Source organism: Hirundo rustica, chromosome 9, assembly GCF_015227805.2.
Source record: "Hirundo rustica isolate bHirRus1 chromosome 9, bHirRus1.pri.v3, whole genome shotgun sequence".
Lineage (NCBI taxonomy): Eukaryota > Metazoa > Chordata > Aves > Passeriformes > Hirundinidae > Hirundo > Hirundo rustica.
The window spans coordinates 21,228,642-21,473,113 of record NC_053458.1 but is presented as its reverse complement, the minus strand read 5'-3'; the positions used below and the strand labels follow the sequence as shown (position 1 = coordinate 21,473,113).

The window sequence follows — 244,472 nt, the reverse complement described above, 5'->3', positions numbered from 1 at the left end:
TAATAGCAATAAGCCATGCCAGGGTGTGCATTACTAGACTTTTTTGCAAGCCTTTCAAGAGATTGAGGGCCCTTGGTGTTGAGGCTGTTCCTTTGCAGAATACCCAGGACATGTACCAATAACCCACAAATACACATCTCTGAGGGGCTTATTACTACTACATGTTAATCAGCATGGCAGTCTGATGTTGGTTACTAGTCATTCCCCCACAGCTGGAGAGGACTGGAAAACAAAGATTATGGCAATTAAAAGATCTTTAAGGTCTTGAGAGAAGCACAGGTTTCAGTCCAAAGAGGCAGTACTTTCAGAGTTCCAATCAGCATTTAATTTTGCTCACACCAGCGACTTCCGAGAAATACGGTGATTCTATACTAAAACCTGATTGTGCAATCAAATCTGAGATACACTGATCCTACAGTGCATCTAAAAAGGGCAATAAAATTGTCATTCTTAAGATAAAAAATCCTTCCTATCTCAACATATTTTTTGTGATTTCGGTGCCTCAAGAGCACTGCTACATTTACTTTCTCCATTTACAAATCAGAGCAAATCTAACAAAAAGGTGGCTGAAAGTGAGAGAGCACAATTCTTAGTCTGTATAAATGCATTCATCAGTACGTAGGCAGTGTCTTTGACACGAATCTTCATGTTTTTGAAGACATTCTCATGTATTTCTTGTGGAGAGTTGGTGTGCTAACTCAAACATGTATGCACAATGTACAACACTATTTGTATTTACAGCTTAAAACATTTGCTTTGGCTGATGAACTGAATGAAAACAAGAACCCTGACTTACGTGATTACTCCATTAAAAAATAATTTGATGTCTAGTTCGTTATGGAGCACATGTAAGAGCTACAGTCATCTGTTCTGGAACTTCAGGGTTCCTACAGAATCCTGTGTGATTTGTTTATGATGTGGCGATGATTGACTGTCAGCTACTAATAAATGGTAAATAAAAAAGTAACGTGTGATATTAAAGTACTACATTAGCTACATTGTGATTAAATTACAGTAACAGCACCAGCTATAAACCTTTATAGAATCTCCTCAGCCATGCAGTAATTCTCCTAACTATACTATTATGTAGAGCACAAATATTTCTTTGTAAGTCCGAAGCAATACATCAGGGAAGCATTTACTGCTAAAGCTAGATTGAGAGTAAATGCATCTTGGGTTGCTATGAATAAAGCTCTAGCTTCTCATTACTTTATGACAAGACACAGAAATTCACTTTACTTTTCATTTAAGCTTTTCTGCTCCAGTTTATAGATGTATGCCTTCACGCTTTTATTCCCTTCTCGCTTCAGCCGTACGTAATAAATGATTATAAATTTTCACATTTGACCACCTCTCTGCTAGTCTCATGCTTAATGCACAAAGTTAGGAAGCTGCAGGTAAAAATTTCACAAACACTTTTATTTATGATGTTGTCCTTGGTAACGGAAATTTCAATGTACTGAAATGAAAAGTATGATTAAAGGGATACGACGTCCTGACAAGGATAGTAGAGGGCAGCCTTCTATTTCCCACTGAAAATATATAATACTTTTTTGACATCAATTTCATAGAGAATAGACATGGGCTAGTCATGAAAAAAAAAGACACAAACATGTTTCTAACTTCACTGTTGTTCTGCTGTCTTAAATGAAACTTATTCCAGAAATATTTTGCCTGAGTTACAAAGCTTTCAAGCTAATATCAGGCACATAGATAATTATGTATAATCAAGATATTGTGGAGTTAAAATAAGTCTTACTGATAATTTTCTGCAAAATTAATAAAAACAACCAGACCATGTTAAGAGAGATATTCCTTTCTCATTTCCTCTTGTCACTTTCCCAATCATTTTTCCTCTACAATAGGATTTATTGTGTGGAGCTTTTGTCTGGTTTTGATTCTAAGTCCATTTTAGCTAACTCATACTGTCTTTTGCGGCCAAAAAGGTTGTGACAGACTCAAAAGCAGTCTTTTAGAAGTAGTACCCTAATAATGACTGGGTTTTTTTATTTAAATCCATTTTGTCTTACCTTTAAATATATCAAAATAAAATTTACAACATTGAGAGCATTGTTCCTATTTATGGGTAAATGCGAGAACTGAAATAATATTAGGGTCATCTTACTAACATTTTAGATTACATGAAAAATAAATGAATCTAAAATCTCAAAAGTGAAATGTACCTTCTTGAGCATTTTTTAAAATAAATCACATCAGTTGAGTCTCATTTTTAAAAGTGGTACATATAATTCGCAGATGCTATTACCAATTAAAAGAATGTTATGACTTAATAATATCACACGCCTGCTACACTTTACCGTCCAGTCAAATATTCTGTCCAATTTCCAGTAGCATAGATACAAATATAGAACATTCTTTTGAAAAATAACTACCACATTCCAGAGAATAAATTATGTTTCAATCTATTTTTAAAGTATTCAATACAATAAAGATTCTACGTTTAGACTTTTTAGGGAAAATTGACAACCAAGCTATGGAGAGGAAGGGGACAGTTCAGAAGTTCTGTACAACAAACACTGAACTTTGCACCCCCAAATGATTGCTTCTAATCCTGCTTGGATTGGTGCAAACTAGGTCTTGCTTTTCTGCATTAGTTACTCAACAATATATACACAAAGCTCTGAGTTTGTATTCACTGTCAGACACGTCTGTGTTCAACTATAGTGAATGGGGTTTAGTGTAGCATTAACTGGCATAGCTAGAGAGAAATAGCAATGACTGAACTTTTCTTCTAATCCTGTGAATTTCATTGATAATATCTTGGCTGGGCAACTCTAGCAAGTCTCACCTTTTCTTTAACAGTGCTAACAATTTAGAGAAAAAAAGATATAGGAAATCATGTCAGCTCATGGATGTACAGTCCGAATGTTTTCCAGTCTGTTCGTGTGACAGCATCATAACTTTCTAAATAAAAGAAGCTACAAAGATTTTGCCACAGACTCTGTTTTTTGCCTAGATACCACAAACCCCTGAAAAACACATTGTGTTTTATGTCAGTTATTAAAAAAAAAAAAACCAAAACACAAATTATAGTGAAAACAAAAATGCTGAGAATTATAATTTGAATGTCATTCTTCATCTATTTCAGATTTCCTGTTACTCTGAGGTTTTACACCTTGATATTTTTTCCTCTTACCTCACCACACGATTACAAGCTACTGTAACTATTCCTTTTATAACGGTTGCCATTATAATCCCAGCAATCTGCATTGCTGAGCATTCTGTGTAGTGTCCTTACTGAAGCACACCCTACTCGAAATTCTAATATTTGTCGTTTGAAACCTGGCAAAAATGTCCTTAGAGTAAACATGTGGGATCAATTATCTGAAACAAAGTGTACAGGTTAGAAGTACCATACCACAGCAGAGCTCACACTTTCTTTTTAACTTGCTAATATCTCTGACCCCTCTCTACAAAAGCACTTCAATTGACATTCACATATTACTTTTTTTTTTAGCCTTCCCATTTAACAAGCTGAAAAAAATGTTTAGCAATCAATTATATACATCAAGTTGATATGCTGCAGGACTGAGGGTCATTTAAGCTTAGAGCTACAGCTGAAAGAGTTTGAGAAAGCCGCATAGGGAGCAAACTCACTTTTTCCTTTTAAACTTACAAGCAAAAGGACAGCTTAATTAACCCAAGAGTGAGTGTCTCCTCAACCTTTCCGAAGCTCATTGTGAAAGCACTGGCAACTGTTCTTTTGGGCCTTAGGAGCATTTGCTTTATGTCTTCGAGTTTCAACTGTGCGTACATACAGCCCCAGTAAGAAATGTCACAATCAAGTGATCATATCAGATAAATTTGATTCTGATCGCATGGCCTAATCCCATGCTGGAACAATAACCTAAATCTGGACTTGGCTACTGCTGTCTGGTATGAGATATGGGTCAGTGAACATAAGTGTTCTATTTGTAATCATAAAAAGAGAGATAATGCATAGGATGCTAAACTATTTCTTTGCCTCCCCTTCATCTTATGGGGAAATTGATGGTCCATATTCTCCAGAAGGATAGGGAGAGGATGTGGCTGATTAGGAGTCAAGGGTTTGCTCTGACTATGCATCTTTTAAAGAGATTCCCTTCCACTCTTACCAGTCTTCAGAAGAATGTGAGTAGTAAGAGAAGATTCCCTACTGTTCAACAGGGGCATTATTTTCCAGGGAGGGAAGTTTGCTTCATTACTTTATTAATCACCCCCCAGTTCATTGTAAGCTCTTAGTCAGCCCAGCACAGCTCTGCCCACTTTCCTGCGGGTTCCTATGCAGGCCAGCTTCTTTGCCTTTGGACAATCTCCAGGCTGTCACATTCTCCTTGCACGGCATCTTTGCTAGTTGCCTGCTAAGCTGGTGTGAACAGCTGCAGTTTTCTCTGCAACTGCCTCTGACAGGAACCAGAAAACTGCATTTTACTGTAGATTTACTTTTGCTAATATTAATCCCATGGCATCTAATTAGGGTAATCACACTCTTTGTTCAGGACAAACTAACAAACAAAAGGCCACTTCACTGATGTAGTTATTTTCAAATAAGCTCTTACTCATGCATCAAGTCAACATTAAATGGGAAGTATAATTTAGAGGCTCTTTTTTTCTCTGCAGTAGTCTCCAAAAATAGGATAACAAGAATTCTTCCAGAGCTATATATATGGTGAGGTGTAGAGGGCACATACAGGACACAGTACGTAGCTTAAGAGCATCCCAAGTATTCCCAGAGCCTTGGCACCAGCACTGCAGAACTAGCAAATGTCCAAACGCCTCAGATCCCACCTAACAGACATGTAAGGCTTCCAGGGAAAAGATCCAGGGAAATCTTGACAGGGTAGCTCTGTCCAAAAATCTTTTAAGTATGGATATTCTGTAGTTGTACAAGATTAATACTCAAGTGGGGTTTAGTTTGGAAGATTACTGTTTCTTGCCAATTGTTCTGGTGGGTCTTAGGCTAAACTGGGTATTTGTCTGAATTACTACGGATGCATTGATCTGACTCCAACCTGAAGTTACTGAGGTTTTACAAGACAGCAATAAAGCTCTCTTTGCATTAACCAGCCAAGCACATCAACATTTTAATGAACTGTTTTTACATGGTTCGTTGAGTAGCTCCTAGTCTCCTATCATACAAATCACTTCTCGGTCACCCTCGCCCCTCTCATGCAGGCTTTTCTTCTCAGGGTGTGAGCTGGAAACGGAATAGCAGCTCCATGGACATTCAGCAAATGTGACATTGCAGGCAGCGCAGCTCCCTGCAGTACAAATGTTTAAGCTATTGCCAGATAAAGGAGATCTCCAGCAGTCACAAGCAGTGAAGCAGCTGCACTGTAAGCACCAAGCAAACTGCTCGGGACCTGGGGAAAATCAAGCTCTCGGAGCTACCGCATTGCACCGCAAGGTTTCAGACAATGAGCTCCCGTGTTCTGTGCTGGGCTGGGGAAGCTCAATTGTCATTAATCACAGAACAGCCAATCTCCTAAACAGGTATTTATTTTATATTGACCTAAAGGTTGAAATAAATTATTGAAATCAACACCAGTGTAGACCAAGTCTCCTCAGAATAATTAAATTACATTAATGACAAGTGTTTTGGTGTATTCTAGTCAACCTTTAAAAAGCAACATAAAAAGCATAAAATATTTATTGTTATGCTTTCAAATAGACTTCATGACACATTATGTATTTTTGAGATTAAAGATTAGTTCTAAGACATGATTTAATAATGAATGCAAATTATAAATGAATATTTAACAAACCATATCCCATTTTATGTCTTAACATATCCTTTGCCATTACTGTAACTGAATGAGAAATGGCTCTGTGATGTATTGTCCTGCTGCCTAAGGCCCCAGTGTTTTCACCTTGATCCGGCCTTTAAAATAAATTAATTTGTTAACATTTAAGAACTCTGTACAAGAGTTGGCATAAAACATTTATAAGTCTGTTTATGATTGAAGAAGCCGTGCACTAATCAGGTAATATTTATTGCAAAAATAATTTATTTCGCCAATTGTTCCATGAAATAAAAGATTTGGAAATGTTTATTTCCAAACTTAGTTTAGGATAAAGTGGTACTAATGGTACCATAAAGATGTTATATAGTGTTAATATAACCTGAGTATTAAAAACATAATGAATTTGCTATTTATGAACCATTAAGTTTTACCTCAACCCTAGAGTAAACTTCTGATCATTACAGATCTATTAATAACTTCTGTCATCTTTTTCCTCTCTTTATTCCCTTCTTTCCTCTACATGGTCAGAGTCATATTTTTGCTATTTGCAGAATTAATTAAAATACCTTTTAGAAAGCAGTGTTTTATTTTATTCTGAGCAATATTTTTTTAGTATTCTGTGTGAAGTGACTATACAGACTACTATCACAGCAAGACAAATATTTTTATTTGGTCTTCATTAGTATTTGTAATGCTCTATCTATTCCTATTAAATTTACTTTGATGTTGCAGACAAAAAATGCAAGAAATACAGGCTTTTCAGTTTCATAATTTTGTTCAAGTGGCCTAGTTCAGACTTTCTGTAGAGAAGAAACCACACACAATTTAAACCAAAACATGGCCATTACGTTGGGTGGGAGTTTCACTGAACTCCCCAGCAAGTTTTAGTGATTGAAATAATAAATCTCCTGTCTGGCACTGCTCAGCTGAGCTGGCCACGTAGATCACTGTCCTAATTTAATCAGCAAGGAATGAGACTTCGAGTAAGTTATAGTCAGAGCTTGGCTAGTGGTGTTTTATACCTACATAATATTCTAAATATTTAAACATTAATAAACAAAATTGAAAAAAACTCTAACAAGGATTTTCTTCTAGTAGCCCTTTCAAGGCAGCATTTCCACACCACTTGTGACCCAAATACAGTGTTTAAAGATGAGAGCTTCAGATATTTTAGGCAAACTAGAACAATAAATTAAGAAGGGGAAGAGGACGATGGGTTGGCAAGGATGAGATTCAGGACACTATGACTAAAGGACAGTAAGAAACAATGAAATGACTACCCATAGGTGATCAAAAAATTAAAGGAAGAAATTTAAAAAGAGTTTATTAATTGGCAAGAGAACTTTTATGATGGGAATCCTTATTCTCTTGCCCTGCTGTCTGCCACGTCTGTCGGGAATGCACAATCACACAGAAGTTTGAGTGCTCAATTGCTTTCTGATTTGTTTTGTCATGTTTCCCAGAAATCCCTACCTCTTCCTGTAATCTTCTCCCAGTCATCTCTCCTCATTAATTTTGCCATTATTTTTTCTCATTTCAGTCTCCAGCATTCTTTGTCATTGCTGTTCTCTTGTGTTCACTTACAACTATTTCTGACATATGCTATGCAACCTTGTAAGACTTACCTCATGAACAGTTTGGAGATCACTCCTGTTTAGGTTGCACCTCAGTTCAGATTCCATTTCTCATCTGCTGCCATCGCCCATTTTCCTTCATTTCATGACCTTTAAAAGAGACCTAAGGGTTTGCAGTACTACATCATGGGCTGAAAATACAGTTGCTGCTTAATAGATTTGGAGAAATCTTATTTTAAATCATTAAAATTTTTCAAGAGTGCCTAATAACTCAGTTCAGCCTTCACAATTACTGGCATGATAAAGTGAAAGCAAGCAGATCCTGTTAGGATGAAAAAGTAGCTGTTCACTGAGGGACTATATATTCATGTCCCTGCTTATACCAAGTTTTGTGACTGATTTGACTAATCCCAAGCAAACCATAGTACAGTAAAATAAAAGGTGAGAAATACAAGTGTGTGAAGGTTATGCAATGTTTAGGCTTGTTTTCAATTTGAAAAGCTACAATTCACAATACACAGGGTTGTCCTTGTGTTGATCTCTTCACATGCAGACAAAAACCAAAGCTGAACAGGATGACAGACTAGTTTCACTCAATAAAACAACATTTCACTTCTCCACAGTATTATTCGTGACCCAGCAAGCTTTTTTCCCAACTTAAATATAGGAGAGATAACAATATTGTTTCTCTTTGCCAAATTTTCTCCTCCCACAATTTGAGTTTTCCCTGAAACACAAACTCTGTCAAACACTTTACACCAGTGTCTTTTCCATTCATCAAGTGAATAGCTAATACAAGGGGACATATACCTTCATACCCAAGACAGGGAGAATTTAAAAGCCAAAACAGCTTTAACTGTTTCAGTTTAGCTTTAACTTCGCTTTCACTGTCTATGTTCTCCAAGTGTTGGCACATTATATCAAGCCTGATACACTTTTCAAATCTGATTAAAGTTCATTCTCTAATTCCACAGAAGGATTTTCAGGGAAGACACGTGGATTTGCCTGCACTACCACCATCTTTTCTAAAATTCTCAACAAGCAAAAAGCCTCCACTGAATACCCTAATATTCATTCTGGGCTGTACTCAATGCCCGCTAAAGACAACCAAAACAATTTCATAGACTTCTTGCTTTATGTGAGACCCCAAGGCAGCCAACGACCATAAATCAGCAGTTTCACGGATTCTTCTCTCTCACTCAGCTCTCCGGAGCTCTCCTGGGTTCTCTTGGAAAGCTTATGGTAGGTACAGCCTAATAAGCTACATAGGACATGTAAAAATGTTAAGCAGCACTGTACACTAAAGCAAAAATCATTAAAATCACTTCACCTGTGACAACACAAATTGACTCAAGGTTCACACAAACTAGCATTAGGTTCATGTTTCTATTGCATCCACTCCACCTTGTGTCTAGTTACAACTTCTGCTTTGAAAATTAGCAGCTACCTTTACAGCCAGAGAAAAGGAAAGCAGTAAAATTTAGATATGAGAGAGAGCATGAAACTGATAAGGGAGAAGTAATGGGTGGAAATCAAAGAGCTGCTTCAGAAAGTGACAATGCTTTCAGAATTAGCACCTGAAAACTTAGGGATGAAGAAAACAAAAATAATTCCCAGCTGAAGAAAAGACAAAGAAGATAAGCCTCCCATAGGAGCACAGCATGATAAGTAGCCACAGGGAGAATCACTGTGATCAGTCAGAAAGGCAGGAGAGTTATTAGCTTAGCCCTGAACCTCCTACTTAATGTGGGGCCAGTGGTGATAGTTAACAGACCCTGGCTAAGGTGACAAGCTTTGGACCTGCTTGAGGAAATCCAATTGAGAAGCAGCCATGAGGAACAACAAGCTAGAAACAGATGTTTCAGCTACCAGGATGTGCACACATTTAACCTGAATATGTAGAAAAAATATTATTTTCTATAGATAGTGATTTCATCTCCTTCTGCAGCTCAGATACTGTCAGATCTCATTATCCACAGGTAAAATGCTTCCTTCACATTTTGGAATCGATCTTAAATTCAAGCAGAACTGTTTGAGTTGTGGCTAGTGAATGAAGGATTAAAGGCACTGGATTAATATTCTGAAGACAATTTTAGCATTTAAGCAAAACAAGGCTAAAGTCATGAGAATACAAAAAGTGAAATTTCAACAATTAAAACAATTACTAATCCCCATTTAATCCGTCATAAACCATCGGGGAAACCAGAGCTTTCCTTGAGCTGTCAATTCATATTTAGGCAACTAAATTTGTTCACATGTACACGTATCAATAAATATCCAGACTGCTGCCAAAATGGGACAGGAACAGGTTTGTCAGGAGCTAATTACACTCAAAAGCAATTTTGCCCAAGACAACAAACAAAATGTCATACTTAAGCTGGTGTTTTGTGCATCTCTGGGTTCCATAGCACATGAAGGAGAATACAAAAGCCCTATGGACGTTAATATCACGTATACAACAAATACTCTGGAGCACATTTTCCTTGGCAGTTTTATAAACCTCATTAACATTCATGAAAACTGTATATGCACCTCAAGAGGAGAAAATGCCCTAATAGGTGGATTTTTACAAGAAATTTACTATTCTCAACACAACATATGCCTGCTCCAGATTTCAAACACATCCCATTTTAGGGACGTACAACATCCCTGAATGGTTACTGCTAAATTTGTTTATGGTTCTACATTAAAAAGTAAAATAAATAAAACATGCATAACAGAAATTAATACCACTGAATGTCTATAAAAGCCTATCTCTGAGCACACATGGAACACTGAAATATCTTTACAAACAACATATTTTTTTCTATGCCTTTCTTAACTTCCAAGCTTATATAGCTTCAGGGGATAAGAGTAACTTAAGCTACTCTTTCAACCTCTTAATTTTCTGTATTGAAAATAAGTTAAAGTGATATAAATTTATGTTCTCCTTTGCTGCCATTTCCAAAGAGAATAACCTTGGTTACTTCCAAGATAACAAAATAAGAAGTCCCTGACAAAAGCTGGATTTTTCTCATGGAACCATAGAATCCTTTACTCTTGGAAAGACCTTTAAGATTGAGCCTATTCATTGCTTCCAATTAGAGTATAATAAATTACTCTGATATTTAACAAAACAAAACCAAGGATGTTTTCAGCTGTCTTTCTCAATTTAAATAATATCATGGGGCAAGGGGAAAAGAAAGGATAAGTACATAAAATTTAAAACTTCTTCTGAGTTCTAAATTCTCAAAAAGCTGATGCTAATTATTGCTGGTTTCCCATACAAGCACTAAGGGTTGACATAATGATATAATTTTTTTTTAAAATATCGCCTAATATAATATTGTTTCTTGTGAACCCAAAGCAAAACTTTTTAAAAATGTTCCTTCAGCTTATTTTAAATAGCAATAATCTTAAGAACACCTCAAGAAGAAGTTTTTTCATAATGCAGCTTCTACTTCAGAGGAACTCAGTGGTCAGAAGGCCAGGAATCTACCTCTCTTTTCATATATACTTAAATATTTTATTTCACCCACTTCAAGAAGCTACAAGCCTCTCCCAGCAGAACAATGGTACAACTTGCCTAAAATACAACAGATTTTTTAAAAATATAAATGTTAAAACCTGGTCTCAATAAAATATCTGCTCTACTTGCATGCATTGTACAATTCAGATTATTCTCATATTTCTGCCATCATGCCATGAAAATGTTATCTTTGTGAACAAAGATTGTGTTTAAACAATTGTCCATTTTATACATGTAAATAAATAGAAGGACCCTAACATCAAGAAATAAAACATCATGTTCTAAAGCGGAGTAATTAATGTAAAAAATACACTAACCTTTGAAATCCAAGTAAACTGCCAAAATAAAATCAAATACTTAAAAAAAAGTTTGTATTGCTTTTTAAATTTAATTATTTTCATTACACCTCCTTACATTTTAAGTAACTGAAAGCATGACATGATAGAATAATTAAAATACAGCTGGAATCTGACAGCACACACACCAAGTTTCCTGGAAAGTTCAACCATTAAAATATCAACATACAAGAAAGAATAGGTGTGCCTGCAGGAAATGTAGAGATGCTGACTCTGACTCTTCTGCTGACAGAAGCAGACTGTCTGTTGTATACTGTGTGTTGCACTGGGCAGGCCTACCTTTCTTTACTGAATACTACACAGATGCTCTAAAACATTTAAAATAAATTACACAACAAGACATAAAAGCAGACATAACACTATCTTCAACAATGATGGGCTATGAGGACTTCTAAGAGCAAGAAAACCACTAATTAGGGAAAAGCATCAGAAATTAACCCTTAAACCTTGAAATCAAGTTTTCTTTTATCAGGAGATGTGAAAATGTAATAAGAAATAACTGGCATTTATATGATACTTCACGTACAATTCTTTGCACTGAGGAAAATGGGAATTTTTCATTATTCATATCTTATACTTGAAAAAGCTGAAAGACAATGCAGTCATGCAAGAAATGTCAGAATATCTACACAGAATTTCACTAACCCAGGAGATCATGAAATCTTATGTGCCTCAGGCAGGATATAGACAATATATTTTCATGAAATATTCCAAACTATGGTTATACAATGGCTTTTTTGTCAGAAAGTAGATACTAGTCACAGGACACCAGAAACATCTTTAATGCAGCAGGCAAAGACCTCATTAATTTGGAAGGATTTTAAAAAAAAATTTAAAAAGTCACAGAACTAATGCTTTCATTGTAAAGGTAGAGGCTAAAATACCCTCAAGAATTGAAGGCAATTCCACCTCAACATGAGCGTCACTTGGTGGCTTATAGACAAGTCCATCTTATTTGGCACTGAAGAGGTGTCACGGGACAGAGTGAAAAACCCACAAACCCCCAGGACATAGGTGCCATCATCTCCTCTGTCCCTGACACAAAGAACTGAAGTGCACATAGAAGGAAACAAGGAGAAAATGAATGTCATCTCCAAATGTCCTTGCTTTTGTGTGCTTCGGTCAGATTCCATTGTCATTTGTTGTGCAATCAAGCTAAGACCCCTTTGTTTTCAACTCTACTCAAAATATAATTTCCTGATCTAATCCTGTTTGTTACCAGTATGAACATTTGTGGCCCTAAAAGGTATCCTGGCAACATTAATGACCCAAACATTAATCCTTAAAAGGCATTATGTCAGTTTACTAATGCAAATTCATTTTTACCCCCAAATAATCAGACTAAGAAGAACCTCTTTCCCTCAAATAAGAAAGTCATAAACATCAAAATAGGAGAGTGACTTTGGAAATTTATAAAATCAAAATTAAATGTCTTTCCTTTACACTAGAAAAGAAGGATGAATCTATTATTATCACTCTCCTCTCTTCTCCCTCCAAGAAGAAAATTATATCTACATGAACCACCAGTAAAGCCTTTCTGAACTTGATGATCTGTTGCTTTGACATCTTTGGGCATTACGTGTTTCATGGAGTATTGTATTAAATAGAAACAACAGAAATAAATTTCAAACCCAAGTACTTCAGATCTGTATCTGAAATGCAGATGCATGTGTCTCACAAATGAGTGGTGTGTTTAAAGTACAAAGTTGATTGACACATGCTTTCACTTAATGATGGTAATTACGAAGAATAACAACTCCAAGCCACATCTGTTCAATGTAACAATCTTGTTGTGCTATGCAGATTACACTGAGAGCTGTCAGAAATGCCAATTTTACCACAAATCATGCATAAGCACATTTGTAAGACAAGAAACAGATTAATAAGCATCAACACTTTTCTGTAAACACTTGTTGAAGAGAATAAAAGCTGTTAGCACTAAGGAAATGATACAACAGTGGATGCTTTCTCTATCAAGCCTGAAATAAGAAATCACAGGAAGGACAAAAGTGCAGGCTGAATTCCCAAAGAACAAGTCCCCCTGTAGCAGATGAATTGTTAAGATGGAAAACTTAACAATTACACTACATGTGAACAACACATAATCACATTTTTTCTTTCCTTTTAATCAGTTCTCATTTAAAATATTCAATTTAGGCAGCATTAGATAGTATAGAAACAGGGAATTTTTAAGTTGTACTGAATTAAAATAACCTCTTTTTTAATTGCAGAACATGCAAATCTAAATTGAAGCAAAACCCACTAAATGAAGAAAACTGAAAACACTAAGGCAAAAACCTATGGACTTTATCATATCATAATTGGAGGTGCCTTTATTCAAAAGCTGTTTAAGATTCAGGGTCATGTTTTTTCTATAGCAAAGGAGCATGGAATTATAGACAAGCAGTCTCAGAGAAGTCATTAACGTAACATGACTTTGTTTGTTTTGATATGCCAGAAGACATTACAAGATACAGCTGACATACGATATAATTGGAGAATAAATAAATAACATGATTTTTTAAAAATCTGTCTTAGATACATTCCTCTGTAAAACATAATTAAAAATTAAAATAGGATTTTTTTTTTTTTTTTTTTTTTTGGTCTCATTGAGAAGTAGTTTCCCCACTAATGTGACTTAGTTGACTCTATATACAGCACAGGAACTGTCCGTGCTCTTATAATAGAAACGTAACAAATCATCTTTTTTGGTGCTGAGTTTTATTTTCCTAAAGACTTTAAACTTATTCTTGTTCACAGACTGCCACAGTGGATAAACTGTGCACTACCTGGGCAGATCAGTTAGGCATCCAGCAGATTTAGCCAGAGATGAGATCTTCTGTGTGCATAATTTGCTTTTAAATTCAAATTTGATTTGTCTGAGCTTGATAAAAACATTATTTTAATATTTATTGATGATGCTGGGATAGCTGCCCCAGGCATTTAAAGCATACAGAGAGGCCAGCAATGATTTACAGCGCCCAGAGATTTCATAAAAAGACTATTTACCACCTAAGTATTATAATCTACAAAAGGTCCAGAAAGAGTAGTACAGTTATTTTCATGCTGTTGGCTTATTCACTTTCCAATAAAATGAACAAAATATTTTTGTAAGTAATCGGAGAAATCCTACAGGGCATTAAGTCTCACATCCTGAAGAACAGATAATTCCTAGGCTATCCTCCACAAATCCATGAAGTTACATAAAGAGTTTGGCTCATTGAATGCCAGCTTTAGAAGGGAACTCAGGGTCCCACCTTTATTTTGTATAAAATCCACATATCTATAATTTTCTGTTAAAACTGCATGATTCTTATCAAACTACCTGCATCACTGATCACACTGAAGATCACAGTTCCCATTAAGGAAGCCAGGGAAATACTTTCAAAACATATTCAGAACTTCTAAAACCAGCATTTGAAAATCTTTTGAACATTACAACAAAAAAGGCAGCTACCAGGATTTTAAACATGTAACAGCATTGCTTCTCCCGTGCCATTAGCAATAAAATTAACATTCAGGGATTATTTATTGCAACTGTCGAGCAGCAGCAGTGCTATCTCTTAGCCAGCAGGTTTGCAAACTGTGCTCCTGCTCCAGCCAGCATTGAAAGTTCTTGACTAAGGAGCCCACCTGCCCATCAGAATCATCACTTAACTCTCTGCAGGGCATCAGTGTGCTTCCTCCTGCAGGAGGAAAGGATTCTCTAACGTAATAGTCTTCATCACAACAAATATGCGAGCCTGAACAAATTTTCTCAGACACAGCTGCTTCTAGGGTATCTTGGCATTTGAGTAGATGATTTGCAGAAATTCCACTGGGAAGGAGGTACTTTAAAGGCTGCCAGGGAGTGTGATAGGGCCAGAAGAAGAGTGAAGAGGCACAGCTGTGACAGCTGAAAGCAGGATAAGCTACCACTGATCTGTTTCTATGCTTATCACAACACCCATTAATCAATTCCAATCACAGCAGGCCCACCAACTAAACTATACTCCACCTCTCAAAAACTGACTACTCAGCCTTGTAATCTTCCTGAAAAAATGTCAGAGGGGCACTGTATTATTTTATTTTCAAAAACCTATTCTATTTACATTTTTTTTAAAAATCAAGCAACAGTCAGAATATCCACAGGCCGTGCTTATCAAAACTGTCCAAAATTTTACTTTGTCTCTTTTTTTTTTGAGTGCGATTTTAAATTAAAATAATGTCCCTTCTGCTTTCTCTAAGTTACAGCATAGATGTGTATTTTAGTAAACTTGAGATCCACAGTACACCTGCAGTACTGTACCCTTAAAATAACCTAGAATAGAAATAGCTTTTGCCCTATCTTTTAAAAAGAATCTCTTTGTGTATATAGTTCTTCATTAAAAAAAGTAATTACATTAAAAATGCAGAATACTTAAATACATAGAATGCACCAAATTTCACTAACTGAAACAGAAGTAGCTATGTTTTGATTGATGGTAGATTTCCTATTATTTTAATAAGTTTACTTCCCATTGACACTACTGCTACCATGAATTTGAGTTTTATTCTAAGCTGAGGGCACCTCCTGACCACTCTTTGTATATATCTCCAGCTCACCTGCTGTGCAAATTCTGCAAATTTTGAAGGAGTAGGGAGCAGTCTAATTTGTTCAGTACACAAGTTGCAGTAATTTTTATTCACTAAAACAAGTGAGCAGCAGTTCTGCAATTTGTTTGCTTGTTCACTCATTTTCTGGTCCTTGCTGCATTTAGTTCCTGCTTTTGCCAACCTCAGGCCTGTTCACAAGGTGCAGTTTCAGATGTCGTAACAGCAGCGAATTAAAAGCAGAACAAGGCAAATTGAAAGTTCCCCGCCGTGTTGAAGGGTATCAAAGGAACACCTTTCCATAGATTTTGGAAACGTACCTTTGAAGTTGCTGAAGAGTGCGAGCTGTTGGAAGGAGGAGCGGCGCTACCTGAGCGCGCGGCCTCGGCCCGTGGTGACAGGCCGCGAGTGTTAAACGCGACACTGCATCAAAGAAAGCTCTTCAGCAGGAGCCTGCCTGCTTCAAGCTACCCCTTGGAAGGATTAAGTGCACTTTGTACATCTCTTTACGGTGTCAGTTTCAAGCTTGCAAGGAGGCTTTCAGAATAACCAGACAGATTTAGATGCCAGAGTCCCTTTACCATCTAACGGTATTTGTGCACCCACAGAACATGGCGGGTTCTGCAAACCCTCCCGTTATGATACAGCACTTCAGCAGCTTTCATGTTTATGCAGCTGTCACACCACTGAATTGTTTTCAGCCCTTTTCTAAAGATCTGTGTATTTTAATAGTGGTATGGGTTTACAAGAACTAGATGCCTGTTGTGGCATTTGTAGAATTTCCTAATTTCCATAGAGCGGCACTGCTATTTCCAAGGTTACATTACAAATGCACATGAGCTATAGGGCTTCAAAAGGTGTAAGTGCCCAGAGTTGCTATTATTAACACAGCATCAACAGTTTTCAATTGATCCACAAGCAAAAGAAAGAGCTTAGCATAATTACTGTGCTACAAAACAAAACAAATAGCACAATTTAGAGTACTCATTTAAGGGAGCAGTAGTCCACAATTACCACTGGCATGGAACTTGCTAAACTTTTGAATTCTACCCTTTATTTAATAGGACAGTGTCAACTATCTAAATGTCAAGGAAAGATTTCATGCCCATTTTAAATCCTTTATTACCAGAATTCTAAGAGTTCCTATATGCTGTTCATGTGATGCATGTTATCATGTAATATCGTAAGATCTATTTTTATACATGTTTCCTTTTTTTTTTTGGACAAATAGATGACTATGCTGTATTTGCATTAGAGAATTGACACAGTAAACATGCTGTGGAATTTCTGAATTTAGAATCAAATGACTTGTAAGTCATGTGATACTTTTAACTGTTTTTCTAACCCTATGAAAAACATGGTAAGTAAAATAAAATTGCTATTTATTTTAATACGCATTTCCTTCCTACCTTTTGTCATATTCACTGTATTGGAGATTTAAGGATTTTTTCCCCTCTACCTTCAAAACAGATACAACTCATTGTTCTAGATGGCATGGTTCTAGGAACAATGGCATCACTTAAAAACAGTATCTGTATAAAATAAAAGAATTTTCATTCTCAGGCCCTGAAATAGTTTTCAAATGCAATCCCTCCTCTTCTCGCCTATGTTTTCAGTTTTAAAGTCCTTGGGACTTAAATTTCCTCTAAAACTGGAAAATGCCTACCAAATAATGAGCATTTATAAAATCTAAATAATAACAAACAACTTTACTTAAGCAAATTCCTGAGGCAGCCTCTGCATTAGTGAACTAAAAAAGCTTCACTCTTTTCAAACTATTCTTACAATCTGATTTTGCTTTTACATTACAATAGAAAAGTCAATACATTTCTCATGTAAAAATTAACAAGAAAGTCAAGGGGTAAAAATCAGAATCAGGTTAAGAAAGTACAGGCACCACCAACTTAGACCCAAGCATCCCATGAAAATGGAGTCTACTGGTGTGCTCTGGATATAGTGACATTTGAGAGTACAGAAATAATATAAAACAAATATGTGCACATCCATAAGAATGTGATGACTCTTTATTTATAAAAGCATGCTAGCACAGAAATGCATCACAGGCCATGCTTAGAAAAACAGGAAGCTAACATCTTGGTCCTAAACCACTGCTCTACATGAATATGACTTTTATTGACTTATTTTGATCATAAAAAGAACACTGAAACTGTCAAATATTCAAATGTTACAATCAGTAAAAGTGACTGCCAAAATAAAATTATCTTATTCAACACAAAAGCCAGCTTTGTACATTGAGAGTTACATTTTCAATTCTATAGTGATAAAAGTGCATCCTATTGTGACTATACAGCCCAGAAAGAAATGGGAAATGGACCTGGTGCATTGCACTGCCTATGAATTATTAATTTCCTGTTGAAAATCCCTGGCAGATGACTCCTTCCTTACAAAAGACATAGGAAATGAAGACATTTCGTAACAGGGGAATTTCTGCTAAGCAGTAATCATCCTAACACTGAGTAACTGTAAAAGGTATCAGCATCCTGCTAAAATACAGGGCTCCCACATTCTATCATCTAGACAAGGCAGAGAAATATTTCAGTCACATTACACCTTAGCCTCAAACAAACTTTGCAATTTAAGCCACAAGAACCTTTTTCTAGGTTTATCTGGTTGTATTCAATGTTTGATGTTGCTAAAATACTGTGATAAATTTCAATACCGTTTACAAAAAAATTTTCTAGATACTGTGAACAACAAATTCTCCCAAGGATTTCTTCTTCCATGTTTAGAATCCTCTTTTCCTCTAAAAGCCCCAGTTATCTGAGCGTTGAGGAGAAAAGCGAGCTATGCCGTTGGCTAACACGTTTGTGAAGAGCGTGTCACTGATGTCTTCACTTCTCTGAGCAGAGAATGCTGTAAATGCCCTCTCAGGACAGCAGCACTGCCTTAAAGCACAGAGCAGAGAATGATCTTTATTCCCTGGACAGCAGAGCCTACCAATACAGGGTTGCCAGTGCAATGTGTCAAAAATGTGTTTTATGTATTGTATATCTTAGTGAAGCCTCATCTTTCCTGGACCACAGCTGTAAACTAATAGCATGGAAGTCTAGTCTCAAGCATGGAGGAAAGGGGCCATTAAATGTCAGATTGAAAACAGGTCCCACAAGAGTCCTAGGTACTGTAAGAACAGCCACACGTGTTCATCTAACATCAATATTAAAAAGCACGTGCAGGCAAAACTGCAGGGCTGCCCTAAGGCAGCACCATTAAGTTCAAGGGATAAAGCCTACTTTCCCTCTCACTTTATATCAGAATGTCTGTCTCTACCTGGGCTGTAGTTCACAAAGTTCCTTTACAGAGCTGTAATGGTATCTATGCCAAGGGTGCACTATATTTATAGCTGAATTCTTAAAACAACTTATACATAATCTATTCCCTAGAGGTTAAATAAATACCACCTCAGCTAAGCAGATCTCTCCCCAAAGTTAAGAATCTATTTTTGCAATAAGATCTATTGAAAAGCAGATCACTCATTTGCTTTGCGACAGAGCAATAGGAACCACCTAACCTATTTGAATACTTTCTCCTCCATCTGTTGAATGACAGTTTCTCACCTTTTCAAAGCACTTTGAGATCTGCTAGATGAGGAACACTGTAGGTTTTCATACAGTTCCAGCTGCAGAACAGGAGATAGTTTTAGTATGACTCAATAGCATCAGAAGTGGAGAGGTCAAGATGTAGCTATTGCGGTCCAAGTAGATTAATATCTTATACTAAGAGAAACCCTTTCTTTAAAATACATCTATTAAGAAAAGTGCCTACTTCTGGCTTCCTAAAAAACAAAGCCAAACAAAACCCCACAAAAAATAAAAACAAGAAATCCCACGCACAACTTTAGTGCAAGATTTGATATATACATCAGAAGATGTATCCAATGCTGCTCTCACTGATCTGTCTGCAAAACACATAATATTATAATGCTCATTATTTGAAAAACAAATTGGGTTTTAAATTTGGTTGGTTTGGTTATCTTTTTAGAGATGAGACAGCTTTAAAACTATTGCTTTAATTTCACATGTACTTGTGGAACGGGCTAACTCCTTTATTCCATTGCAATGCCAGACAAAACAATTCTGGAAGAATCCCGTGCTATCAAGACACGGTTAATAAAATAGTTACTAAGTGGTCTAAGTTTTGTAAGCACAATAATTGCCAGGTTGGATTGCCCCATACCAATTTTTATGCTTTTATTGAAAAGGTGAGACTGCACATAAAGATGGACTGCTTATTAAACAAAGACCCTCTCCCTAAAAAAAAAAAAAAAAAAAAAAAAAAAAAAAAAAAAATTCCTCCTCTCCATCTGATTTACAACCTCACTCACAAGAAGCATAGTCAAGGCTGGAGGAAAGGCAAGTATAGTTTATCTCAGATCTTCTTAGACCTTTGGATACAGTTTGAAATTATGATGTAAGACATGCTAACAAGCACTGGGGATTATTTTAAACAGGGGACAAAAGAGTTACTAAATAAATATTTCTTAAGTATTTAGTGTCTCTGCAGACATTAGGATGTTTTCCCAATAATGTCTCATACTCAATGCAAACATAAACCCTAAGAAACCTTGGTTTCACAATTTGAACACATTTACAACACTTCTATTTACCAAGTTCACCTCTTAAAACCCAAAAGATCTTAACAGATTTCTTACTTACCAGTTACAACGGGAACTTCCAAGTCAGAATTTCCGAACACAGAATTTCCAAGTTCCCTTTTGAATTTCATTCTTGACCCATTATGTGACTTGTGGAAGACATAAGGGGGAATTAAAGGAATTACCCAAGCCCCTGTGCAGCAAAACATTAGTTTATTTATAGGCATTTTGGCAATTAGAAGTGGCTTCAGAATGAAGTTAAACTAGCATAAAATTTGCTTTACTAGCCATCATTTCTCCTAGTTTTACATATCCAAGAATTAAACCGGAGCTTATTTTTTTTTTTTTTTTCTGTGCTATTCACGTGAACATGACAAGAAAAGCTATTCCTTGAGACTGCTTGAGGGTTGGGCACGCTATTTTCAAAATTTACTCACAATTTTGATAAAAAATTATTATCGTACTCTATTATTCACAAGAAAATTAGATGCATTTTTCCTTAATAGCGACTTGTTTTACAAAAATGGGAATTCTAAGCTAACGATGTGGAAAATAAGCGTGAGCTGACAGATATTTTCGTGCGTGCATTCCGGCTGTGCTCTAAGCTGTCCCGTCGCAAGTGAAGGGGCCGTGCCCAGCGAAGGCGCTCCCGCGGCGCCGGCAGGAGGCTGCCCGGGAGCGCTCGCCTGGGGCAGCGCCGCCATCCAGCGGCCGTGCGGGAACACCGCATCCCTGCGCCGCTCATCCCGCGCTGCTCCGCCCCGGGCCGGCCGCGCCTCCTGCGGGAGCGCGCACACGGCAGAGCCAGCGGAGCTTCTCTAGATTAAGAGGACAAAATCCACAACTATAAAAGTATGCGTGTTTTCACTTACCGTGCTGGCAAGTGGCAGAATGAAAAACGCTAAGGGAATTCGAAAGCGTTAATAAATGGGAGAAGGTTGTGGGTAGAGTTACACAATCAGCCCTGGCGGTGAGACTTTCACCAGTTGCTACGGGATTATTTCATCAGCAGCATCATCATCCTGCCTGGGTACCCTAGAACAGACTCCCACCAGGACAGAGGTGAGCTACCCTAGCTCACATTGAAAGATGCCTGAAGGAATATTCTTTTAATGCTCTTCGTGGTGCTTGCTGTTGATGAAGCATCTCTGTTTTGTCCCGTTTTCACTGCAGTAATCAAATCGTAAGAATATTGATTAGATTATATAAACTGTCTCCCAGCCTAGAAGCCAATGCTTCTCATGAACATAGACATACTGAGACAACAAGAACGAACAAAAATGGGGCAGGAAAAAAAAATTCAAGAACAACAAAATCTTGTTGCATGTAGCAATTCCAGGTCATAAAAAGAGCATAAAACAAGGAAAAGTTGGTAATTGTTGGGGGGGGGGGGGGGGGGGGTCGTGTTAATACAGAAAATTTAAAAATCAAGACTAAAAGAAAAAAAAAAAAAAGCACAGTTCTTTCTTAACAAAAGGCATAAACCCTCACAGATCCTACCAAAAGCTAGGAAGGGAACTGAAGTACTGTCCTAAAATATGAAAATATAAAATATATATAAATATATAAAAATCAAAACTAAAAGCAAAAACCCACCTTGAAATCATAAAAGCTGCAAAACATACAGAAGTAACAGGACTCATCAAATCACAGAATTTTCACATAAATGAAGAATAAGAAAAATTTTCCTGTCTAAAAACAACAGGCTGTATTTGCAGAGGTAAATCAGATGTAGTCTCCTCTTCTGCCTGCAGATGCCATTACTGGATCAAATTAAATCTAAACTGCAGCTTGCTGTTTTCCTTCAGCTAGAATTTTCAAGGAAGTACCAGAATAGCTTATTTATCCTTAATTACTACGACTAATACACATTCTTTAAAAAGCACAGCTAGACTGCTATGTGTAGCATAACTAGACACAATGTGTCTCATTAAAGATAAGCTAACATTGGGTACTCTCAGAACCATTACACTTTTTTATTATTTTTATTAATTAATTTTTATTAATTAATACTATTTTAAAAATAAAGTACGGAACTGAAGAAATAACTATTTCTTATTAATTTCCTAGAGTGACTTCTACTGTAATGAGAATGTATTTCATTGGTAAGATTTTTCTTAGTTTTATATTTCCAAATTAAACTAGGGTACAGCCTGTGAGTACCCTGTCTCCCCACTTTACATTTAAATTAAAACAAAGCCCCCTATCCTTTTATGTCAGTCATTAAAACCCATGGGTCAAGTACCTATAGTTCCAATTACTTTTTACCTGAAAACTCACTGAAGAATAACTTCCTGAAAGAAAGAGAGAAGGAAATCAACCAAAAAGAAAGAAAAAAAACAAAAGCAACCCAAACAAAACCCCCACACCAACACAACAACCCACAGATTACATCAACACATACAACAAAGTAAATTCATCACAACTGTAGAAAACAATACATCTCAGTCAGGTACCTAAACTTTTCTTCACAGCATTTCCCACCCCCTTCCACATGTTCCTGACTGTTCACTGACAGCTTCTTTCACGAGCTGAAGGCTGTAGATATGAGAACCTGAAAGTCTTTCAAGACCACAGGTAGTGCTTTTAGCAAAAGCATGACTTCAGCTACTGAGTAAGTTCCAGCCCAAACCACGAAAGTTCTGTCTGTACAAGTGTGTGAATGGTTCTACTGTGGATAAAGAGACAGTAGCTAGAAAACAGTAGCCAAAAAGAGGCAGGGCACATGCTGAGGTGCCTGGCACATCAAACTCTCATCAGAGACAATCTGAACCTCCACTGCAGAGTCAGAAGCTCACGGTTGTTGCTCCAGACTCGTAGCCATGAATGATTTTTATGTTGGGTGCAAGTGAAGTGTGAAGGAGTAAGTGAAAATACCGTGTGACCTGCTGGAAGTAAACGTCTTAATTCCATTAATAACAGCTAACGAAAGGTCTTTTAATAAAATTTGGTTGTGATGCCTGTTCCTTGGCATTGATTATTTCTAGATACACAAGCCTATAGTTAGATATACCTTACCTTATGGTATATTACATCCATAGGTGGCTGGGGCCTCAGCTAGGTGTGTTGGTGAGTTAATGCAGCATGGTGTGGGAGCTCTGGCTCACTGCTGATGTATGGGCACCGTAGGGATCGTGAGAATGAAGCACTTCAATGATGTATAACTGCAACAAGGGCACCAAGCTGAAGAAAACACTAGCAGAAGCAGGTTTTGTCAACACCTTACTCTAAAATTGTGCATTAGCCATGGGAATAACAGAGGAATTGATTAGACACGGTTGGTTAGCAGAGAGAAGAAGAAAAAGCAAACAACAAAAAAAACAGCAAAAAATCCCCCCAAACAATAAACCCCAAGTGAGCAGAAGGAAGTCATTGGCACATTTTCACTCATCCTGCAAAAGCTAAATTTCATTATTAAGACGGCCCTTCCAATACCTCAGTTAAAAGTCTACCAAAAACCGACTAGCTCGCATGGTCACTTCCTGAGTTTCCAAAATGCTAAAAATTCAAAGTCATTTTGAGCTTTAAGTTTGTGAAAAACTTGGTTTTCAGTTATAGAAAGGGAAAAAAAAAATCTCATAATAATACACAGAGCTACAAGTCTCAATATGTTTTCTGAGCAATGCTTCTCATTAAATACAAGAACAAAAGCTAACATGATTAATCATGTGGGCAGGTGGAACATCACTAAGACCCAAATGTAATTTTGCAATGAACACTTGATATAACACCATAATCTTGCCTAGCAGCTATTGAAAGGAATTGACTGTTCTGACTATAGGCATAGATTAGTTCGTGAGCACTCAGTCTATAGATGTGTGCTGTTAGTTGAAGGAAGTTATTGTGTCTTGCTAGAGTAAAGAAATTTTAGCTAGGTAAAGAATTTTTTGCTTTGTTTCTCTTGAGAGCTACAGAAAACACCTCTGACTAATATTTCATATTTTGACACTACAATATTCTGAGCAAGAAAGCAATATTCTCAGTGACAAAGGAAGGTCTCAAAATCAACTGAAGAAAATCAACAAAGAATTTACACTTTGAAGTCATAAAACTCAGTGATCAGGCACATGATTTAGTTTTACTCTTTACATTTCCCATGCTTAAATACACAACACAGAAAAGAACAAGTTACATTTTTAAAACTTCAGCCAAATACAAAATAATACATTTATACAAGTAGAAATATATCAGACTTCTCTTCATTTTAAGGCATAAAAATCTGAACAACTGAATATACTTTCTTAACCCTTGAGCAAACTTACAAAGGCCTTTACACTAAGAAAGCAATTAAGCATCATACCTCGTGAGAAGGAAATAATTAGCCAAGAAAAAGTGCTGAGTATTTTTCATAGCAGGACTGCACTGCTAGACATTTTTTTGGAAGGTACTACAGTGCTCTAGTCTTTAGGAAATACATATATGGGTTACTGGATCAACATAATTACCTTCCCCATTTCCTCTGCATCAGAAAAGCACAAAAAAAAAAAAAAATCACTGAATAACAGCATCAGTTATAACTAAGATATTTAAAAGAATACAATGACTGATTCTACTGCAATCTTTTTACAAGAAAGAGTTCCAAGATGTCGAACATCTTCCCTCAGAATGAGAGATTACAGCCATGAACATCCACCTTGGAAGCTGTGTGGGTTTTGACTTGGGTGAGGTTAATTTTATTTCAAGGTGGCTCGTTGTCAGAGATCAGACAGCTGCAGAAGCTTTTGGCCCTGGTACAGTGAGAGCTGAGAGAGAGATAAATTCAAGGCAAGAACAGAAGTGAAGACGTGATGTCTGGTCACACCGACCCTCTGATGCTGACCGCTTTGACAAAGGGAGTGCAACAAGAACTTTGCTGGTGAAAGAGATAACAAAGGACATTACCAGCATAAGAAGAATAATCAGAAGACTGTTTCTAAGGGGACCAGGACAAAGGGGTCGGTGTGGAAAACTTTGTACAAATGCGTGACCTATAAATACTGGTAACCTAGTGTGATGAATTGCCTTGGCTTTGCTGGCATAAGCGGAGTCAATGTCAGTCAATCCCTGCCGCTCGTTTAGGACAGTGGTTTGGATTTGTGCTGAACACAATGATAAAAGAGAAATGTTTTAATTTTTCTTTTTTTATCGCTGAGCAGAAGTTACGAAGAGCCAAGGCTTTTTCTGGTTCTTGTACTGCCATGCTGATGAAGAGGCCAGAGGTGCTTGGGAAGTGGGGAGGACACAGCTGGGACATTCCAAACCACATGATATCATGATCAGCACACAGAGGGTAAGAAGAAGGAATGAGGGAACATTTGGAGTGATGACATTTGCCTTCCCAAGCGACCATTACATGTGGTGGTGCGCTGCTTTTCTGGAGATGGCTGAACATCTGCATGGCCAAGAGAAGTAGTGAAATTATTTCTTGTTTTGTTTGGCTTGCATGCACAGTTTTTTGTTTTCCCTATTAAACTGTCTTAATCTCAACCCACGATTTTTCTCACTTTTACCCTTCCGATTCTCTTCCCAGTCCCATGGGAGGCAGTGAGCGTGCAGCTGTGTGGGGCTGAGTTACCAGCTGGGGTTAAACCACAGCAGCCCTCTTTGGTGCCCAGTGTAGGGCTCAAAAGGGGTTGAGATTAACAACAGCTTTGATTGGAATGTGTTAGATGGAATTTATAGCTTTTGCTGTTTGGCTGCTTTGGGCAGACTCCTGTGCTTGCCCTGCGCTTGATGCCTTACAGTATATTAGTGCTGTGCTCGTCTGTGGCTGCTTTTTGCTTTCCCTGCTGCTGATCCCCTCACTCTGCTGTGCTTGGGGACATTTTGAGGACAGCAATGGTGATGCACAGGGACTGGCAGATGGTCGGGGCAGTGCTGCTGTACTGGACATGCTGGAACTCCAGTGTCCCAGAGAGACTGGGACCAGGGGATGGGGCCATGTGGAAGCAGAGATCCACCTGCAGCCCATGGAGGAGCCCACACTGGCACAGGTAAGGCCGAAGGAGGGAAAGCCAGGACAAATCAATGATGGAGTAGGCTCCTGGCAGGGACCTGTGGACACATGGAGAAAAGAGACGATGCTGGAACAGGTGTGGTGGCAGGGCTTGTAACTCCATGAGGGACCCAAACTGGAGCAGACTGCTCCTGAAGGACTGCACTCTGCGGAAGGGACCCACACTGGAGTAGTTCATGAGGAACTGCAGTCTGGGGGGAAGAACCCACAACCCCATGCTGGAGCAGGGGAGAAGCTCCAGGCATGGGACCAGAGAGTCCCCTGGAGCCCATAGGAAGCAGTGAAATCATTCCTGGTTTTGCTTTGCTTGTGTGCACAGCTTCTGCTTTCCCCTATAACCTGTCTATGTTTCAAGCCAAGAATTTTCTCACTTTTACCCTTCTGATTCTCCGCACAAGGGAGTGGCTGTGTAGTGCTTTGTTTCCAGCTGGGCTTAAACCTCGACAGACAGGTTGATGTATAGGAAAGAAACCTTAGGTTTTACCGCGTGAATTTCTCAGCAGTGTTGTGAATAAATTGTGCTCAGTTCAGGCCTCCTAAAACCCATGCAAATTAACTTCCATCCTTCCTGTACACTTCAGCCAGCAGACCAAAAGTAAGATATTAAACAACAGTGATAACAAGTACAAGGAAGTAATGGATTGGGAAGCTCTCTGTAACCTGGGATAATTTATATGTTATTTAGGAACGGATATGCTTCTGTCCCAATATAAATAGTAGAGAAAATGATTTGAGCAATCAAATAACTCACCAGCAACACAAACCCAACATAAACTTACTTCAGATCACTTTGAACTTGATACTTTACTTGATCACTTTTTCATTGATACTTTAAGCCTAGATTCTTCAGTGAACTAAAACCACTTTCAAAAGCATTCATCAAATAAAGTTGTAAAGTACTTTTACTAGCCATCGTTTTCCTTTACATAAATAAAAAGCTTTTGCTCTGTTCAAAAATGGGCATTAAATACACTTTCAAGTTGCAGTAGCATTACTAGATCATAATGCAGCTGAAGTGAAGCAAAAATTTAAAAAATTAAATTATTTCTTATAAACTTAGGTAGTAATAGACTTCTATTAAAACAAGGGATTCTATTTTGAAGTCTGACAGCCTCTTAAGGAAAATATTTTTTCTTTGGTGAAATATAGGGTACTTACACAAACATGGCATTTTACTTTCCCACCACTCTCTCACTAATAATATTAGCAATAAATTCTAGCTTTTTGTGATATGTTGCAATAGGAAAGAGTTCTCTTTAATTTCTTGATAATAATATTTTATACCCATTCTATCCTACCAGGTGAAAGCTCTGGAGTCTGTTTGCATTCTGGGGTCCCGTTCCATTTCCAAGCTAATTCAACCTGACCTGTTTCAACCTGTCCTCCTTGAGTCTCAGTAGTTTCATTACAGATAATTTGAGATGGCAGTGATGGCTGTCCTTGTTCAAGTTCAAAATTCATAATAAGGGAATCAACCAGAGAGTCCAATTCATCCAGGTTCATAAAAGGCATGTGCATTTTCTGGATAGGGTCGTTTGCAGAAGACGAGGCAAATAAACAGAAATAGTTGTTAAAATATCCAGCAACCACAGAAATATTTTCTGCAAAGCTCCTGAGAGGACTCGTGTTTCTGAACAACCCTATGAGAAAGAGAGACAAGAAGAATCAAATGCAGCATTTTGCAGATAGCAAAGAGCCCTCTCCCTTGCCTTGCAGGCCTCCTGTAGCCCATGGGTTACAGGTGGTAAGCCAGCTAAATACCTTGCAACATGGAAGAGACTATTTGACAGATTTCAGTCAAACACCGCTCCAATTCCAAATACTTCACAGCAATCTTAGTGCTCTTCTTTATTTCTCGATACAGAGAGTCTTCTGGCAACTGAGAATCTGCTTCTTTCTGTATTAATAAAGAGCAATTTAAAGAGAATCAAATACCTCACAGTATATTAACAACTATATGTGCCTATTATGGTTTCAGTCACATAGATGAAGCCAATGCTGAAATACAAAATCAAATCCATGTCACATCATATCAGACAGCACTGAAAAGAAGTGCACATGTTTGACAGGGTTAGGAGGAGAAGAAAAAAGCAAATTACATGAAAATCCAGGAAATGCTTAGCTCTTAGAAGATAAGTCATCTATCCTGGCTTTCAATTCAAAATACCAGTAACTGTGGTGGTCATAAACTATGGCAGTAGTTATAAAAGAGTTACACTATAAAGTTGTCGTTCGACTTTAAAAAAAAACCACAACAGGTAGTTAGGCTGTTCCAGATGAACACAAAAAGGAAGATACAAGTACCTCCAGAAATTCTTTATCTTAAGTAAAATTAACATAAAAGAGCTTTGAGTGGAAATGCACTAGCAAGGAAAGTTAGCATTCCAGTCACAGGAATGCTGCTGTGACAGGAAGTGTTATCATGAAGTCATAAATATAATGTGTATATACACACACATTCCCCTTCTTAGATAAATGCATCCTTAAAATTTAAATACCAGACTCAAAGTACACATTTTTGTGAAACATTTCTCTTACCTTTCTGCAGTAAGACATGTTATTTTCAAGGAATCTGGCTAATGCCACCACGTTATCCTTTATTCGATTTTGAATCTACAAAGAAACAGCCATCACTGCCATCTCAAATTATTTGTAATGAAACTACTGAGACTCAAGGAGGACATTAAAGAAAAATAACAAACACTGACATACTAAAGAAAGATTTACACAAAATAAAAAAACATTTTCTGCAACTAAACGTGCAATTTTTCAAAGAAAACATTAACTGGTAGAAAAAATTAATTACATCTGCAAGGTTTTAAAACCCTTTACTATGGGAGGATCAAATGAAGATATTTAAATATGCACTAAATAAAGGCTATCCTGTAACTTTGTATCACTCATTCTAAGTGGCAGGGGTAGCTCTTCTTTTCCATCTTCACATGAGTTGCACCAGAGACAAGCACGTACAGAAATCCTGAAGATACTTCAGAATTTGCTGCAAGTGAACAGCATTATTTGGAAAGCAGAGTGCTCAGCTCCTTTTTCTGGAAACACAGCGTATTTGGGAGTTAAGCAAAAAACATTGAAATAAAATATTCTGGATGGTTTCACTACTACCTGTAGGATTAAGAATGACAACAGCAAGAACCAGAGTAGGAAATTTTTGCTTTCCTTGAGAGGAACAATTTATCACTCACAAGATATCAGTCTCTCCCAAGTGTTTTCTTGGAATTCAGCCAGGCTCCTTGTCAAAAGGGCTTACCCACTAAAAAAGTGGTGTGTTTCCAAGGGGTACCCTAACTTCCCTACTGGAATTTTCAAACAGTTGCAGAAGTATTTTTAACTATGGTGCTTATTCCTTATTCTTTACTTTGGGTAAATCCCTATAGTATCATCTTCTTTGTGATTTAAAATACAAGCACAAAACACAAGTATCTCCAAGATATAGTAGCAGTTTTTAATCTTCATTTCACCTCACCTCATTTTGTGGACATTGTTTCACAAGTTCTTTCTGTACTGTTCTTGCTTTCTCCTGTACAGCATCAATGAGACACTCCAGTCCTGAGCCTACTCCATCATAAATGGCAAGTAAAAATTCCTTTTAAAACAAATGTTCAAAATGCAATGGTTAAAGAAACTGATGCGGTCTTGAATTAAAACAGATTTTCTACAGTAGACTATAAATATTTTTGTTTCAAGCACGTTATTTGGTGCAGGTCTATTCAGACATGTCTTCCTTGGACCACAGGAGCTCAGGTCAGATTTTGGTAAATTCAATGTGGTACTTAGATTAATAAAATATAAACAGTGAATTTCAGTGAAACAGATAGGCTTGTATAATCTCAGTGCAGTCCTAAAAGCACCATACACTTCTTTTTCTTCATAGGTTTAACTTACACAGATTTAAAGGTTGTGGTGTTTAAGGGAAAAAGTCAAGGGTATTAATACACCCATTTTCACCCTAAATTTAAAGTATTAGATAAACTCTAAATATACTTATTTCAGTTATGAAGTTGGTACATGGAACAATTTGCTCCTGAGTACAGTCACTGATAGTAAGTATGACCTCAACACTAGAATTACTATTCTAGTAGTACCTGTAGACTAGAGGCAGGAATGTTGCTGTCTTCAGGAAACGAAATATCAGCTGTTGTGACTACTGCCAAGTGTCCTATGTGTTTCATTGCTTGTTTTACTGTCTGGTTTACTTTGCTCCACGCTTCTGTTACCATCGAGGATATATCTGAAGAACACCCCTGGGAAACAAAGACATCTTTCACTGACACCAGAAAGCACCTCTGGTCAAAGGATACACACCCCTTCTATACAGCAACTGTTCCTAGCACAAAATACTCAGGCATTTTCAGCTTTACATCTTCCTACTTCCAATGGCTTATCTATCACAGCTAAAAAACTATGCCTTGCAACCACAGAGTAACAGTATCATTATACCATATAGTTTTAAAAGAAAAAAAGATTCACAAGGCTGTAGTGTGCACAAAAATAATATTCACTGGCCACTGGTTTATGAGCAGCAGCTCTTCATAGTCTAAACTACCATTTGCTCTTATTGTGTGTTTGGTTCTGCCATTTTATGAGTAAGAACCAATGCCTCTGTCAGGGCCTGGCACAGGAAGGTCTGCATTACTCTCCACTGCCACATGGAACTATCAGCTTAGCCAGAAAAAAATGCAGCCTTGGCTATTTATCTTCCTTAGGCATGTTGGTTTGTCACTGCACACACTGGACATTTAAGAGATTTTAGCAAGTCTAATAAATACTACATTAATGCAGAGAAGTTCTCCATGCACAGATGAATTCTTAAATATGCTTTACCTGCAACAGCAACTGTAAATAACCTCCCAAGTTCTTTATTTCCTGTTTCATTTCTTCATCAACTTTTCTAGATCCAGGACACTTTTGGACATTATTAAGCCAGAGTTTACTTATAACCACAATCTGATCAAAAGCAGAGACAATTCTGACGCTGTAGACCTGAGCAGCACGATCAAGAGAGAAAACTACAAAAGAACGAGATCCATCAGATCCATCTCCTTTGCAAATAAACATAGAAACACTAATTCTTGTGACTGGCAAACACATGAATGCTTGTGCATCTCAAAGACGAGTCATTAGAAATGTTTAAACTACTATGAAAATGAGACTTACAGTTTTCCTGACATTCTTCATCTTGCTGTTCATAGGCTTTTGAAATGGCAGATGCTCCAGAAAAAATGATAAACAAATCAGTTAGAAGACGATCTGCTATGCTTCTTCCTCCTTCATGATTCTGTTCCAGCAAATCTAAAGCTGAACTTATAGATTCCTTGCAAATTCCAGGAAGAAACAATTCAGAAGTGCTTGAGCATATGCTGGACTTGTTCAGTGAACCTGTACAAGGTAAAAGCAAAACATACATGCATAAAACTCTTCATAGGAGTGAGCAGTTAGTGTGTCTTTTTAATGACTTTTACATAGACATTTACCTACTTGAGACAGAAAAAATGTGTAAAGTGTTCTAAATAGTTTATAAATTCTGTTAGTAAAAAGACAAATTCCGTAGTGAAATTCTTTAACATGAATACATTTGTTTCAACAACCAAATCTACAGAGAAATAAAAAAATAAAACCCAACCAATCTAAAATAAATGAATGCATTCAAATATTTGGAAGAGTAAAGAATCCTATATTTTAGGAAAAAAGAGGCTGTAAAACCTGGCCAAAAGCTTGGGGAAACCTCAGTAATTGAATGAATAGCTGCAGCTCAAGCAAATGAAGTCTCCACATTACTGTATCAGGATTCAGCCTCTTTCTCCAGTTAACCCACATAGTTTGGCAGAGTAATGTTTTAGATAAATTTCTTAAATTAGGCTCATAAGTGCTGGTCAAGAAGTTTCTGCCCTAAGAAAGGATAATCAAAAAATACAGAAAGCCCTACTTGTTAACAGCTTGACATTATGAATTTGAAGGTATCATAAACAGGACATTTTTAATTTTGCTTTCCAACCCACACTTTTTAAACAACTGTCAGAAGCACCTACATTTTATGCATGGAGTAAGTGCAAATTCTCAGTATGAAATGAAAAGTGCTCTACCATTTAGCAAGTACCTGATAGATAGGAAGTCTGTTTATTCTGGATAGATTGCAATTTTATCTCAGACAAACATCCAGAAATTCTTTTGTTCTTCATGAAGCTTCTGCTTCTAAGAAAGGATGATAAAAGAACATGAAAAACCTTGAAAAGAAAAGCATTTCTCATCAAGCATTTCCATGATGAGCTATAGCTTGCACAAATGTGCAAGTCAGTTATAAATACTGTTATAAGGCTAAAACTTCAAATGCAAGGTCCCAGACCATATGCCATTTACTCCTTAAAAACAATGCCTTGATAGTATAGAAGTGGGAAGGAAACATTAAAAACTACACATTTCACTCTGCACTGGTACTTTGGAAAGCTCTACACACAACTTGTGTTCCTTTCTTTTGTCCAAGGTAATGAGTGAATACGAGAGAAGACTCACCAGATGACACAGTGTATGAGAGAGGAACAAAAGCATATTTAGAAAACTACACATTTTTTGCTTTAAGTTTAGAAACATAGCTACAAATTACTTATACCTTCTTCTGGAAAGCAAGGAAACGGAGCTGTCTGAAAGGTCAGGTTCCCACTCATCAGCAGGATCATAAAACACATCAACAACAGCTTTATTTCCATCATTACTCTGAAAAAATAAAGGAAACACAGGGGAGGAGGAGAGTTAAACCAAAAAAAAAAGTGATAAAGTAGTCAACATATGAATAAATAGAACATAATAATGAAAACTCAAGTGATATTTTAGAAATTCAAGTTCTTTTACAACATAAAACAATTGAACTACCAAAAGAATCACAAAGCAGTCCTTGTTTTACTGCTTCTTACTCTTTACACAAGATGGCCTGAATAAAGTCATTTGTTTCTACTGTATTCTTTTTGTTTGATGGCCAAATGTATCTGCATGTTTTTAGTGAAGAGTAATGTGTTTTGCTGTTTAACATATGCAACCCAAAAACACACCAAGATTTTCCTCCTGTATGCATTATCAAAACATTATCTTTAACAAAATATTACTGATTATTAGTGGTTCTTCTTCAATTGTTACTGACCTCATAGAGTTCTTTCATTGCTGCTAGCTTACATTCAAATTTCTCTAGGCTCCAAAAAGTTGTTATTCCCAGTTTGATGTTCCGAACCTGCACCTGAATAGAAGACACTGTTCCTGTTTTATCATCAATTTCGTCATGCCTAAGAATTGGAGAAAGTTTTTAAAAAATAAGACAAAAATCAACACAAAAAACCACATTACGATATCAAAAATAAACAAGATAGTTGTAGGTAGGATTATACAGAGACTAAAAAAGTGACAAAAATTTCTTCAGACACCATGTTCAGACACAGTTACCGTGCTTTAGGACCACTTAGATACATGAACTAAAGTAAGATGGACATGGGCATCAGAAGATTCACCTCCAAAGCACACTACATGCAAAAATAATTGCCCACAGCATACCCTTAGAGTTCTGATCTAAAATTCAAATCAGAAATTCACATTTCAAAATAACAAGGCTCAGCTCCACACTTAACTAACAATAGCTTGGAAAATAAATGTATCATTTTCAATTGCACCAGACTGTTAAAAGAAACAACAGCTCACTGCACATCCCAAATCCACCCTCAAATATACATATTATATATCCATTACATATACACATTATCATTAACTTGGATACTGACCTGCAGAAAACAGTGTTTTTCCCTAATGCATTGCTAATGGCATTAGCCTCTTTAATCATCACAGACAGCTTCAGAGATTTCCAGCTCAGTGGAGCTAATAAAGAGAATAGAACACACTGATTTAGTGAACCAAACGACACGATGCAGCAACTTTAGGGTTAAAAAAAATAACAGGCAGGAAAAAACCCACAACCCAAAAGCAAAAAAGTAATTTAGCCAACAATAGTTCCAAGAATTCTCAGCACATTTGGGAAAACATTGCCCTTCCAGGCAAGATAATCCTTTTAAATGGTTGGGTAAAGGGTATCTCAGAAACAGAGGCATAAGACTAGACACTATATTATTATCATATTATTATTAAACCAAGATAGGAAATGGAAGAAAATGAATTCTGTTATTCCAGTCTCCCCAATGGGTTAATGCCTGACCAGTGGAGACAGACAGGGAAGGACTTTTAAGTAACTGGAATAAATACAGACTGCAGGTAGGTCCATCTAACCACCCTGAGTGAGATGAAACAGAGTTTTTAACAGTCCAATACATACAGCTGATGAATAGAAAGGATTGCAACAACCAGAAGGCTCCTTTTGTTCAGGATCACTAGAGAAGTCTTAGTGGATCAGAAGTTCCTGCATCAATACTCATCACCCATGCCCACTGAGAAAGAGAAGCCAGCATTGCCTTTGTAACATTCTGCATATACATACTGATCACTGGTTTATTCCCACTTCCATGATTCCTCTGAAGGGCATGTATTTCCTCAGCAATCTTCTGTTTCTCAGCTTCCAGAGCTTCCACTATCTTTGCATGACGAATACTGTGGTCTTCTAGAGCCTGGGGGGAAATGGGCAGTGGAAAAAAAAAATAAATCTAAAACTCTTAATGCTGTTTGTTGAAGCTAAATTTTTTGTTCCTGACATTTTAAATATGTAGAAAATTAATTTTACACTGAACCCCTGTTATACTAATATAAAATAATTAATTCTCAGACTGACAGTTCTCTGGATTTGCTTACATATTGCAATGCTCAAAAAATAGTGGAATTAAAGACAAACAGCTTTTTAGAAAAGCTGCATTTGTTGCAGCAGTCAGATATATATGAACACCAGCGAAGATTCAGTCATTACTTACGTTAATGTCTGGAGTAATAAGTTCTGCCAAAGGCAACGATTGCTAAACTTTGGTGCAGGAACCAAACCATCAACATTATTTAAGAAATAAGGTCAGCATTAGTTAATCCCCAACACTAATACATTACCATACTCAGGTTGCAAAGAAAACATCAGTTCTTCTGCATAAAATCACATAGAAGTACTTTAAACCATTTCCTTTACAATAACTGATTTTTAAAAAACAAAGAAATAAGTACCCCCAACCAGAGTTTATTGCTTTAAAAGGTTTGTTTTTTTTCCAATTACCTGCTTGGTAGCTAAGGTCTCCATTTCTAAACGTTTCTTATTGAAGTGGAGTTCTAGCTCAAGGCTTTTCTTTGCTTTCTCCAGCTCCTGTATTTTAGTTGTGGCTTTTTGGTTATTCAGTTCTTGGATTTGCTTCTTACGAGATTCTTCTCTCTAATATCAAAAAGGAAAAGTGAGAGGACAAATACTCCTTCTACAGCATTTCTGACCCATCCTTCAGGCAGATATTCAATACATTTAAAGCTTGCAGCCTCTGTGACCTACACAGCCCAAGATCAGCAATGGTTATACCCCAGTTCACAAGCATCACTTTAGGTCTTCTATAGAATATGTAAGATAGGAGATACATCATGGTAAAACAATAAAGATGTACTATTCTATACCAACTTATGCATGTTGCAACTGTACCAAAAAAAACCAACTACAAAGTAGCATGCAAGCTTGGAAAGAAAAAAAAAAAAAACCTGTATTAAACCATCCAATATAATGATTTAAAAGCCTCATGCAATAAGGTAGATTCTGCAGGTATTTTTCTTCACTTACATGTTACAATCTGTGGAATAACTCTGAAGAGTTACTTTACTACTTTACAAATCCTTCTGTTACTGAGGCTGGTTTTTTTTTAAAGAATGAGGCTTTGTATTCTAAAGATGCTGCTACAATATGCAAAAGAAAACAAACAAAAAAACCCACAAACCAAGCACCAAACAAATACCACATACTACAGTTTCTGGGTTACTTTATTGATATTTTTCATGTAATGATAAAATGGCAACTTACCACCTCGGCTTCCAGGGATTTTATTTTGCTCTCATAAGCTTCTTTCTGTGAGGTCAGCTCTAGTTGAACCATTTCTTTTGCTATTTGGACACTTTGCATCATTTCTTCCTTGGCTTTGAGTCGTGCCTCTTCAATTTCTGATTCAATTCTACAAGTGTCATACATTTAGATTGCTGCTATTTGTCTCTTATAAGACTCATAGAGATTATAATATTTTTTTCTGTCATGAGGGTTTAAGGTTTTTTATAACAAAATAACTTACATACTATAGGTGGTTTTGATTTCATGGACAAAATGTAGACAATTCCAATGTAAATATGGAAGACATTCCAGAATTTCAAAGTCCACTCAATTTCCATTTTAATTTATTATATCAGTTTCACAAATTTAAAGACTGTAATGGCAACTCACTAAATCACATTAAGATGCAAAATTAAATTTTAAATCAATGAGTCTTGTGTTTAATAACCCCCCATAATTAAGTACAAATAACATTTCACTGTCTCTCAGATTCTCCACCATCACAGAAGACTAAGGGTACTTCTTTGGGGTATTCTCATTTTCCTAAGACATTTACTTTTCAGATTTTAAATCTCTTTAAAACATCAAAAGTCATTTTCAGACTCAACCTATGGTAGGAGAGAGACCTAATTAACAAGATACACTACTCTGAGGACCTCTGGAGCTCAGTGTTTCTCTAATAGTGGCCTTCATTGTCAGTACCTGCATTAGCTTGTGGTGATTGAACCTTAGAGGTGTACATCATTTCAGCCAAGTCTGTGACTTCCACTATAAATAGAGTTGCTGTTTTCCAACTTACCCCAATGTAAAATTATTAATAATCTTCAGATATTTCTAAAACTAATTGCATGGTTGAATTAACAACTAACTGAGCTTATTTTCAGAACCAGAAGAATCAATACTTACTGTGTCCGCTGTGCAATAAGCAGCTCATTCTTTGCAAATTCAAAGTCTTTTGGACCATCATGCAAACATGAAGTCCCACTAGAAGGTGTTTTAACTTTCTGAACCTCTGCTGGATGATTAAACCTGAAATAATGGTCTCCCCCAAGGATCACTCGATCACCCTATTGGGGGTGGGAAAAAAAATCTGCTGAAACTTTCAGATCTGTAAGCAAATTTTCAGTGCTTAAAACATGCAGGTGACATGAAAGCAAAGAGGGAAAGACAAATATTTATGGTTACACAACATTCTCAGAAAACCTGCAGTCTGAAGCTGAGAGGTTAACAAAGCAAAGAAACCCCCACATGCACAAATTACTATTACCAGATTAATTACTTACGTGGTGCAGAATTGTTGGGTCCAAAATGCATTTCCCATTTACGTATGTCTTGGCTTCTCCCAGTGGAATAATACTTACTTTGCTAACAGTATTTTTAATAACACTGAAAATAAGGAGCATTTGCAGTATTAGTTCACGATAATTGCAAGTGATGTTTCCTAATAGACTAAAATGCAGGCTTTAGACCTTATTGTTCTCCTAGATGTGTATTGCCTTAATAATATTTAGGTACAGCACACCACATAATTGATGAATGACAACCTATATTTTGGTAGAGAACCTATATTTACATCTAGGAATCCACTGCTAGAAAATCACTACAGTACCCTGCCATCTGAGAATTTCTTTGATAATGTGACTTTCATGTTTTTAATAACTGATTTGTTACATTTCTTACAGCATTTTTTCAGGGATCAGTTGCATGGAATGTACTTTAAGCAATATTTCTGCAGTACGTCCAAGCTGCTGTTTATTTTCATTAAATAAAGAACTGTCAAGGCATTTCACTTTTCCACTGAACTTAACAGATTTCTAGAGGTAACAGAAGGTAGTTGGTTTAATCATTGAGCAGTACAAAAAAAATATCCCTACATAGTATTTTCTTGGCTAGAAAACTAAATTTGGTTACTGCCAAAAGAAAGGGAAGGGCAAGAAGAAAGTTAAAATATAAAAAGAACAATACAAACCAATGGTCATCAGCGATCAGCACCCCTGAAAGCTGGATATCATGTTTTGAATTTGGTGTACACCTTCCAACTGTAGTTTCTCCTTCTTTGATCATATATAACAGCACCTCAGAAAGCTGAGGATCTTCATTGAGATTGACAAGGTTTGGTAAATGATTGTCCATTTTGAATGCAATTCCAGCTTTCTAGATAAAAAAAAAAAGAGTTCTGCATTGAAAAAAAAACTACTTCATACATTCAAATATCTACATTAATTTTTTCTAAGTCGTCACAGCAATCTGTTAAAAGATTAGTAAGGAAAAAAATCTTACAGCCACTCTCATTCTTTTGCGAGGTTTGCTGAGGTTATATTGTCTGTACTATGTCCTCTAGAAAAAAAAAATGTACCTGCAATTCTTTTATGTCTTCCAATTTCCTTTTTTCTGCTTCTTCAAGTTTTCCTTTCCAGGCCCTTAATATATGGAGAAAATAACATAACATATCAGGAGAAAAATTACAGCGTATAAACTTTATCATATCCATTTTAAATTAAGACATGAGTGCCTGACCTTTGCATTTCTGCCATGTTCCTCTCCTGCTGGTGCAATTCTACCCTCAGAGATGTTATTTCCTGCAAATAGCGCCTGTATTTTTCACGATCAGTGTTCTGAGCACTTTTCTGAGCTGCTTTCAGTTTTTCAATTTCAGCTTTTAATTCTACATTAACAAACGAGAAATACAGTACAAGTAAAAAATGAAGGCAAAATACACTTCAGTACAATAGTACAAAATTAATTCTGTTATTAATTTAAAAACAAAACACCTTTCTCTATTTCTGGTTCTCAAGTGTAGCCTAAGATATCACCTGCATTTTGGAAAATAAAAAAGCTCACAAAGAACAATATTATTAAAAGGAAGACACCCCAAGCTGCATTAGTTTAGTCGACAAGAGGTCAGTCAACACAACATTAGTAGTAACAACTCTTATAAGAAATAAGCTACACACACGTGCAAATGACAACCCAGAAAGACTGCAGACGTCAATCTCACCTCTGATCAGTTTGATATTTACATCTTCATTTACTTTAGCAACGTTGATAATGGAACAAGCCTGTTTTGCATAGCGAAGGGTGCTGAGCGTCTCCTCCGTGCTGCTGGCAGCCGGGCTCACGGTGGCAATCATGGTCGTTTGGGAATTGCCACCAAGACTTTCCTTTAACAGCCTGCAGGGGACAGGAGAGTACCAGTCAATCCCTGGCCCTCACACGGACAGAAAAATTCACAACTTCCCAGCTGGAACAGATTAAGTACAAACTACCCAGGGTCTTGCTTGTTGAGAGAGACTGCTAGCTACTTAAAACACAAGCCAAGCTCCTGTTTGGCCTTTATCTGATGCAACAGATTAACATCTTCCCTCCACAAGTCATTTGAGAGAGTGAGAGAAAGGATGGGAAGTGGTGCATCATGAATAGATGAGAAAACAACAGTGCCAGAAAGGCTCCATGTCTATATAATGTACATACCAAGTAAGGACAGATTCCCGGTAAGGAATGAAAGTTTTCTTTCCATTTTGAGATTGTTTAGACAGTGCAGAAATAACCCTTCCAAGGGTCAACAGTGATTTATTGATACTCACACCTTCCTACACAAAGCAAAAATAAAGATATTTATAATACAGTTGCAGTTTCTTGTGTGATGTTATCAACTGTGTTGTTGATTAATTACGTTTGTTCAATGTATGCTACAGCTGTACCACATTAAATGCCACCAGTTGTTAAAAAAAAACAGTGAGATGCAAGAGCATCTTCATTTAGGAAGAACAAAGACCCTACCTTTAAAATAAGTAGTATTAATAACATCAAATTTATGAAGGCAGCTTGAAATAAAGTTTCTTATTAGAAAAATCCAGTTAGATGCCCCAAAAAAGGGACAAGCCTCAACTCCAAGTGATATTTGACCCTCGATTTCCAGAGTCACACAGATTCCCCTCACTCCTCCTGCAGGACCATTAGACCTACATAACACAGGGAAAGGTGTTCTGAGCAAGATCTGCCACATTGCATGGTCCAAACAGCTTATTCAGGCCACCCACCCTCACTGGAAAATGTGACATAATACCAATAAGCATAGAGCTGTATACAGCCTTTTATATAGCTACAGTTCCTGCCCAAAGGTCCTGTTAGGTGAGCATGCCTTGGAGTTTAAAGGTGTTCCTAGGAGACAAGTCTTTGCCACAGATTTCCACTGTTGATTTACCTTCAGCCTTTCTCCCGTGGTCTGAGCCTTTGTACAGCACTCACTGCCAGCCAGATCAATTAGATTTATGTGACTGGTGAGCCTACGATCACACTGTTCTTCATTCACAAGTTCTACCTGGAAAGAAAGGGAGATGCTGACATTTGAACTAAAATAAAAAGCCTGAGGATAAGAAGAAATCAGACAAGCTGTTCACAATACATAAAAAATTCTTGCTGCCATTTAATTTTTGACAGGTTACTCCTTGTGTACATCCCTTGAAGGAGACTCAGACTTATAAGCATAGTATCAGTTGTTGTGGCTGAGTAACTGCACAAGCATAAACTGCAAACCCAACAGACACCAAACTAGGGGACTGGGTCTGAAGTTTGATGACTGCAGTCAATCCAATTACAGTTATCCAATAAACATGCAAATCAATAAGCTGTTACTGACTTAGACCAGTAAAGATCAATTAAGGAGTCAGTGGAAAAGCTCAAGACCAGCTATGATAGAGAAAAATCAATATTCTAGTGTCATAATGGGAAGGGGAAGAAGAAAGGAGAAAATCTAGGAAACTGGGACAAAAATTAGACCAATCAAGAACAAAAACCCCCAAGCCAACAAGTCATTTGTCAATGGAGAAAACTGACAGTCTGTAGACTCCTGAGGAGCTCTACCTATTCCATTTCTGTCTTCAGGCTCACATCACTAAGTCAGGTTTTGTCTTTTAAGCATCTGTAAGTCAGATGAGGAGTTGTAGTCCCTATATCCTGGAAACCCTTGGGGAAAAGGCATCCTGAAGCAAGAAAACATTTATTCAGTGAAGTTTGTTGAAACTGAACAGAAATTGCATCTCCTACCAGTTTGTTGCCTGCAGAACTCAGCACAGCCACACACCTCACACAGCCTAACCTTCTCAGAAGCTAAGATGTGTGAAATTCAATCTGGCCTCAGCTAGGATTCCTGTTACATCTCAAAAATCACACTGAGAAGCTTGGAACTACTCCTAGATCTGTCAGCCTAGACATATTTATACTGCTGCTATAAATATACTTAGCACAAAGACATCAGAATCCACTTAAAGCATGTAAAATAAAGCAAGTTTTGTGGTGTAGAAAGCCATATTAAAGTGCCCTGTGCTTTACTCAAAGATCTTCAAGTATATTCACACAACTTTCTAGGCAGCATACAAAAGAACTTTTTACTACCAGATTTGAACAGATACAAAAAAAATCCAGCAATACCTTGGTTTGTGTCATAACAAGGGTGAAGACAGAATGAGATCTAGAGCTCTTGTCATTCATTACTGTAGCAGCTGTTGCTCTCTGCTTATTTCCTAGTTCAAGCCAACTCTGTAAAAGACAAGAGTCAGGACATGAAACCAAACCCTACTTTGGATGGTTAACTGAAGGTTTAAATGTTTGCAAATACAGTTATTAACATAAATTGTGACTATAAAAGAGGAAATCTAAAGTTAATCTTTAGAAAGAGCGATGTGAACAGTGACATTTGGCTGTACAAATCTACTCAGCTCCACTATACAGGATTAGTCTTCATCACTCTTTTACAAAATCAGCTGAAAGATCACAGACTACTGGACAATCTATTAAACATTTGCTTCCCACCCATGGAATTTATTTTTCAGCAGTAAGCAGAAAAGGAGCAGGCAGAAATATTTGTATTCCCTTTTAGTAACCAAAAAACTCTTACCTGAATATCAGAGTAAGAACGGACAACATTCCTAAAGTGGGGGAAAAAAATGAAAAGTTTGGGTTCAGACAGTTTTCTTTCTATAGATTTCCCTGCTGCCTGAGTTCTGAAACATTTTCCCAGTTACAAACAGAATACAAATACATAATGAAAGCTGAAGATGTCTCGAAACTTCCACACTTTCAGAATTCACTAAGGCAATGAAGAAAATATGTCAGCCTAGTCACAGGTATGCATTTTTGTAAAACTACATAACTCTGGGATCTTGCTTAATTTACTGGTGAATACACAAGCTTTCATAGAGCCTCGAGATATCCTCTTTCAGGATTACCCCACACATCTGTTAAAGTAAGTACAGGTAAGACTTACACTGTCAGGCCTTCCACATATGGTCCTAACACTGGATGTTCTCTTACACGAAGCTAATGAGAAGGATTTCAAAATAAAAATTATTAGGAGTGCATTAGTTAGATATAGTACTCAGGAATATCTTTTAAAAAGATTCTCCAACATAAGTCTATTATGTTTCTAGGTAGCTTACCCCAAAATCACTGGCAAAACTCAGAGTGAAGGAACTCCTGCTTTAGACAAGACAGTACAGTCTAAATTCCTTTATAACAAGTCCACCTATGTCCCAAGCTTAGGTTAAAGGACTCATTTCAACAGTAAGTTGGATGTTGCATATCATCTTTTGCATACATCTGTTGCATCTACCATAAACTAATATTCAATTTACATACAAGTGGCCAGGATAGTGTTCAATATCAAAGCACAAGTAGTTTTTTTGATAAATCAGACATATAATACATCCCTTCCCAACATACACTACTTAAGACAAATTTCTTTAATTTATGGTTTAACATATCCTAATATACAACCACTAAACACTAGCTTAACTGGTTTATCTAGTGATCCTTAACTAGTTAGTCAGGCCAATCTTGTTCCCTTCCCCGCTTCTCCAGCTCTCTAAGAGACAATCAGGCAACAAAAAAAGAAAACTCCATGTAAATTACAAGACTATAACTCAAGTTATATTGTAAAGAAGATTCTTATTATAAGCTGGAGAGTTAGATATATCCTTGGAAGACTTTTTATAAAGGCTGATAAGATCATCTTCATTTTGCAGATAAGGGGAGATCTTAACTACTTTGGTAGATTCTACTGAATCATTCTGTTTCTATTCCAGCATTGCTTAGCATTGCTCCAGTGACAAGCGTTTTGCTTTAAGTCATGTGGTGATATTTTGATATTTTTATTTGGTTTTTACTTGAATCCCATTGTTCACAACTAAGGTACTCAGATAAAAAACAATGATCACTTGTCATTTGTGCATTTTTGTTTCTGAATAAATGCCACTACTTAGAGGTTATGTGGGTACTTGATTCTGTGAGTAACTTACTTGTTTCTTCTGTCCACTTTCAGATTTAAAGACAAGCAAATCATGAATTTTCTCATTGTATACTTCAAAGAAGCTCATTTCAAGATGATACAAAACCTAATAAAATTAGTAATAGTTATTAATATAGTCCACAAAACATATTCATCATCCTTTGTTTCAAAAATTAACTTACACTATCAGATCCTGATTTTCAATGTTATACACATTTGTGCTGAAGGGACTTTCCAAGAGAAATGATATCATGAAACAGTTTGGGTTGAAAGGGACCCTTAAAGGTTATCTACTGTAACGTCTCTGCTAAGACCAAAACCACAATTCACTGGAATTTCATCCATAGACATTCCCAGATGGATGCCATAAAGTGCTAAAAAAAAAATATACATCCACTTCAGAATCTTAGTACATGAAAATATTGTTTTGTTTGCACCTGCACTCAAATCTTTCCCTTGGGGATTGTGCTTCTACAGCACAATATTTGTCAGGGGAAAGAAGGCATGGATTGCTGTTGTCAACACCCTGACATGGAACAGAATGACCTAATGGAAAGGTAAACCCTGAGTCTACCTACAACAATAAAAAACAAAACAAAACAAAAAAACACCACAACAACACTTTCATGAAAACACATCTTTTTCCTGTGAAGATGTCTAGGTCTTTTTTCTATTTTAAAGAAGAATAGAATTTTCTTTAACAGACAAGGAAGATTGCAGCAAAGCCCCTGAAGCACTGGAATAAGAAAGACAAGACTCAAGACAATTCACTACAACAGAATCCCTTACAATGCATAAAGCAAAGGAATTTTAAAAAGCTCTGCATTTTTTAGAAGGTACACTCTATAGCCAAACTCAGCAATAAACAACTTTCTTAAATTCCTCAGTGTCCATCAAATCTGCTGGAGGATTAGAGTATTAGATGTTCATAGGTATTAGGATTGAAAGTCAAGAATTCAAATATAAAGCAGTGAAGAAATTTGGAATAGTTAAAAATAGAAAAGTTTGCCTGAATAAGATTAACTGAATGTTGAGGTCTATTGAACCATAAGTGAGTCATTACAGACACAAACAACCACACAGAGAAAAAAATACAAAGACAGTGAGGGTAGTTATTTTTTGTTTCAGCTAGACTACTGAGCTCAGTATTAGAATTTGAATACTATCAAAGCAAAATACACTGTAATATGTGATGTTTAATGACAAATTCATATTTTTGAGCTCTATTTTACTGCCTCCACTGAAAATATGGAGCCCACCAGGTTTTTGTTTTGCCTTTCCTTACATAAATCTTAAAATTGAAGACATGTAATATAGAAGAAAGAATCCTAATCTAATGATGCAACAAAAATATCATGCCCATATTTCTTTCTCCCGTTACTGCCATTAAGGAAACAAAGCAATGTTGATTCTGACTGTCTAGGGAAGCCCATGAATCCGAGCTATGAATACAAATAGGATTTGAATCAGCAAAAGAATATGAGCACTAACAAAGGGATCAGCACTCAAGTATCACTGTCCTCATATTCCAATACAAGGTAAATGGCATAAGCATATCACCTGCTCCTTGTCCATTTGTGCTATTTGATTGAAAAGATCTTCACAAAGTCTTGGAATTATTCCTTGGTCTTCATCAAATCCCATCATCCTGTGGTCACAAAAATCCTGGTTTAGTTTTGTAACTCTCCACGGACAGTTTTATTGTTAACTGTACAGCTCTACAGTTGCCATGCCACACACTTTAATTTATAGAACAATAAGCAACAGGAATTAACTTGAGCTAGATTGGTGCTTATCTAAGTGTGGAGCTGGACAAGGTGATATCCAGCAGTATGTTCTATTTCACGCAATTTACACCGGTTGAAAACCCAAGTAAAACAAAGACTCCACAGCAGCTGAAGAGTAAGTTGTACTATAAACACTAAACCTACAGATGGATGTTCAATGCCTTAACGTGCCTGCATTTTATATTCTCTGCACACTTCCAGCACAACCTAAGCCTGTCTCCAGCTCTGGTGCAGTTTTTTGTGTTGAGTTCTGCCAGATCAGCACACCTGGACTAATCCACCTGCAGTCTGTGTTTAGAGACACACAGGGCTGTTCAGCAGAAATTTGTTGTTTAAATTTGACCAGAGCACCCTGATACTAATTTCAGCCTTGTTCAAAACACAAAGGGGTGAAGGCAAGTTATCGTTTAAGTGAAAGAAAAAAATCCAAGCAAAATCCCAGCAAACCTACAGATAGGATAACAGTTGCAATCCTAAATTTATCTGTCTTTTAGACCAAGGTAAAAACAACAGTGTAAGTAAAAACTGAGTTCATTACTTAAAATGGAAATTCACCCACTTAAAAGGGAACTTATTTCTGTGTAAATTCTATATTTATTGTAAATTGAACAGAAACATTTCTGGTCCTCAACTACCTTTATTAAAAGTCTATAGCACCTGACAGGAATTATAAAACTCAAACTAATTTTAATAGATGCATGTTTGGAAACCAAACAGCTCACTAGGCATTCTATTTCAAAATATAAATAAAGTATACACAATTGGCTATAAACCCTAAAAATGTTACTCATCTGGGATTATTTTGTGCAAAGATTTGATTTCAAATAAGCAGTGCCACAAACATCTGGATTTATTTAAAGTTCTGAAGCATAAGGACCATAATTATAATGATCTCTTATATGTCTTCTCCAGAAAACATGCCACTTCATGCACAAAATAACAAACAGTGAAAAACAGCACTGGCAGAGTCTGACAAGCTCTCTGCATTAACAAAGATTTTCCTTCACTAAAATCTCAGAAAAGTTTTTATTTCCTCCATTAAAAGCAGAAATAAGTCAGGGACACATTAATAAAAATATTCCAAAGTTAACTTTTGCTTAATTGCTATAAATACTTGTTTAATAATTTCTAAAATATACAATAACCTTTTGATACAATTCAATCGTTCTGAAATCTATTCCATTCACCCTCTTTCATGACTTAACACTGCATAACAATTGCAGAATTTAACAATTACGATTACAAACTTACGTGTACGATTTTCCAGAGCCAGTCTGCCCATAAGCAAAGAGACAAGCATTGTATCCCTCAAAAGCTATTTCGAGGAGTGGCAGTGCCAAAGTTTTATAAATCATTGCTTGGCTTGCATAATTAGGATGACCCTTGTCAAAAGACCAGAAGGAGAAGTCGTAACTGAAGCTGTAAACTTGGTTTGTGGATGGATTTTGTACAATTGTCTCTGAATCACTCATGGAGATCACAGGGAATGGGTTTTCAGTTTTCTCTCTGAATGGAAAAGGTGGGAAAATAAAAAAATATAAGCTTACATGCTTTAAGTTAGTAATTTCACTGCCTAATGGAAAATAAAAAAATCAGTGAACATGGCTAAAAAATACCTGTTTGAGGAACATACAAAGTCTTAAGGTACAAAACACTTTTGTTAACGAATATGTAAAAACCAGACCCAAGCGCCAATAAAGTCAATTCAGTTTCTTAATAAAATCTGTCTTGGTGTTGCATGAAGTATCATGTATTATATTCTTAATGGAACAATGATTAAATAACTCAACAAGTACAAAGCAGAAATCAGCACCCAGCCCCAGAATTAAGTCCAGGATACAAACCTGTTAGTGAAGGGCCGCACCCGCACAGCTACAATCACTTTGCTGCTTTTCACTTTGAAAACATCTTCTCCAGTACTGCTGCTCTCAGCTAAAGTTTCTGTGTTCACTTTTGTTTCTGAACTTGTACTCCCAGGAAGAGAACTGGAGACACTAGGGAGTTTCTTGGCTAAAATTTGCAGATTAGGTGTTTGTTCATTTGAGGCCAGCTTGAGAGAAGGTTGATCTCGAGAAGTGCTGTTCTTTGGTGTAAGTGTAAATCTTTCTGTTAAAACTTTTCCTGGCGTTCTTGGTCTTTCCAAGCTGCTGTGTTTTATCATCAAGTGCTGTACCCTTTGCTTTCCAGCTAGCTTATTTATACTGCCTTTTTCATTCAGTTGTTCTCCTGACAGCTTATTAGTACACTTTGAGGTAACAAACCGTTCTGATTTAGGAACTTCATTTTGAAACTTTGTGTCAGCAGTGCTTGTCTTACCTTTTAAAGACATGCTGATAGCATTTTCACAGACACCACCAACTAAACCAAAGGAAGCCTTGCTGTTCAGGTTATTCTGTAACTTGGTACTTGACTGACTCTCAGTTAACTCCAAGTTTGGTTTAACACCATCTGTACCCTTAATATTCTGTGGAAGCATAATCTTGTCATTTCTTTGTGCATCCAAGTCATAATTTGCTTTCCTAGGCACGACATTCTGATTAATTTTACTCCTCTCTGTGGAGCCAGTCCTCACACGCCTCTGCAGAGTAAGTCTCTTCTCTGTTTGTAGCTCTTCTGTACTCTGTGCTGTGTAACTACCAGACACGGACTTTTTGCTTGCTCCAGTTCTCCTCTGGAGTGTTAACCTACCTTCCAGTTTAAAAGAAGTTGACACATCACTCACTTTTTCACAAGCTGAAATCACATAGGTCCTATTTACATCCTCAGTCTTATTTTGAGGACACGAAGGCAGACAATCCTTTCCTCCCAACACCTGTGAGCTCAGCTGCTGCCCAGCTGCTTTACTGCTGCCCAGGGTATTGTGTGAGGAAGCCTTCTGGAAAGTGGCCGTGCATCGTGTTCCCGCGGGGCTCCTGGCAGGGACTGTGTAAATAGGCATCTTGTCTTCCAGCTAATTAAAACCCAAATGTTGACAAGTACAGCACCTTTCCTAAAGGATTCTTTCTAGTTGCTGCTTTGTGAGGAATCTGGGAGACAAAGCAAAAAAACGTTTATGATGCTTATGTGCAGTGTGAGTTATGTTTTGCTGCATGGGGAGCTCTTTACACATACTGCAGTACATGTTTCAAAACATTAAGAACAATTAATACCCTGTTTCATCTCTGGTATTTAAAAAAAATAATTATTTCATATCTGAATGACTGCTTCCAACAACAGGTTATTTGATTTATTAAGTTCTGTGATTTGTTTCAGAGAGTAAACCAAGCATCACAAAGAAGCACCAGTTGGTAAAAAGAACCATCTAACTATTTAGCAACAAAGATGATCATAGATATTTCTTCCAAATGATCTACCATGATTTCCAAACTAAGGAAATTCCAGATCATGTCTCCATTCACTCACATCTATTTACACTCCTTGTGTTTCACAGTTAACAGACTCCAACAGAACAACAAAGTTAACTTTGAGTAGGAAGACTGTGAACATTGAAGATTTTTTTCGGGATTTTCATATGCAATATACAATCTACTATCAGAACAGAACAGTTAATAAAGACAACTATTAATAGTACCTTTGGATGTTATTTTAGTGCACACTGGTACATAGACACATAGCAAAACAAGATACCTAGCCTAGAGGACAAAAGTAAACTGTAAAATATACTCCCTGTCCTTTCTACATGTAAATATTTTGAAAGCTCTATATATGTAATCTGTATAGGAAAGCATGCTTTCCCTGCTGCATCTGCATCACAGTTATTGGGTTGCAATGCATGTGATATCAGTATCCAGTGCAGACTTGCCAGCTGCAATCAATTCAAGGTTACAAGTCAACAAGAAGTCACCAGTCTTTGATCCTTCAAAAGCTGCAGTATCATTAACAACAGCAGTACATGGTCAGGGGAAAAAAGGAAAGCAAGATGAGAGCAAGTGATGTACAAGAAATTATTTTGCCACTGCTCCAACAGAAGTTTCCTTTAATGCTACACTTTTAAGTAATAGCTTTCAGAATACTCTCAGACTTTATGCAATTTACATCCACTTACACATGCCATGACTGCACAGTTTCCATAGTTCGCAACTTGGGAGGAACATATCAAAATTTCAGAGCAGTGGATTTATTGCTCAATCCAGTTTGAGACAGGAAACTATGTTACATGACCAGTAAAATACAAACTTTGTGGTTCCCGCTAGTAGTCAGTAAATAAACACGGATGTAAGCTGTGAATGGTGTTAGTGTTCTCTGAAAAGTCCATCCTTTCCATGCAGCTTAACATGACTCCTGTAAATTCTCCCCTCCTCTTGCCTCAGCTGTGCCTTATGAACAACCACAAAGGCTCCTTCATTCTAAGATAAGGAATGAGGTTCAGTTCGAGAGAACCGAACTCAGAACGAGAAATGAGCTCATTACTCCTTTTTAAAGAATTACAACAACTAACTAGATACAAAACGCAAGCGCCCAAAGCTGGAGCAACCGGCAGCTCTGTTAGCCCTCAGCAAAGCTCCCCTCCCACCCCAGCCAACCCCGCACGGTCTTGGGCCCGCCCTCGGGGCGAGGAGGCGGCAGCAGCACCTCCAGACCCGCCGGCGCACAGGGCCCCGAGCCCCGCGGCTGCCCGAAGCGCGGCCCGCGGAGGGGAGAGCCCCGCGGAGGGGAGAGCCCCGCGGTGCAGCGGAACGCTCCGTGCGGGCCGCCCCTCACCTGAGCGCCAACCGCCGCCCGCCCCGCCGCGCAGCGCTCCGCTCGGGCCCCGGCACCGCCCCCGCCCCGTTTGAACGCGCCGGGCGCGAACGATTGGCTCCGTCAGGCCCCGCCCAGGCCCGGCCCCGCCCCGGCCCCGCGGCAGCGCCCCGCGCCGCCAGGGGGCGCCCCGGCGGGCAGGTGCGAGGGCTGAGGGACAGCGCGGTGACCGCGCACGGCCACGGCGCTCCGGGGGCTCCGCGATCCCGCCCGCAGCCCACCCGGTGCCACCCGTTCCGTACAGCCACGGCGCTCCCGGAGCTCCGCGATCCCGCCCGCAGCCCACCCGCTGCCACCCGTTCCGTACAGCCACGGCGCTCCGGGAGCTCCGCGATCCCGCCCGCAGCCCACCTGGTGCCACCCGTTCCGTACAGCCACGGCGCTCCCGGAGCTCCGCGATCCCGCCCGCAGCCCACCCGCTGCCACCCGTTCCGTACAGCCACGGCGCTCCGGGACCTCCGCGATCCCGCCCGCAGCCCACCCGGTGCCACCCGTTCCGTACAGCCACGGCGCTCCCGGAGCTCCGCGATCCCGCCCGCAGCCCACCCGCTGCCACCCGTTCCGTACAGCCACGGCGCTCCGGGACCTCCGCGATCCCGCCCGCAGCCCACCCGGTGCCACCCGTTCCGTACAGCCACGGCGCTCCGGGACCTCCGCGATCCCGCCCGCAGCCCACCCGGTGCCACCCGTTCCGTACAGCCACGGCGCTCCGGGAGCTCCGCGATCCCGCCCGCAGCCCACCTGGTGCCACCCGTTCCGAACGGGCAAGCCCACATTGGCTATGCAGCTACACCGCACCGCCGTGTGCAGACAAAGCACGAGTGGAAAGGGGAGGAAAAATGGGTGGGAAAGGAACTAAAAGAACACACGATGGATGTGAGACTTAGGCAATGTTGGCACTCCATGCAGCACCAGGGGAAGAAATGAAAACAGGATGGTGGAACCAATGTGTATATATATATATATATATATATATATGCAAGTGAAAGACCCACTAATAATAAAATATAGGAAACCATCTAAACCTAGTAACAATGAGAAAACTGGCTACAAGATAACTGAACCGGGTTGGTGATACAATTTTACACAACCTGAACTTGCATTTAGTTCCTGCGGCAAACGTAGTAGGGAACTGTTGTTTGACTTCATGATTGCTGAACATAATTTGTGGAATTCTGATACAGCAGGGGTGCCCACACTTCTAAATATACCAGTGCCTAAACAGGTCTGCAAGAGAGTTACACAAAAACATATAGGCAGGAGTGGATTATTTCAAATGAGACAGAAAAATCAACTAATTCCATCTCTAAATAAGACATATTTTTGATTAAATAAAATCAAAATTAGAGGTTTTATCTCATTTCTCTTCCATGAAGTTACACTAATGAATTGTTTCTGGTATTGCAAAGTCCTTCAGCAGAACTTCCAGCTGGTCCACCGGTACTAACAGAGAGACTAAATTTCCAGTACTGCTTACAAATAAAACTTGCATGTATTTTCTTAAGAAACCCCAAGAGAGCATACAGAGGACTTGAAGAAACATTCCCAGTGGAAGATTTTATTTAAGCTAACAGGAAGAGATTTTAAGAGGCTAATCTGCCACTAATCTTTCTTTTTCTTGCCAGCAAGACCAAGAACTATTGGTTTTGAAAAAGAGTTCCAGAGTACTTTTACTAGGTACTACAGTAATTGAAGCACAGAATAGTCTGTATTTCAAAATAAAGATGAGGCAAAAAGGAGACATGTTAAAAAGTGGTACAAATTTCTTTTAAAAATGCAATATACAAGGCAACATTTCATATTTATTTTTAATCATACTTTTATTGTAATTACATGTAATCTATAAATATGCCTTTATTACCTCTGAGAATTATTTTTGTTGTGTTTTTTAATAATGTCCATAATATTATCTCCTGTTACAATGCTATTCTGTAACTGTTTAAGTCTCTGTTGTTCCCTTCTCTTCTGGTCATGCAGATATGGGGAATTAAGCAGCTGTGGGGGAAGAATGGTGCCTGTGGGTTTTACTCTCTTCACAACATCCCAAAAGAGCTTCTTGCTGTTGTTATTGATAAAAGTAATTGCAGTTCCACTGTGACCCAATCTCCCTGCTCTTCCAACCTGAAAAAGAATAAATTCATTTTAAGTTAGCAATACTAAATGGAAGTCCTTCAAATAGTCTTAGAAGTTAATTTTTTTATTGCAAAACAGCAAGTAAACCTAAGTGACAGGGCCAAATGTCTCTCATCCTCCAGGCACAAGGGTACTTACAATAAACTTCCTGAATTCAGGATATGCAGATCTGAAGCTGTTGCTGAAGTGCATTTAAAATGATGACTTGTTTATGGGACATACCAGAAGTTCAATATTGATACTGAGATAGGGGGTACAGACCATGGGCAAAGGCTTGCAGTAAATCTGATCCAAACAAAAGGTTTTTAAAAATACTGTAGAGATGCCAAATACTCATACTTCATCTCAAGCACACTATGTGCCAGCATGGCCACAAAAATGCCCTTTACTTTCAATGTCCTAGTAACTTTAAATTATTTATCAATATTATCTAAAATGCTTGAACAAAGTAGAAAATAATCTACAAAGACTCTCTAGGAACAGCTAACATGTTAATAATTTTGATGCTAGGAAAGATCATTTTTATTTACTTAATACATGCTTGAAACTTTAGCAGAAAGATAATTAAGAGGGGAATAATAGTGCAGTTAATAACACAGGCTACTTCAGGAGTTCAGGACAGTGGATAACTTTCAAAGATCCTCCTCAACTGTTCAGAACAAGATTTACTTCAGAGTCAGATCAGCTCCCTCAAGGCCTTGTTTCAAGTGTCTGAAGCAAAGGTCCCATCACCCTTCTGGCCTCTTCCACTGCCTGACTCCCTCCCCTCTCTGTGAACATCCTTTCTCCCTGCTCCGAGGCCACAATTTCCCTTGCAGGGAGCTTTAACTGCTGGGTCTTGTCCTTTCCCTGGGCATCTTCAAGGAGAGTCTGGCTCTGTGTCCTCTGTAATCACCCGAATGGAAGAGAGCAATTAAGTCTCTGGTGCAGCCAAAACAAGCCCAGTTGCCTCAGCCTGTGCTGAAGTGTCACGTGTGCCAGCCCCGAGTGCACCTGGACTCCCTCCAGTTTGCTGCCTTTTCCCACAGCTGATGTTCTCAGAACTGCACGCAGCAGCATTGTCTTCCTCATGCCACACAGAGGGCAGGAATGAGTTCTCTTGATGTGCCAGCTAAACTAAGGCTGTGCACATAAATGCGCACACATACGTGCAACTCACAGAGCATCTTTTCTAAAGCAGGAAATCCACAGAAGAAAATATCAGAGGAGACGCTTGACTAGAAAGAGGGGAAGAAATCAAGTTCATGACTGCTCTCCTGACTATTAATGCATAGCCCACAATGTGGATGAATTGCACCTGCACGAGAGGCATTTGCCCTTTCTTCACACAATAAAAAAATGGGAAACTTTGTTTCCTACACACAAAATGATTAATAGAGTACAAAACAGGGAAGAGAACACCGCAAAAGTAAGTGATTTAAAGACATTCTTCTAGGTTTTAGTAACTTATATAGGAGATAATAGGAACAGTATTCTAGATTTGAGTAATTTACACAGGAGACCTACAGAAGAGATATCCAGCACCATTTTTTCCTTTCCTATATAAAAATATTCTGAGGAAGAAAATGATCTTTCTGTTTACATTTAAATTTCCACAGGTGGATGTCATATTTCCATATCCTTTTCAAAAAAAGCATAAGCAATTTATTTATTTACCTGGTGTACATATTCATCCATGCTTGAAGGCATATCAAAATTCACCACCAGTTTGACATTGACAAGGTCAAGCCCTCGTCCAAGGACTCCGGTACTTACTATAACTTCATACTTCTCTTGAAGTAATCCCTGGCAAGGAAGGAACAAAACAAAATTGATTCTTTTTTCCTTATTTGTATTTTGAACCTCTCCAAGCATAGGTTAACTGATAGTTATTTGGTGTAAGAACACACCTAGTGGGATTATTCTATTGTAGAAGAGAGAATGGCTCCCTGTATTCTTGATTTAAACAGGAATATAATTCAGAGAGATAACCAAAGAGGTCAAACCTACAATTTTAATTCCAAAAATTATCAGTTACAGTTAAATGCTTATTTAAATTCGTATTTCAAATAATCTGGGAAGGAGTCTCTGTATTTATCTACATTTAAAACAGGATTACTATCTGCAGTTTTGCTTAGTCCTGCCTGTCTCATCTCCCCCAGCAATACCTCAGGTATTACTGCAGAAAAGCAGTCAATTATGACTTCAGTCATTCAAATGAAGCCACATTTTAAAAAAAGGCCATTTGAAATCTACCAAAACACCCTTAACTTAAGCAGGCACAAACCTGTAATATGTCTGTTCTTTCCACCTGAGACTTTTCAGAATGCATAGCTGTGCACTGCAATCCTGTAATTTTATGAACAGCATCACTCAACAGATCTGCTCCTAGTTTACAGTCCACAAATACCAACACTGGCGGCTTGAAGAGCTTCTTATCCTGTAAAATTAAACAGTTTATTTAAAAAGGGATTACAACCACTGGCTGTTCATCATCAGCATGGATTCAAGCTCTCCCGATCATGCGATGAGAACCTGATAGAGATGTGGAAAGACATGAATCATTTTATAAATTGCTCTTATGAGAAAAATATTAAACTTACATTTAGTATTTCAAACAGTTTTTTCTTTTTAGATGGTTCTTCTACCCACAAGATAATTTGCCGGACATTGGAACACGGCAGATTCTTCTCTCCAATTGTTATTCTGACAAAATTGTGCAGAAGCTGATTTGCCAAGTGCTCAATGCCCACTGGAATTGTGGCTGACACCAGGATGGTTTGATGATCATGAGAGATATTTTCCAAAATATCCAACACTTGCTGCTGGAAACCCATTTTTAGCATGGTATCCACCTAAATGAAAAATATTGGATTCATACCACATTTTTACCATGAACAGCAGGATCCTGAACTTAAACTGACAGAAGAACCATAATGCAACATGTAACAATCCAAATGGAGGAGTATTTACAGGCAGAAGAAAAGCTAAGTGAGAAAATTAAAAACAAATGGTTCACACTGGTCCAACAGTATTATCTTGTCAGGTACCTAAATCTTTACAGCAATAAGACATGTGTTGTTTAAACACATTTATGTCAGAAAAATAAAACTGTCTCCTAAGAAACATATTGTACTTTTATAACAAACACTCTGTACGTTTAATAAGTAACAATAGCCACTCACATTACTCTTCCAGGACCTCTGTATAGGTAATAGAGCTCTGATAAATAAAAACTTACTTCATCCACCACTACAATTTTTATGCCATGCAGTTGAACAGAACTTTGCTTTAAAATCTCAAGAAGTCTTCCAGGTGTTGCTATTATCACCTGAAAAAGAAAAAGAGGAAAAAAAGCCCACAGGAGTAAGAAACTCCATGAAAGGACAGAAGACCATCCTAGAAAAACCATAAAACTCCATCACATACATAACAATGGCTGTAATAAGTGAAGTTACTTGCATTCAAGTGAGTCATAAAACTTCTAGAAAACTTAAAGAGTATGATGCCCTAAGAGGAAATGGATCTTTTAAAATGCTAATGGAGGGGTGTCTAAGTTAAAAGCAATAAAATCTGCATGAAAAACAAACTACTTTTTTCTCTCAGCTACAACTCCTTGTGTAAAATACTGGCATACTTCAGTCTTTGAAAGCAACAATATCACACATGAAACTTTAAAAAAAACCAAATAATAAGCTGTTAGATGTATAATCAGAAGTGAAAAGGTTTTTTAAAAATTGTGTAACCGTAAAATTTTCAGGAGGTAAGAAATGTTTGTCGTTTTGACTTAGGAGAAAGCCATCTTGGTGCGCTCATAGGTGTCACCAGTGACACTTCTATTTTCTGTGGTGTGATGACAAGGCGGCTCTCCAGGCTCAGCCAGCGCTCACCTTCACACTCTGCTTGAGGCGGTGCAGCTGCGGGGGCAGGGGCAAACCTCCCACCAGCAGAACCGTCCTCATGTTGGGTAGGCCAGCCATCAGCTCCTTCGCCTGCCTCTCCATCTGAATGGCCAGCTCCCTCGTTGGTGCCAAAACAAGGGCACATGGAGTTTCTGTCTAGAAAGGACAGGAAAAAGCTGATTAATGTGGAATTGCTTTGTTATTTATATAAAAAGCTTTCAAATTTCCCAGAGTAATCTTTTACATTAAAAATGATAATTATTTTAAGCAGCGAAACAAAATTACTGCCTGATATATACATTAACCTGAACAGTACCCCAGAGATGAAGAATGGGGAAGATTGTGTACAGATGCATTTTTCATTGACACTCCAATTTTGCACGTTACTGTAAACATACATCTGTCTTGCAGACTTTAATGATAATCAAACAGAGGAACTACTGGAATGTATACACCTTTTCCTACCCTTAATGCTTTAGTCCTTAAACTAGAGTGTAGGAGCTGCTAGAGTACTTTAAAGAATGAAAGAGTTACTTAAATCTTTCAATTACTCATCTGAAAAAATTGAGACACATTTGCGTGTATAAAGGTACCTAAAGAGTGCAAAGCATTACTAGAATCGTGTCCAGAATTCTCTAATGTATTTTTATGCATTTAAAGCAAAAAACAGTTCTGAACCACACACAAGGTACAGAATACTGTCTGCCATTGCTTCTAATCACACGTTCATGTCTTTACAAAGCAGAAGTTTTCTTAATTCTTTTTCCCACGTTATAAAAGTGGAGACTGTGTAACTAGAGGATTTCAGAATTTTTTTAACCCAAATTCCTGTAATTATTTGACAGTCAACCAAATATATTCCAAGAGAAATTACTCTGCAAAGTTATACAAATTCCAACAAATCTCTTTGAGCCTTTTGATATATGAAGATACAGGAAGAACTTACAGAAGGCTTGGAATTATTTTCACTTTCTATTATAAGTATTTTAGGAAGTTTACCACAATTTAAATAACTTTCTCAACAAGCAGGAAAAATGTAGTAAGTAATATTGAGAGAGTTGCTCCATCTCCTGACCAAAGTGAAAAAACATTCAATTTTATTAAAAATAATCAGCACCTCCCACCTCCAAGAACCAAATGCTTGATCAATGAAAAGTCAAATAAATCACTGAATGTTAATGAAAAACTGCAATCACATTCTCCATTACACTGGGAAGCCAACAGACATAGCTGCAAACTGCTTTCTCTAACTATCTGAAGTTTCATTACCTCTTTCAAAACCTTCATAATAACAGGAAGCAGGAAAGCTGCTGTTTTTCCAGAGCCTGTGTCAGCACTAGCCAGAATATCCCTCCCTAATAGTCCAACGGGGATCATTTGCATTTGGATGGGAGTTGGGACTTCATAGCCAGAATTCTTTAAATTGTTGTTTAAAGTTTCAGGAAAACCACAGTGTTCAAACTCGACAATAGGTCTTGGAACTTGCTGGCCCTGGACAGCAATACCCAGTTGGAGCTTAAGGTTCTCAACCTGCTCATCCTGCAAACCTAAAATAAAGGAATGATCTCTGTAGAAATAAGGTGTATCAAGCAGGTGAGCTTCTGCTTGAGAATCTGTGGGTTGATCACATGTTAGCTGCTTCTCCTTTGCTTGAGTTTGTAGAAGGTGTTTGGCTTTACATTCCAAACTACAGACATCTTCATCTGTTTTATCGCAGATATACTCCCCGTAGCGGCCACACACGACACACACAGGCTCTCCAGGCTCTGCCCACCGCTGGGATTTGCTGAAGGATTTTATGGGTTCTTCCAAAGAGCCATCCTCCTCGGTGTTGTGGCTGTCCTTTCCCAATGGTAGATGAGCAACACCAAGGTCTGCAGCCGCAGGTTCTGTGTGTTCTTGTACAATTTCACTTGAATTGTCTGTTGAAGCAGAAGTTTCTGTTCCAACTGACTTACAGTCCTGGAACTCTGCAGTATCCTCTAGCAAAGACCCTCCAGAAGACAGCTTATTTTTCTTAGCTGGACAACTTTTGTCCTCATCAGCAGCCCTCTTGACTTTAACAGAACGTGGTAAAAACATGCTTCAGTACACTAGAAAGAAAATGGTTAGTTGTTAAAAACTACTACTATTGAAAAAGGTACATTTTACTGTTACCACAGACATACACACACACAAAAAACAAGTCTAGCAAATAGTGGAAAAAACAGAAACCAACTCTCAATCTCTGAAAAGATCTGCCTTGTTTAAAAATTATCTCAATCATAATCATACAATCATAATACATACATAATCATACAATCATAATACATCAGTGTTGATGTACATGTCAAGAAGTATTTTAAAATAACAGTGCAAGCATGGAACAATATAGAGATCTATCTGCAGTTAATTGTCAGTAGTAGGCCTCTGCAGCTGAGTAAAAACTTTGCTTTTCACTGTGTGGAAATTTATCTATTTTGCAAGTCAGTCATATTTAAATCCTAGCAGAGTTCACCTGTTTCTAAGATGAAAGCACAAATGCAAGCATTCTTCTAAGCTATGGGGAAAAAAACCCAACCAACCTAAACCAAATAAAACAATCACTTTTGGAAAGGATGTCAAATTCAATACAGGATCCATCCAAGACCACTCCTTTTGCTGTTCTTTTTAAAGTCCACTTAAAATTATAAGGCGGCAAGTTTTTGAGATTTGTTTAGAGTCCAGCTCTGCTTGTTCACGGTGTCCAGAAACAAGCAGAGTTGCACAATCAATATGTCAAATATACACCGTAATACAAGAAAAATTAAGTGTTCAAAAATAACCATCTTTTATATTCTGAAACTTTCAGCACTTGTCTCCAAAAGCATCAAATATGTTCACCAATCGCTTCCTATCGTACAATCAGTAAAAAAGTAAAAAAGTACACAAAACACGGCAATTTTATTCCGAACAAATTGGACTGTGCCTACCAGTCTCTCCGAACTTCCTATACGAGTGTTTTACAAACACACCGAGCTATGTCTGGGAGCACAGACAGCTGTGTTTGTGTATCTGGGAGCAGTCCCGAGGTCCGGCAGCAGCTCCGGCTCGCAGAGCTCCGCGGGCGGACCGCGGCTGCCCGGGGGTCGCCGCTCCGCCGCGCTCCCGGACCAAAAGCCAAATATCCCCGTTTAATTTTTCGCGCCTAATGAGAATCTCCCACAACGAACCTCTCTGCAAGCTCAGCAGCCTCTCAGGCGAGGGGAGCGCTCACGCAGAGTGCAGGGCTGCCGGCCGCGCTGCTCGGGAGGGAGCCGCGGGGACCCCGGGAAGCACGACAGCCTCTCCCCGCCCTGCTCCCCTGCAAGAGCCACCCACCTACGGGAGAACAAGGCGGCGCGGGTTCTCTTCTGCCCGATAACCGCGCCCGCCGGCGCAGGCGGAGTCCGGCCCGGCCGCCCCCGCCTCACGACCCGCCGCGCCGGGCCGCGCACCGCCTCCCGCACAAAATGGCGGCGGGCGCAGGGCGCCGCTCCCGCCCACAGCCGCGGCGGGCAGCGCCGGGCAGCGGAGCGGGCGGGCCCCGCGGCCGGGCCTGCGCGCTCCCCGGACAGGGCCGGGCACGGCCACCGGAGCTGCTGCCGCCGGGCTAGCCCTGCCTTCGGGGCCCGCAGGCGCGCTTGATACCCACTAAAATGGCATTCCCTGCCCAGTGTGCAACAAGGCAATAATTACACACTCGAGAGAGACACTGACTGCTTATGTCAGAGTTGCGCAAGCTTGGATGCGCGGTGGCGTTCCACAAATCAAGCACGCCCATTATCAAAACTTTTTACTATTTATACGTTCTAGCCGACAAAGAAATTCGTGATCACTGGCTACAAGTTACATGGTTCTCTTATTTATCAGAATTCTACTGTTGTTAATGATTCCCTCACTTCTCGTGCTAATTAGGCTGCATGCTCAGTCTTTCTCTGTTGGGTTGGTGGCCATGAGTCGGTGGTCGTGATCTCCCCCTGCCACAATTACGTTTTACACAGTCAGAGCTTCCTTACGGCATCAAGACCTGTCATACGTGGTGTCACTGTGTCTGTACAGATCCTGGGTTAGAGCACATGCAGGAGGACCAGAGTATTCCTAAACTAAAAGTATACCCTTTGCATTGCAAAGATATCCTGCAGGGAGCTCTCTAGGTTGATGTACTCCCGGGCACTCCAGATGCCCTAACCCTCACCTCCTCCCTCTACTCCAACATTAATGCCATTAACATGAAAGCATCCACATTGATGGGGAATTTCCATTTCTGCCTCATCACTTTTGTTGGTGACTACCACCATCACTATTTCTTGCTGAAGAGAAAATCATAGATCCTAACAGCCCCTTAGGAAGCATAATTTAATGGCAGTCCAGAGGACCAGTCAGAGGGGGGCGGTGAGAGGAGGGTAAAAACACAGACACAGAGCTAGGGGCTTTCAAGCAGCTGCCTACAGCATTCTATAACATTCAAGTCCAGTCACACGTGAAACATGGTCTACCTTAAAGTACTCTGCATTTCTCTGTAGCAGTTTGCTACAACAGTAGCAATACAAAGTGCAAATAGGGGAGTTTGAGCTCTCTGGGATTTTTAATTAGCTGCTAGCATTGAAAAGATTATTGAACATTTGGAAAGTGGGCATCCCTAGACTGAAAAACTGCCAGGCACCTTCCACCCACACTCCATACATTCCTGTGAAACTCCCCACCTTTCTCTGATTCAGCCTCTCTCATTCCCCTTTGTTTGCACTAACTTTCCTTCATTTTCCCTCCCTAACAGAAGCAAATTTCCTTTTCTTACTTCCATTTTTACAAGGTCATTTCCTGGAATTCAAAACATCATTTGTTAAACAAAGACCAGTATTTCAACAACATTTAATATGATATGAGATGTTTCATACCCTATACAGTCCCTGCACTAAAATGCAAACATCTTATATGTACCAGATTTTTTTTTTTTTTTTTCAGTGTGTAACAGCAGTAAGAAAAACAAAGTTACTTGGTAGGAAATGCTCATCTTGAGTGAGAAAGACTACAGCAGAGATTGAAAAAAGTTTTAGAAAAAGACTCTGTGGATAATCAGAGGCATGAAAGGTCTTCCAATGAAAGAAACAACTATGTAGACTCAAGAGTCTGAAAAAGAGATGACTAATAACAGGTAACAGTAGAGCTACTGTACCTTGAATGGCTCATAAAGGCTGGACAGCTCTTGATAGTTCATTATTTCTTCCAACAAAAATCATAACATGCTTTATAAGAAGTGCTCACCGCTGAAAAGCAGTGCAAGCGCCCACAGAGTGCAGTAGGTTAGTCTTTATTTACGTGGAGAAGTTAATCAGTATAGATGTAACAAAACCTCTTCTGAAACAGATATTGTACTTTGTGAGCTCACTGAATAAATATTTCTTTCCTGCAATAAAGCATAAACATTCTAGGTCACTCACTTGTCTAAGTTTTCTTTCAGAATGATGAAATATGTGGGAGTAAGAAGTGCCTTGGTGAATTTAATTCCCATCCTCTCAGCTCTTGATGCTGCTAATCAGATCTGAGGTGAATGGCATTTTAATAAGATTTTTAAATTCTAATTTTTGTACCTTTAGAGTACGTGAAATGTCCCAGACAAGATCCTCTCAGATATGCTACAAAGGGGTTTGTCTTCATATTTTTCCTCCTAAAAACTAGTTAGTTCAAGCACTGGCTGAATAAAGGTGGATTTAAGTCCTGCTAGAAAAACATGAGCCATTGTGGACAGTAATTTTTGCTCATTCTGGACAATTAATCTGGGGGTGTCATAAAGGAAAATGTTCAGGTTTCCAGGGCAGTAGGGTAGCATTTGTATTTTGTATGATTACATTGTTATTTAACTGAGTTAGTAACAGACCAAGACTTTACAATATTCCTATCTTGCCTACGCTCTTGTGTACAATAGCTGCTCAGAAATATATCACATATTGTTACTAGAAACCCCTGCACAAATATAGTCCTTAAATAATTAAAGTGTCTCCTCAGAGTAACTTCTAAAGTAAATATTAGGAGCTACAGAAATGTAACAACTCACACAGAACCCCACCTGTACAAAAGGACCAACACATACTGACAGATTTACTACATAAATATACAGCAACAGCTTATTTCAACTTTTTGCAAATTTCTGGTAGAAATACAAAGACAGTAATTTGTTAGAATAACAAAGAGAGTAACTACTGATTAAAAGTCAAAAGAAATAACGAAAACCATATCAAATAGATTATTAGTAGTAAGTATCCCACTTTTTTGTCTATTTTAAATTATATCAAGATTTTTTCATATTCACTCAAGGTTTATATATCAAATATACAGAAAGGATTCCTGCCCTTGGTTTAAAAACAGGCATTTGCCCTATAATGTCTCACAGCCTTTCTTTTGAAGCATGAATCAACCTTTCCCATCGCTTGCAAATAAATAATTCAATAAAACAAGACTGGATTAAAGCAGGATGCTGAAATCCCTCTACTCCCAGGCACAGTAAATCCGTAAGAACCAGGCATTCCATGTACTAATTCAGAGACAGCATCACAAGCATTGCAAAGAGCTGCCTGACTGCACCATCCACCTCAGCTCCCCACAGCGGTACCGCCCAGAGTGACCCCGTTCATTCCGACCTGAACCAACCGTCCCAGAACCAAACCCCTGCACGCCTCTGGCAGGCAAGGTCTTCTCGAGTTCCACACGGGGGTTTGGGGAACTGATAAAACCACCCCAAAGGGTAACTCTCCAAAACATTTTAATACAGAGCATTTTAAGTTTCCTTTGTAGCCAAAATATCTTCACACGATGTCTGAATCGTCCACCCTGAGTGAGCTCCAAGCATATGCAAATCTGCTGAGGATGGACTCAAACTGGAGTCCAACCTCGTGCATCACTCCCTCAAGTGGCAAGTGCCAGGACTGACAGATCTGACAATTCAACTGTGTCTAAAACCACATCAACAGGAACAGCTTTGGGTTTTCTTTAAGCTATTAATCCTTTCAAATATCTCAGTATGTATCCTGTGTTACATTATTCCAAACTAGGGAATTCCAGAGCCTCACTGTTGTTGTTCAATAATATTATAATGAATGAAGAACATTGTTTATGAAGATGTCAATTAGAGAATAAAAAATTTATTCTCTGGGGTTGTTTTTTTTCAAGTGTGCCACACTTGAATACATATAATTGGAGTGAAGAAAATATCCACTGCTTGGGTGGAAAGGAGGGAGAATGTCCTTCCATTCAGGAGGCATGGAAGCCACAGTATGTTTACTTGGGGATCGGTGCCTGTGTCTGCTCCACCTGATGCCATAATGTTAAATATTGTTCTGTTTCTTTCACGTTTGCAGATTTTGAAGCCACTCGGCAGATTTTTAAGTAGGTACTCAACTGCAGCTCTAACCCAAAGTGTATTTAATGAATGGGTCTTTGATTGGAGGGACCAGTGAGTCAATTAGTCCAGTGGTTTCTGAATTACACCTTTAAAGGAACCACACAGGAAAAATCCATATAATCTAAAAACAAATGGTGGTGGCTAACCATTAACTAGACAATTCTTATTCGTGCAAAATGTCCTGATTTTGTACAGGTATTGCATGCAGTATACTTATTCTGAGGCCTAAATTTTCTAATTTTGTTTAATCTAAACAGGCAAATCCTACGGTTTTTGAAAGTAAATCATCAGTAAAAAAAGACTTGAACTAATATTTTCAGGCTTCCTGAGCAGTCTCTTTGTTTGAAGAGCCACAGTCTAAGGAAACATTGGCTAATATTAAGTCTCTGCAGAAATCCATGGTAAAATTTTAATTTAAAAAATAATCTAATTAGATCTGAATTCTTGAAGCATATTACTGAGGAGGTATATATATTTTTTTTAAGAAAAAGAAAAAACCCACAATAACAGAAATCCTGCCCTGAAGCTTCAGCATTAAATGCCACTAGTCCATAGGGAAAGAACTCTATAGGGCGATTCATGAAAAAATTATGAACATAATTAATGTATGTGATTATATGCCCAAATACTGCATATAATATTTACTTTGAAAACTGATGGACTCTTTAATTCAGTATCACCATATTGTCAGCACAGTTATAAAAACTACAGTGACTAGAATTACCAACCTTTCTGTACAAGATAGTCTAGCTTCTTGCAGTTAGAAGGAATTGTTTTAGGGTATAAGAATAATTTAAACTAATTTAAACTTACAAACCTCTGTTAGGTCTCTGAGACTTAGAGAACAAGGATTTGATCAAAAGACTGCAAACACAATTGCCAGATTCCATGAACTTCAGTAGGCAGCAAACTATAAACCAGATTCTTAGAGAATTCAGGTGGAAATTAACAGGATTAAATAAATCTTGAAATATAATGTAATTAGAGTTAAGAATTTAAAATTCTCTCCTTCGTGTTAATCTCTTTCTCTTTCTGAGAGGACATATTTGTGCTCCAATTAGTAAGTCTGTTTGGAGGCAAAAGAGATTGGCATCTATTCTAACAGTGAGATAACATTCACACAACATGCACTTACTGCAAGTAAACCATTTCCCCCCCCCTCCTTTGGGGTCTCATTCAAAAGGATGGGATAGGAAAAAAAAAATTCTGCAAGACATAACAGGAATCACCAAGTTCCAGCTTGCCAGATGAAGGAAACATAGAGTTAAAATCCAATTCTGTAACAAACTGAGGAAAAGATTCATGGCATAAACATTTTGAGTAAATGGCTAATAAATTTTTCTTTCCACCAAAGCTCCTACCAGCACTGCTAGTTTTGGCAGCAGAAACCACCAGCAAGAAAGGCCTGGAATACTTGCAAGAGAGCTGTTACAAGCCAGACTTTATCAGTTCTCTTGTTAAAATCAATGCCAGTATTAACCATGGGGCTTAGCCTTCATGCTTCCCTAAATTATGTTTGGTGCTCCTTCTGTCTCTGCACAAAGGATTAATTGAATCTCTCACCAAAAAATCACTAAAGGGCACAGAAAAGTATGACTACACTTTCAAAAAACCACTTGCTGCTGCAAGAGTAGAAGCCAAACTCAGGGTGTCGTTCTACCAGCACTGGCTTTGGTGGCTGTGCACCTCCAGGATCCAGGTCCCAAAATTTTCCTTGATGACAGCCTTTACCACTGCTCCAAGTGTCTGTTTCTGTTTAGCTCTAGCCTACAGATTAAAGAGTATTAAATGCAATTTTAATTGTGTAATTTAGAAATCACCTTGTGGATTTTTTTTTCTAACAACTGATACTGCAGGGCTCAGATATTAATTTTACAGACCTGTGGCATACCTGGCACTAACTTCACTAGCACAGGACTTTGTCAGGTGCTAAAAAAGGCATTGTACATGACTGCTAAGCAAGATAGAGGATACAAGACCTGTGGCTTAATTAAAAAAAAAAATTACAACTGTGGTTAGAAGTCCTTCTGAAAGGATTGTAATGCAATAGAAATGTATGGCCACCAAGAAGGCCATTTATCCATGATGTTTTTTTAAAAAACAAGTTAAATGCCAGATGGCTTTAGTTTTGAAAAGCAAAACACTTTTTTTTAATTGAACATTCAAGGATAACAGACTGCTAAAGTGAGACCAACAGGTTTGTCCTTCTGAAACTGCTACTTTCCTAAACTTTGTTCGTTGTGAGAACATGCCAACAATGCATTAGCTCCGCTTGATAAAGCACAACAGCTATTAAAAAACAAAAGCAAATCTGAAAAATGCAACATATTTCTCATTATCATCCTTGAATGGCTGCTCCCCATGCTTTTTATTAGGAAGATTCAAAGATGCCAGTAACCTTACAGCTGGTGACTGCAATAGCAGAGGGTAACAAGACAGAAATAATGAATGCCTCCTTGTTAAGCGGTGTTGTTTGTGCTGTTCCAAGAGAGATCTGCCAAGAACTTTTCATGCAAACCTTATTTTTCCGGGATCTGAAACTTGGCGGCAAAAAATTCCAGCATGATACCCAGATCAAATGAATTCAGATTTCAAGTTTTAAAATACATTTTTAAGTTTTGTCATCAATTAAATTTACACTAAATAAGGTAAACATTTTAGCACTTCATGTATTTTTTAGTTGCTTTATTGAAAGAAAATTTGTGGTTATGAAGTTTGCATTCCAGATCATTTTATGTTTTCTAACTCTTGGGTATTAAATAAGTCTGAAGTACTGCAGTGTGAAAGGAGACTTTGTGCTGTATGGTCAGGATTTCACTGACGTGTATTTTTTTTTTAAGGAAGACTATATGAAATACATATGAAACACTCCTTATTCTATCTGCCAAACAATTCAGTTGAATAAATCTGTGCTAATTCTTAATACAACTCAGCTGACCTGGGTATAATGCCATGTTGTGAAAAAAACTGGCTATTTAACATTTAGCCCGGAATTTCAATGTGAAATTATGTCAGGTTGTTTTTGTTTTGTTTTTGAACAAATTATTTAAAGCTTTGAGCCACACAAAAGTCCAATTTCAGTGTACCCATTTCTTTTTTGCCTCTTAACCCATTACAACCAGGTCATTTTGCAGAGTTGCTGGCCAAAGCAATATTCTTTCCTGTGGCAACTAGCAACATATACAGAAAATATTTTCAGGCACAAAACAGATTTCAGCCCAAGGTAAGGAAGCTTTCTATCAGGTAACAGGTGTCAAGAAACAAGAAGTTCTAAGTAGTGGAAAGGAGGTGGTGGCTTAGGCTTCCACCTATGAGGAATAAACCTCCCAATAATTCAAAACTAAAGGAGATAATAAAGACATATCAGTATCATCAATATCAATAAATTATAAACTTTTCTTACTACATATGGTGAGGTTATTTCAAAGGAAACATTAGAAGAAACATGGCCAAAAAAAACCCCAGAGACAGAGAGTCTTAAAAAAGTTTCTGCTGATTTTCCTAACTTGTGTTTTCTCCCCTATATCACAATATCCCCCAAAATAGCTCTACCTACCTTACAGTTAAAGACAAATCAAAACTATGGAAGTCTATGAAACCACAGTTCCTGTGAGATTATTTTCAATTCAGCTAACATGCTGGGTGTACATTACCATTCTTGGAGAGTTTGCATGAACTGAAACTTGGAGCAAAAAGGCAAGGTTGCCAAAAGCTTCTGTCTTACTGACACTGTCTGCTCTGCAAGGAGCCACCAAGGGAATCAGTGGTTACAAGAGGGTGTTGGCCATGGGAAGCATGACATGTCACCCTTTAATGATTAAAGAGCCAGCAGAAGCACAGAGACACCATCTCCATTCAGATGGCTCCTAACCTTCTGTTGATACACAAGGAACCTGTTCTCTAGCAGCAGTGAGGGTATTTCTGTGGGATAGGGCTCTCTTAAATAATAATTTTTTTTTTTTTTTTTTTTTTTTTTTTTTTTTTGGTTACCATTAGCATAGTCTTACAATATCTAAAACTTGTATTATTCTCACTCTGAACTGAAATGGTTCATCAGTTTGTTCAGCATTTGCATCATGGTATCCTTGTCTTTGACTAGAAGTCCTATGACATGCTACAACATAAATAGCAAGTGGTTTGGACTTGTTTTCTGTTTCTACTGAACTATGCCATCTCCAGTTCATCTCTTTACTCAAAAAAGTCAAGTAGTATTCCTAATTATACCACTTAAGACCTAGGTGGTATAAGAGAATAAAGCATGGCTGTGTGCTCTCTACCTTGATCATGCTTTCTAACTGAGACTGTTTTTGCTTCCCCAACACTTTTGGTGACCATGACTTACTGCTCTTCCCACTTCTGAAAGTGCAGACTACCAGCTGCAATTGAGACTTTCAAGTACCCCATTTCAACAGTTTCCCAGTGCATAGCAAAATACTCACTCATCTTAACAAGCTGGATCTGTATCACACACTGGCACATTGCAGTAAAGTCTGTTCTGTTGCCCTACATTCTCCAATCTGGAATTGCTTCCTTTCTGTTAAGAACAAATAAAAAAGGAGGAAAGAGTTTTACACAAACACAGAGACTTGCCAGATCAAAGGGGATAGGTATAAACCCCAGCAAGTTTCCCTCCTTGCATAAAATCTCCAGGTGTTACTTTTGTTGTTTCATGGAATGACCCCCTTGATTCATCTCCCCCAGGTGAATCCTCCACTCCTTCAGTAAATTACCATCCACAACAACTGAGCTGTGGCTGTCAAACCCTGGACTATGGGGGACACTCTGCTGAAGTGAGAGACCCAGAGGTACTTTGTCTGTCTCAGGCTGCTTTCCAGGCCAGTGGCCATCACAACTGGGGCTCACACATGCCCTGAACAGCAAGGTCAGAGCCTCCTTCCTTCATCCATATTCAACTACACTGATGATCAGAGAGAGAGCTCTGGCTCCAACGCCCATGAAGATGATGGACATTCCTCTTCTTTGTGCCAACAAGTGGAACTGTTGTGTGTTGAAGTGATTGCTCCCTGCCCAGGTGAGAGAGCAGAGATAACACTGCAGGCTTTAACAGAGCCACGTGTATTATAGAGCAAGAATAGCACTGGAGGACAGAATAACCAGAGAGATGAGTAAACTTTTGTACTTAATTTCTCTTTTGAAACCTTCTACAAGAAAGAAACCACCCAGGTTTTTTTTCTTCAAAAAGGCATGACAACTTTAATCCAGAAAACCAATTATATATACGCTTATGTTTAATTACGTCTGTAGCACCAGTGAATTCAAATGGGAGCAACACATAGCATTAACCTAAACTTTAAAAAAAATCCTTGTTGGAGTCAAGGTTTTGTTGCTAAATATATATACACACACACACACATCTGGTTTAAGGTTAGGGTTAAAATAATTGTTGCTCTTTCCATGTTTCTAATATATATTAAAATTGAGGGAGTGTTTAAATCAAATTGTTCTGTACATAGCTTAAACATCCCATACATTTTTCTATCTTGAACTTGTTTTCAAATTAATCATAAGGCAAACACCCTGTAAAGCTACTCAGAAAGTATTATAAACAAATTAAGTTATGCCAAAAGAGAATTAAATGTAACAGAGTTCTATACACTCAGGTTGTGATGACATTACTGCATCTAACTAAAAATGGTTACAATAAAAATCTTTGCTATACACTTTCCACAGGCAATTTTTAAAGTTACCAGCTCTGTACACCTGCTCCCTAAAGTAATAAAAAAAAAAAAAACTCAATAACATGCAACTTCTCAGTAATTTAAGGAAAATGGAAACTTCCTAAAAGTATCAGTGAAAATTTGGATTATGATGTTTCAAAGACATTTAAACAAACAAACAAACAAAATTCCTTAGATAGTCTTCTGTACTCTTCTCTTGCTTTCCCTTCCTCATTCATCTTCATTACCACCCCTTTGAAAAAAAAAGGAATTTCAGTGCAATGAAAGGATACCAGAAATTTACTGTTCAGGCATAGCATTCTCTGCTCTTTACTGCTGCTCTCACTCAGACACTCATGAGCTTCAGTGAAAACTGAAAGCAGGGCCAAAACATGGGAAACTGAAGTCTATTCATGCTCTTCTAATAAACGATGTATATGCCCAAAACAAATGAGCTTTTATGAATGTTCAGATCTTTCTTCACATGTGGAAGCAGCACAAGAAAAGCCTGTCACAGCACGAAGAAGTGCACAATTTTCTATTTACTCTCATTCAGATTTAGTGAAAAAGTCTTACTAATTGATTTAAACTTCTTTTACCTGAATGTACAGTTTGAAAACTAGGGTCATGTCCATTTTCCTCTAAAGTGGGATGCAAATAAAGCATTGCCTAACAACAATAATAATAACACGGTGCTTTATTTTTGTACAAAGTATTTTCTGAATGCAAGTTTCCCCCCATACGTATATTTTACAGTGCATCTAAGCCATTTAAAGATTACATTCATTAAAAATCACACTCAGAATTTTCCTTAGAAAACACGTCAGGCGCTGGGTGGTCATAAAGATATAGTGCAGATCTTTCACTTAATGAAAGAGAGTAGCATCTTTTCCATATGTTTTAAGGTTTATAGTAAAAAATACAAGTTATAGCAGGGTGTTTTTTTCTTCACAGACAACCTGGTAATGGTGGAATGACAAGAAGAAAAAAGCCCTGGAATTTGGGTGTATTACACAGCATATGTGGGAAGACAGCTCATTTAAAACCCCTAGAACAAGAGCAATTCCACCAGATGGGAAGAACAAAAAAGAAGCCAGTGTAGAAATCAGATTTTAAAAATTAGAAGCTAACTTTAAAATCTCAGAAAAGAAGGCAACAAAGTAATCAGAGAAAAAGACGAAACAAACCAACAAGACCTGAATGTTGAGGGAGGTTAGAGGTTTTGCCACAGATCTGTTGCCTGGTTGGTGACCCAGTGGAACTGGGGGGAGAAAAGATGTAGATTTTTTTTTTTTTTTCTCCTTTGCAGAGTTACATTAGGTCAAAGCCAGGCTGAGGAAATGAAACCAGTAGTATTCAGAAAAGTGACTGTTAGGTACCACACTTGATTCTCATTGAGCAGCTTTTTGGTTGTGCAGATTTCAGTGTAGCAGTAATGAGCTAAAGTAGCTATTACTCTGATTTTTCTTCTTTTAGTTTTAATTGTATCAAAAATTACAGATGATTCAAGTAAAATACCATATAAACCTTTATTTTCCCTTTGGCTCATATACTAGAATGTATAAAGTTGGTAAACTATCTTCTTCCCTCAGCACTTTCTGATTACAAATGAATCAAAGAATTTGAAAGACAGTAATTATGTAACTGCTTGTACTTTTGTATCATCCTGAAACAGGAAGAACACATTCTCTTCCAAAATCATGCTCTGAGAAAACTCCCAGTTTGCAGAAACTACATACATGCATGCTAGCAATAATGGCAAAGAACTTTAATCATTCAGACAATTATTCACTTGACTATCATAGAATAGCCTGGGTTGGATGGGATCTTAAAGATCACCTAGTTTTAGAAAAGTGTTTTTAAGAGCTGCCAGCTCTGGTCGGCTTTTTTGTCCCTAAGGACAGTTTCCCAGGGAATCTCATTCACCAACTCCTAAACAAGTGGAAACTCCACCAGGGAGTGGTCACTGCAGTCCAGGCTGCCACCAGTCTTAACCCTTCTAGTGAGCTCGTCTGCACTGGTAAACACCAGCTCCCTTAATCCTTCTCTTCTGGTAGGTTCATGTAATGCCCAGACCAGGAAAATGTCTCTACACACTCCAGGAGTCTCCTAGATTGCTTATAGACAGCTAGATTGCTATTTAAAAATAAAATTTCTTAACTCTTACTGTTTTACCATTACCTATAAAGAAATGTATTTAATAAAATACTATGTTTTAAGAGGCTGGAATATCAATATTTCCATCTCATAAATCATCCTTAGGCTGTAATAATCTCACCTGTTTAACCTCAGGTATGTAACACAAAACCTGCCAAAGTCAACAAGGACATTCCTCAGGGATCCCACCGGGACATGACTGGTTCTTGGTTTGTGCATTGACAGTCTGACAGCACCACATCATCATGCATGAAGCCTCACTGCAGAGGTTACAGGCCACAGGGTGCACCCCTCCCCTCAGCCAAACCACTTCTATCACGACTGATATCCTGTAAGCTCAGGAAAACAGATGGGATCATCTTAATTAGCAAATCAGCAAATTTGATAACAGCAATTAAAGATAATATGCCCACGGTGTTATTCCAAGTCTGTTTCCAACCTCAAAACTGAAGCATTACTCGGCAGAATAATGGCTGTGAACTGCTGTGTTTGTGGATTTGCTCTAATATAACCAGCTGCTCTGAAGTGGGAATGTTTTTACTATTCTCCATAGGTAGCCTGATAAGCTGGCTGTTGAGTAGCACCCAATCTGGCTACAGAGAGCACCACTGCAAAAACAGCCATGGTATTTCTAATTTAAAACATTTTACTTTGCCCTTATCATCAGGTGTTGTGAAGGAAGAAACTATGCACGAGATGTTATTCCAGACTGAACACTGTAATCTAGAGCTAGCCTGAAATTAGTCTACAGGCTCCTACTCAACACATAACCTCCTCAGAAGCTAAGTGAATCTTAAAACAAGTGGGGAAAAACCTATGAAATTGTTAGTCAGGACTCATTCCACTATCTCCCAAGGTTAGAACTATTAGCAACAACTGCCATGCACACCATTATTCAGTTTCATGGTCATACTGGTTCCTGGTGCCTGGCACTCGCTACAGGCTGGGTACACCACTGAAAATGGCCAGACACATGACAGTGAACAATTAGGCTTGTGATGTAATCACAGGATAAAACTAGTCAAATGGAATTCTAATTTGGGGTAGAGGAAGGGGAAAGGAAGAGAGAAAGAAGGGTTTTAAAAAAAAAAAAAAAAAAGGCAAAACAAAACCCAAAACAAAACAAAACAAAAAAAACAAAACAAAAAAAAAACCCAAAAAACCAAAAAAAAAAAAAAAAAAAAAAAAAACCACACACCACAACCAAAAACCACCTGTGAGATGCCTGTTTAATACTTTGTCTTTCTGCTTGGAATTAACGCTAAAGTATAAGACACTGTGCAGCAGAAAGATTGGGTACGGGAATGATTATCACTATTTTAAATATTTCAAGACATATAAACAGAGCAGAAAGGGATGACTTCTCATACAGTTTTCCTGTTTATTTACTCTGAGGAATTAGAGCAGATTTTAACAATTTTCCATGTTGGCAGTTGATATCTTTGACAATGCAATAAGCAAGATGCCATTTTGGCATGTTTGCAAAAGTAGAAGAACTGGCACAGGAACTCCAGCAACTGGTGGTGATGTCTTATTTTGCACTTATAATAGATTTTATATTCATGCATTCACTTTTAAGAGCACTAAGCAAGTGAAACCCCACTTTGATTGCAGCTACCACAAGACAGCTTTTTTAGATTTTGTTTTGTGACGCTGAACAGGTTTCATTAGCACAAATGCTGCACCCACAAAAAACTCCACTATAGCTAAATAATAGCCCTACAGTTTTTCTAAACATGTTCTCCTAATTTTGAAGTATTTTCTCAGTCATACAAGAAACAAATGAATTGGGTTCTGGAACACAGTTCTTTTTTTCCTTCTTAGCTCTAATTCTTTGAGGTTTTAAAGCTTATGAATTTCAGGTGTTTGCTATTAAATATGCAGGAAGAGTTAAAATAATTTTCTACCGGCAGTGTAAAAAATAAGTAAAATAATGTGAAGTGTCTAATGTAACTTATTTCTAAAATATGCATAAAAAAGAATTCAGGAAAATGTGCAAATATTAATTGTTGAAAACTAAGCATATAGTCTTTCTTAACAGAGAACATTCTCCAAGATCACCTGTATGTTAATTTGGTATTATTATTACGTTTTCTGCTGCAGAGGATCTGGGAATCTCAGTCCTCAGCCTGCCGGATTTCTCAACTTTTCTCCTCCCCTCCGTTCTGCTCAGTGCTGCCCATGGCAGCTCCTAGTTTTGTAGCTAGGTATGCACCACTTATGAGTGGTATGCATGACAGTTTGGGAATCCCATTCCAGAGAGTGTATGGGGAATACTCAGCAACAACTTCTTCAAATGCTGACCTCCACAACCCTTTCATTTACTCATTATTAATAAATATAGATACATGTCAGTAAAACTGGGAAGTACTCTTGCCTCATAATTATGATGTTTGCCTCACTGTGCACCTGAAGTGCTAGAAGCACACACAGCCACACAACAATGGAAAGATATCCGTTCAGATACCCCAGTCCACTTGAAACACAAAGAAATAACAGTCTGGCCAGAATATTATTGGAAATCTTACAATGTCATGCTAAAACTTTGTCTAATTATTCTTTAGGGGAAGAAGTGCAGACTTAGACATTACCCCAAACCATATGTATTTTATATATATATGTAGATATACATATATATATACATACATGAACAATACACCCACAATAACCTACAATAACTATTCGCTGCCAAAACGTGGAGCTTGCTCCCCGCTGGCGCCGCGGGTCACCCGGTGACACAGTGCCCGCGCCGAGGGAGGCAGAGCCCCGCCAGCCTCCCCTCACCAACACGGCCGCACCCTCAGACCCGCACTTGGAAGCCAACCCATCCAGTTCTGTTTGAGTCATTAACCACGCAGTTACTGCTTCCTACCGTGACTAATGCTTCCCTCCACGCAGCCCACTGTTAAAGTGACTCTGTAAGCTCCCAAAAACAGCCCAGGTACTTGAGAGCAAGACAGGAGATGGTCTCTAGGCCAAATCGCTACTCCTGCTGCTATTACAGTGAATACGTGACCAGGCCCTGAACCTCTTTAAGGCTTTGTCATTTTTCTACCCGAGTATTCTCGAAGTTATATATAGACCCGATTCAAAACAGGAGAGCCAAATGCACAGGGTGGGATGCTCAGCCCTCCTCCTCGGCAGCGCTCCGTGCTCCAGCCACCGCGACCCCGGCCCGCCGGGCTGCCCTGCATCCAGGCGGCTCCTCGGCCCCCCTTACAACGAGACACGCGGGGCTGATCCCGACCCTCCCCGACGACACCGCAGCGGGCCCGTCCGGCCACGCTGCGGAGAGCGGCGACGCCGGGGCGGGTGGACCCGCGGCCGAGGGACACCGCCCTTTCCCAGCCTTTCCCGGCACCGCCGGCGCCCCCTGACCGCGGGAAATACTCCCCCCCGCTTCCCCTCCCGCTGTCGCCGGGGTAAGGCTGGGCCGGGCCGGGCCTGTCCGCGCTCCCGAGGCCGGACCCACCTCGAGCGACCCCGCCTGACGCGGCGCCCGCAGCCCCCGTGGGGAGGGGGCGGCCCGGGCCCGCCCCGGCGCTGCCCCTCGGGCTCCCGCCCCGCCCGGGCGGGGAGGCGCTGGCGGCACATGCGCAGCCGCCTTCGCCCGTCCAGTGCGGCAGCCGCGGGTGGAGAACCGCAGCGGCATCGCCGAGCGGCGCGGGCAGCGGGGCGCCGGCCGGGGGACGCCGGGGCCGCCGGGCAGCGGCGGGAAGCCGGCTCTGCTCCCGGCCCTCAGTAGGCCGCCGCTGGGACGGTGCGGGGTCGTGCGGCGTTTTGGGGCCGGAGCCCGGCGTTTTGACATCCCGACGCTGGGAAGGGCCGCGTCCCGGCCTGCGGCGGCTGCGGGGGCCCTGCCGGCGGCTCCCGCCCCGGGCCGGGGGACTGGCGGCCGCCTGGGGCGCCCAGCCCTGGCCGCAGGGTCTCCCCAGGGAACGCGGGGCCGGGGCCGCCGGGGGCATTTTTTCGGAGGCGGAGGGACGGCGGCTTGAGTGAATTGAGACAAAGAGCGAGGAGGAGGAGGAAGAAGAGGACACTCGGACTCGGCTACATTCCTGTGCAGAGAAAGGCGGGAGGCGGTGTTAGCCCTTTACGGACAGCTGGGTCCGGCGCTGCTCTCAGCTGCTGTCGCCGTATTTACAGCCGGCTCTCCCGGCCGTGGGAGGAGGAGGAGGACGGAGAAACAACCATGTAAGTTCCCAATTGCCGGGGGTCCTGTGAGAAGATGGGGGATGCCGCAGACGCCAAGGAGATGAGGAAGACTTTCATTGTTCCTGCCATCAAGCCCTTTGACCATTATGATTTTTCCCGAGCGAAAATCGCCTGTAATCTGGCCTGGCTGGTGGCCAAAGCCTTTGGGACAGGTAGGTGGCGTCTCCTTCTTCCCTTTCTTTGATGCTGGTTTCTGCTTGGTTGCTTCGCTACTGAGGACGTGCGAGCCATTCCCTGAGGAGCTGAGAAGAGGGGGGAGATGTGTGGGAAATGCTTTTGGTCTGTTCCCTTATTCTTAAGATCTCTTAGCCCTTGTGGGACTTTTTGTTTTTCTTTTGTTTTTCCTTAATTACTCTTAGTCTGTTTGGAGTAGTCCCATCAGCAAGTAAATTTTGTGTATTGGCGCTCGTATTATTTTATTTGAGTGAATCACTCTCTGTAAATGGTGTTTTATATATTACTCGGGTCATACTTCTACAATGCGGAAAAACCCCAGCAATCCACGTTTGTCTGTCATCTTGAAATTTTTCCTGATATTACTTAGGAGCAGAATTGGGGGCTAGGTGCATGCTCTTAGTTTTGACATATGTGACAGTAGCCTGTAGCCATTTGAGTGGTTAAGCAATACGAAGGGTTTCAGGAAAAAGAGCATTTAATGCCAGGTTTTGGCCTGCACAATACAGTGGGCTCTCCTTGTCTGTAAGTGTAAATGGAATCGATTTGTAATGCCTCCAAAAGGCGTCGGTGCTCTGTCGTTGAAAACCTTGGACCTTGAGGAATACCAGACCTATTATTCTGTGCCCTGAAATATTGTTGGACCTTGAGCAATACCAGACTTGTAGATGTCTTCTGAGGGAAGCATTTTGAAAATTTACCAAGCTTGAGGGGGGGGGGGGTGAGGAATGTTTGGGTTTTGTTTGTTTTGAATTTTTGTTTGGGGGGGGGTTGTTTGTTTGTTTGGGAGGTGGGTTTCTTTGCTTGTTGTGTTTTTTTGTCTTTAGTATAGCTGTAGTATTGTAATAATTTAATTTTCTGTGGATTAAAAATAATGCGGTTTTTTGAAAGGTGAGGGTAGATATCAACGATCATTACTTTTGCTCCTATTTTTTTGTAAAATAACAGGAAAATTGCTCCTTATGGAATTTTGCACCTTTTACATTTAGGGCCAGGGTGCTGTTATGTATTTAGCCAGAGTTAGCATGTATTTAGCCTGTCTTTATGGGACATGCTTCTAGTAACTTGTAATATTTGATGTGAGGCTTCCAAAAAGCCACTTTAGAGTGCTTGAATCTAGTGAAATTTTAGTGAGTGCATCACTTTAAAAAGAAAGAAAAGATCAAAGTATTATTTTCATATAAAGATTTGTTGATAAACTCTACTTGCTTTTCTTTGTGAAATCTGGACAAGTAATATTTTGATATATGACTTTATTAGCTATGTAGATATGAGAGGTAAAATAGTAGAGAAAATTCTTGGAAGTGCTTAATTCAGTATTTTCAGAGATCATTATAGTTTTAGGTAGCTTGGTTCTGTAGGGTCTACTCACGGGATTCTGAGTGTACAATGCTTGTGCAATTATATAACCCAGCCTTCTAACCTGAAAACTTTTTTCTACTGGAGTTTGACAGATTCTCAACCTATGGTTGAAATGTCTTGGTTTATACTGGTTGAATTCATACTGGATGCATAAAGCCACTTGAAGGGTACTTCTCTGCTACTTTTAATAGAAACTGTGATCCAAAACAAACTCCTTTATGCTTTCTCTTCATGACTGGGGCTGTTCTGAGGTGCTCGAATGAAGCATGATTAGAGGGAATAATTACTTCATCTGCTCTCTAAACACTGCCATAATGTAACAGTAGAAAGAGAGGTAAGCACACACATTTGTAGTGTTTCTGATCCCAGTTCTTCCACTAGGTTAATGGAACTAGAAACTTCAAAGAGTTTGGCTGAAGCAGGGAGAGACAGTATACAGGACTTGCATGTCTGCGACACAAATGCTTCCTTTATGCTTGGAGTGAAACAGAAGAACTGACCTTCACCTTTTCCAAGAGGGAAGGAAGTTTGGGGTTTTTAAATTCTTTTAGTTCTTGGGAATGGATCACAGCCTCGGTCATGTCTTCTAACAATTGCTATATACATTTGTACAGAGGAATTACAAAGGATGATTAGTGTGTTTATGGGTGTCACGTTTATTTCTTTTTTATGCTTGAAGTTCCCTAAGCTTGCGGGGGAAGGTGAAGGGTTTTTCCCTACTGTCTATGAAACAAAGCATTGCAGTTCACTTTCATTAATGAAAAACATAGGTTGTTACAATCATGAATCCATTAAAGAAATCAAAATCTTTATGTATCAAAGGGGCACACCTTTCAGTGGAAGGCTTTCACGGTCTTAAACCATATTTCAATACAGAGTTGTAGATACAGCTTGACTATGTCTTGTGAATTTGGTCTTGCAAAAAGACTTTGAAATAGGTACTGTTCATTAACATTAGCAATGACTTTTGACGTTTCGCTGATACCTGTGTCCAAAAACTTAGAGACAAATTGTCTATTGCTATTGTCCTTGATAAAACTGAGTGTAAGTTTGGCCCACAGCGTAGGCAGCTCAAAAGAAGTTGTCCTGTTAGTGAGGTGTCATAGGAGAGTAAGAATGTATTAACAGTCATGTTGAAGGCATCTCATCTGAAGAATTGTTTAAGAAATACTAATTGAAGAAGGAATTCATATTTAAGTGTTGAGGGTGTGTAGGATTTTGTGCCCTGGTGTTTTGCTGCAAGACAACATATTGGTGTTAGGACATGTCAGATGAAATGTTTTGTAATAACCAGATTGTTTAAGTGGCACAACTTGCAGTAATTATCCCCCTTGAAAGGGGGATAATTAACAAGTGTGAAGTATAAAAGGGGCAATGTTTGACCTTAGAAATTAAATCTGCAAATACTTAATTTCAGCCTTGTCTCCCAATGCTGGCAGTTAACCATTTCAGTATAGAAAAATTTCTTCTCAAAGAACTGGATAAATGGTATAGACACTATAGCCTTCTACTTAAAAGTATAATGGGACTTCCTCCTCAGGAAAACGTTGAAAAATGTCTTGATGTTGTGCTAGTGTGTGCTCTTTTTATTTCTGAAGTAACAGAAGTGGGTTTCAGTATTTTGGAATATGAAGGTTTTGCCTTCTTAGACTGCTATAGTAATAGAAAACGTGCCTGAAAAATTTGTTATCCAGCCATGCACCTTAAGACAGGCTGAGTTAAACATACATCATTACTGACAGATGTTTGTTTAGCCTGTTTTTCAAAAATCTCTAATTATAGACTTTCCAGAGTTTGGACCTTATTTATTTTTAGATGTTTGAACAGAATCTTGATGTTTTTTGCTACATTGTTAAGCCATTACTTCCCTCTTCCTGTAAGGTGGACACCTTACATTTTTATAACAACTTTCATAGGATAAAAGCAATATCTATTATATTGTTTAGACAAAATATATTTTCTTCTTTTTTTTTTTTTTGTAGGTCAACCATTTTTATTCTCTCCATTTATTAGGGGTTGGTTTGGGTTGGGTTTTTTTTGTTTGGTTGGTTTTTTGGTTGGCTTTTCGTTTAATTTTTCCCTGTGGTTGGTTTACGTGAGCTCTGTACTTAAATCTAGATCTATTGGTCCAGCTAAACCATTACCAGTGCAAGGTAAATTTGAAAAATTACTTCATATTTGCAACCTATAATACTCTGATTTATTCACTGAAATATGACGCTTGCCATTTCTGCATCAGCCTAGAGTTATTGACTCAGGCAAGTCTGTGATTCACTGTAGCTCCGTATCTTTCTTTGCAGAGCTGCTGCCTACTCAGTTGTTCCCATCTTGTAATTCTGCTGTTGTAGGTTCCTGCTTTGCAGCTATACTTACATAACTCCATCCTATTTTCAAACCACTCCTTCCACTTATCAAAATTATCTTGAATTATAATTTTGTCCTCCAAAGTGCTTTCAGTCCTTTTGTATCTTGGAGTCACTTCTCTGCAACCTTGTCTAGTGTGAGGAAAGATGTGAGAAGTACATGGTCTTCCCATTTGGTAGGGGACATCTGAGTACTCTTGGAAAATGGTTTTTCAAATATCTTTTCGTCTAATTTTTAGTTACAAAGTTAAGAGTATCTCATGTATGATTTTCAGAAAATTATGGGAATAGTTTTAAGTCAAGTTAAATCTGTTGCTACTTTACTATCCATACAACATATTCTGCTACAGTAATACATTTAACCGGTTAGCATGAGATTTTCTTTTTTTGGACAGGAATAAACTAAAAGCTAAATAAAAGCTGCATAAGTTTTTTGCTGCAAAAGATCATTTGTCCTAAACATTTTCACATTTTCTGAAGTCAAAATAAAATAGTCCATATGCCTTTTTAACATTAAATGTATCCTTTATAGGTGTTTGAAGCAATAGATTACAAATTGCATCATCTGCAACTAGATATTACCCAAGAAACTTAAAAATAGCTTTCTCCTGATGATTAATGTTTTCAGAATTCCTATGTGGCTGCTTACTGCTCCTTGCCCACGTTGCCAGTAGAGCCATGGAGGGAGGAAATGAACACTCTGTATCTGACAGAAACAAGTTGTAGCTAAATACTCTCTTCTTGCTGCGTTTGGTGTTGCAGGCCAGAACATACTTTAATCTTTTTCTAGCAGACTTAATTTCTTCACTTGTATTCCGTCTGGTTGGAGCAAAACTTTTTAGAAGGGTTTGGAGTACAAAAACAAATGTTTACTATTCTAGTGAGACTTTTTTTTTAATATAGATTCCATCACCTCTCTAAAATAGTTGCTGACAAATTGATAGTTCAGTTAGTTGTACTAAAATCAGTGGATTAGACAAATCATTTACTGAGATATTTTACTTGGAAGGTGATTATGTCACTTCTTTTTGTAGAACACATTTGTAGTGTAGTTTGACTGTAGATCACTTTTTTTGAAGTAAATACATAAAATTGGATGAGCTTCTTTATCTGTTAGGTTTGGCAGAGGCCTCTGAAGTTGTAGACTGCGTGTGTACAAATGCAGAGGAAGGTGATCAGGAAGAGGACCCTTGCAGGATTGGCAGTAGATAATGGAGCTCCTTTGGGGTAGAATCTCTTCTTTCAGTGACTCCATGCCTTTGAGCCTGTTTGCCTTTACAACTCTTAAGTGCTTGTCTGCAGAATGTAGTAGATCTGACAAAGAGACTGTAGCCAAAGGCTCACTGATTTCAGGTGATGAGATGAAATATTTTTCTTCTCGCTATACCTGGTTTCTCTTTCTATTTTTTGACCACCATTGCAGTTACTGCTGCAGATATAGTTTAAAATTTCCCCCTTCACCCTATGATTTAGGGTAATCTGTTGGGTTACTTTAGTGACTCCATGTTAGAGGTGCCTCTCAATCAAACTTGGAGACTTATTTGTATGCTGTTGATCAAGAATGTGTTACTTTTTCAATGAGATGTCATGTAATTTCCATCCTACAGCTAGCACAACTGGACACAATTCCGCTCCTGAAATCAGTAACTTTTCATACTTGCTCTGCTAAACCAAGAGCTCTGAATGATTGTTTTTGTTGATCATTCTGGAAAATGAGGATAGAAGTAAAGCTCTCAAGACTTCATAAGAAAAGTAGAGTGAGTTCTTCCTCCTCCCCTTTTCTTTTTATTCTGTGCAATTGGACAATGCATTATTACTGCATCAGGTGATAATAATAAACATTTCTGCTACAGAGTTGAAATGTACCGTTTGAAATTTATTTGCCAAATGTAAGATTTGTATAGTTCTAGCTGTTTCCTGTTTATTCAGTTAAAAGCAGTCTTACATGAAGAGAACCTGTAAGCCAGACACCAAAGACGATGTGTCCATTCACATGTATCTACTTGTGGCTGGTAAAGTTTTCTTTGGCTTAATAAAGTCTAGTAATAAGTTCAAGTAATGTTTATCTCTAATTTTCTGAAACAGTTTTTCCCGTGCTCCATAGGATATCTAAATCATAACTTGTCTATAATAGTCACCAAAGTGCTAGCTGGTGAGATAGGATTATAATTGTACTATTATCTTTACATTTCCATAACTTATCTCTCCCAAAAATAAGTTCTGAAGGCATTTATGTTAATGAAAATTGATCCCTTTGTTGGCAGGGTTAATTCTAAGTCATTTTGTTATTAAAACCTGAATCAATACACAGGTTTTAGTAAATTAGATGCTAATCTTCCCATTTTAATACAAAATGCCGGTACCAGACACATTCTGTAGGTTTTGTGGGAAGCACTTCCTGCTGTGCTACTGAAGGCAGAATATTGGATTGGAGAGACACTTAGTGTGACAATTAATACAGCATTTCTTATGTGATTTTCAGTGTTCAAAGAATAACTGAAGTCTGGTTAGGCTATGAAAGTAGAGCCTGTGCATGTGTTTTCCTTAAATGTTTTGGGGTTTGTTTGGTTGTTTTTGGGTTTTTTTGCTTGTTTGTTTATAGTTTGGCGGATGTTGTCATTTGTTTGTTTCCTTTTTTTTTGAATGAGGAATCCCTTTTAAGTGCAGAACAGCTGTTGAAGCAGTGGATAATTGCTGAAATCTATTTTTGTGGCGTCTAGAGGCAGGAGGGTAGGATCTGTTTATTCATAGCACTTCTGTGATGGTAAATTCAAGAATCTCTTGAGTTCATCCTAGCAAGGTGGACAAAGTTAAGAATGGTTATACTGAAGCTGAGTGTGCCATCAGTTGAGTGTTGGCCTTTCAGATACTTGTCTCTAGACAGAAATATACCTACAGCCTGCTAGCCAAGAACAATGGAAGTGGCAGACTGATTCAACAACCAAAAAGTAAAAATTAGTTTGTAATCTCTACTCTCTCATTTTGTTTTCCACTTCCTGGTTAAAAGTCTTGTTTCTTGATGGTGTCTCCAATATAAAATAGTAAATTGAAAAGTCTTCTATCGAGTCCATTAAAAAAATTCACCGTAAGTTAAATAATGTAATTCTATCTTTTCTGACCCATTTTCAATTCTTGGACTCTTGACTTCTGTGCACGCTCTGCTGTCTTGTTCCCAGATTGTAAATGTGGCACCAGAATCCTTGTTGGCAAGTGGGAGTCTGCATGAGATAACTTGACACGGTCACTTCAAGGCAGAGGCATACCTTTGCTGACCTGCAGAAAACTGCCAGGCCCATTAAGACTTGGCATACACTCATCTACTGGTTTGCACTAGGAAGTGGTTAAAGGTATTAGAATTTTCATTAAATAATTCTGTATTATATCTGTCTTCTACATATAATTTTTTTCTTATTATGTCTTTGTGCATTGACGTCAGTGACCTGTAGAGAGGAAATTTCTAGACTGAGGCTTAATGTGGCCTTGTGGCTCCCAAAAGTGATGGCATCCTTTAATTGGAAAGCCCTTGGCAAAATATTTTAACTTGTTTAACTGTGCAATTTTAACTCAGGAATTAAAAACCAAACCAAACAAACAACATGGAGACCTTGTTGACGAAGTCTTCTAAGCTTTTGGACATTCTTAAGGCAAGCATTCATCAATCTAGAATTGTTCACTGATACAAACTTGAAAAACTCGATAGTTATGTAAAGGATTGTATTTGTCTGTGTAGAAGCATGGAAACTTTACAAAAAGAGTAATTTGTTCTTAAAGAAAATGTAGACTTTTGACATTAGCTCAAGCAGTTTTTTTCCAAAGGAGGAATTCATACTGTCTTCCAAGGAGTAATTCATACCTATCTGAGCAGAGATTTTTTTATGAAGCAGTTTACCTTTTAAAGGTAAATTCGGTAGTGTTATGCATTAATTAATTTTAGACCATCCTTTCCTTTAAAATGGTCTGTTTAAATGGCAAATGAAGTTGCATTTCTATCTCACAGTGGGGAGTGTTCTGGTTGTGTCTGGAATAGAGTGTATGTTCTTCCTGGTAGCTGTGCAGTGCTGTGCTTTGGATTCAGTGTGAGAGCACTGTTGATAACACACTGGTGTTTTAGCTGCTGCTCAGCAGTGCTTTCTCTAAGTCAAGGACTTCCCCGTGCCTCGTGGCAGCGAGGAGGAGCAGGAGGAGCTGTGAGGGAGCGTGGCCAGCAGAGCTGTGGTGGGCTGAGCTGAGCAGAGCTGAGCTAAGCTGAGCTGAGCTGGCCCCACAGGGACATTGCAGAGCCCGGCTCTGTGCTCAGCATCCCCTTGGGGAGGTGGCCGGGAGGGGCCGATGGCTGCTTGGGAATGGGTCGTCTCTCTTCTTCCCTTTCATTGTTATAATATTTTATATTATTGTTATAATATTTTTGTTATAATTAACTGTTATTATTGTTATAATATTTTACTTTATTTCAATTATTAAACTGTTTTTATCTCAGCCTGCAGGATCTGCCTTTTTCCAGCTCTTCTCCCTATCCTCCCATCCCAGCAGGGAGAGTGGGGTAAAGAGCAAGCAGATGGGCAGCTTAGTTGGGGCTGGGGTTAAACCACAACAGGGAGCAATAATAATCCTGTGTTTGCTTTAAAGCTTTGAATAAGCTCTTAAATTTTTTAATTTTTTTTTTCTTCTCTAGAAAGAGTATCTGCAGGGCTTTTGATTCCTTGATCATTTATGGAAAAATTACCTGAAGATATGTTGATTACTTTTTTTGATTTTAACCTGATGGTTAAATTTGAGTTATAGTTTTGGGCTAATGTGGGATTATTTCTTTTTTGGTCTGTTCTCTGTGTCTTGAACTTGCCCATTAGCTTCATTTATTCTCTTCATAGTACAATATTTACAAATTTCAAAATGATTTCCAAAGCTGTGGTCCCGCTCACAATTGTAGGAAAAGATAGGGTGGTCTAGTTCAGCTTCCTTCTCCAGGAGGGGCCAGCCTCAAAGTTAGAAGAGGTTTCTCAGTGCCTTGTCAATAGTTTTGAAAGTCCCTGTGAATAGCAATTTCACAGCTGGGTCCCAGGCGACCTGTGCCTATGCTCTGATGGTCTCTCTTGAAAAACTTTTTCCTTGCATCAGCCCGTGTCCACTGCCTTTAATCCAAGTCCATGTTTCCAAAACCTGTGGGTGCTGGAGGAGGGCAGGTGGATGCTCCACCTTCCCTCCAGCGCTGCAGCCGGTATCCTGGTCTCACCTGCGTTCCGTGCGCTCAGCTCGCTGCGCTCCGTGTCCCCAGTACACCCCTCTGACATCATTACCAGATTTCAAGGGCAGATGGTACTTTTATGGCAGTACGCGCAACAAGGTATTTCTTTTAAAACGGGTCATTTACCTCAGGGTTTAATCTTGAAAGAGTCCTCTCTGTCAGCTGGGCAGAGGAGGGACTGGTAAAATGCACATATCGGGGATTAGCGTTAAGGCTCTTCTCTGCCTAGCAGAGTTTAACAGTCTCTAGTCCTGACAGAATTGTTAATAAAGGCTTTTGACCCTGCTGATTGTTCTGGTAATCTGCTGAGAACTGGATGGAGCCTTGTAATTCCCTGCCACAGGACTCCAGAGGCAGCATGTGCCAATTCTGGAAGGACTTCTACTCTGAGGTAGAGTTTTCTCTGTCTGTTACCTGTCTGCTGTGCAGGTTTTTGCTTTCTTTTTAAACTCTAACATGAGAACACAGCTTGAATCTTCTATCAAGAGCTATTCTGATATTAAACTGTTTAATATAAGTTATGAAGTAGGGGGAAGTTCCATGTTCCTGCCTGCGCAGAGGGAATTCTGACAGGAATTTTTATAAAGAATTCTGATCTTGTTGCACCGGAGATTCCTTGTTTATATGCTTTCTGATTTTTAATACTCAGAATGTGCCTGTAGCCACAGCATCTCTTCCTAGCCCTTTGTTTCCATATTCTATTTTTCTATTGAAAATAATTTTTTTCTGGTTTTATTTTTATGAAGACCAGTGAGGTGGGTTTTTTCCCAGATTTATTTTGGTGTACATCAGTGAAGTAAAAGAAATGGCATACATGTCATTTCGTCTTTTTCTGTATTTTCAGAAGCGGAACTAAGCTTTATAAATAATTCTATTTGCCTTTGCTAGTCATCACATAGATTTTTTTTTTTTTAACTGTATTGAGGTTTTAATTACTAAATCCCAGCAGCGGATGTCATTCTTTCATGATAAATGCATTTATTGCATCTTGTCACTTTAGGATGTACTTCAGTGATATGGAAGATGAGAATTAACAGGCTTTGGGTTTGTTATTTACTGTCTTGAGATTTCTCTTTTGGCTCAAATTTTCAGACTTGAAATCTGTCATTGTCTTCAGTGATTCTGAGCCACAGAGTGTGTGACTTCTGTTTGAGTGTAGCTGAGTACTCCTGCCTCAAGAGGTTGGGGTTTTTTCATACAGGAATGAGGCTTTTTTGAGTCTTCTAAGAAATTACAAATGGCTTTATCCGTTCCTCCTTGCTTCCCCCCCATCCCCATTGAAATTCTCATCTGCTTCAAAACAGGTTGTGGATTTTGGTTTGGGTTTTTATTTGGTTGGTTGGGTTGGGTTTTTGTTGTGGGTTTCTGTTCTTTCAAAGGCAAAATCTGCTGCCTGTGCATTGTGAGATATTTACAGAAGATGTTTTCTAATCCTCTCTAGCTTGAAGGAATAGCATAAAGATACTTTAAGAGCTGGCATTTGGAATTGTAGAGGATAAAATCCTGATGAGAACTGAGCTCCTGGTACTGGAGATGGATCATTAGGGACTTCAGAAACAACAAGCTTAATATTTAAATAGACAACGTGTGGACAAAGAGGAGAAAGGAAGATCAGGTAGAATTGAGATAGCTGAAAACAATTCCTGGGGAAGCAGGTATCTACCAGCTCTGAGATCCTCAATTAGAAATGCTTTCTGTGGACTGGATGACTCTGGATCTTATAGTCAGTAGGTGAAATCGGAAAGTGGAAGAGAAGATGGAAATAATCTCCTGACACTGGTAGATATTTTTGTTAGCAGTTTTATTGTCATCTTGTGAAAAAATAGGGCTGTTAGGCATTAGATTTGTGTTTTAAAGGGCAGAGTAGTTGCTGATGGTATATTTTGATCTGTATTCTAAAGCAGAGCTGCCAGTTTGCTTGCCAAATTTAGGCTCATGGTTTAAGCAAATTACAAACTATACCTCTTTCTCTTGATACTCTGAATTGGCAAAAGAAGCAGCAATATCTTACCCTTTCCTACCCTCCTTCTGGCATTTAAAGTATGTGTTAATATTTTTTTCACTTTTTGCACTCTGTAAGGCGTATCTTCCCTCACAACTAGAAGGCAGCTGCCACCTTCCAAAGCCCATAATGGCAGCACACGAACTGCAATTGAATATGTATGAGGAAGAAGATAATCTGTCATTATCTTGTGATGGCATGTTCTGTTTTTTCTCTTTCTTCTCCTGCTCCACCCTTACTGGGCTGTTTACTCCAGACTGATTCAAACCTTGTCTGTTTAGCCATTTATCCAGCTGAAGGCAAAGGCAGTAGCAACTTAGAGTTGCATCACTGCTTTTCTACTCACTTATTTTTTCTTCTAGCAATTAAATAGGCTTTTTGCGTGAATTTGGACTCAGGAAAAGAATCACATGCTCTTTATCCCATAAATGTTGTTGGCTTAACTAATTTTACAACGATAGAGAATTAAATTCTTCCAGAAGGAAAATGAAGCATCTTGCAGTGTGTATGCTTGAAAATCTGAAAGTTATTTTCCACTTGATTCATGATTTAATTTAATTTGATCTAGTACCACATCTAATTAATTTATAAGTATTACTTTTGTGGCAGGCAATTATAAATATAGTCTGCCTGTATTGTGTTATGTACAGTATTTGAAAGAAATTTTGGATTGTCTTGGATTGCAAATTTTGGAGTTAAAATCTCAGGAGAGATTTTAGGAGGAGGAAAAGGAGGAAAACCACAATTTCAAGGGAAGTCCGTAACACAACGAGGCCAGTAAAAACTCTCTATTTTGTCGTGAAGAAAGTGTTAATATTTTTTCTTCTTTCTCAATTCTTCTAATTTCAGTTAAAAGCCCATATATTTTTGCTTAACTGCTGTATTGTCATCATTCTGTGATGCATGACCTTTGAAATACAGTGTAGTATGGAAACTAGAAGGCTGCTTTTTGTCTTGAGTTTTTCTGTCTGAAACATAATGTTTCAGTTCCATTTTGTTATTGTAATAGAGTCCAGGGTTTGTGTTCAAATGGGTGTTGTTCTGCTTTATATGTCTGACCTATATAATATTATGCCAAAGGAAATGAGAATGTTTGGGCATGTATTTGGAGAAGCCAAGAAATTTTAATGTAATGATGCTGTAAACCACAGGTTGCTCTTCTGTGGAGGCCTTTGCAGCATGAGACACTTTGAATTTTTCTCAAGTTTCTATTTATAGTTCAAATATTGTCTTTGTATGAAATTTTTCCCAGTATTTTATAACAATTCCTGGCATAGACTTTGACCTCCCCTTGGTTAAGCTTTCTTTAGCATAATTTTGAGTTCACATATAGTTTTAAAAAATCCCCTATAGTCCAACTGTCCTTCCTGATACTGACTTGTGCTGTCTTTATGTTTTGTAGAAAATGTTCCAGAAGAGCTCCGAGAACCATTTTACACAGACCAGTATGACCAGGAGCACATCAAACCACCTGTTGTTAACTTGCTGCTGTCTGCCGAGCTCTACTGTCGTGCTGGGAGCCTTATTCTCAAGAGTGATGCTGCAAAACCACTTCTAGGTCATGATGCTGTTATACAAGCCCTGGCACAAAAAGGCCTTTATGTCACTGACCAAGAAAAGTTGGTGACTGAACGAGATCTTCACAAAAAACCAATTCAGATGGTGAGTGTTCAAAGCTTGTGTGTTACGTCTCTTCTCTCCGCCTCTGTACTCCCAATACCTGCAGATCTGTCTTTTAAAATGCATCATTATGTTGAGGTGTTTTTCAGGAGTTCAGTGGGATTCATTACTGGGAAGTTTATAATTGTTTTGGTTTGGGGTTTTTTGGGTTTTTTTTTTCCATGTCATCATTTGTCAGTGCAGGTGTATTTCTTCTGTATTAATGCTAAAATACACCTATCTTTCTACTTAGTTAAAATGTTACATTTTTAAATATAGCAGCGACAATATGATCACTTTGATTTCAGTTTTATAGCACTGACTGTAAGTGAATATTTCTATGTTGGAAAAGTTTGAAAATAATATTCTTGGGCAGAAATCTTTGGTTAAAAGCTTGAAAAAAATTTTTATGGCAGGCAGTTCAACTTACTAACCTTGAATAGTCACCTGCTGCACATTAAGTCAATATAAAACACACAACAATGGTATTTTTTCATGGAGATCTTTAATAATATGTCTTTGCTTTATACAACTGCTAATTAAAACATTAGCTCAACTGATGAATGATCCTATTAGTAAGCTCCTAAATCATGAGTTTCCTTCTCTGTTTGGCACTGAGTTATAGAAAATTAACTGTAAAAAGGATGTCTACATATGTTTGTTTAGCAAATAGCAGTATGATAGAATAAGATGCTAATATATTTAAGTGAAATATTTACAATGTTCACATTTTAATATTCGTATTTAATATTTAATATAGAGAATAAATTAAACAAAGTATTTGTGGTCAGTGAGCTGTAGCTGCCTCTAGAATGAAGGTATGTGGAAATAATATAGCTATGGTGATCTTAGAAGTGTTTTCCAATCTAAATAATTCTATGTTTCTAAGTGATGCAAAATTTGCAGGATACTTACAATACTTGTGGGTAGTTAGGAGTGTTCCTAATGTTCACAGAAGTCAAAGCATTTAAGAAACAAACTTTCTGACTTTATTTTTGCAGAACTTAATTCTGTTCTTGCTTCTGAAGGAAAATAAGGATACTGGCTTGCATTTATGAGCCTCTGGTTTCCCCATTTGATTATTTTAAATTGATCCCTGTCTCTGGTTGTTGTAAGAGTCGTGTCTTCCCAGAGTTCTCAGTTGAAAAAACAGGTGTCATTATTACCTAGTTTGGTTTGTTGGTGGTTTATTTAGTAATTCATGTGGCTTCAAATGCATTTCAGTAGTCATTTTCTATTTCCCCCATGCTTGTGGGGCTGTTTGTGTGTTTTCTGGGTGTTGTTTAGGTATAGTCAGCGGGAAGTTACTGACACATGACCATGTAAGAGTTGATGTCCCCAGGTTCCTGCTGTGCCCAGGGCACTGGCCCCCACTCCAGTACCAGTAACAGATGGGTGCACTGTTGCTGCTGTCAGTTCACAGGCAGCTGGGCTGCGATGAGCACGGGGAACACAACTGGCTTGGGCAGAAACACAGCCTTGTCCTAAACAACTGCTGCCAGGGAAATGGCTGCGGAGCTGCAGTCTCCATACGAATATCCTGAGCCCAGGAGATCTAGTTTGTCAAACCATGCCCTCATCCCTATGCAAGCTCCTAGCAGAAGCATTGTATTTTAATTGGAAAGGCTCAACCCTTTTCCCTATTATGCTATTAGTAAAGTTGGCAGAGAACTTCAAATCTGGCTCTTGCAGTATTGACAGTCTTTTCCCTTGATGCCTTCCAGTACCCTTTCCTATTATTCCATGTGTCAGATTTTCTACAAGTCTTACAAATTTAAATGTATATCCTATCTTAGAGCATGGAATAATTTTTCTTTTTCAGTTACGTAGAACAGAAAGTTTTCATTTGTAATTAGCACATATGTTTCTCTAGTAGACCAGATTGTGTTAAACTCATGTAAAATGTAATTTTGAGTAATTTAATAGAACACAGTGTGGTTGTCATTCCCTTTGCTAGCCTGTCTTCCCCAGGAATGGGGGGAAAATATTGGTGTTTGCTAGTGGATATTTCTTGTTACCCTCTTAGATGTACTGTACTTTCTCTAGCTGAAAAGGGGGGAGTTATAATAAAAGAATGGTACTATGGAAAGAGATTTGAGTATGGAGTGTTTTAATTTTACACGTGTATTAGAACGTGTGTAGCTGTGGCCAAGAGACTTGGAATTCCTTGGGCTGGATGTTTGCACAGTGACGTCTGTGGGGATTAATTGTTGACTTAGTTCACATGTGACTGTTTAGTGAAGCAGGCATCTCTCTCTTATGTGGAACTTTTCTCTGAGGCACCTTACGTATTTAAGTGTGAAAAGTCTAGCAAATGGATGTGCTGCTTTGTGCTCGGGTCAGGATAGATGGCACTTGGCTTGTCAGTCATGACGGACTTGCCTGCATTAGTATCTCATTTGAGAGGCTGCGAATGCTGCGTTTGTGTGTTTTCCTGTGTGTGTACATACAGAGGTGTACGCATGTATGTATACAAATCAGTTTGCCCAGGTGGAATGGGGCACTTGTGAAATTAACCCATGACAGCAAAGGCTTTTGTTAAATCCTCCCCTGCGTAGTCTGATAAATTCTTTTCCTCTTTCTCATGTTTGGTTTGTTCACATCTCCTATTTCATTTCTGGTGAAACCAAAAGCGGTATCTTTCTATTCGGTGGTATCTCAATTTCTGTTCTCCGTGTATTGCAAGGTATTAAAACTTAATTCTGTGTTTGATAGGATCATCCTGTTTTTAATTTTGGTAGAGGAGCAAAAGAACCAAATAGCATGTTATTTCTCTTCTAGTTGAAATTTATATGGACTTGGCTCTGCTCTGCTAGGCTTAAAACTGTGCAGAAATAGTCTAGAGCTTGGAATTGAAAGTGTTGAACCAAGAACCAGAGTATTTTTCTCTTGGAAATTATACTTCTGTAGAAGATGAATTATCTGATGTTTAAAAAGTTTATGGAAGCTAAGTTGTTTAAAAAAAAAAAAAAAGATATTTATGTCAGTTGGCAAGTTCCAATTGCATTTAAAAAAAAAACAATCTGTCTTCAGCAGGCACCTCCCTATGGAAATGTGAGGTTTTGACCTGCTATAGAAGTCAGAAATAGCATAAGAATTCAGCATGGTTCTGATAATGATGCAATAGTTTTTTAATGCTTTCAGCTGTAATCTGCATAGATCACTCTTCAAGTTAAGCTTAACTTTGTTTTTCTATGCTGATTTATTTTTTTAAACTTTGTATTTCCTTCGTCACCCAAACTGACTTAAACCTTCAAATGTCAGATACACAAGAGGAAGGCAATTTGGATTTTTTATTTTTTTTTCTCATATAAGCATTGTATTTCTGTTTTTAAAACATATATACCTGTTCTTACAGAGTAGGTCATAGGAGACTTTTATACAAATTTCTCCATTATGACAAGAATTTTATATTAACTGAATAATTTATTTTCCATGCCAAAGCATTTTACAAGAATTCTGATATTTAATCAGGCTGGTCACTTGATATTCATATGGTCTCTTTCAATTTGCTTCAAGCGCAGGGAAGAATAAACAGATTCAGAGAGGAATTAAGAAATGCTTTCCTCCCTCAAGTCCCTACAATGCTCTTCTGCCATGTGGGGAAATTAATAAAAAATCAGCATCTCAGTTCACTTTGCAGGGAAATTGAAGTTGTATAACTACCCCAGCAGTGGACTTCTGACCCTAATGTGACAGGGCCAAAACTCTGAATTTCTAGCTTGAGGAGTAATAATGTCAAATCTTGAATAGTTGTTTAAAACCAGTGTTTTTAGGGGGTGTAGAGATACAGTCATGTTACAGACTTTTACCAAATTTGCACCAGAAAAATCTATTTTCCTAAGCTTATTATTGTATATTGATAAAACATTCTCAGCTGACTAAAAATAGTTAATAACTTGCAAGGCATTTGAAGATACTTAGTTCTTACATAAAAGTTGGTGACTAGAAAAAGGTTAGTGAATACTCTGTGTATAAATACTATATCCAAGAATATATGCCATACAAATATTTTTTTATATTTTCAGTGTGGGAAAGTATAAAAACCATGCTAAGCCTAATATAATCGAATAGCATAACTTCTGTTAAAAGTTGAACTCCCAATTCAGAAAAATAGTGTTGCAAGAAAGTCAACCAGTTGAGTAGCTATTTTAAACTTACACCCATGTATAATTACTATCATTTATCAGGTAACACCTAAATCCTTCATAAAATTTTACCATTTTCAGCCAAGATGGAAGGAGAATGAGAGGCTTCTGCAAAACCCCAGCAATAAGCCCATGATAGCTGGTAGGAATTAAAATTGCTGCTTTCCTGATTCTGAGACATTATTTGTGTGTATGGGGTTTCAATATAAATAGTAGTGTGCTGTCATGCGAGTTGTATATGCATTTAGCTGCGAATTGCCTTCTTCCTTGAGATACCTATTGTGAGGCAGTCTGGCAGTAATTTCTGTAGCAGTTGCTGAATCTGGACCGTGAGTGAGGTGTAATCAGGTGTGCCTGTATTAGCTGGTTAGCAGTCATCAGCAGTGCGTGTTTGAGGCAAACACCTGTATTTCTTCCAGTTTCTGCTCTCGTGGTGTGCAGTGTGGGGGTGTCTCAGGGAGCACAAATGCAGGGTTTTTTGAGCGTGTTACCTGGAAGCTGGGCTCTAGGATCACACCTATGGTAGCCTACTTGCCAAGTGGCACTCATTTCCCAGGACAGGAGCAGAACTGACTAAAGTGAATTCCTTGAGAAGGGAACAGAGATGTGGCCAGGGGCCTTTGCACCAGTTTTGCTTTTCTGTTGTGCAGAACTGATTGTAGAGTTAATCATAGCCAGCGAAACTCCTGTGGAAGGCAGGAGGACTCGTGGATTGATAGTGCTAGGTGTGTATGTACCCACAGCCAGAACCTGGCTCTCCTGGATGAGATAACAGACAGTAAGTGGTTAACTCATCCTGCAATCCAGACTTTTGGTCTCCCTGGCAGACTGCATTCATTGGAGATGACAGTGCCTTTCATCAGCGGTGTGTTTCTCCTTGAGGAAGGGCTGCAGCAGCTCACCTGGTTACTTGCAGCTACATGCTGCAGTCTCTGCACTTCCAGGCTGCAGCTGCTTTAACTCTGGTCTGGAAAGCAGCACAATGTGTACTAAGCACTTCACAGAACAAAGAAGTAAGATGTGGTTTCTGCCCTGAAGAATTTTTTTTCTGGTTTTAGGCATGATTCAACAAGTTTCCATTCCATGCTATTGTAAATTAGTTATTAGATGAAGACACATAAAAAGAATTTGCAGACTTGAGCCCATAGATACCATAATTTGTTAGTTAAAGCACCAGATTCTAACTGCCTTGTGATATATAATTGTCTTTGATAGTAGTATGTTTCACAGAAGATTAAAATAACAAGCAAATATAGTGGTGAAAGAGAACCTGAATTCAGTGAGTCTGATGTGCTATGTAGAACCAGTCTGCTGTGGGATTGGGCTGGGAAAATGTAACCTTTAGATGTTCCATATTTTTTGTTCCATTTTTAGTCTCCTCTCTTCACATGCATTCCTCACAAGGTTCTCATTTGCTTGAAAATAGGGATCCAGTATTTTTGCTGGATTTCCTGTGTCAAATATACCACCCCACTTCAGTCAGCAGTGCACTCACACCTGTTAGCCACGGTCATGTTGTACCAGGCTCTCTCACATACAGGGTGCCAGTTCACACTTGGGTCACGGGAACTGCTCTCCACAGAGTTCATTCTGCACTTACCATTTTAACTTAGAACTTCATGTTCTATTAGCTTATTTCCAAGTAATTTTTGTTGACTCATAGCCTGGGTATTTTGTTTTGCTTGCTGCTTGTATTTAATTATATTTTTCTTGTTTGTAGAAAATGCTTTTTTTCTGTGTCATGTAAATAGGAGCAGTGTCTTGGGATGTTTTCTGCAGTATGTTTGTCTAGAATTTAGTGAGTGCAAAACAAGCAGGTTATTGGTGTGAATTATAGTAGAGTTTATTGTACTTCTGTATATCTGTATCAGAAATTTGTGGAAGACTTAGATAATCACAAAGGCCTCTGCAACATCCTTTGGGTTTTCATGGAATTCTGTCTGCTCAACTTGTGCACCAAGTGTGGCAACTAATGTGGAAGGTAGCAGAGCTACTGATGCCAAAGTTGTGTCTGTAAAGAATATAAAGGAGGGATGCTTTCTTGGTCCTTTCCAGAAAATCTAATGCTAAAAACCCTAAGGCTTTCTATGATTTCTCTAGCTTTAATTTTAGTTGTTGTTGTTTGTTTGGTTTTTTAATCCAGCATCCTTAATTTCAGTACAAAAATCTATGTAGTGTTTTGGTCTTAGGGTTCCAGCACCACAGCTGGCATTTAAATCTTGTATTACTAAGAATCCTTGCCTAGAAGGTAACTAAATCTGATTGTTCTTTTCAACAATGCTTGTAGGGTTGATTTCAGTTGTGCAGAGCTATTGAATAAACTGTGCTGCTTGTATTGCCTTGAAAGTGCTTTCTCAGAACCACCATGAAATCCCTGATGGATACAGATGTTTACAGAGCTGCCCTTACACTGGCCTTTGCCAGCTGAACATAGTAGGAAATACTTAGAAATAGCAGCACATTTTCTCATGCTTTAGTATAATGTAAGACTGTGGTAACTGCATTTAATCTTTTACTAAAATGAGGTGAGAATATTGCAATATGTCTTCCAAATGAGATACATGCTCTACTGAATCAAACTGCTGCATTTGGAATAACAACAGGAAATTAAATGAACCTTAAGAGAAGGTAGCACCTCCCAAAGTCAAGTCTTATGCCTCTCATGAGAAAAATATGCAATGCATTATCATTGTCCATCTTGTTCATTTCCTTGCAGAATAGCTGGTGTTCTTCTGCCTTGAACAAACTCAAATTTTGAATCAAAGAGCTTCTGATTGTGTTCTTAGTTATTATTTCATCTTGTGGTGTCTTTAACCTGCGGGGGAGGGAGAGGTGGAGAAAAAGGGGGTGAAGGTGGTGATTTAATTAAAAAAACCCAAAGCAACCACCTGAGAATGGACCAAAATCCACTCCTGAAGCACAAAAAGAAAACCAGTTAAAAGAAGGAATATATTATGAAAGAAATATGTCATGATTTAAGCCCATAAAGAATGCCAGATACCATGTATAAAATGCTTTCAAAAAAGGTCAGGAAGTATTTTCATTAACCTTGAAAGAAGGACTATTTTGTTAAACACAGTTTTAAGTACATTTTCTTCCTGTTTTGATAGCACTGTTAGGTAGTGTGGTTCAGCTTTTGGCTGTTGGTTTGCTGCTGCGAACTTTCTTTGTGTCTTTAAATATGTGAAAAAGTTTATTGAAATAAGTGTTTAGGAATGGTCTTACTTCAGCTGGGTTAAGTATATTTTGGAGTACACTAACTGAACTATTAGGAAAAGATGTGTCTGCGAACTTTTTCACAGACTACCTAATTTCTTCATCAGTTTGTTTGAATCATGGTAAAGAAGAGAAATCTTTCTTAATACCCTTGTACTGGCTAGCACAAAGCTAAAAATCTTACATGGTTGTAGCAGGCAGTTGAGGAGCACTGCTTTCTTCCTATTATGGGAAATAGTGAGCAGCTTTTAGCAGGAGGTGTGGGTCTGTCATGTAAACATAAGGAGAGCTTCACTACCAGCTCTGTGTAGTACATACACACAGCAACAAGGGGACAAAACCACACTGACTGTTGAAGGAATACAGTTTGTACTCCCCAAAATGCAGCAGCTGCTCCAGTCTAGTACAAAAGAACATTTTGAATCTGCATTTGTTAATCTGCACACATAATCCTGGCAATCTGCCCACCTTTATCAGCACGGAACACACTGTATGTCATCACAGTAGATGTATCATAACAAAATCTTTGTTCTTACAAACTCTATGGAATTTAGCATTATGAGATTTTCTTTTCCTGAGGTTGAATGAACAAAATATCTTAGGGTCTCCATAGTATATCTATTCTTCTTGTGTGACAGTTAAGGAAATGCTGTAAATAGCGATGTATGTCCGTTGTTTATAGGAAGTGGTAGGTTTATATGAACTGGTAAAAAAATTGTATTACCTTGTAGACATACATCCTCAAATCAGCCAAAGCAAAATCCAGTAGAATTTGTCCTGTGTAAATAAAACAAGATTTACATGAAAAGATTATCTGATAACTTGATGAATAATTTTAAGTTTTAAATTGACTATAATAGTGCTCTGTAGGAAACCTGCTATCTAGTATAAATGTAGATGATGTTCGGTTTTCCCTCATGTATCAGAAGGTCATAAGGAAGGATGTCTCTCAGTATATTTCTTTGCCTTCCCAAACCATGAATTTAAGACCAGTGGAAAAATTAGTAAAGTGTATGTTAGAAAGAAATTCTGCAGCTTTATGATTTTAGAATAATGGAAGAAGTTATCTTTAGCATAATTTATATAATCATCTAGCAGTAGCCAGAGATCCACATCAGCGAGCTGTCAAGACTGATGACATCTCTCTAAAGCTGAAATGGCAAGAGCTTTTATAAGACCTAAGTTGGGTACTTGTAATACAATTTAGGAGACGCAGCGGTTGGCATTTATGACATAAGTATATACAATGTGAAGTGTGTATTGAAATTCTTTTAATTGGTTTCATAAAGAAGTGGCAGGTTAAAAATATTATGGTCTTTAAAAGAAAAAAATTACAAGAAAAGCAGAGAGAATATGTAGATATTGGGTATGCATGTAAAGGGTCATCAGATTAATTTTACATAATGCAATTATTAGATATATATAGTGTGTAATATGAAATCTCATTATATTACAGCATTTCTTTAATATGAAACTGATGTATCTGTTACATTATTAAAGGATACTCGTATATTGAGGTAAATTGCAGTAACTGGTATTTAGGCAACAAACCTCTGCTGTAGGTGTCAATTAAATGCCCTTGAAAGATAGATGGCATTTTCTCCCTGTTTGTCAAGTGCAGTTACTCAAAGGTGTAGTTACAGAAGTTACACCACCTCACCCTCTTTTTACTGATGCTGGCCTACTGACCTGCAAATTATGAATGAATTTCTGGGGTAAGGGAGGCCTTATTTTGCCATATCAGCTGTCAGAAGAACCCTACCATCAGAATGAAATAGGAGGCAAAGGAGACTTTCTAAAATCTATCATGTAATATCAACTCCTTAATTTCTACTGTGCCTGTGAGAACATGTGCAGTTTACTCCCTTCTTTTTTGTAGCAGCTCTTATGTGTGGGCAGGAGATACCTCTCAGGCCCTTTGTTTCCCAAACCTTTTCTTAATGCCGAACACCATCCATTTGGTGGCTGTATTTCTTGACAGGTTGTGCTGGAAACTGGAGCCAGGATCCCAGCTGACCTTGTCGAGGCTCGTGGGGTGTTTGGGAGCAAGAGCCTGCAGGGGACACGTGTGTGTGGCAGTGACATTCACTGCATGCTCCTGTCCAGGTGCTGACAGTCTCTAACCTCACATCGTGTCTGCTGACCAGCAACTTACTTATGTGATCTCTACTCCGGTGCAAAAGGTTAATACAGACTTTTTTCTGACTCTCTTCTCTGTCATACTAAGATTAATTTGGAACTGATTATACCGAATATTGCTGAAATAGGCTTTGGTGGAAAATACCCTGCGCTTGATTTCCCTTCTTAAGGGCACCCTGTGAGGTAATAAACATTTGTAAAAGCTTCCTGGTCTATTACACAGAAAGAATTGTGTAAATCCCACTGGTATGTTTCTGGGACAGTTTTGCCAAGACAGACAATTCACTTTGAAGCGTGGACTGAAAAAAAAAAAAAAGTTAGAGTGAATTACTCTGCCAGGTTACATCCTAATACGTAAAAGGGAAACAATGAAATGGACAGAAGGTTAGTGGAAAGAAAATCCACTTCACAATTATGGACATTTTACTTTTATGTTTGTTTCTTTTCCTTACCCCTGTTCTTAACTTCTCTGCTCCCAGAAGCAAAACCAAACCATCTAATGGTACCTAGAAGTTCGCTGGAAAGACAGCTGTGTGTATGTGAGGTTAAAAATAATGGTGTGGCTGCCTATAGAAATATTGTAAATTAATGTAGTTCAGTGTATCATTTTGTCAGGGAAGTCTCATAATTTCTGTGTTGATAAATTCTTTGTGGTAAGATGTTTCTTATTAGGTAGATACCTGCAAAGGATGAACTTACTCCAACTCCTGGATTTAGCTTTTCTTTAGCAACAGGAAGAAACAAAAAGATTACTTAACTTATGCAGTTGGGAAGTAAAATAACATGGTAATACTGAAGTTGATAAAGAAATATGTATACATGCTACCCAAGAACTGCTGGAGAGAAGCAAATCATGATTCTAAAAGTATAATGCATATGTATGAAAATTCTTATTTTTCCAGGTCAAAGCTTTGAGGGGGGAGAAAATCCCAATCTTCCTAAAGTACTGTGTACTTTCAACAACAGCAGCAAAAAATACTCACATCCCTCTAAGTACTGAGGGATAATTTATCTGGTTTTCCCAAAGTATTGGGAAACTGAGAACTTATGTAACAGGCTACATGTACCTTGGTGTTATTGGCTTGTGCTGCTTATGGGGAAAGGAGAAGGATAATTCAGCCTTGCTTGTTCTAACAAGATCTAATGTCCTAATGACTTAACACAATTATGCTCTTATATCTATGGCTGTAGTGTCAATTATTTTAGGTTCCTTTTCTTAGACAACTTTAAACTTTATTAAAGAGGGCAATACCTTTCTGATTATTGTAGCTTGTCTTTTTTCAGCTAAGGTGGAAGTCCCCGTTTCTGTGGGACTTACTTCTCTTCTTACCCTACCAGATTTAGAGGGGAAACTGATTACTTCTCCAGTTCATCATTTTCCCCACAAATTTTGCCTTCTCGTTAAACCTGATCAGTGATGAGTTTTCCTTCCAGGCCACTGGTAAAAATAGTAAGAGATGGTGAGCTGATAACTCATTCATGTGGCATTCCTTGAAAAATTCACCAATTCGTTGCTGATTCTATGCTCAGGGCTGCACTATAAATCAGTTTAATGTATCCAGCATTAAGAAGTCTCTTTATTCAGAATGTATTAGTATCAAGTTAGATGCCTTACACTCCTAGTAAGTCTTGCATTTTTCGCTTATACGTGAATTTAGAAAGTGGCTTATGTTCTGTTAGTTTAAATTGGCATGTGTTCATTTATCATACATAAATCAAGCTGCTTGTTGACTCTGAAATTATTTTACATGAGCTCAGAAGAAGGATTTGGGGCATTAAAATTATTTGTATTGTCTGCTGACTCTCTCAAAAGAAATCCATTGTTCCGTGTCTTCTAATCTTTTGGAATGTCCCCAGTGTTCTTAGACTTATTGGAAGAATAGCTCAATGTGTACAGATTACTCCTCTTTAATCCTTTCCTAGTTTTAAAAACATGGTATTTTTTTCTTTCCCTGTTTGCTCCAGACTGAGATGAAGATTTAGGTTAAGCATGAAATTGGCAGAGTTGCAGATAATACAAAGGCTATAAAAAATTAATATATTTTCTAGAAGACTGAATTAGAGCTCTCTTTTAAAAAAGGGGAATACACGGCTAGTGTCACCTTCCAGGTCAGTATGTTAACTCCTAGCAGAATTGAGATGTTTCTCTGTAGGCCAGTATTTCCCACCCTTAAACACAACAAATGTCCTCAGTCATCAAAGAAAGGAGCTACAAGCTGGCTTTTTAAGGCTGAAACCCTGGACAGCAGCACAAGACCTGTCAGCACCTAAGTGGTTTAAAAAGGTGCTGTGTTTAATGGTGTAACAGCTTGTCTCTCCTGCCACTTACATCACTTTTTCCCTGTATGAAAAAGCTCCTGGTTCATAGTTAATTTTAGCTAATGTAAGGTGCCATCTTGGTGACTAAATTAAGGATAAATCATGCAAGACTGCTTTCATACTATTCTAAAATATATTCTGTTTGGTCATATTGTCGCTTTTGTTGTCTTGTCCAAATTGTAGTCTTCTAAATGGTGTGTTGTGGTTTTTTTCCTGGCAGTTATTTTATCAGGAAAAAAATAACCTACCATTCTTCCAGTACAACCACTGACTAATTTTTCCTTTTAGCTTTCCTGATGGCATACACTGCTGATTTTTCAGTCTTTGCATTGCTTCTGTACCTTTCCCAAATCTTCTTTGAAAAGAACTTAAAATATGATCTGAATTTGCAAGTTTAATCCTAGTACACTGATGTTTTGGTTTTGTCTTTTGTTCTACTTAGGGATGGCCTATATCTCTCTTCTGCTGGTTATTTATTTTACAAATTCTTTCTTGTACAAGTCCTTGCAAGCATTTTGGAGATAGCTGCTGGACTAGAGGAGTGTGAGCCAAATTCACTCCTTTGCCAAAGGGAAGGCTGAAGTGCAGACCAAATAGCTGTGGACTCTGATGAGCTTCCTTCCTGAGCCAGCACATACTGAGAATAGCTCAAGGAGGCCTTCAGGATGTAGGTCTGAAAAAAATGTGAGATTAGAGGGTTTAGGAGAGGAACTGGATCTTCAAGGGCGCTTAGAGTGATGGCTGGGTGAGAGAAGCAAAGTTTCTCCAGAGACTGGAGCTCACAGTTCATCAATTCCCAAAGCATCGCTGATACAGAGCAACTTCTTCCCACTTCGCACCCTCTTATTACTAAAAGAGAATCACAGCCAAGTGCTTGGAGGTGTTTCCCCAAAGTGCTTCTGTTATTCTTTCAAAAGGACATCATCAAGCTGTGACAATCCCAGTAAAGCAGAGACTTCCAAATCTGTGTGTAGGCATGATGTGATAAAGCCTTATTGCTGGGAATATCTTCTTCCAGAATGGAGATTTTTTTTTTTTTTTTTTTTTTCTCCTACAATATAACTCCCACCACTCCTCCTCTGCTTCTTGCAACAGCATCAGTATACATGGTGCTTTACAGATTAAAATAATACACTGTTAATTTGTTGGCAACTAGACATGCCATTATCTCCTACTTTTTTGTCATAATTTCTGGGAGCAAAATAATGGATTGATATTGGCGTAGGAAAATACTGGAAAAAAAAGTAGGGGTAGAATAATTGAATTTTTAATTGAACTTTTATATTATTTTACTTCTGTACTTGCTGCTGTGAAAAAGCATGTTACAGTAGGCTTATATTTACAGAAATTGTTTTTGCACCCTTTCACATATTTCAGATGCCTTTTTAGAGGATGCAATTAATTGCATTTACATAAGCAGTTTGAACATGATTATATCTTGAAAGCTTAATGAGGTTTTGAGGTGAAATTGGAAAGCTTGATAGGTCGCTTGTTTTCCCCTGTCATGAATGTCAGTGTGCAGTACATAGAGCTAAAGGTAGGGCTACTTAGCATTTCAGTGGAATGTTTATTAAATTAATCAAATGCAGGATAAAATGTGGAGGCTGAGTGAGAAGACTATAAAATCAGGTCTCTATATGTATCTATTAAATATTTATTTATATGAAAGAATTTTCTTTATCTAACCAAGCAGTATGGTTTATCATAAGTATATAGCTTTATATTTGCAAATATTAATGCATTCAGTACCAGACAGTACATTCTTTATCAGTAATTAGAAGAGAATTTAAATTGTTTCATCAACTGTCTTGTTGAAATACCAGGATGTAACAGCAAGTTTTAATGTTGGATCAGGACAACAGAAGAATGAAAAGGTTATAATATATATACATGAAATATAAAGAGCTGAACAGGACTTGTTAAGCAAGTGGCTGGTGATTGTAATGGTTGATTTTTTTCTATAAAACTGATCTGTTTAAAAACTCAATTTTTAAACACCAATATTAGTATCTGTAGAAACTAAATTGAGGATATTATTTATATATTTAACTGTGCATGAAAAGTTTAAAAAAATTACTAGCAGTGCCAAATACTGGAAAGCTAGGAAAAGCCCAGGTGGCATTTTCATTTGCAGTCTTGGAACTCCGGCAAAAGCGTGACGTTAGACTCTAAATGTGACAACCTATCTTGTTCATATCTCAAAGGGATAATGCTGTTTGAATGACTGATTCATTAAGGCCCATTGCAAACATCATTTGCTGTATGTATTCTAAGCCACTCTGACATCTCATTCCTATAGATATATTGCTGTGTAAATGTGTGTATATAAAGAAACGTGAGACTTACAGAGCCAGATATACAGGAAGAGAAATAAGACATTTTGAATGTAGAGTTAAGATGAAGACAGCACTCAAAAAAACTTTCATAGTCATTCACAAAGTTCGTGTTGCCAAGAGAATCTGTAGTTGATGTAAAGAGAATCCCAGTACAGTTAGGGATGAATTCAAAAGTCATTGCAAAAGTTATGTCAATCAATGATAGAAGTTTTTTAAAGGGTATCCAAAAAGGCTTGAAGAATCACTGTTGCCGTGCCTTTACTTTGCCCCATTTGGTGGTTGTAGCTGTCTGGTGGCTCAGTGTGGGTGTAGCTCTGGCAGTGGGGGTGTGAGCAGCCCCCTCACTTCCCGGGATCCTGCTCCTGGCCCGGTGCTCCCGCTGCGCTGCTCCGCCTGGCTGAGCCGTGGAGCTGGGAGCGCGCTTCTCTCGGGGGGCTGCGCATCCTGGCGTGGCACAAGGAAGCTGCAGGCTGGAATGAAAGCCAAGGAGTGAGGGGTGTTAGTGTTCCTCTTGTCTGGAGTAGCTGCTCTGGTTGAGCCTCTCTGTGCTTGCTCTTTGCAAAGAGCAAGCAAAACTGATTTTGTTTTGTCTTGGTTTTTCTTCAGTATGGGCAACTTGTATTAAACATGTACTTTGCTTTGGATTTGATAATGCTTTTTGAAAAACACAAACAATATAGTAAGTGTTACACCCTACACTCTTTGATGGCTAGTATTTGTTTTGCATCCAAGTGCAAAGAGGATGAATGGGAAGAGTTCCAGACACAGCAGAAAGCATAGGTACTAATGTGAATATTCGTAATTCGTATCAGTTTATCCTAATAGGTTTTGTATTTGTCTTTTTTCTTTGCAGCAGTACGAACATATAAAATTGTCCTTCTGAAATGAAACTTTAAATAAAATGAGGATTACAGGTGCATGTGCGATTGTTCTCCATCGGTAACTATAAGATTGTGAACTAGTTCTTCACTCATGGGATACCCCAGATCTGTTTCCACACCTTTAATCTGTCATGGGGTAATAAAATAATGCATTAAATCAGTATATCCACTGTAACTGCATTATGTACACAGCGCACACATTATTTGCTGGAAGCTAAAATAACACAGAGCCCTCTGTTCAGGGAGAAACCATGTGTACATTCTCCTGTAGGCTTGGCATTCCTCTAGCCTTGGTTCATTCTTGGGCCTTTACAGTACCTCTTGCCTTGCTTGATGTGTGTCCATACGTATCCCACAAAGAACTTGAAATAAACATCCTAATGCATCTTAAAATAGCTACTGTTCTGTGTCTGAGCTTGAATAATTAACATTTCTAAGCAAATCTAAACTATGTTTTAAAGTACATTTTAAAATATTGGCAAATTTTCATGTTTAATACAAAGTTCTGCACAGTCTTTCATATCTATAATGTGTACTGTAAGAATTCTTGTTGGCAAAATTGCTTACTGATTTGGGCTTATCATAGGTCTGGATGATCAGGTAGATGCTGAAATGTGTCCTGCCTGTTAGCTGTGACCAATACATGTCCTGTGATATTTCTTCTTCACTGAGAACTGCATACCAGCTTTTCTAATAGTGCTCATTTCATCTTGTTCTAGCTCAGTATTGATTTCTTTTTCAAATTCTACAGATTGACTTGCCTATGCCTACAGCCAACTTTTTATGTTTGATAAAATTTTCCTTTGGGTATTTTAGGTAACGTAAGTTACAGATACTGCCTGCGATTCTGAAATAACACACTTGAAGCCAATGATTTTAAATTGATTGCTGAAACATTCCATAATGTGTCTCGCATGTAGTTAAGCCAAGTTTCTCCGTAATCGTCCTTTCCCATTTACGGATTATGGGATTTCAGAGTTTGGATGCTTGAAAAGAAAGAACAGATGTCAGGCAATTTCTAATTTTAATGAGAAGGAGGTTTGGAAAAATCCCAAACAAACCACAGACATGAAACACAAAGCAAAATAAGGCATTCAGAAATTAAGGAGGGGGGGGGGGGGGGGGGGGAATGGAAAGCAACAATTTCTACTTTTCTTTGCTTTACTTGGTCCACTCAGAAAAACCATCAATTAAGTCCTTGCAGCAGTACCTCTCCAGGGATTTTGGCCTGGCTTGATGTCATTTCTTAATACTTATACCAGCTTCTTTTCCACCTAAAAAAAAAAAACCAAACCACCCTGTTTTCAGTTCCTCCAAATATTCAACAGCCAAACTGCCCAGCTGAGATTTTTGTTCTGTGGTTTTATGATTTTGGCCGATGGAACAATGCTGAGGATCAATGGAAGTGCCTGAATCTTGCACAGGGCCTGCACTGATCCTTGTGGGTTCTGCTGATGGGACTTCATGTTTACAGCTGGTGGTCTCTGAATCCATTGTTTAAGGACAGCTGTAAAATATTTTGCAGCTCCTTCCCTCTTCCTTCCAATCACCAAGGTGGGGGTCACTGCTTTTGCCAAAAGAAAGATTTCACCATGTGAAGGTTGTGTGGTTTCTGGACAGCGTGCAATGATGTATCTTGTGCTTGTCGCAACTAATCCTGTTGGTATTTATTGGTATTCTTGTAAGCAAAGAAAATACTTACAGTCTAGTTTATTGCCATCTTAAGTAATTATTTGCAAAATAAAAGGAGAAGAGTTAGCAGTTTTCCCATTTCTGCCTTGTGATTTTCTCTTCGGCTGGTTTCTCTGTTTTGTTTCATTTATCGCCATGCTCTTTTACTCATCTTGCCTTACTTGGGGAGAATAGGGGGAGGGCTATTTTGCCTAAGAAAATGGTTGTTTACTACAATGTAAATAGGTTACTGCTGCAGCTGACTTCAGTGTTTCAAGAGCTGCTAATTATGCAACACCTCCTGGAATAATAACATTATAAACCAAAAATGCATGAGGACTGAGAACATGATTGTGTGGATTATTGTTTTAATCTTTTAAAAGACTTATGAACTGGCAGTTATTTCATTACCAAAGAGAGGTGGAGGAAACAGACTTTCAAATTCATTTCCATGCCCTGAAAAGTGCCGATTCACAAACAGATACTTGTGAAGGATGAGAATGGGCACTGTTTTAGCTTGCTTGCCAGTTAACTGAGAGGTAGCCTCTAGTCCAGAGTGGTCTCCTGTTCTATTCTTTGGCTAAAACATTTTAATATTTTCTGTGCATAGGCTGCAAGCTAATTTCCCATTTCATTTTTCAAAAGAAAGTGTTCTTGATGAGATTGTACCTGAAGATGGTATCATATCAATGACTACTTTTCATGCCTTTACCAAAGTAACTTTCAAGAAAAGCTTTAGTTACTATGTTATTGACCTTCCCATTTTTGTGAAACGCTGATAGAAAGACAACTCACTGCCTTATTGGTAGGCTGCTTGAATTCCAGATTTTTCTTTAATATAGAATGGTAGTTGGCAACTGCAGTCCTTCTTGTGGGTATCCTGTCCTCAGCACAGCCCTTTTCTGGGTACCAATCTGCTCCTGTTGGTCTGCAGCAGTTCCTGATGCAGACAGAGCCTGGGTATGACCCTGTGCTTAGCAGAAGCTTATGGTGATGGAGACTGCTGCCAGATGTCCTGCAAAAATCTGGTGCAGTAGATGAAGTGGACATCCTCGAGTCCAAGTAATCTATTAAAAAGGATTATTGGTGCAGCATGATCTCTATGAGGGCACGCAGATTGCTCTTTCTTGAGTATAAAGTGTATTCCTTAGTACAGTTGCTTCGAACAACGAAAAAACAGATCTTAAAGTTTACAGTAAAGCAATTGTTTTATGCCTGTGTGTGCATATGTAAGAGTCTTTCTCTGAAGAACCCATACTCTACTTCAGAGGTTCAAGATCTGTCCTAAAGTTTGGTGTTTAGTCCAGATTAGCCAAACAAGTGGAAACACTTTTGAATATGTTTATGGAAATAACCATAAAGTACCTTTCCCACTTCTGCTATGCCATCACTGTGGGCCATATCCTTGTTTAGCACCACTATTGTGGCTGGCCTGTCCTAATCCTTTAATAAGTAGATGAAAAAATGTTGGTCAGCTGTCTGATTTAGTAATGCTATTAGTCAGCAGCTTGTCACTTGCAAGGTTTTACTCCATTAACAGCTATAGAGAAATAGATTTCTTGTGATCAGTATAATTTTGTGTGTCTGTTTTAATTATTTAACGCTGCTGATAGAGTTCATTTAAAGTAGGAGACTAGGAAATGTCTTTTGACCTTGGCTGTTATTTTAGCAGAAAATTTTTGTCCGGGTCAATTTCCCTCTCATGTCTTACTATGCTCTGTTATGGTCTATAAGTGTGGTATTCCTAAAAACCTTTGAAGAAAAGGTCAAATAACCCCTATACTTAATGTAATTGCCATTACAGTAATGAGTGTGCTGACCTTATTTCTCTCCCCTTGTATAGTTAATAAAGAAACAACAAGGAAATGATCAGGAGTCTGTTCATATGCAAATGCAAGAAGATTTCATATTATGTTCTCATGCAAAAATTGAAACTAGTTTTTCCTCTTTTTGAAGATAGCATGTTAAAATTAACATGCGCGTTTTGATTTCTTAAGCCAATATTTTGCTAGATCAACAAAGAAAGCTAAGCCTGAGAAAGATTCGCGTGTTTCTTGCCTAAAAATAGATTTTTGTGCATCAGCAATTTAACAAAAACCACAGAAGCCTTTCATAGGTTCTTCAGCAGCAGTTTTGTAAAAATAAGGTGATATTTGACTTGTGACAGAATGAAGCTGTCCCTAGGTCTTGGATGGTTACATGTCAGAGGTATTATATGTCGTCAAAACGACATTTTTTGCTGTATCTAAAGTGCTGAATGATCCACATTTCCTCCATACATTATAATAATACAAATTTGGACTCAGAAGAATGGTAACTCTCAAAAACAAAGATGGTTTTTGCAACAAAGCACCCCAAATATCTTTTTTATAGCTAAAAGTTGTTCTTAAAATGCCTTCCTGGAGAATTTAAGTCTGTATTTGCAGTTTTATATTGTGACAAGTGTCTCACACAAGTTCCAGCTGGGAGGCACATTTCCTGAGGAAACTGAGTTAAAAACATACCCTGGAAGGCTGGTCCCAGAAGTGTGTGGAATTCAGTTGGAGATTTCCATTGATAATTTGGCCCTGCTTTGATCCTCCTTAGGTTTGAGAACTGAGGGAAAGAGCCACGGGTAACTTCATCTTCTCTCTTGTAGAAAAGCAGTGGGTTTTGTTTATCTTTTCTACAAACGTGATGATATTGAGAGTTCAGGTTTTGAAACAAATTAATAGAACAAAGCAGTATATTGTACCATTCATCGCTGCAGTTAAAGCATCATTTGTACTATATGCAGAAATGCTCATTACTACAATTCAATTGATCAGAAACCAAGGCTGTAGATTTGTTAAATGTTGAGAATTATGTGAAATATCATGCTCCGTATTACTTTAGGTGATTTTTTAGTAAATTATTATTCTAATATCAAGTTAGTTGCATGCCTTTTATCAAATGAACATTTTATATTCATTCAAGTCTTTAAACCTTGTAAGGATTGTGAGATAAAGGGTGCGAGTAACTAGTTTGATTTAAAAAAAAAAAAAAGGCAAACCAGAAATGCAGATAAGTCAGAAAGCATGTGATACAGTTACCTGGGCTAGAACAGCTGCCATTGAGAACTGGCTGTCATTATTTAGGTGTCAAACAGATGAACCAGAAGTGTGTGTTGCAAAGTTTCGGAAGCAGTCTGCTCTGATCCCAGACTGAGCCTCGCTCAGGGAGGCTTTGTTAGTGGGGCTTGCAGCATGCTGAGGCTCACTGCCAGGCTTCGTGCACTGGAGAGGACATCGCTGTTTCCTTTCCCAGTCTCATCTCCAAGGTTTAATACCTCAACCCTACACATATATTTCATTTTGGAATCTCTGCCCCTTTTTCTCTTTGCCAGACTTCCCCGCTTGTGTACTTCTGTCGCATCACCTGACCCTGAACTCTTAACCCCAAATTCTGTAGAAATCCGGCTTGTCTTGCCACTGCTCCTGCTTGTCTAGGAGGAAGCAGCAGTTCTCCAGCACTCCAAAGGCTGGGTTCCTTCAGCAGATGTTCTGAGATGAGTATGCTTTGATGCTTCCTGGTGATAACTGCCTTTGCAGGTGGTAGCTGAGCTGCCAGAGAAGTTAAACTGGTGCTTTTAATGTCATTCCTATGCAGGTATGAGTGAGTCAGGGAGAGGGAACTGCTTTTTTTTTTGATATATGGATAAGACAAAGTCTTGCTTTTCTTTTTCCCACTCCTGTGGTCTTCAAAGAGTAGTGGAGCTTGCTGTGAAAATAAGAAATTCAGATGATATTTGCTGCTTGTTCTTGGTTTGAACTAGCATTAAGAGCAAGGAGACAATGCAGATCAGTAATTTCTGAGAGTTTTGAGTTGTTTTATCTGGGCAGGATTTGACAGTATGTTCTAGGAAAATCCTGAATTATCTGCAAAAACAAAGTCTTCTGGGAAATTTGAGGCTCTTGATATTTACTTGTTGAAATGTGTATTACTGTCTTACCAGTTATCCTGTGTTACTTTCCTGCTTTAGTTTAAACTATCTAACTTCCAGTATTTATCTTTGAAACTTGTAGTACTTAGCATAAAGACAATGAAGTGCCTTCGAGGTTTTTATCATTAGGCTCTTGATTCTTATAGTAAATAAGAACAGGCAACTTGCAATTGGTAAGTATATTTAAAAGGTTCAAAGTAGGTCATGTGAAACTATAAAATAAGTTGAAATTCAAATAATGTGATGGACACAATTTGCTATTTCTTGATTCCAGTGTCTGTTGTGCAAGTATTTTGTTTCACTAAGTCCTAGAATAGGTCAAAGTCTCACTTGGTTATGTCATCCAGAAAGTCTGGGAATCTCTGTTAGGTATTTAGTTAGGATTGAGTTAGTAGATCAAATTATGATGTTCCTTAATGAGCATAATGAGGAAACCTTAGGTCAAACATATAAGTGCTGTCAAAATGCTTAACATGGCCAATATCTGTACCTGAGAAATCCTTTTTATGGAAGTGAATTGTTTTGTGTCAGATGTGTATAGTCAGCCCAACAATGATTTCTGAATATTCATGTAATAGATTCATTCAATTCATTTATATTCAATTAATTTATATTCAATTAAATTCATTTAATAGATTACTAAATTTAAAAAGTTAACCGAATAGAGAAGGCTATAAAAATATTGAAAGCAGAAGCCATTCCGTGTGTGTTGCAGAACCTGTCTCAAGGTGCTTAGTGTGACTCAGTAATGCCTGTTCTTGCTGAGTAAGCATCCTGTCAGAGTCAAGCCCTTGTTCTTCATGGCAATGCAGCAAGGAGGTAATTCAGCATGATCCTTCCCTTGCAGGACAAGACTAACTAGACGGCTGGGCTTATTTTAGGATTGTGCTAAGCATAAGTACCGCGTGAGGCTAGAGGAGAATTGCATCCAAAAATCACCAAACAGAGCAGAACTGACTACTTTAGACTGCTCCATTTTGTTGATTGAAATATTTTAGAACTTGTTTCCTTTGTAGCATCAAAATTGTCTTCATTTTGCTGTATAAATGATGGTCAAATAAAGCAATAGCTTTGAAATTTGTAATAGAGTTATCACCTGTTGGCTCTGCTCATTAATTCCTTCCTCGCCTCCTGCAGTATTCAAGCATTGGCTTATACTTTCCCTGAGCTGGAATTCTGCAGTTTTTAATTGAGACTTGAAGTTTAGATGATATCTCCTTGTGCTAGCAGAGTCTTTTGAGACTTGGATTACCCAGGGAAGGGTCTCTGGCAAAGGGGCCTGGAGGCTTAAGCTAGCCAGGCTCCTCAAACTGTTGTTCACAAGGCAAGGAAGCTGGGTGCACAGATGTGGGTTAGAGTGGTGTGGAAGGAGATCCTCACAGTGCTCTTACCATAATAACCTTTCCTGTATGTTTAAGCCCATACTCACCTTCTATTAAACTCATTCTTTTACCATGGACATGAGCAACCGTTGTTTTACCTTTTTTCCTGAAGTGTGTGTCCTCCAGTGATCATTCCATCTATATTCTTGATAATCTGAGTAATTTTCATCAAGCCCTTGGAATTACTGGGGTTTTTTTTAACTGGAATGTGAAAAGTACCTGGATTTAAACCTCTGTCTTTAGGAGGCAGAAGCTGTAGGTGGCATGCTGACTATTGATCCAAGGGAGATACAAAAATTCTCCCAGCTAAATGTAGAGATCTGATCTCTTGTGTTCTTGCTCAAGTGCCTGATCCAGTTGAGACAAAATCTTTAGTGAATTTAGCTAGAAATATATGCATTTGTTGTGCAATATGTATTTCTGTTTACAAAAGTCAGTCTGATGAAAATCAAATCTCTTCTCCAAAGCATAGTGAATTTAGGGGACTTTTATTACAAGAAAAATCTCCAGGAAAGAGTGAATTAATTATTTATTTCTATTTAGCATGAGGGTAACAATTGTATCCTCTGTTTTCTTTCTTCTCCTTTCTTCAAGTACCATAGTGGGAAAGGGTTTGTCTACGTTTTTCCTAAAGAGAGAGTTCAAAAGAGAACTCCCAACCCAATCATTTAATGGAATATCAGAAATAACCTTAGTAGCAGGTAACAATGTAGGAGCTGTCTGTAATTTGTGGTGTTTATCCATAAGTATCTGTGTGTACAGTATCATATATACCTTTTGCTTAGTACACTTTTTAATGAAGTTGTTTTCAGTTCTTCAATGGAGCTGAAGAAAGCTCTGTAATCAAGTGTTAGGCAGACAGGAAAGCATCAGCAGCCATGCTCAGAATAATTTTTCCTCTGCAGTTCAGTAAGCTTCTTATTGAAGTATTCAGCAGTAGAATGAAAAGCTGTGGAACCTACATTACAGGGCAGAACTAACCAGTAATTACATGAGATTGTTAAGATTAGTAAGTTAAAACTCTTGTGTTCTGTACGGGCTGTAGATGGGAAAGACAAAACCACATTTGTGTCCTGGAAAAGGAATTCTTACCTCTAAGAATCCAGCATTTTGTATTTTTTTTTTTAATATATTGTTGTGTTCTATTTAAGACTTTATTACTTTGCAGTAAAGCAGTCAAAGAAGGAAAAGGTTCTTTAAATTGGCTTAGACCAAATCTCTGCATAACACTTATGGGAAAAGTGTATTATTTCCCGTGTTGTTCACTGCTGCTGTATTGATCTTGACTTTTTAAAAAGATATTTCTCTAATGGTTTTGTATAATTTTGTTACTGTTTGGGGGGGGGGGGGTTAATTATTTCTCTAAAATTTTTCTTTTTTGCAATTGTGCATCTTTCTTTATGCCTTGCTGCAGTTCTGGATGTGGGAGTTATGTGACAGCATGAAATCCTGCCTGGGTTTTTTAGGCTGTGCATCTGAATGGTGCCACGTCAGAGGAAATATCAAAATTTAATATACTTCTAATGTCTTCATCCCAGTCCTCAGGAGCTCCTGGGCACTTCCTTCAGGCATTGTGTCCAGGCTCATCCAGAGAGAGGAGACGTTGCTGAGCGGCTGATCCCAGTTTCTGCCCAACTCAAAGTGGTTTCTGCATCTCCCTCAGATATGAAACGTTGCTTCCTTACATAATTCACTCATAACTGCGGATCTGACTAAAAGTGAACTCTCCCTCTTGATATTTCTTTTTTTAGCTGCACCTAAAATATGCTGTTCAGTGAGAGAGGCAAAAAAAAGAAAATCAGAACTTTATTACTATCAACAGAATTTCTTAAAACTTAGGATTTTTTAGAGAACTTCGGCCGTTATGCTGACAAAGCCTATATTTGGAAGGGTAGGACGCTATTTTTATGGTGCAGTTTTTAGTTTACTCTTTCTTATTGATCACAGTGAATGAAGAGATGTAAAACAACACAGCTTGTCTGCTCTTTCCAGAATAGTTGGAAGAAAACCAGTAGGGCTGTACATTTCTCAGTCTTTTTGTAACTCCTTTTAAAAAAACCCCAGCAAACAAACCCAACTAAACAAACAGCTATTTTAGATTCAAGCTATCCTATATGTTTATTTGGTTGCTTGCAATTTTCTAGGGGAATAAATCCATATATGTTACTAGTTTTAAATACTCTTATTAGTAAAGAAAATATTTATAAAATCAGAAGTTTGATTTTTGCTAGCTAAAAAAATAGTGGCAATTCATTGATTTTTTTTTTTTAATTATCTCAGGATAATAGTCATTCTTCTTTTTATTATTTACTGCCTTTTTAAAATCTTCTGAGTGTCCTGTCTGGATTATAAAGAAAATAACTTGCAGTCACTTTTGAGACTGAAGATGCTTGTATACAATAAAGATTGTGACATGGATCTAGCCAATGTCGGTAAAAGTTTATTACACTTAGTTTCGATAGTACGAATTATTATCTAAGGTCATTCTTCTCTGTTTGTTTAAGCAGTTTGCACTTCATTAATGATTTGCTAGAAGCATTGAAAATGAGTCTCAGTTAACGAATTGTAAATAATTTACTTTTTCTAATGTATTTATAATGTATTGAGCATATTGGCAGTTCTAGCAACACTCCATGGCTTTCTCTCTCCACTGGCAATCCCCTTCGTAGGAGTTTTCCAGAGAAGCTGATGATCCAGCATGGGAGGTGAAGGCTGCTAAATCCCCTCTGGGAGTTCAGTGGTGGTTTTTCTTGCAGGCTGGTCTCAGAGCACAGGTGTAGTAGGCAGGACACTACTTATGGATCAACAGCTGGGTGAGAAGATGCTGCTTTCACACCTCTGGGAGCTTCCTTGGTTGGCAGACCTCACTTGGAGGGCAGGGAGTAAAGGGTGGAAAGAATCCTCTTGTGCAGCAGGCAGTGTGAACAGTTCTGTATCAGCCTGGATGACTCCTAGCACACTCCTAGCAGTAGCATTCTCTAAGAGGCCACTCTTATGCTTGGCTGGAAAACATTTTTGTGCTCTACCTCCTCTTAAAAAGCAAATTCAGCATTTTCTTGCTGGTTTAATGTCGCCTTTTTATTTTTGGGGGGAGGTTCTGAAAATAGTGTGAAAACAGCACAAGTTTTTAACCCAGGTGCCATTCAGACTAGGCAAGATGTAGCAAGGAAAGATTATTAGAGCAGTGACCCTAGATGTCAGAGATGATCCAAATCCTCCCTTCTTTGCTGTGCGTTACACGTGCTGAACCACCTTTCTCCAATCTGTGCTGGGAACTCCTACCAGAAGTTCATGGATTTGTATGGCTGTCCCAGGCTCTGCATTCCCTCACAGAGATTTGGGGCACTGTGCTGAGGGTTTGTGAGATAACTTGATTTGAACCTCCCTCTGCACTGCACTGCTGGGCCAGCAGAGGAGCGGCTCGTGCATCCCTGTAGAGCATTGCTGCCCTGCACGCTGGAGTGCAGGCTCCTCCTGGGTTGCACACAGGCACTTCTTAAATTCTTTAATTCTTTGAGTGGCAAGATTCAGCTGCTCAGCACTTTCCTTCATTCACCTAGGAGCTTGTGTCAGTGTTTGTCCATAAAGGTGTGTAAATAAGCTCCTAAGGCGTGATAACGGTGGTGAAAGGAGTTTATTGAGACTGAGTCCATCTGTGGTGGCAGCAGTGAGGAGGTGCTGATTCCTTGCTCAGCTGTGCTGCTGCTGCTGACAGCAGAGATGGACTCAGGCACACAGGGCTCTCAGGCCATAGCCAGCGTCCAAGGACAATAAGTTTGTCCCAGGAAGGCTGGCTGTCAGTTTTGTGAATGTCTTTTAAGTGTAGTTTGCCTTTTTTTGTGAAACAAAGCAACTTAACTGCTTTAAAAAAGCAATACGTGCTGCTGCCCACTTCTGAGGTCAGCATGATCACTTTTGTTCATGATGCAAACACTAAGAGCAGCATATAGTCTGGGTCTGTTCATCTTTTTCCTGCTGGGAGTTCTGGAATAAGTGATGTGCATGAACTACCTTAACTATGATGTTTAGATAGCGTATTGCTATGTGACTCATGTTGTTCATTGCTGTTACCATGGCTCTTACAGCTACCTTGTGAGATGTTTATATGAATATTTTTTATAGTATTGAAGTGATGCTGTTAACAAGTGTTGGGGATCTTTCTTTGCATTGTGAGCCGTGTTTAAAGGCAATGTTTTAAAAATACTGTCTTTGGAAATTGTTCTGATCCGTGGGAAATCTTGTTTAGTACTTAGCTGTTTCTGTTTTTCTTAGCATGAAGCAGAATTAAATGTGTTTAGCTGTAGGCACTGGCTCTACAAACCACCATCATTTTGCTATTCAGTCACAAGAATCTAATGTAAATCCTGGTAGTCGTCCTCTTTTTTTTGTTATTGTGTTGGGTTGTGGGGGGGAATTGTTTGTTTATTTTGAATTATTACAGATGGTGAAATAGCCATCATCTTTCAATATGTGACTCCAGAAGAAATGTATGTACCTCCTCTTTTTACAGAAGGTATATTATTTTAAACCTAGTTGAGTATCTATAGCTGTGGCACTGTCCTGGTTTGGGACAAATTTGGGAGAAAACCCCTGTATAGGATCCCTCTAAGGAAGCAAACCCACGTGGCCCCTCCCTCCAACCGGTCCGGAAAAAAACCCAAAACCCTCTTTGGAGAAAAGTGGAAAAAACTATTTTACTAAACAAATGAAGTGCATACAAGTATAAAGAATGAATAGTATGAAACAATAAAACCTCTCCTTCTGAAGTGAGATGGCAAACTGAGAAAGTCCTTGCCGTGGGTGTAGCTCGGCTCTCTCTCAGTCTCTCCTCAGTCCCAGTCCCTCCGGCGCTGCTGGAAAATGCCGAGGTCCAGGCCCCGGTGGGCCGCAGGTGCAGCCCCCAGTGCTCCCCTGGGTTTTCAGTCCAGAGCAGGTTTAAACAGTTCCAAGAAAAAGGAAAAAAAAACAGTCCAGGGAAATTCTCTGCCCTAGCTAGCTGAAACTAACTAAAAGCAAAGAAAAAAAAATCTCTGTCCTGCAGTCTCTCCAAGCCTCCGCCGGACACGCCGTCCGCAGAAGAATGTGGAGGAGTCAGGTAGTTTTCTCAAAACAAACTCCGCGCTTCTCCTTGCTCTTAGAACCAGTCTTAAAGGCACAGGACTCAATATACAGCACAAACAGAACAGACGATTGGGGATACAGGCATCATAAAGTTACCCTAGGACAGGCACCTACATCACATCTGCATAACACAACTAGTTTACGAGAAGAAAAGCAAATGTTTTCTCTCATTCTGTTGGGTTTTTACTAAAGATTATCGTAATCACGTCTTCTTCCTGGATTAGGACTTCAAATGTAGGTGAACTTTCACATATTAATGCAGCATTTTCATGACAATGAAGGTTGTTTAGCAGGCCATTTCAGCTTTTATTTCCAGTGCAAATAATATTGATGGGGGGTTGGTTTTGCTATGATGACAGATTTAAAAGGTCTCTTTAGATCAGTTAAAAGTGACGTGATGTTTGAATCATTAATACTGCTTATTCTGTTCACCTTCGATTCTTTAAATTTGGTGTCAATTTTTTTACAGAAGTTATTTTAATTTGCAATTTAATCTGTGTTCTCAAGTCTATTATGTTTGTTTTCATTTGTTTTAATTTAAAACTGACAACCAGACAGAAAACTCATAGCATTTACAGTTTTCTGTAAATCAGGTGTTGGTGCTTCTCATTGTAGAGTGCTCACTTGGCCATGATCGACACCCTCATGATGGCTTACACTGTGGAGATGGTCAGCGTTGAGAAAGTCATCTCGTGCACTCAGCAGTATTCAACCTTCTTCCAAGCTGCAGAGGTACCCTATGACATTGAGGATGCTGTCATGTACTGGATAAACAAGGTATGAGTGCTGGAAAAGCAAGCTGGGGTTTTCTTTGTTGTCCTTGTGATTTGATTAGAGATGAGAGATTAGGATGTGTATTTATGGATGTAGGTATATCAGGACTGTTCGGATACAGACTGATCCTACCTGCTATTTATGGAATATAAAAAGAAAAGTTTGCAGAAGTTGAACGTGTGTGAACCAAATAAATGGGAAGTCTAAAATAATACTGTAATATATACTACATATGACATCTTGGGTGTCACTGTCATGTTGAGATGCCGCACTGCCTGCCCAAGGGTCTCTTTTTGGCTCTTTATAAGTTGTCATCTCATTGTGTACCTTGTCAAGATTTAAACCCAAAGGTATTCTGTTTGTTTGAACAAATCTTGCTCGAAGTGATCTACCTTCACTGCATAATCAAATCAAGTGACAAGGATACCCTGTTAATCAAATGTGACTGAGCATAATAAGGGACGGGTTCGTTTGTACAACATAAAGCTAATGACCTTAGACTGCATCTGAGACTGACGTTGGCTGGTTTTGCTTCAGGGCTATAGTCTGAAATGTTTGGTTTAGCTCTTTAGTTCTGTGTTCCTGATTTATAGACCTTTTGAAGAACTTCTAATTTCTATGACTTGTTTCTTAGAACAGACAACTGAATGAACTGTGTTGTCTCTAGGTAAATGAACATTTGAAAGACATCATGGAACAGGAACAAAAACTAAAAGAGCACCACAGTGCAGAATCTGCAGGAGGTCAAAAGGTAGGTGGAGGAATTAAAATATTTTAAACAAGAATAAGCATTTATCTATAAACAGATATTGCGAACACTAGCTTTTAACTGGTTGTTAAAGAAAGCAAATTTGTAGTATCCATTTCATTATTAGCTTTATCACTTTCATGAAAATACACATTTAAAAATAAAACTAACAGAGTTGCACTTTTTATAGCCAGTTGTTCTTTCTGACAAATAAATCTTTGATAGCAGGGAAACATCTGTTACACTAGTGCTAAAGAAATTAAGAATAATTAATACTTTAGAGTGAATTAAAGCCCCAGACAGATCTGATATGGAGAAGACCAGAACTTTTTTTCATGTTTTTTAATAGTTTTTTCCTTGTGTATTGCATGACTCTCAAAAGAGATCTATACGTGATATCATGGGAAGGATTGCTCTGGCTACGATCCAAAATACTGGTTGATTGCAGGTTTTATTATCTATACAATAAAAACAGAATATGTTTGATTCCCTTTCCTAACAGGATTTTTTTCCTTTTGTTTGCAGAGCTCAGTTAATAAGTAGCATTATATGCCCATCAAGATAGGTAGGGATAGCAGACAGCTCCAGAGTATGAAAAATTCATTGCTTCAGAAAGACCCTTTACCCTGTTGTGATATAACTATTATTGAAGAGGTGGTGATCAGTCTGAACACCCTCTGGTGTTATCCCTGCACGTGAATGCAGAGCAGATTTCCAGGCAGCTGCAGGGCTGTAATCCCCCAGCCCAGGCCGGCCTGTTCTCACGTAAACTGCTGCCTCCTTTGCAGTGCCACTCGGAGGGAGTGCCGGGTTACCAGCCCGGGTTAGACGCTCGTCTTCAAAAAACATGAGTGTAGGGAATATCTTTGCATTTCTAGGGGGGTTTTAAATATAAGGAATGCCAATGAAGGCTAATGTGATTCAGCAAAAGAAAATGGTGCTTCTCACACTAAGAGTGTGACCCTGGTGCATGTAACCTGCCATGGAAAATTTAAACTGTGTTCAGTAGTGATAGTAGCATACAAATCTGGAGAATAAGATGGCCTTAGCAAGTTTGTTTCCCAAATTCAGATAAAGTAAACAGAGGCTGGGGAGATAATCTGTGTTCCTCTGTCCTCTACTGGTTTTTCTTTTCCCTGAAAATAATAGGAAATTTTATGTGGTTTTTAGGTCACTTAGAAAGATGAGAACAGTTTTGAAAATCAAAAGTGCGTGAGAGTCTTAGTATGATAAACAAATATATATCAAAGTGAAAACTAGTATTAGAATAATTCCATAAAATTATCTGTATTTGTAAAAATTCAGTAATATTTATTTTCACTTAGAGTTTACAATTTATATTAGGAGTAAAAGGATAAAATATTTAGTTTATAATTTATCTTCACTGTCAACATTTTTAAATCAGTTGAAAGATTTATATAGTCTGTAACTGATCCCATAAATGGACTCAAGGGAATAACACATTTACCTTAAAATGGTATTGTGATGTTTTAGATGAATTATAAAGCTGTAACAGAACACAAGAGCCCAGTTTCGTGGACCAAGATACAAATACATTGACAAATAGCAAAATCATGCAGCAGTTGTCACATCATGGAAAAAAATATATATTTAAGGCCATCTCTTCTGTACAATGATTTTTTGATACTATTATCCCAGGTACATGATATGTTTTTTGCCTCACTAGGGATTCAGCTGCATAAATTGCATTGTCAGGTAATGTATTCTGTGCTTGAGGGTTGTATTAGCATGAGGATTGTTTAATTCCAGGTTTTCCCTTGAGAAACTGTTCAACTGATGGTTAATTTACTGCTCTGATATCTCAGCTTTTCTTTTAGTCATATTTCTCACAGTATTTCCCAAGTTTCCACTTTCTCCTCCTAAAGGTAATGGTCATTGCATGTATGCAAACATCTGAGATTTAGAAATAAATGAAACATCCCAACTAAACCCTCTGTTTCTTTACTGAGGCTTGTACTGAATGCTGGCTGTACAAGGAAGACTAATGCAGATGCATTGGATGAGTCCATCGCATCAAATCAAGTTGGCCAGCATTTCTAACAGGAGTTTCTGTTAAATTATCCTGTGAAAGATGCTAGATCCTGGCAGGAGCATCTCTAGTGTTCCTTCCCAGATGCCCAGGTGTTTTACACTGATTATCTGTCTCCATATTGCATCAGTCCGTGTGTTCCTCCTTTAAAAGCACAGAATCACTGATGGTATTGGCCTTACCTCTGCACTCAGCAAAGCTGTGAAAGAACTGTAGCTGAATTCCTGTACCAGGTTTGGGTCTTGTTGAAATATGTATATCATTTTTAATTTCATTAGTTACGAAATTTTAGTTATTAGTAACAATAGATTTCTTAGATTTAAAAAAGGTGAGCAGTGGGGAATTAAATTCTGTCTTTGTACTTACTAAAGGCCTACTAAGTGATGTTCCATTTTTGGGGAAAATTAAACTATGCTTGTATATATATATATATTTAACATTTTCTATGCTCATATTACAATTGTAGCTTAATTATCAATATATGAATTGTTTTATTCTCTTTCTTTCATGTTTTAAAATTCCTAACTGTTGCTTCTGTTTGTTTTTTAAAACTTAGCGTGAAGGGGAACTGGAATTATCCATTGTTCAGCTTTTCAGCCTTCCAGTGTCATTTTCAGCCTGGGTCTTTTTAATTTATGTTCTCCATGTTACCGAGGCATTTAGCAGTTGAAATGGTGGACCTCATATGAAATTTTAAGAAGCTTTGCTGTCTCCCTTTTCTAGACAAAACCTTTGTTTATTTAAGTTTCAGAGTTTCTAAGGTATGGTCAGGTCTTGAACCTGAACTAAATTTAAATTCTGAATACTTCTTCTGCTGATTAGAGATGCCCAGGCAAACATGGGAAGAATAGATAGTTTTAGTCAATAGGAAAAACTCTTCTTTAGGTACAATTTCTGGCCAAAAAGCAGGAAAATTAGGTACCTAAAAGGAGAAATGAAGTTAACATGTAAATTTTTAAATAATTTCCTACAGTTACACATTTGTAAATTAATTAGTTGTGAAAAATAATTTCAGTATAGCCCTCAAGCCTGCCAAACTGTGTTACTGTATTGTTACAGAACTGTGGTGAATCTTTTTGCAATGAATAGTAAATTTCTACACTTACAAAAGGTTTAAACATCAAATACAGATTATTAGATACTACAAATTATAATATATACCTGTTTTCTCCGTCTGGATAGATAAAATCATTATTAACAGATTATGAGGTTGCTTTTGTTTTCTTTCCCTGTCTTCTGCTACTAGCTGTCTGTAGAAGATAAGAGAGGAAGGAGTGTGTTTGATTTTTAGTTCCAGGTAGTCCTCTGTGGGCCTTGATCAGCTGGTGATGTGTGGTAACCTCATCTTTTTCTGGTAGAGTCTCTGCATCCCTTTTCAGAATTAGGATTTCAAGTTTTGTAGCAAATAGCTTTGATTTTCAGGCTTCCACTGAATAATACGTAGTGAATGTACAGTTGCACTGGTTAAATTGCTGATTTTCAGTGTAGTTGGAGCTTTCCCAAAAACATGTTCTTCTTCTGTCTGCTTCTGTGCTTTAGACTGAATCAGCCATAACAGATTTAAGTCAAATGCAAATCCTATGAGAGAAACAAATGGAACTTCATTTAAGTACCTGAATTCTTCAAACTTTTTGTAAGATCAGTTTAAGCAGTGCAACCTCTTGTGTGAAGGTAAAACACTAACACTGTAGTTCCACTTTCCACTAGAATTCAATGTTTCATAAATCCACAGTGCTACCAAAAGCTAACCTGTCAAGAAGAAAAGTTTGCGGCAGAATCAGCTTCTTGATCCCATCAGTGCACAGCTGCATGAACACAAATGATGGTGCAAGGAAGATAGGAGAAACAAGCAGTTGATGAAAGGCATGACTGTCGTGTTTTGGCACTATAAGATGAGTTTATATGGAAATAAATTTATCATGGCCATGTTTAAAGCTTTTTGTTAGGGAGGATAAAAAAAATCATTGTGTAAAACCATAGGCTCTCAGCCTGAGGGACTATTTTGTTCTTTCAGCTTTTTTTTTTTTTTTTTTTTGGGGGGGGGGGGGCGGGGATTGGTTTTTATTTTGGTTTTGTTGTTGTTTTAAACACCAGGAAGAAGTCAGCCAGGATTCTCTGCTTACTTTGTTTCATAGTGACTGATTTTTATGAAGTTCCAGGGCAAAAAATTTATTCTTGCTGATCTAAAGTGACAGTTCAACAGCCACTGAATTCCCAGATTGTCCAAGAGACTTCAGCTTTTCTTTAATCTCTTTTCTTTATGTGGGCCTTAGAAAATATATACTTATAAATCTTACGGTATGTTTGGATTTAAATTTCAAAAACCTTTCACCCCTTTGAAGCGTATTCATAGTCATCTCAATTGCAGTTTCAACCAAGTAGATAAATAAAAATATATATTGGATTATTAGTTTTGAGTTGTTACTGTTAGGGGAGAGCTGGTCTTTGGAATGGAAATCAATGTGTGCTTTTTTTCCAAAGAGCATTTCTTCAGCCTAGCATTAAATAGACCTTGGCAGACTTTTTGAGTGCAGGTCTGAAATACACCACAGTGATAAATGCAAGAACAATGTTCCTGTCAGTGTTAAATAGAAGAGTAGGCAGCCTGGGTCTGATCTCAGCCAATGTAACCAAAACCTTGTTTTATGTTACAGTTTAGAATTCCTGATTCCAGTTGAAAATTAAGATAATTTGTTTTCAAATTTGAATGTTTTTCAATACACTGACTATTTTTCAGTGAGATTAAGAGAAACCGAATCCCGTGTAAAGTGCTTTAGTGACAGAAATGTCCAGAGCCACACGCTGACAGGCATCTTGTAGTTAATGTCTTCTAAGTGCCTTTGGGATTCTTCCCTGCTGCAATCCAGTGAAATGGAGGAGAAGGATGTTGAGAACAGCTGTATTACTACTGCACACCCATTAATGCACAATAGCTTTTTTCCATAAAAGCTCTGTATCATTAATATAGTTGTTTTCAAGGTTTTATAGAAGTTCAATATTTCAACAACGATATAAAATAATAAGATTCTATAGTAGATTTAAACTACATTTTTACCATTTCAAGAAAATATTTATCTTCATTGAAAACAAAATAAATTCTTTCCTGCACTTTGCTAATGGGTTTGATTTTTTGTTTTTCTACAATGGAATCAATAGAGTGGTGACATTTTCTGTGTGTATAGTACTGGTAGACAATATTTTTATTCTTAATACTAGAAATATTATGCCGGACTAGTGCACAGAGTTGCAGAAAGAATCTGTGTGCTGCAGATCAGTATTTTTTTGATTGTATATGAGTTTAGAGGTTTACATATTAGTTCTGATAATTCCTCTGCCAGTAGTCAAAACTCCATCTACATTTCAGGTCATTGCACATCATGCAGCTGATGCTAATGTGATTTGTCACTGTAAAAATATAACTGCCTGTACCTCTTGTTGTCCTGAAAACTGTCTTATGATTGTTTAAAAATACTGTTGAATGTTACTCTTTGGCTTGAAGTAGCTAACACGAGCTTCACTGCAGTTGGGTGTACTGTACTACAGTGTGTTTCTCCCTTTTTTCATTGCTTTAGCTTCCCTGCTTCCCCATGTGTGCTGCTGGAGTTCATTTTGATACTTGTGATATCCTGACTTCAAGTCTCAAATGAATTCTTCAGTCGGATTGCATATGTAGAGTACAATTAGATGTGTGAAAGCATTTCATAAAACTGCATTGATCTGACAATCTTAGCTGTTCATGTGGGAAAATTATAATGTTGATCTACAAGGAGTGCAGACATTTCTCCAATGTTATTGCTGCTAATTAGCTCAATATGCAGAGGTTACAGTGCACTTATGCTTGCCATTAAATTATAACTCACTGTTATACAGAACTGAGAATGTTAAAGAGAATTGCTTTATAAAAGTAATTTATGAAATCTGATAAAATGTTCCTTTTTTTTTTTTTTCCCTTTGCTTTTTGCTTTTATCCTTTTTTCCTACTGCTTCCTCTGAAGTCTCCTACCAAATGGTTTTGGAAACTGGTTCCTGTAAGTTTGCCCAGCTGCTTCACTTTGATCAAATTGCTTATTTTGGGAATGGCTTTGTCCATGTCATGCTGGTCTAATCATTCATTTCATTTATCTGTATGAGATACTTTTATAACGGATTGCCCTGCAAAGGAGTGCATACTTGCAGAAGCCTGTTTTGCAAGGTAATCTGTGCAAAAGAAACGTTAACTATGATGCTGGATGAGGAATTACTTTTCAGGCAGTCAGTGGGTTTGTACAAGGCAATGCTACCTGTTATTAACTGATGTTGTATGACCAGTTATAAACTACTTTTTCATAAACTTTCGATAAACACATGCTATTTGATACTAATTCTCTTTTAAAAAGAGACTTGCAGAAGTAGTTTTTGATTGTTGATGCTACATGCAATCTGAGATGTTATTTATTCTAAGCATATGCAATCATTACACTATTCATCTATAATTCCCCATTTTCAGCTGATTTAAGACTGCTGTTAATCTCTCCCCACACAAAATTACCCAAAGCAGCCTACTTTTAGTGAGACTATAATTTCACTAATAACTTTTCATGCCTGCAATAATATAAAGTTTGTTTTCTCTGTGCTGTGTCACCTTGGGGTTATCATTACTTTCCTCTATCATGTGGGAATTCACACTTGACATGCATTCAGATTGTTTATTTGGCAAGGTGTGGCTGGGAGCAGCTGTGCAGGTATATGCAGTATTGCATACTTCTTACTGAATTCCAAAGAACTAATTCCCATCTATCATTGCTCTAAAGATGACAAAATAATTGATCTAGCAGTCCCATAGATATTTGTCACCATAAGAAAGGAAATACTGTTTTTACATTGCAAAAGAAATTGAAAATAACAAGGCAGTTGCATGTAGGCAACAAGAAAAATTACTCTGTCTGGAAAAGCAGTTTAAATGTACTGTCTCCAGCAGCCTGAGCAGCGTTCAGAGTCCTGACAGTCTCTGTGGGCAGTTGCCATAGAAAGGTACCTATTACAGTTGTGACACACACAGATACTCTTCACAGTGCAGCCCTTTAATTTTGTTTTGGAATTAAGGTAGTGTAACTAATTGGAGGGAATAATGAAGAAAAAATATAAGATGGACCATGATATCACAGAATTTTTTGTCTTATTTTGTCAAAGCGAGGCTACTTGAAAACAGTTTTAGAATGCCTGTGTTCTGTTTTTGTCTAGGGTGTTGCTTTACTAGTGAGTATCTTCCTTTGCATAAAAAATATATTCAGCTCTAAAATACCCAATCTGTTGGGAAGCTAACCCAGTTTCCCTGCCAGTTATCTGTAAACAACTTCAATTAGTGGTAGTTATGTTGCTTTGTGTTGTTAGTTCAGTAGAGATGCAGTTAAACTGATAACACTCAGGCTGCTCTATCTCTTCAGCCAGTCTTCTGTCTCTTTCCTTTAGAGTAGAGCACGTTTCATAGTGACAGACATTCCTGAGCATAGAGGCAGCTAAAAACTCTGATAAGTAATTTATAACGTGTTAACTACTGTATAGTAAATGTGTGAGAGCATTCATTGTTACTGATTAACTCTGAACACACACAAGCACTTATGACAGAGTAGCTGGCACGGTTGGTTCATCTTTAGCTGACCTTGTTTCTAGGCGAGTGTCTCAACTGCACCTAGACTAGGTTAAGCGGAATAATCTCAGAGATGCCAAATCAGGATGGTTTAGGATCTCAGAAACAAGATGCTTGTATTAGCATTTATGTTTCAATTAGCTCTAGAGCTTTACAGTGTAGAAGTTCATCCTTTGCATTATTGCATATGTATTTAGTAGCAAACGCTGCAGCTGATGAGAAGAGTTTCTTCAAATGGAAGTTTGTTTAAAATGCGGTGCAATTACCAGTGTCTTTCATTTTTTCAGTTTAATTTCTTTTATCTTTTCAACCAAATTAAAACATGATGCCTGCTATACACTAATGAACCTAGCAGATCAGGTTATGCGAGTTTATCTTTCCTGAGGTAATGTGCCTAGCATTCTCTACAATGAATTAAATCCTCTCTGTCCACTTCAAAGATGGGACACAGTTTCTAGCATGGGTGGGCACTGTTCATAAGGCCAGTGAAGGCTTCATCAAAGTGAAGTGTTCTTTTTCACAGGGTTTACTGTGCAACACCACTGTATTGTCAATTTCAAATATTTTTTAATACTCCATTAAAAGATATTATTCAAAAGAATTTATAAATTAAACAGAGCTTGTTGGATCATGATGTTCAGTCCATCTGTATCCTGTATCTGTTTCTATAATTTACCATTTTTGATGCTTAATCATAATTAAATTGTGGTATTTCATAGACTTAATTTCAGTCATGTTCAGGAGGACAGGCATGGACGTAATAACATGGAATTTAAACTTAGAACATTCTCATCATAGAGGGTCACTGGATTGCCAGAGTGAGAAAGAATAAACTTTCACTGCACTTAAAATTGGCCTATTTCATTAGATACTAGGCAGTATTAAGAACGTGGAGAAAAGAATATTAATAATGCATAACAGGAACATGATTTTTGTATGGTGTAAATGTTTTCTCTAACACACAAAAATGGGATTTTTATTTTTATAAAGCGTATTTTACACACAAGTACGACTACACTAGAAGCATGAAGTAACAACTAAGTCTCAGGGATTTTTTAAATTATTAATTGGTTGAGGTATAAGTTCTCTGGGCCAAGCACAAGCCCTTTATTTTTCTAAATTGATGTGGCTTCTGTTGCCAGGTTAGGTTTTTACTTCTTAGGCCAGTTAGGGGACAGTGACATTCACTACAATAATCCCACGTGATCCTTGACAGAAATCGGGTGACAGTCAGTACAGCCCTCAGGGTCAGCCTGTGGTTCCACGGACCTTTTTAAGTGCACAGATAGCTTAAAGAACTCCTCCCCCACCCCTAAAACCTCCATCCCTGCTCATGCATTCATTCACTGCAGAAACAAAGGAGCAGAGAGTTGCTGTCGCTGGACCGATGCTTTTGGTACAGTTCCATCAGCACCTGCTCCAGCACAGGCAGAAGGTGGAGAGGGGGAGGTGGGAGCAGGCAGCTTTAGCCTTGCTGGGGAGGGGGATTTCCACAAAGACTGCTGGGAGTCCCTACAGGGAGACGCAGTTCAGTGGGTATGGCTGCATTTAAATAGTAAAAGATGAACTCAGAAACACTCCACTACTCGTGTGGTATGGATACAGCAGTAACCCTTCGCTACTGTTTTTAAAATGTCTTAGTAAATAATATGGACAAATGAAAATCTATACCGCTTCCTTCCACCTCCGTTTGTTTTCCCAGGAAGAAGTGGAAAAAAATAGGAATGATGTTAAGTCCATTTTTTCAGTAAGCTCTCCTCTCCTATCACAAAACACGCCCCCCACACAAAAAAAGAAAAATTAAAAAATTGAAAATATATTCACTGCAGATAAATGCTATATCAATATTCTAACCTCATGATCTCTTTATATGCTGACTTGATTTTTGGAATATTTCCATTTATTACTGAGTCACTGCATTAGTGGTCATAACAGTTGAGCATTAATATTTCTCTATGTTTATGATTGCTCATAGTGACACATGCTAGTAATAAAAATGGAGTTGGTCAAATGCAGATTTCTTTGTTTCTGTATTTGTCATTAATTCAGTTAAATGAATGAATTTTGGGCAAGATACTTGGGTGTGTTAACTTCAGAGTCATGTGACTTGCCAGTAAACTGAAGTTACACCAGCTAAGGACTTGTCTCACTGTGTTTGCACACAGATAATTTTTAATCGTATAATAGTGACTGTTAAATTTTAATTAAGGTGTAGATTGTTATTTAGTTTAGTGTGCTATAGAGAGATCATCAAAATGGTCTAAGGCTAAGCTCAGTATTAGCATTGTTCTTTTCCTCTTAGGATATTATTTATCCTGTTCAAAATGTAGCGTAACAAGAATAGTTTTAGGAAATAGAATACTGAGAATATTCAGCTATTTCTTAAAAACTGCATTTCACTAACAGCTTAAAACCTATAATATGAATATGTTTCTTCATCTGTTTCAGAGCCTTTGTTTCTCTAAATTTCTGCATTTCAAATCATAGGCTCGTTACCGGAAGGAGCAAACGTTGCTTAAACAGCTGCCCTGCATTCCATTGGTGGAGAATCTGCTGAAGGATGGTACAGATGGTTGTGCTCTAGCAGCCCTGATCCACTTCTACTGTCCAGATATCATTAAACTGGAGGGTATGTCTGGCATGTCTCTCAGCTTGTATACGTGGCCGTGAAAGTTTAAATGTCTGTGTTTGAGAACTGTGTGAAGGAAGGTGCTTAAATGCAGTATACAGCAGGCATAATGTGAATGTGGTGGGTTTAATATAAGCTTTGTGCCTATTTCTTTTTACATTTAAATAAAAAGAGCCCAGATGTCCTTCCCTGGTGTGCTTGCTTTTTTGTTGTCATGCTAAAATAAACATACCTGAAACTACCTGCAAAACTCTTATTCTTGAAGCTGCCTAAGTGCTTTTTGTGAATCTGAGCAGTTACAGATCTAAAACCTAGAAGAGTTTAGACTTAGGCTTTGCATAGCTGTACTGCATGGCAAATACTTGATCTGTATTCTGGTCTTTTAATTCACCTGAGACCTACCTGGATCATTTATAGAGTAACCAAAAATGTATAGTGTAGAATGTATTGGTGTTGTGCTGTTCTATAACAGCAATTGTCTGTGATGATAAGCAGCTTCATCTCATTCTTTTGCTCAGCAGCCTGGTAAAGTTATACCTTCCTCTTGGCAACTAAGAGCTGTAAAATGTCTTGGCAGCTAACACCCATCATTTTCTGCCTGTGTTCTTTCTATGATACCTTTGATGTCGTGGGAACGCTTATACAGAAACATCCTGAGAAATCCAGGAATATGAAGAAGGGTTTGCAGCGTGCTAAGGACTGAAATCTGGAATTCATGTACACAACCACTTTATAGGGAGCTTCCAGCACAGTAGGCATTGAAGATAAAAGGCACAAAGATGCATTCATTCACCTTTCTTCTGCAGCTTGAGAATTTTGATAAATAGAACTTCCAATTTACATAAACATTGCAGCCAAATGCATACTATTCTATGTGACTAGGGAAGAGTTAAACCTTGGGTGGTGGTGACTGGGGTAGCAGCTGGTCCCTCAGTCCTGTTCCAGCAGGGAACACAGACAGTCTGAAAGGTCTTGTGTGACCAGCACCTTCCTCCAGCATCTGGCTTTAAACAGGGCAGGGCACATGTCATCTTTGGAACTTCAGTTTTAATATTCTTGTTAGGTGTCCTGACATCATCTTCCCTAAAGATACAAATGTGCATGTCTTTGTCTCAGAAGTAAATTCAAAGGTACTCCAAAGCAACTGGAAACACTTTAATAAGATTTTGCTCATCTTCCCTGTACTTAGGTAATATAATTTTTGATGCATGTTGAATTTTACTGAGATTTGGTTCTGTATTGAAACTGAAGAAGGCAGGCAATAAAAATACATACGCAAGAATGCTTAAAAATGTATTAACAAAAAAGAAAAAAAGTATTCTACAGTTCTTAGTAGTCTGAAATAGATCAATTCTTCTCATTACATCTTCATTTCACTTTCAAATTTAAGTTTCCTTGATGGAATACAGAGCTAGAAAGGACTCCCATTGAATAAAGAAGTTGACTGTTGTACAAAATTAGATAATCCCTTTTATGAATTTATCTTGTTCTATCTTAAAACTGTCAAACTCTTGAAAATCTGGACTCTTCTTACCACGGTTGTATAGTTCAATTTTTTACATTATTTTAAATTTCCTTCTTGGTTTTTACATAAGTGTGCCTGTAGCCTGTCTTATGTGCTTTTGTTGTTCTTGCAGCACTATCCTTTGGCTTGAATAGCTTCTAATCTGATGTTCACGTTTTGGATCTGTTTTCTTCCTCTTGTTTTAGCCCAGGCTACTGAACTAAGCTTTTTCAGTCTCCCTTGATTTCCATTCTCATTATTATCCTCAATAGTCTTCCTCTGCAACTTGTCTAGCTTGGGTTTATCATTCTTGACCATGGGTATTTGTAACTGTACAGAGAAATCCAGACTGGCATCCCATTCCTGCCTTGTGCAGTGCTCCTGTGTCACTGCTGGAAACAAACTTTCTGGTAGGTTTTAGCATAATGGTTTTTTTCCATAGCCGTGTGATGCCAAAGGTACAGCTGTTTACACAGGCTAATACAAGATAACTCCCTGCTCATAGCACCTTCAGTCAGTGAGTCACATTAGAATTTTATTAGATTCAAATGTATGACTTCACATTTTGCATTTCTAAATTTAATTGCATTTCAGTCAGTTTAGTCAAGCATTTTTTCCTATTGTTCATCATCTCTGAGGTTGGAATTATGAACTATGTCTGATTTTCTTTAGGATGGGAATCCTTATCCTGCTGACATCAAAGTAGATTCCTTTTATGAAGAAACCTTTTATCCTTAACAATTCAAAACTTATGTGGAGTTCTGTCATACATTGTTGCTTTAGGAATAAAATCTGATGCATGTTCTGGAAGTATATCTATCTCTTTTCTTCAGTCTTTTTTTTTCAGAGGCCTGTCTTTTTTTCATGGGGGACTTATTATTGCTACTGAACTTTCCAAGAAGCAGTCATAAAAAGACAACAGAGGCCATCTGGGCTTAAATAGTACTCAGAGGATACTGTAGAACTCCCCAAGTCTGTTCACAGCCACCACTTCTTTGTCTTTAAGTAGCACTTTCAAACAGAGAGCGATAATTTATATAAAGCCTTCAGCTCCTTGGGAAGTCTCATCTCAAACATCTCAATCCACAAACACAAATACCCAAGATCAGGCTGGGGTTTTTTGTGAAGATTCAGGCTTGTTGATGCTAAAATGTGCTCTTAGGTCCTTGTTTAAAGACAAACAACTAATATGTACAGAGAAATGTATGCAAAAACGTGTATATTCCTTACTGCCATTGCTCTATAGAGAATCTAATTATATATAAAAAAATTAGGTTTTGATTAAGTGTATTTTTTCATTACCTGGAAATAGGTGGGGTGAGAGAATAACTTACATTTTCACAAAAGGCAAACAGATTAACTTTTCAACAGTGAAAAACAAAATTAATTTTTACCAAAAAATCTAAATATTTAGAAATTCAAAGATAAAATGTAGATTAATAATTGCTTTTGTTTCTGAATTAGAAAAATAAAATCTCTCCTGGGGAGGGATGGCGCAGAAATTGTCTGAAGTTATCCAGTAAATGCTCCTGAATCTGTAAAAGCCAAAAAGCACTGTTTTGCAAATCTGTAGTTGTATCTAATCTTTGCTTCTTTTCTTCCTTTTTAGACATTTGTTTGAAAGATACAATGTCTTTGGCTGACAGCCTGTATAATCTACAGTTGATTCAAGAATTTTGTCAGGAATACCTCAACCAATGTTGCCATTTCAGTCTTGAGGATATGCTCTATGCAGCTTCTTCAATAAAGGTAAAAATATAACAATTAAATAAAAATGCAAGCAAAATCCATAGAACTGTTTTGCTAATGATATGTTTAGTCTTTTTTTGGTCTGCAGCTGTATGGCTTTTCTTGTGACATAGCATGCAAGACACGAATGTCAGCAGAATGAAAAGCCACCTTCTTTTGGCCATTATATTTTCCTAGTAATCTCAAAGTATTTTTTAAAAAGTTCTTGTAAAAAGATTTGTAAAAACTTTGATTTTGTGCAAAACTATTTCCCACTTTATCTTCTTTCTTACTGATTAATTGTTGAAGTCCGTAATCTGCAATATTTTCGTTGAAATTGAATAGTTATCTACATTAGTTTAAATGTATCAAGGCCTTAACAAAGGGACAAAATATTGAGGACTTGTTTATGGAATTATTACTCGCTGTTCTTACTCATTTCTGTATACACACTACTTTCATGGGTTATAATCTTAAAGCTCTTTCACTTCTGTCAAAGTGTAAATTTCTGAGGTAATTTCATTGGAGAATCCAATGGCTTGACGCCCCAAGTACAAGCAGTAACACAATTCCAACAAATACAGTTGTTTGAATAAGCAATTAAGTGTTTTCAATCAATCAAAGATTTTGCTCTTTTAGAAAGAAGAAAATAAAGCATTATTCTGTAATTCTTTAAGCCTCTGCAAAAGGAAAAGGAGCAACTGAATGATTTCTTGCCTAATTGTAATTTTAATTTTTCATTATTACGTTTCACCGAGACTTTCTTCTATATGAAACACACTTCATTTGCTTAAGATTCTTGTTGGCTTGCCTTTAGGGAATGAAATATTATTTTTCTGAAGTCAGCATATCCATTGCAGATGGGATGTAATTGGTTTCTAAATATCTGGGTCATTTCACCGCTTTTATGATTTTCTAGCAATCTCCCAAGCAGAGTCACAGGGGCCAGAGCTTGAATACAGCTTTGTTGTCTCCTGTAGGGTTGAACCCAATCCTTTTCAAATAAGTAATGAGCTGCCAGGGTGAGTAAGGGCGGCAGGACCTAAGTCTAGACTGCTTAGCTGCTGCTGGTTTATTTTGTGTATGCAGAGTGACTGCTTTCAGTCAGCTTTTGGTGTTGTTAAATTTCACATGCGGTGCTCTGCCTTCCTGCTGCTGAAGTGTGCTGCATTGCAGTCAGCCTTGGCTGCACCCCACAGCCCTACAGCCACACGCAGTGGTCTCGAGTGGGACCTTCAGTGCATTTCTCTCTGCTTACACACCCATGGAATAAATGCAATTGATTATTCTTGTTTTGATTCCTGACAATTAATCATACCACTTTTGTAGTAATGGCTTCAATTATTTCTCAAGCCAGTAGGCACTAGGAAGCTTCAATTAAAAAAAAAAAAAGAAAAAGAAAAAGAAAAAAAAAAAAAAAAAAAAAAAAAAGGAAATATTTTGTCAGTATCCCAATGCATCAGACTTCACGCTTTTAAAGTGCTGCAGACTCAGTGATTTTACTTTTTCTGAACACTGCCTTTAGATAGGGCTTATAGTTCTTTCAAAGAGTTAGAGTGTTTCTAGATCTGAGAAAACCCTTTTGTGATCATGTTTTCACAAGTTGCTGTGGCATGGAAGCTTATTTAGATGTAAATGCTACAAAACAAGGCTGCCAAGTTTTTCTTCTAAAACTTGGCATGGAAACTTCACCTACTGTTGTAAACTCTGTTTTTCCAGTGTTAAGAATTAATTTGCTTTAAAAATAAATAAATTGTTAAAGGAGCTCCTCCTTAGTTTTCCAGTGCATCTGGTTAGAGTAAGTTTTAATAAATGTTGTTTATTCTCCAAAGAATTTTATTGTCACTTTAAAAAAGCTTGTAAATGGATATTTTCAATATTGCACATTGAGTTACACTGGTTTGTGGAAGCTACTCTTACCTCAGCCTACAAAATGTACATAGTCTGAAGTCTTAGGATTTATAGAGGTGTGTCTTTGTTAATCAGCAGAAATTCCTGTCTGTTTTCAGAGTGGCTCATACAGCACAGTAGGTGCCACTGTGCTTTTGGCTTCAAAATCTCTTACATTCATAGTGGTGACAGAAAAAGTAAAAAATACCAACTGCTGATATCTTACTGGAAAAAGCCCAAAGGAAAAAAATCACAGCAGAGTTTGTGTAATTACAGTTCTGTGCCTTGTGTGGTCCTAGAAATTACAGTAGGTATCCTGACTTGCTGCTGGTTCTAGAGAAAGGAGAGAGCAGAACCTCTTCTTAAGTGATCCAGCACAAAGTACATACCTTACCTTCTTCCCAGAACACCCTGCACTGTCCTGGCACATTAAATCAAGGTAGGTGAGAGATGGGATATGATGCAGAAATTCAGTGCAGCCCTTGACCAAGGTGACACTGGCTGCTTTCGGTTTTCCATCAAAACGCACAGAAACACAGCGACTTCACTTAAGCATCTGTCTTTGACAGAGGCTCTCAGATTTCACAGCAGATGAAACTGTGGGCTTAGTTCTGGTTTAGCACAGAGGAGAAATCAGCTTTGTCTGGATTTCTAGACAGCTTTAATGTGTCATAATCAAAGGAAGGGAAGCAGAAAGTGTTGTTGCTCTTTATTGCCTATTTCTTCTCCTCTAAGAAAAATGCATGTTAAAGTTCTTCATAAGATGTTTACTAAGGCAGGGCTACTGATATTAAATAAAAATATTTCAATACATTCCATGGATGCTTGAGACACCAACAAGGGACCATACTGGTTCCTGGTTGTTTTCCTTTAGACAGACAAACACAAGTAAGTAGAGAGTGATTACGTAAAAGTAATCACAATGTTTTCTGAATCCTCCCTGCATATTTAACAAGAGGAAATAATAGAAATCTTGAATCTTTCTTTAGTTGTGCAGATTGCTCTTTTGCCCTTCTCGTGTAAGCAGTTTTATCTTCAGACAGGATTTATTTTCTAAGCATCTTGTTCTTCACCTGTATCAGGGAAAGCACACAGAGCTGAACGAACTGTTTTATTGTGACTTGACATGCACATGTTTTGCATTTTCAAAGAACGAGTTTGTAGAAATAGAAAACCTTGCATAAAGTGTCATCATAAGAAGTGTGAACCACCCTGCAGAACCCTAAAGAGTTATTTATTGCTTTGTCTCAGCAGTTGATTAACACTGTGATATGATAGGAGGTGTGTAGCATTTGTGCTTTGGTTGTCCAATGGAATGTATAATTGCTATAAGGATGTTGTATGGTCCCTGAAGAGAAAGAATTAAAATAAACATGTTCCATTTGTCACATGAGATACATGGGAACTATTTCTAAAAGACTTAAAGAACACATCTTTGGTCGCAATTGATTATATTCTTGATAATTTTTGATCATTCTCTGCCACTTTATTCAAGTAGGGCCGTAGGCTTCCAGTGTCAGAACAAGTCATGTAGGAGGTTAACTGTATGAGAAGGGACTGACTGATAACTGCAATCATTTGGTGTTTGCCATGATTTGGGAGCTTACACAGGAACTTGGCACTGCATCAGCTGACAGGCAGTTAATGGTTGTCTTTTCGAAGTGCTCCTTTACCTGGGCCTTTACAAATGTGTGGGTTTGTGTTTTGTTTTCTTAAATAGTGATCCTAAATTTGTGCTACTCATTTAATGTACACATGTTGTACATTGTCTCTTCCCTGATAGAGGATTGACGGTGACACTCAGATCACAATATTAGAACACGTTTGATTAATTCAGCTGCCATTTTCAGTAGCATGACTCAGTTATTACTGAGAGATAACTATTCACACGGAGCACTCCTTTGCTCACAGAGCTCACACACATGCACACAGAGTCATTTTTACTGGGTTGGAGCCCAGCCCCGTGGTCTCCCAGAAGCAAGGGCTCATAGTGGCCCACCAGTGGCTTTGGGGAACGTGCAGAAAGTTTCTCAAGGGGTTCATTTGTCCCTCGGGGTTGCACATACATATAATCTTTGTCTGCATGTGATAACTGCTGGCCCTGTGGGCACAGCCAGGGCTGCACAGCGTGTTGTTGACACAGAGGTGTTCCTGCAAGGACCTGGCAGTCCTGCTGCTCTGAGCGAGTGGGTTCCTGGGCGGGCAGCAGGGCCAGGGGCTCTGCAGCCCCTCGGTTCTAGCGTGGGGCTTGCAGGTCCTTCAGCACACATGCTGCTTCTCTGCCTGTCTCTGCTGAGATCTGTAGAGTCTGCTCACCCAGGCTCATGCAGAAGGCGTGTTTATTACAGAATGAAAGCTTTCAGAATGTGAAATGACGCAAATCTGGGAGATGATTGCTGTGTCTTGACTGAAAGGGCGTTCCTCTGACCTAGATGTGGGCCAGACTCCAAACTGTGCAGAATCACAACTAAGCACATGAAACACGTACCTTATTTTTGCACCTAATTACCAACCAGAGTGGCAGAAAAAACATTTGCACTGACAAATCATTTTTGATTCCGATCCAGAACTTCTTTTTTTTCTTTTTTTTTTCCCCTGCTGAATTGAACCGGAGTGTATGATATCTGAAGGGTTCATTTCTATTAAAAATATTTATTGCACTTGAGCGGTTTTGAATACTTGTACTTTCTGATGTAATATTGATGGTGTTTATTTGTAAACAACATAAGCAGAGGCTGTTACCAGCACCAGAGACGTAAAAAAGTGTTCAAATACATTGCATAGATAAATCCTAGAAATTCAGGGCTGCACAATGTCCACACATGTTGCACAGCTTTCCCTCCCAGGTGAGGCAGGCTGCTCACCTAAACCTGAACTGGCAACTGGAGCCCCTTAAGGACCTGGGAGAGCAGCTGGCTGTGCATGGTGAGGCACTTACTGGCTGGGGTGGGAGTCGGTTCAGCCATTTCCTTCCCATCTGGCTGGGTTAAAAGGATTCAGGCTCGGGAATTAAACGTAAGATTCAACCAGGGAGCAGTTTTTTGAGACAGTTTCTCCCTGAGAGGGACCAAATGTTCCTGACTCATTATTTAAAGGGAAGCGGCGTGGTTTGCTTTCACTGACGTTAATCAGGCGCTCTTCCCTCTGAGCTCTGGTGTGGAACAAGGCATAGTGGATTTGAAAACTGAGTTCTTGTGGCATTTATTAGCCTGTGGCAGGACAGAGGACAAGGTGCTAGTGCTTGGATCGCACCCAGCTGTAGTCTGGCCTTCTCGACTCAGTTTGTGACGCTCCAGTTTTCTGCAGTCTTGAAGCATTTACGTTGGCGCTTCTGTAACAAAAAAGCTGTGGGTTTTCCTGGCCCACTAAGGAGAGATTTTAATGTGCATTGTGGTAAAAATGTTACAGTGTATTTTATGTTAATTTTGAGCAAAAAATTCTAAAAGCCTCTAAGGCTGCTTTGACACCCAATTTTAGTGGATGCAAGCCTGACAACAAATTATATGTATCATTTGTGTATATGATATTATGGTTATTCTATAAATATGCTGATCTAAAACCTACAGGTATTAGGAGGTTATAATTTATTTGAAGTATTTGAAATTAAATGAGATTAAATGAAAATGAATTAAATGACAATGTTTAGCTAATAATGATCTCTGAAGCTGCAAGTCTGCCATCTGCTGTTCAGGGGGCTTGAGCCAGCCTGGGCTGCTCAGAGCTTCCTCGGTTTTTATTACTATTAAAATACTGTTATTCTTCTGAATATTGTTGTGTGTGACGGCATGTGATAATCATATGGCAAGCTGAGAATTTCTGTCGCCATAATCAAGGCAAAATCTATGGAAATCATGTCTGCATTTTTCTGAGTCCTGGATAGCACCATTACTACAGACCCACTGCTAGTTTTTCAAAAAAAGTTTGTTACTGATCGTCAGTCTTTCCCTTCAATCGTTCTTAACATCCCTTTCTGACTCAAAGTATCTTGTGAGAAAACGTGATTTCCATCATGATGGCTCACCATCAGACATCTCAAGTAGCCTCTGTTCTCCATGGGCTGTACAGCACTTTCATTTTTAGTTCTGTGAATACTGCTTTGGTGGCTTGAGGAAGACAAACTGTCTTGCAGCAGCTCAGGACTGCATAGAAGATAACTCTCAGAAGGAATATCTGAACTTCATAAAATAGTCACACTATCGTGTGTCTGTTTTTTGTTGAAATGCAGCATTTCAACATCAACATGAGAAATTGGAGTATCTAAATGCAATATTATATTGGATGGGGACAAAGCTATGATTAGAACATTTTATGATTTAATTTTTTACTAAAAAATAAAATTAAAAATATGAAAGTTTAAGGAGAGGCAAGGGGAAGGGGAAAATATTCTGAGAGAATTTAAAATAATTTAAAATTGTAGTATTAAAAATCATATTTTGTCTGAGAAGTACATCTGACTTTTTTCTTCGTCTAGGCTTCCTAATGAAATCAGTGTGTGATTCTGAAATGCTATGCTTGACATTTACTTGAATGGAAAAGATTCTGTTGTGCACTTTTCCTCATTCAGTTCTGCCAAGCTGAATAAGCAGCGATGGGGTTTTTCCTATTCTATTTATAATTTCTGTGTAATAACTATGCAACATCTGCCTGATTCCTTCACCATATAGTACAGTGTAGGAGGAGCTTTTGGTCTGAGTGTCCCTTTGCTGAGGTACAGGCTTATCTATATTAGAAATCCTCAGGAAAAATTAATCTGAAGCAAAAGTGTCAAACAGATACTCAGAATTGTATTTTCAAATATACTGATGCAGAATTGAGATTCTCTCATTTGTTATAAAAGTTTTTTAGTAAATATTTTATTTTAATGCCTGTGGTTTGTTTTGGAATTAGAATGACATTTTTGTTTCAAATTTAATGAAAGAAACTCTTTGAAAAAATTGTTTAATTATGGTTTTCCAGTTTAATGTGTAAGCATTGTTTACATGTTCAGACTTTTGTAAGCCTGGTGACACAGGTCTGTGCATCTGCTTGAGCCAGCTCAAACCTGGATATTTGCTGATCTCATTCAGTTTATATTTCTGGATATGAAGTGGCACTGAAGATGTAGAAGCTTTGGCCTCTGAACTCTTCAGCCTCCACAGTCAACTACCTTCTGGGTTTTTTGCACTTCTAGGCTCTTGCAGCAGAAACAACTGCTCCTGCCTGGCTTTCCTCTATTGATTTTTGTTGTTGTTGCTGATGCAGTTTGTCACCAGTTATTTTTTTCCTTTTCATCTGTTTTTCCCCTACTGTTTAATCTGGTGGCTCTCACCCTGTCTTTCATAGCTGTCTAATGGGAACAGACAGTAGGGATGTGTATATCAGCAGTGCATAAACCTTTGGAGCTAAAACCTTGTTCTAACCTAGTCAAGAAACTCTGCTGCTGTTCTTTGTTTTGCATTAAAGACTTGTAAATTTGGGTAGAACTTCACAAGTGTGACAAAAACACACCTAACACAAAAGCCAAAATCAGATTCCAGCTTCCTGTACTAAAACAAAGGGTTACCATACTTCTTCATGTTAAAAATCTCTGAAAAAAAGCATTGCCTAGTCTTGCAGTGGGCTTTTCACTGCTGTTTTTTAATGGAAATGGCTGATCTTTGGCAGGCATTTTTTTCCCACCCATCCTGCTCCTCTCTGCCCTCGGTGCAAGACATCAGGCTTGAGCATATGCTTGTTATGAAACATTTCAACCCAATCGGTTGCAATCTGGTCAAGTCGTGTATTGGTGCTACAGATCAATTGTACTGGTCTCTATTTCTAAAAAAACAGTGGCTGAAACTAGCTGAAAAACAGAGGCATCTCCCAGATGCTGCTTAATCTGTTTATTTGCAGGCTTGTGTTCTAACATCTATTTCCCTCCATCTTTTTTTTTTTTAATTTCATGTAGAGCAATTACATGGTGTTCATGGCAGAATTGTTCTGGTGGTTTGAAGTGGTGAAGCCATCATTTGTACAGCCGCGTGTTGTTGTGCATCCCCAAGGTAATTATGTTATGGATTGGCCTTAATATGCATGTTTTGATATGTGTGTGTACAGATTGCCATTGTGTTCACAGATGCAGTGAATATTTTAGTTAACAGAATTTGGCAGTGTACAGCCCCCTTAAAGAAGGAGAGGAGTACTCTTTCTTCATTGTAAATCTTCATCTCATCTCATAAATCATAATTAGATTTTGTTGTCTTTTACCAAAAAACTCATTTAAATTGTTGTGGTATAATCACTTGCAAATTTTCCTGACCTAAACAAGCATGAATCCATTTATGCCCATAGAAGAATAACAAACATAATAAGAAATCAAGAGCAGAATTTAGCCTGAAGTACTTGTGTTGCTGAGAAGATACCAAGAGAAAGAATCGTAAATCTGGGCAAAGTGAATAGAGAGCTAATTGTAAAATTGCATTTTTTACCCAGTGCAAAGGCACCATCTTCCATCAACAATTCTCAGATTTAAAAATCCACCTCTCAGAAAAATCTTGAGATCTGTTAATGACTACTTTCAGGTAACTCACATTTCAGGTAACTGAAATGTTCACACAGTAGTGCTGTAATTGGCTTTCCATGCACTAGGAAGAGATTTTTATTGCGTGGCTCTTATACTTTTTCTTCATTTTTATGCTTTATAGCACATACAAATCTGATATAAATCTTTAAACAGTGCTAACTCTTTTAGGATATAAGAAAACCCCTATTTTCTAGTCAGTTTAAGGGTTTGGGGAGAACTTTTATCAGAAACATTTCTTCCAGAAGAACAACTTATACTAAAACTGTTTCCCTTTAATTTTATGGCTGTTTTTTAGTTTATTTTTCTGTATTAGTTCTTCCTTTGCTTTCTCTAGTCTCTTTTGTCGGTCTCCATTTCTTTTATTAGGGCCACTTTGGGAGCTTTGGAGGACATAAAGACGAAAGGAAGTGACAGTTTTAATGTAAATAACGGCATCAATGAAAGTTCTTTAAATCTTTGAAAATCATTATTTTAGATTATTTTGGACAGCTTTTCTACTATGTAATTTAACTGAATACTAAACTGTAATAACTTGAACTTTGCTCTTCCTGGCAGCTGAACCTGCAAAAGATGCAGCTTCTGCTCACAGCTTGAATGCTAACAGAAGAAATTATGTGGATGGTCCATCTGGTTCTGACTTTGTAGCCAGGTAATGTAAGAGAATCACTAGTAACATTTCACAATCTCCTCCTTTCTGTTCAAAATCAAACAGATTTTTTGATTTTGGTTTTTTGCCTTTTTGCAAAGCTCAGCGATTGAATTACCCGATCCAACGTGTGGAATTTTGTGCAATATCCCGTAGCTCAGCCCCCTGTCCCTGCTGCATGGCAGGCTGCTTGTTCATGTTTGTACACTTGGACAGGGGGCTGGTCTCAGTGTCCAAAACAACCCGCAGCATTCAGCACATGCAGAAGTGTCACACGCTCTTCAGTTTCAAGTGGAGCTGCTGACCAGGGCTGCTCTGAAGGAGCTGCTTTTCTGGAATTCACAGCGAATTTTCCAAAAGTTATAACGAAAGTAAACTGAGATCACAGCAAGAAAACCCCTGAGTGACTGGTTTAGTTTGATTTGGTTATGTTACTATAGTGCCATGAAATTCAAATAGGTAAAAGTAAATACTTGCGCTGTGATTCATTTCCCTACCCCAACTGCCTTCTGATGGGGAGGAGAATCAGAAAGAAATCAAAATAAGACGGTTTAATAATTTGAAACAAAATAAAACATGATGATAATAATAATAATTGTAAAGAAAAGGAGAGAGGGGGATGCACCCCAGGAGAAGGAGTGCTGCACAGTACGATTGCTCCCTGTAGCAGCCATCGGCCCCTCCCGGCCACCTCCCCCAGGGGATGCTGAGCACAGAGCCGGGCTCTGCAGTGTCCCTGTGGGGCCAGCTCAGCTCAGCTCAGCTCTGCTGGCCACGCTCCCTCACAGCTCCTCCTGCTCCTCCTCGCTGCCACGAGGCACGGGGAAGTCCTTGACTTAGAGAAAGCACTGCTGAGCAGCAGCTAAACACCAGTGTGTTATCAACAGTGCTCTCACACTGAATCCAAAGCACAGCACTGCACAGCTACCAGGAAGAACATACACTCTATTCCAGACAAAACTGAGACAATGTGAAACATTATTTTTAGTATTATTGGTACAGATTAGGAAGGAATGTAGAAATATCCTGTTTCCCTGATGTTCTGTGGCTAATCATACACTTGATGAATTTCTGAAGGGAGACCTAGTTACTCTCCACAGCTGCCTGAAAGAAGGCTGTAGACGGGTGGAGATTGGTCTCCTCTCCCAAGGAAAAAGTGATAAGTGAAGAGAAAACAGCCTCCATTTGCACTAGGAAAGGTTTAGATTGGATATTAGCAAAAATTTTGTCAGCAGAAACAGTTGTCAAGCACTGGAGCAGGCTGCCTGGAGAGTGATGGAGCATCCATCCCAGGAAGTTTTTAAGACGTGTACATGTGGCACTTATGGACATGGTTTAGAGGTGACCTTGGCAGGGTTAACAAGATGATGAGCTGGACCTCATCATCTTAAAGGTCTTTTCCAAGCTATTCTTTCTATAATAAGGGACATAAATTGTACATTAGGCCTTTTAAATCTTTCTTTTGTCAAGGTAAAGAAAGCCTTACAGTGATCTGTAGTGAACCTAGTGAATGAGAGATAGCGTTACTGTACACTTATAATTTGGGGGCTTTTATTTTGGTTTATTGAATGTGTCTAAACTGGCATGGAGGAGAAGGATAAGATTAGCATTTTAACTGGATATTTAGTAAATGGTTGATTTCCAACCCAGATAATCCTGTTTAGCCTTTTCTGTTATTTTTGGATGAGGTTTTTGGAGAGAGGGGTGAGAGTTTGATTGGGTTTGTTTTGGTTTGAGATGTAAGGTTCCTTACAGCGTTTTTAGTGTTTTGGAATCTATGCTGACTTTAATAAAGGAGTAATATTTCTTACTGCCGTTATATGCTGGGATTCCAAATCCTTTCCCTGTATGTATCCAAAGTATGTTTCTCTTGTCGACAATGATTTTATTTTCATGCACACTGAGCATATAAAGAGAGCAAGAACCAGTAGTTTTGAACATATCCTTTGAAGCAGGGGTTCCCCAAGGCATTTGCTGTATCTCTCCTCATAAACCAGGGTATTTCATCCAGCCTGATGATACATCACTGCAGGACAAAGGAGGGGCCCAAAAAGTAAATTCAGATGGTTGGAATCCAACGCACAGGTTGCAGGTTCCCTGCCAGAACAGACCTGATTGCAGGATGTTGGTCCTGGCCTTCCTCCCTGCCCCAACTGTGCATTCCTGCCCCCATGAGTGTTCGAGTTGCCATTTCAGCACACAAAGACAGAAAAAACAGACCCAGCTGGAAAAAGTGAATGTTCTTCTGTTGCCTTAGCTTGTTGAAATGACTCAGAGGGTTGGCTGGAGAGCCCGGAGCCAGCGCAGAGGAGGGAGTGGGACTGTGGCAGTGAGCAGTTACCGTGTCTGGGGTTGCCATGGAACCCAGGCTTGGTGCCAGAATCAGTCTTCTCCCCAAAGAAAAATAACTGTATAGATTTTCTTCATGGTAGCAAATTTGCACAGGCTGCGGGGCTAAATTTGGAAAGCATGCTTTTCTTTTAAGATAACTTAACAGACATTAGGATGTTAAAATTTTCACAGAAATCTCAAATGCCATTTAAAACAGATATGTCATGTAGCTAGCGTGTAGCGTTATTGACACAAAAAAAAAATCAGGAATTTATGGGAACCTATAATGAATAATTTAATATATAGTTGTAAACCATGCTTTTGTAGATTGTATTTTTCTTAAATTGATGTGAATATCCTTCTTGCTAATAATATTTAGAGACATTTCTAAAGTATAAAGTATTTACAATATAATACTCTAAACAAATATTCTGACTGAAAAATGGGAGTTTGGGAGTGTGCTTTTCAGTTCAGTGGACAAAATTCAAAACATGAAAGGATTTAATCCAGCTTGTGTTTGAAGTCTGGCTTCTCTAGAAGTGTTTTACATACAAATCCAGGTGTCTTTATGTATATGTCTTTGTTCTGATCATGAAAAAGCACCTTGATCAAAACATTGAATTATGTTAATCCAGTCCTGGATTAACACAGCTTAACAAAATTAACACAATTACAGATCTTCTCTGTAAACCAAATAAAGTCTCTGTGTAAGTAGAAGCAGAGGAAATCTCTATAATTACTACATTAGTGGTGAATGTGTTTTTTATTTAGAAAGTCATGTCTATCACAAAATCTTCTTTATCCACTTCTAGTGCATGTTGCAGTCCAGACACAAAGCAGAAGTGTCAAACTTTTGAAATAGAAAACATAAATAGCAACTGAAAATAGAAATAAATGGAAAGTATGTGATATTGGCTGCAAACACTCAGTTTTGGGGCCAGTAGGAGCTGCCTCATTTTGCTCAAGTTTTTTTTAGACTTTTTACTGAAATCAAACCTAAAAAATGAACCTTCTAATAGAGAAATTTACATTAAATAAATCAGGAGACAAATACATTAACAAAACTTATGCAGCAGCTCTGTAGCTGTTTGTGTGTGAAAAAAACCTTTTTGACTTTTTGGTCCACCTGCATTAGTTCCAATCCAAGGTTATTACAGTGTTCTCTTTTTAGTTGATAAATTAATACTTCCAGAAGAGAGCTACACCTCACTTTCTTTCTCATCACAAAAAATAAATCTGGGATTTTTTCCTTGGCCAAGGACAGGGTGACTGGTTGCCCTTTTGTATTGTGGCTTTTGATGTATTAATTCTAAGTTAATGTCTCTTGTTTTATAGATTGGAAAGTCCAGCTTACACACCACCTCACCAACTGCATACACCCCAGCAGCCTTATTCATCTGTTCCAGGTAACAATTCACTAAGGGCTGGGAGAGGCAATGAGACAAGGTCATCCTCTCAGTAAATTGCTACCCTGCTTGTATTTATTCAGACATCATTTATGCAGAAATAGGGGGAGACCTTTACATGAAAAAAAAATTAATTTACATAATTGACTTCTTGTAATTTATAAAATGTACAAGTGAGAAGTTTGTGTTTGTACCAAATGCATTGTGTGTGGATTTTTAAATTTAATGTTTTGATTATGTGGAAGATGGCTTACAACAAGTATTTGTGGTATATTTTAGCAGGATTTGTAGAATATTTTAAATATTGAGTTCTTCGAGGGATGAGGGGTAAAATATATATTCAGGCTGAAATTGGCTTTGTTGCTCTAGTTGTATTTTTAATATATAAACACTTTCTTGCCATTGCAGCATTTTGAATAGTGAAGCAGATCAATTTGTTAAAGCAACAGAAGGTGATGTTAAATCATTTTTCACAGTAGTTACCTTGGGTCCTATTTTTGTTTCACTTAGGAGTCATCAGGAGGTCCTCATCAATGTCTTACGTAGATGGGCAAGTAGGGACGTGGCCCAAAGAAAAAAGGTAAGTAGTCTTACAAGCTGGTTGCAAAATACTGGGGTTTGGTTATGAGTAGTAGTAGTAAATGCTCTATTGTAGTTGGGATTTTCAGAGTCCTCTAATAAGAATTCTTGTAAGCTGCTTGGAAAAGTAGAAAGATAAAACTGTATCATGGATTAAAAACTGGTTAATAGGAAGCAATCTTCAGAAAAAAATAATTTATTCTTTGCACTGAAAGAGCTGTACTTCAGATATTTGAATTGCTGGTGTTAAATATGTTTATATTTACTCATCACAGTGAACTAAAAGTGGTAACAGTAACACGGCTAATGATCTCAGTAGCATTTAAGCTTGTTATTATTTTGGGGACGCTAAGAACAAGCAGGCTGAATGTTTTACTTTTCAGTCAGACCAGTCATAAACTCTTAATCTGTGGGGTTTAAAACAAAGTTAAAAGGGTAAGAGTTATAGTGGTGTGTAAACTGTGTTTTTCACATCTTCCTTCTGATCTATGGTGGCAATTCCTATACTCCTAAAATGCCCAAAGTAGTAAAAAGCATTGTCTGAGTTTGAAGAAAATGTTGTTCTGTTCTATTTTGCTTTTAAAAAAATTATTATACTTGTATCTATTTATCCATCTAAAAATATCTGTCTAAAAAGATATGCATATCTATTATATTTGAAGCTAGGTAAAATACAGTACACCTAACAGTGCCTTTAATACTACCAGCTTAAAAGAATTTAAAAACCAAATACAAATATTTTGTTATTTTTATTAATAACCATGAGTTGCTCAGTTACTTTCTTTATTCTGATCTCTATTAGGTCATCATTACATGGAGTTTCGTTTGACATTCCTTTTGACAAAGAGAAAAGCATTCCAGTGGCTACTCCAAACAGAGGAATTCCTAGATCTGTGAGCAATGAAGGCCTGACAGGAAACATCAACCGCGTGCCGAAGCATTCTAGAAAAAATCTGTCCTTCAAACCAATAAATGGAGAAGAGGAGAACCAAGATATTGAAGAGGAAAAGGACATGACCCCTCTTAAAGACACAAAGGTCCATCAGTCTCTTAATGCAAATCAAAGAAATGCCAATGAGAGCAGACACTACAGGTTTCCAAATGGAGCTCTGCAAAACAGGGCAGTTCTGGATGATTTTGGCAATCAGATTGAGACGCCGAGCATCGAAGAAGCTTTGCAGATAATCCATGACACCGAAAAATCTCCCAGACTTCTCCAAACAGACCAAATCACAAATGGGTTCTTTCTTCACAATCGGGAAATGAGCATCTTGAATTCAAACATTAAACCAAATCAGACTACCCCAGATATAATCACAGACACTAAAGGTGCTCTGAGTCCTGTGACTGACAACACAGAGGTAGATACTGGAATACATGTCCCGTCAGAAGATATCCCAGAGACAATGGATGAGGATTCTTCTTTGAGAGATTACACTGTAAGCATGGACTCCGACATGGAAGAACCATCTAAATTTCTCCAGGATTATGACATACGGGCTAGCAATCACAGGGATCAATTAAGTCCCTGTCCCAGCTCAGTGAGTACTAAATCACAGGCAGGCAGCAGTGCTTCTTCGAGCTCAGGCGTTAAAATGACCAGCTTTGCTGAGCAGAAATTTAGGAAGTTGAATCACACAGATAGTAAAAGCAGTGGAAGCAGTTCTCAGAAAACCACACCAGAAGGTTCTGAGCTGAACATCCCTCATATGGTTGCTTGGGCTCACATTCCCGAGGAGACATCTGTTCCTCAAGGAAGAGACACTACACAATTACTGGCTTCTGAAATGGTGCAGCTGAGGATGAAGCTAGAAGAAAAGAGGCGAGCCATTGAAGCACAGAAGAAGAAAGTTGAAGCTGCATTCACAAAGCAGCGGCAGAAAATGGGAAGAACGGCCTTTCTCAATGTTGTGAAAAAGAAAGGTGATGGGGTATCACCTCTCCGAGAGGAAGCAGCAGGAGCTGAAGATGAGAAGGTATTCACTGACAGCAGTCGGTTGAAAGAAAAAGAAACTCAAAAATCAGATGACCAAACCAGTAAGACTTCAGAATTATTAAAAGAAAACCCAGAAAACTCTCATAGCAAATGGTTAAAATCTCCTGCTACTTCTGGGGATGCTGAAAAGCAATGGAATTTAGCAAGCCCCTCAGAAGAAAATCTTAATGATGGAGATCTCTTAGAATATACAAAATCTATTGAGAAACTGAACTCTTCCCTACACTTTCTACAACAAGAAATGCAACGTCTATCCCTTCAGCAGGAGATGCTGATGCAGATGAGAGAGCAACAGGCTTGGGTTATTTCTCCTCCTCAACCTTCTCCTCAGAAGCAGATTCGGGACTTTAAGTCTTCTTCAAGGCAAGGGGGAACTCCAGCTCCTGTTGCACCTTTCTCACAGGAATCTCCTCGCTCTACACATCAATCTCCACAATCTTCCAACAGGAAGAATGCCTCTTTTCACATTAAAATGCAAAGGACTCCTAGGCCAAATGAACTGAAAATAACGCCTCTAAACCGTACCTTGACTGCCCCACGGTCTGTGGACAGTCTTCCTCGGTTGAGGAGGTTTTCTCCCAGTCAGGTTCCCATTCAGACTAGATCATTTGTTTGCTTTGGAGATGATGGCGAACGTGTAAGCGAACCTCAGTTAAAGGGAAACCTTTTGAAAGAAGTCAAGCCTACAGAAGAGGTAGCAAAAGACGAAGGACCAAAATTGCCAAAACAGGGTGAGCAGAAGTTGGAGGAAAAGGAGATTAAGCCTATTGAATCTACCGTGTCTGAAGTATTATCGCAGCCTATCACAGAAACCATCTGTCTCACCCCAAACGAAGATCAGCTAAACCAACCAATTTTACCACCTCCAGCTCCCAAAACAGCTAACTTGATTGAAGTTTCCTTATCAGATTTGAAGCCACCAGAAAAAAGCGAGGCATCTGTTGAGAAATATGAAGGTGAGAGTGATAGAGAACAGTTTGAAGATGACCAGAAAGTGTGTTGTGGATTCTTTTTTAAGGTAAGAGAACTACTAGTGGATGTGTATGTCAGTTGTTAAGCTTTGTTTGAATCTTTAACTGAAACGTGGATGTTGCTGATGACTGAAGTCAAAGCAGATGGTACTGCAACTCTAAATGTGCTTTTGGACTTGATTCATTTGGCATCATAAGATTCTACCATATTGCAGTTCTGAGCATGTCAGAGTATCCCTTTCCATTCATAGTTATGGAACAGTGCTTGGAGGTCTTGGTGAGGAAGATGCATGCTGAATGTAGATTTATTTTTAACATATGTTTTGGTGATCTTGATTAAAGGTGCTCACATCTGACTCTCACTTCCCCACCTCACTCACAAATTTAACTAAAAGTTTTTGAAGTACGTAACAGCCTGCATTTTTAAAAATTATTCACGTTTTTGAATTGCACTTTGTAGAGCCTTTTTCCCTCTCTCAGCTGGCTGGGGAATTGTAGTCTGTTGAGGCTCCCTTTTGAAGTTTGTATTTGGGAGCATTCCTTGGAGACTTTTTATTAAAGAGCTGTATTCAGACAGGCTTTTAACTATAATGCATATTGTAAGACAGTGGTCTAGACTTATTTCTGTCTTAGAATACCCCAAAATTTTGTATCATGTATCTAGATGGATCTAGCTTGTCTGGAAACATTATTCAGTTCTAACACAACACCTGGCTTGCTCAGAAGTTACTTTTATATTGTGCATAACTATTGGGGTTTGTGCTAATTACCTTCATGTTCATACATGTAGACTCTTCTAAAGCTGAAAGAAGTTGTGTATGTTATGTGAGATCTGACTCGAAACTAAAATATCTCACTTAGCAAGTTTTCTCATATCAGTGTTGAATTTTGTTTAACTCAGGATGGAAAAATTCCATTATGAAGTTTTTAGGAGTTGTAAGAAAAATCTTCAAAAATAAACTTATTCCAAATACTGCAAGAGTATGTTAGGATACCCAGTGTACAGAATTAAATGTCTACTGACTTGGCAAAATCAGTTGCTGAATTTCGAGATCTCAATATTTTTTGTGCTTTTCCTTTAAAAACGGTTGCTAGGATGATCAAAAGGCAGAAAATGATATGGCAATGAAACGAGCAGCATTGTTGGAGAAGCGTTTGAGAAGGGAGAGAGAGACTTTGCTTCGAAAGCAGCAGCTGGAAGCAGAACTAGAACACAAGAAGGAAGAGACAAGGTAAAACTACATGTCCTGATCCAAATGATCAGTAATGGTGAACATAAAAATGTCTGGTTTAGTTAAAAGTGTAACCTACGTGTCAAAAAATTACGTCTTCATATCCAAGTTATTTCCTGCTAGCGGCAGCTGTGCGGAGTAGCCCAGCTGGCCCTGCAGGACAGCAGGTGGCATCATCTCTCAGCCTGGGAGCTGTGCTGGCCTGAGCACAGCTCCTCCGAGCACCGTTCTCAAGGAGCCTGTATCTCACAGGGCTCTCTCTGCACAAATGCACAATGTTCACTCTGTTACAGCAGTGAAGCTCATAAACCTGCATTTGGGTTTATTCGTAGCAATGTCTCAAAAAGTTTAATCTCTCTGAAAATTATAAAAAAAATTTAAAAGCAATCGTCTCTTGCTGGTGATTGAGAACATTAAAGTTCCAAAAATCTGATGCCTGTGTTGTCCTCACTGTGCTAGCTGAAATCCCTTATTTGAAAAGTTTCTACTGCTGAATTTTTTTGGTAATTTTTTAGACGCAAAACAGAAGAAGAACGTCAGAAGAAGGAGGATGAACGAGCACGGCGAGAATTTATTAAGCAGGAATATATGAGAAGGAAACAACTGAAGCTTATGGAAGACATGGATACTGTCATAAAGCCACGCTCCCTCTCAATCAAACAGAAAAAGCCACGTCCAAAATCTATTCATAGGGATCATATTGAATCACCTAAGACACCAATCAAAGGTCCCCCAGGTAACAAATGTTTCTGTGGAAAAAGAGTCTGTTCATGCTAAAACACCAGCTTGGGTTTTGGTCCTAACAAGCACGTGCGCTTATGAGTGAGTTGTGTTAAATTGAAGCTGCACGTGTCCAAACTGGAAAGCAAAATTTGGCATAGAAATGGAAAGATGAAAGTCACTTACCTGCTATGCATGCATGCATATATCAACAAACAAAAATGTTAGCTCTGAAAACCCAGTGGAGGGACAAATATGTGTTGCAAGTTTCACGCACACCCATGTTTCCTTCACTAATCTCTTCTTGCACCTGTAGAGCTAAGAATGAATAAATGTTGGGAGATAAGAGATAAATAAATAGGTAAATAAATAAAATGGTGACCATAAGATAAGAATACTTAAACTCACACAATATGGACAAAATTAAAATTCAAAAGTTACTTTCATATTTCATGGGTTTTTTCTATTTTGCTCACCAATTGCATGTATTGTTAAGAACAGAGCAACACTAACCATGTGGAACAGCTCAGCATTCTTTTAGATACAAAAAAACCTTGCGTTAATGTCTGGAAGAAATATTGTTAATTTACATTTAGAAAAAATAACCAGATTGCTCAGTGATCCTTTTTGTTACAGCCTCCTCTACCCTTGTTGTTGTGCCACATTTTCTCTGGCTGCTTCCCTCCATCTTCTAGTGTAATTTAAAGTATTTCCTTAACACCTTCCAGGAATCCATCCCAAGCTTTAAATTAAGCTCTCTTAAGCTGTCTTTCAAGAGGACTTATTAACTTTAATTGCATTCTTTGATTTACAAAGTGCCAATATTCCCATGTCTGTGCATCCCATTAGTGCTTCACCTGAGCCCATTCCTGGTGGCTGCCAAGGGCTGGGTGTCAGCAAGGGTTTACATGAGGTGCAGCACATATGCATGCAGGTATGGCATGGATGGGTGTTAGTCCCATGTAGTAAAGCTCTTACTGACTTTCAGATGCTGGTGTTGGTCTGATGAACAGACTCTCCTACTTGCATAGGTTTATGAGCTTCAACTTTGTTTTTATCCAGGTTCACAGCTTTATCGTGTTTTTTCAGTATCTAGTCTTTCATTGGCATCGCTGAATACAGGGGACAATGAGAGTGTGCAGTCAGGCAAGAGAACACCAAGGTAAAGCTAAAATAACCATTTCATTTAATAAAATTTCATAATCAGCTATGTAAAACTAGCATGAATTTTTTAGAGGTTGTGTATATATTGTGTAGTCCTAGAACAGGTATGTTTTCCTCATTTGAGACGTGGATAGTTTCCACTGTCAGACATTCGGGAACCAAGCCATGATCATTTGTTTTGCAAATTTTACCATGTAAACCAGTTGGGCAGGTATAAATGAGGTCAAAACAAAATGCTGTTCACACAGCCTCTTTAATTCACCCGCTTCTATCCAAGTCTTAACCTGTGGATATTTTACTAAACCTGTACACTACGTGCAACTACATAGCTGCTTTTCTTTTTATTAACATAGAAGTTTCTTTGCTGTTTGTTTTTTTTTTTTCCTTTAGCAGATATACAGGGAATTACTGAATGCTCACAAGAACTTCAGCCTTTTCCAAACACCCAAATTTATTTTACATTAAAAACCACCTGATAATAACAGAAAAAAATTTAAATTTTCTTAATATAAAACCTGTATTATCATTTAGAGGAAAATTACTATTTCTGTGAACTACTTGATAATATTCAGACAGATACTATTTTCTTTGTATGAAAAAGAAATGGGGGGAGAAAGGCAAACTAGGAGAAGGGGATTGATAAGGACTTGTACATATTATGATAATGCATGTCATGTCTTCATGGCCACTACACATTCATTATTTATCAGCTCTGACAAACCTGCAGCTGCCTTCAGTTGACTTCTCAATTACTTTGATGTCTCAAGAACCAGCCTTCTAGTTATTACATTAGAAACTTTCATAAATGATCCAATTAGCCTAATATCTGTTGTCATCTCTTAAAAATTATCACTTTTAATTGAGAGGGGGATTTCTTCCAGCTACATTAGTTACTACAAAAGGCTTGATGCTGCTCATCTACACAGGCTTTGCAGGAGATGACCCTGGTGTATGGAGCTGGAGTTGTACAGTGCTGTACTATGCTTGTAATAAGCAGTACATCATCCTCAGGCTTTGGAGTTGTTTAGGGGATTGAAACATTTAAAACATTATAAAAGCAATAGATTTGAAAGAATTTTCACTGTCTTTCCAAACCCATATTGTCACCTTGTCCTCACATCACCATTGTTTTTGATGATCCCACTGAGAATCTCAGTGATACATTTGTCACCTTCTTCATGCAGGTGCTAATCACAAAAGGTGTAGGATATATTGTAAATTGAATTTTCATCTGTTGCTGATTTTATTGAAAATGAGCATGCAAAAAAAAATTCTATATGATACCACTTTTTTCCTTATTCTGTGCCTTTTTCTCACTTAGAAAACTTCTATTCCAAGCTGCAGATTTGACTGGTTTTTGCAGTAGCCACAATCAAAAATATTTTAAATATCTTGTAATAATTTAGGAAAACTTGATGATCTTGTTTAGACCTTTAAATACAAAATTATCCACATTTGAGTGCAGCCTGAAGAATTACAACACCAGAAGTCATTGCTTGTGAAAACAAAACATAGAAGGGAAATTGTTTTGCTGTCTTAAATACAGTAGTTCTCACTACCAGTTGTTGCAATCATAAGTATAAATGAACTAAATTTTTGCTTCATATTCATCATTCTATCAAGAACTGGTTTGTTCCCTACATGAGATAACATTGGTTTGGCCGGTACATGGTAAAAGTAACACAAATTTCTGCTTAGTAATTGTTTTTCACAACCAAGAACATCTGTTAGGTTTCTATCCCTCAGATGTAGCCCAAAAATTAACATATACCTCACCAAGAGACCAACTTCTTGCATCACTCGAGAGGCACTAAATATTGTGCATTTAGGTTTATAGTTTATAATTCAAATCATTGTGTTCTACCTTGCCTTCTTTTTATATCAGAAGGCTTCCCAGCTGGACATTGTGAAATTTTTTAATAGATTTTAAAACTAATATTTAGGTCTGAATCTGTGGAAGGATTTTTATCTCCAAGTCGCTGTGGTAGTCGGAACGGAGAAAAAGATTGGGAAAATGCATCTACAACTTCTTCAGTCGCCTCTGCTACAGAGTACACAGGTCAGTGACAACAACAGTCAGAAAAGTATCTGCCTATTAATGGTTCTATGCGTAAAAATGTTTTCAGTTACCTTGATTCGGCTTCCTGAAACTTGATTGAGTTTTACCCATCAAAGTAGAGGGTAATAATATAATGTTAACATTTTAAATCCAAAATAAAAGTACTCAATAGCATTTGTGGTAACACAATAAACTGCAGTCAGGCTCAGAATAGCACATGGGCTCACACATCATTCTGTACTTCAGCAGTGTCTCTAGCAAGGCACCAAGCGTTCATATTTCAACTCAATTTAGACTAGAGTTACAAAATTCAAAAACCAAATTGCAAGAGCAAAAAAATCTTCTTAGCAATGCAAATATATTCTGGACTATTTGTTTCCTAATAGATCCTTTGTTGCTTATTAAGAACTTCATGATCAGACTACTAATTCTTTATTATATTATGAATCAAATAATAATGGTATCTTCCTCCCTTTCCTCTAACTGTACCACACGTGATACTGCCAAGACCTGGCATCATCAGGATCATAAAAGCTCCACTTTTGCCAACCTAATACCACTTTCTTTGTGAGAAAAGTAGCATAAGGTCAAGTATTTTCTAGGGTTTTTCCCCCAATGCTTAAACAAATTGAAATTTAATCTTAAATTTAATTGGTGGTTGTACATTATTTTCCTAATTGGTATTCGTGTTGGTTTTTCTTTAAATGGTCTTGACCCAAGTACCTGTACATTTCTGAAACTGAAACGGGAGATTTCTCCTGCAACCAGATGAAACATTTTACAGACAGAATAACCTGTCAAGTGTAAGGCCAGATCTTTCATCCCTGGTTTTGGGTAAAACATGTCTGGAATTCCAAAGAGGACAGACAACAGTTACTCTAACCACTGCATATGACTTATTGTTCTACCATGCACCATTGAAATCACAGGCATAGGGGAAAAAAAAAAAAATAAAAAAAATATCTCTCCTGGATAACTGAAATTTTGGTTAGAAAAAGCAAAATTTTTTACTGTTCATAGAAGAGGTCCCCTGAGAGAAAAAATATTTACCAAGGGTGCCAATATTAATGATTTAATAATGAAAGACACATTTGTAAGTAAATTCAGTGACAGCTGAATGACATTTTACTTTGTGAAATTTGTAGTCTCTAACCTTATTCTGTATTATTACTGGATATGTGCATGCAAAAGTTCCACACCAGAAGTTCACACCATTCAAAGTAACTTTGTTGGCATATTGATTAATTCAGCTTATTTGTCGTTCCTTTTGCATAGGACCAAAGCTCTTCAAAGAACCCAGCGCTAAATCCAATAAGTATATAATTCAGAATGCACTGGCACATTGCTGCCTGGCTGGAAAAGTAAATGAAGGTCAAAAGAAAAAGATCCTGGAGGTAAGAGTATATTTCCCCTAAAAGCATAAATACCCATGTCAAACCAAAGTCAGGCATTTTGGAGACTCTAAAGCAGAAATGCAGATATTGAAAGGAAACCTCAGAGATTATGGCAGCAATCAGTGAAGGGATTGAGTAACTTCTGTGACTTGCTTCCTATGTAGGAAGAAAGGTTCTCCAGTGCTGTAGAAACAAGAGCTGTTACTTTGTACATGCAGCACAGGAAGCTCCAGTTTCCAAGCAGAAGGGCAAATTTGGGACTTTGCACTACAGGAAGGTGCCTTCCAGGCTTCTCTCTTACACTGCTATAAACCTTTCTGAAGGTGCACAAATACTATAAGATCTCAGGGACTCTGTGTTTCCAGGCAAAAGGAGTAACACAGAATCTGAGCCTTGAGAGCAACAGGACTGTTAAATTTACCAAATTGACAAATTCAATTTACAAGTGTGACAAATACAACAGATTAACTGATATCAAACCTCACAGACACTTGGAATCCAGACTGAATTTCATTTCTGGAATAAATTTCACAGCAGTTATTTCTTGCCCTTTCTTCTCTTGGCAATCCTTCTGCATCCATGTCTAGATGCTGCTTTCTGTGTCTTTCCAGGCACTTTTTGGAAATACCAAGTCAGAAATCAGGACACACTCTCGCAGTTTAAGTAACTGGGAGCAAAATGACCCTCAGAAATCCCAGAAGAAAAAGTAGCTGCAAAAATGTCCTGCATAACTCTAGGATGATGCATACATCACTTGATAGAAGCTGTATGTGTTCAGGGCATATGTCCCATAGAAGGGCTGTTAAGGAGAATAGGAATCTGAAGATTTCAGCTAATATAGAGCTTTTGTTCAATACATTTTAACTGACTTCATGGTTTGACCAAGCCTGAGTGGATTTAGCGATGATTGAAATTCCGTTTTAGCACCAGAGGATCTTTCAGACATACTGAGACACATGTCGTTTCCTGTTCCCAAACTTGCAAGTATTAGGCTAAGTTGATGAAATGGATGATGAAAAGAATTTTTATTTGGTCTACGAGAAGACTTTTGGGATGTCTATTCTTGAGGTACAGCTGAACAAGTATAGCTGAAATTGTCTAAATAAGTTCAGTTTTGGTTGAGATGGTTATCTACCCTATCAAAATTCACATAGGTGAAGCTCAGCAAATTAATGATTGAAAATAAGGTCTTTTAGTGAACAGAGTTAGACATAGGTTTCAGCTCTGGTAGAAAATTGATCCAAAATTAAATCTTATGAATGGAGATGTTTTCTAATTACAATGTAAAACTCATATTCTGAATGTTTTTCTTTCTTTTTCTCTCTCTTTCTTTTAAAGGAAATGGAAAAATCTGATGCCAATAATTTCTTAATCTTGTTCCGGGATTCAGGCTGCCAGTTCAGATCTCTGTATACGTACTGTCCTGATACTGAAGAAATCAATAAATTAACAGGAATAGGTCCCAAATCTATCACCAAGAAAATGATAGAGGGACTGTATAAATACAACTCCGACAGGAAGCAATTTAGCCACATACCTGCCAAAACTTTGTCTGCCAGTGTTGATGCAATTACCATTCACAGCCATTTGTGGCAAACCAAGAGACCAGTAACTCCTAAGAAACTCTTACCCTCCAAGGCATAGTAGATGGGGAAAAATTTGCTTGAGACAATTATGATAAACTTGCACTTCATCTTTACTGCCTATAGGAAATAGATTTCTAGTTGCCAACAAGACTCTTAGAACTTATAACTGGACAGCGAGTTCTGTTATCATGTCCAACTGGAATGTAAACACAGTGTTTAGGAGTGCAGAAGATTAACTCTTAGGTGAATAATTATGAGTGATTACAGAAATGTTTGACTTGTGTGGAAATCTGTATGTGCTAATGCAACATATAGAGTATATTTGCTCTGTATTTTGATTAGATACACTGAAGCACTGAATGTTCCTCTTTAGTGACTCAAACATTTTTTTACATCTGTTGCCTTATATGTTTGTATTTGTGCTTGTCTTGAACTATTTTTCTTTCACTAAAGAAAAACTTCTTAATATTCTCAATAGCATAGAACTTTGCATACTGACTTACAGTAAAGACTAAATGATAAATTGTATGTCACTGAGTAACAGCTGAATGGGTCTGTTCTCCAAGACCCTTACTGTGTGCTGTAACAAAATCAAGATGATTCATTCCCCTGTGTATTTATAATTCTTTTTCAATTAAATAGTACTGATTTGCTTATAAACTAAACAGTAAAGGAAAAACCTTTGAACTGCTTGAAGTTTCCTTCAAATGAATTATTCAACAACTCAGGGTAAAAGTGATGCAATTATTTCTGTTTCAGTAAGTTGCCATCTGAGATGTCATGACTGACCGTGTGCATGTTCATAACACCAGTAAAACTCAAAGTAAAAAGTTTTAGTAGGTCTCTGAAATGGTTTAAGCAAATGTGCATTCATTGCTTTGCACTGTTCCAGTTGGAGAAGAGAGCACAAGGTCAGGTCCTGCTTCTTCAAGGAAGGAGTAGGAACTCATGAAACATTCAGAACTAGATCCCTGATGTTGCCTAAGAGAGCACTAAATATTCAGAAGAATCACAGAATTCACTAAGTCACAGATCTTTGAGAAGTCGTGTATCCAGTTCCCATTGATTTTAAGATCCAGGCCACTTCCTGCCTTCAGACCTGCCAACTCAGACTTGAATCAGTTTTCTAGGGAATAATTCTGATAAGAATCTTCAGTGTGTCTTGGTAAATTGTTTTCTTGACACTAACAGGTGATGTCTTGTGACACAGCAATTTTTAAGTACATATGGCAAAAAAGCCTAACTGACATTTCAGTAAATCTATAACGTGACCATTTGCAAAAACAAACTCTAGGCATATTTCAGTATTATTTATAAAGGGCTGCATTTTATTTCAAAACAGTGTTTGATTATTTTATAAATCACTCTCCCGTTTCAGTGTTTGTTTCTCTTATAATTTGCTTTTAACATAGCGCTGTTCTGGAAAAAAAAGAAGAAAACACAAACTTGAAGCCTCCCCTAAATCTGTGGCTATTTTGATAACATCGTACACCAGAGAATTTGTTTGGGGGGGAGGGAAATCTCATTCTCAGGAAAAGACTTGAATGATTTGTGATTCTGTTCTGTTTCAGTGTTGTGACAACTCCATTCACATAAGACAGTATTGTGCTATAAGTATGTAGTCCATTCAGTTTCATGGGAGACTAAAATGATGTTCGTGTTTCTCTCATTAAACTGCTTTGAGAGAAACTGCCTCACTACTACGATGTGCTCATTTACTTAGAGAAAAGATGCACAGGAATGAGATGTCATTAAGTAGTTTAGAACAGTACTTTTTTAAATTATTATAAGGCCTTAGGCATCAGTGCATCTGGATTATAAACACTTTCTCAAAAATGCTGTCAGTTTACTGTAATTTATGTTCTTATATTTATGTATATTTGTTAAAACTGTAAAAAAAAAGAAAAAAACACTTTAAAATACATGTTTAATATGTATGTGGCTCAAAACTATTTGTGGTTAGCTGATTCCTATTGTTTGCATGTATATCACCAGGATATGTAACTCTTATATTTCAAGTGTATACATATTGTGTATATAGGATATAAATAATATTAAAAAGGGGGGAAAGAGGGTTTGCACATTCTGCCTGTTAGACACTTCCTACAGATACCATTGTAGGAACATCTTGAATAACAATATGAAACTGTGTATAATATACAGGGATTCAAGAAACCAGGAGGTTGGAATTAACTGACACACATATGGTGAATAACTTCAAAAGAAGTTTTATCATGGGAGGCTTTTTATTTCTAAAATCTGTTCTATGATTTAACTGAAGATTTGCAACACCATAAAGACACACGCATCGACCTAATCAAAGTGAGCTTAAATACGTGACAGGAATTCTTTGAGTCATTTTAAATATATCTGAATGTATTATGAAATTTGCATTTGTCAACAGGTTCAAGATTTGTGCAATGTCTAAAAGTAGAATGTGAATAATGCAGTTGAAAATTTCATTGCTCGCAGTATAAGGTTTTACTTAATACAGGAAAAGTAAAGCTAGAGATGCTTTTCCTTTTTAAGCCTGCAAATTTTCTAATTACAGTGAATCTTTGGTTGGGATCATGTTTAAAAAAAAGAAAAAAAAAAAAAAAAAAAGAAGAAAGAAAGCAAGCTTTCCATAAAGGCCAGTATTTATCACTGACCTTTCCAGAACACACTGGTGCTTTCATCAGGGGTATTATTATTGTTGCTACGACTGAATTGCCAAACTCTCATCTTAGTTTTTGCAGCAAAATTTCATCTTCTAACAGTCATAATAGCTACTGATTTTTTTTTTTTAATGTTAGTATGACTGTTAGTTTTTATTATTTGGCTGTTTAAAGCCAAATTCAGCTATTTAATTATGATTTATTGGGCACTGTTGAAAATTGTACAGTGTATTGTGTGCTTACTTGTCCACTTCTATGGAGCATAGCTTCCATATTTTTTCAAATGCTGTGCTGTAAAATATTGTCATTGCTACTTATGTGGTACAGTGTAGTTTTTCCTTTCATTTAAATAAAAGCATGGCACCGAAATAACCTTTTTTTGTTTTCTTGCTTACCTCTAAATATAAACTAAATTTATAAAATGTTCACATTAATGTTTAAATCTTGTTTCTTCTCATATTTCAGCAATGTGAAAATTGTAGGAAATATGCACCATTACAATTCCTTCTTTTGTTTCCCATCTTTGGTCACACTTCCATAGATAATCTAGATTTCTGATGTTGTCAGAGGAAGGCTATTGAATAACTGAATAGGCTTCCTATTCCATTCATGAGGACAACAAGGTGTCACCCTCTTCTCTTCAGAAGTGGCTGTCACAATTTTAAGTCATCTGATAAACTTCTGGGCTCTGGTTAGCTTCCATTTTTCCAAAGCCACAGAAACTTCCTGCTCAGGTAAAAAGGTTTGTTTCAGACAGAAAGGTTGTCAGGGTGAACTGAAGTCTTGTCTTTGCCAAGGTACTGTATAAAGCATGTGTGTGAGTTCTGGTGAAATGGTTTGTACTTGATAGTGATGCTATCTTGAAGAGAAACACTATCAAAGAAATGAGGGGCCTCTTCCAGATTTGGAAGTTAGTAATTTTTCCAGTCCAAATCCTGCGTTTTTTGGAGTTTGGTGTCATCCTGCTGGGTTGCAGAGTAAGAGCAAGGACTTGCTGAAAGTGGCCATGACATCCCTGCACTGTCAACAGGCACACTGGGTTGCTGGGCTACCTTACACAGATAAAGAATCTCAGATTTGCAGAGCTGTTTGAAGGATAACTTCAACAACACCAGCAATTTGACAGTAGGGCTTTTAATGCTGAATTGAAAGCTACTGTGAAAGAAAATTAATAGCTTTCCTCCCCTCGAACACTGGTTATGTTTGAGCAGTTAGTTCCCTGTACAGCATCACAAACAGGCTGACACAAGCAAGGAATTATATTGCAACACAAACACACAGTTGCACCCAGTAAAGCTATTTTTTTCAGTGGTGAGCCAAACTCAACATTTTCATCTAAAAACAGCCTTTGTTTAGATCTGCTTTAGAACAGACTTTGGTTTTTTTCTATCTTTTGGCAAATAGCACTGTCCCTGAGAAACTTCAGCTCATGCCCTGTTTAATCTGACATAATATGACTGTACTGTGTGCCTGCATTTGTACAGAATTTCCGATTCTATAGTGCTGCTGTGGGATCTGGTTTAGGGAGTTCTGCTTGGAACAGGTTTCAGATCGATTGCCACACAAATGTGATGCAAAAAATAGCTTTGTTCCTCAAATCCAGCTGTACTGGTCACATCCATGTCAGGTGTCTTTTTTCCAACAACTTATTAAAAAAGGGATAAACTACAACTATTTAGAGCTCTTCAAATAGCAAGTTAGCATTTCTTTGCTGCCTTGCTATTAATTTAATGAGCTGAATAAGCAGCTTGAAGAATTGTGGCTGTAAAGATGCATCTTGTCAGTCACAGCCCTTTACAGATGCTTTTACATTTTTTTAGCTAAATAAATGAAAAACAACAAAAGGAAATAATCCCCTATAAGCACTCATATTCCAGGTGTTTAACATGTACATCTTTGTATATTTATAAGCAATTTATTTTTAAAAGCAATCTGTTCCATTTAGGTAAAAATATATTTGATGTGTGTTTGTATAGGCATACATACAGACTAACACACATTTACCTTCAGACTTAACCTGCTTACAGAATAAAAAATACATGTTTTATTTAGACAACTACAGCAATGAGTCAAACATGGTAGGGAAGTTACTCCAGCTTATTTCCTTCTAGCAAGAAAGAAAAACACCTCTTAACCTTGAAACCACTGCTAAGAGGTAAGGAAGCAATCTACAACATGCACATTTCAGTACAAAGTCTTTGGAAGATGGAGTTATTTTAATTAAATTTCTGAATTCAAGGATAATGCTGATGAATGCTAGACAGAACTGCCACTGATCAGAAGACCTAGTAACCACCAGGATTCAAGAAAGGACAGAAAACAGCACAAATAAGGTAAGCAGTCACTGGAAAAAAAAGTTATTTAAAACTTTCTTCAAACTTGATGTATAAAATGCTTAGGGGTAAATAAGTATTTCATTATCCACTGACAAGTTTGTTTAAGCAAGATATGAAAAGATGTTTTTCACATGTGTTTAAGTTTGCAGTTAATGGTATGTGAACTTCATGGAGACATACTCAGTAATATCTATATGTACTTTTATGTGAGAGTTAATGGAGCTTTGCAGAAAGACTGAAAGCTAATATGGAGCTTTCCATCACAGCAGCTCTGTCTTATTATTTCTTCATCATCAGTGATCTAAATGTCTGCAGTACAAGACCTGGCAAGGCCCCACAAGCCTGCAATTATTTAAATTACTTGAAGCCAGATTATACTTGGGCTCAGTATTTTTCTTGTTTAAGCTACCTGAAACTGGAGCTATGGTGCTGACATAAAGGATTCTATAGATTATGCAAGAATTCTGTTGAATTGTCACCTCAAAGTTCTGGAAATCCTTTTTTGAAATGAGTAAAATCTTTCAGAATAAAGCTTTGAATGCACATTTTTTTTTAAAGTTTTTACAAGAAAAGATTTGTAAACACATAAATATAAAATGTAAGGAGTTGAATGGCTCTGTTACAAGTACAGAAAATTGGGATTGGCCCATTTTTAGGGCCAACACCGAATCAGCTGAATTGGGGGGGAATCCCAAGGACCATTGAGTCCAACTCCTGGCCCTGCACAGGACACCCCAAGAATCACAATGCCCAAGGGCACTGTCCAAGTGCTTCCTGAGCTCTGTCAGGCTGGTGCTGTGACCACTGCCCTGGTGTGCCAGTGCCCAAACACCCTCTGGCTTAAAAAGCATTTCTTCATTATATCCTAAACTTCCCCTGACACAAATTCAGGCCATTCCCTTGGGTCTTGCCACCGTCACCCCAGAGAGATCGGTGTCTGCCCCTCTCTTCCCCTCACAGGGAAGCTGTAACTGCACTGAGGTCTCCCCTGTTTCCTCCAGGCTGAACAGACCAAGGGACCTCAGTCACTCCTCATGGCTTCCCCTCAAGGCCCTTCACCATCCTCGTGGCCTCCTTTGGATGCTCTCTAACAGCTCAATGTCAGTGTTATATTGTGGTGCCCAAAAGTGCCCCCAGCACTCGAGGTGAGGCTGCCCCAGTGCAGAGCAGAGGGGACAATCCCTTCCCTTGCCAGCTGGTGATGCTGCTCCTGGTGACCCCAGGACAGGGATGTCCCTCCAGGCTGCCAGGGCACTGCTGGCTCATGTCCAGCTCACCATCGAGCAGGACCTCAGGTTCCTTTCCACAGTGCTGCTCTCCAGTGTCTCATTTCTCACCTGCAACATTTGTAAAACAGTCACACAATTGCTGTTTTCTTTCCTGAAGTGCTCCGAGCGCAGACTGCAGCGCCCTGTTTTGTCACTAGGCAATGCAGATCTCCTCCTCCACTAATCCTGATTTTCAAGCTCTCCAAAACCCACACCCAACAGCTTTGCTGTTTGTGGGAGTTACCTTCTTTGCAGTAATGAGTGGGGAGTTCAAAGCAAGCTGAGACATCCCAAACGTGTTTCTATGCTTAAGTAAAGAGTTGCAAACAACCAGAGAACGAGATCTGCCATGGGCTCTCTTCCCATAGAATGCTACTACATGTCTCTTCACCAAAACGTAATGATAGTATGATTGCCCCCCAAAGCAGGGCCACCAACTACTGCTATTCTTCCATATTTCTTCCTGATAGTTCTTGAAATCTCTTTCCAGAGTTTAGGAATTTGCTGCATACCTGTGAAAGGGCCAACATTCTGTGCAGGAAACGGAATAACATAAAATTCATAATTTTCCTTTCATGTCCGTAAGTGGGAAGAAGCTTTATCTTTCTTGCCATCCAGTCTCACAGATTTGGTCTCAGGACCTCCACTGAAAATACAGCTACTGCACAAAAGATTAGTAAACTGTAAAACCACTCTAAAATCAAGATTAAATTTAAAAGCCTACATGTGTTTACCTAGAATTTTGTAGGTTAAATAAAGTTTTAAATGGATTTTTTGTATCTATGCTCAGTTAAGTTATACATACCACTCAGTTTAGGCAATTAAGGTCATCTTGTTTTTCCACACTCCCTCCGATTTATCGTTTCTGCTGTATCATATGTATTGGAAAACAGTTTCATTTCTATAATTACGTTTTCCCTTAAGCAGCACCTTCAAAGGCAACTAAGCAACAAGTAGCTTTGGAAGTAAATAGAAGTATTCATTGTTTTACCAGCAAATCCATATTCCTGGGAAGTGAAGCTGGGACTTGAACAAAAGGAACCACTGAGTTCTACACTCCTTGCACATGCCTGGCAGAGTCACGGCTGTACAGCCAGACACACTCCTCGCTGGACAGCCTTTGGGACATTTGTTTGTATTCCTGTTCAGAAAGGAGAGAGAAAAAATAACAGGTTCCCCTCTGCCCTTCAGCAGATCCTCAGCAGAACAGTTAGTAAGTAGACTTGACCTCACTGACATTTTGTGAATGTGACAGAGAATCCAGTTCAGCTTCAGTCAAATCCCTGACAACCTTCCCTGGATCTCTGATGTGTGGTACACATGCCTAATTAAGAAAAATAATAAAATAAAATATCGTGCATCAGCTTGTCAGAAAATTGCCACCATCTCCATTTTGGCAGGGCCTGCCAGGGCACTGCAGTGTGCTCACAAGCACCCTGTCCAAGTGCCGTGCTTGCATTTTAACATCTCACCACTACACCTAAACACCGAGCAAGCTTAGTGACTGTTCACCGTAATGTCTCTAAGGTGCCATAATCTTTTGACAATTACAAAAATGTAACTGAAAGTCAAATTAATATGAAAACATCTTCATAGAACACGGGTAGCACACACGCACACGTAAGATTTCTGTAAAGAAGGCATGCTTCGCTCAACAGCCTCAAGAAGCAGATGACTGCATAAGCACACTAAAAAATCCCTGGCTGACCTGAATCGCGGCAGCACCTCACGCAGTACTTAAAGGTGCTGCCAACGAGCCTTAAGGCCGCGCCGCACGAGCAGAAAGCCGGGCGGTGGCAGACGGGCAGTGCCGCTCCTGCCCTGCCCGAGCGTTCTGAGCGCTGGGAGCCCCGGGCGCGTCGGCGGGCAGGTGACGGCTCGGGAAGCCCCGGGAACACGGCCCGGCCGCCCTCTGTGAGGTGACACCGGGCTCCGGGTGAGTGTTCCCACCGGCAGGGACGGGCGGGGGCGCGGGGGATTCCGCCCTTGCCGGGCGGCAGCCGCAGCCCCGCCCGGTCCCGCCCCGCGTTCCCTCGGCGCGGGGCGCGGCCGTGCCCGCGGGGCGGGCGGCTTCGCCCCGCCGCGAACAAAGCGGCCCCGCCCAGCGCGCCCGCCGCCATCTGTCCCTCCCTCCCTCTCTCCTCCCGCCCCCGCGGCGGGGCGGCTCCGACCCGCCCCTTTTGCTTTCCACTTCGGCAGAGGCGCCGGGAGGGCCCGGGGCGCCGCCGGGCGGGCAGCGGTGTGGGCGGGCAGCGAGCGAAGCGACAGCCGCACCGGACGGAGCGCGGTACCGGGCCGGGCCCGCCCGCCGCACAGCCGGGCCCGCCGCCATCTTCCCGTCCCGCCCCGGCGCGCACGGGCCGCGGGGCCCCGCAGGTGAGCGGGCGGGACGGCGGGCGGGGGCCGGCGGGGCCGCGGCCGGGCGCTGCGGCGCCAGGTGGGCGCCGCCCGGTGTCCTCGGCGGGCCCGGGGCCCGTCCGCGCCTTCCCCGCGGGGGGCGCAATCGCATCGCCCCGGCTGCCGGCGACGCCCGAGCGCCGCCGCCCCTTTGTTGTGGCCCGGCCGGGGCGGTGCGGGCCGGGGCCGCGCTCCGTGCCCGGGGCCGCCCCGCGGGAGCTGCGCCGGGGCCGCGCGGCCCTGCCCGCCGCCAGTGCTGAGCTCACGGTGCCGAAATGCTGGTGCGGCTCGGCGCGGCGCGGTTAACCGGGGAGACTGCTGTAAACCCGGGGAGCTGGATTTCTTAGAGAATCGAGCGTGGAGCGGAAAAAAATGTTGGAACAAGGCGGGGTATTACAGTCAAAATGCGTTAAAAGCGAGCCTTTGGAAGTTGTTCGGCTTTTCTTATTTTTCTGCCTTATATTTTTACTGCGATGTGAAGTATTGCATAATTTAATGTCACCTTTTTGTCATTCGCGGTGCAGAATGCGCTGGGCAAGGCGTGTGCGTGTTGTAGCAGGGACTGGTGAATGCTGGGCTCTGCGGTCACCTCCCCGGCGTGGTGAGCCAGGGATTACCGGGTGGCTCTAGAGCAACAGCTGATCTCAGCAGGGGAACAAAATGGATTACTAGATGGCAAGCCAGTGAAAAATCTGTGTGAGGCAGGAAAGGCTGGTATGTAAGAGGACGCTGATTTGCTGTGTATTGGAGTAGAAAAGGTCTCAGAGTTCAAAGTTTAGTGAAGGTTTTCTTTTAAGACCTTAATATGCTCCATGCATTTCATTTGAGGTAATGAATTGTGTGATTTCTTAGGGTGAAATGGGTGTCAGCAAGCCGTGCTGACTGCTGTGGGAGTCAGTTGTGATAAAAATTGGACCTATGGACTTCTTTTTTTTTTTTTTTTTTTTTTTTTTTTTTTTTTTTTTTTTTTTTTTTTTTTTTTTTTGGGTAAATTCTTTTGATGTAGAATAACTGGAAGATGATTGAGTGCACTTCAGAAACGGAGCCTCTAGGGACTGACTGGGCCCCAAGTGCCCTGTGGGCTGTGTGTAGCCAGAAGTGTGGAGTGGCCTCTGGGAAGGCACAAGAGTCAAATGTAAGTGACTGTGGGATAGATTAAAAGGTGAAATAGCTTAATGCAAAATAGTCAGCTTTTTAAATATGCATGACTTTTTCACACTGAGGTTTTCTGTGACAGCTCACCAGGACGCTGAGGTTGTTGGGTCTGCTTCGCAGCTGTCAGTGAACCAAGGCTCCTAATTTGGCATTGAGAGTCCCTTTAAATGTGTCACTGCTCTCACAGCATGACACTAAAGATTTGAACTATTACATTTATTTCTTGTATTTCAGAATAGTTAGAGACTTTATATCCCTTGCCTGTTTTTCCAAATGTAGATTCTATGCTACTGGCAAGTGATTTGTTTCAGTTGATAAATAATATATGAATAACGCTTATGGTAGACTTTAACAATTTGTTTTTTTCAATATTAAACTTTACTTTTAATTTTTATCATGTGAATGCTTATGCATTTTGTATTTCTTCTAAGGAAGCACTAAACGGTCCCTCTCTTTAAGCTACCTATCTTTAGATACTTCTAGTTTATAACCATTTTCCTGAAATAGTATATTTATATGCATAAAGTGATGATAAATATGTTTTAATGTCTTAAGAGTTATTTTCTAATGCTTTTAACACCGTGAGAGGATTCTTGCTGTTGGCATGTTCTTAGAACATGAGTGAGAACAGAACAAGGGTGAAGCCTCTCACTGAGAGATTTAGCATTATGTTCCAAAGAGCTTGTTTAAACAACATCTTGTCCTCTAAAGTTAAAGGGAAAGATGTGTCAGGTTTGTGACAAGAAGTTTTTTGGTTTTCTTGATGTAGAAAAATAAACTTAAATACAGAACTAGCAGAAGATAAGAGGGAGTGGACCATAGAAGGAAGATGTGGGGAAGTGCCATTCTGAAAAGACTGGGCAAGATAAAAACATTGTATCAGAATGTGATTAATACAAGGCACCTGAAATATTAAGCTGTAATTCTGGTTTGCTTTCATTTTTGCCTCAAGCTAATGCTGTGCTTCAATCATTCTTGAGTATTAGAGCTTGAGCTGATCAGATTGTGATGTCATGTGCCATATGTCCCAGCAGAAAGCAGTACAGTGTGATGGACCAAAGATGCAGCTTGAGCTCTGATCTTGAGTTTCCTGGCTGTTCTTTGGTTTTTAATTATTATTTTTATTTATACATGTACTAGCATACCACTGAATGTCAGAAAACCTCATAGATTTCATGGAGGGTGATGTGTAAACCTGTGTATAATTATAACTTCATGCTAAAATGCTGCTCATTACTTTGACAGCATAATGCTTGTAAGAGAAGTCTGAGCTCAGACTAAAAACCATCAATTATGTGAAAATCTTCTCTAGTAGGTTTACTGTTCTTTTCTAGCTATTTGTGTTGCACTGATAGGAAATGCACACTGAATGTCATCATAATACTGTTAATGGGTGAGCTTATCAGTGTACTTCAACTCCTTTTCAGAAGTTCAGTAACCAAACTACATCTGGATGTTGTAATACACTTTTCTTTACTGTGCCCCAAAAGTGCTGTCACTAGTCTTAGATCAAAACGGAGGGTGCAACCATTCTTTACCCTGATTTGTGAAAATTAAGTGTTCAAATTGTCAGAGGCTTTATGTTCAGGACAAACCTCTTATTTTAAAAAGACTACAATGGAAAATGGAAGACAGCTCACAGATGCTAGATTTTACATGATGTAGATGTACTCTGAATCAAAGTACTGAATAATATGCTCATTTTGTCATCAGTATAATACATAAATAATTACGACAAACTTTGAAGCTGTGTGGGGTGGCTTCCTGTTTACACTTGTGTCCAGTAGAGCCTGTTGAAAAGAAAGCTGGACTTGATGTTCCTTTCTTCAAAGGAATTCTTGGTCTGATTTTTTTTCTGATGGGGAATCTCAGTATAACTTTGCCAGAGCCTTACTTTCTTTTGACAAGGAGGTTAATTAGTTTACATACAAACCACCAGTGTCCTAAAGCATAATAAAAGAGAAGTGCAAATGCTTTAGATGAGGTTGTGAATTAAAATGTTTATACTGAACTGCTGGTTAAATTTGTATTGATTTATTTTTCTTTCCCCCTTCAGTGTGTAAAGGGTAGGGTTGATTTTTTTTTTTCTCTGGAACCAAAAATCCATATCCAGTTGCCAAAAAGGGAAGTTGAAACAGGGCTAAAACATAAGGAAAAAGCATCTTTCTACAAGTTCTGGATTTTGATTTGTGGCTGTGTGTATCTTCCTTTCTTGCAGCAAAGCTTTCTACATGCCAGAGTTTAATTTTCCCCTCTAACTTACTGGCTGAGAGTGTGCTTATGGTCTCTGGGTGTGTCTTTCATGAAACTGTCAAAATACTTGGTGATTGGAGTTTTCTGTGACTAAAATGAGAATTAGACCCATTTTAAGAAGTTAGGCCATTTAATCTGGCACAACTAGGTCTGTGTTGTTCCAAAATAAACTGTGCTGCTATAATCAAATGCTTTGCTAGTCAAATGTTCTGGCAAAAGCTTTTACGTGGAAAAAAAATGACATACAGTTGTGAGGAAGATGGAAAATTTGGGGTTTAGACAGTAGTACAAAAAGCATGTTATTAAGGCCTAATGTTTTGTATCCCTTCAAGTTCACTAGCATTGGTTTATGGTGATCAATGAGGAGTTTCATGGAATAATCGTCTCTTCCTTTCCTCCCTAGTAAATAGCGAATTTCTTGTTAATACTCAAGAGTGTTTCATTGGGTTGATTCACACTTACTCAGACTTTCCCTTGTAGGAGGTAGATAGTTTGTTACCACCAGTTTTCCAAGGATGAGATACCTGAAGGCTGCATCATGTTTTTAAGTTGTCTTGGAAGATGGGTTGCCCATAGCTGGTTGTCTTTCAGTTGCTGCATCTGCATAAGTGAATGATTTCATGAGGGAGTTGAGAACAATTTTTGTGTCCCCATTTGAATTATAAGTGGGAGACAGTGGCAACTATAACCTATTGGTGTGCTTGTCTTGCTGTGTGTGGTCACATCCCTCCCACATTTATTCATTTTTCCTATCACTCCTTCTTCCTGGGGCTGCTGCCTCCTGCTGAGGGTTCCTCACTGGTACTGGTCTCTTCTCTGGTCTTAAACTGATAGTGAGAGCGCACTGAAGTCAGGTTAAGAGTTTACTGCTGCCAGAGAGCAGAGCTCTGTTAGTTCCTTGTGTCAGTATTGTGCCCATGGAGTGAGGAAATGCTCGAGTTGCACCTGGCTCAGCACACACCCTGGCTGTGGGGCTGGCACCACTGCAGAGCTGAGAAGGGGCACTGTCCCTTTTTGCAGTAGCATGGGATTAAACTGAAATTTTCCTGCTGTTAAATCATATTCATAAATCATAGCTACAGGAGTGCTGCTAGGTGTGGGGGGATTTGGTTTGTTTTTTTTAATCAGGGCTCCTGATAAGGCAATACTTTGTAGATTGGCTCTCCCTTCATCCCCTGTTCCTTTTCAGCAGAACAGTTTAGGAGTTACTTTTCACCACTTGAAAAAGAAAGTTCAACAGCTTCTACTTCAAGTCATATTTGTTGGAATCAGGCAAGACTTAGCCAAAAGAAGAATTGAATTTAGGTTTCCTAAGAGGAGTATATGCTGCAGTTCTCATATCCTCGGAGGAATTGTGTTGCAAAGGAGCTTGGACCTTGCGTCTGTGGGAGCTTTAAACAAGCAGCCTGCTGACCCCAGCTACGTCTGCCCGCTTCTCCTGATGGCTGGACAGCTCATGAGAAGCCTGAAGCAGCTCCACGAGCTGGTGGAGAAGCTCCTGCAGTGAGAGAAGCGAGGAGGGCTGAGGAAGGGCAGGAGCACACAGCTGGAGGCAAGGGGATGTGGAGAGTGGCAGCCAGCAGGGCCTGTCTTAGCCCACCTTGGGCTTCATGACAGAATAGACAGAAACAGTCCTTCTCAGGAAGGAGGAATGGAAACCCCTGGCTTAGCTGTCATATGCTACTTCAAAGTGAGGGTAAGGAGAGATGGCATTTTCAGTGTGCTGTGCTTTTTATATGGGCTAGAAATATTTAAGTTCATGTGTGAGAGCTCTAGATGATGACACAGTAAGTGACTCTTATGCTCTTTGAACTTCACTGTTTGCATTTCAAGAGAGGAAAATTTTACATATTGCAGATTTAGTAGGCACAATATTTTCACACTGCTAGAGGATTGATTCTTGGTAGATTTGTTTATCTGGGCCCCTATTTATTCATAGGACATAAATGGAAAAGTTGCAGCTGCATTGGTAGATCTTAATTATGGCTTCATAGTCAACCTCAAAATCAATTACTTAATCTTGTTAAATTTTCGTAATGCCACTATGCTCTGTCCTGTAAGTTTGCATTTTTATTTTTGTTCATAGCCAACATTTGCTAACCAAGCGGAAAATAAGATATTGATCAGAGCTAAAATTCTTTCTTTCTTTCCTTCTAGGCTGCCATCATGACGGCTGAAGAAACAGTGAACGTTAAAGAAGCTGAAATAATTAAGCTGATACTAGATTTTCTGAACTCAAGGAAACTTCACATCAGCATGCTGGCACTTGAGAAAGAAAGTGGGGTCATTAATGGCCTGTTTTCAGATGACATGCTCTTCTTGAGGTAGGACCTGTTATTCTGGTGCTTAAATACCACATTTATGAAAACATAGGAGTTGGACTGTGATTCAGTCACCAGCCCTGAGCCACTAAACAGAAGATCTTAACTTGTGCCCTCATGTAATTCTGCTCTTTCACGGTCCCATTCTGTGGCCCAGCCCTGCAATGTGTTCCAGCTCTGGAGTCACTGGCATCCTTCTGTGAGCCACTTGGAGTCACTCAGGCAGCGGTAGCATACATTGACATAGATTTTTTTCTGTTTGGTTAGTTGTTCCTTTTAACATTTTGTCCTTTTTGATGTGCCTTTAAAAGTACTTAACAGCATACTAGAAGGACAAACTTTATTTTTTCAAAATATTGAGAACAGACTTGTATGTTGCTCTTACTGGTAGTCTTATTAAAGAGTCATCTTGGCACCTGTGCAAAACATTGAATTTTCAAAGTGGATTGATGACCTGTTGCATATTTAAATTATTGTTTTGTATTTAAATGAGCTGCTTACTTAGAAAAGGGATGTTCTTGTCCAGTGACATTCAAGAAGTGATCCTTTCTTTTACTAGGCAGCTGATTCTGGATGGCCAGTGGGATGAGGTTCTTCAATTTATTCAGCCTCTTGAATGTATGGAAAAATTTGACAAGAAAAGGTAAAATAGAATGTATGTCAGAGTTCACGTTTTTTGAGTTCTGGAGAATACATGGATTTCTAAGTATTGTCTATAAAAATAGTGGTTATGAGTTTTCACTTTAGTTTTTGGCATTTTTTTCTAGCCTGTGTGCTGTTCCTGAGGTGTGTGCATGTGTTTTTAAATTTGTACTTAAAATACATGCACGCAATCTGTAATGAGTTGTCATGTGCCATACACTTTAGGAATATGATGCATGTTGTACAACCTTTTAATAGGCGCTCTGTCATACTTCTATTCAAGAAATAATGATTGCTATACTTGCTTTTTTCTAATTAGCCTTACCATATTTGTAATAGACTATTTCTGAAAGCAATTATAGAAGAAATATTTCCCATTGGAAAAAAAAAATGTTTTGGTTACCAATTTGTTAAAATTGGTATCAGAGTCCCTTGTCACGACAATAGCTATGCCTAACTCAGAAATTTGATGTAAAATAGCCTGCTTGTCTCTAGAATAATGATTAACTACTGGAGCAAGATGCATAGTATTTCTCTTCACACCTGCAGGTTTCGTTACATTATTATGAAGCAGAAGTTCTTGGAAGCCCTATGTGTGAACAATGCAATGTCAGCAGAAGATGAGCCTCAGCATGTAAGAATTGCCTCTGGTTTGGGAATTTTTTTGTTGTCAGAAAATCTCTTGAGATTAGTCTGATTAAAGGCAGAGCAGAAGCTCCCACAGTTAAATACACAGATTTTATCTATTACCAAATGGTTTCATAAACTTTACTGGATAAAGTAATCAGTATTCTTTGGAAGTGAGTGTGGCTCCCTGGTCTCAAATGCAGTTGTACATAAAAGGGCTGCTTGAAACTTTGCAGATGGATCAGTGACCATATGCTGTGTCTGTGACCCTTACCCTCAGATTTACTTTAGGCCATTGTGCTACAGTATAGGGCTCTTCTTTATTACTTTTTTTTCCCCCAGAAGTATTCTGAAGCAGACCTCAGAATCACAGAAATTTATTGTGGTAGTTTGGGCCAGGTGAAAGTTTGAATGAATTTTATGCTTAATTTCTGTTGGTTTTGGAGAGAAAGGTCAGAATTGTTTGTTTGAGGGAGCAGATGTGTTCACAAAGGACTCTTTCAGTTAAATGTGCAAACAGCAGGAGTTGTGGACTTAAGCTTTTGATAAGGAAAGAGACATTAATTCAATCTGGCAAAGAAGGTGTGCAGATCATGAAATTAGTTACAGTTTTTCATTTATGTTGACAATACAGTACTACCAAATTTCTAAGACAAAAATGTTATGAAATTAAAAATGAAGAATGACAGTAGTTTTAAGACAAGTGACTTTGTTTTCCAGACTGAATTGATTTTAATTCTCAGTCCCATTACACTTACATTGTACTTCAGGGATTTTTCGTGACAGAGTAGAGAAAGTTAAAAGTCCATATTTTTAGTTGTAAATGGGAGGAATACTAGTCCTTTCATCCCTCAATCTGTATACTGTTACTAGGATAGCAATAGAGGGGAAAAATCAGATTATTGTTCCTTATTTTGTTGTAAATGTTACCAAATGTGTTGGCATGTTGTGGGTCAAAGGCTGCTGTATTGAAGTGTCTAGGTAACATGGCTAAGTGGGATTTTTTACTATTTTTTAAATCTGCGTAACTAAAAATGTCAGGGTTTGCATATTTAATATGGTTCTTGGCTCTTAGCTATCGACTGGCTTTGTAATAAAGCCCTCTGTTCATTTGGAGGTCTTCTGAGAACTCTTGGAACTTTTTTAACAGTTTTGATTGAAGAGCAGAAAATCTCAATATAAAAGCTGCTAATCACTGGAAACTAGAGCAATCTACAAGGCTTTTATTAAAAGCTGCTAGCATAGGTTATAGAAATAAAGGGGAAAATAAGTCAGTGGGCTTTAAGAATGGAAGTAATCTCTTGTGCTGCAATAGAATTGCAACTGCTCAGTCACAGATTTAAGATTTTAAGCCTCCATCAAACCTGCAGTGACATGAAAACATTCCATAAATCTCTAGAAAATGGGACTGGATGGGGGATTCTAGGAAGTCAAAGCATCTAGGAATTTGTCTCTGTAGTAACTACAATATCAGCAATTTCAGACTCTATATGCTTTTCTAATCAACGCGTAAGCATTAAAATAAAGCAATAAATGAATGATAGCAGACAAATTGAAGTTTTTCCTGTGGAAAGGCGTGTCCTGCGGATTGCTGTGTCGATGTTAATGTTTCCGTAGCTGGAATTTACCATGCGGGAGGCCGTGCAGTGCCTGCATGCGCTGGAGGAGTACTGTCCCTCCAAGGAGGACTACAGCAAGCTGTGCCTGCTGCTGACGCTGCCGCGCCTCACCAACCACGCCGAGTTCAAGGACTGGAATCCCAGCACTGCCCGCGTGCACTGCTTTGAAGAGGCCTGTGTCATGGTGGCAGAGTTCATTCCGGCAGACAGGAAGCTGAGTGAGGCCGGCTTCAAAGCAAGCAACAATCGCTTGTTTCAGCTCGTGATGAAGGGATTGCTGTACGAATGTTGTGTGGAATTCTGTCAGAGTAAAGCTACAGGAGAAGAAATCACAGAAAGTGAAGTGTTGCTGGGCATCGATCTCTTGTGCGGTAACGGCTGTGATGACTTGGACCTTAGCTTATTATCGTGGCTGCAGAATCTGCCAGCTACTGTGTTTTCTTGTGCTTTTGAACAAAAGATGCTTAATATTCACGTTGATAAACTCCTCAAGCCTACAAAAGCTGCCTATGCTGATCTTCTGACGCCTCTCATCAGCAAACTTTCTCCTTATCCGTCATCCCCGATGCGACGGCCTCAGTCAGCGGACGCTTACATGACCCGTTCCTTAAACCCTGCCTTAGATGGGCTCTCGTGTGGGCTGACAAACCACGACAAGCGGGTCACCGACCTCGGGACCAAAACGTCTCCCATGTCGCACTCCTTCGCTAACTTCCATTACCCCGGGGTCCAGAATCTCAGCAGGAGTCTCATGCTTGAGAATACTGAATGTCACAGCATTTTTGAAGAGTCGCCAGAGCGGTAAGTGCAGCTAGAGCTCAGTTTTTACCTTAGCTTGCGTTGCACTGTTTCTGTGTTCTTACCTGCAGTGTACCTCTGAACGTAATTGTAACACTGAAACGTAATTTGGTGGTTTAAATTCTGTTGTAATGAAAACTCTGTATAGAGGGTGTTTTCTTCCTTGTGCTTTTATGATCTAAGTAGATTTTCATATTTGGGGTTGAGCCTTACAAATTCAGTTTGGGCCGCCTTCAAGTTTCCTAGCACAGAGCACAAATAAACTCTGAGTATGTGACATGGCCTAGCTAGGGTTTGTGTTCAGTAATACTATCTCCCATTCCAGATAAATAAATGGACACAGTGAAACAGCTGTAACTCCCATCTTCCTTCTCCGTTGTATTCTGTCCTCACATCTCAATAAAATAATTTTGGTCCTGACACTGTAGATAAGTTACTTAACTATATTTGAACAATTACCATGGCCCAGTGAAGTGGGTGGAAATGACAATATACATTGTTGTAGCATTCCTGTATCACTTAAACTGTTACAATAGTAGCTCAGCTGAAATACTTATTTCATATATTTTAAACCAAAGATGAGTAAGGCAGCTGAAGGTATTACGGTTTTTGTATTGGACTTTGAGATAGTTGGTTATGCTATTAATAAGTTCTTAAATGAAATATAGACTGTAAAATTGGTTTTTGAGAGAAATGTCCTGGTAACTGGGAGAAATGGTACTTACCAGCTGAGAGTTTATCATCATGTTTCTTTTGATCAGCAGTTCTGTCCCTTTCTAATGGTTATGGTCAAACTTCCCTAGAAAGCAGCTGCCAGTTTTTTTGGCTTTTAGAGGACCAGGTGGGTAACTAGCCCTGCACTTGGGTGCAGTGGCCAGCAGATGACATTTGGGGTTGTGGTGATCAATCCAGGCCACAGCTGGTGTCTATTAGTTTTGCCTTGGAGCAATATTCCATATGTTGTGTTATGGTAAAGAGCAGCTGTAATTAAACTCAGTAAAAAGGAAACAACCAAACTGATACCAGTTCACCAGTGATAATGGAAATACTTACAGTAATGTATGTTTTAATATATATCTTAATACTTAGCTCAAAAGGATCTGTTTTGTTTGATTAAAATCTTGGTTTTACCAGGCTCTTCACAACTGGGGTTTTTGTGGATAGCTTAAGTCTTACGGAAGTATCCCTGATGTTACAGTTTTACAAAGTGTACCTCCTGAAGATACTAGTTTATGGTGAATCCTCTGATTTTACTCATTTCTATCAAACCTTATCACTTGTGTGAGTAGAGCAGGGTCCAGTGTTAAAACTCATTCCTGAGAGGTTTTTGATTCCCTTTTCAGTATTGGAGTACTAGATTAACTCTACACAAATAACATCATTGTGCAGTCTAAAGAAGATGATTAATTGCTGCAGTTCTTTATGTAGGCCTTTTCATGTGAAGTTTGTAGTTTGTAACATGTTTTTTCATTAATAGTACATCTCTCGAAAGTTAGGATTGGAGGGTCAGAATTAAAGGATTAGGACTATAGGGCCAGACCTCTAGTTTTCAAGAAGGCATTACATTTTTCAGAAGAAAATCCAACTTCAGGTCAAGCATCCAGTCTAAATGGCAATATTTGCAAGGGTGGAAGCTGAGCTTTGTGTAAATCTTGCACATGACAGAAACACTGTATTTCTTTTATAAGTTGAGTTCATTAAACAATTGTCTTTTAGTCAGCTGAGTTACTTTTGTTACTGTGTGGAGGTAATCAAAAAGTTCAAAATAACTTCTAAAAAACCCTTGCTCCAAGTCACTGAGTAAAAGACTTTAAGCTGATAAAACTGAAGATGGGCATCCAAGGCTTGTAATGTGTTCTGCACATTTACTGGTTGATTGCCAAACCGTTTTGGAAAGAGTGTTATGCAGAAATACTGAAAACACAAGAAAAGCAAAACTAATGTAACCATTTTCCTACCTCACACTTTTAGGAAGGTTCAAGCAGATGGATGTTAAAGATCCACAGATACTAGTTTCAATTTAGATTGGTAGTGGTAATTAAACTGTTATCTTTGGGAAGAGTTTAGTCTCATAGTATATCAGATATATTTTGTATACATAATTGCTTTGAAATGGAAGATTTTGAGTAACGTAGTTAAAGGATATAGAATTCAAATATAGGGATTAAAAAATGAAATTGGGGTGTGCCGTGGTAGTAGAGCTTTTTGGAAACTGGCTGTGCTTTTTGTTTGTCAGGGAGTTTATTTTCTTTAGCAGAACACATTACAAGTGGCATTTTTTCCTAAGGGAGTTTATTTTTTTTTAGTGTAACATATTGCAAATGGCATTTTTTTCCTAAGCAGTATCTTAAGTTTGATGTGACTTAATAAGTTTGCATGCTTGTGTTGCCAGATCTTACTCTAGAATGTTATCTTTCTCCACTTGATTTTCTGCACTTAATGTTTCTCAGTTAAGCATCTCTTCTTTTCCATGTTGCTGCGAGAAGCGATACTCCCGTGGAGCCCCAGCATCCCATTGGCAGTGAGGCCTCGTGCCAGAGCTCAGCTCCAGGAAATGAACCGCTCAATGCAGCACAGAGTCAGGGATCAGCCAAACAAGAGAAAAATGAGGTAGTGCTTGTTTGTTTAAAAATAATGAGGCCCTTTGAGCTGGGTTCTGATCACTTCATAATGATTTGCCTTTGTGTGGACAACTTCATGCATGACAGCGGGTTGCTTTGAATCTTGTTTTTGCTGTAGTAAAAATGCCATATTGCATCTTGTAAAAGAAACTACTACTTTTTTGTCCCCCCATTGTATAAAGTCCTGCTGTCATTTGAGTCTGTAATGCAGCTGATGAGAGTGCCTTGCCACATCAGCAGTCCTGCTAAACTGTTGTGTACATCTTTGAAAGTAAGGAAAAAAAAATAGCCAACTGTGTTAGATTAAACAGTGCTTAAGTGTCGTTATTGTATTAGGGACAGCGATAATGATAACACAAGACTCTCCAGCTTAGAAATGAGAGCGAGCTTTACTCTTCAAAATCTTATTTTATAGACAGTTCCTAGAGAATAAAGTTTCATTGGTCAGCAAACCAACACATCACCATCATGGGACAGTTAGGAACAGCACCCCTCCACCGTTTCTTGCAAGTAAACAACAGGGAGACAAACAACACCTGCAAAGGTTGTTTTCCTTCTCCAAGGACTGTTTGAATTCCTCCTCACAATTTCTCAGGCCAGTGTGAGAAAGTTATGTGACTTAGTTTCACACAGACAGTGTGCTGCTGCTGCTGCCTGATCTCTCGCATTCAGCATCCACACTTAAGCATCCTCTTCATGTTCTAGTGAGAAATCTAGCATGTAGATTGTAATTTTTGGTGTTAACACTAGGTTTCATCGGTCATTTTACATCAGTTCTTGTCTAGAACATAGAGAAATTAAAATTGGGCAATTCCCTCATAAATATATCTTTGCTATTCAGAATCCAATAGCATAACTTTTCTTGGATTCATCTTTGAAGACCTGTGCCATGACAATCTTTTTTCTCCTTTTTTTTTTTCCTTAGCAGCAATATGGGGTAAGTGAAATAATAGCTCAGAAGGAAACAGTGAAAACAGTTACCTATTCTGTTCTTTCTCCACAGTTAAATACCAGTCTTTAAATTTGGTAGTGAAAATTAGCATTGAGTGTGCTGTCTGTTCTGTTTGCAGATTCAGGTTTGATTTTCTTAGGTAAACTTTGTCTTGGCTCATGACATCTATGTAGGATTGAAAACCAGCCTGGCTTTGACAGGGCTGTGTTCTAGTAGGCTCTGGATACTTGAGTGAGGCAGTGGGGTCTACTGTGAGATTAACAAAGTCCTCCACATTTGAAGACTTCACTCCTCTAAAGGACTGTGAGTCGTTTCTCTGCTGCAGTGGTGTTTTGTATGCATGTTGGGAGGGAAGGAAGAGTTTAGCTAGGTATAAAACAGCACAGGCTTCAAGAGGGGGAAAAGATAAAGCAGATGCAGAATTTGTAGGAGAGAATGAGGACAGGAGGTGCTGTGGTGAAGATGTTGGCCAGGCTGTTACACACAAGTAGAAAAGAATGTAGTACCTGGTGCAATTTCATCTTGTTTTGTTTCCCACATCACAGTGGTGTACATATATACATATAGGAGTCAGAAATTTTAAGTTTCTTTTCTGAGCTTTGGTTTTGATGTGTTCCTGTAGAGGCTGATTTAGAAGCCAGAGTTTATAGAATAGAGCTTATGGGCAACATATTTTAGGTTTGCATGTTGGTTGGCAAATAGTGGCACAGAATACAAAAAAATCAAAAGATTGTTTCAATTTTTTTCAAACAAGTATCAGTCATGGAAAGAAGTATAGACAAGAATATACTTGTTGTTTAGGATGATAACCCAAGCAATGGGGAATAGTTCATTAATTTCAAGTACAGAAAATAAATGCTTTTGACTTCTGTCAATAACTTTGGAGTTTCTGAATTGCAAATATATTGCGAATGCAGCAGTGCTAGGAAATCCATTATGAATTTTTAAAAGATTATTGGGTCAGAGAACAAAGTCATAATGCAAGTATTGTTAATAATTGTTAATAGAAGAAATGCAAAGGCTGTTAAAGACAGAATGTGTATGAGTTGTCTGAACTAATGCAGAGTTATGAGGATCTCCTTATACGACTCTAGGTCATAGATGACAAAGTTGTCACTCCAGAAAACAAACAAAAACCCACACAAGGTTTTTTTTTCTGCTGTTACTATTTTTTTTTCCTATTTTTTTTTCTGTTAGATAAATATGCAATTTGGTTTTTTGTCCTTCAGAAAATGTAGGGATGCTCAGTGTGGATAATCTGGCCTTGGACTAAAGTGCATTTGGTCTTCTGTTTGTTCATTTTTATCTTGCTCTCAGCTGTTAGCAAAAAAGTGAAAGAAAAATGAGGTCTGGGAATACAGACAGCAGCAAGTCCTGGGCAGATGGCAGTTTGGGCAGCTAAAGACAGTTTGTAAAGGAGAAAAGACTATGAGGGAGGAAATTCAAGTGTTTGCTTGGTCCAGAAAATAAATCCAGGGTGCTAATTTCAAAAGTAAAACACAACACTTGGATAGACCACTGCTGCTGGGAGAGGTAAATTGGGTCTGCAGACTGATGGCAGGGAGTGTCAGCATGGCAGAAAATACTAAATTTGTAATGAAACTATGACTTGCATAGTTTTCTGGTTTTTATTTTCAATCACTTCTTTGTTTTGATCTTAATACTTTGGAAGTTTTGTAGGAAAGAGCAGTCTCCTTCAGAATTATGGCAGGACTGCTTCAACAGTGAATAGCGTAGGCTGGCAGTGCTTTCTCTTTTTAATATGGAAATTGGGTCTGGTTTTAAAGAAGAATTAAATCATCACTCCTCAGAAATGAATCTCCTGGCTTTTTGATGTCTGTGTTGAAATACTGAACCAGAAAGTATGTATTTTTGTTACATACCACAATTAACTATTTTAATTCCATCTGTGATTCTCATTTCTCTTTAGCTTCGTGATTCCACAGAGCAGTTTCAGGAATACTACAGACAAAGGCTACGTTACCAGCAGCACCTCGAGCAGAAGGAGCAGCAGCGACAGCTGTATCAGCAGATGTTGTTGGAGGGAGGAGTCAACCAAGAAGATGGAGCTGACCAGCAGCAGAACCTTACTGAGCAGTTTCTTAACAGGTTGGGGGAGTTTTATTCTTCTACCCACCCGTATCCCTCCGCAAGTTCTCATCATGACCTGGTTTGATGGTTTGGGTCTTTTAACTTGTCATTTGTTATTAGATCTATCCAGAAACTAGGAGAATTAAATATGGGTATGGACAGTCTCGGAAATGATGTACAAACACTTAGCCAGCAATGTAATGGGAGCAAAGGGATTGCATCTACAAATCCAGCAAGTAACTTCACAGCAGCACCTTCAGATGGCAGCCTGAGGATAGCAACTGATAGCCCAAACCTTAATACAAGCACTCCTCGCAAGTGTGGATCAGCTAATCAGATACCCTTTCCTGAAGAGTCACCTGTACAAGGGAATCTAAGGTGAGTTACTGGAGAGCTTCAGGACTGGAAATACCCTTCTGCTAGCACTGTGGGAGAGCTGTTTGTATTTATCATTAGGTATCAAACTAATTTGTCATTGCATAGGGGTATTTAGCTCATGATCTGTGTTTTCTAAATATATACGTAGGGATTATAAAGTCTCTTTTTTTGTTGACTGCATGCATGAGGAATAGTTATTTGTTATGGCTTACATTTTTTGCTTGTATGTAATTTTGGACTTTTTATTCCATCTTATATATATAGTTCTTGTATATTTTGTGTTATTCTAAGTTTCTGGAAACTTTTTTTATGAAATACAAGCTAGTTGAATGGAAAAACAGGGCAGAATGGGAGCTGAATTTCTGCTGTTAACTAAAAGTAGTGCTGACCTGAAAGAAACAGTAGTTCTTCCGCCTCTGTCTATAGATACTGTGTCTATACATAGGTATGTTATAGAATTAAAAGTATTTTTAGCTTGAGTTCAATTGTTCAATGCTCAGAGCTGCTGCAAAAAGAGCTGTCCCTTGTAAAAGTAGTAGTTTAATGGTAATGATTCAGACATGTATAACACTTGACACAAATTAGTCAGTTCCGAGAGTGACTGAAATTGTAACTTTAGTCAGAAAAATACTTACCAAAAAATCTGTCCCTTCTTTTGTTGCTTTGTCCTGTCATGTTCAACACTGCACCAAATCCAAACAGTGCATCAGAACATGCTGTCTCTCAGCCACAGTCAGAAGACTCTTCAGGGAATTTATCTAGGACAAGGGGCGATGAGGTGAGTTTTCACGTCTTTTACGATGTGTGTTATCAAAAGATTCAGTACTTAATCCTTAAATCCATTTAGAATGAATTTGGGTTGGTGCTGTGCCTACAGTCACAGAACCATTGAGAGTGGAGGGGACATCTGGAGACTGAATCCAAACCCACTGCTCGAAAGAGGGTCAATGAGAACAGGATGCTTGGGGCTGGGTCCAGCGGAGTTTTGAGTCTCTCCAAGGATGGAGGATGTTCCCCAGCCTTTGTGGGCTACCTCATCCCATGTCTGACCCACCCTCACAGTGTTTTTAAAACACCAATAAAGTTGACATGGAATCTGCTTTCTTTTATTTGGTGTTCACTGCCTCCAGTCCTTTCACTGGGTACCACTGAGAAGAGTCCTGCTCCATCTTCTTCACTCTCCCTGTCACGTATTTATGTACACTGGTGAGATGTACACATGGACACCCTGAAAAGCCCTTCTGATCTCAAGGCCAAACAGAGTACCAGCTCTTTCAGCTTCTCCTTGTACCACAGATGTTCCAATGGGATGCCTTTTACAACCATTGTTTTGTGTTTTCCAGGTTAAAACTTTGAGTGTTGGACTCCAGTCAGTATGGTCTGGAAAACCAGGGGATTAGTTAATAGGGAAATAACTGCAATAAGTACATCCCAAAGTTTCTGCGTAAATAAAAATCATTATCTTAGGAAGGTGGTCAGGAAGTCACAAGGAGGATGGTGTAATAAAACTTAGCATAATTTAATGATAACTTTGTGTTACATACATACAGGCTGAAAATCTGATCCTATGTTTAATATTAATTTTATTTAGAAACTGTTTGACTTGGACTGTTTTCAGTAAAAAGGCAGCTTTGTTCCCCTTGCAAGTTTCACACAGATCAAATGTATGTACACAGAAATAAAGTGTAGTATTGCCCATCTGAAGTGGGCTGTTTAGAAGAACAAAAGCAGGTGGAAGTCCGGAGGAAAAATGAGAAATACTAATTAATGTTATCTGTAAAAGTCGGTTAAAGAAAAGAGCTTCCAGAGCATTGTTGGACTTGAAGTAGACATTGTTTACAAAAACTGTACTTTGATCCAGCCTGCTGTGCTGCTGCTTGTTAATACTTGGCTACAATAGCTTTACATTATTATTATACATGACAAAGCAGTCACACCTACTTTTAAATGTCCAGTTTTGCACAGAACCTAATTTTACTGTTATCCTTCTATACAGGATGACAAATCAAAAAAGCAGTTTATTTGCATTAATACTCTAGAAGACACACAAGCTGTCAGAGCTGTAGCCTTTCATCCCAGTGGGAGTTTATATGCTGTTGGTTCCAACTCTAAAACTTTGAGAGTTTGTGCCTATCCAGAAGTAATTGACCCAAGGTAAGAAAATAATTTATTTTTCTGTATTATATAATATATATACCATATATTCATTTATAATAATTTCTTATATTATACATATAATTAATGAATCATTATGTAAATACAGCCATTTAGTTTTCTGTATTATAGCACTTCTTTCTCCTGTAGCTACTGATACCTGTACATTTCATACCTTTATTTTATTGTCATAAATACAGTAATGCTCTCCTTGGAATCCTGAACTGCTAAACAAAAATAAGGTGATACGCTGAACTTTTTGTGGGCTACTTCTTAGCTCTCTTTATTACTTGCAAGGTGTATGGCACAAGAGCACACTTTTCCTTGTATGTGTGTCATTTTTTTGTCTCAGCACTTGTGCTTCTTTGAGTTTACTGGTTGGCCTGTGGTGTTGGTATTGCAGCTGTAACAGTGGAAGAAAGCATGTGTCAGTTCCCAAGCCAGCACAAGCTGGGCCTCACAAGATTCAGTTCCTGGCAGGAGGACAGACTTAACAGTAGAGAAAGTTTTATCTTCTTGACCTGTACAGCAAAACTTGCCAGAGTGTGTCTGTTGACCTGTTTTTACTCTAAACATTGTTTTCTAGGTGTATTGGTTCCTTGATAGAAAAGGTACCATTTGTAGTTAACTGAAAGTACAGGTGCACAGTATTCTTTCCACCCATTTTTTTAATAGGATGGAGAAAATATACCTGAAAATAAATATTGTTAAATTAATAACAATCTCTTTAATTTTGCTCCACTTAAATTATTTTCTTGGAGGAGGGGAGAAGTGCAAGCATCTAAAACTCCACAATTTTATAGAGAGCTACAAGTGTTCAGAGTGATTTTATCTGGGACATCTTCCCGCTTTAGGACTGATGTTCAGACTTCCAAAATGTTCAAAAAGTAATCTGATTTTTCTTTTCCTCCTCAAGTATCATCAGTAAGGTAGCCTTTGAAGTTTAATTCAAAAATATTTATGAGCAAAGTATGACACAACAAGAAAGGAATTGATTTCTGTTACCTAATACAAGGCAGCTTACTGGGCACGAAGCCCAAACAGCCTCTTGACTGGTAAGCAGTGCAGGACGTGTTGGCTCCTGCACAGCTGCTTGTTCTGCTGGCTGGGAAAGCCTTGAGCAGCTCTGCAGCCTTAGTTGTACTTGCAGTGCACGACCTGATGTGACAAGAGATGCAGTGCATCTGGACACGAAAGGAATACTGAGATTTCCTTAGTTCGGAACTTGTAATTCTTCCACTTACTGTTGACTTTAGCTATGCTTGCAGTTTGCCTAAAATACTTCATCATGGGATTTACAAGTCAGCAGAGAGATTACATTATCTTAAAGATATTCTAATCCTTGTAACAACATGAGTCTAGACATGCATTCAAAATTATGTGCTTTTCAAAAAGCTATGGTTGTGTAGAATAACTGTTCTTTGAAACTCTGTTGGGCCTATTAATATTTTTTTTAAAACTTGTCCTTCAAACTGATGAATTGCTCAAGACAGGTTGGTCTAGAGTTGTTTTCTTCCTTTGTCTAAAGGTGTAATAGTAGTGTCGGGGGTTTTGCACACTTTTAAGATTAAACACTGACACAGATACATGTTAGAGTTCTGCAAATGTTGCTCAAATAATCGCAGTGCTTCCATGCAATGGACTGGCAACATGTGGGTAGGTGTTCCCATGTCCTGAGAGTCAGTGATCCTCAGCTCTTCAAGTGTGGTGAATCCAGAGTGGGAGATAAGGCATTAGGCCATTTAGGAAGCTCTGTAGTGTGTTGACCCATCTTGATTTAGGCTAATCTGCAATGGATTTCCTCTCTGGCAACAAAATAAAATTAGCTGCCATGTAGGTTTACTTTAGTGTTCTTTACTAAAGCGATGTTAATCTCCAGAGTTTTTCAACAGGCTCGGATGATTGTCTTCTGTCTCTTCTCTCTGCCCCTTCTGTGAAAGTATTTATAATAATGCTTCTAAATTTTTTCAATACCAATTTAATTTGTTGGATTTTTGTTGATGTTACTGGAGTGACATGGAGATGGGTACTGCAATACTTTATCCTAAGTACTTGATTTCTTTCTGTTGTGAGAGCAGAAAAAGAACATTGTAGAAAAGTAATTGATTGCAATCAAGGAAATGTAAGTAAGTGGGACCATTGCTTTCAGCAGTGTGTGAAGCTGATACGGTTTTACAAATAATAATCCATGGTGTATTTAGGATCCATGATGCTGTCAGGATTCTTTCATTAACGTAGGCTGGTGAATCTGTTTTTCTTGCACAGGCTTGGCCTATTGTTGCTTAATTGAACTCATGCATATTAACTTAAATATGAAGTAAAGTGTTGATGTATGAAGGTTGTAGAGAAAACTCACACCAGTTTTGGACTCTGGGGATAATGCTTTGTTGTCCTATAGCTAGTAAATACTATATTTTATCTGTATCAACCCTTTACAGATGAAAGGACTGGGTAAGTTCTTTTTGCATGTTCAACCACAGATAGAATGGGAAGATGAGGAAAAATCGAGAAAATTAGAAGATCCGATTGTCTTTGATCACGTATATGTGTTTCAGTGCAAGTAGTCATATGAATTTCATATTACCCAAAATAACAGAAAAACAGGATCTTCATTTTAGAGTACTTTGTTTCCCTTAGAAACAAAAGGAAATATGATGTTTGTTTGTTTGTTTGTTTTTACCAGTGCTTATAGTACTCCTAAACAGCCTGTAGTTCGCTTCAAGAGGAATAAGCATCATAAAGGATCAATCTACTGTGTAGCCTGGAGTCCCTGTGGACAGCTGTTAGCAACTGGTTCTAATGATAAATACGTGAAAGTGCTGCCTTTTAATGCAGAAACTTGTAATGCAACAGGTACTGTATGTATATTTAGTTTAAAGTATTTCTTTTCAGTTACTGTTCAGTATTTGTCAAAACCATTCCGTTTACATTGATATTTTGTTATTTTTATTCCAATATTTTCATTGTCTCTTTTCCCTTTTACCATCTCTGTGGTCTCTATCCAGCAAAGAACCACTGACGTGTTTAAAATTATCTTTAGGTTTTTGTTTAGGTTGGGTGACTGTGCTTTGGTTTCCTTTTGCAAGACTCTGATATTTTTCTGCCTCCTGGCAGATTCCTCCCCATATACAGTAAACCAACCAGATGCTCTTACCCACTTCTAGAGCTTGGTTGTCACTAAGAACTTATTTCCACTCCTAGTTGCCTTTTCTCTTGCCTACGTCCCTCTTCTCACCCATCTTAAAAAGGTTTCTGTCCCAGCAAATACTGCTTTCCATGCCCATCACTCCGAATTGATATGTTGAATGGCCCTTTTCTTTTGAACTTTGGCTGCCTTGTCCTTTGTAGTTCAGTGCTCTGAATGGTGGTCTCCTCCTGGCAAAGAGAACCTTTTGAGTTCACCAGAGTTTACAAAAAGAAATAAATGTGCTCTATAAGAAACCCTGGCTACAGTTGGCAGTGGTGATGGTCTGTGTAAATTTTGCAAAGCTTTAGGAAGTAGGAAGCTCAAGTGACACTCAAACCCAGGATTCTTAGAGATTTTATTTGCACTGTAGTAATTGAAATAGTGTGTTCTGTGCTGAGCCATGTTTGCACTTGGTGGCATGTTCACCCTTGCCTAAAATTTTCTGTATTATCTCTGTAGCCACTTCAAAGAGCACAGCACTAACAAAGTGTGCCTTATTTTGTTCCTTGATTTTTAAATTATTTTAGGACCAGATTTGGAATTCAGCATGCACGATGGGACAATTAGAGACCTTGCTTTTATGGAAGGCCCGGAAAGTGGTGGTGCTATTTTAATAAGTGCTGGAGCAGGAGACTGTAATATTTACACAACAGATTGTCAGCGTGGACAAGGCCTACATGCCCTAAGCGGTCACACTGGTGGGTACAGTGTGGCTTCTGTCACACTTTCTAGGTCTCTGTTATATTCTAATAAAATTGTTGGGTTGGGTTGGTTTCAAGTCATTGTGGTTTTCTTTTGAGCAAGAATTTTTTTCTTCTCTCGATTGTCCTCAGGTATTTAGAGGGGAGCTGAGCAGTGTTTGTTGTTAAATATGTTTGCTGTTAATCTCATGGAGACAGGGCACACATCATTCCAGAAAAGACACGAAGCTGGGTATTGCCATACACTGGTGCATTGGGTCATGCAACGTGCAGGTTTTCCACGGGAGTGTTAAGTCTCTGCAAAAAAGAATCCCAACTGTAATATTTCAGTGTTGGGTTAATGATGCTCAGTCAAATTAAGAAGTCTTCTTGTTCACAGGACATATTTTAGCACTTTATACATGGAGTGGCTGGATGATTGCATCTGGATCCCAAGACAAGACTGTAAGATTTTGGGATTTGAGAGTGCCAAGCTGCGTTCGTGTTGTGGGAACAACGTTTCATGGAACAGGCAAGACTTGCTATCGTGTTTCTAATTACCCTGGCATGAAAATAGACTTTGAAGGTTCCAGGTTATATAGAATGAATGTAAGCGGAGGTTATGGCACAGGAGGGTGGTTTGGCTTAAAAAAATAACCTGTGAGGATATCTGTACCTGGGGGTTTCTTTCTTTGTTTGTTCCTAAAGTAATATTTCCGTTCAGAAGATGGGTAGTGCTTTTGCCTTATGACTTCCAAACAGACACTTTTAAGTGCCGTCAAAGACAGCAACCTAACTCAAGTCCTCGAAATTTTAGGGCCAAGGTGAATTCCTTGCAATATTCCACATTATTTCATAAGAGTGACTTTCTTTCCTGTGATGGAATAGATCCTTTCTCATGCATCTTTAATAGTCTTTGCTATAATTTGAGTGTGGCTTATGGCTTCAGAGTTTTTAGTGCTGAAACATATAGACTTTTGTTCTAAGCTGGGTATGTTCACCTTAAATTTGAGGCCAGCTTTTGATGTTCTTTTACAACGCATGTTCTTGTGTGAAAAAAAGAAGTTGACTATTTGAAGAACACGGCTAACCGTGCAGTGGGGTTGTTGGGGTTTCTGTGGCCCTGCAGGGAGTGCTGTAGCCTCGGTGGCGGTGGATCCCAGCGGCAGGCTGCTGGCCACGGGCCAGGAGGACTCGAGCTGCATGCTGTACGACATCCGCGGGGGCCGCATGGTGCAGAGCTACCACCCCCACGGCAGCGACGTGCGCTCCGTGCGCTTCTCCCCGGGCGCGCACTACCTGCTCACCGGCTCCTACGACATGAAGATCAAGGTGACAGACCTGCAAGGTAACACACGGCCTGGCTTCTTGTTCCGGGCTTTTCACCTTGGAGTCGAGAACTTGGCTCAAGGAACGGGTTTTACTTTAAAAGGGGAAAAAATAGCTTTGAGGATGTGTATATATGTGATTGTGTGTGGTGGAAATTCCTCGTTGTGGTGCTGAAAGTGTAGGCCGTGAACTGAATCTTGTTTTAGGGTGAGGGACTCATTACAGTAAAACCACTGATTAACACTCTTGCCTGGTGAGATGGCCATTGCTTTCAGACAGCATTCATAAAATTAACCCTTAAAAAAACCTCTAAAAAAGTATAGTAATTCTCATTTTTATTGGGATGGGTTAAGAATAGGGAAGATATTGGGTATATCTAATTGACTTGATTTTCTCGGACCACTAAATTTTAATCACCTTGTGTAAAAATGGTGGAGATCTGCATTTTTAAGTTGTACCGTGTCCAGTAATGCCTAAAACCTGAAACACTGGGACCTCTTGTTATGCTCTGTGTGTGTGAGAGAGAGAGAGAAAGGGTGGGGTCAAAGTACGCTTCGTAAGGTGAAATACAGGTGTAAGCTTTGAGTAAGCAAACTGGTTAAAAAGAGACCAAGGGCTGGGGTACGAATTCATGAAATGAGTGATGATTTCTGTTCCTCTCCACAGGGGACCTGACAAAGCAGCTTCCTCTGATGGTGGTAGGGGAGCACAAGGACAAAGTTATTCAGTGCAGGTGGCACACGCAAGATCTTTCCTTCTTGTCATCTTCTGCAGACAGAACTGTAACCCTTTGGACCTACAATGGTTAGAGTGCAAACAAAGGCAACTATGCAGCTAAAGCACACAGACCCGAGACTACAGAACTGACAAAACTAGTAATAATAATGAGGCTTTGAGAGAGCAGCAGTTGAGCAGGAGAGTGTCTTATCAAGAGGAGGGGCACCTGTCACTGATTTTTCTGGTTTCTAGGAGGTCTTGGTGTTTTTAGTATATTCTTTTGCAGTGCTTCCAGTCTTCCATGTTGAACTCATGCTGCTGTGACCTATTGTAGTCTTGTTGCCAAAGTCTATGAGGAGAACTCTTCTGTTGTTGATGTGCACTCAGAGTAACATGAATGATGTGTTTACAGTTTGGTATTAATTGCATTCCTTGTTCTTTGCCTCAATGAGAATTTTGTATAGAAACTTAAGTTGAGAAACACTTTAATCAAGTCTGTATGTAACTACACACACACATAAAAGAAAAACTACTTCCACTGTTTTTTCAGGTTTGTTGTATTCATCACTTTTAAACAAGAGCTCAAACTTTATAACATCTCCACAGTTTCAATGTTTTTAGTAAAAGAAAATCTGAACCTTAAAGGTTGACTAGGTAGTAACCACTTCTTGATTATGGTCCATTATATAGTGGGGGTTTTTCTTTATTTTCATCTAACCTGGGAAAAATGTTGCTGTTTTTAATACATGACATTGTTTTGAACCAGCTAACATGTTGGAGGGGGAAAAGTAAAATATTGACTTTTTTCAGTAGAAACATGTAATATTTTACTTTTTGAATGCAACAGAATACCTCTGTGTATAATGTACTGTAGAAAAGAGTGGATTGGCAGCAGTTGTCACAGTGAGCTTAATGGCTATCAATTTTTCAGGTAAAAGGGATACCATTAATGCTGTAATAGAAACCAGCATGGCTTAAAATGCTATGTCTGCATGATAATTTAAGAATTGTTTAAATTCCCAGTTCAGAAGCTTATCTGAATTTTATTTCTTGCACTGTTTATGTATGGGAAATTGCAGTTTTATTTCTACAAAACTCTAGATTCTAATGTTTATGTATTGTTATATTTTCATATTGTACAGTTCCTTTTACTTTTTAAAATATAAACCTTTAGGTTATTTATTTATTTGAACTGCAGTTAAGTTTTGGATTCTCTTGGTTACTAAATTATATGTGCACTGTAGCAAGCATTTTTAACTATCGTATAAAAGTGGAAAGGTAACTATAGAAGTGTATCTGTGCTATAATCTCAATAAAGACCTCCAACACCTGCACCCGTTTCATCTGTTATTTTTAATTCTTGGTTTATAATTCTTCAATCCAACCACGATACAACAGCTTGGCCTATGATTTAAGTATGCCGGAACTATAAAATACTGAAGAGCTTGGATACTGCTTTCAAGTACCGGAATATGCAGTGCACAAAGTAATAATACAGTGGCGTAGAGCTGAAAATCTTATTTTTTCATTGTTAGATACATCTGCAATAATATGTACGTATGATACAATGATGCGGATACAAAGCTACTTTGGAGGAAAATAGCGATTCTCTAGTCGTCTCTCTGTGGTCGAAGCTGGCGCTCTATATTTAATCGGTATGTCTGCAGTAATAGTGATTTCTGACATTAATTTTATTCCAAGTTGTGTCTTTTCAGGGCGGGTCTGGCTTTACATCCGTCGCTGTCCCCCGGCCCGTGGTTCCTGTGCCGGCGTTGGGGACGGCGGTGTCTGCGCCGGGCGCGCAGAGCCGGGCGGGGCTCGGGGCGGGGCCCGCAGCCGAGACGGCGCCTCAGGGCCGCTGCTCCGCGGCGCTTCCCGGGCGGAGCCGCCCCCGGGCCGGGCCGAGCGGCTGCCGGGCGGCCCGCAGCGGGTAAACAACCGGGTAAACACGCCGGATGAACGCCGGGAATCCCGCGGCCCCTCAGGTACCGCAGGCGGCGAGCGGGGCTGCGGGCGGGCCGGGCGCCGCTGGCCGGGGCCTGCGCGGTGTCGGGGCGAGGAGGAGCGGGGAGGGGCTGAGGGCTGCGCGTCTCGGCGGAGCGAGGCGTCGGTGCGGCGTGAAGGAGGCGAAGGCGGGGGAGAAGCGTGCGGAGCCGCTTCGCCATGTCCCCGTCGGCTCCTGCGGCGCTCGGGCGGCGGTGCCGGCCTGCGCCGGGCCGGAGCGGGGCCCGGGGCCTGGCGGAGCCGCAGCGGCAGGACCAGGCCGCGGCGCCAGGCAGGGCGGGGATGTCCCTGCGAGGCTCGCCAAGGTGAGTTCTGCGTGACGGTTTGTGAAAAAATACTGAAAATCAAAGTTCAGCAAGGAGGAATGTTAGCCTTGGCAGTTGTTCTCCAGGGACAAGCTGCCTTGCACCCTTAGGACCAGGATCTCTGAGGGGGCGTGGTGTTTCGCTCTCAGAGGGGGAACAAAGGACGGTGGAGTGGCAGGAGGTGGTGTGGCTATGCCTTTTGTAAAACAATGCGGCCAGGGGAAGCTAAGCCAAAGGTGTGACCCAAAAGGTGACCAACACCTGAACGTTGCTCCATTAACTCGAAAGTACGTATCACTTCCACACCAGCGTGTGCTAATGAAGTGAGATGTGTACGGGCTTTACATGTATGACTTAAGTCACTCAAACTGCACCTAAATATGAAGTGTCATCAGCTGAAGCTGTACCTTTTACCCTGCCTCAAAAACCCCAGTATCAATACAGGCTAAGAGGGGCGGGGGTCAGAGGAGACTCCATTCCTGTATCCGGGGGCTGTCGGGGGCTGTGCCTCTCCTCCCCCACAGGATTGCCTGTTGGGTAAGGCTCGAGCACCGAGTGCTCTCTCAGGAAATTCGGAGCCACCTTCTGTTGGTGATTACGCTTTTAGTCGTCTTCCACGGTAACGGATTTCTTGTCGGTTTATTGCTTATATTGCTTATGGTTTTATGTGTTCGTGTGCTCGTGCAGACAATGTGTTTATCACTCACAATCCAGCGTTTCTGTTGCTCAGCATATTTCAGTGTTTTGCACCTGAGGGTTGTTGAACGTTCTCAGACTATGGTCTGGCCAGGAGAGTTTGTTGGACATGACAGGCTCACAGTGGGTGAATCTGTAGCTGTGGTAGTTCTTACTGAATGGGACTGGACTCGCAGTGCTGCACTGGCTCCATGCTTCCTTCTTTAGTGCTGAATAGGCCATCCCTCAGCATCAAAGCACAGCCACCCCCAGCCCCTCTGGTATCTGAGGAGCAGCTGAAATGTAAATGTTTTTCTGCCAAATCTGAATGTGACTGAAAAAAATTGCTTTACTCTTAACACAGTGCCCTTGTGGTGAAGTGTGCTGGAGTTCTGCACCATTTTATCAGATTTATATTTAGCAATGCTGAACTCTGTGCTACACCTGCTGATAACGAAGTCAGGGCTATTGATCCACTCATATAATACAGTTTATTGTGCATATTATTGCCAGCATTTTCTTTGGAAAAAAAACATAAAAGTGAATTTAAAACTGCTTAATGGAGAACTGAGTTTTTAAAAAGCTCCACTTGTAGTTTTTTTCATGTAAGATTGTTTCATTTTCTTCATACAGCATGTTACACTCTGACCTAAATACCTGAATTTCTTGTTGCATTCAGTGATACAGGATGCTGTTTCCCTTGGTATTGTGTGCAGTTTTGCTGATAGGAAGCTGTAAAGGTCAAGAAGATGAATGGATTGACCCCACGGATATGCTCAACTATGATGCAGCATCAGGAACAATGAGAAGACCGTATAAGGTAGAAAAAGAAAGGGTTTGTGTCTCTCCCAAAAAGCTAAATGCTGTTGCAAGATTGCCTTTAAGTGGTGACAGTAGCGGTATGGTGTTTTTAAAGGTTTATTATGTTGTGTCTGAACCCATACACTGAAAAGTTTTTGTGTCCATGGTTAACATTTCAAGGGAAAATACAGTGTAATTAGTTCAGGACCTTTCCCTGGTGAGCTTCTGTTGCACTCAGATCAAGTCCTATCCGGCAGGCTTTTTGAATTTCACAGATTGTGACGCCACAGGCTACTGCTCTGAGAAATAACTGGGTTAAGCAACTCTTGCTAGTCTCTCAAGTATAGTGCTAAATATCTTGAAAATGGGGTTCCTAACTGATAGAAGTTGGGGGAGTTCAAGGTAATTATTGTATTTTATTTTAATTAACCAGTTTCCTAGCAATAGGAGCGAGTTTCCCATTTCTTGTGTGGGACTGTTGTGAAAGTCAATGGTGTTTCATAATGCTGAGCCTCAGTTTTCATAAGGAAGATGAGAATAGGGATTGAGTGCTGTACTTTTAATGATTCACTAACACTGAAGAGAAGATGAAGTAGGAAAAAAGTAGTTCTAGCAAGATGAATTGTATCCCCTGTCTTGTATGAGGAGCAGACTCTAAATACCATGAGATGTGTGTTGCTTATCTTGTGCATGTATGCATGGCACTGTAAACTGGGGGTGGTTGTAAGGGCACCCTTGATTTTTGCCATTATTCAGCTTTCAAGTTTGGTTTTGCAGTCTTGAGCAGTACTGTTTAAGCACCACAGAATATAATTTTCTGAAGCTTAAAAGATGCAGAGGGCATTATTGCTCTCCACAGCTTTTCTCATCAACCTCCAACTTGTGCAAGCCCACCTGATAGCCATTAGCATCCTTAAGATCCAGCAGCAAGCTTTGAAGTCTTGGAGCCTGGAGCCCAAGTGCTTCAGTTTTTACAGAAAAAGTAGTAGCTTTATTATCATCTCCTGCAAAAACAGAACTTCATCTTAAATGAAAAAAAGTAGTGCTTTGTGTTAGTCCATCTTCTCAGCATTTCTCTTCTGCTCTGCAGAGAGGTTTTAAGTGGACGGGCTGTGTGGGCTGCTCAAGCCCTCAAAACCAAACTTTGTTTCAGCACGAGTTCATCGATTCATGTGCTGTTGTGCTTCCTCTTGGAGACTTCCCTCAGTGTGCAGGCCTGGCTGTGGAGCAGCAGCACTGCTCAGACTGGGCCTGAGTAATGAACAGAAAGCACAGAGTGCTCTGCCGTCGGCAAAGGCAGGCAGCCCCAGACGGGGTTTGTGTTTACTTGCAGTCTGGCTGCCGGCGTGGCCAGCTGGACTGGGAATTTGCCTGGCTAAAAACTGCCCCTTTGCCTGCTGAGTCAGTTTTTAGCCTGTGCCATTATCTAATCTGATGCACTCTGTGGATCACCAGCACTGAAGGAGGGGAAAGGGCAAGTGGGGGAGGACAGGCAGGACCTCACCTTTTGAAGGCAGCGTGCATTTAGATAAACTCAAAGCAACTGTCCATCTGGAGCCAAAAATAACAGCTGAGAGGTACTGGAGCATCATGGGGAGAGTGATAGCAGCAAAGATCTGTGCTCGGTTTTTAGCTCCTTTGCTCCTACAGTGATGTGACTGTAGAAGTGTAACAGGGCATGTTGGTCAAACTCTTGGATTATAAGAATATGGTTTTCTTCTGTAATTTTAGCCAAACTACCATGACTCTGAGGAAAAGGCTGTGGATACACTCAGCACTGAAATCTCACATTGTTCCAGGGTAATAGATTCCTTGCAACACAAGGTTTGTTCTTCACAATATTTTCCAGTGTTTTATAGTTTGTGCCTTCTGATGATGCTTTTCTGGATAGTATCAAACAGGTGCATTGCTGGCATAATTTATGCTTTATGGAGGGGGAACCTCTAGGCAGAGACTGGAAATGGTTTGAATTAATTTTCAAGTTGTTGTTCTGCCTACACGTTTCCTGAAATGTTTATAGTGTAACAAATTCAATAGGAGCTGGGTGCTTCTGTTCAGTGTCAGCAGTTGAAAGGTGTGGTGCTGATGTTACCATGTTACCCATGCTGTTCTCAAGCTGTTCAGTGCTGTTTGATTTGGAGGGGTGGGTTGTGGGCACAGAGACCAGGGCAATGTACACAGCTGCAGCTCTCAGGTGCTGCTGTCAGACCCCCTCCCAGGATGTGGGCTTGCTTCTGTGGCCCTCACTGCCCTCGGCCATTTGGGTACCCAATGGGATATGTGTCATTTTAATGTTGTTTTAGTTACTTAGAATTTTTGGCTGTTCCCGCTTTTTTTTTCTGATGCAAACTTAAAATGTAAGGAGATCCATATGTTTACATTTGTTTCTAGCCTTACTGAGGTCAGGATTTGAATATTACTAGCAGATGTGAAACCTCCAGTACTGGCCTGTCCCGTGGAAAGTAGTATCTTCAGTGACTGCATATGCTTTTTATCTGGCATATTAACCATGCAATCATTGCTAAACTAAAGAAATGTGTTGGTACATTTGGGGTTATTTCTCTCCTCTGAAGAATCTGGTTTGAGCAAAGTGAATAAAAGTGTCTTTTGCACAACTGCAGATTGCAGAGTGTGAGAAGAGGAACGCCAAATCACATGAGAGCCGTAGCTTTTATATTTTTAAGCGATACTTGAATAAGATTTTAAATGAAGCTGGAAAACTTGGCCTTGTAAGTACTTGAACAATATTTTTTAAAAATACTTAATTAAAATGAATTCATACTACTGCTTTATGTAGTTTTCACAGTTACCAAGCATTGATTAATTATGCTGATGTACTTTAAATGAAATGAAGGGAACTGGATGGCAAAGGAAAAGATGATATGAGTATGTGCTTCCAGTACTGCTGAGGAGACACAGTTGTCATTTATCTGTAAAGCATCCAAAGGAAGGTTTGTGAATTCAGTGTATCTAAACATCTGCTGGAATGCAGCTGTAGGAACACCTTGTTGTGGTCACGTTAATAGCTGGAAACTGGAAGGAGCCAGATTTGGGTTGTTTGTTCTAGACTCTTAAGGCTTGTCTTGTAGGTCTGCCATGTTAACCTGCAGAGGGTGGAAGTGAGGACAGGTAACGTGGGAGGAGTCCAAGGAGGGACAGGGAGCGGGTTAGGAAATCTAAAGCCCACATAGAATTAAACCCCTAAGGAAGGGATGCCATCCAGAGAGATGCTGACAGGCTTGAGAGGTGGGTCCATGCAAAACTCACGAAGTTCAGTGAGACCAAGTGCAAGATCCTGTACATGTGTTGGGGCAATGCCAGGAACAAGAATAGGCTTGGGTGGAGAATGGATTGGGAGTGTTGGTGAAGCTGGCAGTGTGAGCTTGCAGCCAGGAAAGCCAGCTACACCCTGGGCTGCATCCAAAGCAGCGTGGGCAGCAGGGCAGGGCTCTGTCCCCTGCTCTGATGAGACCCAACCTGTGTCCAGCAATGGGGTCCCCTGTGTAGAGAAGAACATGGACCCGTTAAAGCAAGTCCAGAGGAGGCCACAGAGATGATCAGAGGGCTGGAGCATCTCCTACAAAAACAGGCTGAGAGAGCTGGGGCTGTTCAGCCTGGAGAAGAGAAGGCTCTGGAGAGACCTTAGAGACCCTTTGAGCACCTAAAGGGGGGGGGCTATAAGAGGGATTTTTTACAGGGGTGTGCAGTGCTAGGGCAAGGGGGAATGGCTTTAAACTGAAAGAGAGGAGGTTTCCATTAGATCTTGAGAAGAAATTTTTTGCTCTGAGGATTGTGAGACACTGGAAGAAGTTGTCCAGAGAAGCTGGGGATGCCCCATCCCTGGAAGCATTCAAGGCCAGGCTGGATGGGGCTTTGAGCAATGTGGTGGCAGGTATCCCTGACCCATGAGGGTTGGAACTAGATTATCTTTAAGATCCCATCCAACCCAAACTTTTCTGTGATTCTAACCATCAAGCAATAGTAGCTTATTAAGAGTTTCCATATAAGAATCACCGTATTACTTTCTTTATGCCATGGTTTCAGCTGGGTAGAGTGTATGTTCTTCCTGGTAACTGGAGCAGTGCTGTGCTTTGGATTCAGTGTGAGCGCACTGTTGATAACACACTGGTGTTTTAGCTGCTGCTCAGCAGTGCTTTCTCTAAGTCAAGGACTTCCCTGTGCCTTGTGGCAGCAAGGAGGAGCAGGAGGAGCTGTGAGGGAGCGTGGCCAGCTGAGCTGGGCTGAGCAGAGCTGGGCTGAGCTGAGCTGAGCTGAGCTGGCCCCACAGGGACATTGCAGAGCCCGGCTCTGTGCTCAGCATCCCCTGGGGGAGGTGGCCGGGAGGGGCCGATGGCTGCTGCAGGATGAGCTCGGGGAGCAGGTGCACTGGGCACCTCTTATTCTTCTGGGTTTTATTGCCTTCTTTTTCTCTTTTCATGACTAATAGTATTATTAGCATCATATTTTATTGTGTTTGCTGGTCTTGTCTCAGTTCCTGAGGTTTACCATTTTCTTCACTCTCCTCTTCACTAGGAGGGATATTGAAGGGAGTGAGTGGCTGCATGGTACTTTAGTTGTGGGCTGGGCGTTTTATTATATTGTCTTTGGAGATTTTGTTTATTCAGAGGTAGAAGAATTGATTTTTAATAATTGATTTGCTTAATAAGCAAAATTACTGTTAAATAAGGAACATTATGTTTAGCAATGTAAAACTTACTATTTTAGTATATAATAGTTTCTATCTGTATTATCCAGCTGTGACCAAGGCACACCTAGTGTATATGTATAGCGTATATGTAATTATTGCTTGATAATGAGCACTGGCTCTGAAATCTTAGTAATAGGTGAGATAAGTCACTTTATTTTTTTAGGGTTTTTTTCTGTAGAATGGAAGGATTACAAACCAACTGAATTGTTTCATGTAGTTTAGATGAACAAAAAGGTTACAGAATCATGGTGTGCCCCCTGTCCCATGTTTTCATCCTGCAGTCTGCTTCAGAAGGGTGCTGGTACAGCATGAATATGATCAGGCTTTGGCCTATGGATGCATTTCAATTTCCAGATAAGCAGCTTTTAACCATTGTCTTGCTTTGCTTTGAATTCAGCCTGAGGAAAACGTGGGCCACGTCCATTATGATGCTGAGATCATTCTTACAAGACAGACATATTTGGAGATCCTCAGGTTTGTCAATGAGGAAGCCTGGCAGCCAGGTGCCCTGGATGAGGCACTGAGCGATATTCTGATCGATTTTAAGCACCATGATGATCAAGCTTGGCGGTGGAGATTTGAAGATGCCTTTGGAATTGATCTATATAATTTGTTTTTGGTAAGAGATTAAAGGTTGATTATTGGTTTTAATTGTTTTCTTCAGTTTCTCTGTGCTAGTAAATTAGTATTACCATTTTAACTCCACAGATAAAGCAACTCTTCCCATCATACTTTCAGTCAGTCACTTTTTTTTGTGGTTGCTGAAGGATGTATTTGCTTTAAGAAGGAATTCAAGTTTTTTATTCCCATGTTCAATCTGTTCTCATTGTAGCTTTGGTTTGGGGCTTCTTTTCTGGTGTGGCTTGGGGTTTTTTTGTTTTTTTGTTTTTTTTTCTTTTATATCTGTGCTGCCAGACTCATTAGGCTCTAGCGCTTTCTTAACAACTAGAACTGACATCTCATGCATTATAGATCTTCCAGGTTTGTCTCTTGCTCATGTAGTTGTTGAAGCTGTTGGCTTCTCCAAGAATTAGAATATATTTATGCTGAGACAAGTATCTATTTGAACTCTACAGGTCAGAGGCTTTTGCAAATTCTGTGGAAAAAATTGTATGTGTTGGAGAGGAGAGCATGACTATGGGATTTATAAAGTGCTAAGCTGAGGATCTCTAATAAGCTGAAGCTTTCTGAATAAATCTTTACAATTCAGAATATGCCAATGTTTTATGCTGACATGATCTTGCAAGTAGCCTGTCTAGATTTGAGGGGTCCCTGGAAGCCAGATGACAAAAGCAGGCTGTAAGTAACTCTGATAGGGGTCCTCAGGTGGATTGACATTGTGAAGTGCTTCTCTGAAGTTTGCTGCTGATACCCAAACTGTAACTTTGTCTCTTTACCTGAGTGCAGGTTGTTCTGTGGTTCATAGCAGGCACAAACTGCTCAAGCACTGACTGAGACCAATTTGACAATTTAGGAGTGTGGTTGCTAACATAACAAACATCCTAAGGAAGAAGTAACTAAATATTGCAAGAAACAAATGAGCAACTGCAATGTAAGGCAGGAATGAGTATTAGTACTGCCATTAAACTGTTCTGCCTTGTGCTGCTCAGGTGGGCTGTGGGAACAAAGAAAAACTTCTCAGCTATTCTGTGTAAATGACATCAGTAAAAACAAAAGTTGGAAGTTTCTTCATCTGTACTGTACAGTAAGCTTGGAAAGTTCCAAATGTGGGTCATAATTTTTTCCTCTTTTCTTTTTCAGCTGCTCTTGTGCTTACTGTGCATTGTAATTATAATAGCTACAGAACTCTGGACACGTATTCTTTGGTTTGTTCAGCTAAAACGTATTTTATTAATAAATTTTTTCATCAGTTTTGCATGGAATTGGCTTTACCTGTATAAGGTAAGTTCTATAATCTAAATGGCTTTTTGGCTTAGAACTTTACAGTTATGAGGGAGTTAAGGTTCTGTAGTTCCTTTGGTTAGTTTATATATAGCTTTTAATTAACTGCAAAATAAAAAAACGGGATAAACATTTTCTTTTGCATGTTGACGGGTGTGTTAGGCATAAAGAGCAAAATAAACCCTGATGACTTTATCCTGCTCTAGAGATGCACAAAATTCAGAGAGCACTAGAATACTGATTTCACTACGTGGGCAAGGCAGATGTGACTTCTGACTAAAGCAGCTTGCTAGAAAAGTTACACAGAAATGCATTCTGAGTTTTTTCCTTAAGATTCCCTGGTAGAAACTGTGTTTGATGTGGTAGACCAGATAAATGCCTCATTAATGGTGTTTAAGTGGCTGATGGTACAATAGGATCAGTTTTGTTGAGGAGGAATTTAAGTTACCAGATCAACACCCAACCACAAAATCTTCCCTCACGTCTTGTCAGTCAGGATTGAAGTTCAGCCTGTCAGACCCAGGGATAGCGGAGTGCTGGAGAGTGGGATGCCTCTGGCATGGGGGTGGAATGCCATGAGGATGGCTTGGGTTGAGGCAGCGAAGAATGTTGCTTTTGCAACAGATGATTTGACTGAATTTTTTCTGTTTCGATTATCCGTTGGAAACCGTAAGGCAGAACTGTAACATATACAGGTATTTCTTATGGGAATTATTTGAAAATAAAAGTGGATGTTTTAACTAGTAGTTGCATGACAGCTGTGTCTCTATTCCAGAAACATTTTAAGGAAAGATGTCATTGGTTTACTTTTGCCTTGAACTTGTATCTTTGAATATTGGAGTCTGGTCCTTTGGCAATTCAGACTCCTTTTGGAGAATAACTTGGAGGTAGCCATTATCTCAGGGTTTTTGTCCATTTCTAGGAAGTTCTTAGAATTTACCTCCATTAAATAGTTTCGGTACACATTAGTTTTCTAAGTACACATTACACGGGGAATTGTCATTACAAGGGGACAACGGGGAAGTTCTCATTTATGTGGGGAACTAGGCCAAAGCTGCTGAGAGCAAACTCAGTGGCTGAGGAGCAGCGCTGTGGCTGCAGCCAGCCGAGTCCGTGTTTCCCTCCCTGCTGTCCCTGCAGCTGGCCTTCGCTCAGCACCAGGCAGAGATCGCCAAGATGGGGCACATCGACAGCGTCTGTGTGGAGAAGCTGGACTGGAGGGGAACTCTCTTTGGTAACTGCTTGGCTTGGTACTTTGCAGTAGTAGTTAGGATCACAAAATCTCATTCATAGTATCCCAGGATACTCAGATTTCTTCATCAGTGGTACAGGGAATTTTCTTCAATACATGCTTATGTGGTTTTACTCTTTTTCCATCCCATAAGACTGTTTTCTTGGCCTTAGGAGGAGAGCTGATCACAGCACTCTGCTTGGGGTATGTCATGGTCTTACTTCTTTTTCTTGTAACTTACCTGTTTCCCCAGCACCATCCCCAGTACCATTCAGTGCCGTTTACTAAAAGACAGACAGGCAGAATTAGGACAAGGACTTTTTTTTTTCATGTATCAGGCCTGTGAGTACAATGGATTTCAGGAATTGGATCTGCAATTGTTTATTCAGGTGTTATTATTTTACAGAGGAAGCTGATTTTTTTATTAGTTCTATGCAGTGCTATAGCAGGTAGATGAAGGCTGGCAGCTCTTAGAGTGCTTGTTACGGTCTTTCCTGTGTAATTTCTTGACTCTGTTCTGTTTTTGATACGTCAATGATTTATGTTCTGACTGCAGTAAAACCGAACTACAGAAACACTGATGTCATGGATCGCTTGTTTATAATGTAGTAAAAGTTCCCTTAAGTAAGACTTCTGCTTGTAACTAAAACAGACCCTTGAATCGAGCAAGCAAAGTAGACAATTTCAATCCCCCTGCAGTCTGGCACATGAGCAATAACACAGCATGACTCTGTGTCAGTAGTAGCTGTGAACAGTGTGCAAGTTCATCGTTTCCACAGATGAGACTTTTTTTCCCTGAGGCTTCTGGGAACTGATGTCACCCAAAGAGCTTTCTCGATTATACATGGGGAAAACTTCAGGTTCTTCTCTTTCTTTCCAGCCTTCCCTCTCCTTCCTGCATCCCCTTGACTGGATAAACTATACTGCCAAGCCGATCTCAGATGTGTAAAATATAATTCTCACTTTGGAACTGTATCTAGAAGAGTTCTCTTCATCTGTAACTGAAATGCTCCTTTCTGTATTGCTGCTGTGCACAAAATATATTTTTAAGAAGTAGTAAAAAAAGAAGTAGTAAAAATATGTCTGTCTCTGCTTTGACTGCAGAATGGCTTAGAAGTACATGGACGTTTCAGGATGATCCCTGTCAGAAGTATTACGAAACTCTGCTTGTAAATCCTATTTTGCTCGTTCCACCAACAAAGGTATGTGCCAAGCCCAGAGGGACAGTTCATGGCTGTTGTTTGTGTGACAACACTGGTTTTCTATTTATTTTTCTAGGCCTTGGCAATAACTTTCACCAACTTTGTAACTGAACCTTTGAAGCATGTAGGACAAGGCATTGGTGAATTCATCAAGGCACTTATGAAGGAGATACCGTTAATTCTGCAGGTTCCAGTGCTCATTATGATGGCTCTGGCCGTCCTGGTTTGTATACATTCATCTTACATTTAAAAGCTCAGTTTTATTTTTTAAATATTAAATATAAATATATTTAAGTATTATCTATTATATTACCTATTTCTCATTTGTACAACTGAACATTTTTTTTAACAGAAAGAAATTACTCCTGCAAGGGAATTTTTTCTTGACAAAGGCTTCATACTGCAGTTGGTCTAGGAATTAAAAGAGCCAAGTTTTGTAATTCAAACTGTATTCCTTTCCCACTCCCCACGTGGGATATAGTAGCATTTAACTGCTTAAAAATCTTAGACTCTCTTGACAGTTTATTGCACCTTCGTTCCCATTTCTTCTTTGACTCATTACATCATGTTGCATGTAGTTGGCATTTAACACAAAAGCATTGAGTTAGAGCCTTAAGCATCCTCAGTGTAGCTCCAACAATGAACTGCATCCAGCCTGGCAGTTCCTGCAGAGAGCTTCAGCTGGAGCTCTTCTCTTCACCTGAGCTTTTCCTTCGGGCTCTTTCAGATATATGACAAGAAGTCTGTGTGAAAACCATAGGCGTGGATATTTGGTGTTTTGTTCAGTTTGGGGTTTTTTCCTTCCCTCCAGGCTTTTTGTTACGGTGCAGGATCATCAGTGTCTGCATTAAGATACTTAACATCTTCTCAGAAGAGAAGTCTTCCCCTGCCTGCCGGTGAACAGGAGCAAATAGCCGATGGGAGGACAGCAGACGAGTACCACGCGCAGAAGCACCTGTACATCCCCAGAGGCCCCCAGGACAGAGGGGATGCCTCCACAAGGCCTCTCCCTGTGCCCAGAGCGGGCAATGGCTGCAGGAGCCCGGACACAGCACACGCCAGCCACGAACTGGATGCACAGGTACCAGAGTCCCACAGGTACCAGTGTCCGACAGGTGCCAGTGTCCTACAGGTGCCAGAGCCCCACAGGAACCAGAGCCCCACAGACCAGGGCCTGATGTGTCTCCTGGTGCTCTGGGCGCTGGCATTAAACTGAGCAGATTGCACTGGCACCTGCTAGAACACATTTAAACAACATGCTTAACCCAGATCTGTGGGAGAGGGGAGTTAAGGAAGTGAGGAGCAGTTTGACAGAGGTGTCTTGGATGTGTTTCTTCTGGAAAAATATCTTGCAGGGGCTAACTGTAGCAGGAGACTACTGAATTAAAACCCTTTATAGTAAAAACAACTTCAGTTTTGAGAGATGGGTATGTATGTCAGCCTGGGCAATCGTGATAACCCACAGAAGAAACGTGGGGGAAAAAAGCAGTGCTGACTTCACTGCAAACTACACAAAATTCAAAACAAGATTTATACTCTGTTGGGCTTATTTACATGTTCTGCTTTGCAAGGGAAAAAAAATATCCTTTTCATGCTTTGGGTGAGCCCTGCCCCTTGAGCTGGGATGAACTTGAAACAATCGATGCTGTCACTTTTGATTGCTTAATTAACAGATTATTATTAATTTTTTGCAGAACAGGTTTTACACTGAATCTGAAGTTCATAGACTTGAAACTCTCAAAGCTGAAAACCTTCCTGATGAAACTGCACTTGAGCAGCAAAAACAGGAGACAGGCAAAGCAGAAGGAGAGACTGGAGAAAACTGTGACCCTAATAAAAACCTAGAAGGGAAAAGTTCTGCTGTGGAACCATGTGAAGAGAAGAAAAAGAGTGTTTTACATGACTCCCAGGAAAGAGACTAAGGAAGACCCAGGCTCTGCTGTAAGTTTTGTCTAATCTTTCCTTGTCACGTACTTGCTAATTCTGCTCTCATTCTCAAGTGTAGAAGAGAGAACATCAGTAAGCTGTTAGGTAGGGTTGTAAAATCTGGGAGAGTGAGTACATGCACTATGTCTGGACTCTAAAATAAAGGTGTTAACCTTTAAGTGGCCAAAAAAACCCAGGTTTCTGGAATGGTGCTGCTCGTTGGAAACCAGGTTTGTGCAATAAATTTTGAGTAATTCCCGCAAGGCCCATTCCCAGCTCAGATGTCTCAGGTCTGGCTTTGGGTTTATGTTCTTGAAAATCAGTTTGCTTCTTGTCAGCTCAGTTTTAGGACAGCTTATGGATTTCCTCCTGGTGTAATGATTTGCAGAGAGCGAGAACCTGATGTCGTAGCAGGCGGTTTTTAGGGAGTTCAGAGCTGAACAGGGCCAGGACCAGGAGCTGCCTTGGGGATGCACATTGCAGTGGCTGTTCCCCAGCCCAGCTCACCTTTAGCCAGAGCAGGAGGGGAGCTGTGCAGCAGCAGCTGTGCTCTTCCTGTGTTTGGCACTGGAGATTGGGGTGCTGCAGGAACTGGCCCAGGTCTTTGGGAGTTGGTGCCCAGTGCTCACCACCCCTGTGATTCTTGGTGCATGGGCACAAGCTGTAGAGCAGCTGTTTCTTGAAAGTAAGTACTTTTTGAAAACCTCTGCTGATTGCACAACTGTTCTGAATTAATGTAGGAAACAGTTAACTAAATATTACCAAAACCCCATCATGTTTGAAAAAACTATTTTTTATTAAACAGAATTAAAACTAGGGTTTAATATTTTTTTTATAGAAATGATTGATTCTTCCAAACTGTGTTTCTGCAAAGATACTAAATACTGAAGCTATTTCTCCTTTTTTTTTAATTATTTTTTTAAAAAAAAGTATAAAAGAAAACAAACTCTTTTCAGGAGATACAAATTAGCAGAAAAATCAAGTTTTCTTTAAAAAGAACATAAAAAATTAAAGTCTTGCACTGGATTGAGACAGTGGTAAAATCCACTCATGAGCAATGAGAGAATTGACAGAGAAAAAAAGACATAATAATTTTGACAGACTAGAGGCAATTAAGAGGGAGACACAGTACCAGTACCTCAGACTGCTCTGAAAGCAGCTGCCAACTGCAAGAACAGGGGCAGCTCTGTAACTACTGCTCACAGGTGTGATGCTGCTGCTAGTGCAGGGAAAAATCAGGAGAAAGGAGACAGAGCTACTAACTGTAGTCATCTTAAAAAAGGCAAGTGTGCTTTTCCAGCAAACCTGAATGATCCCCAGGATGCTGCTGTACAGTACATTCCTCTGGGGTCTTCAGCTGGAATTGGCTCCCTTTATAGCTGAGGGTAAGTGGACTCTCTGCTCATCCATTCTCTTCGCTTGTGAGCGCAAAATCAGGCTGAAAAAATCCTCATCTGGTACAGTGGGGCCTTTGGCAGTTCCTGGAGGAGCACATCTTTGATCATCCAGTCTGGAACCCTACAGACAGACCAAGCAACAAAAGCTGCATATTTACAAGACGATATGGACAATATTAAGTGGAAAAAACTACTAAAAACTTTTGCTGTCAGATTTAAAGCTAGTAGAGACATTTAATTTATAAATTTTGTTTCAAGTTAAACTTGCTAAATGAAATTATTAAGAGTCCAAGTGTAACTAAAATGGTTCCTCTGACACACTTGTCCCCATGTGTCTGAAAATGACCCCCCGTTCAGTTCTTTGACATACTGCAAAATGAGATTTAAGCACCCTTAGTTCAGAAGGAGAATTTTTAGCATTAATACAGGGTGTTCCTGGTTTCATGCACCAGGAAGTATGGTCATCTTCCTTTCCTTACACAGGGACTAAAAACTGGCTGCAGTGGTGTGAGAGTTGGGAAGGCTCTCCTTGAAGGCCCCTTGCCTCCACAGCGTGCAGCTGGCTACAGTTTAATGCAGGTGGCAAACCCTGCTGGGCTGGGCTCTGCTCCTTGCAGTCTCCTGAGCTGGGGAGGAGCGTTCTCCACAGGAACAGGCTGCTGCTGCAGGGAGTGTGGCCACAGCAGGACAGCACAGCTTTCAGTGGTGGGTGGACCTGGGACAGGCACCTTGAGACAAAAAGGCTCAAAGGCAGCAACCCTTCGTTCTTGTTTGAAACAGTAGCATCTGTACTAATCAGAGGAGAGTAATTATTTTTCAGTTCCTAAAAGAGAATATTTCTAGATTCTTTGCTTGATTCACAGAACGAAACAGACAGGCTGCTGCAACAGAACATGATATTTCAGCAGGCTGATGAACACTTGTCACTGTAGACTCAATTCCAGGTGCTGTTTTCTCACCCAGGCTACCATACTTACTGACCTGTGGAGATCAGCATCTGAAATTTGTATTTCGGGCTGCTTATCAATCCATCAGACAAACCAGCAAGTCCTTTTAATTCTTTTTGGTCTAACTGGTATATGCACATGCTCTAATTGAAAATCAGTCACCTCACTTGTATAGTGCTATAAACTGTCATTTAAACTTAACCTCATAGGAATGAGGACCACTATTACCACCAAAACCTGGATACTGAATTCTTTCAGTTGATAAATTGGGACTGCTGGTGCATCAGGTGCCCTTCTTAGCAAGCCAGGTGTGAACACTTAAAATCATTTTATATACTCCTTGTAATAGCTCTTTAAGCATTTCTTACTTTTAATAGTTACTGTGGTATGAATACCATAATTAGACTTACTGGACACTGGATAATCAATAAAACCCCCAACCCTGCTCTTTTGTTCTCTTATGTTCTTCCTTACCTGCCAGCTTGATGTGCGTCTCAAAGCACACGATAAAGACGGCGGCTTCCTTGCAGGAATTCAGTGGCAGGAGGCACAAACCAAGCCCCCAAAGACGGAAGCTGTTGTTAAGCACTTACCTGGCATTTAATCAGTATGTCGAAGAAGTCGTCATCCAGGTCCCTGCTGGTGCTGGCCATGAGGTGGCCCAGCACGGCCTGGCTGCCGCGCTGGCCGAGGCGCAGGCCGGGCAGCTCGCTGACGCTGGCACGCTGGTCGTCGAGCCGGCGGCTCTGCGAGCTCGCCAGCAGGTCCAGGAACTCATCCGTGTGCGGGGACACCACGGACGTGGAAAAGGCTGCCCGGGACACAGGACAAGTTAAAGTTAGCCCAGCGGTGAATTCACTGCTGCACTGAGTCTTGCATCATGCAAATACATTTTGAAAACAGTATTTGGCAAAAGTCAAGTCAAATACGGGTTTTACTTTAAAAAAAATTACATTTTATCATGGTTTTAGGTGGAGTAGAGGATGTTGCCGCTGCAGCAGCTGAGAGTCTGTTCTTCTCCTGGAAGCAGCACCTCTGATCATCCATCCTGTTACTCTGGAACCGACTCAGCAGATCAAAGAACCCTTCATCTGCCATGGTCTCACGACTGCTTTTCTGAAAGGGAGAAGATTTAGGGTATTTGACCTTAGAGTGCCTACAGCTGGGACAACTGCATCAGAATTTCAGTCCAGTAATATATTTGATATTTCCATAGCTGAAATTTATTAAATTAATTTTTTTAGTAAACCATTTCTATAGCCAGAGATCTATCATAGGACGAGGGCTGCTAGGGCAGCATTTTGGAGAGTGAAATATATTAGAAATGTCTCATTCTCTGAAACAGAAGGGAACAGTGCTCTGATCCTGGTACAATGGGAGTTAATTCTCAGCCATCATCCAACTAAACCTCAAACACCTGTGAGAGGAAAAAGGAACAAGAGCAGCAATGAACAGTTGCCATGGTCTCCTCAGGTCTATGACCAAATGACTCAGTTCTTTTCTTCTGAACTGACTTCTCTTAGGAGTGTAATAACCTAAAAAGTATGTCCAAAATAATCACCCACTGCCTGAATCAGAAAAACTAGATGTGGGGTCTAGAAGAGACTTAGAAATAAACTTTGCTTGCAAGCTGAGCTCTAACTTCAAAAAATCCACCACGAATAAAATGTTTCAGTAGTGGGAAAAATCTCAAAGCTGGCACCACCCCTGAGAGAGCTGTAGAATGACAGATTCACATCACTTTAGAGCCACAGTGTTTAAATCAAGTTAACCTGAACAGGACAGCTGCAGGAAGGTGTTTTCCACAGTTCTGATCACATAAAGATGAGTAAAGGCCACAGTAAATGATTGCCACAGCTCACTCCACCTACCCTCTGAGAGTTTGGAAGTCGATGGTCAATGGAATTACTGGCATCCTGCAAAACTTTGGAGGTGGTGCCATTTTTGTACTTTTTGCCTTTTAGTCGATTTACAAAATGAAGTTTTGCTGAAGTTTTGGCAACCAGTGGTTTCTGTTTAGCAAGAATCTCACTGTTCCAGTTTGGAACCTAAGAAAACAAGAGTCAGGAAATTAAGCCTTCTCATTTTATTTACCAGTACCTCTTAGCTGCTGCTGCTTTTCCTCCCCTGAATGAGGCAGCTTTACACTATTTTGTTCATGCAGCCACAAGGATGTGGTTATGATTCCTGAGCTGCTGTTAGCAGGTTAGTGTTGTTACGGGTCAGTCTGAGAACTGAACTGTGCTGTAACACCTGATGGATTAAGACATGATCAGATAATGGTTTAATCAAACACACTGACATTGTCCTTGCTGACTGCAGTGCAGGAAGGGCAGTTAATGTAAGTGCTGAACTGCACAGCTGGCATTTCCCACCTGGCATTTTAGCACTGGAAAGAAAAAAAAGAAAAAAAAAACCCACCCCATATTACACAAAGTATTTATACAAAGTGTTAGAGCAAAAGAAACCCTTGTACAAATGCAGCTACACAACCACCCTTCCTTCAAGTTTTGCTGTACACAAACTTACCAATAAAGACTGAAAAGAAAGAGGGAGACAAATGCCAGAACAATAAAAAACAGGAATAACCCATCTTCTTTCATTAAACAACAGAATGGATAACTTTATCAACTTGACAGATTTTCCCTAAAACTTCCTCTAAAATAAACAGAATTATCCACAACTGACAGACTGCTGTAACTGAATACAAACAACCCCGGTTTTTTTCCTGATTCAACGTCAGAAATAACAGACACAGTCACAAATCTTCCAGCAACACTGCCTACCCAGTGGATTTCCCTTTTCAAGGGTTTACTGAACATCAGCACCCAGACTCTGAGAAGATGCCATCCTGTACAATCAAACCCCAGTGCTCAGGTCAGGGGTTGCTCTGCATATTTATGGATGTTACTCTACTCAACAAGTACCTTGAAAAAAGCCCTTTGTAAGCTCTAGATTGCAGTAGTAAATTAATGCCAAAACCTACAGGACACATTCTAGCATATTTAGGACACAGGCTGTTAAGAGGATACATATTTTAAAATAGTTCCCAGATAAAAAAGATTCAGAGAGTAAGAAAACCCAGCTGATAATGGCCAAAAGCTTTCAAGGCTCCCTGCAGAGGCCTTGCCCTAGACTAAACACAGAGTGTTTCTAAAGCAGTACCCAAAGAGGCTCTTGAGCACCAGTGCTGACCTCAGCTGTACTGACTGTACATGTGCTTTGAGATTTTACTGATTAACATGACAGGCTTTGCCTCATTTCAAGAGACTGGAATTAGATATCCCAGTATGGAAGGAAAAATAATCAATTTCAGCCGGCCAATGGAGTCATTTATGCAGAACTGCCAGCCCACTGGCAGGATGTGAAGGAAATCTCTCATAGACTGACACAAGGATTTTAAGTGGGAGCTCCCATCACCAAGAGATTTCTGGGCTTGGGGAAGTTGTTTTGCCTGAGACTCAGCTGTAACATCTCTCACATAGCATCCTTACTCAAGATGGAGGTTGAAGCTTCTGATGGTTTACAAGTTGGTTGAAATCTCTAAGTGAAAAACATAGCATGCATTTTAAGTGTTTATAAAATGACTGTAACCAAAGAAAAAGTGTTCAGAAAAGCTAAGCTAAAGCTTAGGAATTTTATTCTGAATTACTTCCGTGCTGCAATCTCAACCCATCTCTATAAAGAGATGAAAGAATTCCTTTGATGCTCATTACAGAACCTCATTCTTTCTCATTTGTGCAGAGAATAAAGCAAGCTTCCCACAGCCATTACCTGCCACACGTTGTTACCGACATGACAAAAGTGTTATTTGTTAGTATTGTTAGACCTGCTGTTAATGGAGCTCCTGTGATGAACTAAATTAAAAAAGGGAGGCAAATAGCGCATCAGCACACCCTCAGAAATGTTTCACTGCAATCTCAGCAGCAGAACAGAAAGAAGCAAAGTGCCAACCTTTTCTGGTGTTAATTTCATAAGTTCCATGTTCTCCATACTGTAACGGCGTCCTCTTGGTCTGCCACCTTCAAGAGACAAATTCATCTTTTATTATTAAAATTTATGGTGTCACCTGCAAAGCTGTAGCTGTACTCATCTAAGCTCCAAGGTCCAAGACACAGACACAAATAGAACACGTGAAGAAACTAAGCAGTAACCTGTGATTCACAATATAAATCCTCCCGAGAAGGAGGTGCTGAAGGGGTCCAATATTGCAAGAACCATTTTTAGCTGCTGGGGAGAAAACCAAGAAACTTGCAAACTCAACCACGGTCAGTAAAGAACTCAAACAAGAGATTCTTTTAGAAGTTCTCTGTTGGGAAAGTACCGCAGAAAGAGGCACATACCATTCAAACTGTTTTCCACTGCGTGGCTTTCTGCCATCATGGAGTTGTTTGTGCTGTAGCTTAATCCAAGAACCATCTGAAGATCTGAGAGATTAAGTCTGGCAGTGAGTTCTCCACTTCTGTCTCCTACCTTCAAGCAAATAAAAGCAGTGGTATTACCTTAACAAATACTCACATGTGTAAGTGTAAAGCAATCCTTGTCCCCTAGACTTCTGAGAGAAAAAGGCTGAAAAAGTTTTCCTGGTTAAAGACTGAGAACATCTTTTTAAAGAATTAACTAACATGTAACATAACAAAGCCCAAAATAATCTCTGCTAGGCTACTAACTTGGACCCGTGATGACACTAGAACTAAGGAGCTGACTGTAGTGAGAGGGTGAAATGACATGGAATCAGCTGTCCCTGGAATCATTCAAAATGCATTCCATCGCTCAAAAATCAGATGCATGAACACACCTCCATAAAACCTGTGTGACTGAGAGCAAAAACCAACAGCCAACACAGTGGGAGTACGAAAATCATACCTCTCTTGAAATCTCCAGGTGCCTTCCTGCGAAATGGATGGCTTGGTCATGATTTCCCAGAGCAGTATAAGCATTCCCTAAACTCCAGCATGCTCTTCCTTCCCCAATTCTGAAAACAACACACATTTGCAATTACACCTCTACCTGCTGAACACCAGAGGTCAGGTTTTCACAGCACTGCCAAAGCCATTTGCTGAGCCAAAAAAATAAAGGCAATCAGAGACCATTCTAACATCAACACCTTAAATATTGTATTTAAAGGAGTGTGATCTGGTCATAAATAAATACGAACAAGTTTAATCAAAACTTTGAGTTTTTAAGCTCACAGCAAACAAGTTAGTCAGCTTTGTAAGCATGGAACATTGTATAACCTAACTTTTCTTCAGTTTTCATGCCTTATTAGTCCTCTGTATTCTTACTGACTTAAGAAGAGGTACATGAGGAAATGTTGCAAAAATTTATGGTTGCACCTGACACTGTAAAAAAGGTCTCAGAAATCAGGATTGCAATATTAACATTACTTGCTGCTGTATTCTCCTTCCCATATTATTAACTTGTGGACAAGTAGAAGACAGATTCTTATGAAAACAGGGTGAATTATTATAATGAACTCATGAAAGACAGATCTGCATTCCTTTTCCTTAATTTACACAGACGTGCTGACAGGAGAGGATGTACAAACAGTCATTCATCAATTTGTCTTTCATCTCACACTCATTAGCTGAAATACCACTGTGAGTAATTTTTGTTTGCCATATGAAAACCAAAGGCCAGCATTGAGGGAATTCACATTAATGCAGCTGTCACAGGGGAAACAATGACAGTAGAGTTGAAGGTAACAGGATTTGCTCTGAGTGTCACACATACATTAAACAATCTCTTAGGGCTTACTTGTCGTGTAGTTCCTGAGCAATGACGAGGTGTTTGAGATGATAATCAATTGCTTTCTCATAGTCCTGGAGCAGAGTGTAGGTGTTCCCCAGGCTGTAACAGGCCTGTGCTTCCACAGCTCTGTCCTTCAGCTGCCGAGCCAGCTGCAGAGTCCTCCTGCAAGAGAGGGACAGTCACCTCAGAAACCACTGCAAGGAAAAGCTTTCAGAAGTGCACATGCACAACTGAAAATCAGTTATACAACTTAAACAAATCAGGGCAGCAGGCTAGCAGATTATCAGCTAATGAATTACTGTCTTCTAAATTTCTTACAATCTCCCACTTGTAAAGTCTTCCACTCCCCTCCACTGCAACCTACTTCCACCTACTTTATTAGAGAGGAGGCTGATTCCTCAAACAGCATTTTTAATTTACTGCTTCATTAATAATTGGTAGGAATTTCCCTGACAGGTTGCACTGTTTAATACCAGTGTTACAACAGTTACTTTCCCAGCATGGGCAGGACAGGCCTATACTCACCGTGCCAGCCCAACCCTGCTGAGCAAGGATTTGAGTGCTCAGAGGTATCTGCTCAGTACTGAGGCTTTTTTCCTTAAGAACAGGCATGCTCTGAAATCCCAGTCAGATGCTAATAACACCTATACTTTACCTTTACCAAGCTTTTACTTTCCCAGGTACAGCAGCAACTGCTTAGTGGTGCAGAGATCAAGACAAGTCTGGCTTGAAAATACAGACTAAAGATGTAAATCGATGTTGCTGTGCTGTGCTCTCTCAGCTGGTGAGCACACCTGAGACAGGCACCCATCACAGGGTAGGAAAGCTGCTGATCATTCCAGAACTCAGCAAGAGCTGAGACAGTAATGCCTGCTTCTAGAATAATGGGAATAAATGCCTAGCAGTGGAAAGATGTCTGTCTACAGTACAGCAAAGAATCTATTTAAAGTAGCATAAGAGTTTAAAAAAACAAAAGCATTGATGCTGCCCCTCCCTTAAAAGAACCAGAATAAACAACAAAGGAAAAATTTCTTTGCTAAACAAATGGAAGTTTTTCCAAAGTATATGTTGAGGAGATGGCTGTTCCACAGTGAGCTGCGGTATCAGACACAACAATAGACTGTACAAGAGGTATAAATTGTGTTTATCAGCAGTCACTCACCTGTAGTATTCAGCAGCAGTTTCAAATTCCCCCAGGAATATGTAGGCATTTCCAAGGTTGCTGTATGCTCTTCTTTCTGCTGATCTATCACCAAATTCTTTTGCAATTAGGAGACGCTTAAAAATGTGAAATAACTGCATTAGTTACTCCACTTTATGTTTTGTAACACACATTTGCATGCAGAAATGCATGAAAAAATTGCATTCTTTAGGTCATCAATGCTTGATAAGAACAGCCAAACTTGAAGTTTGTGCAATTCAGATTTAAAACCTGCATTGGAAAGCTTGCAACAAGATCCAACATAACACATGTACTAAAGGTCAGGAACAATCTGATATTCTGCTACAACGGAATTCATTACTAGCACACTGTTGTTGTACCTGTTCATGGGCTAAAACTGCACTCCTGAAGTTGCCCAGAAGATAGTGTGTGTTTCCCAGGTTTCCAAAGGCACGTCCCTGTGCAGCTCTGTCACCCAGCTCTGTTACTATTGACAGGTTTTCCCTGTTGTGGGGGAAAGTGAGAAGGAGAACAGTGACTTTTAAAAGGTTTGGGATTTTTCCCACAGTAATTTAAAAAATAATTTTAAAAAATCTTATATAAAGGAAAAGGCAAAAGTATTCTACTTTGGCCTGTGTTCATGGCCTTTAAATAACCATGAATGTGAGCAGGAATTATTTCCTGTGAGATACCAAACTCCACTGCATTCTTGCTCAAGCCTGTGTGCTCCCCCCTATTACACACACAGGTTGACAAGCTCCTGTTGTCTCAGCCTGATTTGAAAAGTTCTGCTGGTGTCTAACTAAGGGCTGTCAGGTACAGTACAAGTGAGGGCATGATAAAAACCAGTGCACTGTCCTGTTGAGAAGACCAAACTGACAGGAACCTCAGTTCTGCAGAGAAGCATTCCACAGTCTAGCTCATGGCACTGCAAATCTCCCACATTCTAATGAACTACATGATCATATCCTCCCAGCCCCCAACATTTAGAGCTACTACTTACTCATAATACTTTGCAGCTTTTTGTAAAGCATTTTTCACATCATCTGGAAGTTCCCCTGGATCGTGAGTCCCGGCATTAGCTACATTTTTCCCTTTAGAGTGATATACATTTCCCAGATTATACAGTGCTCTTGCTTCTCCAACCTGAACCAGAAGTAAAAGAAGGCATTAAGATTTCACACTTCCAAGTCTTCTGTCACAATAAGTATTTGTACAATCCACAGATGGGAAAAAAGTTCCTTAACTACTTGTCAATACACACTCTGCCCATTCTGAACGTGTTATCACCTACCCAGTCATATCCCTCAATCCAATTGCTTTGCATACTATTCTTTTTGAAGAGCAAGATACATTCTTGAGGTCAATTACCATTAAAAATTAAAAACAAACCTGCCACAAAATAGGGTAATATTTAACCTGGACCTATAATCTTCCAGGCACAAACAGCTGTATTCCAACTAATAGATTCTTACTGCCTAGAAGAAATAATTGAATGTTCACTATTTCCCTCTGAAAGGTACACACTCCTTACCAGTACCACAGGGTTCAGGAATGTGTGTTAGCACTTCACATCCAGATTCCTGCACAGTTCTTACCTTATCATTAAGCTCTCTGGAAATATCCAGGTGTCTCTGACAGCAGACGATAGCTTCTTCAAAATTCCCAAGTACCTTTAAGGTGTTGCCCAGATTCCCACTAGCTTTAGCTTCTCCCAGTAGATCTCCAATTGTCCTAAAATTGCAGAAATGGATACCCAAAAAACAGTGAATAATTTAAACCAAGCAGATGGTCAGTGTATGGTAGAGAATTAGATGAATTTATGCAAAGAGACCACAACCATGTAAATGTGTATGTGTTCAGTTCATTTTGTATCTGAAATGCACTCAAACATTCTTCACTCAGTGGTTACAAACATCTCGTTCTGTCACTGCTGTTTGGCCAAATGCTGGTATTCAAGATATTGATCATCTGCTTAACAATTTTTTTAAAAATTCATACTTTTTAGGAAGAGAATAGAGAGAAAATTCTTAAAAATGATTTAGAAAGATAGTCCTGGCATTAGAAAGAGATTTAACTGTGTTTGTGTTTTACTTTACTATCTCCTTTTAAGTAAAAGCCTTCTTTTATTTAACAAGACACTTTAACTGTAAGGTTTAACACTTACAGTCTCCTCTGTACCTCAAGGCACTCCTTCATTTCTAGATTCTAAATGAGACTAAGGCAAGAGACTGCCACTGAACCACTCAGACTGTCATACTTGAGGGCTAACACAAAACAAATGCCCCAAGGTCACTGCACAGGAGCAGGGTAAGGGAGAGGAAGAATAGATTTATGCCTAAATTGAGGTTAAGTACATTATACGCCTGTGTCTTTTATTGAATCTATACAAATCAGTAAAAGATACATAAATAGCATATGAAAAGGATAAGGTTTTAGATTTCACAGTATTACGAGTTTTGTACAAATAAACATTAAGGAGTTCTGTCTAGTAAACAAGAGCAGCTTAACAATACGGAGAACTAGAATCAGGAAAGGGTAAAGAAAGGATTTAAAGCAGCCACTTAATTATCCAGGAACCTGGTGAGGCCTCAGTCAGTTCTAGGATTATGGTGCTACACCAAGTATTAGCTGCCAGGTTAGAGGGCACCCAAGTGACCTGCCAGGCCCCCCAGCCCTCTGCCACCACCACGTTCACTCATTAGCCAGTATTAATAGCAGGGTTTGGCAGGACACTGGACAGTCAGCTGCTGCCATCTACCAGGGTGGGGTGACATGGAGAACGATTACCTTGCAAGAGTTAAATCGTGATGATGGTATTCCAAGGCCTTTGCATATTCGTGCAGGTAGAAATAGGCATTGCCCAGCTGGCTGTAAATAGCGCTCAGGGTTCGTAAATCTTCAGTTCCAACCTGAACAGCTGCTTCAAAGAAAGACACTCCAGCCCGGCAATCTCCTGCCTTGCACAGGCGCTCGCCTTCCAGAGCCAGCTCCAGGCAGGAAGCTTCCATCCTGCACCGGTGACAAAAAAGGCCAACAGTCACTGCAAATGCCACACTCTTGCTGGCACATGAGCTCTGAACAGGGCATTGTTTTACTCAGAGGGCCTCTATTTGTTTAGGAGAGGGAATCAGCACCACACTACAACCAATGAACTTTGCTTCAGAGTATTACAGAAGCTAAGGCTGAAACGGAAATTACAACTTTGACAATGATGAGCAAAATAACATTTGAACAAACAGCTACAATTTCTTTTTTTTTCAGGCTCAGAGAGGAAACCAAACTCTGCTTTATCCACAGGCAGCACCTGAAGGATTCAAAACAGTTTTAACCATCTAGATAATTTCAGAAAAGTTTCCCAGAAATCAAGCTATTACTGAAAAATACTGACTCTGACAAATGGAAGCACTTCAGATTTTTAGGGTGATGCCATAGTAACCTGCAAAATGATTCACAGGAAAAAAATTAAATTAGAATATTCTGTGTATCAAAGACTGACTAATTTTCCCCAAGTTGCTTCTTATGTAATTCAATACTCCTTGGCACTTCATTTCTTATGCTAACACTGCTATGAAAATTCTCAGTGTAAGAAAAAATACCTGGATTAAATTAATGACAAAATATACATCAATTCAAGTTACTTCACTGATATACCATTATTCCAGAACCCACTGGAATATTTTTATTATTATGAACAAGTAATTGTGTAATTATACAGGTACAAAATACTGGAGTCATGAAAATTTGTAGACTATTACATTTTAAACATGAACAAAGAGGCTGATATAAAACTACAGTGGCAAGAACCATTCACATGCATTTTTGCCCCTATGAGTTCAGGAGTACAAAATGTAACATTTCAGTAAGCGTGAAGAATTTTATCCAAACATTTCCTACTTTCCAGTTCTGAGATGCGAGGGAGGTGGGGAGAGAAAGATGAGAAAGACAACAGCTCGAGGTCTCACTCTTGAAGCAATATGGTTCTCCAGCTTTTTCAGAATACATGCATTTTAAAAAGCTTGCAAAAAGTCAGTGTTTTATCTTTTTAAAGATTTTTTTCAAAGTGAAAACCCTGTTAAGAGACATTCTGTAATTGTTGAAAAAGTATGTGCTAATATTGCCATAAAAGCAGACAATCAAATGCTGGCTTTTGCTGAAGTTATTTTAGTGGAAACAGCAGACAACACTGTTGCTGTGGAACACGAAAGAAAGACAAAAGATTCTAAATATTTTAGAAGGTAAAGAGTATAGAAGGCTTTAATGTCTAATTCTTACCACCTTTTATAAGGTGTTCTGATACAGACTTAACATGATTGGTGACTAGGAACGACACCTCTTTAATTCTATTGGTGAAACTAGAGAAACAGCAAAACACCACCTGGAGAAAGATTGTTTGGGGAAAGGATAGTTGTTTGCCAAGACTGTTTTGAGAAGAGGCTTTCTCAAGAACTTTTCCCTTGGGAAACAGCACTGCTAGCAGGCTAAAATCTCTTCAGACTTAGAAATATCAGGCCCACACAACACCTGTTTTGACTTGACATAGTGATGAAGTTTTTAACATACCTGCAATAGTTATATTTCTTTATTTCTTCAACTGGAAAAAGTAGATTATACAAACCTCTGCTCAAATCTGAACAGGAAGGAAATATTTTTTAAAAATCTAATGACTTCCAAAAGGACTAGAAGAATTGGGATTGGGATCACGAGTACAACACAAAACACAAAATACCGCCATACCTGCTGGTCTTCGACACGCCGCAATTTAAGCACAGCGAGATGACCGACATGTTTAACCTGTGCAACCAAAACCCCTCTCTGCTTGGTAGTTGCTAAAGATGCTGACAGCAAAAGATAACTCCAGCATGAAGTTCTTGCCAAGCCCAACTTCTCAGGTTGGATATCCATAACACATGCAATATTTTGAGGTTGGAAACTCTTCTCAGAGAAGTTAAAGCGTTCCCATTAGCTACAAGACACCACCTGGCTCTCATGACATTGTGCATGTGTCGAATGTAAGACAGGAGAAGGCAGAAATGATTAAGTACAATTAAGTGCAAGGCAGAAATGATTACACCATCAGCAACTGAAGGTTTAAGACTTAAAACACTTCACTGGGTAATCTTAATCCTATCCAAAGAGGTTCTCTCCGGGCACCTCATGTTAACTGACATGTCCAATTAGAGTGACAGCTAGAAAATATGGTGCTTCTTAGTACAGAGATTCTCACCATTACACAGCCACACTCTTTGGATTTTTACCCTGAATGGCTAAAAAGAGCAGAACTTCCAGCAAAATGTGTGTGTGATGTACGGTAAAAATGCTACACTGGACTCTGCTTCCGTAAGTGAATTTATTCCATTAAAAATATATATATTTTTTTAACTGTGATACATCAGCCACATAATCAGTGAAGAAAAGGCAGTTAGAAGAGGTACAAGGGCAATATCAGAGTGCTGCAGTATGTAGCTCCCCTGAGAGACTGCATTCATCTAATTCACACTACACCAAAAAATGCCAAATGCCAAGGCAGCATTACCATTTTATCAGGGAATCTGAAATACAATCATTTGACTTTGCAGGCCTAGATTTAGTACAACTTATAAAAATGAAAGATGTGGGATCTTTCATACAGAACACAACTAAGAAGCAAACGGCTTATACTCAAACTGATGAAAATCAGCTGTTACTACAGAGTGTTTAAATTCAACCAGAGTTAGAGGAGGTAAATGAAAATGGGAATTAATAATTGTTTGAATTAAAAAAAAAAGCAAAAATTACACAACTCTAGAGAGGGTGTGTTAACAGGTTGCTAGAATCTGTACAGCAAATTAAAGCTTTAATTCCATCTGGATCCATTCTTTCTGATCTACCATTTCAAAATCTATATAAGCTATACCAAAATAGAACAGAGAAAATGAAATATTTATTTTCACAGTTGTCTGCACTCAATATTAATATTTTATTCAGGTTATATAAGAGCTATGAAATCACTCAGTTATTTTAAAAGTTTCCTAGGCTTTTCCATTGAGTACCAAAACTGGAATTCAGACGAGGTTTGGTTTGCATTTGTTTTTTCCTCCCCTCTGCTACTTAAAGGACTCTTACGCAAATTAACACTTTGTTTTGGTGGTGGTGGTTTTTTGTTAGGATTTACATAGGTGTTCTCCACCTGTCACTACTAATGGTTAAATAGCCCTTTGGCAGACTAGACAGGGCCAGGTTATCAATGTTTTAGGGAGTCATTAAATAGTTACAAGGAGAATATGACATTACTCTCTCTGTTCTCTGGGCTGAATTATTTACTCAACACTCAGTGGCCAAACAAGAGATACATTGAGAGGAGAAGAGAACAAGCCCCATTCATCTGAGCACTTCTAATGCACTTCAGTTCCTGCTAAACAGGATAACGTTCTCTCAGATATTACGTGGAAATGCTCACACAGGGCTTCATTTTGTTATGCTGTCTATAGCTGCCTGGCATCTCCTGAATAATTTCTCAATTGTAAAACTACCTCATCCTTATCTGGCCCTCAAAGCTTTTCCTCCTGCTTGGCTCCCCAGGTTTTTTTCTTTCCTTTTTCTCCACCTGTGCCCTCCCATTCCCCCCCCCCCCACCTCCCCCGTTCTTCTCTGACCTTTTTCACATTCTATTTTAAACCTTTATTTTTCTAAGAATATAAACCCTAAGCATATTGCCTCCTTGCTTTTGTCTCCCTCCCTTCAGCTGTTCTCATCTTACAATACGGACAAGAAGAGTGGCAAGAATTAAGGCAGTAAGACTCACTGATTACTACAATCTAAACACAATTTAGTTTTACTCAGTTAGATTCCCACTAAGAGGACTTTTTGCTTTTGAGGGGGAACACGGCTGTCATCAATTTGCCAGGAAACACATTGGCACAAATAACACACCTGGAGACAAAACAACCCCCATGACATCTCTTTAGTTCAGATGCACACATCACTAACACCACGGTATCCTGTAATTAAGCTGACATTATACCATTCCTGACTCCTGCCCTCACTCTTGGCTTCTCCACGTGAGCAGAAGCGACCGCTGCAAGCAGCTCCCCCACAGCTCCACTGCAGCACTGCTTCCATCAAACTGCACGATGGTGAGCTTAGAAACAACTCACAGAGAAAACACACACCTGAATTCTGTGTTCTTCTGCTCCAGTCAAGATAAAAGCAGTTACAACTTTTTGGTGTATGAATTTAGCAGGCCAAAAGAAACAAGTTCTACAAATATTCACCCTACAGATCATTTATTCATACAAATGAAGTAACATTAGCATTTTATTTTCAAACACTAAACAACAACAACAAAAAATAATCTCCTTCCACCAGCATAAGCATTTTTATAACTGCTGAAGTGACACTGATTAACTACTGTGGGGAGAAAGAAACGCTTGCACAGCCAGACCCATAGTAAAGCCTTTTCTTGGGAGTGGGCCCCAACTTCTTTAAAATCAGTTCTAATGGAACACCAGAAGGAAGGAAAGAGCAGTCACAGCCAAACAGCCCTAGAATAATACAAAATAAAATATTTCCAAATTACAGCTATCAAAATCATCATAAAATTCCAGGTCAATATACTGAATTAATCCGCAGTTTCTCGAAGTCTTAGGAAAGTTTACTATGTTTTTAAATTAAAAGTATTTTGCCATCATGTCTTTTAAATGTGAATCAGATTATAGTTCTTGCAGAAAAGTTTAATAAGGTCAAGAATATTGTTATTGTTGATACTTTTAATTGGTCTCATTCAAACCTGTACTGAAATACAGCATAAAGCAGTAAGACATTGTGCCCTGACTGTGCGTGCCAAATTTTTTCAAGATTTTTAGCTTGTCAGTTTAAACCAGTCAATTGGCCATGACACATATTTCATCCATTTACTTATACAGTAGTACCCTGAACAGCTCCTGTTTTTATTAAAGACTGAGCAAGGATGTTCTGCCATTGTCTGGGGAGGACTGAGAGCACCAGCACCAGTATGGGGAAACATGGAAGAGGAATGCTGGCAAGTGCGTCCATTCAGGAAACAGCACAGTTATCATGCTTACACACTTAGGGTCGAAGCCACAGGATAAATATTTTAGCAAAATAAAGAGAGAAAACAATCAATTACTGCTTATTTGCTAATTTTTCTCCTTACTGACCATGAAAAACTTCTCCAGCTGGCTGCACTGCTAACCAGGACACTGGACTTGTATGAAATGAAATTAAAGACTTCTATGAAATGGAAGAGAAGACCACTCCAACAGCAATCTAAGACTGTCAGAAGGTTGAAAGAATTACTTTTAAGCCATAGCATGTGCTGTCTTACAAATACAAGTACTGCCTTCTTGCTGTTAGCTGGCAAGGAGAAGGCCTCCAAAGAAAGGATGACCAGGGTAGGAGTGGGGGAACACACAAGAACCGCATTTTTTATTTCTTTTTAAACTATCATTTCAGTCTTCCAGTGTCCCTTCCTACTGAATGAACTGCAAGGTTTACCCTTCCAAACACCATACACTACACAATGCTCCTGTAGCTCAGCTCCATTGGAGCGAGTCTGAAATGCTCACACATTGTCACAAGTCTTTAAAAGGGGATTCAGAAGAAAAATGATAAAAGCTCTCAGAAGGGAAATGCCATATCCTCTTCACTTGCAAGAACAGTACTTCTGAGTGCAAGGCACCAAGGCAGTTTCCATCTATCAATCAAATTTCTTTATTTAAAGTAAGGATAACACCTCATCGTTCATCAAAACAATAACGTGCCAAGTACAGAGAACTTTAGCAGACAAATCTCAGCAATTCGCGTAGGCAGCCCAACAGCTAAGAGAAGGAGCAGCTATTACACTGCAGGCACCACACTTCATATCATTCTATCCCAAATACAAAGAAATGCAGACAATATGTACTATTCTGCTACCATACAAGTTCCAATACTGTTCAATTACATAATCATACTAATATAATCTGCTACATAGCAAAAGTGAATTTTCATCATTCAAAAATCAAGGAAAAAAACGGTTTAATTTTAAATTTCAATAATACTACTAGCAGAGATATCAAGCTATTTGTTGCAACTTGTTTAGCTTTCTATTATTAACAGCACTTACTCATTTACAGGAAAACGACCAGAGTCTTACCTGTATCGCACATGAAAGGAACGATCCTCACGCATGCTTATCAAAACATTATTTTCCGCCATTGAGTTACATTATCAGTAGAGAAAGAAATCCTGTTCTGTAGTAGGGTAAGTGCTTGATTATGGAGAATTGTTGTCAGAGCACCATTCCAGTTAGTATATTAAGAAGCTGGAGTAAAGATATCCTAAGCTCCCGTAGAAAAACTCTTCTTTTATTACTGAGGTAAGGAGGTCACTGCCAGACACATCTCACACCTTCAGAAACGTTCATGTTCTTTCTTTCATCTGTGGCCCTTTAAGCTCCATTCAGCCGCGGTTCTGCAAAGGGAACATAAGATGCTTGGCTTGAAGTCTCATACTTAATAACTCATCAGCATTTGCAGCTGATGTAAAAGTATAACACTGCTCCTACCAAGCAGGAAACGTCATTCAAGAACTTAAGGGCAGAGCCAAAGCCTTCTACACAGACATAGCAATTCCTGCAGGCAAGTGAGAAAGCCAAAGAGGTTTACCAAAAACCATCTTTGAAGAATTTACCCTTGTTAGTATTTATATCCTGGCCTCACAAAGTTCCAGGAAAAAACCTTTAAGGATGAAAACTACAGAATGGAAGGCATAATACAGGACAGATCACAAAGTGCTTTACATGTAAACACTGCTGCTGAAACCCTGATCATCAGCTGAAGGCCCACAGCAGTCAGAAGTGGGGGGCACAATCCCATCTGGAGATCATCCCAATACTGTAAGCACAGCAGGTTTAAGTTCTATATTCGTTTTTCTCCCCCTGCTCCCAAAAGAAAATGGGGGAGTATGGGAGTTTGGAGGGCAAGGGGTGTTAACATTGGCTTCCAATTCAAAAATTCTGCAGGACCACAATGTGAGCTCTAAACTCTGCTTCAAAGGGACTGCAGAAGCCAGCATGTAAATATTGGACATGTTTAGGCTGGCCAGGAAAAATTAACAGAAAAGAAACCCTGTAATCAAAAGTTTGTCCCTTTTTAAACATATTTTTAGTAGAGACAGTGACATATTTATGCCTCAGTACTAATATTACCTTCCTTTGCAAGTAAAGAGAGTTGTGTAATTCACAAATGCATATTTCATCAAGAGACTTCAGAGGTGTCAAAAAAACAGGAACAGAGCTCAGATTCAGAGCTGTCATCAGAAGAGTATGTAAACCTGTCTATTTAATTGTCGATATAACCCATGTCTTTTCCTCTCATTAGTTTTATCAATCCCAGCTGTGGAGATTCATGCCTCCCATCCTACTCTACCTTGACAGCAGCCCTCAAACAGACTATCCACATTCTTCCAATTAAACAACTATTTTGCCCTTCCATGCTCATCACTAGAATTATTTGGCATCAACAAGAGGGTGTGGATGCATTTTTGCAATTATGAGGCATGACACCCACAGGTTACAATAGCACTGCAACCCACACACGGGGCAGGCTGTGTTCAGGTATTCACTCTGCGGAAGTCTGCCCAGCCTCAGCTCGGGTAACTCAAACAGGCCAATGGCCCTAAGCGCTCCAGCACTCCTGCTGCTCAGCAAATCCAAGGGATTTGGAAGTTCTCTTCCACAGAGGGACACACCACAAAGTAAAATGTGTGTGTTCTCTGGCAACCTCCACAGAGCACCAGATGATTACTATGGTAACTTGTTTGTATATTTATACTGTAATGGAAATTAACTGAATAATTTTAAAAGTTTGTTTAAAAAAAAAAAAAAACTTTAATTTTTAAAAACCCAGTTATACTTAAAAGTACATCGGAACATCTGTGTTTATTTAAATATCAGTTCTTTTTAGCAGTACATTTTACATCCGGTGTTCATAGCTTCGCTGTATCTGAGCTACACATCTATCCTCATCATCTGACTGATGCCACCATATCCCAAGAGCTGGAACAATTACTCCTGTTTTCTTCCCTCCTTACTGGCCATACAGCACATTCCTATTCTTAGGAGGGTGATACGGACACACCCGCATTGGCCAACACCTCATCGTCACAGATCCAACCAAAATTACTGGGTCTGCTCCTCATACCCGGCTTCTTCACGCGTAAGTCATTAGGATGTCAGTTACGCCTTCAGCGTGCCAACGTGCAATTGGTAACCAAACCTAAATCACATTAATTAGAGTGGGGAATGCAAAATGCAGGGGGTGGAAGTGGAACGCTTGCACGGGCAGCATCTCTCAGGTGTACACCGGCCCTGAGAGGAGCGGAGTACAGCAAAGGAAGCCTTGCTCTTCCAGCTGCTGAGAGCATCTCTGTAACCCAGCCTTGCCCGAGCTGGTATCACCATGGAATGGCTCAGGGGGCACAGGGCTCCAGCAGAAAAGCCTAAGGAGTTAATAGACCTCCCATAGGAGAAGTTCTACACTGTCAGCATAACCAACAGTGAAACAGGCTTTCTCCTAAATTTGCATTTTTAATGAAAATTTTATGTAGCTTGAAAAAAATCACTTGGGGCTTACTATGAAAAAGATCTGTATTAATGCAATCAAGCTGCTTTAAATTTATTCTCTCCACACCTCAGAGCAATATAAAATCTCTATCCATGTTAAAGAGCTGCCTTTCAGGAAAGCATGAATAGAAAACTGAAGTTGTATACACAACCTTGAAATGCACAATTTTACTAAATACAGGAAGTTCCAGGGGGTTCTGTAATTTTGAAGTACCAGCAAAAAGCCCACAGAGAAAAGACTGGGTCTCCTTCAGAAGAGGAAAATTAAACTGGCGTTACTAATGACACAGTTGTTTGATACTGAAACAGAAAGGAGCATCAGCCTCACCACCCCCAAATCAAATGAAGCAAGCCAGAGATTGGGCAATCGAAAGTGGCGGCCACTTCATAGCCCACAACAGACAAAACATGCACTGCATCAATTCTTTATTAGAAGAAAATGGTGAGCCATAGTTAGCAATTACCCACCCTGGCTATAAGGACCTACAGGATTTTCAATTAAACCATCAATAAAAAAGTATATTTGCCTCAATACAAAATTCTTAAGGGGGAAAAAAAAAAAAAGTACTTATTGCTGTCAAAGTCACTTTTCATTCCTTTTTTCTATTAAAGCACAGACTTATATAGAAGCTATTTAAATATAGATGAGGTTTGCATGATGAAAGTACATCTCAACCTTCCATTAACATCCCTGCACTGAATCAGTGACACAAATGCTAAGACTGGAATCAGTCTCACGCTCTCTCAAGAAAAACAACAGAAGAAACCAAGTCCCCCCCATCTTTAATCAGTATGTTTCAAATTCCTGGCAGTGATAAAACAATAGTTGTTATTTCTTTCCCCGAAGCCTGTATACAAGCTAGTAGTTCTAGTTATCACAGCTTCCAGACAGGTGTTTCACCTTTTAAGGTATTTTCCATTTCAGCAATGATTCAATTACATATTATAAATTTTAACTCAATGGTAGGCAATGAGTTTACTCAGTTTGCAAGTCTTAGTTACACTGAATGTCTACAATAGATTTTTTCATTTAAACTTTTGACAGAAAACCGTATTTCCGCACAGGTGAAAAGTCATCAGCAAGAAACAGAAAGCCAATGCTGCGATTTATTTGCAGTACACAGAACTGATAATCACAATACAGTTGGAGAAGATGGTTTTATTTCCTTCATCACCTCAAAACGGTAAATTTTAAGCATCTGCATTTGCTCCCTTCCTCAACCCACACCTTCTTTTTTGGAATTTGTCAGATGATCAAAAGTATTGCTTTGCTGATGCAGTCACATGGTGGACAGCTGACAGACCCTGCCCGGTCACTTGGGGGCTGGTGGAATATCAAACAGTTCCGTTCCTGCTGCCTTTCCCTATAGGAGAGGATTAAGTCATGCCTTCTCTCCCCATCTGCTATTCCTCACAAATCTGGGGGAAAGGAGCATCTGCCAAATGAAGTCATCACCGACAGAGATTCAAAAGCTACTAGAGGAAACTACAGATGGAGGCAGATCTACTGCACAAATTGCATTTCCTGAGGAAAACTAGTGACAGAGACTTCTTGTTTCAGGATTAAGACAAATTTCCCAATGATGAACTAAGTTTGAATTTCCTTTCAGAAAGACGCTGAATGGATTTCAGAATGGGTAGGAGGAAAAAAAGAAAAAAAACGCAAAGAAGCTTGAACTGGATCATCTGAAAACAAAACACAGCTTTGCACAACCTGTGAATGAAGAACCAGACTACACAACAATAAAAATATACCAACAGTCCAATTACTGAAATACGGAGATCAGCTTGGCTTCAGACCTTCAAAATATAAAAGAGCATATAAATACAAATGGCACAAGGAACACTCCAAAGTAAAGCATTCTCTATTTTAGTCGTCAGTGCTGTTCAAGGATATTTTAAAAATTTACCTGAATTAATGAATAAGCCTAAAATAAACCACCAAAAACTCCTGAAAATTTCACATCAAGTGTAATATTGTATTTACATAGTAAACAGCATCATTGTTTATTAGCATTTCTGCAGGAATACCTATTCACCTGTGAATGAGCCTTTAAGTAAAGGTGTGCCATGCTGGGGAAAAGCTAAATTTTCCAAACCCTGAGCACAGTACAAGTGACTAGTCATGAGAGTGGATTATGCAAATACAAGAAACAACTGTATGTACTAAGATCACTGTGGTTATTCTTGGCAGATTAATTTTAAACTCCTCTCTGCACCACTTTTGACAGCTGTTCAACAGCTGATTAGCTGAGTGCACACAAAAACCACCTTCACTGATGAGGTGAATTTGAGGTTTTATTCAGGATCATGATGATGTGGAGCAACACCTGCTCTGAAATACTGCCTTTGTCTCCTGATGGATTTCTCTGTTGAGCAGAAAACCCCAGAATAAACCACAGGGATTCTTTTACAGGCCTGGCTTAGCAGCATGCAAGCCACTTTGCAGCTCACATCACACATCAATGGACAGAAGAGGAAAGCTGGAGTTCATAAACAGCTCCTGAGCCGCTCCTCTCAGGTGTGAGTGAGAGAGCTCTGCTGCAGAGCCTGCACCTCTACAGAGCCTGGCAAAGACCCCACCTAAACATCCTATGCCATCAGACAAGCTGCAAATAAATTAAAGCACTATCTCATGTTCTTGGTTCAGGTGCTTCCTCCTCCACCCCCCCTGTATTTACCATGCTGACTTATAAATATGGGCTCACACAAATCTAACCCACATTGCTGAATATTGCAGACAGCCCTGAAATGGCTGGAAGGGTTGGGTATTGCACTGGCTTTGGCCCAGAGTTGATGTTGACTTGTAATCCTATCAACTCACCGCTCCACGAGCCTGGAATTTCACTTACAAGGTTCGAATAGAAAATGGAATATGAGGGTTCCTCTCCTTTGCCCAAACGACATGCACAGAGGTATCTTTTGTATAGGAAACCATCATTTCCTTGCTAGAAAGAGAATCACCAAATTGCAGCTGAGAGCATACAGCTGGACAGGCATTTTGTAACCAGAACTGACAGATGCAGAGCTAACTGCCTTTGGTGAATCAAAAGAATTACCAGAGTGAGGGAGGGAAAGTTGACTCCATTATCTCTGAAATTATTCCATCTCCCTTTTTAGCCATTTAATGCCCAAGACTTAATGACCAGTAACCAGCAGTCTTTCCAGATAGTCAACAGAAGCACAAAAGGTTATAAAAGACTAGAAAAATACCAATAATAGAAGTTAGGGTACTCACAATGATGCTCCTCAAAAAATTAAAATTATCGCTAAATGAGTAGTTACACAAGTACTATCGTTGTCTGTCACAAACTCCTGAGTAATCTGATTATTTTCTTCATTCTTCTTCCAGATTTCTTTCTAGCACTGTACATAAACTCAAATCAAGAAAAGAGTTTCTGTCCTAGTATTTTAATTTACGCATCAATCTACTCTGATTTAATCATCAATATGACTATAGGAAAAGAAACCCCCCAGTGACAAAGGAGCACAATCCCAAAGATCCGGAATCCCAAAATCCCGGAACAATCCCAAAGAGTCCCAAGCAGGTACGCAAAATAGTTTTATTGAAACTATTAATAACGATATGAAACAAGGTAAGGAAAATGTTGCATAAAACCCCCAAACTACTTTACAGGATATAAATCGTATTAGTTTATGAAGCTCTATTTCTATTTTTTAAAAACCTTTAAAAATGTCCTAACAATGAGATACTCATCTCAAGACTTAAAATTAATTTTAAAAAATACAAACAACCCCCCCCAACAATGACATCAAGCATTTCTGAGACAAATTTTCCTCACAATGAAGTGAGGTTCTCAAAACATCCACAGCTGGAAATGAAATCAGGGATTTGACAACTAGAGGAACAAAGCTCCAGAGCAGAGTTCAACTTCCATTACCTAATTGCTAATGTGGCCCTGAATTATGACAGGCACGGTAATAGTAGAGATATTTAATTTTATCTATCTGTACAGAATTTTATTTGGGGTTTTCTTCATTTCACTGGTTGCCTAAACCCAACAGACCCCGCTCATGGTAGGTTCTAACACAGGTAAGAGAAGGTTCATCTCCTTCATTTCACAGGTTAACGCCCCTTGGCACCCTGCACTCCCACCTCTGGCATGGCTGACGGATGCCCTGGCTCACACAGCACTGTTGAAGCCTGGGAGCATTTCCACCTGCCCTCTGCCATTTCCTGCATGTACTTTCCACCTACTCTGTAGATTAGGAGGGGGATTTTTCCTGTTTGTAGAGTACCTAGCTGAATAGAGTGTTTGGGGCTTTAAGTTATGCTAAAGGTCGGCAACATGCCACATCTTTCAAACTCTGTATATCCTGCTTATTCCTTTTCCCCTTCTTTTTCTAAGAGAACCTCTATTTAACTGGAAAACAGCTTGCTACCTAACGTACACAATTACTGTGCAGTGTGCAGGTTAAAGAACCCAGGGGAGCTAACACAAGTAACCACACTCTGTGTTTTCATTACACAGACACTCCTGCAGATAGCTAACGTAAGCCATCTATTTAAATCCTGAATTAGGGGAATCCCACACTACAATAAGAAAGGAGAACATAAGTGCCAGCAAAATATAACTAATATCCCCATCAAAAAACTAATCAGGCAACTGAAAAAGATTAAGATTTCAGATACAGGAACAGTGCAGAATAATATCACAGTCAAAATAGATCAGAATTTTTCCACATATTTGATACATCAAGGTATTAGGATTCCTTATCCTTTTTTCTTTTCTTTCTTTTTATCAGAACCAGATCCAAGTTTATTTACAAACTGTCATTCACAGACTGAAAACAGATATCGTGCTGCCTTCTTTCCAACGTCTCCCACAACTGCGGATGAGATTTGCATTCAAGCACTTTAAGTGCACAAATGCCACAATAAACTGCAGTGACAGTTCACAACAAAGCAGTAACTCGTGATCCTTTTAGTCACAGTGTAAGTTGAAATCATTCCCACTAAATCAGCAACAGTTTTGTTACCAAGTTCTGAAGGTAAATTTGAACCCTGCTCCTTTGGGACAATCTCATCATGCAAATGAGCATATATGTGGCCTCTCCCTGGCAACGAGACACTCAGCTACCTTCAGTTTGGGAACTGGAGCATGTTATCCAATGTGAAAGAACCACGCATAGGAAGGGTTCAGCACAAAAGGCTGGCTAGCTGCACTTAAGCTGATAGAGCAAGTTGATCACGAATCCCTCCAATAAAATGTTCCACCTAGCTTAGCTCCTTCTTAGCCTATAAAATCTCTGGTAAAAGAAAGAAGACAAACATTGTACAAGCATCTTAAAAGAAATGGAAGAAGTTACCTTAAGAGTCAATAATTTTTTTTTTTTTTTTTTAATAACAATCCTTAGAATCACTGGCAGTAAGACACAGTAGCAATTTAAGTGAAGCAACGTAAATGCTGTTTCAAAATTCCTAGTTGGCACTGCGGAGCTCATTCAAAGCCAAAGCAGACATTCAGCATAACGAATCCTTACCACTCCAGCAAGGTTTTACCTTGCAGGGAACAGAAGCAGCTCTCACAGAACCTCTGTTACACAACTACAATGCTCCATGACAGGTTAATGCCAGCAGCACTGCATGGTGCATCACCTGGGCCCCTCAGCTCCCAAGTACCAACAGCAGCCATTAACATCCTCTCTAATGAGTCTACAGCTACAACCTGCAAAAGCTGTGGTGCAGGATCGACACTCACAACAGTGAGAAGACCACGTGTTGTTTTCTCATACTGTTTGCTTCTTAGAGACAGGTACAGTGTATTTAGAGCACATCACCTATGGAGATTTAAGTAAAAGAGTATTTGTGGAGGTGCCAAGTTGTAAATTGCTTTGCATACTCATTCCAGCACTTGGGATGCAGCTGCAAATCTATTCAGAATCTCCTCAACGCAGTTTCTTCCATCAGTGTGATGACTACTGGACTGCAGCCCATTTTTCCCCCACTGCCAGTTTATCCACTATGTACAGGCATTATTACACTGACAGAATTGGTCACAGCAGCACATCCTAACCAAACCAATGACCAGATAAGGTCGTTGGACCAGAAAAGGTGCAGGCTCCAAAGTGCTGCATGCAAGGAACAAAATTCCTAAGAGTATGTTAACATAGCAACAGGAGGAAAAATAGCGTAGCAAACAGAAATAATGGAGAAATAAAATAGATTTAGAGAGCCCTCTTTAGAAATCATATGTGATTTATATTCTCTGTAACCCAGCTAAATGAAAGCTTTCGTTCCTGTTAGTAAAAGATTTACAATATATGCAGTTTTATTGTATGAACGAGAACCATATTCCTCAAACACTGCCAAATTTGAGTCCCAAGAGGCAATTTGACATTAATCATCTGTTCAACACTCTGTGTGTTTCAGGCCCTCTCTTGCCAGTCCTTCCACTTCTGCTTTTCCTGTATTTTGCATTCCTAATATTGTGGTCTTCCACAGAATAATACCTTTTTTCTTTTTGGATATTTTCACAATACAGCTGACTTGCTACTAAATGGCTAAAGAAAAGTTTAAGGTTTTTCTGGTACCTGGTATCTCTCTTTGCTTTTATTTGCAAGAGCAGCGATAACAATAACAGGATGATCCCTCCGAAAGCCTTAAGATGACTGCTCACTCCTCAAACAAAACCAATTTCATTAAGATATTACCTTAAAAGCTACTGAAATCAAGACTACAGTTACAGATCTGGGCAGAACTAAGTTGTGGAAAGTGAAACTGACCACACAAAGGCTTAAAATAAGCCTGGAGGGCAAAAAGTGTAACTATGTTGTCTATTAATTTTAAAAAGGGGAAGATGAGGAGAAACTAAAAATTTGTAAGCGCTAAAAAAATTTTAAATCCCCTTATGTTCAGTAGTTGAAACTATGGACAAACAGCCTTTCTTTTTAGAAAAAAAAGCTTTTCAAAACTTACTCTGACCCTCAAACCATCAATTTGTGAAGTAATTCTGCAGCAAGAGTAGTAGCAATGTACAATCCTTAGTAGTTTTAAGATGCTTGAAAGAGTTACAAGAGCATTTAAACAACAGCATGCTAAATAAAGCAACTGAGAAGACTCCCATAGGTTTCTTCTAGTCCAATGAAGCTGTATTAGGTTTCAGGTAAGTTTTGTCCCCTCTTTATACAGAAGTTACTGGAAGTACAAAGTCCTTCCTATCGAAGAGGGATGCATAACCACAGTCCAGAAGAAGTCCACTGCTAACCATTAATCAAACTAGTAAGAAGGAACACTTGGACAGGCCTACAAATTAGTTTTAACACATTATAAATACATATAAGCAATGAAATTAGAAGGCCTTTTTTAGAGGAGGTCTTTTTGCTAGCAGTTTCATGTCTAATAGAATTATCACTTTAAAAAGAGGTATAAAGTTTCCAGACAAAATTTAAGCAGGGACTAGAATATCTTAACTGATCTTTTTGAGATGCAAGACTCAGCACGTTCTTCCAAATTCTGAGATGGTTGCTCAGCTCTCCATGGCAACCCAGGATACTTGAACCCTGCAGTCACTGGCAAGACTCTATCAGGAATAGCACATTAGGCTGAAAAATCTTCTAAAGCAGAAGAAAGGTCACAGCTTCAAGGTGGTGCAAAATGTGTCAGCAATCAGGTCAATAAAGGGACAGAGAGCGATTTCCGATTTACTATGCTCGTCCATGGAAAAAGTAAAAAGGCAACAGAAGGGCAGGAACTACACTAGCAAAACCTACAGTCTAGTAAATAAATGAGACTAGGTCTGGTATAATCCGAGTTTAGATATTCAACAACACAATGCCTAACTCAAACTCTCGAACAAGAGTTTAGAGCTTGTTCCCTTAGACCTCACTCCTCGCGTTATGCTTGCAGATCCTCTGGTTCTGATTCTATTACCAGCCAGTTTCACCCCCGTCCTTATGCTTTTATGTCTTTATCCATCTCGCTAGGACAACACAAGTGCCCAGAGCCACCCGATGCACATCCCTGTTGGTACCGGCTCCCTCCAGAGACACCAGGGCGACGATGGCACACAACCCACCCGCGCCGGGCACGGGCACCTCCCGCCTTTGTTCGCCAAGGGCGCTCGGCGGCTGCCGGCACACGGCACGGGCTCGCACAGCGCTGCCCGCAGCGGGCCGCACCGCGACTTTATCGCCAACACACCGCGCCGCTCGGGGCCGCAGCAGCTGCCGGGCCGCGCTCGGAGCCCCGGTTCCGGCACCCAGCGCTCCCCGCCGCACCGCTCACCTGCGTGCCGGGCCGGCGGGGCTCCGAGGGGCCGGCGGGGCGCCGTGCGAGCCGGGCCGGCGGGGCTGTGAGGGGCGGCGGGCCCCGCCCGCCCACGCGCGGCCGCTCCTCGAACCCGCCAATCGCCGCCGCGCGCGCCCGGGCCCAGGGGCGCGGCCGCCAACGGCCGGCGAGGCCGCATCATCCGCACGGGCCAATGGCGAGCGGCGGGCGGGAGGAGCCGAGGCACCGCCCGGCACCGGCACCGGCACCGGCACGGGCCCGCCACGCCCTGGCACCGGCACGGGCACGGGCCCGCCCCGCCTGGCACCGGCACGGGCCCCGCAGCGCTGTGCCCCCGAACGGGAATGGCACGACAGCGCTGGTGCACTGGTGCCTGTAGGAAAGCGAGGCTGCAAGTTCGCCTCTGCCGCCTCGAGCCGCTGCAGATAAGGTGAAACAATGCATTTTAGGATGCGGAGCTGCTAATTAATTTTATTTTATCTGATGCACGGGGAGGAGAAGTAAATTGGGAAAAAAGTTTGTGAGAAGCGGGGCGGAAAGGGATTGGGGGATTTGTTTGGGTTTTTTCAGCCTGAGGTTGAACTCTAGTACCACTCGTGGCTCTGTTACCGATTTTTCCTGTCTTTGCCTCTACAGCAGGATTAATGAGCAAGGACTGGTAGCTGGCAGCAGCTGCCGTTCCCGATGCTTTTGTCATTTGTGTCTTATTTCCTCCAGCAGTTAATGCAGGCTTACACTACCCTGCAAACAGGGAAGCATCCATCTCGGTACGATTGTTCTAAAAAAGCTACATTAGGGAGATAACTAAATATTAATTAAATAGATAACTAGGTATTATTTAGGTCGTGTATATTTGAGTTTAAAATAAGTATTAATCATACATTCCAGATTTTGATCCATGCAATAATAAAAGCTCTGTCCACAACTGGCAAAGCAATGGCATTGATATTCTACATAAATTGGATATGGAGACTACAAAAAAGCGCAAACTGTCAGACTGGATGAAAGCCCAAATGAATAATTCATTTTCAGATGCATTAAGCTGTAGCACAGATGCAACTGAAAAGGAAGAAAATTACTTAGTTTATGACGGAGATGTAGGAATAAGCTGTAAATACAACAATAATTCAGATCATTTGAATGCCTGTAGTTGTACAAAAGGTATTTCTGGTATTTTAAACTTAGCCTGTTCTGAAGATAACCAAAACATAAAAGCAGCAGCCAATTATGAAACTCCTCTACAGCCTGAAGAATTCTCCAGTCATCACAGAGGCACCAGAGGAACAACTGGAGTTCCAGTTGAAATGCTGGGAAGTGAAGCCTCCTTTAAGAAGGAATTACCTGTTGGTAGTTCCAGTAAACCAGAGAGCAAAGAAAATGTAACTACGTCCAAGATGTCCCAAGTCCTCCTGCGTCATTTATCTAGGGGAGAATTACTAAGCACATGCCACTTAATTGAATGTGAGACAATACCAGAGGTGTCCTTTACTGAAAGTATCGATGACACTGGGAGCAAACCTGAGCCTTCAGAACACATCCAAGGCCCTTTAGTGCACGAACAATGGGCAACGAGCTCCGAGGAATATGCCTTCGAAAAGCACGAAGAAATAAAGGCTCATGACAAAAATGGAAACTCTTTACATGAAAATAGATCTGTTTCAAAGAAACCTACTTTTTTTTCTGATCATTGTGGGTGCAGACAAGAATATCCACAATTGATTGATGAGACTGGAGATACACACATCTTTCAAAACATGAAAGATGAGAGGGCCCTGTTCAAGCGAACAGTTTCACCTTGTGAGCTCAAATACGGCCAAGGGCAAGCTCACTGTTGCCTTCCTGACTTCTCTCAAGTTGCTTCAGAAGTTAAAGTACTAAAAAACCCTGACAATATTACCTCAGTTCCTTCATCTGAGAGAGCAAAACCCTTTCCTATTTTGCTAAGTAAATCAGTAACTGTGAACAACATTTTGGAAAATAAGAATTACTTTGATTCTGCTGAAGTCGAGGATCAAGAAGAAAGGAGTATTTCAGAACTGCTGCAGCAGCTACAGGTAATTAGGATGCTCGAAGAAATTCTTCTTACAATACTCTTATCCAGTACGAAGATATTCTGTATCCCATAAAATCTAACATGACTAGCTCTCTAGGCACTCTGTAGGTACCAGTGAGTACGTTATTTCACTCAACAGCTGCTTTCACAAATAAATTTCTATAGGATTGACTTTATATAGAACTGTCATTACCAATTATTTAAAGGCTGAATATTATTTAATACTCCAGTATTTAACACAGGAGCAATGTTTGTGATGATAAAGCATCCTATCAAATCATTAGGAAATCCACTATAAATTGTTATTTCTTGTGTTATATTTAAATGTGTCAATTCACAAAAAAATACTTCAAATACATTTTTAAGAACAACGTTCTATTTTTATACTGTGCCCATGTTAAGACATTTTTGCCTCTTTTCACATCTAACACTCTTCATCCACTGAGACTGGTATTTATTTACAAGTCAATTCTTTCTAAAGGATTTTCTCGACAACAATATTTCTCTTACTGCAGTGAATTTATTTTAAAGCTTGTAAGTAATTAGATAACTGCTGCTCAATTTTATGCCCTGACATGGAGCTCATTCACTGAGCTTTACAGATTCTTAACTCCATTCCTAGATTTACATCTTAGTAAGTTGCTTGAGACAAGTTTTAATAGTTTTCCCTATTATTTCCTGGCTGTAAATGAGATGCTGACACCCAGAATCATATTGGCCACCTGAGATTTAATCCTAAGGTAAATCTCTCAAAATAAATGTCTTTTTTAAAAAGTCATTCTTCTTTACCTCTAGGACTATCCCCTAAAACTATTTTGTCACCTTCATATTGTATTTCCCATTTATACAAATATTTTCACAACACAGAGCAGAAGTATTTTAAGTATTTATACAATGAGATGCTTCGCACACCTAACTATCAACTCAGAAAATTAAAGGGTAGTCTTTTAATAAATTTCATTAACACTTCGTATTTTCAGTTAAAGTTTTTTGTCCTGTCCGTAAGTGTTCTGTACATTGTATCTATAATGAAGGTTCTCATTTTAACAGATACTTCCTCAGTCAGACTCGGCAAATGCCAGCGTTGCCATTTCCTCAGGACACGCTGGGACACCACCTGATGTCATCACGTTATGTGCTCCTGTCCCCGTACAACCTACACATGGTTTGCTTAAAGCAAGTAAATAAAATGACAGTTACTATGCAAAGGAATGTTTAATGTCATTTTATGGCACCAAAATTGCAATTGATCAAGCCTACCTTGTATTCCTTAGGACTGCAGCCTGGAACAGCAGCATCAGCAGTACCAGCAGCTGGGACAGCAGAAGTGCAGTGTCTAAATCCTTCGCATTCACTGCCAGAACTAACACTAGGAGAAAAGATGTCTCAAATACTAAAGGATCACACAGAGCAACTGACTAAGAAAGTAAGAGCTCTGTTTCAATATATGCTTTGCACTGATGCTCAACTTCCATACTCACTTGGCAAATTCATTTAAATGTAATACAAGTCTAATATTTTGTCCTGAAGGTGGAAGACTTCTCTAAGCATATGATCCAGGAAACACTCCTTTTACAAGACAAATATCTGGTAAATTAATTTATGTTTTTTGAGCTATCTGAAATGCACTTGAAATAGCTGTAGACTTAAAATTTCCTGGCAAGATGCATGATGTTTACCTCAAATGGACGTTTACTCTTCTCATTTCAGACTAAAGGTATGAGATTAGGAAGCAAAAATAAAGGTGTTCAGTAGGTGGACAAATTATTAAATCTTTTAAGGATTCCAGCTTAAAACTATTAATAAGATGCCTGAAGCTGCCATGTAAGTTAGGGATTTTAACATGCAGGGCATCAGTTCAGAAATAATTTTTATTATTTTACTGGGTCATAATAGAGCAGCACAGAGTATTAGGTAAATTATACAATATGCAGTCCTGTTTCAGTTCAGAGAACTACCAAAATTCTTACCAACAGCTCTGCAAATAACATCTGGCTTACATAGCAAGACACAGTGATAGCTACTTATGCTAAGTTATCGTGACATTTTGTATTGAATTATTTCTTATTGATGAAGGCATTAAATCAACTGAAAAGATACCTTGATGCCTTGGAAAGAAATTACTTAAAAGCTAGAGAAGAGCACCACAGCTTACAGCTGCAGAACTACAAGGACAAGCCTATCAACCTTGGAGAGTTTGATCCTGAGAGGTTAGAAGAGAATGCTAAATAGTACATCAGTATCTTTTCTTTGACTATCTTACAGCTTTTACTTCATCTATCCATTAGAGTTTTCCTGAAGTGAAAATATTATCTTAATGTGGTAAACCAGAAGTTGTTTGGCCAAAATTCACCTTAGGCTTTATATATCCTACTTGTAATTGGGATGTCAATTTGATTAATTCAAATACTTAAAAGGGACTCTATCAACTCCATACATTTTATTTTTTCCTATGGGAAATGTACTGCGATGTCCGCTATGGTTATCATGGTAAGAAATAAAAGATCAGTTCGGAGAGTTATAAGTAATTGTGGGTTGTGATTGGATTTAGAAGAGTGGAAGGAGGAATATTCAAACTTGGCATGCTGCTTGAAGACATTCAAGAACAAATCGATGGCAGCAAAGGCAGCCTGTCGTCGTTGCTGACTTCCTATGAAGCTGCCCAGTCTTTCTGTGAGGTAACTGACTGTTATTAAAGACTACAATTATTCTGTTTTATTGTGCACCTCTGTAATTGTATGTTCTCCTCTAGCAAGAGCATGATGCTTTTAGATAGCCCGTTACTTCAAAAGAAAATGTTTTTAATGAAATATTAACTTCATAATATGTTATTAACTGTAACAGAAACCTGAGTATAAAAACACAACTACACTGAATGTTCTTAGTTCCAGTTTCAAAAGCATGCATTTCACAGTAAGAAAATATGAGTAGCTAATTTAACTTCTGCAAAGCTGTTTTGGGGAATTAATCGCTATCATTTCGTGGGAGGAAAAATTACTTTGTCCAAGATTACTTCATCCAAGATGTTAAGATGCAGAATTACTAGAAGACCAAACAGTATTGTGCTAGAGAAAATTGAGTTTACTCCTAAGCATAGTAATATTTTCTCGCAGATCATAAATACACATACGCACTTCCCCCCCAAAAAATCCTACTGCCTTCTACAAATCTATAGGCAAGTCTCAACAAATGCTTTCATAATCTGTTTTAGACAATTTAAGCTTCAGAGAAAAATGGTAAGAGAACCTGAGGAGATGCTGTTTGGTAGGAGTCATTCCTTGCAATGCAAGGCCCACCTGCACCTGTGCTTTGTTACTTTGTACAGAGCTCTGCCGTTTCAAGCACTGCTGATCTTCCACAAAGAAGAGGTACTGAAACTCCGTTTTTCCATAAGAAGCATGAAGGAGAAAGAAGTCAGACAACTGATGTAATCCCACCAAGAAATCAACTTTCTTTAGAAGGCAAAAAGTGCAATCTTTGTCTTCACATGTAAGTGGAAACCTGGAAGCAGCTGTTGAAGTTTTTATAAAAACATAGATAAAATTAATTGCTGAATAAGAAAATTTGGATGACTGAAATCTCTGAAAAGCAACATGAATATTTCCAGAATAAAAATTCTACAGAATTCTGTAACTACATATCAAAGAATTCCTCCTAGCCTGGTCTTCCTACCTTTCTGAGTCTGAAAGTATTTCCTGAAGCCAAAACACCACCATCACTTTCACCTAGGAGTTAAATCCTATTTCTGTATAAAATTCATGACAGCCACACAAATTCAGGATGTGAATAACTAGTCAGAGTACAGTGCCAGTAAAAGATAATTTGTCAATATTTGTGTGGTATTTTTAATTAAACAAGAAAAGTGAGACATGCAGATCCTTACATACAATGATCAAAATCTTGTGAGAATTCTAAATACCATCTCCACCCTCCTGGGAAGCATTTTATGAGTGTTAAACATCTCAAAGAGATTAGAAAAATGAAATAAATGGTCTCCCCTTACCCAATCTAAGGTTAAAAAAAAGAGAACTGAACTGAGTTCTGGTAGAGAGCAGAGCTTCTGGGAAAAGAATGCATGCAGCACAGAACAGAGTCAGAGTAACTAATTCTGTCAGATTATTTTACAGGGTAGGTGTTAGTAATTGTCTAGTAAAACTAGCTTCTACTTTTTTCTCTGTCATTGAAAGAAGATTAGTTCAACCTTCTGATCATTCTGTTAATGGGCAGAAATTTTTCCAAATAAACTTGGTGATCCTGTACACCCAAAGCTAAAAATACACAACAAAAAAATCAAACAAGGAACCTCCTTCTTTTTATCTCAGAAGGTACATCTCCAATACTCCTCTAATTATCCAAAGGCATTAAATTAAAGCCTTAATAACAGCTCAAAGTTACTAAGAAACCAAATCATATTTAACCTATGTTGTATCAAAACAGTGGTAACAGATGGATGTATCTACGATTTCATACTATTTTACTAGTCCAATACAGGATTATCAAGATCTCTACTTTTAAGCATTTTTAACAGGTATGGGAAGTCAGGGTGCTTTTGTCAGAATGTGTCCCTTAACTAAAAGGTTCCTTATTTTTCAACTGGTTAATAATTAATTTAAACTTCCGCTTACCACCTCTTCAGATAACTGATACAAGTGAAGTTCTTTCTGTGAATAAATATGATTAATTAAGAAGCAATTACTCATTAGTAAAAGATATTTATAAGTCTAATCATAGAAATATTAAGATACAATTAATACATTCTGTTTTCATGCTCAAAGAAATACAAACATCCAGGAAGGAAAAACTGGAACATCTCCGCTCTTCGTGCAGAGAAAACCTACTGATTTATCAGATACCAACCGGAGTAAGTCATGAGGGTATACAAAGGTCAGAACTGTGCTTAAACCTGCTGGGGAATCCTGTGAAGAAATACATTCCTTTTATGTCTCAACATGAAAATTGTAGTTTTAACAGATGTTACTGCTCAGCAGAGCACAAAACACTAAGAATAAAAAGGAAGCTAAAAAAAACACCAGGTCAGATTCACTGTGGAATTCTCAGTGACAGAGAAGCAACAGACAGGTTGCAATGCAATTTTCAGTTAGATGTAAATGCAAGATTTTTAACTTGGTCAAACATTGAAACAGTTTGCTCTAGGGAGGCTGTGGCATCTCCATTCTCAGAGATGTTCAGAACTCAACTGGACAGGGTTCTAAACAACTTAATCTAAGCTACTTCGAGAGGGGACAGAATCAGGTGACCTCCAGAAGTCCTGTCCTGAATTACTCTATAAATCTAATTTAGCTTTCTAGATAAGTTTCCAAATATTACTACTGCTAACATTTTCAAGAGCATGATGGTGACATGCACCCAATACCTTGATTTTGCTTTTTCCTCTGATGTGCACTTACTTCATGTTCTAGAAGATGATTCCAACCTTAACAACTGAGACACTTCATATCAGTACTTCCACTTTCAGTTTTTGGATTCAACTTCGTTATTCTGCTTAAAAATGATTTTACCTTTCCACTGAATATTCTGACTATTCTGAAGCTTTTAGTAACCAGCAGCTAAAGGAGAATAGCATGAGCTGTCCTACATTCAGTTTTAAGTCTGAATATACAGGTTTTCTTACCTTTTGTCTATCAGTTGTCCTAGACTTTCTTGTGATATGATTTTAATATAATACACTGGGATTATTGTTTGTACTGGTTGGTGCAATAGTTAAAGCAGTGCCATACTAGAGCTGCTCAGATTCTCATCCCGTTCCTATTATGCTGCACTGTTTCCATAACACTGTGGACAGGGAGATGGAGAACTTCATTAAAACAAACAAGCAAAAACCAACAATTCTTGGTCTGAAAATAAGCACCACCAGAAAAACAGATTCAAAGTTTGCAGACAGCTGAAAGCTAATCCTGATTTCAATGCCCATTCTTCTGGGGGTGAAAAGTACTTCCTCAAATTGCAGTAGCATTAATGGCAGCAAAAGGCTCTGACATCATGATGCTGAAAGCCAAATAATTACCTGGGTACATTAGCCAAAGCTTCTCATATTTCAGACCCTTGTAACTTATTTTTTGAATTTTAGGCAGCGATTCAGAAGACTTCTCAGGCTGTGATTCTTATAATGATTCACAAAGCAAGGACCTTGTCAACTGTGACACTCTAAGTTACAAGTCATTAAATACGAGATTATGTGGAGAGAGAAAAGGTACAGTGCTAGCAAAATTATGAACAAGGAAACATTGCTTTTAGTTTTGTTTTTCTAAACCACACGTCTCTGTTTCCAGGACTTAGATGCAGATGCCCCAGGGGAAGCACAGATCAAGTAAAACTCAGGAATTACAAGGAGTCTGTTCAGTCTTGTACCCTATGTAGAAAAAGCAGCTGTGGTTCATCCTGTAAGTATGATGTCTAATCAACAAACACAGGCTCATTTTTAAGGGGCAGAAAACCACGCTGCACATACCAGGCCACATTTAATTTAGTATAAGCAGTCATTAGCACTGTAAATCCAATTTTTACACACCTGGTCAAGTTTAATCTCCATGCACGACAGATTTAACTTTCCCTGGTTCTTTATGAGAGAAATCCCTTTCATATTGCATTTACAGCAGGAGTATCTCATTTTGCAGAGCCACATGAAAGGATATGAAAATTAGGCATTACTGTGCCAACTTTTATAGTGCCAGCCATTACCTAATGTAAAATAAACAAGTACTAAAGAAAATTCCAGCTCTACCCTCATATTGTGTGACATGCAGCAAAGTCAAGGAGAGCTTAATTAAAAAAAATTAAATGTTGATCATCTGAACGTGTACTTTTTAACACTTAGACTCTCCCTCTGGCGTAAGAAAAAATTGGAGAAAAATATAAAATTTCATCAAGAAGAAAGTATAATTTAGTCATTTGTCTCTAGAAATCCTGTGGAACTACTAATCAATACATAGTATTCATGCAATTATTAGGATTATGACACTGATTATTCTACACTTTCCCACTGCAGTCTTTCACTGTATGAAATTGAATGTAAATCTGCATTCCATTTGCCAACTAAACTCAAGAGCAAACACAAAAAACCTTTAAACATATTCAAGTCTTATTCAGCAGTGATAGTTACTTGATCTTTAATTTATGCTAAAGAGAAAAAAAATGTTAAAATAGACAGAAAATTACCTTTTTTGTTTTAAACATGGCCTCAACAACTCCAGCTTATTCACAGAAGAGAATCTCCAATCAAAAGGCTCAAAAAATCAAACAGCCAGGTGAAGTTGTAACCAGACTTTGTGAAAGGTAAGCTGTAGCAATGACTATGTAGTACAACAGAAAACCCCACTGCTGGAGATTCAGCATGGAAAAAAACAAAAACAGGTATCATAAGCAGGAAGAATGTTTTATCTTTTGCAGTGCATGTTGTATATTAGAATTTCACTCTTCAGTGAAATTGAAATATTTACTCTAAGAACATGTGTAAACAATTCTTAGATTAGTTCTTCGCTCCTTCTAATTTAATGAAGAGTAAAAATGTAACTTCTTTAGCTGACACATTTAGTAATGAAAAAAAAAATTCAATTTAAGAGGATGTTCCCATTCAAAGATTCAAAAGCAAGCCTGTATGAGGATGCAGCTGTTTGCTACCAACTATTTCTCTATAAGTAACCATCCTACTTTTAATTGTCGTTAACATTAAATTACACTGAGAGAGACAGAAATAAAATGGATTCCTAGCAGTAGCACAGACTAGACTGAAATGCAAACAAGTTTTGTCACAATATTTTTTGACAGCTTCACTCAATAGCAGTAATTGCCTGGAAGTGCAGCAGCTGCACTTGAGAACCAGTGGCATAGAACACTGTGAGAGAAAGTTACAGCAGCAGCAGAGTGCTGCTATTATGAGAAGTGTCCTTACTCTGCATCCTAGAACATTTCCTGTCTCATTGCAATGCAGATAGAACACAAATAATGATGGACTGTGCTTTGCAATTCAATGGAAAATTCTACTCACTGAAAAATTAACTTGCAACCACGTGCTAAGGTATATGTATGTGATTCATAGTTTAGAAGTTCTTTTTCTTACTTAAATTGTATTTTATGCTATATATCTTATCTTCAGGAAATCCTTTGAGGCTGCCCAAACCTGCTGTTCAAGCACATATGATAAAATTATCCTTTCACATCAACACACACCCGGCAGGAAATCTGCCCAAAGAAAATCTGCGATCAGCATCAGAAACAGAAATGCCAATGATTCCTACGCAAATGTAAGACTTTTGAGTGAAAACTTAAAGCCACACTTTCTTGAAAGAATTAATTCCCTACATCATGGCACTGTAGAACATCCCATTCTTAGCAAGCTGATTAGTACAATCTAAGCATGTGTAGTCCATTTGAGGGTAAGACAACAGCGAGTTCAAACTCCAAACATTTTGGCTCATATATTAGTGTATTACTTCATACAGGTATTCACAGCCTTGTTGTGCAACTTAGTCCCTGTATAAATGGTGAAACAGACAAAAAATAGCACTGGATTTTATCTCTAGAATTTTGTTTCATATACTGAAACAAAGCCTAGCTAGACAAACCTTTATCAAAACCTCAAGAAAGCCTTCTCAGTACCAAAACATGCACCACACTGGAGTTGATACATCAGAAAGGTGTAAGTGTCCCTCAGTTCAGATGAACACGCAGTCAAAGTGAGAAGTAATTTACAGATACTACCAAGCTGAATCCTAGAGCACTCTATCACAACTTAATTTTTACTTCTCAACTTGTATTCAGAGTGACAATCATTGACAAAACCTTAAACATCACCTTTTTCCAGTACCTATGTATACATTTGCCTTCACTATTAACAAGGCTACATTTTATTATTTCCAACAGATTTTAAGTTCTACTCTGGATTATGCCATAGAGACAGCAAACAGTTTGAAGAAAGCTACAGAGCGAATGGTACAAGCAGTTTCAGAAGATCTAGCTAAAGTTAAAAGAAAAGAGTTTTAATTAACTAGTTCAAATGCTATATTGTTCTGCTGGTTCATACTGATGTGTTAGTATCTCTGCAAAAACAAAATTATGAACATACACAAGAAAAAGTCAGCTAATTAACTTTGTCAGCTCCTCTGTACCTATTGGTACTAAACCAGAGCATACAGGTACTCCACGTTTACACTCAGTCTTAGAACTGTAAAACAAATTATTAATTCTACTGAAAGTCTTTAGGAGGTTGGCTAATCCCCATTACTGTGTACAGATACCTTCTCTAAGTATTCACTTAAGACAGTTCAATAAAAATTGGCTTAAACAAGCAAAATTAACTTTCTGACTTGGATTTCCCCCCACTCCCAAGTGTGAGAATAAACCTCAGTCATTACTACGTATCATTTCTTCCCACAGTTCAACAGCAGCTGCCCAATCACACCAAGAGAAAACAGCCTCTGTAACTGAGACATCTAGAAGCAAACATCATCTTAACGTACCAAGTCATAGTCAACATTTTAAATTATTTTGGTTTTAAAGTGCCCTACATTGAGAGTTGTTTGTTTTTAAGAAGTATCTTTGTATGTTGCAATGACTGAATTGCACCATTTGTTGTTTATGTATTTGTAGCAATTAAATTGGTTCCTTCAATGTGATGTCCTTAATTTGTCAGATATATCTAGCTTTGACATTTTAGCTGACAGTAAGTAGGTTGGAAAGTTTCTAAATACTGTAGAAATTCAGTGAGCCAAGAAAAGTCATCAATTATTATCCTTCTAACATCCATTTAACTGCAGTGATTAAAGGCAAGCAGTTAACAGCTTTGTTTTATCAGGGATGCTACTCACTGAAGCCGAAGTACATAAGGACTGATGAAAACCAAATTAGAAATGCCAATGCATTCCTTAAAAAGGACAGTCATTTTCAGACAAACCTGAGCAGTTCCATCAGTGGTGGATACAGAAATAATCCAGACTGTTCATATGAACAGTGATTGCTAAACTCACTGCCATGTGCCACTTACTCATTAGCCTGAGTCAATGGCTTTTTTCAGGACTTCTTCCACCCTTCACAGCCAAAAATACCATTCAACTCTTTTCCTCCTTAGCCTCTTACTGTATATCCTTCATTTGCCTCTGCTTATTATCCCTGGTTTTGCTTTATTTAGTTTAATGTTAGGAATATCCCCATTATTTGCAAATGATCTTAATAAATGAAGCGATTGCTGCAGCTTCCTAGATGCAATTAAAAAAGAGATTCATCTCTTTCACAGAAATCTCACCACATCACAAGAACAGCTTGTTCTAAACCTTTTGTTTATCCTGGATCCGTGCACCTGCTGTCCTGTGCCTGACAGCAACTGCCTACAAAAAAATCAGGCTAAATAAGAATATCAGGTAGTGACATTTCCTCAGAACAGTCTCTGGCAAATTGAAAGCCCAGAATCCTCCCAAATCAGCAGTACCATTTATACTTCCTAGCCCTATAAATACTTGTCTTATGTTGAGGATTTTTTCTCCCATATAACAACACAGAGCATGTCATTATTGCATGACATCTCGGATACTAAAGGTCCTTTTGTTCTGATTTGACAGCTGCAAGTTTCATGTGTTACTTCACACAGTGAATAAGGAGATAATGCTTCAGTCTGAACACTAAAAAGATTTTTGAGGCTTCCGTTACACACTCCACCGTCATCGTTTTTCCCCTTGATCAAGGATCGTAGTTTAGCCATTCTTGACATGAAGATTGTTCCATACCTTTGATTTTCCTTAGTAATTTCTGAATTTTATCCAGATTTCCAGATTCAACTTTAAAAATCAATTGCCCACATCTAGCATTAGGTAAGTATTTTAATATGCATAACATGAAAGTACAAACTTTCAAAATTATAACGTACCTTGTATATACACTCTGAAATACAAAGTTTTTGTTTATCCTGACAGAAGTCTTTCCCATTCTTGATTATATGATTCTTGATCTAGAAAAAAATGTAGCAGAGAAGATCCTTGGGGAAAAAAAACCCCACATATCTTGAACATAACTTCCACTTACCTGCTTCATAAGCTGTTTTGAGCTGTGTATTGGTGCCAGATTTCCTCTCATAAAGCATCTTTATTATTCCACCTTTACAGTAACATTTGCCTTTGCTCTGCCTGATGGAAAAAGTGGATAAGGGATAAAAAAAACCAAAACCAACCAACAAAAATAAAAAAA

The 244,472-nt window shown here is 39.1% G+C and overlaps 7 protein-coding genes and 1 long non-coding RNA gene across 26 annotated transcripts; 4 read left to right on the top strand and 4 right to left on the bottom strand.

Annotated features, from left to right (window-relative positions):
• Window positions 1-27,247: 27,247 nt before the first annotated feature.
• Window positions 27,248-50,182, bottom strand: KIF14 (kinesin family member 14). The gene is made up of 30 exons (XM_040073479.1): window positions 50,129-50,182; window positions 47,272-48,453; window positions 46,679-46,933; window positions 45,201-45,288; window positions 43,651-43,746; window positions 42,621-42,673; window positions 42,252-42,282; window positions 41,786-41,893; window positions 40,560-40,676; window positions 39,827-39,945; window positions 39,354-39,526; window positions 38,873-39,020; window positions 38,712-38,775; window positions 38,325-38,509; window positions 37,639-37,741; window positions 37,262-37,422; window positions 36,335-36,482; window positions 35,555-35,707; window positions 34,844-34,970; window positions 34,137-34,230; window positions 33,509-33,647; window positions 32,984-33,087; window positions 32,474-32,568; window positions 31,534-31,755; window positions 31,201-31,385; window positions 30,462-30,620; window positions 29,843-29,962; window positions 28,900-28,974; window positions 28,123-28,258; window positions 27,248-28,001 (listed from the first exon to the last, which is right to left on the bottom strand). The coding sequence occupies exons 2-30, from the start codon at window positions 48,363-48,365 to the stop codon at window positions 27,640-27,642; spliced, it is 4,914 nt and encodes a 1,637-aa protein (XP_039929413.1). The 5' UTR covers window positions 48,366-48,453; window positions 50,129-50,182; the 3' UTR covers window positions 27,248-27,639.
• A 1,060-nt stretch (window positions 50,183-51,242) lies between these two features.
• On the bottom strand, window positions 51,243-74,971 carry DDX59 (DEAD-box helicase 59). 7 transcript variants are annotated; one of them, XM_040073236.1, is made up of 10 exons: window positions 74,885-74,948; window positions 68,017-68,111; window positions 57,451-58,274; window positions 56,170-56,337; window positions 55,521-55,610; window positions 54,883-55,134; window positions 54,567-54,719; window positions 53,957-54,085; window positions 52,029-52,288; window positions 51,243-51,394 (listed from the first exon to the last, which is right to left on the bottom strand). In XM_040073236.1, exons 3-10 carry the CDS (start codon window positions 58,261-58,263, stop codon window positions 51,385-51,387), a joined length of 1,875 nt encoding a protein of 624 aa, XP_039929170.1. In that variant the 5' UTR covers window positions 58,264-58,274; window positions 68,017-68,111; window positions 74,885-74,948; the 3' UTR covers window positions 51,243-51,384. The 7 variants fall into 7 exon arrangements, with proteins under 7 accessions (XP_039929170.1, XP_039929171.1, XP_039929172.1 ...); XM_040073237.2 differs by lacking the exon at window positions 74,885-74,948 and adding an exon at window positions 74,285-74,425; XM_040073238.2 differs by lacking the exon at window positions 74,885-74,948 and adding an exon at window positions 71,534-71,554.
• Window positions 74,972-75,301: 330 nt separating this feature from the next.
• On the top strand, window positions 75,302-158,199 carry CAMSAP2 (calmodulin regulated spectrin associated protein family member 2). 4 transcript variants are annotated; one of them, XM_040072578.2, is made up of 18 exons: window positions 75,302-75,779; window positions 88,173-88,432; window positions 116,219-116,380; window positions 117,045-117,128; window positions 123,171-123,203; window positions 127,289-127,430; window positions 130,544-130,683; window positions 138,479-138,572; window positions 139,649-139,742; window positions 143,406-143,476; window positions 143,987-144,056; window positions 144,858-147,069; window positions 148,118-148,254; window positions 148,770-148,990; window positions 150,064-150,136; window positions 152,082-152,197; window positions 153,473-153,591; window positions 154,930-158,199. In XM_040072578.2, the coding sequence occupies exons 1-18, from the start codon at window positions 75,641-75,643 to the stop codon at window positions 155,233-155,235; spliced, it is 4,473 nt and encodes a 1,490-aa protein (XP_039928512.1). In that variant the 5' UTR covers window positions 75,302-75,640; the 3' UTR covers window positions 155,236-158,199. The 4 variants fall into 4 exon arrangements, with proteins under 4 accessions (XP_039928512.1, XP_039928511.1, XP_039928513.1 ...); XM_040072577.2 differs by having other exon boundaries at window positions 150,037-150,136; XM_040072579.2 differs by lacking the exon at window positions 123,171-123,203 and having other exon boundaries at window positions 150,037-150,136.
• A 1,656-nt stretch (window positions 158,200-159,855) lies between these two features.
• LOC120756484 (uncharacterized) lies at window positions 159,856-162,763 on the bottom strand. Its single transcript, XR_005702159.2, has 4 exons — window positions 162,676-162,763; window positions 162,430-162,579; window positions 161,951-162,099; window positions 159,856-161,507 (listed from the first exon to the last, which is right to left on the bottom strand). It is a non-coding gene; the product is annotated as an uncharacterized LOC120756484 (long non-coding RNA).
• Window positions 162,764-163,738: 975 nt separating this feature from the next.
• WDR47 (WD repeat domain 47) lies at window positions 163,739-188,693 on the top strand. Of its 3 annotated transcripts, none has more exons than XM_040072932.2 (16): window positions 163,739-163,814; window positions 164,842-164,970; window positions 169,401-169,567; window positions 170,124-170,207; window positions 170,756-170,840; window positions 172,451-173,253; window positions 175,737-175,860; window positions 178,754-178,932; window positions 179,035-179,292; window positions 179,995-180,070; window positions 181,289-181,446; window positions 184,130-184,299; window positions 185,161-185,331; window positions 185,714-185,845; window positions 186,443-186,661; window positions 187,309-188,693. In XM_040072932.2, exons 2-16 carry the CDS (start codon window positions 164,854-164,856, stop codon window positions 187,449-187,451), a joined length of 2,886 nt encoding a protein of 961 aa, XP_039928866.1. In that variant the 5' UTR covers window positions 163,739-163,814; window positions 164,842-164,853; the 3' UTR covers window positions 187,452-188,693. The 3 variants fall into 3 exon arrangements, with proteins under 3 accessions (XP_039928866.1, XP_039928867.1, XP_039928865.1); XM_040072931.2 differs by lacking the exon at window positions 163,739-163,814 and adding an exon at window positions 164,204-164,225; XM_040072933.2 differs by lacking the exon at window positions 164,842-164,970.
• A 522-nt stretch (window positions 188,694-189,215) lies between these two features.
• Window positions 189,216-208,970, top strand: CLCC1 (chloride channel CLIC like 1). 4 transcript variants are annotated; one of them, XM_040073217.2, is made up of 12 exons: window positions 189,216-189,344; window positions 191,023-191,163; window positions 192,876-192,968; window positions 193,766-193,873; window positions 196,250-196,471; window positions 197,614-197,754; window positions 198,895-198,988; window positions 200,090-200,187; window positions 200,264-200,410; window positions 200,999-201,268; window positions 201,882-202,128; window positions 205,429-208,970. In XM_040073217.2, exons 2-11 carry the CDS (start codon window positions 191,032-191,034, stop codon window positions 202,107-202,109), a joined length of 1,533 nt encoding a protein of 510 aa, XP_039929151.1. In that variant the 5' UTR covers window positions 189,216-189,344; window positions 191,023-191,031; the 3' UTR covers window positions 202,110-202,128; window positions 205,429-208,970. The 4 variants fall into 4 exon arrangements, with proteins under 4 accessions (XP_039929151.1, XP_039929154.1, XP_058277787.1 ...); XM_058421804.1 differs by having other exon boundaries at window positions 189,270-189,344; window positions 191,060-191,163; XM_040073218.2 differs by lacking the exon at window positions 189,216-189,344 and adding an exon at window positions 189,648-189,668.
• On the bottom strand, window positions 202,889-231,282 carry GPSM2 (G protein signaling modulator 2). 2 transcript variants are annotated; one of them, XM_040073214.1, is made up of 15 exons: window positions 231,224-231,282; window positions 220,507-220,823; window positions 214,161-214,382; window positions 212,969-213,104; window positions 212,374-212,516; window positions 211,751-211,874; window positions 211,371-211,486; window positions 210,215-210,370; window positions 209,324-209,432; window positions 208,801-208,930; window positions 208,412-208,479; window positions 206,329-206,505; window positions 205,411-205,573; window positions 205,051-205,268; window positions 202,889-203,631 (listed from the first exon to the last, which is right to left on the bottom strand). In XM_040073214.1, exons 2-15 carry the CDS (start codon window positions 220,566-220,568, stop codon window positions 203,467-203,469), a joined length of 1,989 nt encoding a protein of 662 aa, XP_039929148.1. In that variant the 5' UTR covers window positions 220,569-220,823; window positions 231,224-231,282; the 3' UTR covers window positions 202,889-203,466. The 2 variants fall into 2 exon arrangements, with proteins under 2 accessions (XP_039929148.1, XP_039929149.1); XM_040073215.1 differs by lacking the exon at window positions 206,329-206,505.
• A 313-nt stretch (window positions 231,283-231,595) lies between these two features.
• Window positions 231,596-242,883, top strand: AKNAD1 (AKNA domain containing 1). 4 transcript variants are annotated; one of them, XM_040073158.2, is made up of 14 exons: window positions 231,596-231,656; window positions 232,471-233,280; window positions 234,330-234,459; window positions 234,554-234,705; window positions 234,810-234,869; window positions 235,356-235,489; window positions 235,831-235,957; window positions 236,605-236,768; window positions 238,055-238,140; window positions 239,368-239,490; window positions 239,570-239,680; window positions 240,491-240,572; window positions 241,393-241,540; window positions 242,673-242,883. In XM_040073158.2, exons 2-14 carry the CDS (start codon window positions 232,531-232,533, stop codon window positions 242,721-242,723), a joined length of 2,118 nt encoding a protein of 705 aa, XP_039929092.2. In that variant the 5' UTR covers window positions 231,596-231,656; window positions 232,471-232,530; the 3' UTR covers window positions 242,724-242,883. The 4 variants fall into 4 exon arrangements, with proteins under 4 accessions (XP_039929092.2, XP_039929093.1, XP_058277756.1 ...); XM_040073159.1 differs by having other exon boundaries at window positions 242,160-242,883; XM_058421773.1 differs by lacking the exon at window positions 242,673-242,883 and having other exon boundaries at window positions 241,393-242,267.
• Window positions 242,884-244,472: the final 1,589 nt, after the last annotated feature.

Bases quoted from the DNA above. Each gene is read 5' to 3' on its own strand.
- KIF14 (XM_040073479.1), bottom strand. From the start codon at position 48,365: ATGCCTATTTACACAGTCCCTGCCAGGAGCCCCGCGGGAACACGATGC. The intron at 38,776-38,872 runs GTCAGGCACTCA...CCATATATTAAG, and splicing joins AACATGGCAGAAATGCAAAG to GGCCTGGAAAGGAAAACTTG. The intron at 34,971-35,554 runs GTAATTGGAAAA...ATTTCCCCCCAG, and splicing joins AGACCTTAGCTACCAAGCAG to GCTCTAGAAGACCACAGTAT.
- DDX59 (XM_040073240.2), bottom strand. From the start codon at position 58,263: ATGTTTTTACCACGTTCTGTTAAAGTCAAGAGGGCTGCTGATGAGGAC. The intron at 54,720-54,882 runs GTAAGTTTAATA...TTAATTTTACAG, and splicing joins AACTGTTTGAAATACTAAAT to GATAAGAAGCTCTTCAAGCC. The intron at 54,086-54,566 runs GTTTGTGCCTGC...CTTCCTTGCCAG, and splicing joins AAAGAACAGACATATTACAG to GGATTACTTCAAGAGAAGTA.
- CAMSAP2 (XM_040072577.2), top strand. From the start codon at position 75,641: ATGGGGGATGCCGCAGACGCCAAGGAGATGAGGAAGACTTTCATTGTT. The intron at 138,573-139,648 runs GTAATTATGTTA...TCTTCCTGGCAG, and splicing joins TGTTGTTGTGCATCCCCAAG to CTGAACCTGCAAAAGATGCA. The intron at 143,477-143,986 runs GTAACAATTCAC...TGTTTCACTTAG, and splicing joins GCCTTATTCATCTGTTCCAG to GAGTCATCAGGAGGTCCTCA.
- WDR47 (XM_040072931.2), top strand. The intron at 179,293-179,994 runs GTGAGTTACTGG...AAATCCAAACAG, and splicing joins CCTGTACAAGGGAATCTAAG to TGCATCAGAACATGCTGTCT. The intron at 186,662-187,308 runs GTAACACACGGC...TCCTCTCCACAG, and splicing joins CAAGGTGACAGACCTGCAAG to GGGACCTGACAAAGCAGCTT.
- CLCC1 (XM_040073217.2), top strand. From the start codon at position 191,032: ATGCTGTTTCCCTTGGTATTGTGTGCAGTTTTGCTGATAGGAAGCTGT. The intron at 193,874-196,249 runs GTAAGTACTTGA...CTTTGAATTCAG, and splicing joins AAGCTGGAAAACTTGGCCTT to CCTGAGGAAAACGTGGGCCA. The intron at 200,188-200,263 runs GTATGTGCCAAG...TTATTTTTCTAG, and splicing joins TGCTCGTTCCACCAACAAAG to GCCTTGGCAATAACTTTCAC.
- GPSM2 (XM_040073214.1), bottom strand. From the start codon at position 220,568: ATGGCGGAAAATAATGTTTTGATAAGCATGCGTGAGGATCGTTCCTTT. The intron at 211,487-211,750 runs GTACAACAACAG...CACATTTTTAAG, and splicing joins CAGTTTTAGCCCATGAACAG to CGTCTCCTAATTGCAAAAGA. The intron at 208,931-209,323 runs GTATGATTTTCG...ATTTGCTTGAAG, and splicing joins ACCTGGAGATTTCAAGAGAG to GTAGGAGACAGAAGTGGAGA.
- AKNAD1 (XM_040073160.1), top strand. From the start codon at position 232,192: ATGGAGACTACAAAAAAGCGCAAACTGTCAGACTGGATGAAAGCCCAA. The intron at 239,681-240,490 runs GTAAGTATGATG...CAACAACTCCAG, and splicing joins AAGCAGCTGTGGTTCATCCT to CTTATTCACAGAAGAGAATC. The intron at 241,541-242,159 runs GTAAGACTTTTG...TATTTCCAACAG, and splicing joins CCAATGATTCCTACGCAAAT to ATTTTAAGTTCTACTCTGGA.